Here is a 288,358-nt window from a genome sequence, read left to right on the forward strand (position 1 = left end):
GATAAGCCTGATTTATACTTAGTTGCATGCAGTAAATAGCAGATATACAAGCTCACAACCCGTCACATTCGTGACGGGTTGTGAACTTGTAGATCTGCTATTTACTGAGCCCAACACCGGCACGCAACTAAGTAGGTATATATGAGGCTTAAGTTAACATTATACATTATTAACTGAAATAGGCTATACATTATTCGACGTCACATGGTTTTTCAAAGCTTTAGGTCACACATCACATCAAGGGTTTGGCATGGACGTGCAGGCAGGCTGATGCTCAGCCAGGGCGGTCTCTCTCACACAGTCTGCAGAGCGCCTGAGGTGTAACCGTACGTTCACCTTGATGCAACCGCAGCACCGGAACGGCTGTCAAACACACAGCCATCATCTCTCCTCTGTACTCTCCTCTGCTGTTCTCTCTGCTCCTCCCTCTTCATTTCAATTTCAGTGCTTCATCTTCATCTCTCCCTATAGCTCACACGCACGCGCGCACACACACGTGCGCACACGCACCAATGTTATACCTGCACTTTGACAAATGAAAGGGGCTAAAGAAAATGTTATGATGTAAGATAATATAATTATTGTTAAATTATAACAGCAAGTAATTAGGCCAATGCGTACATATAGGCTATAGAAGTCTTTAAAAGTGTTTATGCAAACAAAAATGATATTCAACATGGTTACCTGTGACATCATATTTGTACTTTTTTGTTAATTAATTCATTTTCGTTATTTTATTTTATTCTGCGTGCAGGGCTATTTGCGAAAAAATAATAGGTCTGCATAAGCAGGTGGTCTTGCTTATATGTAGGCCTTTTTAATATTGTTTTGCTACCATCTCCCGCTGAGTTGCCCAAAGAAAGACTATAATGAAAAGAAACATAACCCGCATAAGCTTGTAATATAAGAGACGCATTGGCACAGCGTTTAATGATGATAAACAGACATGGGAGCTGAAGGATCGTTTCAGATGAGAGACACGTTATATGCAACTGGAATCAAAACAAAACCCGATTCGGTGCGACATGTGTGAAAGCTATATTTTAATTGAACCTATACTACGGTCATTACTTGTTCTATTTAAAGCCATATTCAAGATGGAAAGCTGCAGTTGGTTCACCGTTGTCAGCGTCTCTGAAAAGTGTGGAACATGCACGTTCCTTACTGAATACACTTTATGAAAGGTGACACGATTCATACAAACAGACAGATGTCTTTTTAACCACTTGAACCATATGGGGGGCTAACATTCGGCCAAAAAAAATTAGCAGATCTACAAGTTCACAATGCTTTGCTCAGCTATTTTCAGTGAATATATTTAGTACAGGGAAGAGAGGGAGCCTCCAGTAAAAAGTTAATGTAGGCTCAATAGGCTATTAGGTCTAGAATATATTGAACTTTTCCATGTTGTGGAGCACAAACGCAGCTTATTTCACTGGTTCTCAAAGTGGGGTTCGGGGCCCCCGAGGGTCCTTGAGGGTGTTCCAGGGGATCCCCAGCAAAATTGATAAAGCATAAAAATAAGTCTATTTATAAATGGCAGCATGAGTTTTAGCTTGTAGCATTGTGAGCTTGTATCTTCTAAATTCAATCTTGAAGAAATGTATTATTTTTTTAAAACACAAATCTTGGCACAACACATTTTCAAATGGGGGTCTGTGACCAAATACACATTAACTTTGGGGGTCCTTGACCTTGCTATGAGAATGTTTGAGAACCACTGGCTTAATATATAGGCATGGACAATTTATCAAAATGTGTATTTCATCCAATTAGTGCATTATCTCCATAGAGGTGGGCTATAGTTTTCGTCAAGCCTCCTGGCGCGCAGAGAGAGCATGGCGGCGAGGCTGAAACTGTGTGCATACATTAATGTTTTGTAAACACTGAGGAGATAAGGGCTCGTTTGAAAGACAAGTGTATTGCAAACATTTTTCTAAAAATAATAAATAGCAACGTTTAACAATACATTATGTTTCAGCAAGTGTAACTGGGCCCAAGCATGATAGATTTGAACGTTTATGAAAAGGGCTTTTTCACATTCTTCATTATCTTTTGCTCATATACATATTGTTGACTTTGTGTAAAACATTTAGGCTTAGGAGTGAATGAACTTATCCAATTTTAATGGTGTCTGTTAACAAGTAGGCCTAATCAAAAAAGACGACTGGCCTAATATTATTTGATTACATTTTATTTCGATTTTTAATTTGTTTGGGAGGATCAGCATTGGCGTTATTTTATTCTAACGATATTTTTTTTCTTTCAATCTTGCGTTGTTGTATATAGGCTATATGCGCGATTTGTGCACACAAGTGAGAGTTGCTAGTCGGAAACCAATGAAGTTGTTATGCACTAACTTGAACATTTCCGTCGCCCCATCTATAGCCGAATAACGTTAGGCCACACACACACACACACACACACACACACACACACACACACACACACACACACACACACACACACACACACACACACACACACACACACACACACACACACACACACACACACACACACACACACACACACACACACACACACACACACACACACACACACACAAAATATATATATATGTTGTGCGCTCGGCGCGTCAAGGCGCATATGTCTTTGTTGGGTGGCTGGGGCGCGGCAGGTGTTCAGTTGAGCAGAAAGGTTGACAGTTCAGCCAGTCGGCTGTGAACAATAGGCCTGCATGCAGGATGTCCCCGCGGGGCTGACTGAGATAAGGCAGCACCAGGAATCCATTGCTCCGCACACACACTCAAATCCTCCGTGTTAATTCAACTCCGCGAGTGTAGGCTACAAATGCAACCGAAATGTGTACACTCTCGGAGTTAATGGATTAAAACGGATACAGGATAGGTGGGCACTATAGGGACATCTGGGCACCTCGATGTAAAATTGGCTATTTTCTCCCAAAAATAAAATGTGTCCAAAATGTTAAAAAAAAAAAAAAAAAAACTATATCTGGAAAATGTTTTAAAGTAAAGTATACACGATTAGAACATGCTTAAACATTCAACAATTGGGGTCTAATATTTCTACACTTGCTACAAATTGCTACAAAACCTGTATCCAGTCATTTTGGGGCATAAACAAGAAGTTGAAGGATAAAATGAAGTATGATAATGATGTACTATGCATGTTCACATAATTACTTAAGAGCATCTTTCAAATATTTTATTTTTAGGAGAAATATGCAATTCTACATCGAGGTGCCCATGATGCCCTATATAGTGCCCTAATCTGTTACCATTCAAACACTGCATGAGGATTTTATGTACAGTATATTTTATGCATATGTGACAATTCGAGTATCTCGAATTGTCACATACACTATAATAGTGCCATATCCTGTACATTATTTAAACTCATATGTGCATGGATTTGTGAAGCTCCCCTTATGATTGTTAAGATGATAAATGATATATTATACTATGAGAATTAATTAAACATAATCGACCTTTTCAGGAAAAAATGCTCAAGTCTATTGTTCGGATCTAGACTTTCATGAAAAACAACCATAAAAATGCTTTTGCAAAAAAAGTTTTTTTGTTATGATCTTCAAATCTGTTTTTGTATTCATCACAGCACAACATTTTTGAACCGAGGGATGATTAAAAATGTATATAGTCTATAATTGTATGTCAGTAGCCTGGTATCCATAGTTCTAAGTGTGTTAAGGTGATGAATAGACGTTTCTATTATTTCTCAATTATTTCTCGATGAGGTGAAAAGGTCTGGCAGCAATGTGTAGCTTTGTTTTCACGTGTCTTTCCTTTGAGCGCGCAGTGAATAACCGTGATTGTATCCTTTGTTGTGCTCTCGGGAATGACAGATTATAATCAACAAGACGAATGAGGTCAAATCATTCTCAAGCAACGCATTTGACCCTCGGTTCTTCATTCTCCACCGCCCCTCGTGCAGTGGACATAATACAGTTACTTGAGTACCTGTACTTTACTTGAGTAGGCCTATTTCTGTTGCTATTTTGGATAATTACATATGAGTTATAACTTTCATTACATTTCAGATATTAGACTTTTTTGACTCCAATACATTTCTAGGTATAGGAAAAAGTAGCCTATAGGCTACATTATGAATTGACCATTTAAGCCGTGCTATTTCAAATATAGAGAAAATAGCCGATCAGCGATCAACAAGCTCACAATGCCACAGGCCACAGCCACATGATGTGAGCTTGTAGATCTGCTATTATTGTATTATATATATTTGTTGATTTCTGATTTTTGTGAACATGTTCAATACAGCAATGCATTGATATTACAAATAAAATGTAGGCTACTTTGTAATTAACTAGTAGCTACTTTTGAGCACTTAAAAAAGCACCTTCAGTAGGCTACTTTAATTCAAGTACAAATTCGACATAGCAACTTTCACTTGTTGAGTAATATTTGACCATGCAGGAGTATCTACTACTTTGACAAGTACTGGGGTTGAGGCTACTTTGTCCAGTCCACCGCTGGCCGGGGACCGGGGTGTAGGCCTACCTGACTCACTCTGGGAAGAGGAGCGCTTGTGCATGCGTGCGTGCGTGCGTGCGTGTGTGCGTCCGCCATGAGGTGCAGTGCATGCCCCCGGCACCGCGGCAGCTGCGCACGACAGGGCACCGGCGAGGAGGTGACCTTCACGCCGGTCAAGTCGCACGCAGGTTCGCCGGTTTCCCAATGCACATCGCACACAATTGAATTCCGGACATTCTTGACCATGTTTGAGATCGAAGAGCAACCGTTTCCATTTAAAAACGGCGCACATCACCCCAAACCCATTGAAAAGGAGAGCACGGGGGTCACCAATGTTTGTTATACACCAGCTCCAAACAGGAAAATATGCAAAAGATTTGATTCGAACAAAATCCGGCAATTGTTCTAAAATCAACGTGAGTTTTTCTTTCTCCGTCTTTTTGCACCAAAAGTACCAGAACGGTGGTTCTCAACCTTTTCAGCCCGCGACCCCCCAAAATAATCATATTTGAACTGGGGACCCCCCCCCCCCCCACCCCCACCCTGACAAGCAGTTCCACGGATAAATAGTGAAAATAGCAGAACTACAGGCTCACAACGCCTTGCAATGTGAGAGCTTGTAGATCGGCTATTTTCACAATTTTTGCCTCATATTATTTGACAATTTGGCCAATGTTTGACCAGTTTATAGTGTGTTGATTACCTTGCAGTAATGGTCTTATTTCTTTTCTTTAGGTATTAAAAAGGTCATACAAGTCCTTAAATTGTCACTTTACTGTCATCAGGGGACCCCCTGGGGGTCCAGACCCACAGGTTGGAAACCACTGTACTAGAAGCTAATTCTGTCCATTTGCTCTATTCTATTTCAACTGCGCTACAAAAACTGCTGATGTTTATTTTCTTGGCGCATCCTTTTGGTGAATCACCAACACAATCAACAGTCACGATGATATATACGTGATGTTTTCAGATGTTGCAGATTTTTTGTATCTTAATGACAAGCCAGTGAAACAATAGATTACATGAAATACCATTTTAATAGCTCAAAATAATTACAATCGTGTGTTTTGATACACCGTCGTTGTTTATAAACAGGAATTACACATGCGCGTTTGTTAGCAGGACCTCTGGTCAGGGAGGATACAGAAGTTCATATAATGTCTATAAATAACGTCTATAAATATGCCAGATGAGTATAGGCTATGAATGACCGACAGGCTGTCCTGTCGAGGGACGTAACTTCATCACGCACTGACCTCTGTGTGCCCCCGCCACAATGGGGCCACACTAATGTCACCATGCATTGCACAGTATATTTGTCTGACATTAAATGTTTCGATGAATTGAATACACACAGGACCCCAATGGAAACAAGCCATAGTGCTTTCTTGGGTTTAATCCCTTTAGCATCCTTTTGAATAGAACTGTACTTTCTGTGATTTTTTTTTGTTGCAAACTGTTAATAACGTATTCAATAAATTAATCAAGCCATCAACCATGAGCCATTATACCAGGTATATTATACCTACACAATCTCCAAATAAGCTAATAAATAAATAAATGTGTGGTGTCAACTTAAGTCCTGCAAACAGAAAGGAGGAATGTCTTAAATCAATAAGCCATACATTTTAGATTTTTATTCATGGCACAATTACAACTGAACAGGCCTATGTGCTATGTTTGTTTTCTGTATTAGCCTATGGTCAGTGTAATTCTTACATGATAACGAGACGCATAGAGAAAATATGCCTGTAAAGACATAGGGCAACAGACACATTTAAACGCTGGAATGTCAAATAATGTGTAAACGAAAAAAAAAAAGAACAATGAATAGGCCTATGTTGTACATTTTGGAAATCAGAAAAGGATGTCAGAAGTGGAAGATGATCCACTCTGGTAAGCTCGGGCTATGTATAAACCAAATAGGCTATTTAGCCTATACTGTAGCCTATATCATCAATCAATTTAATTTCATATTTAACAGTATGAGCTAAATTCAGAGCTATTTTTGAATGCTATAGATTATAAAGGGCTACATATACTGGCCAGTATTGTACCAATGCAGTCGATACAACTAGCAACTTCTAATTCCATGCTTGTTGTCTAGGCGTAGTAGCCTACATACTGAGGTTGTCCCTTATCTTTTGCCCAGCCCTACCTTTAAAAATATCTCACAATCTGTCATGTGAGTGTTTTACCTCTGGGTCTAGCGGAACTGGCCTGCTTGTTGTACTGTAACGGGAAATGCGATAAACCACTTCCATTCCCTTGATTATGAACTCTAAATTGCTTTGTCGGGTTTTAAATGGCAGTTCTTTTCCCATCGTGCATTGATGGGGTCTATTTTTAAACCTCTTCCCGTCTCGTCCCCCTAGAAAACTTCCGCAGGGTTGGCAAGTAAACTATAATAAGGAGCACTCTTCTCTTCTCGTGTTAACATTCCAATTAATCAAAGATGTAACCAAATTCCCACAGGAAACATTAAGGCCCAGCACCTGTTCTACAAAGTGCATATTGTAATTAAATGCTATAAAGTGATAGGCAGAAGTTGGCTTCTGGGCAATGTGTGAGACATGCCACACTGCAGTTATTGCAGGCCAGTAACACAAACCATAAACATTAAGATGTTCATGCAATGAAAATGACCTTTTGGCAACCACAATTTGTAAGATATCTTCTCACTCAATTTGTTAATTCTTTGCCCATAACTCAACAGAGAGCGCAATCAGTGCCAACTTCTCTGAGACTGTTTGCCATTTGCCAGCTAATGCTCAATGTCTTGTTCTTGAGGCACTGCCCTGAATTATTCAATGTGCACTGATTCTGTTTAATGAGAAGAGGCTGCCATTGAGACATTTATGCCATTGGGTGCTGTACAAGTTGAAATGCATTCCAGCATATGTATTGCCCTCAAATCAGGATGTTTCTGAACTCTCTATCACTATTGGCTTATATACACAAATAATATGGGAAGTTTGCCTTAAGCCTGACCCTGGGCCTATGGCTGCCCAATAAGGTCTGCATGCCAGGCACATCTCGGGTCCCATCTCAGAACAATTCAATTTCAGGCCCCATGAATGCATTTCTTTAAAGCAATTTCATACCTTTTGGCGAAGGGCTCACAATTAAAGAAATGATTATATTTTGATATCCATAATCATACGCATTCACATGAGGTCCCCTTTGAAGCGAAACATGCTTTTTATTACACGCTTAGGCTCCATGATGAGATTATGCAGAGTGCAAGTTTGGATTGAGTTAGGATACATTAAATAAAGTAAGAGGAGAATAACTCAGTAATGGAAGCATGCTGGACCCAGGGCTGCATTACGTAGGCCGCTCGCTTTGAGCTCAGCTTATGTTTAGCAAATTTCAGACAATGAGAATGTTATGAGGTTGGTTCTAAAAGGGAGTGCCTTTAACCCCTGACTTACCTTGTAATAGGTCATAGTGTATGACATAACCTTGCTCTCTGTGTTACTAGACGAGATACGTCAAACCACATTCTTGTGGCTTGAGGGCAGTAGTTGAGAGTACAAATCTCAGACAGAGCCACCTTAATGGTTCAATCCGGTTCTAATCGGGCTTGTTAAACTTATCTAACAATGCCAACGCCTACAGGGGTATGTATCAAGTGTGTTTTACACCACTGACATCTGTCAGACAACTGACATTCAAAGAGTGATGAAATGGGAAGTAATAACCCTCTTCACAAGTGATACCCACCCTCAAAACACTCATGACACTCAAAACGAGCTCTGTATGATGGGCACAGCCATCTGCTGTGCATGTGCTGCCCTCTTGTGTCATGGGAAAAAAACTAGTTACACAGTAAAATAGATGCAGTTAAGTTGAATCAAATCAGAAGGAGGCAAGTCACTCAATGCTTGGTAGAATGAAAGGCACCCTGCACATAACAAATCTGCGGCGTTAATAATGTCTTAATGTAATGTCCTTACAGTGTGGCAGAGTACGTTATCTGATGAGAACCTTTGTCTACCCTCCTCTTTATGACATCACCAAAAAAAGTGAATATGAAATTGATCATGTCAAAATGTCAACGTATAGTTTTCTTATCAAATGTTTACACAAGTTTTCTGAAAGCATACCTGGTATTTTCAGAACCCTTCACACAAATCCAAACAAACTCGACAAATCTCCTGCAAAAAAAAAAGTCTTCTGAAAATAGTATTTAGTGTTCAAATCCCGCTCACACTCACACAGGTGTGCACACGCCACCTCACATTACTTATTCACTGGGGTTTATAAGGCAATCCTTCATTTTATGTCCATCATTTTGTAAGTATATCCACCAGTATATCTACTTATTGTTACGCTCCCAGCACTCACTCACTAACTGTCCCCAAACCCGGCATTGTGAAAAGGGGATTTTATATTCATGCTGCTCTCTCAGCTGGAATTCAATAAAAATTGATTTAAATCTTGGGGAACAAGAATCATTATATGTTTTTTAAACAATGTTGAAGGAATGGGAGGCAGGAAATCAGGCCGTCAAGTTTTTTTTTTGGAAATGTATTTATTTGCAGACTTTCGTTTTTGGCTATTTTATTGATTATCCTGATCTGTTGTAAATGCACTTGTGTAAATTGTAACCTTTCAAACTCCACAAAACTCCTTTTTTAGATTTGTATTTCCTTCAGTTTTTGTTTCTTTGTTTTCTTAATCTACATTATTAGATTGTTAGTGTTTTTTGTTTATGTCGTTTTTTGTTTTTTTTAGTAATATGAGTATGTGTATAACACATGTGTATGGGTGTGTGTTACTGTTGTTACTGTGAGTATATGTGTGGTTTGTCATGTGAGGGGGGGACTGAACATTGATTCTCATTTTATCTGTCAAAAAAATAATAGAAAATTGGTTACGAGGCTTTTGGTTAAAGTTTAAATAAATATGAATAGACTAATAGAATATTGAACGCTGATGTGATCAATGTAAAACACTCGTATAAATGGAAACATTTTATTTATAAAAAATTATGTCTTGGAGAAGTGTTGCCTGTTGCATGCTCAGTGTACCACATTTATGTACAGTAGTCTGTTGATATGTTTTTATACTCAAATATAACCCACAAATATGCTGTATAACAAAAAATATATTTTCAAGATTCAAGAACTTTTACTTACATAATAGGCCTACAAATACACAAGAGTACAATTCTTTGGTTTCAGTTCCTCAACATTGTAGCATCAAAAACAACAATAACAAAGATATAATTAAGAATATTATCAATAGTAAGTACAGGTAAATACAAATGCAACGTGTTGTGAGCTTGTAGATAGGCAATCTTTCTGAAAAATTGCTTAAGTATAAAATAGGGCTTAAGTGGTTAAACTAGTTGTATAAACATTTTGTAAAGAAAGGATGGTACTAATAAATATCCGGTGCGTTCAATATGAACACATCAGATTGTATTCATGAAGACTGTGCCAAATGTAGAGAATTGTGTGTAGTGTTTTGAAAAAGAATTGTTGTTTAGAACAGCAATCTGAGTGTTAATAAGGAAATGTACTTTAGCAGAAGTGGTTCAAGGGTTGGTAGGCTACATGAGTTACAGGTTTTGGTCAATGGTCACTGTAGTGTTGGTGTGTAAACAATTGAGATACACTGTTTTACTGTGCCTTGCAAAAGTATTCCGACCCTTTTAGAGTTCTGAATTATTTAGTTAGTTTTCAATTTTTTTTATTTCAAAGCCCAAATAAGTTATTTGTTAATACATAGTTTAAAGAAAAATGTTGATAATAATAAAAATCCCCAATTCCGTATCACCCAACAGAAACTCTTATCGACTATTTACTGGCTTTCAACCATGAGCAAATAAAGTTTAATTTTAGCCTACCGTCTCATTAATTCTGTCATTGAAGATCCAAAAATCAAACCTATAGGACGCAGGGAGTGACAAGCATATTTCACATTTACTCCACTCCTCATCCATCTGTGCTATAGACACAGCCTCCTACAGTGTAAGATTATACACAGAGGCCACAATAATAATTTGAGCTATCCTGGATTCATCCAAATGTAACTGACTCAAGCAATTGCCAAGAGTTAAGAACATTTCCCTATCCGATTGGATCAGATTTGGATTTAAGGTTGTTTAAAAGCAAAACAAAACCTGGATTGGGATCACTAATATAGGCCTATCTGATCTGTGATCAGAGAATAATCTCTGCAAACATCATGTTAATAAGAAATCTGAAGAATCGGATCCATTCGGATAGGGATTCAAAGTTTAGAACTCTTGGGCTCCAGCCGACCACAGGACCACACCCGCACTCTAGTCTTGTCTCAGGCATGTCACATTTTGGTCTGAAATCGTCAGATCTCTTAACACAGTATGAGACTACTGTTATCCCCCAACCCTGGCCTTGTTTGCTGTGTATCCCTCAACAGCCTATAACCTCTTAAGTCATGCAGGGCGTCAGCTTTATATACTGTATGTTCCCTCAGCCCATGTTCCTCAGGATTGGGGTTAGGTTTGGTGTTAGGAGTAGAGGTTGGGGTTAGGGTTAGGGTTAAGGCTAACAAGGGCTGAGGGAACAGACACGCTCCCCTCATGCAGCATGCTCTTGCCTTTGCCACCTCATTGGAGACTAAATAATGAAGTAATTACAGTAAAGAAACAATAATGAATGAACATTAGTCTTTTCTTTCAGACTTTTCTTTTTTTTGCACAAAAAAGGGTTCATACTTTTAAATACATTGTGGTGAAGAAGTTTGCTCCTCTCGTCCACTTATAATCAACAACAATTTTGGCCTTTAGCAGATGCTCATCCAGAGTGACTTACACGTGTGAAATCAGAGTAAATGGCATGACAACAAATGACAGGGTAAAAAGTCACATCAGTAGAATGCAAAGAGAGAAGTGCTTCAAACAAAGAAACCATGACACCAGGTAAACATCAGACCTAGCATCTGTCTAAACAGCATGCCATCTAAATTACATTCTTAACATTTGTGGTTAAAGGAGAATTTTGGACTAAGTTTTTCTTACCTTTTCTATGATGTTATGATATCTTAGGATGAATGGTACTGTAGAAAAATGTCATAACTCCATCCCGGGTCCGCCACAGCTTAAAACGTGCGTGGATAGGCCTTGCGCTAGATCGCATACTTTAATAGTTTTTCTTTTTTCTTTTCTTTTTGTGAGATCTGACGTTCATAGTGACAGAACACTATGCAACAAAAAACACACATATATATATATAGATAAGTCTCGCTAGAAGAGATTGAAAACTCGAGATTTCAATCTCGTCTAGCGAGACTTCTGTTTTTTTTTTTTTTGGACAGTGTTCTGTCACTATGAACGTCAGATCTCAAAAAAAAAAAAAAAAAAAAAAAAGCTATTAAAATATGTGATCTAACGCAAGGCCTATCCGCGCACGTTTTAAGCTGTGGCGGACCCAGAATGGAGCTATGATAGTTTTCTACTGTACCATTCATCCTAAGATATCATAACATCATAGAAAAGGTAAGAAAAACTTAGTCCAAAATTCTACTCGCAAAACAAATCCAAATAACTAAAACATGTGGAAAAAGAGCCAACAGATAGATGTGCTTACTATAACTAGCATCTATCAAAAAAGGTGCCTAGAAGGGATACAAGGATAGAGGACCGCTGTCATCCCAGAAATGGTGCAACAACTCCACCTTCAGGCCACCCTCAAAGTGTTGTTGATTTATCAGTACTGATATTTACCAAACTTACAGTGTCCTATGTAAAACCATTAACCTTGTTAATGTAACTAATCAGCTCTATCCAACAATATCAAAGCTGTGAGACAATGAATTTCAGATCAAAAGGGATCATCTATCACTTTAAAAATACACAGTCATTTTCATTAAATGCACCCTATGGACCCAGTGTTGTTGCTTGTAGCTATATCTGTGTTATTGTCCATTTGAAACCATCTATAAATAGATATTATTTTATTATAAATATTATCGTCCCCAAGTGCTGATGCTGCTATGTGCAATATAATGAAAGTATACATTGGAGACAGAATTACATTAAAGCAATTATAATCCTTACAAGCCTTTTAAGCCTTTTCAGAATAACTGTTTTGTTACATACAGTATATGAAAGCTTCAAAACAAAAAAACTATACTGTAACTATTTTTTTTTTATTTGGCCAACAACAGTGAGTTTAGCTACTCTCTGAAAATAAATTGTTCTGGTTTACAGCAAATTCTTCTCACAAAATGTATACAGTATTAGCACAAGTAACCAAGTTAATGAATACAATAGTAACCTAATACCAAAATGTGGATATATAAGACTTAAATGAGGTAATTTTGGTCAAACAATAGTGTGGGAACTGGGAACTATACTGGCCTGTCCTCCAACCACTCTCACTTGTTTGAAAGAAACAACTATAATAATTAACGAACATTAGCCACAAACACCATAAACCGTTGGTTCCAAAATGTTCATGTCAAGGACCCCCAAATATATGTATTTGGCCGCGGACCCCCATCTGAAAGATTTTTGTGCCGGGGAGGGACGGAACCCTCCCCCATACAAGAATTGTGTTTGTTGTCAAAATGTTTCGAACATATTCAAAGTTTTCTCAAGAGCTTTATGCTCCATTAACACATTTTTCTGGGGACCCCCTGGAACCCTCTTAAGGACCAATGGGGGTCCCCAGACCCAGTGCCATAAACATCTCCCAGAAGGGAGATGATGACGTAAGTAGACCTACAGTATGAAGGAGCCAGTTCAAATGGAGAGGTGGCCTGAATGCGTAATGGTACCTCCCTGACCACCAGAGGGCGGCAAATCTCATTATATATCACAGTCACGTAACCTAGTGAGAAGCGTCCGACCCTATTGAACCTAGTGAGTCGTCCTGGCTTGTTCTCTCACATAGGAAAAACTAAACCATAGGTCTAAATAAACTGGGAATTTTAACCAACAGGCTTTTGCCCGAATATGAATCAGGTCGGCACAATGCTCCGGCTAATATATTAATATGTCCGAGTGCATAAATAAACCATGGTTTGTGGGTGACAACCGTTTCTTTCCCAAGAACACTCAGGCACCAACAAGCAATAATGATAATAATAATAATAATGAATTGAATTGCACACCAGTCATCTGACTGCCGACATTCATCTTCAAAATCTAAACTCCAAATCCCAGTCCAGTGGTTTAGAGGGAGTTCCAGGGGGTCCCCAGCTAAATGATAGATAGGAACCAAATGGACCCTTATGGGTCTGTAACTCTGAGTGTACAAATGGAACCACATTTGGTTCCATTTGTACACTCTCAGAGTTAAATTAACATTGATTTTATAATAGGTCCCAGAGATAGCCTAATGCATGTTAAACTGGGGGTCCTTGAAATTTAAATGGTTGAGAATCACTGCTAGAGACGTAAACATCTTCTCTTTTTGGGGGTCCCCCCTGGCATATCTTTTCAAATGGGGGTCCCTGGGCTAATGTGTGTCAATTTAGGGGGTCCTTGACGCAAAAAAAAAAAAGGTTGAAAACCACTGTCCTAGTCAAATGTTTCTGCAACTCCACTCCTCTGACTCCCGGTGTGTTTTTTCCTTTTCCAGTGAAGAGGGGTGGGAACATTCTATTTCCGGGTGAAATCACATCTTTTTTCCCCCCGTGCCGGCCGGCCGGCAGAGAAGCAGCAAGAAACACAAGAAGACAGGCAGGGCTGCGCTGTGTGTGTGACGCAGAGAGTAGCAGGAGACGAGGAAAGAGGAGGAGGACAGAGAGGAGTTCATTCAGAGGAGAAAAGAAGGGGAGAGGAGGAGGAGGAGGAACGTGTCGTGCTTGGTGGTGGTGGACTCGTTGCACCTTCTGAAAAACACAGGAAGCACCGCAGAATCTCTCCACCTGTCTCTGTATGTGTGTGTGTCTCTCAGGACGAGTGGATCCCTCCCTGTCAGACTGATTATTTTATTGTTTTTTACGTCGAAAGTCTTACCGTCAGATTGTCAACTTGTTCCGCGTTCGTATTGTCGTCGGTTCGGCTCTTCTTCTTGAGGTTGACGCCGCAGACTGGACTCAAAGGTAAGACCGCATTCATTGGATGTGTGTTGGTCGCTTGATTGTTGATTGGGACCAGCTGGGATTCATTGTCACTGTCCTTCGCTGTCTCTCTCGCATGCAGTGGTGTAAAGTAACTAAGTACATTTACTCAAGTATTGTACTTAAGTACACTTTTGAGATATTTGTACTTTACTTGAGTGTTTCCAATTTCCAGTACTTCTACTTCTACCCCACTACATCTCGGAGGCAAATACTGTACTTTTACTCCACTACAATTATTTGAACACTTTAGTTACTAGTTATTTGCAGATATAAATGATTACATTATAAACCAAGGCTATTTGAAAATAGCCGATCTACAAGCTCACAACGTGAGGCGTGAGCTTGTAGATCTGCTATTTTCAAACATTTTTGTACTTTTACTTTTGGTACTTTAAGTACATTTTGATACCAATACTTTTGTACTTTTACTCAAGTAAATTTTGAATTCCGGACTTTTACTTGTAACAGAGTACTTCTACATTGCAGTATTGATACTTTTACTTAAGTAAAACATTTGAGAACTTTTTCCACCACTGGATGTATGTGTAGTTAGGGTTAGGTAACGAGGACTTTGCATGGGACTTTGTTGTCACGTTCTTTTCTTCCGCTTATTGTTTAAAAACGAATTTCCTCCTTTTGGCAACTATGACTGCTCCCTCTAAACTTGGACTTAACGTTGTAAGAAATTAGAAATAATTATAGGAATCATGGCAATTTAGGGGAGACAAAAGTAGAGTTGGTGCAGACTTCAGGGTGCTCAGCGTTTCCCCAGCTCTCTCTCTCTCTCTCTCTCTTTATCTCTCTGTGACATTTTCAAATATAACTATTGAGATGTTGGCAATGTCAACAACAGTCTGTCGCTACAGTTCGGAGTTGTAGCCTGCTGCACATGAATGAGATCCGACTGTGGAGCATCAGTCAATGAAGCTGGGTATTTGTTTTGGTTTTGTTTAGGATGTGAAAGAAGTTGAATTGCTTTCAAACAGCCAGCTAGCATAATCGTATGAGTTTCACGTCATAGGTTATGCATTCCTGAGGATTCTAATTCATACTTGTAGCATGTCACACCCCAAGCATTTGAAAACCAAGCCTATATCCAATTATAGCTTATAAGTTACTTATTAAAGGGTAGGTTCTAGTTTTGAATCGGGCAGACATAACACATACTTGTTATAGATCCTAAGATTGTTTCTGTTCTTCTTATTTTAGTATTTGGCAAACAATTTTACAGGCACGGTTTAAAAACTAGTTTCACTGTTTGGGTGCAGGTTTGAGCATGTCTGGGTTTATTACAGCTAGTTTTCTATCCTTCAAGAAACACAGGAGATAGAGGCATACTGCTAATACAGCTGTGTGTGTGTGTGTGTGTGTGTGTGTGTGTGTGTGTGTGTGTGTGTGTGTGTGTGTGTGTGTGTGTGTGTGTGTGTGTGTGTGTGTGTGTGTGTGTGTGTGGCAAGCTCTCATACACACAGCCTCGTGAGTTTTCCTTGAAAGTCCTTCCTCTCTCTATTCAAGCCAACAGAAACTGCCCTTGGCATGAGCTCTGAAATGGCCTGTCTGTCTTTCATGGCACAGAAGGCCTACTGTACAGTATTACACAGCGAACACACACTGCAGCACCACCACCACCACACATGGTGCCTCAGCAGTTAGCCCTGTTTCCTCACAACAAGAAGGTCCTGGGTTCGCAAACCCACCGGGGGCCGCCTGGGGCTTTTCTGTGGGGAGACTGCATGTGGGTATCGCCATACATATATACAGATTATGCAGCATGAATACCGCATTGGCCGCTGCTGTTCATTGGAGCGATGCATCAACGCCTCTAATGCATGTATGCCCCATGTATGTCTATTGACGCAATTACAATTAAACCATTAAGACCTGGAACTGTGTCATTTTTAGATCTGAGCTAAAAAGCATTATTTTACACTTTGGGCTATTCAAATAGCAGATATACAAGCTCGTAGCTTGTAGATCTGCTATTTTTGAAAAATCGTGAAAATGTGTGCAAATCTTTGAATATATATATATATTTTTGAAGCGAACATTTTTAGCTCAAATCTTTGCCTCTGGGGGGTCCCTGGAACAAAATATTTTGATGGGGGTCTGCGGCCAAATACATATCATTTTGGGGGTCCTTGACATGAAAAAGATTGAGCACCACTGATATAGAAACATACGTTTTTCAGAATACTGTTGAGATTTAGGAGACATGTAGAATTGGCTTCAGGTCTCAATGTGTTAAAATCATCATGAACTCACTGATTGTCAAGTGATTTTCAAGCTGTTGTGTTTGTTACAAATGTCAGACATGTAGTTATGATATAGGATGCTGCCTTGTATACAACTCGGGCATTATGTCTTGCAGTGGAGTTACTGTATGGTAAGTTGCCCTGCCAAATTATGGTGGCGATGTCAACTTCGACTTACGATTCAGTGGCCAATGCGCCGTCTATGTATATTACGTCTCCGGGTAACATACCAAAAGATATGCATGTTAGGTACTACAGCAGCCAATGCCTTTGATTGAAGGCACTGGTCATAGAGCTGGAGCTGGTAGATGGAGACTGGCCGCCCGTCCTCATAGTTAGGATGCGTTAAATGTCTGTTCCAGGTATGGGTAAAGTTGCTTGACAATAAGTACACTTTACACACTGTGAGACTGTGTAATAAGAATAGTTTGATCACTATTTAATGCTTTTGTATTGAATGCTTGTGTGTAATAATAAGACTGACAAACTGTGTGTGTGTTTTCTCAGTACTTGTTTTGTGAATCGGAGGTTGGCAGATGCCCAGGCACCATGTGACTAACTGCCAGTAGGCCTGGCAAGGCAGTGATGTCACAGGTCAGAGGACCAGCAGGAACTGTGTGTGTGTGTGTGTGTGTGTGTGTGTGTGTGTGTGTGTGTGTGTGTGTGTGTGTGTGTGTGTGTGTGTGTGTGTGTGTGTGTGTGTGTGTGTGTGTGTGTGTGTGTGTGTGTGTGTGTGTGTGTGTGTGTGTGTGTGTGTGTGTGTGTACTGTGTTTCTCCTGTGCCACTGACCTGCAGGTTCTAGGTGGGAGGGTAGGGGTTGTGTGACTGGAGAGATGAATGGAGCACTTCTCACAGTCATGTGAAAGTGTGGCTGGGCTCACACATTTGTTTGCGTATACACTTAACACAAACACACAACACAAATAGCAGACAGTCACATGCCCATACCACTTACAAAACATTTTCTGATTTTAAAGGGCAATGTTACTCTGCTCAAGTCTCTAATGGTACCGCTTAGATTTGTATCTCAGAAATGCATGACACTTGAACAGTAAAATCTATTGTCAGATTTGTCACACAACATCATTATATCAACAGTCTCAAGAGACACCAGTGGAAATGTCAAACATACATTTATACTGGGTTTGATAAGATGTTATTTTTCTTATGGATTCTGGGGATCTTGCCAAAATCATAATTTGTGTGCCTTTTTTCCAGTCCATTATCGATGGAACGTTATGCAGCTTAAATGTAGATATGAATAGGCCTTAAAACACACGTCTAAAGGGCCATTCACACCGAGCACTATAACTATGAAAATATAGTTATTGGGGTAAACATTGTGTGACTGTTGAGTGAAAACGATCTTGACGTTGTCAGTGGTGTAAAAGTTTTATGTCCCAAACGTATTGCACTCCTATCGAGGCCAAACTGAACTGGATGGTCGAAGCTTTCGTTTTCTCCAAGTCTTTGGTAAAGTTTCAATATTAACTGTTTGCTTTCAGCCAAATCTATGCGAGTGAGTGTGGGATTTTGATCAGACAGAGGGCCTGGTTGACCACGCTGGGCGGGGGTCTGCTGCTCTCAGGCCCTCTCCTCTGAGGTAAAGTTGGAGAACACTGATAAGGCTAGCTGACGTCAGTTCAGTTTACACTTCACAGGACGCACGCACACAACCACGCACGCATGCACAGCACACACATACACACACACACACACACACACACACACAGCCGACAATGCAGCTATTTACTCCAAGCCAGATTTACTCCCAAAGCAGGCCTCTCCCAAGGAACTGGGCAGGGATGAATGAAGAATCTAAATGAGTGTTTCGGTAACAAAGTTGTGTAACTGGCTCAGATAAATGTCTATATCCCCCCACTGCCCCCCGGCCAAGTCCAACGGTCAAACAGGGTCACTCTCATTTCTTCTCCGAATTACGCAATAAACCCACGATGTGGTCTAGTCTAGGATGTAAGGGATAGAGAAAAGACCGTGTGGACGTGGACAGAGTGATGATGGCTTTATGTGGAGAGGCAAGGTAAAGGTAAAGCAACAGCAGAACAGTGAGCTGTGTTTAGAAACCTTTGCCAACGACCTGAAACACAAATGAGCGACACCTGGCCGGGCGTCCCTTACTTGAAATAAAGGAGTAAGGGACGCCCAGAAAAAGATAAAATCTGACTGTATATATGCACATTTAAATATTATATATATTAACCATTTGAACCCCAGCATCCATATTTTACTACGGACTGGGGCGGCACCTGTCAGCGGGGAGTGTTGGGCGGGAGGAGTAGGACGAAGGCTCTAGGTCCTCCCGGTGGGGGCTCCTCACTGGCAGGTGAGTCAGTAGGATACGACAGCAGTGACAACACAGAAATGTGTGTGGGGAGGAATCAGTTGGCATAACGACTAAATTGGGGAGAAAAAGGGGTACAAAATAATCGGCCACTCTAATTTTAGGGGGAAAAAAAGAAAAATGGAAAAAGAAAAAAAAGGTTAACGACCTGTACTATAGTCATAGTGTATGTATATGAGCTGTTTGAACTTGAAATGTGTGTGTCATTGATTGATTCCCAAAAATGAGGAACATGGTGTGTCCCTTATCAGTTCAATAAGGGACACGTCGTTTGCTTTCCAAATAAGGGACGGTTCCATATTTCAAGGGACGGTTGGCAACGCTAATTAGAAGCCTGCTGGAATGCAGAGCACAGTAAGCCCTCGCTTAGCTAGAGCTTATTGCTTATTGCTATGTAGCTAACTCATGAAAGCTGTGATAATCAGCCATTTGCTGGAAAATACCACCGTACACGGTAAAATCTGGAGTGTTGGTTAACCCATTAAGGTCGGAGGCCGATTCTACAAATGTCTTCTAAATCCTGACAGTTTTTTGAAAAAAGATGATGTTGCTATATCAGTGGTGCAAAGATTTGAGTAAAAAAACGATTGCTTTAAAAGATATATATAATAAATATATTCAACAATTTGAGTAAAAAAATGATTGCTTTAAAAAATATCTAATAAATATATTCAAAGATTTGCACATTTTCAAGATTTTACAAAAAAATAGCAGATCTACAAGCTCGTCACTGGATGCCACACTATGAGCTTGTAGATCTGCTATTTTTGAATAGCCAATGTATAAAATAATGGTTATAGCTAAAAATCTAAAATGACACAGATGCGTTCCCGCATTGAATGGGTTAACTATGAAAAATGGAGGCACATAACATGAGTTTTACATGAAAATGCACTTAAAATGGCTCCATAATTGACACAGCAGATTTTGCTATGTGTAACGCAATCTATATAAAAATATGACAACTTTGATAGTAATAGTTTAGGTAAATAGTCGTTTCTTGAAAGATGTTTATTGTTCACCTTGCTCTCTGTTCACCTTGCTCTCTCGCTCTATCAATCTCTCGCTCCAACTCTTGTCTCACCGATTGCCTTTTCTTTGTTGGAGGCCTCAACCGGAGCCAGTTGACAGCCACGTATAACGAGAGTGATGAGTGAGTGATTGACAGAATGGACACGGTAAAATGTGTTAATTTAACTCTTGAGAGTGTACAAAATTGGGGCCAAATGGACCCCTACCGGTCAACTGACTGACACTCTGACAGGACTTTACTGTGTGTGCTGAGCCCTGTTCACCTTTTGATGTGAGGATAAGGATAATTCCTTTTAACAGGTCGTTCATGAAAGTCCTTGCGGTCTTGTTTCCAATGAGAACCTGTGAGCAATTAGGGGTTAAGACTGAGTCTTGCTCAGGGACAAATTTCATTTCATCGACACATATGCTGACCTGGCCTGGAATCGAACCTGGGGCAACCAGGGCCTCTGGCTCCCTGTGTACACGTATTCTAGTGTGAGTGTTCCTCTTGGAACTGAACATGTGCATGTATTCAAACTGTCAAGCACCATCCTCTGTCAGTATATAATATAATATATATAGTATATAATAAATATATTCAACAATTTGAGTAAAAAAATGATTGCTTTAAAAAATATATAATAAATATATTAAAAGATTTGCACAAAAAAAAATCAATATTTTACAAAAAATAGCAGATCTACAAGCTCATAGCTCATAGCTCGATGCCACACTATGAGCTTGTAGATCTGCAATTTGTGAATAGCCAAAGTATAAAATAATGGTTATAGTTAAAAGTCTAAAATGACACAGATGTGTTCCCGCATTGAATGGGTTAACTATGAAAAATGGAGGCACATAACATGAGTTTTACATGAAAATGCACTTAAAATGGCTCCATAATTGACACAGCAGATGTTGCTATGTGTAACGCAATCTATATAAAAATATGACAACTTTGATAGTAATAGTTTAGGTAAATAGTCCTTTCTTGAAAGATGTTTATTGTTCACCTTGCTCTCTGTTCACCTTGCTCTCTCGCTCTATCGATCTCTCGCTCCAACTCTTGTCTCACCGATTGCCTTTTCTTTGTTGGAGGCCTCAACCGGAGCCAGTTGACAGCCACGTTAACAGAGTGAGTGAGTGATTGACAGAATGGACACGGTAAAATGTGTTAATTTAACTCTTGAGAGTGTACAAAATTGGGGCCAAATGGACCCCTACCGGTCAACTGACTGACACTCTGACAGGACTTTACTGTGTGTGCTGAGCCCTGTTCACCTTTTGATGTACACATATTCTAGTGTGAGTGTTCCTCTTGGAACTGAACATGTGCATGTATTCAAACTGTCAAGCACCATCCTCTGTCTGCTCAGACTCGGTCTCTGTTTCTATGTCCTGTCTTACCCCCCCCCCCCCCCCCTCTCTCTGTCTCACTCTCTCTTCTCTCAATTCAGGAACATACTGTACGTATATAATGCCAATAAAGCAAGTGTAAATTGAAAACGATCATAACTGAGAAATGTATATAATTAAAAGGCAGGCCTACTACTGGAATAATGGCATGTGTGAACAGAGCTGTGTAACATTGTAACTTTGCAATTCTATATACAGTACTATGTAGAAAATGTTTAAACTAACTATCTCTTTCGTAATCACCACTTCACTACAGTTGAAGCTCTTGCGTAACCTCTTCTCCAGAACGTATTTGTAAGGAAGCCAGGTGTGTGTGTGTGTGTGTGTGTGTGTGTATACTGTATGTGCATGTGTGTGCTTGCACACGTTCCCGCTGGTGTGTGTATGCCAGGCTATGCGTTCTCTCACTATGCCATTGCCCCATTAAGTCAACCTCTCCTTTTTCCCATAGTGACTTGAGCGAAAAGAATGCGCACTCTTGGATTCACTGCATGAATAATGGCTTATTCATATGTTGTTTCAAACATGTAGCTCACCTTAAATAACTTGGCCGCAACACATTTTTCTTTGTTGAAAATTAGTATTAGTTATTTGTGGTGTTCATATGACGCTGTATAAATTAGGCTTATATTGTGAGGTTTTAATATAAAATATATTTTCAAAAATGTCGAAACATTGTCATTCTCAACGCACCACAAACTTGTAGATCAGCTATTTTCACTATATTTTTTAAAAGAGTTTGAAAGTTTAAATTAGGGCTCAAGTGATTTAAAACCAAGGGGTAAAAGCACTTATGCCATATATCACAATATCAAGATATGCAAAATCCCAGACGATAACTAATCTCATATCACGATATCGTTATAATTATCGACGTGTTGCACAGCACTAGGCTTAACGTATACATACAGGCTATACATTGCAGTCCCACCATGTATTGAAAAGGTTATATAAGGTGTATATAAATGAGTGGAGTAGAAAGTGAGAGGAGAGTGCCCTTCTTGCCTGACAGGCCTTGGCCTGCCAAGGAATGCAGGAGCAGAGAGGGAGGGAGATAATGGTAAGCAGGGAGGGGAGGATGGGAGCCAGGGAGCATACAGTACAAGGGTACAGTCATTCACAGCTGAGGGAAAATGAAGTGTACTGAGAGTAGTGATGGGTATTGGCAAGAACCTCACGATACTTGGGTCTCGTTTTTTTTTCTCCAAAAGTATTGCGATACTATGGCCTGGAGTATCGATACAGTATTGGGAAACAAAATATCGCGATATATTGCCATATTGATTATATTGCCCATCTCGAAGAGAGATGGCAATCTTTTTACAAAATATCATGATGTATATTTTTTTTACGGCGTGGCTGTAGGCCAGTGGTGCCCAGTGGTCCTTGAGGGCGTTCCAGGTGGTTCCAGGTGGTCCCCAGCTAAATGATGGAGAGTTGGTAACCAAATGGACCCTCTCAAGAGTGAAATTATTGTTAAACATCTGCATTACTTTATTCAAGAATTGTTATTTTGATCAACGTTGGCCTTTTTGTCTCTCCTATGGTACCAACATCAGTACAGCATGGATTTGTCGACAAAATCTTATCCAACGATTACAAAATATTCAAAGTTTTGGTTCTGAGAGGCAAAATCTCATGAAATGGTGGTTCCGTGGCTCAAATGGCGAATAAATAATGGACCTTGACCTTGAAAAAGGTTGAAAACCACTGCTGTAGGCCAAGCCAAGGCTTTGTCTGTATGCATGTACAGCGTACTAGCAGCAGTACCCGTTATCAGAAGGGCTTGGAGGTGTCTACATGTACACGATATCACAAAAGAGAACCACTTTTTGATGATGAAAGCATGAAATGCCTGGGGAAGTGAAAGTGAAATTTGTATTTTCTCAGCAAGTTGTTGAAGCACCTTTTTGTTCTTATTGGAGAAGTATTTATTTATAAAGATCGCTTCAATTTCCGTGTGGCCAAATGAATGACCCACAATCAGCCAGCCTGCATGGAGCTCCTTCACCTCTGAACACAGCATTGAGTCATTCACAAACTGCACACAATCACATGGTAACTTACCATTGATCGCTAAAATTGGCTGTTATAGACGGCGTGGCCACAGGCCAAGTCGGCTTTGATATGCTCTCATTCCAGGATTCTTCTGGTGACGTTTACGAGTTATCAAAATAAGACCACAAGGAATCCCAGGCCGACTAGAATTGACCTGACTTCGTTCCTAATCGTGTTTATTTCTAGTTTCTATTATCTTGCATTAAATAATTGAGCCAGAGTGATGTCTTTGTAAGTGATTTCCAGTCCAGGAGAATCCTTCTGTTTGCCAACAAGGCAGAAATCAATATTACTGGACTGATTCCCAACCTGTGGGCCGGGGCACACTGGTGGACCGTGAGAATATATACACATATATATATATATACACATACATGCGCCATGGCATTCTTTAAAACCTTGAAAATGTGCCTTGTGATACCACTAAATAGGAACTTGCTATGTGAGTTCCTGATCCAAGCCGGGAACACAATCGATCGATTGATCGTTAAAATAGGCCAGGGTATCCTGTCTGTGAACAAAATAACTCCAGCTAAATCAAGGATTTTCATAACTTTGTGGGAATGATCAGTAGGCTGCACCGCGGATGATTTATATTTTGTTTTGGAAAGGGTATCACAATCAAGGTCAAAATCAAGAATGGCTGGACACATTTTCATAATTTTCACGAGAATTATCAGTTCGCTTCCTCGAAGAGATGATTACATTTTTAATCAAAAAGATGAAGGACACAATCCAGGCCAAGGTCAATATTATATAATGAGTCATCTCAGGAAGGACCTTCAGGTGCATTTTTTTTATTTAATTGAGTGATCTGATTTAATCATAATGTTAAAGATTTTGGATCTAAGGGGGAGTGTAAGGATGGTGTCAAGTTTATATAGATGAGAAAATGCTCACCGAGTAGATGACTAAGCGGAGGGCTGGGACAATAGTCACAGATTAGGGAATTGGCCATGTTATTCCCATTTGACAGTTGATTCCCTTTGCTGAGGGGGGTCATTTATGAAGACAGGATAAAAAAAAAAGGAACGGGACAAAGGGATGAAAACCTGATGAGCTAAAGATACAGTGACGAGGGTATCTATAGAAGGCCGAGAGTAGTTTCACGTGCTGTCTTAAGGGTGAACAAGCCTAGGGGCTCCAGCCTCCTCTTTGTAATCTGAGAGGGCACAAAACTCCATGCTGCATTGCCATAGCAACATTCCCGAAGACCCCTGTCTGCCTGCCTGCCTGCGCCTGCTAATGACACAAACACTCTGGAATGCATAAACACACACACATGTTGGTTTTTACAAACTTTTGAGTTGCATTGCATTGACTTCCATTCCATTGAATTCCATATCCCTTTACCCTAACCTTAACCACGACCGATTTAACCCTATACCATTACCGTAACCCTAATACCTGCCTAACCGTAACTCTTGCCCAAACCTTACCGATTTTTTTCCCCATTTACACATCCCTAATCAACTTGTTTGCTGTCCAAAATGTGGCCTGTATCAGGAACATACAGATGTGCATTGTGTTCTCTTCCCCGTTCTGTCTATTTCTGTCGTTCTCTGTGTTACTATATAATTCCCATGATGCATTTGGCAGGAAAGCACCGACCTGGCATGTCCAAAATGGTCTATGGCCTCTGTTACATTACATCAACAGGTTTCATATTTTCTGAACCTAAGATCACATTTGAACATAAAACGTGAACATGGGCACCGAAGGTAGCTGGTAAAGTTTCTGCATTTATGGATTATATCCCAGTGACATCACTGGGGTAGATTTTTCAGTACAACCTTCAGCGGTGTTTCACAGACACACAGAAGACTGCTCAGTGTTAATGGCACTTTAGCCCTACTACAGATTTAAGAGGCAATGTTGAGGTAATGTTTCCCTTAATGACTGGAAGGATGTGTGGTGCAGGAAGCATCTTTTTAGCACCTCATAAGGACAATGGAGAGACTTAGTTTGTGTCTATTTATTTTTTGCATTTATGAATTTACAGCGCACCTTAGCGCAAGTTCACCCTTAGTGCTGTGACCCCCCAAAATGTGTTTAATTCGCTTTTTCCACGTCCTCTAGCCATGCTGTTTTCTTTGTACGGTATATGAACACTGCTTTGCATCAGGTCCACTTTGTGGCCTTCTTCGTTCATGCCTAGAATCAAAACACCAAAAAAAATCGGATGATGGTGAATGCGTGCCACAGTAATGCCAGATTTATAATTGGTTGCGGGCCATGTCACGGAACTAAGTGTAAATCAGGCTTAACTCGAAAGATTGATATGAAATCTAGGTCTGACGATTTTGACCTTAATTCAGCTGGTTAATAACGACGGTAATACGATAATTCAACCATTATCATGTAAACAAGGTGATTGCAAAACATGATCGTATTACCCAAATCTGATTTGTAATCAAAAGGATTCATTTGCATGTAAAGGACTGAAATATCAAGCCTCTCATATTGACATTGTCCTGTCCTTGTGGATGCCTCTAGACAGTTTTTCAGAAGCTTTTTGATTGATTGAATACTTTATTAGTCAGACATGTAAACGGCACGTGGGACTGTCAGACAGGCTAAAAGGATAACACAAAAAAAGTCCTGGGGACTTGTTTCCATTGTGGTCCTATAGTTTCCATTGTGGTCCTAACGTGGCACGTTTGGAGCTTGTAGATCTGCTACTTTTGCTATTTTTGAATTTGTATCCAGAAAATAAACCGTTTTGGAGATATGAGGTTTCCACCCGACAGACGATTTGTAGTCTTTCCTTGTCGTCTACTACTGTAGCTCTCTGCCGCTGTCCATTTGTATCTCTGTATTGTCCCTCTCTCTCCCTCCTCCTCCTCCTCCTCTCTCTAGCTCCTGTTTCCTGTTCCTTCCGAGGTCTGTTTCTGCATTTCTATTTTCAGCCGACTACATCATCGCCATGTTCACGGCCCCAATGTCTGTGTTGTAATTATGGAACCTTTTCTTTTTTTTATGGGACTCTTGATGACGACTGATAATTTAATTAGGATTGTAGCCTCTGAATCTGTCATCTCTTTCTTTCAGTTCCCATTCTTTCTCTTGTGTGTGTGTGTGTGTGTGTGTGTGTGTGTGTGTGTGATCAATGGTGCCTCACTGAGATGAACCTTTGTTCGTCCAGTCAGGCCGAAGGTAACTGATTTACAGCATCCAAGGGAACAGACACACAGTGCCTACCGCTACCTGCGGGCAGTCTGCCAATAAGTCCTATAAACAGAGAAGGAAGAGGTCAAAGGTCGTTAGCGGTCTCATACACAGCCAGACTGAAAGTCTCACTTTCATGGGGAAGAAATTGTATTCCTTTACAAACTAGTGCTTGGCAGTATATTGACATGGTATTGATATTGTGATATATTATCTGGGATTTTAGATATCGTGATATGACAAGTATGATAATCACTTGAGCCCTATTTGTTTTTTTTGTTTTTTTAAATAGCAACAATAGCAGACATACAAGCTGACAACGTGTCCCATGGTGCTTATAGATCTGCCATTTCTGCAATTCTGTTTAAATGTGTGCAAGAAAAAAACTATTTCATCACAGTACGATAAATATCGTAGGTATTTAGTCAAATATCGTGATATTTGTTTTTTTACATATCGATATCGCCCAGCAAACTTGCCTTGCTTGTTGCATCACAGAAAAACCCGTGTTTGTGTGTATGTGTGCGTGTGTGTGTGTGTGTGTGTGTGTGAGGGTCTAAATGTCACAACATGTGGGTGTATATTGTGTTTTCTGACAGACACAATGCTCTTTTGTCATCGCCGAGGCAGCGACTGACGCATGGTCTAATGTAGTGTCTCGCCCTGAAGCCAAACAGGGTTTCGTCACATTCCTCCGCACATGTTTGTGCGGTTTATTTTATTTTTTTATTTGCCACACGTAAATGCTAAGTTGAAGTCTTTATCATTGAGCTCATGCTGTGTGTTAATTGGAGGAATGTGTGAATTGTCCCCGGGGCGAAAGGTTGGAAGGCCGTCGCCACAAACGCAAACAACGGTGATAATTATACAAAGATTCGTTCGGGTAGGATTTCGGACAGCAATGCCATTGACAACAACTCCTTAACACACAAACACACAGACACACACACACACACGCACACACACGCACACACTAAGCCATCAGTGCCATCGGGCCATGCCTCAGGGCTGTGTCATCGCTTGTTGTGACCAAGCTAAAAGACAATGGTTTAGTATTAGGACAGGATCTCTGTCCCTCAGGGGGTGAAGTTATATCTGCAGCCTTGTAGGCTCTCTAGGACCGTCTCTTGCAACGAGCCTACTTTTCAACAAGCTAATATAAGACTCTGAGGTCTTTGAGGTTGTTCCCTGAAAATTCCACTCAGTTTATGCATTCGAGCATACCTCTATACCCCTCCGTTTCAGTCCTTTTTCTGGAAAAGACGTTTCTGATCTGCATTATTATTATTATCATTATTATTGTTGTTGTTGTTAGTAGTGGTATTTTCTGAAGCCAAAGTATTGCTTAAGTGGTTAATGTGACTGTGTGGCCTAGTTAGAGTGTGAGCTGTTTATGGGGATGGGTTTGGGGACCAATGACAGTTGTTCTCACATGACTCACACTCATGACCTTCCTCAGTGGAAGGTAGGGGGCCGGACAACAAGTCAAAGGGTGTGGGCGTGTCCTTACATTGGAGTATTTGTGAGTGCCAGTCTGACTTCAGTTCAGAACATCAGAATGAGGGATAAAGATTGTATTATTATTATTATAGCAGTTCCCAACCCTAATTGTATTGTATTTTCCTCTGTGGACTAGTTAGACCAGGGAATCGCTGTTTTAGACTGTCCTCTTTTTGAAAAGGTAATTATTTTGTGTGTGTGTGCGCTATAATGGTCTATGATGGAAAGAGTCAAAGAGCTGAATACTTGGGCTGGCCTGCTGATGAATCCCTCAGTAATTTCAGGATCTAGCATTCTTCACATTCCTCTGCAAAGAGATGGGTGGAGGAGAGGAAGGGTGTGTGCCTGTGTGTGTTTGGAGAGAGTGAGAGAGAGAGAGAGAGAGCGGGAGTGTGGAAGGGAGGGAGGGATGGTCAGTACCTAAGCAGACTCTCACTGTGTTGTTTGTGTAATGATAAGAGTACTAATACAGTTTTGTCTTTAGGGGGAGGGCGGTCAAAAGATGAGAAAATCTCATTTCAATGTAAGGGGCATTACTGGCATGGGACAAATGTGACAATAAACAACAAATGTGACATAAAGAACTGTGTGAACAGAGCTGTGTCACATTAGATCGGCCCTTTATTGATCCGGCGGGGGAAATTCAGCCGCCAGACTGCAGCACAGCAGTTAAGGTACAGGCTACTACACACTGCAAGATATTGGATGGATATCAATATAGGCTATAGACCTTTATTCCGTGGGCAAATTCAGGTGTCATACATATTAGTAGCTATATTAATATTGCTGTTAAATATAGTCTATAAAACCAACGCATCTCACTTGAATATGTTGATAAAACCGCTTCTGCTGATTCTGAACTGTTATTATGAAAACGTGTGTGTTTGCGTGCGCACACTCGTGAAGAGAGAGAGAGAGAGAGAGAGAGAAAGACATAATTATTTAATGAAAATCATTAGCGTTTTGTCTCGCTCTCGCGCACATTACACGAACCTTGCACGCTTTTGTGAACAGACAGACGTCAGTGACGCGATAATGGAATGGAATATCGATTGGAATAAAAAACAGAATAAAAAGTATCGGTCTGGATCGCATCCTGGTGAAATCTTGCAGTGTGTGATCCCTTGTCGGCGATCAATCGTGTGGTGTGAAAACCACAACGATATCATGACAGCCGATTTCAAGAAAGAGACGAGTGTAGTGTAAAATGCATAACGATAATACATAACACCAATGATGAACAATATGAACAGAAATACATACGATCACATTGCAACTTTGCAGACAATAAACTATGGAGAAAACGTAAACTAAATTAAAAACATGAACTGAAGAATTGTGCTTTTGCTGTCAGAACATTTCACTCCCACCCTCTCTCCCTGTTTCCTGTAACTCTTCTCTGTATAGTGTCAATAAAGGCAGAAAATCCCCCAAAATATCACAAAAAAGGTATACACATCAAGGTTCAAGGTTCGAAAAGAAAACCAAAGCAAAAAAGACCGTAGACTAATACTAACGAGCATAAAATAAATCCACCTATACTGTGTAAACTATAGAGCACCGAAGTCTGACGTTATTTACACATCCTAGGTTTATCTACCTGGTTCGTGGTTTTCCACCCCTATTCTGAATCCCCATAGACGTGTTTAATATCGTGTCAAATAAGAACTGTGTTCCAAAAATAAACAAATGACCCCGGCGGTTTGACTCTTATGGATATGAAGCATCAACTGCTTCATATCCAACATTAGCGTGAGAAAACGCTAATGTTACTTCCGCCGAATTAGTTAAACTTTCGCCAGAAACAGACTGTACCAAATATAAGTGACTGACTATCATAAACAGAACCTCCTCCCTGACAATATCGCCGAGACAGTTTGTTTATTTTTGGACCACAATTCTTATATGAGACGATTCTATGATGTCACAATGTTATTCTCCATAGCGAAATGACTTTACGAACCTGGGGATGAACGAGTGACGCCAGGACTTCTGTACTCTATGTATACACAACGTATACAGTGTACACGCAACAACAGTGTCAGCAACTGCAATGGCAACGTACATGCAGTTTAGAGGGGGGAAACAGTCTAGACTCTTAGCGCTTAAGGTGCCTAAAAGGTTTGGTGCTTTGCCTTAAGTTCTGTCTCCTGCGTTGTCTGTCTTAAGAATGTAAACGCATGTGGCGCGTAATCGTTGCTGTCGGGCAGAAACCTTGTATCTCCATATTTCAACTTTTTATGTTTTTATTAATGCCCTACTACTACCATCATACATGGTGTCACACAAAAGTAGCTGATCTACAAGCTCCGTGTAGATCATAGTGTCACCTTGTTGTGACACTGTCTTTTTTTTTATAAAAGGAATGGTTTTGGACATACAAGGTTTCCACCCGACGGCAACGTAATGTGACATCTAATGTAACATCTAGTGTAAATATATTCTGAGCGTGCAAAAGCATGCAGGAGCAGTAAAGTGACTTGTGCCTCTTAACTCTTCCCGGCTGATAGCATCTAATGTAAACATTGTGTGAGCATGTGCCAGTGTCCCACAATATGATTCATAGTCTGTATTATTTACCCATTAAGACCTGGAACGCATCTGTGTCATTTCTTTGGCTATTCAAAAATAGCAGATATACAAGCTACGACCTTGTAGATCTGCTATTTTTGAGAAAATCGTGAAAATGTGTGCAAATCTTTGAATATATATATGTTTAAGCGAACATTTGTTACTCAAATCTTTGCTTCTGGGGGTCCCTGGAACAACATATTTTAAGATGGGGGGGGGGGGGGGGGGATCTGCGGCCAAATGCATATCATTTTGGAGATCATGGACATGAAAAAGTTTGAGCACCACTGATATAGAAGCATAAGTATTTTCGGAAAACTGTTTTTATACTACAAACTACAAACTGGATTTATACTACATTTGTAAAATCGGCCTCAGGCCTTAATGGGCCACCTCCCCCCGCTTCTGCCCCCTCCCCCCCACCGCACCCCACCCCGATAATGTTTTTGCCGTGAGGCTCCTCCCAAGACTGGATGAGTGGGCTGCTAGAGGCCTGCCTCCCACATATATAATGACTCATCTGAATCTCCTCTTATATGTTAGGAAAAAAAACAGTCTACGCAAGCAGCTACATCGGCTTCATCTGACCTGCGTCACTAACCACTGCATTGTGCATTGTCCAGGTCCAGCTAGCGCTGTTTTTCTAGCACTGATACTCGGTGCAATTCAGTGTTATTTTAGCACACCCCGCACAGGCTGTTGTGGTATGCTCCCAGAGTTGAGTGGCCAATTGGTGTGTGTGTGTGTGTGTGTGTGTGTGTGTGTGTGTGTGTGTGTGTGTGTGTGTGTGTGTGTGTGTGTGTGTGTGTGTGTGTGTGTGTGTGTGTGTGTGTGTGTGTGTGTGTGTGTGTGTGTGTGTGTGTGTGTGTGTGTGTGTGTGGTCGACTTGCTCGATCAATACTTATAGCTGTGTTGGGTTAGTATTCAGGGTTAGGTTTCCAAAAAGCGTCTTGGTATATAAAATAATATTGCTGTTGACCTTGAAGGTCAACACAGCACTTTAGTTGGCTCTTTCAGATATACTGACGTCAGCAACTCTGCTGTTCAGCAATACTCAAGGACTATATCCTGATTCCAGCTCCCCAACCAGCTGTTTATTATGAAGCACCAACTGGGATCTCATGTGGGGTCTGCGGGAGTTCAAATGGGTCCCTTTTCCCCTCTAACTAGTTCCCATGTGGATCCTGAGATCCTTGCGATATGATCTTTTAGTTTTACCGTTGTGTCTCCCAGTTTAGCCGTTATGTCAATGGTCAGCCTTCTGATTGGTCCCTGTGACTCCCTGACTGGCCAACCAACAAGCTCGTTCCGCATAGCAGTAGTTGTTTGTGCTGAGTTTGCTAAACATGAGAAAAATATCCAGGTTTTGGAGGGGAAAAAACGTGTTATACCCAGTCATTATACTGCACCCGATATATTCCTTATTACTAAGACCAAGTTAATAAGAATCAAATACATTAAATATCACTACAAGGCAACTGAAAAACACGTTTCTTTTCAATGGTAGTGGATGGAGAGAGAGGAGGTTTTTTGTCTAACTAAGCAACATAAACCAATGGGTGCAGAAGAGGGGCAGGATCACGGGTGGGACTTGAGAAAGGGTCAATTACCCAAATTCCCCTTGTACCGTCTGTTAGTCCCTTCTCAGTGTTGCCCGCTTCGTTAGGAAAGGTGTAGAAGAGCCTCATGGCTTCGCTGGCCCGATTCTTTTGACCTGACAGTGAGGAGTTTCACCGGGACAACTAATGCACAAGCTACATGCTGCTATTTGTCTCAGTTCAGCTCCCCACTGGCCAGAAGCCGGGAATAAAACGTATAAAACATATCGTCATGGCGATCAAAATGAATGACATCAAAAGCAGAGGCATGGATTTCCTCCACCCACCCAAAAGATATTAAACGTTTGCCCGGGACCCAAGCTAGTGAACATAGCAGATGTAAAAGCTTGTACTGTAGATTTTTGCTACTTCTTTATTACTTCTTATTTATTTATTTTATTTATGGAAATTATTTGTTTTTTTTTATTTATTTATTGAAATTTAATTGATTCAGTTGTCTTTAATTGATAAAGTTGTGATTTTTGCCGTTACACTTCTTAAAACCTTTTGAAATAACATCCTTTTTTTTACTTTTTATGTAGGGGATATTACTTGTGACCCATACAAATTGCTCAGAGACTCAGACATGGGTCCCTGTTTGGGAAACAGTGCTCTAAAACACAATCCCTGAAAGGCCAATAGACATGCAGGATTCCAAGAGCATCATAGTGTCACACATGCACACGCACACGCACACACACACACGCACACACACGCACACACACACACACACACACGCACACGCACACGCACACGCACACGCACACGCACACGCACACGCACACACACACACATGGATGCTGTGGGTCATGTGTTGCTGTGAGCTGACTCCAGTCACCGAGTTAAACATTGACTCTCTCAGTCTGAAGATTGTATCATAGTGTCAAACAACCACACGCTTCCTGGAACCGCTCAACCCACGGCACTCGTGGTTTTACTGTGTGTGTGTGTGTGTGTGTGTGTGTGTGTGTGTGTGTGTGTGTGTGATATTATTTCCATAACCAATTTCTGGGGAAACCCAGACTGGAAAATGTGTATGTGTGCGCAACACTCTGAATTTGCAAGTGTAACGTCTGACACTGTCAATATACTAACTATATAGCATATCACTCGCACACATTCCCAAAGTTGTTATTCCTCTGTCTCGGGGTAACACCCTGGTAAACAAGCTAGGCTGTCTTTACCACTGGGGAAAACACAGGAACTCATCGGGCTCTTCGCTCCAAGCATGGCCTGTTGCGTGGTCTGTTTGTGTATATGCTGACAGTGAATGTGCATGTGTGTGTGTGTGTACGTTTTGCCTATAGTATGTTTATTTACCACAGTCTATCATATTACATCTCAGTATCTGTGGTTGAAAGGCAACCGTTTGAAGATGAGATGACAGATATGTCTTTAGGGCGACTCATATGCAGACACGTACGTAGGTTGATGTTGTTTTTGCTAGATAGATAAATCCACAGTTCTATAAGTGAGTCAATTGATTGACTGTGGTTGGACATCAAAATGATCAAGGGGGTACAGAAAAAGTTGATTTGAACTTGCTTTGGACGTTGTGATGCCTACATGTATGTTTAAAACACTGTGGTGGGACTTGATCCTGTGACCATGCAGTTAAAAGGCAATCTGTTACTATACTAGGCTGCCATACATTTCTCTTTCATTGAGACCGATGAGTTGGAATTTCTCCAGAGAGACACCAGCCTTTGGCTGACCCAGACGAGGAAGTGTCAATGTGTTTCCAGTGATGGAGGGTCAGCCCTGCCTGCTATAACAGTGCTCTTCAACCAGGGTCCTCCAAGTGCCCTGATACGGGAGCGTGTCTATGTTCCCCGGGTTCTATGTTCCCCGATTTCCTAACCCTAACCTTAGTGGGGGAACATAGAACCGGGGGAACATAGGGGGCGGGGGCGGGTGGGGAGAGAGTCAGCGCACTGAATTCAAGCCACAGACTACTGTGTTGTTGACAGACAACGGATGCACGCTTATGAGAAACAACACAAATAAAACCTGGCAAAACAGTTGCGTGCATTAGCGCAAGATGAGGATCAAGGAAACATTCAGTCTAAATGTCCAGTAATTCGCAACTAGGCTACTACCACTACTTTTGTATTTGAAACTTTAAATTTCTCTAAATATTATAAACTTTCAGGACAGCCTAATACAAATATAATTTAAGAAAAGGCTACTATAGGCTACAGTGAAGTCGGAAACGTTTTTTCTTTTTTACTCTCTTGGTGATTATCTGGCACAGTAGTTGTGAATTAGCTAGTCTGGGAGGGTTAGCGTCGGAGCTTGGACAGCAGGGGCGCGGCCACTGGGTTGTGATTCAAATCAACAGCCAATGAAGAAAAGGGGGCGGGATCCACATGCAGTGGGTGTTGCATCTAAATAGGATCGACGGGAAGCAATTTCCCCTTGAGAAATTTCGGCCGCCATTGTTGTGTACTGCTGTTTGCCTCTCGTCGGACTTTTTAGACGAGTTGCACAGCTCTCAGACCGGTAAGAGGCGTGTCCGCTCAGATTCAGAGCGTAAGGTACATCCCGCCCACAAATACCAGGGCTCTGGCCCAGAAGTTCCTCGCCAGAGCTGGCGAAAACTTCTGGGAACTCAGATTATGAATTAGCAAACTGGACATTTAGACTGAATGTTTCCTTTATCCTCATCTTGTGCTAATGCACGCAACTGTTTTGCCAGGGTTTATTCCCTGATTAGAGGACTATTTTGATTGTTTGAGTACTTTATTAGTCAGACATGTAAACTGCACGTGGTACAGTAAGACATTAAAGCTAAAAGGATAACACAAAAAAGTCCCCGGTTTCCATTGTGGTCCCATGTATTCAATTCATCAATATTGCATACAAAATTAACACGATAATAAATCAACAAAAAGAGATGGGAAAATTACATCTGATCGTCTCTTGATGGATGTTTTTTCAGGCCAATCTTGGAAGAAACCAGGGCATTCCACATGTTGGTGGCAGAGCAGTAGAATGAGAACTTGCCCATGTTTGTTCTAAAAAAATTGGGTGGTACCAGATCATAGTGTTGTCGCTGTGGGTGTCACTCACTTTAGATATCAGATCTCTAGCATCCCATATCTCTGATTACGCCTCAGTTCCACAGGGCACAGTAGCGTTGTGTTTTCGGCGCGCGATGCCGCGGTCGCACCTGATCCACACGGCCACGCTAGACGCTCGTGATTTCCACCAGACGTGTTCCAGACGCGTCCCAGAAGCGGCGTGCGCGGCTTCTCTAAAAATACACGCCTGGTATTGTTTTTCCTGCATGCATGCAGCTCACGGAACACAGCCACATACTAGACGGTGAAACTCTTTGTCATATCGATATCATGTCAGCATGTCATGAAGCGAAAGTACAATTTGTTTTCCAATTTCCATTCCTAATTCACTCTAAAATGTTTAACCCATTTAAGGCCTGAGGTTCCAATTCTACAAAATGTCTTCTAAATCCCAACTGTTTTCTGAAAAACGTATGTTTCTATATCAGTGGTGCTCAGACCTTTTCATGTCAAGGACCCCCAAAATTATATGTATTTGGCCGCCAACCCCCATCTCAAAATATTTTGTTCCAGGGAGGCAGGGACCCCCAGAAGCAAAGATTTGAGTTAAAAATGTTCGCTTTAAAACAATATATATTCAAAGATTTGCAAAAAAAAAATCACAATTTTTCAAAAATAGCAGATCTACAAGCTCGTTGCGCGGCACTCGGTGCCGCGCTATGAGCTTGTATATCTGCTATTTTTGAATAGCCAAAGTGTAAAATAATAGCCTGGTAAACCCTCCCTCCGGAAATCTCATTTCCATTTGATTTAGTGTAAAATAATAGCCTGGTAAACCCTCCCTCCGGAAATCTCATTTCCATTTGATTTCACTCCTGAAATCAAATGGAAATGAGATTTCCGGAGGGAGCGTTTACCAGGCTAGTAAAATAATGCTTTTTAGCTCAAATGAAAAAGTGACACAGATGCGTTCCAGGTCTTAAAGGGTTAAACTGTACAATCAGCATTGTGCAGATGCTGATTTCAGTCTCAAATTAGAAAAGTGCTCCTCGGAGCACAGGTCTCCGCCAGGTCAGGTAGGTCATTGTGGGCCAGCAATGTTCGGAATGTAGTCATTTATAGAGGTGAGTGGAATTTGTAGAAGTTGAGGGATTAATGTTGAGTTATTGACTCAACAGTCATTGCACAGACATATAAACTTAAGATGCCAATCTTAGCCAATCTAAGAAATATGAAAAATCAGACGGATCCGTCTTGATCACATGACTATAGAGGTATTGTTTTATTGGATCTTGTTTAGTCGATACACTTATTTGTTTTAGCTTTTGCTCATTTGATTTTGCTATTTTGTCTCATCTAAGAAAGTAGGTAGCTGATATATTGCACTTTTACCTTAGGGCTAGGTATACTCTTGGTTGCTTGTTTTTGCAGAAAATGCACTTAGGACTTCTGGTGATTAGTAGTTTCGTTCCCTACCTATGTTGAATGCACTTATTGTAAGTCGCTTTGGATAAAAGTGTCTGCTAAATGACTAATGTAATGTAATGTAATGTGTACCGATTTTGTGTGATGTTTGGACAAAATCTGTAGGCGTAATATAAAAATGTGCGAACTGTGTGCACAGTTTAATGGCAGTGGCATGCTGCGTTCAGCGTACATGTACAGTAGGCCTATCGGCGCTATTATCCTATTGCAAATATTGAAGATTTTCTTTTTTACTCTAGGCTAATATCACTGTTTTTATTTACAATTGTACCTATATACTATCAAGGCCTTTATGATTTGAGTAGCTGCCTTGTCCCCATATAGTATGTACTGATGGAACAGCAAGCACCTCCTCTGCCCCTGTACAGTTTTGGTAGTTTTGATTGGGCACTTGCGGTCAAGTTCATTCTAGGATCACCTTCTCCCATGTATGCAATTATAGCATAACTGCAAGAAAAACTGTTGCTTTGTTTGTAAATGTCATAAACAGTCTTATCATCCGGAGTAAACAGGACATAAATACGTTTGTGCTCCTCTAAATTAATCATCAATAGGATTCATTTAATTAAGAAATTGGCTTGTTAGACGATTAACATCCCAGATCTCTGATTAGACAACTAGCATCCCAGATCCCAGATTAGATGACTAGAATGACGAGGACCACAGCTGAATGCAATTAACTTATCAGTTGGCTAGAAAACCAACCATTTGTCCCATGAGGTACACAGGGCTGAAGAACCCTGAATAACTGCTGGGTGAAACTGAATTTCCCCCGTGGGCTCTAGGCCTGTCACAATTATTACATAATCGCCTACTTTCAATTATTTGAGATAATAGCCATTATTTTGCATAGTCGTTTCCATGTTGAAAAAGGTTCATACATTTTCAAACATTAAAAAATTAAAGGTAGGGTAAGTGATATTTTTTGGTTAAAACAAAAAGTATTTTGTTAAAAGGTTAAAACACTATATTCTGATAGTAATCATTGCTATAGAGTGTTTGTTCAGTAACAGGAGTCTCCCTGTCTCTCCAGCTCTTTGATAAACAGAAAATACATTTTTCGGTAGGTGTCAAAATCTCAGCCAATCAGGAGAAAGTACCCATTTTTATAGTGTTCCAGTTCCAATTTTGTCTGCTCATTTCTTAGTGTCATCACTTCCAATTTCACTTGTTTAATCTATATCCTGATTGAGTTCTCTATCCTGATTGGATAAAATTGGAAATGAAACTGAAACTGAAACGAAAATGCATTTTCTGTTTTATAAAGAGCCGGAGAGACAAGGACACTCCTTTTACTACAAACACTCTTTAGAATATAGAGCTATTTAACACTTATTTTAACTGTTACCAAGACGACGATGGCGATGAGACGGTCATCCCGAATATGGACACAACGCCAGTATGACGTAGCCTTACGACCGCATGACATCGTATCCTACCCATAAATACTAAGGACACAGTTGAGAAGGTTGGAGTTCGACGGCTTTCATAGTGATAAGTAGTAATAATCTATAATAACAGAAAGAGTCATAAATACTCATAATATACTTAGAAACTAGGCCTATTCACCATAACCACTTAGGTGATTAAGGGAATCTCCCGGGCCTGTGGAACACTCCACAGCGGTTACATATCAGCCAGCACCTAGAAATATACAGTCCTTTAGATCATTGAGGCTAACTCCTCAACATTAACCAAAAATCACTTACCCTACCTTTAAATAACAGATCTACAAAGTATAATTGTATTAAATATGTCAGTCATATCTTTGGCTATTAAGGTTATTTGTCATATCTGGACCTGTGCAATAAGTCTAAAAGCCAAACAGAATGTTTGTATTCATACGTTCCAGTGACAATTAATCATCACGTAAAATGTCATAATCGTGACAGCCCTAGTGGGATCAATAGAGGTCCACGTCTTCCTTTTTAACACCGTCTTCCTGTACCGTACCTCATCCAGCACTGAGCTGCTGCACTGTGTTGTTGATCTCTCAGTGGAGCTAACCTGGTTAGATACAAGTTAAATGGATAATAATGAAAAGCTGGAATCCTGGATGCGTTCCGCTCAAGGGCGTCTTCAATGTCAGTATGCCCAGTGCAATGGTTATCAGTGGCGTGCACAGACATTTTGAGGGCCAGGTGCTCAAGTACTTTTTTTTGTTTACTTGGTCTGCTCTTTTTTTCCCTCTACACCTATACCTCTTTGCCAAAAATAGCAGATCTACAAGCCCACAACGCCTCGCAGCGCGAGGCGTTGTGGGCTTGTAGATCTGCTATTTTTGCCTAAAGTTCTCCTCAGAAAAGGGATGCTAGGTTTCGAGTGGTTATGGTAAAAAGAAAAATCATATCACATTAAGATTTGGCGGACCCCCTGTAGTAACTCTGAGGACCCCCTAGGGGTCCCGGACCCCCTGTTGAAGACCCCTGCTGTAAACTAAAAACAAGAAATGACCAAAGTCATAATAAAGCCGCATGCGGCAGGCTTTTTTTGCCCCAATCTTTTTATAGACCTGATTACTTGTTTTTTGGATTGCTTGTTTCTCTCGCCAAACCTGGCAACATTTAGCGTCACAGAATCTGCGACGCTAAACGCTCTAATGTTTTTTATATAAGTGGTGGCAACATTTTGTGACACCACACGGGTCTTCCCAACAATAGCTAAGATTGAAGTCAGAGGTGAACATGGCCAAATAATAACTTAATAGCCAAACTAGGTCTAATGAAGCACGCTAGCATTTAGGCTAACCCTTCTGCCTGAGACTGCAGTAAAAGTTGCACGGTTACTGCGGGAGGGGGAGGGGGGGGGGCGCGCGCGCGTCTCCCCATTCGTGTCGCCATTGGCTTAAAGGAGTGAAGGACAGCCAGGACAGCCAATGACACTTAGGTGTCACTCAGGTGTCGCTTGGGTGTTGGACTAGGTCTTAGTCTGTCTGTAGAGCCGCCAGCTTTCAGCATGCGGCTAAAAAAGTGCCCTTTTTTTCAAAAGGGCACTTCTGGTCAAGAGGGCAAAGGGCAGGTGCTCTAGCAACCACCAAGAGTCTATCTGTGCACGTCCCTGCCCAGGTCATTGTACTCCAGTGGTTCTCAAACGTTTTGAAGTCAAGGACCCCCAAATGTACAAGCGCATATGTTTTTGGCTGCTGGACCCCATCTGAAAAGATTTTGTCTCTGGGACCCCCCGTAAGAGCAGATTTGTGTAACAAATTTGTTAGATTAAAAAAAAAAAATCAAAATTGATCAAAAATAGCAGATCTACAAGCGACTCGTTGTGAGCTTGTAGATCTGCTACAGTATTTTCGACTAGCCGAAGGATAAAATAGGGTCAGTGTGGTTAAAACTGTTGCTGTGGAGATTCCCTGGATCCCCCCCCAAGGACCCCTGGGGGTCCCCGGACCCCACTTTTTTGGAGAATCGCTGTTCTACTTTGCTCTCTCCCTCTCCTTCTCTTTGGTTCTATCCCAGTTCGCTGCATTCAGCCACTCTTCACACACCACACCCTCTCAAACAGCCCCAGCATAAATACACCCATTCAATGGAAAAACACACCTGTGAACTTCACGTGTGTGTGTGTGTGTGTGTGTGTGTGTCTTTCCCCGACAGATGCATCGTTCCATCAGCTCCCGTGACACGTTCAACAAAGAGCAGAGGTAGAGGAAGTAAGAGCCTCCAGGAGACAGCAGGTACACGTGTGTGTGTGTGTGTGTGTGTGTGTGTGTGTGTGTGCGCGTGCATATTTGTGAGCGTGTGTGTTGTACATCATGTACTGCATGTGTTTGTTTATGTGACATCTGTTAAACCAGGGGTCTTCAACAGGGGGTCCGGGACCCCTAGGGGGTCCTCAGAGTTACTACATGGGGTCCGCCAAATCCTTGTGTGATATGATTTTTTTTTTTTTTACCTTAACCACTTGAACCCTAGCATCCCTTTTCTGAGGAGAACTTTAGCCAAAAATAGCCGACCCCCAGTAGAGGGGGTCCCTGCTTCATCTCTCTCTCAGCTAGGGGGTCCTTGGCCTGAAAAGGTTGAAGACCCCTGTGTTAAACACTTTAACCCAGCCATCTCTATTTTGGGCATGCAATTGTAGGTGAAAGGTCAAATAGAGTGAGCTGGTAGATTTTTCTACCAGCTCATTTTCGCGATTCGGCATACTATGAAGTAGCTTATATAGGACTTTGAGTGTTTAATTAGTTTGACCCACTTTACCTGTCTGTGTGTGTGTGTGTGAGAGAGAGAGAGAGAGAAGGAATGCAGAACGTACTGGGCTGGAATCTGGGAGAGTAGGCCCCGTTCTAACAGGAACAGAATGTTTGGAGGTCAGCCGCCATAGTTTCACCTTAGAGCTGCTCTAAGTCAGTGGTTCTCAAACCTTTTCATGTCAAGGACCCCCAAATTGACACTTATTAGCCCGCGGACCCCCATTTGAAAAGATATACCAGGGACCCCCATAAGAGAAGATTTTTACGGCTCTAGCAGTGATTCTCAACCATTCAAATTTCAAGGACCCCCAGTTTGACATGCATTAGGGCTACAGACCCCCATTTAATGGCATTTATATCTCTGGGACCACAATTTATTTTGTGAAAATCAAATCTTAATTTAACTCTGAGAGTGTACAAATGGAACCAAATGGACCCGTTAGGGTCCATTTCGTTCCATTTGTACACTCTCAGAGTTACAGACCTATAAGGGTCCGTTTGGTTCCTAACTATCCATCATTTATCTGGGGACCCCCTGGAACTCCCTCAAGGACCCCTGGGGGTCCCCGGACCCCACTTTGAGAACCAATGCTGTAAGTGATTGAAAAAACAATTTTGTTAAACATTTAAAGCTCAAATTCTCTAATATTAATCATTGCTATCAAGTGCTTGTTCAGTAACGGGGGTCTTCCTGCCTCTCCAGCTCGTTGGTAAACAAAAAAAAAAAAGTAATTTCAGGTCAGTTACACATTTCGTCCAATCAGGAGAGAGAAGAACCCCACTCAGATCATGCATCAGCTTGTGTTCCAATGTTGTCTGCTCATTTGTTTGTTTTATTGTTTATTCTGTATCCTGTCTTGAGTGCTCCCTTGACTGGATAAAATTGGTATCCTGATCTGTTTACTAAAGAGATGGAGAGACCCCTGTTATTGAACAGACACCAGTGTTCTATATACTTGGCCAACACCATTTTTTCACTCTACACCAAATCCTTTAGCAAAGTAAAATACACATGAGGCACTGCCACTGCGGGTCTTGTGACATCCTGATGGGTTTTGGTGACCCGTGTCCTTTCCTCCAGCCACGGGGCAAGATCTTTGCGTAAGTAGGGGGGGGGGTGGGAGGGGGCGCACGGCCGATTTATTTATTTATTTTTACAGACAGCAGCTGAAGTCCTTGTCATGTCTGTCTGTCTGTCTATCAGTCCCTCATGGCACACACATCACCACTGACCACTTTCTTAACACGCTGAGGAAGGCTTGACGCCGAAACGCTATTAATTAAAAAAGTACCAGAAGGTTTTTTGTTTTCTTAACTGGCAGTCTTCACTTAGGGGGCGAGATGGTCCGGTTGAGGGGGTGTCGCCCCTCACGTGACGCTGGACCTGCCTGTAGGATGGTCTTTGACAAGGACGTATGTCTTGTGACATCATGACCAAACCAGGCCAGTTTGCAACGTTTTACTGTTGAGACTGAGACTGTTGACTGTTCTCCAGCATGGCTGGTAGCATGGGTGGTAACTAGCTGTCTAACTTTTTCACTTGCACACACTTACATTTTCACTTGCGCACACAATATACAATAATCAAATTGGTGTCGCTTAGCCCCACCCCCCATGTGCGTCAACTATTAGTGTATTTTTGCCTCTTTACCTTTTCCTCATTGGCCAAGGTTGGACATTTCATAACTTTTTAATTTCTTGTTATTTAACAAAATGCCTTCTAACTTAAGCCTGTGCATAAGTCCAACCAGACAATGCAAGATATCTGGGGAAAAGATGCTTGTATTCTGTCCAGAGACATAGATTGCTCATCTATTGTGTCTTTTTTTGGGGTTATGATGTTCCATTATGCTAGCAGCTGTTACCATCTAAATGAATGTCCCCTAAATGATGGTTGTTTTCTGTGGCTTTGTGCTTGGTTTATTCATCAATGTTGAGTGCATGAAAGTGTGTTGCTTTCTGTTCGTCATCATTCAATACTTGGGACTAGTTTTAGAAGCGCAGCCAGGTGCACATCTGTACGTCTGTCGACATGGTAACCACTTTTCCCTTCCTGCCAATCAATGCTCATGGCCAATAATCACCAGTGATCACACTACAGATGGCTCCCACCTGCTCTCTTTTCGCCTGTCTTTCTCTCTCTCTCTCTCTCTCTCACTCACTCTCTCTTTTTTTCTCTATCTCGCTGTCTCTCTCTCCCTCTCCAGTGGTGGAAAGTAACTAAGTACATTTACTTAAGTACTGTACGTAAGTAAAATGTTGCGGTATTTGTACTTTACTTGAGTATTTCCAATTTCCAATACTTTAACTTCTACTCCACTACATCTCGGAGGCAAATATTATACTTTTACTCCACTACAATTATTTGAAAACTTTAGTTACTACAGTAGTTACTTTTCAGATATAAATTATGATATTTTAAAACATACATTAACCACTTTAACCCTATTTTATACCTAGGCTATTTGAAAATAGCCGATCGACAAGCTCACAACGGGTCGCATCGCGACGCGTTGTGAGCTTGTAGATCTGCTATTTTCAAATATTTAGTACTCTTACTTTTGATTCTTTAAGTACATTTTGATGCCAATACTTTTGTACTTTTACTCAAGTACATTTTGAATTCTGGACTTTTACTTGTAACAGAGTATTTTTATATTGCAGTATTGGTACTTTTACTTAAGTAGAGAATTTGAGTACTTTTTCCACCACTGTCCCTCTCTCCCTTTCTCTCTCTCTCCTTCTCTTCTACTCCTACACACGAATGTGAAAAATTAGCCAGATCCAATTATCCCCGCTACGTTGTTGTTGTTCCACTGATCCGGCCTCTCTTCTTCCCACCTCCACTCCATCACCAGAGAGCAGAAGGAATTTTTATGGCTCTTGTGAGATCATGGCTCTGCACTGTATGTTCTCTCAGCATGCCAAATAAGGAGCAGACGGTATCATGCTAACTTGTTAATTCCCAGAAATCTGTCTCTTCACGCTTTCTTTTTCAAATGTTCCCTTTTTATTTTAAAGTCGTGATACTCCGTTTGACACACAAACACTTCTCTTAACCCTGTCACTTGCACAATCCTAGGAAGCCCTGCCCTCGCGGCTCTATTCTTAATAGCGTGTTTGGCTGACATTAACCCTGCTACAATGGATCCACTAAACACAGGTTATTACCGCCTGTAATGAGGCTGGGCTGCATTCAAACTGGACAAAAGCAATAGCGTAGTTCACTAAATATAGGCATAAGTGAGAAAGTTGTGTGCCATGGTTCTCTTGATAGTTTCTGGTCACCGATTTGCATAGGCCTGGTTGACGTGGCTGTGTTATTATTAAAAGATATGATATCTGATGTTTGATGAGGCTTCTATTGATGAATTACATTTATTTCCTGTACATCCATGGGTTACCCAAGCCATAAAGCAGTGCTTTTCTACCTTTTTTCATATTAAGGTCCGTTATTTATCCGGCATTTGAGCCACAGACTATACCATTTGATGAGATTTTAGACTCAGACCCAAAACTTTGAATATTTAGCCGTCATTGAATGAGATTTTGTCCACAATTCCATGCTGTATTGATGTTGGTACCATTAGGAGACACAATAACAGGCAAACGTTGATCAAAATAACAATTCTTCTACATTCTCTAATTGTGTAGACTTCTTGTAAATTAAGTAATGCAGATGTTTAACACTAATTTAACTCTTGAGAGTGTAAAATGAAACCAAATGGATCCGTAAGGGTCCATTTGGTTTCATTTTACGCTCTCAAGAGTTAAAGATCTATAAGGGTGCATTTCCTTACCAACTCTCCATCATTTAGCTGGGGACCACCTTGAACCCCCACAAGGACCACTGGTGGTCCCCGGACCACTGGTTGAGAACCACTGCCATAGAGGATTGAAAGGGATATGAAAAGGAGTGAGAGTGTGGTGGAGTGAGGCAGTGCAGACACATGGGACTGATGGATGGATGGATTAATGGGAAGAGAGGAGGATGTGGACGTATCCTTTTGCTAGAGTGCTGTGTTCCTGGCAACCTAGCCATCGAGTGTCTAATATATAGCCATACTGTTGTAGCTATTTTGCATTTCCCAGACAGGATCTTAAAGGAGACATCCGGACATTTTAAGTGTTATCTTTGATAAGTCGCTAATCATTCACCAACATTGAAAGGGTCGTTGAGTTATTCCCAGAGAGTCCCCTTCGTCCAGTCTAACGACCCCCTCCATTGGCATAATGGGAGCCCGTGGAAGGCTAAAATTCGCCTAATATAACAGATGCTAAGTTATTTTTTTACTCAAACATGCAGTGAATGTCGCGAACGAGCCACCGCACGCTCAGAACGAGATGACGCAGGTTGCTTGTTTCTTCCATAGAACCTGGCGTCTAGGAAAAACAAGCAACTTGCGTCGTCTCGTTCTGCACGAATGGTCGCTCGTTCGCGACATTCACTGCATGTTTGAGTATCATGACACTCAACAATGAGCAGGAGTAGAGAAAAAAATAACTTTGCATCTGTTATATTAGGCAAATTTCAGCCTTCCACGGGCTCCCATTATGCCAACGGAGGGGGTCGTTAGACTGGACGAAGGGGACTCTGGGAATAACTCAACGACCCTTTCAATGTTGGTGAGTGATTAGCGACACATCAAAGATAACACTTAAAATGTCCGGATGTCTCCTTTAACGCTGAATTCGCATCAGCTGTGTTTTTCCACGAAATGGGTGCATTCAAAAAGTCTGAAACACCTTGTGCACCTATCTATTTCAGACCAACACACGCTTCTGGTTGGCTGCCGCTGTTTCTCGCCACACTGCGGCGGAAAGTTTAACCTTTCTCAACTTTGCCGCCCCGCTCCTGCCGCAGTATGTAAAGTGGAGGTCGCTCCTCGCCATAGACGATGAAATGACGATGAAATGATTGACCCATGCCGCTTTCTCAGAACGCGGAAGCGGAATACAGCTGCTGCGCGCGCGCGTGTGTGTGTGTGCGTGCGTCGTTGCCTACCTCATTCAAGACAATTCCGTGTTAATTCGTTTTTTTTTTTAAGACTGACGTCTTTTTGTAGTCCGACGTCACTTCCGGGTCCATGTGGCACCAAGCGCCGTCCACTCTTCATTGTAAACAAACATGTCGGAACCTGTAAATCTTTTTACAATAACCTACTTTTTCATAAAGGAACCATTGAGCGTTAAAAAGGGTCTTAATGCTTAATCATAGATACAAATTAGGCTAATATATGTATTTATATACATATTTATTATATGTATATATATTTATTATCATTATTAATATCATATTATTTATGATTTATATATGTATATTTATGTATAAAATAACGATTTCCTCTTCTCTATGTCGTTGCCAGGAGAGTGGTAGAATGACACTTTCGTCGTTATTTTTTCTCAGATCTGTTAAAACAGGGACACAGCACTGCGCATATTGGCAAAACACACACTTGGGCCCAGAAGTTGTTCTGACGGGGCGCATGCAACAGCATTGTGTCCTGTTCTACTTCCTGTGTCTTCCCTTTACTTCCTGCCATTCAGTGCATCATCAGTGGTCATAGTGACAGTCTTACAGGCCAGCCTTTTCTTCTTCATACAGTATCTATTTCTTTCTGTCTTTCTCATTTTTTCAAGATTCCCGCAGCATTGTTTATTTTATCATTTTTAAAACACTCCCCTGCCACTGTTGTTTGCACTCTGTTCTCTGCTGTCTGAGTGGCTGACTGCAGTGTTACTTTTGATATTAGTGCTGATGATAAAGGGAGCCATGTTGTAAAGTATCAGTACAGTGACTTTGTGTAACACTGTTATTTGAGTGATAACGGCACTCGGTGACAGTGACTTTAGCCTCAAACACCTTATCGCTGCATTGTCCTGTTAGTTACATAATATTCACAGCATCTATCTTTACCAATCTCTATGCCAATGACAACAATGGCCTTTGAAGGGGGGAGTTGAGGGTTGATGAGTTCAGGCAGATTGCAAGAAGAGTGCATTAGATCCACACAGAGAAAGAGGAAAGGAGAAGTCTGCAGCATGAGCATTGAAGTCAACAACAGTCACTTGGTGAAAATATCTGTGCTCATTTAAACGATGAACACGCTTCATATTTCCCCTTTATCACAGTTTCTATATTTGCTCGTCAAGAAAAGCTTCCTCTTGTCTTCTGATAAAATAAAATCATAATAATGGTTTGTCCAAAAAATACCATTAATTAAGTCTAATGTAGTACTGCAGTAGCCAGACGATTAGATAAATATCCCAACATCTCAGGCACAACTATTGAAAAGTCGTTCTCCCCCGAAGACAAGAAAATAATGTGTGATACAAGCATATGAATTGACCAGAGGATGAATTGACCAATTGATCACAGTTTGCCATAGTTTTTCTCTGGCAAAACCCAGACATGCTGACTTGTTAGTCAGACCCTCGGTCGCTGGTTTGGGTGTCATAAGCTGGTGGGTCTGACCGCGTGAACCCTAGTGCCTGATTTATGCTCCGTTGTAGCAGATCTGTAAACTCACAAAGCGTCGCATCCGTGGCATGTTGTGAGCTTATAGATCTGCTATTATCGGTCCGCGGCACCGTCATGCAACAAAGTACAAGTTGAAGTCTACAATGACTCCCATGCACAGGAATAATCCCGGTGGAGGTTTCCAGTCAGTGAGCCAATCCTCTGTGGTTAGTGGGAGGTGGGGTGGGGGAGGGGTCAAAAGAGGTGGAGCCTAAACAGCATGCGTTTGTGCATGCATGTACATGCATTTCTGTATGTGTGTAGAATTTTCAGATGTCACCATTAATGAATAATTCGGTTCCCGGTATAGGGAACCATTTGCTGGTTTAAAAGGAGGAGTGCTTACAGTTTACTATTCCCGCAAAGGTTTCCACCAATCGCAAACTATCTATTCCCGTCTGACATGCTTCTCCAAATCAATGAATGAAAGAGGAAGATGCGTCAACGACGCACACACAACAACGTAGGTTTTCCCCTTCCATAGGCACCTCAGGTCTAATAAATGCCGACTCAACACTAGTGGTGTGTGAGTGCGTTCACTCTCGTCACTTCCTGCTTCACGGAATCTGATAGGTTCAGGCCGACTTTGCATGATGTTTGGTTTTCCTAAAGGCTGCGTGTGAGTCTGTGTGTGACCACATGCTGTGTAGTGTGTGTGTGTGTGTGTGTGTGTGTGTGTAGGACTTTGCTTTGAATAATGATCTGTGGTGGTGATAAAGGAGCTTACATAGCCTTTTAGTATTTCATTTTGTTGGACAGCAGCAAAGGTCACAATATATGTCCTGCAAATATCAACCAAGATGGTTCGGCGTGATATTGGGGCTAGCAGTCATTTAGTTCATGTTGTCCTATCTGTTAACACATTCCCTGCCAGAGGTTTTTTTTTTTTTTACTTCCCCCACTGCCAGCATTACATTCAATGTTAAAAAAACATTTTTTAAGTAGTCACATAATATTTTCCGTGATAACCGTCCTCACGGTGATCTCCTCATTACACACACACAGGAGTCTCGTAGAATCGTGGAAACAAATAATCCGATTGCGGTAATCCGTTCCATAATTGCAGCCAATTGAAAATAGCATGTTTCACCCAAAATAACATGGTAAAAAAAAAAGGACACAGGAGCCGAGATACAGGATTTTAAAGTAATAAGTTAACCAAGGAGTGAATGGAGCTAGAAATCTTTGGATCACGATATCTCTGGTTCTGTGTGGATAAATTGAAAAAAAGAAAAACCAAAAAAAAAAGAGATATTTTTTTCTTTTAAACGGTTATACTCGTTGTTGGGCAGATAACGGGGTATTTTTCCAACAACGAGTATAACCGTTGTTGGTAGGTAATGTGTTAAGAACAATAACGTGTGTGTGTGTGTGTGTGTGTGTGTGTGTGTCCCATCCTTTAAAGGTGTGAATGCACTGCCTCAGAGTAGTTCTGAACAAAACACTGACATATCCAGTCCATTATGTGAGCATCTGTTTACTGCAGTAACTGGACTGTTTGTGATCTGTGCCCTGTGACCCCATTGCCCTCCACTCAGTGTTTTTGCTGGCGCTCAATGGGCGCGTTGGTCTTTGTGGACGAGCTGTGTGTGTGTGTGAGAGAGAGAGATGAGGTAAAGGGGATGGCACTAGGTTATGGGGGGCAAAGGCAACACAAGGGTAGTGTTTGTGAAGGGCACGGGACTGTCCACACACACACACACACACACACACACACACACACACACACACACACACACACACACACACACACACACACACACACACACACACACACACACACACACACACGCGCGGGCTTGCCAAAAACAGAGGCCTATTGTAAAAGCCTAGCCCAGTTCAACCCACCCACTACAACCCCGCATTGTATCTCTGCCCTCCCCATGTCTCTCCACTTTATCTCGCTTTCTTTCTGCTGTCTGTCTCTCTCAATCTCTCCCATTGCTCCATGCTGGTTCTCTTGTTTGCCATCGCAGTGTGACTTTAAAACATTTGTTCTTGCAGCCCTTTAGTTTCCAGTTAATTCCTGTTCTCGTGTTTGTTATTGTACTGTCAATCTGTGCACGTTTCCCCGTCCCGCAGAGTCTGTTTTCACCTCCTTCCATCCCTCCCTCCAGCTCTCTGTCCATCCTCTGATGGAACGAAGTGTGAGAAAGTCTGACAGCTTCAGTGTGTGTGTGTGTGTGTGTGTGTCACACACAGTTGTCATGTGACTGTGGAGTGAGTCAGACCTTACGGAACATCACATTCGCACCTCTGACTTACGTTCCTTGCTGTCCATCTCACACACTCTCGTGGACACTCTGCTCTCATTGTTTCCTATCTGTTCCACCTCTTCAATGCGTTTCTCTCTCTCTATCCCCAAGTAATTAAAGCGTCGAAATGTGTAATCTTCTGTTTCCTCGCTCAGAAATAAAATGCGTTTTTCACCTGATGACGGAATTGGCTCAGTATTTCTTCCCTAGATAGTCTGCACACGGGGGTCAAGCAGTACTTTGTTCTTTTTTTTGTTTCTATACCTTGTTCCACTGAAGAGAACCCTTTTTAGAAAGCCTCTGAACCCAGACAGCGCTTCCTCCCTTTGTTTTCAGTAAGTAAAGTCTCTATCCCTAACTCCCTCTTTTTTTCTTCTCCATGTCCCTGTGTTGTTTAGCCCCTGTGTTGTTTAGCCTTGATGTTTTTGATCTTCTGACTTTAGGTGCACAAAGTCAAGTGCAGCTTCAATCACTATGCATGAGCTAAATGCCAAAGAATCGTTTGTCACTCTCATACACACATCATTGATTTTGTGACACACACACACACACACACACACACACACACACACACACACACACACACACACACACACACACACACACACACACGTTCCTCATTTCAGCAGGAGGTGTCCTGGTCAGGAATGCTTGGTATGTTGTTTGTATAGTAATGTATTCAGTTCCCATCACTGGGCCGGTGCTGCTGTATGTGTTTATCTATTCACAATGTCTCTCTCCAAAGCCAGCCTCTGGCCCGTCTCTATTCTTCATTCCCATGGTGACAGTCAGAGGTGTAGAGAGCAGGTCTGCATTGTCATCTGGTCAATGGCTGACCCTGCTAGAAGGACACTGTGTGTCCCACGTGCACACAGCCACTCATGCAATGATGACACTCAACTATAACAACTCAATCACATTATTGTGCCCTTCAGCACAACATGCAGCGGAACACTTCAGATGACAAAACTGGTATTAATACGTGCGGTCGGACGGATTCATATTTCCGTCGGTGCTTTTAAAATGTGTTGTGCCGTACATTTAAATGAGATCTCCTGATATTTAGAGCAACGCAAATGTTTTGCGAGCGCGAGTGGTTGTAAAATACCCGTGGGCAGGAATGGCCGTGTCTCGCAATGTATCGCATCATCCCGCAGCAATCCAGATGTGGTTGTGCGGTCGATCATGTGTGGCCGTGCTTTACTTTAGCTTGATTTATGTTATGGCTACATGGAGAGGAGAACCGTCATTTCGAAAACGTTCCCGACAGGTGTGTGTATAGGGCATAGCAGTGGCGGCCATTTTCTGGTTCCACTTCAAAATAGTCAATGCATTTTTCCCATTGACATTTCCAAAAATGTTTATATCAATTAATTTAAGCCTAGAATCAAGCCATCCAGGGTCCTGGTGAATCATGACCATAAAACATTTTTTTCTGTGATTTATTTATTTATTTTATATTTAATTATATGATATACTATATTTAATAAATACCCTTTGTTTTGCCGTTTTCAAAAATGTTTTTTCACAGAATCAAACGTTTTATGGTCATGATTCACCAGGACCCTGGATGGCTTGATTCTAGGCTTAAATTAATTGATATAAATATTTTTGGAAATGGCAATGGGAAGAATGCATTGACTATTTTGAAGTGGAACCAGAAAATGGCCGCCACTGCTATGCATCTATGTAAGCCCAGCCGAGCACACTGCGTCGCTGTCCGTGGTGCTGTAATGGCCGTCCGTCCGTCTGTCTGTTTGTTGGTCTCTCTCTCTCTCTCTCTCTCATTCTGATGGGATGATTATGGGAGCAGACAGTAATATTGTGGCGTTATGCGGGACTATAAAAGCACTTTCAGTTGCATGCAGGCTGGAGCGGTCAAAGAAAGGAAACGACCGCGGGCATGGGTGGGAGTGGTCAGAAATCCAGCAGAGGCCCGGACGGCTGGCGTAGTGGTTCGGGCACCTAGGCTGCTGAAGCAGTTCGAATCCCGATCCCGACGACCTTTCGCTGCGTGTCACTCCCCATCTCTCTCTCTCTCCCCATTTCCTGTCAGTCTACTGTATACTATCGAATAAATGCAGAAAAAGCCCCAAAACATTTCTTAAAATCCAGCAGGAGTGGGACTAAGAAAACTGCTCAGGACTCTACTGAGATTCTCTTCTCTTAACTTCCCCGTCATCCCTCAATCCAAAAGCATTAAAGCAATGCTGAACTTTGGTAGAACCTTGAACATTCTATACTGTAGCTACCTGGACATGAAATAAATCTTTGAGAACTGAACATTCCATTCACTCCAATCATATGGTAAAAAAAAAATCTCACAATCACAGTATATTGGCAAAGTAAACTTTTCCAATTCATACAAACTGGTACTTAATTTTCTTTTCTATCGCCTACTGGTCACTCGTGAAATTATTCATTATGTGAGAGTGGATGGACCAAATGCTTTCAAGATGTGGTCATTGTTAAAGCGTTGCACTCTGGTGTTTATGATCTGTGGTGGGGCGTTTTGCTTTTTCCATTGCTAGAAGTGGTGGGGCTCCAAGGATGGTGATGTATTTTGTCCCAAACAAGATCTCTCAAAAACTATTGGCTGGAGTGCCGTGGAATTTGCTGTGCACCTCATGCAGGATGATCAGTACAGATTACCACAAGCACGCAAGATATCTCAAAATCTAATGGGTGGATTGCCATGATGCCCAATACATTTGCCCCAAATAAGACATCTTGAAGACTGCTCCCTAGTGGTGGTGTTATAAAGAATGGCATCAAAGTGGATTGATAAATAATGGCTCTATGGATAAGTGGTGTCACAGTGAATTGATCGTAATGTGAAACCTAATCACAATCATAACCTAAACTTATGTCACAATCAATGATTTAGCGTGCCACAGCTTTGTGAAGTCAAAATACATCATGATGTCAGAGTGATGTTATATATATATAGTTCGCTCCCACATAGAAATGCCCATTGAGTTACTCCACAGATCCCCCTGTCGACTCCCACCGTTGGCATAATAGGAGGCGCGTGTATAGCCCAAATTCGCCTATTTTAACAAATGCAAAGTCTGTTTTTTTCTCCTAGCACTCATTGTGGAGTCCCATGATACCCTTACAGGTGCTGAAAGTCCCGACAAGCTAACCGCTAATAACAGAACGAGCTAACGCTGGCTGCTTGTCTCTCTGCCTGGCAACACCAGGTTGCCAGGTTCGGAGAGAAACTGTTGGTGAGTTGGTGAGTGATTTGCCACACATCAAAGATAACACTTAAAATGCCCGGATGTCTCCTTTAAGAGGATTGATACTGTAACTCTTTGCTTCCTACAGACAAGTGGCGCCTGGCGCAAACTCTTTTCAGGTGGGGGGGTCTAAATCCTATCGCACAAAGATTTGGCGGACCCCCTATAGTAGCTGTACCCCCTGTTGAAGACCCCTGGTCTAGACCAGTGACTGCTGCTGAGAGAGGGAGAGAGAGAGAGAGAGGGAGGGAGCAGGAGAGAGCATAGCATAGCTGAAGAAAGACAATGGAGAGAATAAGAGGCAGGATAAAACCCCAAGGCAGAGGTGGGGGGGATGCAGAGGCCAGAGGAAGGGAGATGGAGCTTTATTGCTTGCCTGCCCTGTTCCCATCTCTTCTCACCTCATAATATCTCAGAACGACCCCCGGTCTGATATTCCATGAAATGGGCAAAGAAGACGGAGTGAAGCTGCTTGCTCTGCCAGCAGACGTACCAGAACTGTGTGTGTGTGTGTGTGTGTGTGTGTGTGTGTGTGTGTGTGTGTGTGTGTGTGTGTGTGTGTGTGTGTGTGTGTGTGTGTGTGTGTGTGTGTGTGTGTGTGTGTGTGTGTGTGTGTGTGTGTGTGTGTGTGTGTGTGTGTGTGTGTGTGTGTGTGTGCGCACACGCGTGCAACGTGTGTGCTTGGTTTATGAATTACTATCTTTGTGAGGAGACATTTCTTTTTTTTTCTGTTACCCATGAGGGAAAGGGACATTTTCATGTTTAACCCATTAAGACCTGAGGCAATTCTTAAAAATGTTTTCTGAGTGTTTTCTAAAAGGGAAAAAAAAAGAAAAAATCCAAGATTTTTCAAAAAATAGCAGATCTACAAGCTCATAGCGCGGCACTCGGTGCCGCGCTATGAGCTTGTATATCTGCTATTTTTGAATAGCCCAAAGAAATCTAAAGTGACACAGATGCGTTCCAATGTATTTTTTTTAGAGTAAGGGTCCTCACACTTTCATCATTTATTTGTTTATTTGGCAGGGAAAGCAAAGCATGTGTTTATGAACAATACATATCATGTCATGTAAATGCACAGGATTTAGCAAAAGATGCTAGCATAAAAATGCATAACAAAAATACATAATCAATACGTGTGTCTGTGAATATTTCACAGCAACGTGTTCATTTGGTGATGCGTCGATCATGCTGTTTGAAGCTTTTATTTGCGGTGATAAATCCACCTCATATCTAAAATGATGCGTTGCTTTATTACTCAATATACACATGACACAAATAGGAGTTTAAACTTTTGAATTAATCGCACTAAATACATACTTTTACTTCTACTCCACTACATCTCGGATCCAAATGTTGTACTTTTACTCCACTACATTTATTTGAAATCTTTAGTTGCTAGTTACTTTGTAGATTTCGATTATTATTACAGAACATACATTAGCCACTTCAACCCTACATACATTTCGGCCATTTGAAAATAGCCGACCTACAAGCTCGCGACGCATCGTGAGCTTGTAGATCTGCTGTTTTCAAAAGATGTTCATACATTTGAAAACTTGAAATGGGACATTATGCATAATGAGTACTTTTGGTACTTTTAAGTACATTTTGATGCCAATACTTTTGTACTTTTACTCAAGTATATTTTGAATATTGAGTATTTCCATTTTACAGCATTGATACTTTTACTTAATTAAAACATGTGAGTACTTTTTCCAGAAGTTGGTCCTTCTGCTCTTCACATACAATAGAATATTCTTCATATTAGCCAGCCAGTAAACTGTCAGAACTGTATTATTTTCTACCCTTTTGGTCAGACTAAATGAGTCTTTAGATGGAAGACAATGCCCCCATCCATAACCTTCAGCAACTAAAATAGCAACCGAGCTTGTGATTCAGCCGACGTCAGGTTTGTTTTTTTATGAATGGCTGCGGGCGGGACTTGTGCTCTCGGGGCGTTATATGTCACTCACTTCCTGTCGGGTGTCATCACTTCCTGTATGTGGCCCACATAGGGCAGGGTGGGCGTGGGTGATGCTTACTGTACAAACAGACTTATCGCCAAAAGGAGCAGGATGTGGTTATAGCTCTCACACATGCTGCTGTACTGTATAGTGTGTGTGTGTACACACACACACAGGTTTGTATTACTGTACTTGTGAGGACATCAACGCTTTAGGAAAGCGATTTTATGAATGTCATTTAAAAACACAAATATTTTGGCTGTTTTAACCGAAAGCCGAAAAACAGCAGATCTACAAGCCCACAACGCGTCGCGCTGCGACACGTTGTGAGCTTATAGATCAGCTGTTTTTCGGTGCATGACACTGGCGTGCAACTAAGTATAAATCATGTTTAACTCTAATTCCAATCCCTAAACCTAGCCTCTAAATGTCTAATCCTGACCTGAATGTTTTTCTAATTATAAACGCATCTCTAAAAATAACTATAAAACAACTATTTGTCTTGTGAGGACCAGGAAAACGGTCCTCACAATGTAGATGTCTTCAAATTCTACTATACTTGGTCCTCGCAAGTATACTAACACACACACACACACACACACACACACACACACACACACACACACACACACACACACACGCAAACACATCAAAGCAGTACTTGGCAGAAATGTGAAATCTGAGAGAGAACAATCTGAGACAGTTGGCTAGAGTGAGAAGAGGACACTTTTCAAGATTCCCCGGCTCAAATTGTCGTCACGGCTCATTTTCTTTAACAGTGCAGAGCAGATACATGAGGTCCGAATATTGCCACCGGTCTGCTGGTTCCTCTGACGTCATTATGTAAGCTCTGTGTCTTTTCGTTTGGGAATTATGATCATCTGATTGCACACACACACACACACACACACACACACACACACACACACACACACACACACACACACACACACACACACACACACTTATCTTTTTCGAAATTGCCAGAACTGAGTTCTAAGTGATCAGATGAATGGTTTTGGGAGAAATCAAGGTCAGGGCAGGACAACATGATGCTCAACAAGAAAACTCCTGTTGGTTTGTTGTCAGGGAGACATCACAACACTCGCTCCCCCCTCTCCGTGTGTGTGTGTGTGTGTGTGTGTGTGTCTCTCTCTTCTCTCTCCCTCTCTCTCTGTGCAGAGCTGTCCTGATGAGAGACTGGATTCTTTTCTCAGAGCATGTATTTTCTCAGAGCACATTTATTGTTAGCCTGCAGGAATGTAGTAAAGAATGTAAGAATTTGAACAAAAAGTACATTTTTATTAAAAAATGTAACCTAGTGCTGCTTTAACCCATTGAGACCTGAAGCCGATTCTACATGTCTCCTAAATCTCAACAGTTTTCTGAAAAACGTTTGTTTCTATATCAGTGGTGCTCAATCTTTTTCATGTCAAGGACCCCCAACATTATATGTATTTGGCCGCGGACCCCCATCAAAATATTTTGTTCCAGGGACCCCCAGATGCAAAGATTTGAGTTAAAAATGTTCGCTTTAAAAATATATATATATTCAAAGATTTGCACACATTTTCACGATTTTTCAAAAATAGCAGATCTACAAGCTCGTAGCGCGGCACTCGGTGCCGCGCTACGAGCTTGTATATCTGCTATTTTTGAATAGCCAAAGTGTAAAATAACGCCTTTTAGCTCAAATCTGAAAATGACACAGTTCCAGGTCTTAATGGGTTAATGACTGCACTACATACCAGCCTACTTCCATCCTCTCTCTACCACCCATACACACTTCATTTACAGCAGTGTTGTGAAAAAGAATAGAACCTGCACACTCGCATGTTCCAAAAGGTTTTAACCCATTCAGAAGCATCTGTGTCATTTTTAGATTTGAGCTAAAAAAAAAGGATTATTTGACACTTTGGCTATTCAAAAATAGCAGATCTACAAGCTCATTGGAGCTTGTAGATCTGCTATTTTTGAAAAATTGTGAAAATGTGTGCAAATCTGTGAATGTAGATGTAGATATAGATATATATACCTGTACACATACGTATATAGACATTTTGTAGAATCGGCCTCAGGTCTTAATGGGTTAATGACAACGTTTAAAGCCTTGGCTTTTCTTCAGGTCAAACAAAAAGCCCAGGTTTGAAACCCTGTCATTGAAATGTATTGGAAGGAACATGTGAGTGTGCCAATTCCATCAGCTTTTCATCTACAGGAGTGTTTCCTTTCTACATTACATTACATGACAGTCATTTAGCAGACGCTTTTATCCAAAGCGACTTACAATAAGTGCAATCAACATAGGTAGGGAACGAAAACTACTAATCACCAGAAGTTATAAGTGCATTTTCTGCAAAAACAAGCAACCAAGAGCATACCTAGCGCTAAGGTAAAAGTGGAATATATCAGCTACCTATTTCCTTAACCCATTGATACCTGGAACGCATCTGTGTCACTTTAGATGTCTTTGGCTATTCAAAAATAGCAGATATACAAGCTCATAGCGCGGCACCGAGTGCCGCGCTACAAGCTTGTAGATCTGCTATTTTTGAAAAATCGTGAAAAATATTTTTAAAATATTTTTTCCCGATTTTTTTTTTTTTAGGATTTAGATTTTTTTTAGACACGGCCTCAGGTCTTAAAGGGTTAAACAGATGAGACAAAATAGCTGAAACAAATGAGCAGGAGCTAAAACAAATAATTGTATTGACTAAACAAGATCCAGTAACCCTTTCACTGACAGCCCCCGTGTTGAATTAGATAAAAAACTTGAATCCTTTTGTCTCTATTTTGGGCATGTCATTAAAGGCGAAAAGTTTTTTTTTTTTTATATTGTATTTCTTATTTTCTTTCCTTTTTTTTCGGAAAATAGCCGATCTACGAGCTCACAGCGCATGCTCAGTATTTGCGAACAAATTGTAAAAATTTGACTATTATTTTAATTTGAGAGCTTAAGCAGGAAACTTCATGGCGACATTGTATATTGTCAGTTCATGCATTTACCTGTGATGGTTGGGTGGCCCCACAATGAGTCATGCCGACCCGGCAGACCCAGTGTGTCATTTAACCGGACCACTAATGCTGAATCTGTGCTTATTCTCTTCAACCACCTCTACCATCCACCATCACTGCTTTGTCTGGCCTGTAAGAAAGACCAGGGGCGCTCACCCAACATCTATTTTTTTGTTGTTTGAGTCATGGTTACATGCATGTAGAACACAAATACTTTGCGGTGATAAATCGACGTAATTGTTTTTCTAAACAAAGTCGATTTGCCAACCCCAAATAAAGGCAGCTAACTATAGCAACTGACTGTAGCAACTATATGAATAGTTTGATGTTAGATATTTGCGAACACACATTATGATCATTTATTTGTCACGCTCCCTTTTTATTTAAATCAGAAACATGCATATAAACTGCTTTAACACACACTAGCTTACTACGGACACACTAGCTTACTACGGATATTAAAAGTGATCCCTTTGCTACTGCAACAAATAAACTTTTATCAGGACATTTACCAGAAAACCATATTATCTTCCCTTTCCAAGCTCATATACAGTAAACACATTCATGCCCTGTGACATGCATCTAACCCTGAAATGATATTATTGAATACTTCCCCAGTGTTGCAAGCAATAATTTTGATATTTAATTTAATGTTTTCAGGGAAGGTCAAGTGCACAGACCATGTGACTTTGCATGTCGGTCATCGAAAAAAAATTACTGAGTTGACTTTTGAAATATTAGTTTAAACCTCAGTAACCTACCTTGGCAAAAGGAGTTGTGTCAGAGCCTCGTGCACGAGCACATTTAACCCATTAAGACCTGAGGCGATTCTTAAAAATGTTTTCTAAATCCTAACAGTTTTTTGAAAAAAATCAAAGAAAAAAAAGAAAATCAAGGTTTTTCAAAAATAGCAGATCTACAAGCTCATAGCGTGGCACTCGGTGCCGCGCTATGAGCTTGTAGATCTGCTATTTTTGAATAGCCAAAGAAACCTAAAGTGACTCAGATGCGTTCCAGGTCTAAATGGGTTAAATGGTAATAAAAAAATGGTAAATGGTGCATTTATAAAGTGCCCTCGTCCAAAGCTTTATACAATGTGGATCACATTCACGCACACACACATTCACACACCAAAGTTTTTCTCTCCTTCATGGCTCTGTTGTTGGCTGTTCCAGTATCGATGTTAGAACAGTAGGATGAGTTTGCGACATGGCTTGCACTGAAAGTTGTTAATCAAATATGAAAACCTATTTAACATGTCATTAGTAAGTAGTCGTAGCTTACAAATAGCTTGTTTATAGCTGTGAACCATTAACATGCATTTGGCAAGTAATTTGGGTCATTAACTACCAGTTTGTGAGTGATCTATTGGCTGATCTATTGGCTATACATAAGGCCATTAATAACTCATTAGCTAACAGTTCGTGAATGATCTATTAATTTGTTATAACAGGTAGTTATTCTAAGTCCTTACCGGAAACCATATCTTCCCTTTTGCTCATGTGCAGTAAACGCACTCGTGTCCTAAACATGTGGTGTGGGGACCCTGTGAGGTCTCCTAATTCAGGTGAGATGCTGGACAATGGTAAATAAATCTAATCCTGGATTGTGTTGCTTCCGCATAATGTGTCAATGTCGGGATATAATTCAGATATTTGTGTGGTCAGGTCAAGTGTACAGAACATGTGACTTTTGCATACCCGTCATCCCACAAATGACTGAGTTGACTTAAAAAATATTATTGTAAACCCCAGTAACCTACCTTGCCAATAGAAGTTGTGTCAGAGCGTCGTGCACTGCTACACGCATCTCTGTCAGCTGCACACGTCACGTCTTAAACATCTGTACAGATGTTCTTTGGATTCATGTTATAGTTTAATGGCTAGAGTGAATAATTACGATATAAGCGTCACAAAACTGAATTACGATTTCATAAGCTGCCTTCATGTAGAGCATTAGCCCACTGACCTACACTGATCGACGCAACATGGTGACATATTGCCAAAAAATAGCTGATCTACAAGCTCACAAAGAGATTTGATGTACTGTACACTGAAAAAGTACAGTGCAACTCAGGTCTGTTTGACTTAGTTACGAGGCTGGCTCTTAAGTTGTTAAGATGTTCAAATTGCAGGAGGGTGGCATTGCAAACGCACTCATTTCTTATTCCGTTGGAGCAGAATGATGGCCGCCATCAATACACGTCATAGAAGGGGAATGTTGTTAGTTGTTTCCACCTCACGGACCATACACACACACACACACAGTACAATCCTCAATGTTGATGTACACTGAGTGTGCACATGTATCTGTTATCTCCTGAGTTAAATTAACACTCAGGAGTCAGGACTTGACAAAGAGAGCAAACATTTACGCCGTTAAAACCCGGATGAACTGAATGTGTCTTCTCTGGCCATCTTAATGATGTGATCGGCTCATTAGGTTTTGTAATTGTCGTCGTCATGAGCTGTGTTTAGCTCTAGATGTTTGGTGTGCTGTGGTCCACTGGTTCAGTGGTTAGGACCTTGTGTGTTCCAATGCTGAGATATGTGCTCTACTCCCCAACGTTGTACACGGATAAAGACGCAGTCAATTTAACCCATTAAGACCTGGAACTGTGTCATTTTTAGATTTGAGCTAAAAAGCATTATTTTACACTTTGGGCTATTCAAAAATAGCAGATATACAAGCTCGTAACGCGGCACCGAGTGCCGCGCTACGAGCTTGTAGATCTGCTATTTTTGAAAAATAGTGAAAATGTGTGCAAATCTTTGATATATATTTTTAAAGCGAACATTTTTAACTCAAATCTTTGCTTCTGGGGGTCCCTGGAACAAAATATTTTGATGGGGGTCCGTGGCCAAATACATATGATTTTGGGGGTCCTTGACATGAAAAAGTTTGAGCACCACTGATATAGAAACTTTCGTTTTTCAGAAAACTGTTGGGATTTAGGAGACATGTAGAATCGGCTTCAGGTCTAAATGGGTTAATTTATGTTTGTCTTTACCAGTGGTGTAAAGCAACTGCGTACATTTACACGGAAATCACGGAAAATATATTGTGACTACTTGTGAAAAGGTAAACAAATCGTTAAAAAACGCTGGCACTGACTGTACCCTGTTTTAAAAAAAAAAAACTCTGGCACTCAATGTGTTAAGGCTGCACGTGCGACAGTGTTTATGTCCTCGCACGTGTATGTAAACACATTGGTAGAATATATGACGTGCGGGCATCGGAGGAATTAAGTCGAGGCTGTTAACGTTTTCACAGTGTGTGTGTGTGGGGCGTAAGAAGAAGAACACATGTCTCTGAGCCAGCAGGATCCTTAATGAATAGACTGCACACACAGTATGTATATACATACTGTACACACACACACACACACACAAAGACACACACACACTTGCTCCCTTTATGACTGTGGTTTGCAATCTATCTCAGACACACACACACACACACACACACACACACACACACACACACACACACACACACACACACACACACACACACACACACACACACACACACATACTCCATTGAGGGCCTGACAGACCCCTTACTGTCAGACGGAGAGGGCTTTTTAGACAGCAAGTGGTGAGCAGCGGCAGTGTTTAACCCTGTAAGACCGGGAAACGCGTCTGTGTCATTTTAAGATTTCTTTGGCTATTCAAAAATAGCAGATCTACAAGCTCATAGCTATGAGCTTGTAGATCTGCTATTTTTCAGAAAAATCTTGAAATGTTTTGCAAATCATTGAATTATATCTTTTTTTAAAAGCGAACATTTTTAACTAAAATCTTTGCTTCTGGGTTGGGGGGGGGGGGTCACTGGAACAAAATATTTTTGACATGGGGGTCCGCGGCCAAATGCATATCATTTTTGGGGTCCTTGACATGAAAAAAGTTTGAGAACCACTGATTGTAGCAAGTTTTTTTCAGACATTTGCATGTTTAAGATTTTTCAAAAATAGGAGATATACAAGCTCATTGCGCGGCACTCTCTGCCACGCTAGGAGCTTGTAGATCTGCTATTTTTGAATAGCCCAAAGAAATCTAAAATGGCAGAGATGCGTCTCCGGATTGAATGGGTTAAGTAAGCACAATGCATCTGGGGCATAAAAGCCTTTCCAACATGTCACTGTCACTTGCAGAGATGGACTGTAGTCATGGCAACAAATGGGTCCTTTTCTTTGTTCTTTTTTTCTCCTTTTTTCCGCCACCCACCCACCCCCTCCACCCCCTCGCAATCTATAACGATATTCTTTCAAAACATATTTCAGTGGAGAACAAACTCGATTTTGGCATCTTTATTTATACATTTTTTTCCCTTGGTTGTGGGTTGGTCTTGTGGTGGTATAGATCATTGGTTCTCAAAGTGGGGTCCGAGGACCCCCAGGGGTACTTGAGGGGGTTCCAGGGGGTCCCCAGCTAAATGGACAGGAACCAAATGGACCCATATGGGTCTGTAACTCTGAGAGTGTACAAATGGAACCAAATGGACCCGTTACCCATTTGGTTCCATTTGTACACTCTCAGAGTTGAACTAACATTGATTTTACAATATAAAGTGGGGTCCCAGCGGTATAAATGCCATTAAATGGGGGTCCGTATAGCCTAATGCATGTCAAACTGGGGGTCCTTGAAATTAAAATGGTTGAGAATCACTGCTAGAGAGCCGTAAAAACCTTCTCTTATTGGGGTCCCTGGCTTATCTTTTCAAATGGGGGTCCGCGGGGTAATAAGTGTAAATTTGGGGGTCCTTGACATGAAAAAGTTTGAGAACCACTGATGTAGATGGAGTTGTGGGTTTGTTTTGTGGTGATACCTACTGTATGGATGGAGTGGAGTTGTGGGTTTGTTTTGTGGTGATATGTAGTGGTCGATACCGAGGTATTTTGTCCTTTTTTGGGGGGGATTTTGTCCATATCGAGCTCTGAATTTCCTTACTATTTGACTAACTAAACAAAACTCCCCCTTTTCCCTCCTGCTCTTCACGCATTGACAGACATATCCTCATAGAATCACACCAGCGCGTCTGTCACGTCGGGCGCACTTGACAGACGTGCTGGTGTGACTCTGACTTGCCTCTGCACAGTAAAATCATCACTGTCATTTTCAATCCAAGAGTGGATTTTACTGTGTGCAAATATTGGATAAGGATGTAATAAAGAGTCCTATATGGACAGATGGGGGGGATTTATTTACTGATCCTGGGAGTATTTGCAGGGAAGTAGGGGGTTATGTGTTCGCAACAGAAGAGCTGTAAAATAAATTATAATCATGTGGGTCTGGGGATCCACATGGGAACAGCGTGGCTCCAAAGGACTTAATGTGGCCAGCCCTGTGACGTTAGTCGTCTATTATGACGAATCTATGATGTATGACTCCAATTAAAAGTAAAGTTAAATATTTCTGACCGTATCAAAAACTCTAGCCCATATACAGCAATGCCTGACATCACAGTACTGACGTGTGTATGTCAAATATGGACCTGCCCGAACATCAAGCACCAATCAGTGTTGTGAGGCAACGTTTGCCTGTTTTGTATGATGTCAGACGAGCTCAGACGGAGATGGAGAGGTAGGCGGAGGGAAGGAGGGAGCACGAGAGAAATAGCCGGGTCAATGCTGGGTACCGAAACTTGGAACATGCCGATCAAGCTAAAATAACCCCAGCAACGGGCAAGCTGGACATTTTCTGCTTTCGTATATACACTCACCGGCCACTTAATTAGGTAGGCCTGTCCGAGCTGATAGAAAGGCAACAGTAACTCAAATAACCACTTGTTTCAACCGAGGTATGCAGAAGAGCATCTCTGAAAGCACAACACGTCAAACCTCGAGGCAGATGGGCTACAGCAGCAGAGCGCCACAACAGGTGCCACTTCTGTCCGCTAAGAACAGGAAACTGTTGCTACAATTTGCACATGCTTGCCATATTACAATTGGACAATAGAAGATTGGAAACATTGCTTTGTCTGAGTCTGGATTTCTGCTGTGACATTCGGATTGGTACAGTAGGATCAGAATTTGCCATCTACAACATGAAAGAATGGGTCCCGAATATCGACTGGAACAATAATATTTCTTTTCTTTTTTTAATATTTTTTTTTGGGGCTTTTATGCCTTTATTTGACAGGACAGCAGGCTGACAGGAAACGGGGAGAGAGACGGCGGGGGGGGAGGGGGAGAGACGCACAGGGAGACGCACAGCAAAGATCGTCGGGATCGGGAATCCATTATAAAATTTGCCCCCACGAGAATTCTCGTTTATGGCACTCGACGAGTGTATTTACAAACGTGAGAATTCTCGTGTTTGGCACTAAATGTGTTCTATTTGTGTTCTTTCCTAATAGGCGGGTGCAAATATGGTTTGACCCAAAAAAAATTGGAACAAAAGGTTTCTCAATGGTTTATTGTAGTATCAGGTGTACTTAATAACATATCAAAAATCTGAAATCTGATCATTAGAAATGTCAAATTTCCATGATGGCCGCCACCAGTTCCTCAGTTCCTTAAAAGACCATACTCCTTCATTATTTGCCCTACACAAGTCATTTTGGTGCCTAACCCCATGTTTTGGTGATCTAGGAATCCAATTAGCATATATACATTATAGTCAAGTGATTATAAGTACAATTAAATATTGAAGCAATTGGTTATAAGCATATTTAACAATGTAATTGGCCTTTTCTCCCTTTTCTACACGCCATAATGCCCAGGATTGGTGAATTCATCACCTATACATGTAATTCACATTCTGTTGAAGCTTTCAAAATTTCTTTGGATACCAATAAGCAATAAATTAATTATTACTGGGTGGTACTGTGACATTTGTAAGAACATGGCTGCCAAGTGATAGACTGGGAATATTACACAAATCTCGGAAGAAATTCCTTACCGAGAAATGTCTTCACCAATTTGTTTGTAAAGGTGTCTGGTTCCCAAACTGGAGGTCCCCTAAATGATTTTGGGGGGTCCCCATATGGTTAGCTTAATGTTTTCTCTTTTCTCTGCAATTTGGACAAGTCCAATGGATTCCCAGGCCCCCAAAACATGGGGTTAGACACAAAAAGTACTAGTCTAGGATAAATAATGAAGGAATTAAGCTATTTTAACGTTTTTTTGGCCATCTTGGACGCCATCTTGAAAATAACACCTTAAAAGTGGTCAAACTTTGGTAGACTTTTAGTATGTTATTCAGGACACCACATACTACAAAAAACAGTTGAGAAACCTTTTGTTCCATTTTTTTTGGGGTAAGGTGCTTTTTTTTCATATATGCACCCGCCTATAAATTCTACTCCTGATCATACTACAGCGTCACACAAAAGTTGCCCCCCCCCCCCCCCCGCGTTTTCATATTGTAGATCTGCTACGTTTGCGGTTTTTGATTTGAATCCTGAAAACTAACAGTTTTGGACATGATAAGAGACGATATGTTCTCTCAGGGACCGGGTCTCCAGAGTCCATATGTCACATCTGGGCATAATGTTACATCTTTCTCATAAATCATGGCACGGTTTTAGTCATGATAGCTCAATGTATGCACATATTTCCAGTTAGAGTTGGCTCGCTCTTGGCTCCACAGTTCTTCCCTGCTTAAATCTAAGTGTGTATTTCCCCTTCCGTGCTCCCCCTCGCCACACGCTCAAGTTCATACTCATATCTCTTGTTGGCAAGGTAGGCGGGGAACTTCTGGATTAACCCATTGAGACCTGAAGCCGATTCTACATGTCTCCTAAGTCCCAACAGTTTTCTGAAAAACGTATGTTTCTATATCAGTGGTTCTCAATCTTTTTCATGTCAAGGACCCCCAAAATGATATGTATTTCGCCGCGGACCCCCATCAAAATATTTTGTTCCAGGGACCCCCCCAGAAGCAAAGATTTGAGTTAAAAATGTTCACTTTAAAAATATATATATTCAGAAGATTTGCACACATTTTCACGATTTTTGAATAGCCCAAAGTGTAAAATAATGCTTTTTTTAGCTCAAATCTAAAAATGGCACAGTTCCAGGTTTTAATGGGTTAAACGCGGGAAAACATTCCTGCATTTCTCAAAGTAAAGTCCTTTTTCCCCAGAGAGATATTGCGTGCGTGCGTGCGTGCATGTGGCGATCTAGGGACATGCCTATTGTATACTCCACTGACTGATGTGGTTGGACTGGTCGCCCTCAGGCTAGGGTGTGTACAGCTCTCATGTCAAAATGCTTTTGCTCTATCTGTATATTCTCTTTCTCTCTCTCTCCATCCTTTATCTATCACCTCTGTCGCTCTCGCCTCCGTTTTTCGGTGTTCCTGTGAAACCTGACCTAGCGGAAGATTCCTGGCTGCTTGCCACCGTGTACCCCATAACCCTGCTCGCGTGTGTGTGTCCGTCCGTCCGTCCGCGATGCAGCAGGACCAGACCAGTGGTGGAAGAAGTACTGAGATGTTCTACTTTAGTAAGAGTAGCGATACCACCATGTAGAAATACTCGGTTACAAGTCAATGTCCTGCATTCAAAATGTTACATGAGTAAAGGTACAAAATTAAATGGCCCATTAAAGACATCTCTCAAGCAGTGTAGTACCAAACTATTTCACACCTTTTTTTCTTGATCATAATTCGGTGATTTTGGTGTGAATTAATTTAGTGTGTGCACATGCATGCATGCATGTCTAAGAGCATGCATTTTTGTACACGTGTGTGTGTGTGTGTGTGTGTGCGCGCGCACACACACACACACACACACACACACACACACACACACACACACACACACACACACACACACACACACACACACACACACACACACACACACACACACACACACACACACACACACACACACGTTGGTATGTATGCTTGTGAGGACAGCAACATTTTAGCTAATTTCCATTCAAAATGCATTTATCTCGCCATTTTGAACCCTAAAATCCTAACCCAGATCAACCTGCATCTTTTCCTTGTAACCTTAGCTTAGGAAAACGACATCTGTCATGTGGGGGTCTGTCATTTTGGACCTAGCTTGAGGCAAAAGATTTCACTATTCAATTCACTAGAAGGCCTGTTCTCCATTGTCTGACCTTTTTGAGACCTCAGAAGTATAGCAATACCTGTGCGGGCGTGCGTGTGTCCTCGCAGGGTTGCACATGAATGACCTACCTATTCACCGGTCCTTGATGATGGCGTGCTATCTGTGCATCAGACAGAATCTCTGGGTGTCATGTTTCTTTTCATGTGTGTAACTATACCGCTCGGTGACGTCACGGTGCCAAACATACAACATGGCTTAAGTTATTAGGCTGCTTAATATTTTCAAATGGGGGCCAAATACATATCATTTTGGGGGTCCTTGACATGAAAAAGTTGGAGCACCACTGATATAGCAATATCGTTAGGATTTAGAAAACATTTTTACAGATGTATATTTTGTTCCAGGGACTCCCAGAAGCAAAGATTTGAGTACAAATGTTCGCTTTGAAAATAAATATATTTAAAGATTTGTACAAATGTTAACATTTTGTCTAAAATGACACGGATGCATTCCCGGATTTTGTGTGTGTGCGAAAAAAGTCTTGTTGTGTTAAGGGTGACGTAACGTTCACATAACCGTTACGTGTGTACTGTACAGTACATGCTGGGAGATGGAGCGCTACACCCACCATCAGCCTCCAGTACTTACCGCACAACTTAGTTACCCAAGCCAAGCAAACTAATACACTGAATTGGCAGTGCCCGGGGTCAAACCCAGGACCTTGTGGTCAAAGATGAGTGAGCGCTCTGCTCACTGAGCTACTCGGACAACTTTATATAAACATCACAATTTGAATGCATATGATTATTTTGCTAGTTCAACCACTTTGAACACGCCGTCCCTATTTTGGACAAGTAATTATTGTCCAACATTATCAAGATTTATCAAAGAATATATACACTTTCAAACATGTTGCAGGTCTGCAAGCTCACAATGCATCGCAATCCATTTTTAAAGACATTTCACAAAAGGGGACCGCAAGCAGTCATCCACAGCTTGTGCGGCACGGCACTCAGACCGAGCACCATTACCGTTTGCATTACGGGGTCCATTTGGTTACATTTGTGCACTCTCTGAGTTAAAGTAACACCGTGTGTTTTACTGTGGAGCAGATAATGTTAAGTGGCCAAGATAGTGGCTCCAAGCGGGCCAGCCAGCCCCAGCCACATGGCATAGCACTGGCCCATCTGCGGCTCACACAGCCACTTAACACCGAGGGGGAAGAGCCATTAGAGGCAATGGAGAAAGTCATTTTTAATGGGCAGATTGAGCCAAAATGGAGATGGAGCCGTGATAGAGTTAATGGACACGTGAGCGCCAGGCAATTGAGAGAGAAAGAGACAAGTGGAAGCGCAGGCCAGCTGTGGCGAGGCGAGGCGGCCGCGGCTTGCATGGAAACCAGCTTGTGGGCTAGTTTACCAAACCTTCCCAAACATTCAGTGGGGGTGTGTGTGTGTGTGTGTGTGTTTTTGCGTGTTTGTTTTTGCGAGTTTTTTTTCACACCACCTACGTTTTCAAGACTTCAGCCAACCTCTGGCTGCCACATGAAATGATTTCCAGCAGCTATTACGATGGAGTCAGATGACACACAGAAGGGAACAGCACCATCTGATAATTACCGTGGCAACGGTCAAAAGTGTGTGACTGTGTGCATCAGAGTGCGTGTGCATGTGTGTGTGTTTTCATGTTTGACGTTTTTAAGGCTATAGACTTTGGTGTGTGTGTGTGTGTGTGTGTGTGTGTGTGTGTGTGTGTGTGTGTGTGTGTGTGTGTGTGTGTGTGTGTGTGTGTGTGTGTGTGTGTGTGTGTGTGTGTGTGTGTGTGTGTGTGTGTGTGTGTGTGTGTGTGTGTGTGTGTGCGTGCTTGCATGCATTACTACAGGCTATTTGTTAGAGCCAAGTGTCCCACAAGTATAGTAGAATATGGAAAATGGACATGGTGAGGGCAATTTACCTGGTCCTTACAAGATAAATGGTGGTTTTATGGTTAAAAAGAAAGATTTCTAGAGTTAGGTCTACAATTGGGAAAAGATCCAGGTTGGGATTAGGCATTTAGGAGTTAGGATTAGAGTTATGCCTGCAGTTGCGTTGCACACCGCAAATAGCAGATATAGAACGTTGTGAGCTATTTTCGGTGTGCAAGGTTAGTGTTCGGGTTAAAAAAAGGAAATTGGCATCCTAAAATGTTGATGTCCTCACAAGTATATGTGTGTGTGTGTGTGTGTGTGTGTGTGTGTGTGTGTGTGTGTGTGTGGGGTGCTGCAGCAGCAGGAGCAGCTTTAGGTTGTCAGATGAGCAGAGGGCAGACTGACCTTTTGTTCTGCTGTTTGCTTAGTGGGCATTCCTCTGAGCGCTGGCCCGCACCCAAGTAAGGTTACAGCTCTCTATCTCTCTCCCCCCCCCCCCCCCCATCCCCTTCCGCACCCAGCACAACAAGGCGCTGCCCCTGCAGGAACATGGCGGTACTGCAGCATCCACCTGTCCTGTCCTGTTTGACGTGGGCCTGTGTAGCAAAGCATTGGGCAGACCTGAAGAAGAAAAAAAAAAACATCTGCTCAGATATCATGTTACACTTTTTATGGTGTGCTTGATTTATTCTACCAGAGCCTTTGAAGAACTTCCAAGTTTGAAACATCTAATGCATACATGGGCAACTGGCGGCCCGGGGGCCACATGCGGCCCCCACCTTCACTTACTGCGGCCCGCAGGTTAATATGGGAATACTGATATAGTATTGATATCAGCTGTTACAATTCCAAACATGCAAACATGACCCGGTTTAATTACTCCAGTCTATATCAGTAGCTTAATGACTACTATTACAATTATATTGTCTTTATGTCCAATTTATTTGTATTTAAGTTCATACAAATGCATTTGAAATTAAATCAAAATGTTACGTCTCAGGATTCCAATTCAAAAATGGCAACAATTTATTCAGGATCCCAATTCAAAAATAGCAAAAAATAGCAGATCTACAAGCTTGTAGATCGGCTATTTTTGCTACTTTTGTGTGACATAAGAATGGTAAAGTACGGCATTCATTTACAAAAAAAAGTTTAAATATGGAGATAAGCGGTGTCTGTCCCTCTGGAGTGAGTGTGGAAACATAGTGGCCCTCTCCATCATCAAAGTTGCATCACCCCTGATGCAATGTGTGTAAGATGAGATAAACTAAACACCTTTAGATTCATAATGCAGTATGAGCATAATGCTCTTTTGTATACCCCTGACAGATCCTAGGCTAAGTCTTCCTAAAGATTGTTTCAGGAATTAGGAAAAATGTCAATTCTTTCCCCCAGATTAGGCAAGACATGTTCATTTGTGTAGTACAGTCTTCAACAGCAAGGCGTTTCAGAGTGCTTTACATAAAGCGTTAAAGCAACACAGTGGTTCTCAAACTTTTTAATTTCAAGGACCCCTATAACTCTGAGAGTGTACAAATGGAACCAAATGGACCCTCCCGGGTCCATTTGGTTCCATTTGTACACTCTCAGAGTTACACGCTCTCAAGGAACCATGAGGGTCCCTGGACCACACTTTGAAACCCACTAGTATTTCTAGTGAGCCAACATGCACAATATCAGCACCCTGACTCTGTTTGACCAGAATGGAACAGAGCCTTCATTAGTATCATTGCTAACACCTGTGAAGGAAGTCAGAAGAGGCCCAATTTTTCTCCAAAATGGCTGCTGTGCATAGAGCCTATTCAAAGTATACAAAAAAAAATGAGGCTATAGCGTGTTCAGCCAGCAGCATGTCATTATGTGTGTATTGTGGCTACAGCAGAACATCAGCTGAAGAGCGACCATAACAAGAAGCCTGATTGCCTTGAGATTAGCTGAGGTGTTTTTTTTTTGTCAAGGTGGTGCATGCATGAGTCAAACCTCTGCTTTGGCCTTATTACTAGGTGTTAAACTGTTATTTTGTGAGCTCACCTTGTTTAACCTGGACTCTCACTGCGACCCTGTCATTAAGTTGTAACTGATTGTTAACTCAACCCAGACATGCTATGGTACGGTGTCAAACCTGCTTTCACAGCCACCACAGCCTCTCATGTCATTCACCAGTCAAACCACATTGGAACAAATGAGTTACTCATATTTTCATTCTTCATTATTATGTATTTCATTATTTGCATTTACTTATTATGTTCAGTGGTGTAAAGTAAGTAACTACATTTACTCAAGTACTGTACTCAAGTACAATTTTGATGTGTTTTTACTTTAGTGGAGTATTTCCAATTTTCGGTACTTTTACTTCTACTCCACTACATCTCAGAGGCAAATATTGTACTTTAACTCCACTACAATTATTTGACAACTTTAGTTACTACTAGATTTTGATTATTATTACAAAACGTACATTAACCACTTCAGCCCTATATACATTTCGTCCGTTTGAATGTAGCCGATCTACAAGCTCACAATGCGTCGCGATGTGACTCATTGTGAGCTTGTAGATCTGCTATTTTCAAATGCTTTTTATACATTTGAAAACTTGTGAAATGGGACATTCTGCATAATGAGTACTTTCTACTTTTGGTACTTTTAAGTGCATTTTGATACCAATACTTTCGTACTTTTACTCAAGTAAATTTTGAATTCCGTACTTTTACTTGTAACTGAGTATCTCTACATTGCAGTTATCGATACCTTTACTTAAAGTAATGCTAGGTAACTTTTTCAATAAAACTAAAGTTAAATTGTATATCTTTTGTGAGTGGCAAATGTTTCACAACACCCACTCCATGAATTTCACCCCCGAAAGCCTTTTATTTATATATTTTCTATTGAACATGGTCGGGGTTGACTGTCCCGCGAAAATGACGTCATCATCTGGCCGGAAAATGGAAGCGGAAATGCACCGGTTTCCTGTTTGGCCAGGAACTACTGCGCTAATAACAAGGAAACTCAGGCTGATTTTAACAGATTGTATGATTTGAAAAACGAAAAAAAAAAAACAGAAAAAGAAAACACAGCTCACGGTAACTAAAGCTCCACTGGCTAAGAGAAACGATCCACAGATCGTATAAAACAATTAAAAGAGCGCTTTTTGAAACGCTTCCGTCTTCCGGTGAAAACGAATGGAATTCTGGGTAACGCAGTAATAAACAAACGGCTTGCAGTGACGGTAATGACCAGCAGAGGCTGCTAAAAATCACAGGTGTACAGGGAACTCATTGACACAGCATTATGTCTCAAATCGAATCAAACTATCTTCCCATTTTCTACATGAACCACGTTAAACTAAACCTGGCATCTCTCTCTCTCTCTCTCTCTCAGGTCCTTATGGTTGAGGTGGCGTGCTGCGCCCACTGCCATGCCTCCCGCCATGACGGACCTCCTGGACATGTGGGCGGCCCACTCGCCCCTGACTGGCCACGCCCCCGCCCTGGTCACCATGGACTTCCTGCTGCCCACCGGCATCTACATCCAGATGGACGTCCCCCGCGAGGCCACCATCCTGCAAATCAAACTGGTGAGAGACGACGGACGGACGGACGCACACTGGGAGGCGGCGTTGATTTTGACAGCACATTTTGATGTAGTTTTAAAGGAGACATCCGTACATTTTAAGTGTTATCTTTGATGTGTCGCTAATCACTCAGCAACATTGAAAGGGACGTTGCTCCCATTATGCCAACGGAGGGGGTCGTTAGACTGGACGAAGGGGACTCAATGGGAATAACTCTACGTCCCTTTCAATGTTGGTGAGTGATTAGCGACACATCAAAGATAACACTTAAAATGTCCGGATGTCTCCTTTAAGTCAAAGTCTTTTGAATAAAATATTCCATTTAGTTTTAGTCATATTTTAGTCACCTGAAATGTTCTAATTTTTGTCTAGTTTCAGTCGACTAAATATCATAAGATTTTAGTCGATTTAGTCAATCTACAGTTGATTTAGTCGACTGTGTTTTGGCGGTGCCTTGATGGTGTTGTAGTGGCTGATTTTACACTTTGTTGCATCCTGAAAATAGCAGATCTACAAGCTCACAACGCGTCGCGCTGCGACACGTTGTGAGCTTGTAGATCTGCTATTTTCAGAGTGCAACACCTGAGCGCAACCAAACATAACATGACTTGTCTTTTAGTTCTACTGGATCTCTTCTCCACTCGTCCCCCCCTAACTTTTTTTATCTAGTTTTTATTTGTTTATGAAATTGTCAATATATTTAGTCTTAGTTTTAGACTAAGACATTTTTCGTCATAGTTTTAAGTCGACGAAATCAACACTGCTGGGGAGGGCTGGGCAGCCCTCAATGACGCTCACGTTTTCACACTGAAGTTAGCACTGCAGACTGTGAGTGAAGTTAGCGCTGCGCACTGTGACTGTGAACAAGCTAATTAATGGTCCAAACACTCTTACTCGGCAACACCTCCACAGTTGTACAGAAAGAATAGTTGTTTTTCTTAAATGGTGAAATACAGTTGAGCAGGGGTCTTCAACGTTTTCAGCCCAAGGACCCCCTAGCTGAGAGAGAGATGAAGCAGGGACCCCCACTATATTGTATAAAATTGTGTTTCAGATTCAACTTTTTTTCCCTCTTTGTTTTTCCCTCTACACCTCTATACCTCTTTGCCAAAAATAGCAGATCTACAACGCCTCGCAGCGCGAGACGTTGTAAGCTTGTAGATCTGCTATTTTCGGCTAATGTTCCACTCAGAATAGGGATGCTAGGGTTCAAGTGGTTAATGTAAAAAAAAAAAAGACTCTCTCACAAAGATTTGGTGGACCCCCTATAGTAGCTGTGAGGACCCCATAGGGGTCCTGGACCCCCTGTTGAAGACCCCTGCAGTAGAGGTAGGGATGCAGACCTATAGCCTAAAACCCTACCATACCCGTCGGGGGATATGAGCACCCACGCGCACTTCATGGTCCACTTGTTTCACGGATGGTCCGCTTGTTTTGCGGATGTGGCAACACCGGCGCTTGTTTCACGCACATGATCTGGCAACTACAGGAGCCAGCGAACACAAAAACGCTAATAAACAGCTGACATTTGGGGAAAGCGAAAAACGGGCTTCGGTGTTCCGTGCACATGGCAATGGTCAATGGCTGTGTGCAAATGCAGATCAATTGCCCCAGCCACTGAGGAGAACCGGGCAGAAGAGATGTTGGGGGCACACACAGACAGACGCACACACAGAGCCACAGAGCTTTGTAGAATTATAGGATGATGATGGGAAAAATGTTGTTACTTAATAGTAAGCCACATACATCCCTATTTTGGTCACGTCATTATAGGCAAAATGTAACCTTCCAAAGCAAAAAGTGCAGATCTACAAGCTCACAACATGTCATCGAAGTATATAAGGTATATAACAGCCATTTAGAGATGGTTAATTACCCATTAATAGATGTCCCTTATTATAAAGTGTTAACCATTCATGTGTGACTCTAATGGATTTTTTAAAGGTCACGTTGTATTCTTAGCTGAACTCATTGCACTTCCAAAGTATGATTTGCACATTGGCCGAGATGAACTGCTTCTTGTTTGCAGTGCTGTCGTTCACAGGCCTGCAGGGCTTTGTACCAGTAGGAAAAAGAACAAGCTATAGGCTAAACCACCCGTTACACATGCACACAAACACAGAGTCAGCTGGTCGGCTAGACGTTGCCTAATGCTTGTTTTGACAGAGCTGGCTGTTGCTCCTTGGCAAGTTTGTTTTTGTTTGCGAGTGGCTAGCGCTCACGGCATGCAAATAGCTCCTGACATCATGCCAGATTGCGGGTAATGGGCTGAGATGGGGGTTGAAGGTTGTTTAACCTCCATCTCAGATGATGTGGCATTTTCAAGTTGATGAGACTGTGCCCTTTTTTTGTAAAACTCAAATGAATGCCGTGGCGCAGTTGATTGTCAGTTTTAATGTCAACACCTGTATGCAAATTAGATATTTCAGCCCTAAGTGACGCGTCATTTTTAACTCGTAACATCCTCTCGTGATTTTATTTCTCACAGGTGTTGAAAACATGTACTATACGGACAAATGCACATGCACGGAGAACATGTTTTCCCAGAGAGGAACTGTGAGGAAGTTTAGCACCTGCAGAGATGGTCCTGATTAGTAAATAGTCAGTCTGAGTCTGTGCATGTACACAGTAAAACCTATCAGACTTAAATGAACTCCCATGATGTAGCACCCAAGTCCTATATTTGAGGTGCTATTAATTCATTGAGTGCCATTCACGTGTTTCACGTGTTTTACCGCTATGGTGCAACGTGCCAATCACGTGTTTCACGTGTTTTTGAAAAAAACTGTAAAAAAAAAAAAAGTTTTGTTTTGTTTGTTCAGAACCCAATATCATCATCTGAAGATTTGCAGCTCCATCCACTCCTTGTTTAACTTATAACTGAAAAAGGCTGTATAGCACTTTTTTTACTTAGAAAGAAAAAACTTAGAAAGAAAAAAAAATCACACTGGCCAGAAATAGCCAGAAATAATTCTGGCACTCAGTGAGTTAAGTGTAGTGTCAAAAGTCGTATACTTCTGGCACTACTACTGGTTGCCGAGGAAGTCCTGATGTGTGCTCCATATAAACTGATGTCCACAAGTGTCCGTTGAGTTGAGTGAATAAACACTCAAACGCACACAGACCTCCAGCTCACATGAGACACAGTTGAAAACTGGTTTGCCTCTGCCACTGGCAACAGCCCTTTTAAATACCCAGGCAACTTGTCCTTGACCAAGCCCTGCGGTGACATCATCAATTAAGAAACATCAATCAAATGTATGGCTCATATGGCTCTCTTACACATGATTTTTGAGTTGCGATGAGAGGAAAAAGATTCACAGAAGTGTGTGTTGTTGTTTTTTTCTGCCTCTATGAGCTCACGCCAAAGAAGAACCCGTTTGCAAGTTCAAGATTCTCATGACTCTCCTCGAGTTTCTTGCCCAGCATTTTGGATTCTTGATACCAAGCATCCGTCCCGGCCCACCCCCCCACCCCCCGCAATGCCCACGTGCACATGTGTGCAGGGTGGGCATTGCATATGTGAGATCTAGTTAAACCCATCTCCTGGGGCCAGCAAGGAGAGACGCTAGGGAAAGCTCTGAAAATGATAAATCATCCAGGCGTGACATTACATAAAGGAGAGCGATATGGAGGGAGGCATAACCCCTCCTGCCACTGTCAGCAGTGGTGTAAAGTAACTAAGTACATTTACTCAAGTACTGTACTTAAATACATTTTTGAGGTACCTTTACTTTACTGGAGCATTTACAATTGTCTATACTTTTACTTCTGCTCCACTACATCTCAGAGGCAAATATTGTACATTTACTCCTCTCCAATTATTTGAAAACTTCTAAAAATCTATTAATTAAGCCTTGTCGGATTGAGCGCTGTCTGACGGATGGTGTGAAGGATGTTTCAGAAGCTTATCCAAAAGAAGAAGACTGACAGACATGCACAAACCCAAAATTGGGCAGTTGCTGAGCGACGAACAGTGCAGGAAAAATGATTATTAAAATGATAATAACTCTCACACTGTAGGGCTCCAATGATAAAGTGCTTTTATCGCACCAGAGAAATCTGTGACGTTTCGAGCTACACGCTCTTCATCAAACCAGTCTGAGTGTGCCAGCGTTTTATCATTATTTTTATGATAATTTTTCCATTTCTCAGAAGCTTGTCCAAGCACCCATCTCCTGGCGCTTAATCCTGGCACTTAATGATTTGTCACACACCTAGACGAATGAGCTGACGAATGAATACTTCTTCTGTTATGAGAGAACATTCATGGTGTTTTACAGGAATTGGGACGTTACAAAACATCTTCCTTCCGAGGAGTTGTTATTGTGCGAGATCCTTTCGTTTTTGAGAAAATGTGCTCATTACGTTCCCACTGGAGAGACCTGCCATGACTTGAACCTAGATGCTAAAATGATCTTTCAATGTGCTTTCAAGAAATGGATCATAACTGCGCAGGCAATGCTAATGACTAACTCCATGGCAGAGAACATGTAAATGACTGTTCGCTGGAATGTTACATCATTTGGATATCATGAGGCCATTGTTAGGTCACATAGTTGCGTCCTCTGTCTATGTAAGTTTTGTGGTGGCCTGTTTATCCATGTGGAGGTATAGCGTCATGGTAAAATCATGGGTGTTCCTGAAAAGGCACATATTTGTTTTGAGGGCAAACGTGCACTGTTCCTTCATGTGCCTTCTTTGAGTTTATGATAAATGTACACACACACACACACACACACACACACACACACACACACACACACACACACACACACACACACACACACACACACACACACACACACACACACACACACACGCGCGCATACACACACAGACATGGTGACAGTGCTTCAGGGACATGCGTACATGAATCATGCCGGGGTGTGCTGGTGGATGGTGATTCACATCCTGATTGGTTCAGCCATGATCTGTGTCATCATGTTTGTTTCCAGCCATGCGGCCTTTTACATACTGTATGCCATTATACATGACCCACAGGGCCTTTTACATATGCCATTATACATGACCCACAGGGCCTTTTACATATGCCATTATACATGACCCACAGGGTCTTTTACATATGACATTATACATGACCCACAGGGTCTTTTACAAATGCCATTATACATGACCCACAGGGTCTTTTACAAATGCCATTATACATGACCCACAGGGTCTTTTACATATGCATTATACATGACCCACAGGGTCTTGCTGCTGTTGTCGTCGTCGTCGTGTGTTGTTTTTATTCTTAGTTCAGAAGCGGGTTTGCACACATTCAGTTCAGTGGCTGGTGCTGGACAAAAAGTAACGGTTTAAAATAATAATAAAGGTCCGCCCAACGGCATTGCTTCTAAAATATTTTTTTTTTTACTTAAACACACAGAAAGTGGTACAAACTAAAGTTTGTTATATTTCAGGAGCAATGCTGTTGCTCGTTTTTTTTTTTTTAAAGCAAACATTTGTAACTCAAATCTTTGCTTCTGGGGATTCTATAAATGTCTTCTAAATCCTACAGTTTTTTGAAAAACGTTTGTTTCTATATCAGTGGTCAGGCATTAAGGACCCCCAAAATCATAAGTATTTGGCTGCGGACCCCCACCCATCTCAAAATGTTTTGTTCCAGCCTCCAGGGACCCCCAGAAGAAAAGATTTGAGTTAAAAAATGTTCGCTCAAGAAAATACATATATTCAAAGATTTGCACAAATTGTCGAGATTTTTCCAAAATAGCAGATCTACAAGCTCGTAGCGCGGCACTCGGTGCCGCGCTGCGCGCTTGTAGATCTGCTATTTTTGAATAGCCAAAGAAATCTAAAAATGACACGGATGCGTTCCAGGTCTTAATAATGGGTTAATTGGCACCCAATGCTCCTAATAGTTAGCACCAGTAGCTACTGTACTATATCATAAGCCTGCCGTGTTTTCATGCCACTTTTCCTTTTTGGTTTTTACAGTGACATGTGACAATCTACATTTAAACACCAAAACCAGTTAAAAAAGGAACTAACCACTCTGTCCCCCACCACCACCACCACCTCCTCCTCCTCCTCTCCTCCTCTCCTCCTCCTCCTCTCCTCCTCAGCTCCTATGGAAGCAGGCCCAGATGTTCCCGCTGTTCCCCGCACTGGGGGAGATGGAGAGCCACATGTTCGAGTGCGTCAACCAGGCGGCCGTGCACGAGGAGCTGGAGGACGAGACGCGGCGGCTGTGTGACGTGCGCCCCTTCCTGCCCGTCTTCAAGCTGGTGACGCGCAACTGCGGCCGCGCCGAGCGCCTGCTCGACTCCAAGATCGGCGTGCTCATCGGGAAGGGTGAGGCAAGGCGGTGTTTTTTTTTTTCTGAAAGCGTACTCTCATTGCTCATGCTTGGTGTTCTTAACCACTTTCAACCTGGCAATCCCTGTTTTTTGGGCATGTCACCGCATAGGCGAAAGCTTTTTCCAAAATAGGCGGCGATCTACAAGCTCAAAACGCGTCGCATTGCGGCGCGTTTTGAGCTTGTAGATTGGCTATTTTTTTTTGGCTATACGTCATATGATGATGAAGTACATGGAGCTTAAGTGGTTAAGTGGGTGATGTAAACGCTCTGACCCACAAACAAAACACTTATGACTCAACTTCCACTGTGGCATTCACTGAAATCCACTCTCGATCTCTCGATCTCTCTCTCTCTCTCTCTCTCTCTCTCTCTCTCTCTCTCTCTCTCTCTTAGAGAGAGAGAGAGAGACTGGCTCCCTCGCCGTCCTCGTTAGACATTGCCGATTAACCCATTAAGGAACTGGAACTGTGTCATTTTTAGATTTGAGCTAAAAAGCATTATTTTACACTTTGGGCTATTCAAAAATAGCAGACATACAAGCTCATAGCGTGGCACCGAGTGCCGCGTTACGAGCTTGTATATCTGCTATTTTTGAAAAATCGTGAAAATGTGTGCAAATCTTTGAATATATATATTTTTAAAGCCAACATTTTTAACTCAAATCGTTGCTTCTGGGGGGACCCTGGAACAAAATATTTTGATGGGGGTCCGCGGCCAAATACATATAATTTTGGGGGTCCTTGACATGAAGAAGATTGAGCACCACTGATATAGAAACATACGTTTTTCAGGAAACTGTTGAGATTTAGGAGACATGTAGAATCGGCTTCAGGTCTCAATGGGTTAAAGAAAAGTGCACGGGGCACGCACGCGCGCGCGCACACAGAGGCGTGACAGTCGGATGCAAAGGCTGATCCGCAGCTGCCTCCCATCATCAGCTCGGGGCTATCTGATAGAGAAGCGTAAGGTTTGACTGGACAGGCCCCTGTTGTCCGTTCCGTTGCCTGTCACTTGGCGTTATCTCTGTGAGCGATTTTAGATTCCTGGAGGTGACTGGGATGAGGCGAGCCAGACTGGCGCTGTAAGGTATGATCATATGTACGTATGATCAGATGTAGTCAGCGTTGAGGCCCACAGTCAGTGGTGGAAAAAGTACTTACATTTTTTACTTAAGTAAAAGTACCAATACTGCAATATAAAAATACTCTGTTACAAGTAAAAGTCCAAAAGTATTGGCATCAAAATATACTTAAAGTACCAAAAGTAAAAGTACTAAATATTTGAAAATAGCAGATCTACAAGCTCACAACGCGTCGCCATGCGACGCGTTGTGAGCTTGTAGATCTGCTATTTTCAAATAGCTTAGGTATAAAATAGGGTTAAAGTGGTTAATGTATGTTTCATAACATCATAATGTATATCTGAAAAGTAACTAGTAACTAAAGCTTTCAAATAAATGTAGTGGAGTAAAAGTACAATATTTGCCTCTGAGATGTAGTGGAGTAGAAGTAAAAGTATTGGAAATTGGAAATACTCAAGTAAAGTACAAATACCTCAAAATTGTACTTAAGTACAGTACTTAAGTAAATGTACTTAGTTACTTTCCACCACTGCGTAAACGTACACAAACGTACGCATGGAATAATACAGCGATGGATCATTCACAGATCAATCCAGAGGTGGGAGGGTGTGTGTGTGTGTGTGTGGGTGCGGGTGCGTGCACGATAGTAAGGTATTAGGACGTCTTCCCGGGCCGCTGGCCAAAGCAGACCTCTTCAGAAGAAGAAAGAGAAACAGGGGAGGGGGAGAGGAAAACAGAGGGAAGTGGGGGGGGCTGACGCTAATCGAAGGAGACCCACACAATACTGATAGCTCCCTCCTGGCTCTACTGTAGTCACATGTGATCTGTGAAAGGCTTTTGTCTAGGGCCAAGCGGCGTTTTGAAAAGTCACCCTGCAGGCTCCCACGTGCACATTATGCGCGCACACACTCAAACACTTAACAACACAGCGACAGACAATCGTACTCAGACAATGCTTGTGTGAGCTTTACTTTTTCACACAAGCAATACAATCGAAGCACGTGCTCAAATCTTGCACACAAGACGGCACACTCTCCCAACTAATGTGGTCCAGAGCGCTCTTTTGAGCGCTGAGGGTCATATGAATGTTTGATGGCTTTTAACCCATTAACCCATTAAGACCTGAGGCGATTCTTTAAAAAAAATCTAAATCTTAACAGTTTTTGAAAAAAAATAAAAAAAAAAAAGTCAAGGTTTTTCAAAAATAGCAGATCTACAAGCTCATAGCGCGGCACTCGGTGCCGCGCTATGAGCTTGTATATCTGCTATTTTTGAATAGCTTAAGACATCTAAAGTGACACAGATGCGTTCCAGGTATCAATGGGTTAAGACCTGGAACTGTGTCATTTTTAGATTTGAGCTAAAAAAAGCTTTATTTTACACTTTGGCTATTCAAAAATAGCAGATATACAAGCTCATAGCGCGGCACCGAGTGCCGCGCTACGGATACAACTTTTTACGTTATAAAACATACATTAACCACTTTAGCCCTATTTTATACCTGGGCTGTTTGAAAATAGCCCATCTACAAGCTCACAACGCGTCGCATACATCTGCTATTTTCAAATATTTTAGTACTTTAACTTTTGGTACTCTAAGTACATTTTGATACCAATACTTTTGTACTTTTACTCAAGTCAATGTTTAATTCCGGACTTTTACTTGTAATGGAGTACTACTTACTTCTACATTGCAGTATTGATACTTTTACTTAACCCATTAAGACCTGGAACTGTGTCATTTTTAGATTTGAGCTAAAAAAGCATTATTTTACACTTTGGGTTTTTCAAAAATAGCAGATATACAAGCTCATAGCGCGGCACCGAGTGCCGCGCTACGAGCTTGTAGATCTGCTATTTTTGAAAAATCGTGAAAATGTGTGCAAATCTTTGAATATATATATATTTCTAAAGCAAACATTTTTAACTCAAATCTTTGCTTCTGGGGGTCCCTGGAACAAAATATTTTGATGGGGGTCCGCGGCCAAATACATATAATTTTGGGGGTCTTTGACATGGAAAAGATTGAGCACCACTGATATAGAAACATACGTTTTTCAGAAAACTGTTGAGATTTAGGAGACATGTAGAATCGGCTTCAGGTCTCAATGGGTTAAGTAAAACGTTTGGGGAAGGAACAAGCAGTGGTGGAAAAAAGTACTCAAACAACCTCCCCACGCTCCACAGGCCTCCATGAACTGGACGCCCTAGAGAACCAGGAGGTGAAGGACTTCCGCAGTAAGATGTTTCGCATCAGCGAGGAGAGGATGCAGCACGTCCAAATGATGACCTGGACGGAATGGCTGCAGGCCTGCTTCTCGCCGCAGCTGGAGCCGGCGGCCGTGGCGTCCATCGCCGATGGCGTCAACGACAAGCCCGTCGACCTCAAGATCATCATCCACTTCGAGCAGTCCCAAGTGAGCCATCTGTTATGTTTTCACTGTCCATAGAACGTACATACCTTCATTCATGTTGAAACTGCCGATGGTCTGTGCATACTGTATATCTCTACCTGTATATTCGCTGTTAATGGACGGTGCATATAGTCATTTATATAAGTACCGTTTCACCGGAAACAATTTTTTTCCCCCCATCCGCTTCCTGTCTATTTCCTACTTTGAAACGCCTATATCTCCGAATCTGTTTCCTGTGGGGAAAACCGGTCATGCGCGATGCGTGATCCCCCCCCCCGTTGTAACTCGCCAGGGTAATGTTATGGTTCCAGGCTGTAGCCATGCTCATGGGACAACATGAATCGATGCTTTTTTTTGCGTGGATTTGCTTGTAACGCACGCGGAAGGTTTAAACCAACCCGATCGCCAGAGGAAACGTTCTCGTTGAACGTTTTTCAACGTTTCTCAAAATCCGTGCATAGACTACTGGAAAACCACAAATTCCGTGCATAGCCGCCTCGCATCTCCCCCATTGTGACTAAACCATTTAGGAGCCGCGCAGTCTCAAGGGAATTGTCGCCGTGTGAAGGACCACCGAGCGAGCTAAAGCGAGCGAGTTGCCGTCCTGAACATTGCGACATTCCCTTGAGCCTACTCAGTGCCGTTTGAGTTACGTACCGATAGGCACAGAATCGTGAATTTTGTTGTGGGGACTGCTCTACTTCCTGGGACTGGTTACGCCCACCGTGGGACTCCCCGTACATATGCACGGAATTTGGGGGTTTCTAGGCGACTATGCACGGAATGACGTGCACAAATCCGTGCAATGTATACTAATTCTCTGGCGATCAGGCTGTTTAAACAGCAAAGCGCAGTCAATGGGGAGAATGCTGGCACCCACGGTAAGTTGTTATGAAAAAATGCTGGCACCCGATGTATTAATAAAGAGCTGGAGAGACATGGGAGACTCCTTTTACTGAACAAACACTTTATAGCAATGAGTACTATCAGAATGTATATATATTTAACACTTATTTCAACAAAAGCAAATCACTTACCCTACCTTTAACTATTTAAATTGATTTAATTTAATTAATTGTATTTATTCATTGGTTTGGTTCTAGGCTTTTACTCTTGCATGTCCTTTGTTTCATTCTTACTGCTGTTGCTACTATGTCATCTGAATTTCCCTTATCGTTGTAATGGGGTATGGTTCAGTTTATGTACCCGTAGTGTTATTGTGTGGATTGGAATCAGCTCTGCTCATGTTGTACTTCGGGGCAACATTTTCTCTCCCAGGAAGGTAATTAGTGTTTGATTGGTTGTGAGAGATCGATCGCCAATTTCAGCCTTCATCTGAAAGTCGTCTGTGGTCATGTCCTCAGGTGGAAGGGATCTTTTCAACAGCTCTGATGAAGCCATTAAAGGGTCTACACCATGAATTTTAACTTTTTCTTCATTTGTGTGTGTTTTTGGTCTCCCCCACCTCTCTTCTGTTCCAAAAAATACCCGACTTCGAGCATGCAGGCTTTCATAGGCTATCTGTGGTTTTTATGTAAATTGGTCTGAAAACAGTCCGTCAGATTTGTTCCCCCTGCCTACGTCACGTCAGGGAACAATTCCTCCCGTTTTTCAGTTCCAACCAAAAAAAAAAAAAAGAAAAAAAAAACGTTTTTAAAAAATGATTTTTTTCTTTTTCTTTTTTTTTACTTTTTCCACACAGAACCAGGAGATAACATGCATACAAACTGGCTCAATAGCGCCCCGTGCCAAACAGGACAATGTGGTATTGCAGGTGAAAGTGCTTTATAAGCCAGAGAGAAGTTAGTTGGAATGAGTATATCTGAGGCTTGATTTAGGCTCAAACCTTTTGAAAAACGTTTGAGGGACATAAACAATATGATATTAAATATTATTATTATTTTTTTAATTCATGGTGTAGACCCTTTAAAATGCACCTGATTTTGGTCTGAATCTGCCCCATTCACCATGGGCCTTAAACATGAGTTTACAAGAGAAATCCTGTAATGTAACAGAAGATGAAAATCTATCGTCCGTTCACAACTATTCCACGTGCAAGCCAAACACCTTGGGGAATATAATACAGCAAGAGTGCAGCGAATGGACGCTAGTAAAACCCGAGCATGTTTACAGTACATACCCTGGGCTTCTCTCCCACTGTGTTTGAGGACACCGAGTGACTGAACGCAGTGTAGACACCCCAGTGTTGGCTGTTTCTCCAGGCCCAGGGGCTGGCTCCCTCCTGGTAGGGGGGGTGATCACGTGACGGAGCTCAACTGGTTAGCCATGTGACAGAACTAAATGGGTCAGCACCATCAGTGAAATCATGGCATCCTCCCTGAGGACGCCACGCACATACGCAGATGTTAGCATGGCAGCCCAATTGAGCTAACCCACTCTGATTAACCCATTAAGACCGGGGACGCATCTGTGTCATTTTAAGATTTCTTTGGCTATTCAAAAATAGCAGATATACAAGCTCGTAGCGCGGCACCGAGTGCCGCGCTACGAGCTTGTAGATCTGCTATTTTTGTAAAATCGTGAAAATTTGTGCAAATGTTTGAATATATATATCTTTTTAAAGCGTTAGGATTTAGAAAACTTTTTTTTAATCTGCCTCGGGTCTTAATGGGTTAAATGAATGTCTCCCTCTCGCCCTCTCTCTCGCTCTCTCTCTCTCTCTCATACAAATTGAGATTTTATAATCAAACGGATGTTTGTGTCCAAGCAGATGCTTGAATATCAGTTTTGATCAACGTCAGTCCCCCTCTCTCTAACACACACACACTCACTCACACGCACGCACACGCACACACACACACACACACACACACACACACACACACACACACACACACACACACACACACACACACACACAGAGGCCATCTGTGCCTCTGTGCTCAGGTGGACTGTTGTCAGGAAGGGAGCTATCTGCAGACACAATAAGCCGCATTAAGGACAGGAAGTGTGGTGATGGGGTGTTTTTATTGCTGTTGAGTAGACGAGGGCAGGGTCTCCTGTTTAACACTTCTGGTTTGTTATGTCCTTTCATTGGTCTTCTGTTGACTTGGCATTAATTTAACCACTTGAACCCTAGAGTCCCTTTTCTGGGGCAAACATTCTGTGAAAACAGCCGATCTATACGTGATTTATTAGATTATTGTAGAACCCCTCCTGTTTTTGCTCTACACTAAATATCCTTGCAGAAAATAGCCGATCTACAGTACAAGCTCACAACGCGTCGCAATGCGAATCGTGGTGAGCTTGTAGATCTGCTCTTTTCGTCAAATTTTCACCCCAAGACTAGATCGATGGTACGGTTCATGTGGTTAAAATAATGCTGAGGACCTTGCAGTCTATGTTGGTTATTGATGAGCGAAGGCTATTTTTCCCCAGTGTGCCTCTAGAAGTTTTAATTTCCTCTGAGGTACCAGCTCGATATAATACTATAAATAGTCATTTTAATAAGCCCAAACGTGGCACTGAAACCACAGCGGACTCGGTCACTATGGTGACGTGTATGAATTGAACATATCATATCGGCTCTGTCGGGTGGAACCCTCATATGTCCAAAACTGTCCGTTTTCAGGATTTAAATTCAAAAATAGCAAAAGTAGCAGATAGCTACTGGAACCGTGTCATTTTTAGATTTGAGCTAAAAAGCTTTATTTTACACTTTGGCTATTCAAAAATAGCAGATCTACAAGCTCATAGCGCGGCACCGAGTGCCGCGCTACGAGCTTGTAGATCTGCTATTTTTGAAAATGTGTGCAAATCTTTGAATATATATATTTTTAACTCAAATCTTTGCTTCTGGGGGGTCCCTGGAACAACATATTTTGATGGGGGTCCGCGGCCAAATACATATCATTTTGGGGGTCCATGACATGAAAAAGTTTGAGCACCACTGATATAGAAACATACGTTTTTACTCTTGAGATTTAGGAGACATGTAGAATCGGCTTCAGGTCTCAATGGGTTATGTAGTGGGTAATTTACGAAAAAACGCAAAAAGTTAGAATATGGAGATAAGAGGTTTCTGCCCGACAACAGCGATATGCACTTGCTGGCTGCTTGGCTGTTTTATTGCACTTTATTGTCTCGTCGGGTCAGGCCGTGTACTCGTCGAGGCAGAAACAGGCACACGGATGTCCAGTTGGTTACTTTAATACATGAACCCTCCAATGTGATCAGTTCCATTGTGGTACACCCGCCCGGTCACTCTGGATTCAGTCACTATGGTGATACAGTATGTAGGATTTAAAGATATGTTGTTGGCCATTTTGCGGCCTGCTACGTCGAGTCATGTTGTCATTTACATTTAGCGTTAATGAATTTGTTGATTTAATGAAAGGCTGTCTGTGTCTGTGTCTGTGTGTGTGTGTGTGTGTGTGTGTGTGTGTGTGTGTGTGTGTGTGTGTGTGTGTGTGTGTGTGTGTTCAGAATCAGAGGGCATTCCCTAGCTCGGTGGTTCCCAAACGGTGTACCGTGAGACAAGTCCAGGTGAGCCTTGGGATAATATGACAACCACGTTGCATTTAGAACGACCGTTTATACAAAAAAAAAAACGTATGATTTTTTTTTTTCAATTGACTATATCAGAATTTTGCATGAACTTGTTTTCCAACACAGAGGCGTATATACAGAGAAGTGTATATACCCTATAAATATATATATATATTTCAACCGCTGTCATTATAGGCAAAAAGTACTTTTTTCCCCAGATAAACACTATTGCCATTTTGAGCCCTAGGCCATTGGTGTGCCTTGGGCTCAAAAAGAAGGAAACTGTGCTAGACCCGTCTCCACATCTCTTTCTCTCTCTTTGTTCACCTCTCTCATCCAGAACAGAGTGTTTCTCTCTCGTGGACATTTTCCTGGAGAGAAGGGGATTGGTTCAGATCCACAAACGGGCACTTCAGAACCCATTTATGCTTTCAGCGCTAGGCAGAGCCAGCGTCAGGTTGTTGGGTGCAGTCCTATCATTTAATCTCCCTGGCGTACCCTCTCCGCCCACATTCCTCCCCCTCTCTCTCTCTCTCGCTTCCTTTCAGCAGAATATCTCAAGTTCACTCAGACAAAGTGGTCTCCATGAACTATCAGCATTTATCATGTTCTTTTCATACATCTCACCTGGGCCACAGTTCCGTTTGAATAACGCAAGCTCTTTCTCTCTCTCTATGCAATACTCTTATCAGAATAATGGAGGAAGAACTGGCCTTGGACATCCTATGTCCCCCATTATTCTATGGGGGAGCGTGGGTGGGCGATTGTCACTTTGAAACAGGAAACAACCTTCTACAAACTGTTGCGACAAAATTGGAAGCAATTGTCTAGAATGGCATTGTAGCTGTAGCATAAAGATTTACATTGACTGGAACAAAGGGCAGTAATTACAAACACTTAATTAGACAGGGTGTCCAGTCCACTGACTTTTTGTTATTTTGTATATATTATTTATCTATCTCACCGTTTCTCAACGTCTGGTCCGGGGACCACCAGGGGTCTGAGCGGGTAGAAATGGAACCAAATGGAACCTTATGGGTCCATTTTGTTCCATTTGTACCCTCTGTTGTGGTGCGAACGAATACCATAGACTCGGACAACTTTACTTTGCAATTAAAAGTACTTAAATTGCCTATACGTTTGACAATACAAAAATTAAGTGGAAAAGGGAGGTGGAACAATATTATGTTGGCATGTCAAGGTTCAAATGGAATCTGAATGCAGGTGTCTCTGTCTGCCTAATAAGCACACATGGGCTCAATCCCACTAATGAGGGATGGCACTGTTCACTGTCCTACTGTCCCAAGTGCTGGAGATTAAAGAAAATCCGCAGCCATCTTCAACACCCTTTCAGGAGTTAATTAACCCTTTAAGACCTGAAGAAGCATCTGTGTCACTTTTTGATTTGAGCTAAAAAGCATTATTTTACACTTTGGTTATTCAAAAAATAGCAGATATACAAGCTCATAGCGCGGCACCGAGTGCCGCGCTATGAGCTTGTATATCTGCTATTTTTGAAAAATCGTGAAAAAAATCTTTGAATAAATATTGTTTAAAAGCGTATGTAAATGTAACTCGAATCTATGCTTCCGGGGGTCCCTGGAACATATATTTTTAGATGGGGGTCCGTGGCCAAATACATGTCATTTTGGGGGTCCTTGACATGGAAAAAAGAACCACTGATGTTATGGCGACATGAATCCCCCCCACGGTGCCGTGCTATGAGCTTGTAGATCTGCTATTTTTGAATAGCCAAAGTGTAAAATGATGCTTTTTAGCTCAAATGAAAAAGTGATACAGATGCATTCCAGGTCTTAATGGGTTAATGGGGTACACTGTAGATTGGGTCCTCAGAGATAAATATGTTTTTCATCAAATGGGGGTCCGTGGCCTAATCCATATCGCTAATCCCAATCACTGCTCATCTCTCCCTCCTCCATCCCTCTCCCTCTCCGCGTTTTCCTCCAGGACACTGCCAGCCTGAAGGTGTCGCCGTCCACCACCCCTGGCGAGCTGATGGAGCTGGCCACGAGAAAGTGGCTGACCACCCACGGCCCAGAGGACGAGGCCCGCCGGGGTACTCAGTACGTACTGAGGGTCAGCCAGCGCCTGGAGTTCCTGTGCGGAGACCATCCCCTCTCTCAGTACAAGGTAGATGCTCAGAGCTCTGTAGATATGGACCTCACAGCGCTTCTGATGATGTGTTAATGTGAGGTGAGGCTGCGTAAAACAACGATGAGCTCAGACCTCTAGACACTGTTGCATTGTTTCTGTGTGTCCTGCGCCGTTCACAGAATTTCCCTCCTTTCCTAGTAACATAATACGGCATCCTTGCATTGCCCTTGGTTTCTTCTATGGAAAAAAAAACCCTTCCACTTCAGGCCTTCCATAATGAATAAAAGCCTTGAAACGTAAACTCTCTGTGACTGTAACAGTTAAAGCACAGCATCAACGTGTTGTGATTACAACAAACACAGTGTCTGAGGTCTGCTTTGGACCCGTATGTGCCCCTAATGGCCCCTTTCCATTGCATAGTCTCAACTGGGCACACCACGGCTCTACCCTCAATATTTGCCTCTCTATAGTACCTGGTACCAGCTACCAGGTTCTTGGATGTACTTTTTTTTCCCCATGCTCATCATCGCAGCCAAGTTCCAAGTGATCTCATGCGATCCCAAATGGTGGTGTATAACGCTGCTTAGTACTGATTTGGTCAGAGGAAAATCGTCACTGGCTGCGCACAGGCATCCTGTAGCTGGAAGTATTTGTCTGGTGCTTTAAATGGCTCTTAATTTAACTTTTAAATGGCTCTTAATTTAACTTTTAACTGACCTTGGTTGAAGTCCCACCACAGCCTTCTCTCCTGCCCCGCCGCACCCCTCCCCAGCCCATGCTTTCCCCCCTGCTCAGCTTCAGCTGTTTGTCTCAATTGGCGAGAGAAGTTGACACGCGTCCTTTAAAGAAAAAAAGTCTGCCGTTTAGATGTAAACGAGATGCAATGGAGCTGAACGGCTCAGTTGATGGCTCATTAGCTGTGTGTGTGTGTGTGTGTGTGTGTGTGTGTGTGTCTTGGCTTTGACCTTTTCCAGAGACAGTCTTCGAGGCACTCTGATCTGGAGTCATTAAGGCGATCTTGTCACATCTCTCCATTAGACATGCTTCTTACCCATTCACTTGCGTCTGTCTACTCTGCTGTACCTGCTGTGCTGATCTAGTCAGCTGGTCAGGCATGTGCTGTATATGCATGTTAACTTTCTCTGAACTTAGTGTACGGTATTTAATTACAGAACAGCACAGAGCTGGCTCCCTCTCCAATGAAATAGTGCATTATCCTGTGAGTTGTTGCCTGAAGTCAAGTGTAAATTCTAGTTTGAATTAACGTAGATAGTTGCTTGGATGACTAGACAGACAGACAGACAGACAGACAGACAGACAGACAGACAGACAGACAGACAGAGAAACATACTGTACACAATAATGCATAGAACATAAGAACAGGGGTCAGAGGCAACGTTTTAAGCCTAAAATGTACAGTATGAGAACAAAATAATTTCACTCTTATGTACTGTATGTACTTAGAAATAAAAATAAAAACGCCTTGCCTTGACGTTAACCATGACAACATACACAGTCTACTGCCGTCTGTCATTTGATGTTATTATTGTAACAACATAAAATGGTATACTTTTGTTATCGTGTGCTGTTGTATTGAATGTTCTCTGATATGTACAGTGCTGCTGCTGTGGGTAAAGGAATTTCCCTTTGGGGGACAATAAAGTCTTAAGTCTTAAATAATGAACCCGAGGGAGATATTTCCCGTGCCAGCACAGTCTTCTGGGGTTAAATAATGAACCCGAGGGAGATATTTCCCGTGCTATAGCACAGTCTTCTGGGGTTAAACGCTAAACCCTGCATTCCTCTCCTGTCTCGTCTGTGTTGCAGTACATTCGGGAATGTGTGCAAACCAAGGAATCTCCCCACCTCACCCTGGTCCATACCCAGATCGTCCAAGCCATGTTCGAGAAGGAGATCAAAGCCATAGGAGCAGTGGTCACCCGCAAGTCCTCCAACCCACCTCTACCACTTCCACCCAAGCGGAGGATCCCCACGGTGAGTCTCAAATAGGGATGTTAACAATTAATCGATTAATCGAATTAATCGATTAAGAAATTATCCGATTAAATCAAACAATTAACAATTAATAAAAAAAAATAAAAAAAATAATGAATTTATGTTCAGAACCCAAGATATGATGATTTGAAGATTTTCTGCTCCATTCACTTCTTGTTTAACTTACTGAAAAAGGCTGTATCTCGGCTCCTAAGCACTTTTTTTTAGGATTTTTTTTTTTATCTGAAATTAAGATTCTCAGATTTAAAAAAAACGCCGCTTATCAGTTAACCGGTTAATCGGTTGATAAGGTTATCAATTATCAATTAATGAATTGATCGATAATTTGCATCCCTAGTCGCAAAACGTGTGCACTAGAGCCTGACCGATGTATCGGCCCGTTGTTTGACTTTGTTGGCGACATCGGTATTGACAATTATGCAGCCGATGTGTCCAGATTTTTAACCACTTTGAACCTGGTGTCCCCATTTTGGGCTCCAACATCAAGGTCAACATTTAGATTTTTTTTTCAAAAAGGTAAAAAAAAATAGTAGCTTACAACATGTTGCGCTGCGATCTTTTTTTTTTTTTGCTTTATTCCTTTCCACCGGCTGAATCTAGGGGTTGGAATCCTCTGCGGTGTACCAGAGCCGAGCTATACGAAAACATTTGGCCGTGTTCGGGGGAGGGAAGCCGGGCGGATGATCTTTGTCTCTACGTGTACTCCTATGGGCTGGGCTCAGGGACGTGCAGATAGCACAGATAGACTCTAGGTGGTGCTAGAGCAACTGCCCTTTGCCCTCTTGACCAGAAGTGCCCTCCAATAGGGACGAGCATGAATTGCTGAAGCCCCGCCCCCTCTGTCTTCCCATTGGCTGGCCTTTAAACAGCCATAACTCAAGTTCGCAGCATGCTACGGAGTACAACTTTTGTACATGGACTAAAAGCACAAATAGGGCCGAACTGTAATTACTTAAGCACCGCCCCCTCTGTCTGCCCATTGGCTGGGCTTTAAACAGCCATTATTCCAGTTTGCAGCATGCTACCAAGTACAAATTTGGTAAGTGGACTCAGACGACCAATAGGGACGAACTGAAATGAGTTAAGCCCCGCCCCAAAGGCACCGCTTCCTTCACACAGGGTGTGATTTTTTTTTTCAGTTTACAGCAGGGGTCTTCAACAGGGGGTCCGGGACCCCTAGGGGGTCCTCGGAGTTACTACAGGGGGTCCGCCAAGTCCTTTATGTGATATTATTTTTCTTTTTACCATAACCACTCGAAACCTAGCATCCCTTTTCTGAGGAGAACTTTAGCAGATCTACAAGCCCACAACGCCTCGCAGCGCGAGGCGTTGTGGGCTTGTAGATCTGCTATTTTTGGCAAAGAGGTATAGGTGTAGAGGGAAAAAAGAGCAGACCAAGTAAACAAAAAAAAAGTACTTGAGCGCCTGCCCCTCAAAATGTCTGTGCACGCCTCTGGCTGGGGTGGCACCGGTCACTGGGGATTGTTGAACTGGAGGAGTAGGCCCTACGTCCTCCTGGTGGGGGCTCCTCACTGGCAGGTGAGGTACAACAGCAGTGGCAGGCAGTAGGAGGAATTAATTGGCACAACATTGGAAAAAACGTGGTACAAATAATTGGCTACTCTAAATAAAATAAAAGGACTCTCCAAAATCAAGATCAGCATCACAACCAAACTTATGGCACCGGTCGGGCTCTATAGTGCAGTGGTTCTCAAACTTTTTCATCTCAAGGACCCCCAAATTGACACTTATTAGCCCGCGGACCCCCATTTCAAAAGATATGCCAGGGACCCCCATAAGAGAAGATTTTTATTACGGCTCTAGCAGTGATTCTCAACCATTTTAATTTCAAGGACCCCCAGTTTGACATGCATTAGGCATATCTCTGGGACCCCAATTTATATAGTAAAATCAATGTTAATTTAACTCTGAGAGTGTACAAATGGAACCAAATGGACCCGTTAGGGTCCATTTGGTTCCATTTGTACACTCTCAGAGTTACAGACCCATAAGGGTCAATTTGTTTCCTAACTATCATTTAGCTGGGGACCCCCTGGAACTCTCTCAAGGACCCCTGGGGGTCCCCGGACCCCACTTTGAGAACCAATGCTATAGTGCACCTGACCTTTTGTGAGTGGCACCGACGTTATTGTGAATGATCTATTATTCTCTCCTCCCTGAAAGAGAGCAGCTTCTCAGTTCAGTTACAACAGACAAGGCAGGTGTGCAGGTTTACAGAGTAAACATCATGTAACTGGTGGTCATTGCCGTGCCACCTGCCTCTCACGAAGGAAAAGGTGCATTGCGTGCATTTAAAAACGGGTCAGCCCTGCCCCGCACCAAGCCTTACCTTCAACAAACAAATACTGGCAGCTGTTCATCACGGCTTTGATGTGCCTCCATGCTGTAAAGGTCAGGTACAATTTAATTGGCTCTCCATAGCAAATTCCCCTGATGGCATAATTGCCGGGTGCCATGGCGATGGTGTCCCATGGAGACGCATGCCTTGTCAAAGGGGGATAGTAAATAGTAGGGTTGTCAGGTATCCATTTATCCATATATCAGCCAAATATTAGTTTTACCAAGTGGAACGGCTGAATGTACAAACTTTTAGAATAAATGCTAATTTACAGTTGCAATAACCCATTCACATGACATTTGCATTTGTATACAGTATATCATTTATTAACTACATGATAATTATTCCTGGATAAATAAAGTTGAAAATAAAATGGAGTGGTACAGGGATGATGTGTTTTTGTAGGGCAACCAGGCAGTTATCCCCACCAGGGGTTCCAATCACAGATTTTCAATGGAATGTTTGCAATGGATTTTGGATAATAAGAAAATAAGCTCTGCGGGCAAACAAAGGCTTACGATATTAACACGTTTTGCTCCACAAATCACCGCAGTTTTAAACCACACAATTACTAAAAGTTTAAAAAGGATGGATACAGAGGAGATTAGAGTGTTAGTTAAGTTTAGTGGTGAAACAGCTAATTGAACTAATCAATAAAGAAATTAAATAAAATCAATGTACAAAAATAGCAGATTTACAAGCTCACAATGCATCACGAAGACTTGTGATGCGAAACGTTGTGAGCTTGTTAATCGGCTATTTTTGCATGCCACAGTTGTAGACCAAATATAAAATATGTAAAATAATATAATGTAAAATCCACTGTGTTCAATTATCCATTTGTAACTGTGAGTGTACAACTGGAAACAAATGGACACGTAAGGGTAACTCAGAGTTGAATAGAAATTACAAAATCCTGATGCCAAAGGGTTTCTTTTTTTATTTCATGGAATTTCTTAGATTTAAAAATAATGTGTTTATGAAATTATTTTGAAAAATGTTTAAATTAGTTTTCATTACTGAAAATTTTAGATTGTCTTGGGGGGAAAAATGTTTGAAAGTCTTTTGAAACCCACTCACAGCAAGAAGGTCCTGGGTTCGATTCCCACCGGGGACGCTGTGGGCGCTGGGGGCGTGTCCTCTCCTCCGCGTCATCAGCGCCCATACCCTAGGTGGGGTTGGCGAAAGGGCCTTCTCTGTGTGGAGTTAGCATGTTCTCCCCGTGTCTCCCAGGGTAGTTAATACCCTCACAAAAACATGTAGTAATCCTGGTCGCTATACCGCCTCCCCCATGACAGCTGGGGCGCCTGATAGAGGGGAAGGGAACTGGTTGGAATAACGTGTTCCTTCCACGCGCTACGTCCTACCAGGGAAACTCCCCCCTGTCAGGTGACAAGAAGGTCAGTTGGCTCTCATGCACTGAAGGAAGCATGAGCTCGGCCCTGGCCTCCCCAGGCTGTGGGGGACTGGTGTAGCGCTGGTGTAGGGCTGGTGTAGCGCCCAGGGTCACTTAAGAAATTGGCACCGGGTGAAAAAAAATGGGTTACAAAAAACGCGGGATAAATATTTGAAGAAAAAAAAAAAAAAGTCTTTTGAAACGATAATAACTTAAAAAATAAAGGGATATTTGTGGTCTGTGACGCAAAAATGGGTTCCGACGCACCGTCAAGTGTCAACTCTGATCTAAATGGTGGGAGCAGAGTGAGCGACAAGGGGGACAAGACAGTATGTTCTTGGGGGGGGGGGGGGTACAGTTGCACATGATGGCAGCATATGTGAACAAACACAAAGAAATAGTCTCTCTCACACACAGACTGAATTACACTCCAAACTGTAACATGTGTTCAAGCACACGCACAAGACAATCAAAACGAGCCTCGCACTCAACTCATGTGTTATTCACAACACACATGGTCCCTGTCGGGCAGAAACCGTTCATGTCCAAAACCGTTGCTGTTCAGGAAATGGGGGGGGGGAAAGAACCTCTGTTCCAATGGATCCAATATAGTTATTATTTAGTCACAAGCTCTTGTTAACACTTTCCTTGGTTAAATATTTATAAAACCCACAGACAGACTTTCAGCGTGTCACTGTCATGCGACAAAGTATAACATAGAGCATTCATTTGTGATAAAAACATGTAAAGAAAAATAATTGAGATACAAGGTTTCTGCCTGACAGCTATGATATGCTCGCAGACACACACACACACACACACACAGTTGGCCAACATCAGGAAGTGTGCTAGTTAGTCATGATCGTGGGCTCAAGCCGTGGGCCAGTCATGTGATGATGTTTGTCCTGACGACTGCTGACCCTTGCAAATCCACTCTGCTCGACATCACAATGACCTGCCTGACCCTCGTGAGGGTGTGTCTGTGTGTGTGTACTTTTATTACTATACTTCTGAGGGCTAAATATTTCCACAAGTATAATATAGTTTGAGAAATAGACTTTGTGAGAACAATTTTCCTGGTCCAAGAGAAATGTTTTAGGCAATTATTTAGAGGTTAGGTTTAGGAGTTGAGATGTTGGAGTTATGCCTAATTTATACGTTGCGTGTCGGAGCAACAACAAACTCTGCTATTTTTAGCTTTAGAGTTGGGGCTAAAAATGTCATGCATAAAATTGTGTGTGTGTGTGTGTGTGTGTGTGTGTGTGTGCTTCCAGTGAATGGGTTAGATCATGTGAAGTGTCAGTGTATTGATGTGCTATTCTTGGTAAATGATGTCTTCTGTATCCCTGCCTCCCTCCTCCAGCAAGTCCAGACGAGTGTTTGGGACGTGTCCAGCCCGTTTAAGATAGTCCTACTAAAAGGCAGCAAGGTGAACGCAGAGGACACTGCCAAGGTAACGTGAACCAGCTTTTTGTGACACGTACATACAGTATAGTATGTTGACAAAGATAACATCATATACTTCCTTCTCACTGTGCATACTAAATCTCTTGGCCCAGAGCATTTGGTGTAGTCCCACCCCATAACTTCACTGAGGGCTAAATCTCAAAGAAACGATAACGATGCAATGCTATGGAAACTCGCTGGTACCAAGGGACCAGCAAGTTGTAACTGACATTTGTCTTAGCTGCACCTCCTCTGGGAAGTACTGCAGATCAACCTCTTTTTTTAAATTAATTTGGGACCCTATTTGTTTTAAAGCAATGCTAAATTTGTCCTGGAGTGAACATGTGGCTCTCAATTTTAGAGCACACACACACACACACACACACACACACACACACACACACACACACACACATTTTGTGCTTACCAGGCAGTGTGTGTGCTTTCTGAAAAGTTTATATTGGTGTCTAATTCAGTAAATCGATAAATCTGTGAATTGATTGTCCCCCACTCAATGACATCTGGGAGGTACAGTCGCCGTCTGTGAGTTTGTTTGTTTGTTCATTCAGTGTAGTGTTTGCCACACAAGCTATGATAAACCCATCATATTCTAGATCTAACAGCACCCTGGTCATAAACGTTCTCCTATACCACCAGAACAGTCCACTATAATGTTAATGTTACTGAAAACATTTGAGGCAGGAAATGGGCACTGTAGCATCTGAAGCTTGATTCATATTTGAGATGTAATATGCCTCATTTGACATTTAAGTGTTTAGTAAGTTCAATTCATCAACTTGTATATCGTCGCTGTCGGGCAGAAACCTCCTATCCCCATATTCTAACTTTTTGTGTTTTTTGGGGCGGTGTAGCCGCCCCCTATAAGTGAGTTTTGGACACCGACCAAAAGATTTGTATACCCCCTAACCCTTCCATTGTTAATGCAAATCGATACTTTTGCAAAGTCAGCCAATCACATTACAGCTAGTGTCATCACCACTAACTGTAATGTGATTGGCTGACTTTGCAAATTCAGGACTGTGATTGGCTAGCGAAACACATGACACATGTGCAGCCCTATGAATAGCAGTATTGACTTTGAAAGAAGTCATTCATCCTTTTTTTAAAGTGAGTCATGTTGTGATGACCACACACCGCCCACTTCACACTGGGTGGGATTTTTTTTTTGTAAAATGCCCTACTTGATCATACAGCGTCACACAAAAGCAGATCCGCAGTAGCTACTTTTGCTACAGTATATTTGAGTCCTGAAAAGTAACAGTTTTGGAGGTTTCCACGTTTGTCTTTTGTGAAGCACATAACATCCCTGTGAACAAAATGTGCTGTAGTACAGTGTATAAATAAATGTGACATGACTTGATTTTTAAGTACATTTTGATGCCAATACTTTTGTACTTTCACTCAAGTACATGTTGAATTCTGGACTTTTACTATATTGCAGTATTGGTACTTTCACTTAACCCATTAAGACCTGGAACTGTCTCATTTTTAGATTTGAGCTAAAAAGCATTATTTTACACTTTGGGCTATTCAAAAATAGCAGATATACAAGCTCATAGCGCGGCACCGAGTGCCGCGCTACGAGCTTGTAGATCTGCTATTTTTGAAAATTCTTGAAAATGTGTGCAAATCTTTGAATACATATATTTCTAAAGCGAACATTTTTAACTCAAATCTTTGCTTCTGGGGGTCCCTGGAACAAAATATATTGATGGGGGTCCGCGGCCAAATACATATCATTTTGGGGGTCCTTGACATGAAAAAGATTGAGCACCACTGATATAGAAACATACGTTTTTCATAATACCGTTGAGATTTAGGAGACGTGTAGAATCGGCTTCAGGTCTCAATGGGTAAAGAATTTGAGTACTTTTTCCACCACTGGTGGAGAGTAGATGAGGAAGACACTGTTACCGTGGGGGTCTCTGCTCCTCTAATCCTCAGGTCCAGGTGAGGGCGGGTCTCTTCCACGGCACAGAGCTGCTGTGCAAGCCGGCGGTGAGCAGCGACAGTGGCGGGCGCTCGGAGCACGCGTGGTCCGACGGCACGCTGGAGTTCGAGATCGGCGTGAGCGACCTGCCGCGCATGACGCGCCTCTGCTTCGCCGTGTACGCCGTCATGGACAAGGTGAAGAAGCAGAAGTCCACCAAGAACACGCACATCAACAAGTACCAGACCATCCGCAAATCCGGGAAAGTGGTGAGGGGCCATTGCAGCCATTCATTAAGCGCACACTTACTGTACAACATGCACGTTCATGCACGCGCGCTCATAGACACACTATCTGCACAGGTCAGTGTCTTTGTACCTATACTAATGACCAGTGGTGGAAAGTAACTCATTGCATTTACTCAAGTACTGTACTTGAGTACAATTTTGAGGTACTTTTACTTTACTGTGGTATTTCTATTTTTCAGTACTTTTACTTCTACTCCACTGCATCTCAGAGGCAAATATTGTACTTTTACTCCACTACAATTATTTGAAAACTTTAGTTACTAGTTACTTTGCAGATATAAATTATTATATATTTAAAACATACATTAACCACTTTAGCCCTATTTTATACATTGGCTATTTGAAAATAGCAGATCAACAAGCTCACATTGTGAGCTTGTAGATTTGCTATTTTCAAACATTTTACTACTTTTACTTTTGGTACTTTAAGTACATTTTGATACCAATACTTTTGTACTTTTACCCAATTATTTTTTTATTTATTTAATACAGTATAAAAAAAATATACTTGCAGGGACTCGAAACTCGCAATCCAACACAATGAACGGCGGCTTATTTTGTGGTTGCAATTGAATGCATTTTGAAACGCAGATCGTTTTAAAAAGTTGATCCAAAAATAGTCTGTGGATTAACTAATTAAAATAAAAGCCCTTGACTCGTTAATCACGTAATGATGTATAGTTAAGTATTATTCAGCTAAGTTTGGCAACGTTTTCATGACTCTGGATAAAATGTGAACAAATGCAAAAATCTAACAATAAAGCCATTAATGGTAAATGGTCTGTTTCTGTACAATATATGGCTGAATCCCAGACTAGACAATGACATGAATTGACAGCGGTATGGTCCTGTTATTAATTGATGCGATAATCTTATATAGCTTTATCATGCTTTATGTCTTCGATGTATTGTTTTGTCTCTAAAGCAACAGTAATACAACTGCACTGCAACGTGATTTGCAGTAGTCCTGTAAAACCCTGGAGTTTTCCTAAACGTTTTTTCCAGTTACAGAAAAGTCATGGAAAAAGACAATAGTTTAAAAGTCCAGAAAGTAATTGTTGCTTTACTTAACTCATTCAATGCCATGCTCATTTTTGGAATTTTGGCTCTGAGTGCCACAGCCAAAATTCATTGTAAAAAAAAAAGTGCTTAGGAAGCGAGATACAGCCTTTTTAAGTTATAGGTTAAACAAGGAGTGGATGGAGCAGCAAATCTTCAAATCATCATATCTTGGGTTCTGAACATGTTTTTCAAAAAAAAAAAAAAAAAAACTTTTATTTTTATTTTTTTTATTTTTTTATTTATGACGGATTTGACGGATTGTGGCGCACGCGGTGTCAGGCCACGTGACGGATTTGACGGATTTTGGCACTGAATGAGTTAATCATTCTACAGTGTCACACACACGGTAGCAAACAATTGCAGAAATCTACAAGCTCAAAACGTGTTGTGATACGACGTGTTGTGAGCCTGTATAGATGTGCTAATCCACCTCCATCTGTGTGTGTCTCTCAGCACTACCCTATAGCCTGGGTCAACACCATGGTGTTCGACTACAAAGGACAACTGAAGACTGGAGACATCGTCCTGCACAGCTGGTCCTCCTTTCCTGGTACAGTACACACACATTCAGACATACACTACACTCTAAGGATGCTTCTATTTATTATTTTCTGAATCTAATCTTCTTTTATATTTTAAAAAGGTTTCATATCTCAACGATTCAATTTACCACTTAAGCCCTATTTTATAATTTGTCGCACCACAGTGTCATTAACCCATTAAGACCTGGAACTGTGTCATTTTTAGATTTGAGCTATTCAATTCAATTCAATTCAATTCAATTTTATTAAAGTGTCAAATCACAACAAGTTGTCTCAAGACACTTTACATGTAGAGAAGAGACCCAACATCCCACCCTGAGCAAGCAATTTTGCGACAGTGGCAACGAAAAACTCCCTCTTAATTCAACAGGAAGAAACGTCAGGCAGACCCTAGGCTCTAGGGCGGGGGCCTTCTGCCTCGACCGTGTTGGGGGAAAGAAGAGAGAGAGAAAGGGAGAGACAGAGGAGAGACAGAAAGAGATACAGTGCAAGCAGTAACAATAACAATAATAGCAAATATAATAGTGTAAGATACTAGCATATGATAGTATAATATAGTACAGCAATAGTGTGTATGCAGTATATAATGGAATAATATAAAAATGTTTAAGATAATATAATATACAGTATAGTGTAGCGGTATAGTGTAGTGTAGTAGAAGTCCACGGTCGTGTCCAGGTCGTGCTCCATGGAGAGAGGCCCGGTCCGGTCCGCAGTCACAGCTAAAAAGCATTATTTTACACTTTGGCTATTCAAAAATAGCAGATATACAAGCTCGTAGCGCGGCACCGAGTGCCGCGCTACGAGCTTGTAGATCTGCTATTTTTGAAAATTTGTGAAAATGTGTGCAAATCTTTGAATATATATATATTTTTAAAGCGAACATTTTTAACTCAAATCTTTGCTTCTGGGGGGTCCCTGGAACAAAATATTTTGATGGGGGTCCGTGGCCAAATACAAATGATTTTGGGGGTCCTTGACATGAAAAAGATTGAGCACCACTGATATAGAAACAAGACGTGTAGAATCGGCTTCAGGTCTCAACGGGTTAAAGAATAGTGAAAGTTGCAAGCTCACAACGCGTCACATTGCACTGCGCACACAAACACACAGGGAAATGCATTATTCAATATCTTTCATATTTCAACTGTTTTATGTGTTTCTGCGTGTGTGTGTATGCGTTGTGTTGCTCAGATGAACTTGAAGAGATGCTGAACCCAATAGGAACCATCCAAACCAACCCCTACACTGAAAACGCTACTGCCCTGCACATCCACTTCCCTGAATACCTGCCCCATCCCATCGTCTTCCCTCCCTTCGACAAGGTCAGCGCCCACATACACACGCACACATAACACACGTATGTTTGTATTTCTATACATGTGAGGACATCAACGTTTTAGGACAGTGATTTAATGAATAATTTGTAAAAAGATAATAATAATAATAATTTAAACCAGGGGTCTTCAACCACATATTGTATAAAATTGTTTTGCAGATTAAACCTTTTCATAGATTTCATCATCATTTTTTTTATTTATTTCACTTAAACCCCCAATACTTAGTCATCTTGATCGTTGACTCTGTACTTGATCTGCTCTTTTTTCCTTCTACACCAATCTCTTTGCCGAAAATAGCTGATCTACAATATGCTTGTAGAGCTGCTATTTTCGGCTAACGTTCCCCTCAGAATAGGGATTTTAGGATTGAAGTGGTTAATGTAAAAAAGAAAAATCACACAATCACACAAAGATTTGGCGGCCCCCCAACTTTTGGACTAAAGTTTTATTACCTTTTCTATGATGTTATGATATCTTAGGATGAATGTTACAGTAGAAAAATTTCATAACTCCACCCCTGGCCCGCCACAGCTTAAAAAGGTGCGCGGATAGGCCTTAGGTTAGATCACATATTTTAATAGCTTTTTTTTTTTTTTTTTGTGAGAGATCTGACGTTCATAGTGACAGAACACTTAAAAAAAAACAAAAAAAAACAGAAGTCTCGCTAGACGAGATTTCAATCTCGAGATTTCAATCTCGTCTAGCGAGACTTCTGCTTTGTTTTTTGTTTTTTTTTGGTTGCATAGTGTTCTGTCACTATGAACATCAGATCTCACAAAAAAAAAAAAAAAAAAAGCTATTCAAATAAGTGATCTAACCTAAGGCCTATCCGCTTCAACTCTAAGTGAGATTCCCCATTCTAGTGAATGAGGCAGCTTAGAGGGCTTTTAAGCTGTGGCGGACCAGGGGTGGAGTTATGAAAATGTTCTACTGTACCATCATCCTAAGATATCATAACATCATAGAAAAGGTAATAAAAATGTAGTCCAAAATTCTCCTTTAACTCTAAGAACCCCCGAGGGGTCCCGGATCCCCTGTTGAAGACCCCTGATTTAAACCCTAAATCTAAAGCAATCGGTGATGGACAGCAGTGTTGCAACTAAGTACAAATCAGGCATAACTCCTATCCTAACCCCTAAAAACGATTCCTCATTGTATATCATTTTCTTGAATTCTACTATACTTATGGGGACATTTGGCCGTCACTTGTATAGTATTACAAGTACGCGCACACACAGATGTATGCAGTTCAATTAGATGCATAATACTCATACAGGCGCATGTTCCAAAGACGTTCGAATCTACAGTAATTCCTTCAGTCGCACTGATACAGCCACAGCATCGATTCCTTAATCAGTTTGAGTGTGAAGGTCAGGTTTACCTCTTAAAGGAGAATTCCGTTCATTTTAAGTGTTATGTTTGATGTGCGTCAAATCACTTACCAACGTAGAAATGAAAATCGCGTGACTCCACTGATCCCCCTATCGACCCCCACCGTTGGCATGATAGTAGGATGCTGGATAGCCCAAATTCGCCTATTTTAACAAATGCAAAGTCTGTTTTTTTGCTTCTAGTACTCATTGTTGAGTCCCATGATAATGTAACAGGCGCTAAAACTCCGAGAAGCTAACGGCTAATAACAGAACGAGCTAATGCTGGTTGCCGGTTTCTCTCCCGACCTGGCAACCTGGGGCTGCCATGCAGAGAGATAAGCAGCCCCAGCATTAGCTCGTTCTGTTATTAGCCGTTAGCTTCTCGGAGTTTTAGCGCCTGTTACATTATCATGGGACTCAACAATGAGTACTAGAAGCAAAAAAACAGACTTTGCATTTGTTAAAATAGGCGAATTTGGGCTATCCAGCATCCTACTATCATGCCAACGGTGGGGGTCGATAGGGGGATCAGTGGAGTCACGCGATTTTCATTTCTACGTTGGTAAGTGATTTGACGCACATCAAACATAACACTTAAAATGAACGGAATTCTCCTTTAATGGTAACTTCTGACGGAGACAAAGTGGTGAGAGTCAGCAGAAAAGGGCACAGAATGCTCAGCCTGCTCTTCTGTTTCTCTGTCCGTCCGTCTGTCTGTGTTCATTGCAGATCCTGGAAAAAGCCGCAGAGATCGCCAGAGCCAGTGACTGCGTGTCAATGGTGAGTTTAAAGCACTAGTTCTCCATGTCTAGTCTGGGGATGACCAGGGGTCCACAATGGACCCTTATGGGTCTGTAACTCTGAGAGTTTCCGAATATAGAAACCAAATTGTACCAAATGGTTCCATTTGGTATAAAGTGGCGGTCTGTGGCCTAATGCATATCGTTACTGTCGTCGGGCAGAAACCTCTTATCTCCTTATTCTAACTTTTAGTGGGTTTTTTTTCATAAAGGAACGTCCTACTTGATGGCACTTCAGCGTCACACAAAAGCATCAAAAGTAGCAGATCCACAAGCTCCAAACGCGGCGCTGTGGATCTGTTACTTTTGCTATCTTTAACCCATTAAGACCTGAGGCGATTCTTTAAAAAAATCTAAATCCTAACAGTTTTTCGAAAAAAATATACAAAACAAAAAAAAATATTTTCACGATTTTTCAAAAATAGCAGATCTACAAGCTCATAGCGCGGCACTCGGTGCCGCGCTATGAGCTTGTATATCTGCTATTTTTGAATAGCCAAAGACATCTGAAGTGACACAGAAGCGTTCCAGGTATCAATGGGTTAAATTTGAATCCTGAAAAGTTACTGTTTTGGACATATGAGGTTTCCATCCGACATAGACCATACCAAACTGTGGGTCCTTGAATTATTTTTTTTATTTTTTGATTACTGGTTTCAAGGATACAACATGATGCAAACCTGTGCGCATAAATACTGGTGAAGTCTAGATTATGAGACGTGATAGTTGGTCACGTGCATACTATACAAGATCTTATATGATTTAACACTGGATAATAACTGTGACACACCCTACTTAAGTGGAGATGCAGATGACCTTTGATTGTAATGTGGCCCAGAGAACCACCAAACATTTGCATTCGTTGTTTGTATTCAGGTCGTCGTTCTGTTTTTGTTTTGGTTTAGTTTTGACACAGACACAGAAATGAGGGCAGGTGAGAAAGCAGGTGCCGGCCACTGGCATAAGCAGTCTATGCGGTTGCTAAGGGCCACAACCACTATGGGGGCCGGGGAGCCCGTCATAGTCACAGAAATTGTTCAGACTAATTGAGAAACCTGTGAACGTTGGCACCTCAGAAGATCACAATTCTTGAGAAACCTGTGATATCTGCTCCTATTCAGTCATTTCTGGTGATGGCAGATCAGCTTTATACATTTCCAATGAAGAACACACCGTCCTGGCACTAGACAGAGGGAACTAGCAGGATTGAGGAGATGTCTTATAGGGAAGTAAATTGGGCATCACACTCTGTGATGATTGTGATCGAGGTTTCAATGGTTTCTGCAGGAGCAGGAAGAAAGGCCAAACTCGCAGGCAATCAAAAGGTGTGATCCGATGTTGTATACCTGTGACTCAGAATCAGGTTTATTGTCACATCACAGGTTTACAAGGTAAAAAAGTGACTGTGACTGTGACTGTGACAGGTACAAAAGGCTTCAAATCACAGGTGAGAATTATAAGCCTGGTTGACAGTCACAGTAAGTACACTTTTGGAGTTTCAGCTGATAACAGCTGATACTATACTTAAAAGTAATGACAACGTAATGGAGTAAACGTAGTGGAGTTAAGAGTATAATATTTGTCTGGAATATTTACAGCACATTTATGGACAATTAATCGATTAATCACTTACTGAAAATTACTCTACAATTAGGCATGAATTAGGCATTAGGGGCAAGGCACCCCTAAAGGTCTGACCCTAAAAATGCTCCTGATATTTACATTAACAAAAAAAACGCAAGCTTTAACTATTCTTGTGTGCGTGCGTGCGTGTGGGCGCGTGTGCGTGTGTGTGTGCGTGTGATTGGGAGGTTGTGCTGGGAGTGTTTTGAGGCCACAAACAATCTTGCTTAGGGCCACCAAAGTCCTAGGGCCGGTCCTGTGAGAAAGGAAACCCGTATTGGGCTTATACAAGGTTCTCACCAGAAATAATAAACAAGTAGTAAGTTAAACATAGTAATCAAACATAAGACACGACAAACACTGAGTACCGTGTGTGCACTTGAATGTGTGGGTGTCTTTGTGTGTGTGTGTGCGTGTCTGCAGAAGTAGGGCTACATTATATGGTAGAAGCAAGTGGAGAGGCTTGATTCATCAGGCTGGCCCTCAATCTATGTTTAAAGTTACTGAGCGAAGATGAGGGTCCCGGGCCGTCTAATTTCTCTTTTGGGTCTTGAGCTAAAATGTTTGGGAATCACTGTTCTATTAGTATGCCCTTCGCCCGGTCGTCCGTCTTCGTTCTGCCACCTTCATTTGGGGTCCGATTTGAATTGAATTGTATGCAGGGGTTCAGTGGCAAGATAGCTTGAACGAGTTTGTGTTTCAGCATTCTGCGGCCAAGGTCAAGGTAATTGTTATTGTCCCTCCCATAAAATGTGCAGTGCAGTGCTAATTTCAGTGTTAACAAAATGTGTTAAAATAATCTTCTTGCTGAGTGTGATCTCATTCTTCCAGTCTTCCAGCATGGTTAGCCACACATTTTCTGACACACACACGCCCGCCTGCACGCACACGCACACTTGACACACTGTCACACGCACACTTGACACACTGTCTTTCTCACATGCCTATGAGTTACTAGATACACAGCATTTCTTTCTGTGACATCAGTTAGAAAATGTATTTGCAGATCAGTTGTTGTTTTTTTAGTTCTTTTTGAAGTCACAGTCATTTGAACACCCATTTCTGTGACTCCGGCGTAGGGTGTAGCATCAAAGCATCTCCCCTAGCATCTCCCCTGCCTCAAAACCAGCATTTGTAATCAGTTGTTCCGTATCTTGTTCTTGTTGCCCCCACCTATCCAAAAGCTACACAGGGCGGGTTGACTGGGTGAGTTATGTAATTCCCAGTGATGTGCAGCGCTTGTCAGTACATGCCCCTAACATGGGGTAGAGCTTGTGAGAACTATGTATTTCTGCTAGAGCACAAATTGCTGTCGAGAGCAACTGTGTGTGTGTGTGTGTGTGTGTGTGTGTGTGTGTGTGTGTGTGTGTGTGTGTGTGTGTGTGTGTGTGTGTGTGTGTGTGTGTGTGTGTGTGTGTGTGTGTGTGTGTGTGTGTGTGTGTGTGTGTGTGTGTGTGTGTGTGTGTTTCAAGATGAAGCATGCAGAGATGCTAATGCAGCATGGGGAAATACAGTACAAGTTACTGCGAGTGAACGAGGCAAAGTATATATGGGCTGTTTGCTGTTGTTCAGAACCACTTGGACCCTATTGTCCCTATTCTGCGGGTCAACATTCGGCAAAAATGGCAGATCTACAAGTTCACAATGCGTCACATTGCGACACGCTGTGGGCTTGTAGATTGCCTATTTTCTGCGAAGATATTCAGTGTAGAGCGACAACCTCACAAGGCGTAGTAAAAGAGTCCTGGGGGTATCAAAGTATACAAAGTGCTCAACAAAGTATAAAGACTGTAGACCGTTCTACTTGCTGGTGTCCCTCCCATGAGGAGTGGTGACTAACGGTTGATGTTGGCATGGAATCAATGAAAACTATGGAAGAAAGTTCACACTGGTTGACCGTGACATCCGTACATTGGATGGAAATTCAAGGAAAATGGGATCAGCGGCTATACCGCAAATGTCAATGTCAGGCCGTTTAATCACGAACGGTTAAACAGGAGCTTCACAGAGTAGGATACCGTCTGTTGGCTGTACCGCTGCAAATGAAGTGGGTCAAAGAATACAGCCGGTGACCTACTGAGGAGTGTAACGTCATGTGGTCAGATGAGTCATCTTTGACCCATTTTGAGGGATGCACACATGGTTGTACGTCAGTAGATGTTATAAGCCACTTAGCCCACTTTAAGCCCTTTATACTTATACATCATACAACAAATAGCGAAAATAGCAGATCTACACATACATAGTGGAATCTCTCTCTCTCTCCCACACACACACACACACACACACACACACACACACACACACACACACACACACACACACACACACACACACACACACACACACACACACACACACACACACACACACACACACACACACACACACACACACACACACACACACACACACACACACACACACACACACACACACACACACGCACACACACACACACACTGTCTCCAATCCATACAGCACCGGATGTCACTGAATGGACTGATCAGCCTGATAATGATGTGCTATGTCATGACAGTCACCAGATCTCAGGTCAGATGTAGTGGGAGATTCACAGAGATCAGTGCCTTGAGAGACAGAAGTATTTCTTTCAGCATTGTGGAAAAAAACACTACCTGATAGAATGTCTTAGTTGGGAATGAACAAGGCTATGGTGCACTGAGGCTGTCCTGGTGCCTTTTGTTGACTCGGTTATTGTCCAGAAGCTGTGTTACCCATTGAGACCTGAAGCCGATTCTACATGTCTCCTAAATCTCAACAGTATTCTGAAAAACCTATGTTTCTATATCAGTGGTGCTCAATCTTTTTCATGTCAAGGACCCCCAAAATTATATGTATTTGGCCGCGGACCCCCATCAAAATGTTTTGTTCCAGGGACCCCCAGAAGCAAAGATTTGAGTTAAAAAATGTTTGCTTTAAAAATATATATATTCAAAGATTTGCACACATTTTCACGATTTTTCAAAAATAGCAGATCTACAAGCTCGTAGCGCGGCACTCGGTGCCGCGCTATGAGCTTGTAGATCTGCTATTTTTGAATAGCCCAACGTGTAAATTAATGCTGTTTAGCTCAAATCTAAAAATGACAGAGTTCCAGGTCTTAATGGGTTAAGAAGACATTTCTATCAAAGGAGCTTGAACCATGTGTCCCTCCTGATGTCCCATTTATCTAGTCAGAATATTTACAGTGATATCCTTGTATTTTCAAGGCAATGTCATCATTTTTGGTATCAAATCCTTAAAGTGATATAATCAATGGATCTCTTGGCTTTCTTATAGGGAAGCAGTGCGGATTTGTCAATGACTTTTTTTCATACTCTGCTGCCATCTAGTGGCCAAACGGTGCTTCTTTCCTGCCCTGGGAAGTCTTTCCTCCTGCAGGATCTTTCCATGGACAGCAGCACCCTGGTGACTTCTGCTCAAAATGCAGAGAACATGGGAATGACCCTGGCTGTCCTTCAAAGCACACGTTGCGGCGATCACTTGCTAGTTGCTCCTGTAGGTTTGCCCTGTGCAACGTCTGAAGGATCAGACCCTTCCTCGCTAAGGAGTCTACCAAGCTCCTTATAACATTAAGACCTGAAGCCGATTCTACAAATGTCTTCTAAATCCCAACAGTATTCTGAAAAAAACATATGTTGCTATATCAGTGGTGCTCAAACTTTTTCATGTGAAGGACCCCCAAAATTATATGTATTTGGCCGCCGACCCCCATCTCAAAATATCTTGTTCCAGGGACCCCCAGAAGCAAAGATTTGAGTTAAAAATGTTCGCTTTAAACAATATGTATTCAAAGATTTGCACGCATTTTCATGATTTTTCAAAAATAGCAGATCTACAAGCTCGTAGCGCGGCACTCGGTGCCGCGCTACGAGCTTGTAGATCTGCTATTTTTGAATAGCCAAAGTGTAAAATAATGCCTTATAGCTCAAATCGAAAAGAGACACAGACGCGTTCCAGGTCTTCATGGGTTGTACAAGCCTCAGTCATGTCCAGACTTGACTACTGCAACTTGCCAGTTTGCCAGCTTGCTCACTCAAAACCCCCTACAGCTGATCCAGAATGCCGTAGCACGTCTGGTCTTCAACCACCCAATATTTTCACGGCTCCCAAGACTACACTCCTCTCACTGGCTCCCAGTTGCTGCCCGCATCCAATTCAAACCACTGGTGATCATGAAGGGACCAAGGAGGCATGACACCCCCCCCCCCCCCCCCCCCCCTACCTACAGGGCATGATCCGCCCTTACACCATTTCTACCTTAGGGTCAGGAACCCCAGGGGGGTCCCCACATGATTTTTGGGGGGGTCCCCAGATGACAGTGAAGAAAAAATGTAAGGACTTTTTAAAGGAAAAAAAGAAGTTAATCACTGCATCAAAAATCATCAACAAACAATACTATAAAAGCTGGTCAAACATTGGCCAAATTGTAAAAAAAAAATTATCTGTGGAACCGATTCTAACAATTCGAAGTGCTTGTCAGGGTGGGGGGGTCCCCAGTTCAAAAATGATTATCTTAGGGGGGTCGCAGCCTGAAGAGGTTGAAAACCCCTGCCGTAGACAATTAAGCACAGGACATTATGTCCATCCCTTCCCTACGACTCCCTGGCCAATGCTCTAACTAAGTGACCTAGACCAGTGGTTCTCAAACTTTTTCATGTCAAGGACCCCTAAATTGACAATTATTAACCCACGGACCCCCATTTGAAAAGATATGCCAGGGACCCCAATAAGAGAAGATTTTTGCAGCTCTCTTGCAGTGATTCTCAACCATTTTAATTTCAAGGACCCCCAGTTTAACATGCATTAGGGCTACGGACCCCCATTTAATGACATTCATATCTCTGGGACCCCAATTCATATTGTAAAATCAATGTTAATTTAACTCTGAGAGTGTACAAATGGAACCAAATGGACCCGTTAGGGTCCATTTGGTTCCATTTGTACACTCAGAGTTACAGACCCATAAGGGTCCATTTGGTTCCTGTCCATCATTTAGCTGGGTACCCCCCTGGAACCCCCTCAAGTACCTCTGGGGGTCCCCGGACCCCACTTTGAGAACCATGGACCTAGACTCTCCTTCCTCCTGACGCCCCCACACACATTCAGGACTGCAGACTCACTCCCTATCCGCTGCAGTCTGAAAACTCACCTTTTCGGTCTCCAGCTCACCTCCTAGCTCTGGGTGTTTGTTGATTAGTTGATCACATGTCCTATATACGTTATTTAGATAATTGCATGCTGTTTGCCTGTCCACAGATGCCATTTTTGCTATTTAGACAGAGGCTAGGTCTGATGTGTACCTGGCTGTTAGCCTAGTTACTTTTCAGCACTTGCTATACTTATTTTGCGCTGTTGTTTGTCTATTAGGGTTTGTGCCGCTCACTTGAATACTGTGCTTAATGTCCTCTCACCATGTGTTCCTTCTTCTTCCTCGTCTGCCCCTCATCTCAGGGTCGTGGAGGCAAGAAGTTTCACATTGAGCTGAAGGAGATCATGGAGCGAGACCCGCTGTCCCAGCTGTGCGAGAACGAGAAGGACCTGATCTGGACACTACGCTACGACTGCCGCGAGAACTTTCCCCAATCCCTGCCCAAGCTGCTGCTCTCTGTCAAATGGAGCAAACATGAAGACATGGCGCAGGTTAGATGTGGGGTTATAGTACAGGGCTGTGTACCAAAACATACCGCAAGCCAGACTCTATAGACCATATTCACATGGCGGCCATGTTGGCACTTTGCACTGACAAAAACGAGGTGGCAATGGGGTGGCATTTCATTAACTTAATAGCAAAATGGCCACCGTGTGAATATGGTCTATAACAGTGGTTCTCAAACTTTTTCATGTCAGGGACCCCCTAATTGACACTTATTACCCCGCGGACCCCCATTTGAAAAGATAAGCCAGGGACCCCAATAAGAGAAGGTTTTTACGGCTCTCTAGCAGTGATTCTCAACCATTTTAATTTCAAGGACCCCCAGTTTGACATGCATTAGGCTACGGACCCCCATTTAATGGCATTTATACCTCTGGGACCCCAATTCACATTGTAAAATCAATGTTAATTTAACTCTGAGAGTGTACAAATGGAACCAAATGGACCCGTTAGGGTCCATTTGGTTCCATTTGTACACTCTCAGAGTTACAGACCCATAAGGGTCCATTTGGTTCCTGTCCATCATCTAGCTGGGGACCCCCTGGAACCCCCTCATGTACCCCTGGCGGTCCCCGGACCCCACTTTGAGAACCAATGGTCTATAACATGCTCTATACCAAAGTTTTCGTATCGCTGCCCGCAACGAGATTTGAACCCTTATATTAGGCAGCAGTGGCGCCGATCCTGTGGGTTCCTCATCGCGCGGGCACCTTGGAGAAATGCAGAGCACCCGCATCATGCGGCCGTCACGCGGGGCCAGATGTATTTATTTTCATTTGATAGAGCTCGTCCATTGGCTTTTAGCAATCCACAGTGTCTACACCTATACTACTTAGATCACACAATGGACCATTGATATGCATACGCAGATACGCTGTTGACACTCGGCAGCTTTTGTGTGTGTGTGTGTGTGTGTGTGCGCGTGCACATCCATGCATGTCATGGATTGCCAATCCATGATAAGACGGCAGCACCAACTCGAGGGAGTGAAGAGGGACAGTCAACGAGAGAGAGAGACAGACAGAGAGAGGGAGAGAGATGTTTCCTCCACAATTTAAATATAAAAAACATATATAGCGCATTATTGTTTGTGAGATCATCAATAAATGCCTAAAGTGAAAGTGTGGGCTATTTAATTAGTTAATTAAAGGTTTAATTAGAGGTGATATGCATGTAGATCGGCTATGTTTGGTGCTTTTTAAATTTTGTGTGAAAAAAAGCTCATTCAAATAAAAAAAATATTGCCTATAATGGTGTTGCCTAGAGCAGTGGTTCTCAAACTTTTTCATGTCAAGGACCCCCAAATTGACACTTATTAGCCCGCGGACCACCATTTGAAAAGATATGCCAGGGACTCCCATAAGAGAAGATTTTTTATGGCTCTAGCAGTGATTCTCAACCATTTTAATTTCAAGGACCCCCAGTTTGACATGCATTAGGCTACGGACCCCCATTTAATGGCATTTCTATCTCTGGGACCCCAATTGTAAAATCAATGTTATTTTAACTCTGAGAGTGTACAAATGGAACCAAATGGGCCCGTTAGGGTCCATTTGGTTCCATTTGTACACTCTCAGAGTTACAGACCCATTTGGTTCCTAATCTATCATTTAGCTGGGGACCCCCTGGAACTCCCTCAAGGACCCCTGGGGGTCCCCGGACCCCACTTTGAGAACCAAGGGCCTAGAGTCTAGGCAGCACTGTACCTGTCCTGTATAGTCCCTTCCTTTACTGGAACAAAACCTGTGTCTCTCAGTTGATCGGTGTCTTTGTGTTGGTGTCTCTCAGCTCCAGGCTCTACTCCAGATCTGGCCTAAGCTCAGTCCCAGAGACGCTCTGGAGCTGCTGGACTTCAACTACCCCGACCAGTACGTACGAGAGTACGCTGTGGGCTGCCTGAGGGATATGAGGTAAAGCGCACATGTACAGACACACGCATGCAATACGCAGAGACACACTTGCATACTGTTGAAAATATGTGCACTTACCGGTATTTGCGTTAAAGTTTGTTAAACCCCTTTGTTGACTGGGGTCTTCTAGGGTTATATACTTGGCCCCCTACTTTCTTCCCTCTACACTAAATCTCTTTAATGACAATAGCTGACCCCAGAATAGGGACGGGAAGCTAGGGTTCATGTGGTTAAGCATCCTTCTTGAAACAGTGATGTGTTCACAACTAGAATGCCTGTTCTACTCTGTACTGGTGTTGTCTAGATTTTCACCATTTCATATAAGATGCCCAGATTCTTTTAAGTCTCGCAATATAGGGCTCCAAATATCGATTTCTTCTGTTATTTTAGTCGATTACATTTACGATTAACACATTGAGTGCCAATCGCGTAGACCTACGCGAACCTATTTAAAGCTGCCACGTGCCAATCGCATAGACCTACGCAAAGTGGTCCTTTTTTTTTTTGCCGATCCCATCGGCCTCCATTCTAAAGCGGACACTGAAACGCCATTTTCTCTTTGTAGTTTTTCTCGTCGCTGATCACTGTTAACATAAACCGTTCTAACTACAAGATGGCGATTCCGTTTTGCATGGGGTTTTCACTGGTCGACGCGTTCGGATCTCCGCTGTGTTTACAAACAGTTTAGAGCTCAATCTTAAGGATTTAAACGAGGTCTATGGCGACGTGAAAAAAACAAAAAAACAACAATAAAACTGGCACTGGTGAGTACATTATGAGATTAAACGCTGGCATGGAATGTGTTAATCGAGAAGCACAAGTTTTTTATTTATTTTTATTACTTATTTTCGTGTATCAAGGAATCGATTAATCACTTAAGCATTAGGTTATATTTTGTTGCACAACCGAATCATGCAAAAACAGTGAAAATAGCCGATCTACCTGATTGAAGAAAAAAAAAACATTGGCCTAAATAGGGATTGACTATTAATAGATTATTTTTATTAAAATATTGATTAGCTATTATTTCTTATAATGGATTAGTTGGGATGAACTGTTGCAGCCCTACTACCATGGTTGGTGTGTTCCTTCCCCAGTGACGAGGAGCTGGCTCAGTACCTCTTGCAGCTGGTGCAGGTGTTACGCTACGAGCCTTACTATGACTGTGCCCTCACCCGCTTCCTCCTAGACCGGGCCCAGCGTAACCGAAAGATAGGGCACTTCCTCTTCTGGCACCTGCGGTGAGTGTGTGTGTGTGAGTGTGTGAGTGTGAGTGTTTAGTGTGTGTTTGTATTACTATACTTGCGAGGACCAAGTATAGTAGAATTTGAAGAAATATACATTGTGAGGACTGTTTTCCTGGTCCTCACAGGACAAATGGTTGTTTTATTGTTAAAAAAATATATATTTTTAGCGGCGCTATACCTGGCTTTTGCGTCAACGTTCTGATTGGTCAGACACGTCAACAAAGTGATTGGTCAAGCTTCACGTGACACGTGGCTATAAACACGTTATAAACACTTATTGATGACAAAATGTATCAAAGGCGCCGCTACCTTCACACAGGTGTGATTTTTAGAGATACGTTTACAATTAGACAAACAAAAGGTTAGGATTAGACATTTAGAGGTTAGGTTTAGGGATTGGAATTAGAGTTAAACATGATTTATACTTAGTTGCGCGCCATGTGTCATGCACCGAAAAACAGCAGATCTATAAGCTCGCGCTGCGACGCGTTGTGAGCTTATAGATCTGCTGTTTTTCGGCTTTAGGCTTACTGTTAAAAATGGCAAAATAATATATATATTTTTTAATGACATTCATAAAATGGCTGTCCTAAAGCGTTGATGTCCTCACAAGTATAGTAATACAAACGTGTGTGTGTGTGTGTGTGTGTGTGTTTGCGAGAAAGAAAGTGAAAGAAATTGTGGGATTGTGAAAGAGACCAGGCGTCTCACACTTTTACAGACGTCGGCTTTAGTGGTTTCCTTTCTCACGGTGTCGTCTCTCACTGCTGCCCTCTACAGGTCAGAGATCCACATGCCGGCCGTCACTGTTCAGTTCGCCCTCATCCTGGAGGCCTACTGTCGAGGCAGCATCCCTCATATTGAGGTCTTAAAGAAACAGGTTGGACATTATGTGCACACACACACACACACACACACACACACACACACACACACACACACACACACACACACACACACACACACACACACACACACACACACACAACCCACACACACAGTGGGTAGAGAGGCGGTCTGGTAATCAGAGGGTTACGTGTCCTATCAAATAAAGGCATAAAAGCCCCCAAAAATATATTTAAAAAAAAAAATGTTCGCTTTAAAAATATAATATATTCAACGATTTGCACAAATGTTCACGATTTTTCAAAAATAGCCAAAGAAATATTTAAAAATGACACACAGATGCGTTCCCGGTCTTGATGGGTTAACAAGACTAAAGGCTCTTTCACACGGAGTCCGTAGTTCTCTTCCATCGCAATAGGATTTTTAGCCCTGCTAGCCTAGCGGCACGTCGGTCGGTTGGTTCAACCCGTCTGTCCAACACTTTGGTCCTAAACGAGACGTCTTGAAAACTACTGGCTGCTGTCCACCTTCATGCTCGTGCAGTTCCTCAGAGGATGGACCCTACTGATTATGGTGACCCCATGACCTTCCATCTAGACAAAATGTACACTTGGCCACTTGCAGAGTTTTTAGAGTTACAGACCTGTAAGCCTCCATTTGGTCCCCGGACCCCCACTTTAGAAACCACTGTCCAATTGGACCATGTCTGTCATCTCCCTCTTACGATGTAATCTCTCAAGAACAGATCCTGCTCTGCGTTGGAATCCGTCGTGAAGGTTCGTCATAACATGTACACACTGCCTTCAGATCAGGAAGCAGGCCACGCTTTACCCAATCAAATGTAGTGGGCGGGATTCACGTGTCCATAGATCCTTCCCCGCTCGAAACGAACCGAAACTAATTTAACAATAGCGTCCGCGGAGCCGACAAAACCACGGAAAGATATTCACATTTTAACTTGCTCTTTCATCATAGAAACACGTGGGCTTATAACCAAACCGATCCATGTTCTCTGGGAGAAGTGGTGTTAGTGTTCCGTGTAGAAATGTTGTTAGTGGGAATGAAAACATAGTCGCACCACCGGAAGTGATGCGCTGAAGGCAGACCAAAACCCCGGTTTCCTTGCGCACGGGTGTTACGTCATTGTCCCAGAGCTAACTGAGATAGAACAAACAGCAGAGGTCGCTGTTTTTCCTTTTCAGTTGGCGATGGGTTCCCAGATTGCTTATGATGTGGTTTGCACTGTCTTGTCCTGTCTTGCACCAGTCCTGTTGTAAACTGCGCTCCACTGCATCAAACCAAATTCCTAACATGTCTACATGTCATGGCAATAAAGTCTTCTGATTCTGATTCTGATTCTATCTCTCAGTCCAATATATCAAGCATGTTTAGTGTCTATTGTGTGTTTACAACCTGGTTGAGTCCTGACAGGACTGGATGGATGGTATTTTTAGTGTGTCCCAGTGACAACAGGTCGACCTCTTGACCTCCACAGTGTTGGCTCTGACAGCCACTCTGCCGGACACTTCCTCCCAGCTTTCCTCTTCAGCACTGACCATTACCGGGTCACTTCCTGTTTTGAAGAGTTGACCCCACGGGTGGGATATGGGTTAGGGTGACAGTGCTGACACGTTGTTTGTTCAGAGGAATGAGCTAGCCTGCCAATCATAAGATCATCCCTGGGATCTTTGACTTATTTGCAGTGAACCTTCAAAACGCTCACGAGTCCATTTCGTAACACAGTCTCACCTCCTTATGTACAGTACAACCCATGTTTCCTTTGTCTTGATGTCTTGATGAGGTATAAATTAGTTCAAGTATAATAACGACCAGGCCTGGAATTTAGCCACTTAGCCTTTTGGTTTTGTACATTTTTAGGGCACAAAGGCCAAAACAATGATTTTAAAGGAGGTAATGAATTGCATTTAAGGTGACTTTAAGGTGATGCACAGAATATCTCCTGTAATGAGGTGTAATTTATAATTATTTACTGTGATAGACTGCACATTATATTTTGGATGTAATTCAGTTACTTAATTCATTCTCATACTTACTGGGTTGTGACCTATCATACATTTTCCCCTTTGCCCGTACCTATAGCTCTTGTACTTGTCTGTACTTGTCTGAACTTCTTCTGTTTATTATCTCACTTATTTCATTATTTGTGAAATTGTCGGACCGTTTCTTTATATATATGTGTATAGGTATATGTGTGTACATGTATATGTGTGTATTAGGGCTTTCACGACTAGAGATTTTTACAGGTCGACTAATTTGACCCAGTGGTTGTCGACTAGTCGAAATTTACATTAAAACATTACATTTTATTTTTTTTAGGGGGGGCATTGTTTGAATGCCATCCTACTACTATATAACTATTATTATTATCCTCCTGCCCTTATTTTTATGGCGTTTTAAGGGAAGCGCTTCTGGCAGCACAGCACCACAGCAGTGTCTCCAAGGATCCCCATTGCCCAATAATAGGCTTTTATTGGGCATACTTTTGACCCCCTTTTGATAAAAAATAAAGTCAGGAGGATAATAATAATAGTAAGATGGGCCATTACTATGGCATACAAAAATAAATAAAAAAAAAACTTTTTTTTCAACTATTCGACTAGTACCAACAAGGTCGACTAGTGGTTATACTAGTCGACTAGTTGGTGAAAGCCCTAGAGTGTGTGTGTGTGTGTGTGTGTGTGTGTGTGTGTGTGTGTGTGTGTGTGTGTGTGTGTGTGTGTGTGTGTGTGTGTGTGTGTGTATGTATATACATATATACATACATACATACATATATATATATATATATATATATATATATATATATATATATATATATATATATATATATATATATATATATATATATATATATATATATATAAATAAATAAATCCTAAATTAATATGAGATAAATAAATCGAGCCTTATAGTCTCAATTCTTCCTCTCTCGCCCCTTGCAGACGGAGGCCCTGACTAAGCTGAAGTCGGTCAATGAGCTAATAAAGCTGGGAACCCTTAAGAATGCTCGCAGCAAGACCAAGGAAGCCATGTTGACGAAGGAAGCCATGATGACTTGTCTGAGGCAGACTGGCTACATTGAGACCCTGTCCGACATCCACTCCCCTCTCAATCCCAGCGTCGTCCTCTCCGCCATCAAGTAAGATGTGATCCCCAGGGGTCCCTGACAGGACTATAAATAACATCAAATACGTTATAGAGAAGTTACAGTCATTTCACTGCTGTTTAAATTACTAGTAACTGTGGTTCTACCAAAAGCCTGAATGCTTCTTCTCATCACTGGTTTCACTCTCTGTGCTGTTACCCTTCCCTTCATAGAGAGGTTCACAGCTATATGCTGCATTTTAACGACTTAACCCATTGAGACCTGAAGCCGATTATACACGTCTCCTAAATCTCAACAGTTTTCTGAAAAACGTTTGTTTCTATATCAGTGGTGCTCAATCTTTTTCATGTCAGGGACCCCCAAAATTATATGTATTTGGCCGCCGACCCCCATCAAAATATCTTGTTCCAGGGACCCCCCAGAAGCAAAGATTTGAGTTATAAATGTTTGCTTTAAAAATATACATATTCTAAGATTTGCACAAATTAGCAGATCTACTAATTTGTAGATCTACTAAAAATAGCAGATCTACAAGCTCGTAGCGCGGCACTCGGTGCCGCGCTATGAGCTTGTATATCTGCTATTTTTGAATAGCTCAAAGTGTAAAATAATGCTTTTTAGCTCAAATCTAAAAATGACACAGTTCCAGGTCTTAATGGGTTAACATAGAGTCTAATAACAGCTCTTCCTCATTGTCCAGTCCTTAGCTGTAGATGGTCACTGAATGTTCAGTTTGTGAACGAAGCCAAACCAATCACAATTTTGTGGGCATATCCTAGTGTGGTGGTGACAGTCTTAAAAATAAGGTTGAGCCTCTGCCAGTGGACAGCCATGCCTGAAGGCTTATTACTGTATGTTTTCGGGTTGTCCATACGTACCAACTACATGCAGACTTATGTTCCTAACCTCGTGAACGTCCACTTGGACTCAAGGATGAACTGATTAGAAGTAGGTGGTCAAAGGTCAAGGTGACCGTGACCTCAAGCACATTCATTACATTCCTTCAAAGTCTTCACTACTGTGAGAGTCTGGACAGACACCATTAACAACGGGGACTGGTTGATGGAAGCATACAACTGCAATGCAGTATTTCAACTTTTTTTACATGCATAGATCTTGGACCACGATTTAGCTTTCGTGCTCTTCGTGAGTTGTCACTTTTACTTCACCGGGCATTTCTTACTGTTGGGTACAGTCATAGACATAATGACAAGAGATGTGATTGGTCTATTTTTGAGGGGACAGTCACAGACATATAAAGTATACAGTAACAGTACATACTGACAGACGGAGCTACAGACCCTGTTCTAGACGTTCATTCATGAAGGGGTCCCTGGGGAAAAGCTCCATCAATTAGGATTCCCGGGCCTTTTGTAAATGTATTTGACATGGGGGGGGGGGGTGATCGGTAACATAGGCGGCGATAGCGTGGGGGCTAAGGGACCAAAGCCCCCACGCTCAACTTGTCGGCCCCCTCGTGAATGTCAAATAGCAGCTCTGAAGGGGCAAAGATGTGCCCGTGAGAGAGCCGCGACGCGCCGTTAACACCTATAGAACAATAACGCAGACAGACAGAGTGCTAAAGGAGATTCAGCCAGAGGAATTTAAAGTTCAGCCCCCATGGCCGCCCAAAAAACGGCGCCCCTAATCGGTAACCTGGGAGCAGGGTGGACTGCTCCCACAGCTGATGGCTTTATACTGACCGTTTTTTCCCCCCCGTCTCTCTCTCTTCCTCCCTCTCTCTCTCCTTCCATCTGGTAGTGTTGAAAAGTGTCGGTACATGGACTCTAAGATGAAGCCGCTGTGGATTGTTTACAACAATAAGCTGCTAGGAGGCGACTCCTTAGGAATCATCTTCAAGAACGGAGATGGTAGGAGAGAGGAGATAGTTTCTATGTATATGTACAGTATGAATGGATGGTGGGATAGGGGTTGGTTGTTCTGTATGGATGGATGGATGGGGGTTGGTCTGTCTGTGTGTATGAATGGACAGTCGGAGGGAGGAGAGGGGTTTCTCTGTATGAATGGATGGGCTAAAAGGTTCTATGAATGTTAATAATGTCATTCCATTACTGTCTCTCTCACTCTCTCCTTTCCCAGACCTGAGGCAGGACATGCTAACCCTCCAGATTCTGAGGTTGATGGACATGCTATGGAAGGAGGCTAATCTAGACCTCAGGTCAGTGTGTGTGTGTGTGTGTGTGCGTGTGTGTGTGTGTGTGTGTACGCGTGCGTGCATGCGTGCGTGCATGCGTGCATGCAGGTTGTTTGTTCCTGTTCTCTGCAGGGAAGGGGAAGCAGCACTGTAGTGGGGTGTAGAGGGAGAGGAGGGGCTCTAAATCACCCCCCCCAATGTAACCTCTAACCCCTCAACACTCTACACATACCCCCCCCCCCCCACACACACACACACACACACACACACACACACACTATCTTCTTTACTTCCTAATCAAATCCACACTTTGTCGCTTATAGAAACCCAGGTTTTCCTCCGTTCTTCTCCAAAACACACACACACACACACACACACACACACACACACACACGCTGACACTGACACATCTGGAGCTAGGCAGTAGACGGTCTTGTTTTGACAGTTGAGCTAGAGGCCAGGCTTTAGGTTACAGGGACAAAGGTTTGAGGATCGAACGGAGCACTGAGGAGAACGAGGCGGATGTGGACGATAATGTTAACGGAACCATTTTGATGTGGCGGATGCGTGTGTGGGTTTGCTCAGGGATCACCCGCAGCGCATACTGAGCCACACGTGTCCAACCGTATTGGTTACCCAGCTGTCTGTACGTGTGTTTTTCATTCACACGCACTCAACACCCATCAAGTTGGAGCAGGAATCTCCTCAAATGCATTTGGTCTGCATTAGAAGGCGAGACCAATTCTTTGTACCAGGTCTCCAAAAAAACGATTGAAAACTATTAGTCTTCTTTGAGTCTTCTGCTGGGTCTCCCTGGTGTGTTAGATTTGCCGATTTTGCTCCATAGGGGCTGTTCAGTTGGGACCGTTCTGCCAGATCAGTTCAAACAGTCAGGAAAGTAGGCATCAAGGATAGATGCTGGATGATCAACACCCCGAATAAATGAACCTCCACTGCCCTCTAGTGGAGATTGTGAGAACTTGCTTGAAGATGAAAGTGTATCATCTTTGGGTTGTACTGGAGGCTCAAGGCCAGATGACTGCACTGTCATTTATAAAAGAATAACAGTCTGCACAACATTGCTCCTAAGTGTTTACTTTAAAACAGGTGCTATAATATTACATGGTACAACGTTTTGGCCACAGTTGGCCCTCATCAGGTGACATCAATTGTGACCCACCCCCCTTATATAGCTGTGGTGCTTCGGAACAGAAGTAGGTTACTTTTAACACCAATCTGTGAATGATTACTATTGTGGGTATCCCACCACATCGACATACAAGTTTAGAATTTGTTTGCATTTTTTTATTATTATTATTAAAGTTGTACAATTTTTATGAATCTCCCAAAAAATGTTTAGTACTACAGTGCTTTAGCCTAAATGAGCTAAATGTCGACTTTGACCTATCAGCGTCACTCTGGATCTTAACTCATTAACTGCCAGAATAAAATATTGTCTATCGCCGACCTTGCCAGTGATTTCCGAGTGTTTTCACTAACCTTTGAAAAATCATCGAATATTATTCTTCACAACGATCGATCCACCGAGCGCTTTAAAAGACGTATCCGAGTCTCGTAGAATCGAGGGGGGGGGGGGGGGGTCGGGGGGAGCGTGCTGTCGTGATCATCCGTTCCATAGTTATTGGCAGTTGAATGTAGGTTGTTTTTGCCAAAAAGCAACAGAAAGCAGAGAAAAGGCAATTTTTCCAAATCCATTAACATGGAAGTGAATGTGGCATATTTTTTTGCCATCACGTGATTTGCTGCGCTTGACTGGGAGTCAAATGTGACCCAGCACGACAGACAGCCTGTCATTGCGTGTTTTTTCTTTTTTCATGTCATATGAAAGTAGGGAATCATAGCTACAAATGTACATATTGGTTGTGCAGTTTGACCCACCAGTTTTGAAGATATGGTTCTTGTCTATCTATCTAGAAATCTTAGGAATTCTGCGTGGCCAGTAGAGATGCACGGATAGGGTTTATCGTCACCCGAATCCGCATATACATGTTCATTATCCACCCGCCATCCAACCGCGGTTAATTATACCATCCTATTTCTAGATCTGCACCAACCGCATCAAATTATTATTATTTTCCTGACGTTAGTTTTCAACAATGTTACTCACCACTGTCTGTCGCGATGTAGTGACTGTATACAATCCATATCTATGGTAACAACAACACGGCACTTGAAGCTTCATTTATTTTACTTTCGCTTTCAACTTGCTTTGTTGCCATGTCTCCGTTTTATAAGCGACTTTTGGGGTAATTTGGCGCTTGTTTTCATAGACCTTGCTGCTTATTTCTCTCTCAAAATATGGCAACACTGGCTGCAGCCGGTACAAAGACCCCTTGCCGGTCAACGTGCAGTAGGCAGCTAATTTGTGCCTGATGTAAAATGACGTAATATTAAAATACTACAAACGCACGCACGGCGAGATTTCGTGCTACATTGATATCATCAATGTAATTCCCACATTTTTTCACCCGCGGTTTATCCAATATTAATTCATTATTATATTTGATTGACCCAAATCCACCCAAACTGCGGTTACCTGCGGCAACCGTGGCTAAAACCTCGATCGAAATTTCACGCTTGTATCACCAAGTGCACTATCGTATCAATTTCCCGCCCTACTAAGATTGGAGTTAAAAGTAACCTACTTCTGCCCTATATAAGACATCGTTGTACACGTGTTGTGACCCACAGCTATATAAGGGGGGTGGGTCACAAATGATGTAACCTGATGAAGGCCGAAATGTGGCCGAAACGTTGTACCTTGTAATATTTTCTGTGTTTTAAAGTAAACACTTGTTTTGAACTGCATCATGTATGGCATACATTGTATGGCATACATGATAGTGCAGCCTCCGTCATGTGTTTGTATGTGAAGCAGAGCTAAAAAAGTACAACTGATTGGTGTAATTGGAATGAAAATAAAAGCTCAGTTCTGTGATGCAGTAATTGAAATAATGATTAATATAGTAACAGAGAATGGAATCACTTTGGAGGGACGCAATACAACAGCACCAAATGAGAGGACTAGACTTTGGAGCAACAAGCATTATGCATTAGTCACTGATGATGTATTCAAAACAAAGACGAGGGAGATGGTTGTATAAATGGATGAACAAGCCAGCACTCCCGTGGCAGACCACTGCAGGAGAGTAGCTGGCCCACGTGGTCCGGCAGATAAGAGCAGGTGTAGATGGCATTGATAATGGCTGAAAACGATGGTTACGTAGGTAACCACGGTTATGTGAGCGATTGGATCACTCCAATATTGATATATCCCCTCCCTCGGTACCTCCCCAGAGCGGAGGTACCGAGTTGGATTAGCAGATTAATCCCTGTGTACGGGGTGTGCCGACCCAGGTGGCGTCGCCCTTTGTGACTGCCTTAAATCCGTGCGTGGCCACCATTCAATCCTCGTGTCGTTCTCCAGAAAATCGGTGGAGTGATCCAATCGTCCACATGACCGCGGTTACCTAAGTAGCCATCGTTATATAGCGACAATACCAGATTACCCGGTGAGCTAGGAAAATAACAAAGCTCATCAGACCCAGGAAACTAACAACGCTCAGACCCATCTTCAAGAAGGGGCCGAGCTCAATTACTCACAACAGAGAGCTGTCGCCCGTTTCCACTGAAGCGGAGAGGCAACCGCCAAAGCGGCCTGTTCCATCTGGTCGGAAGGGATCACATCAGCGCGACACAAACGAGCAAAAGGGCCAGGTGTCGTCCGGTAGGCCGAGGAACCAGACACAGACACTAGACAGTAGAACCCTCGGGAGCCGTGCCCAAGAGGCAGCCACACCCCTGGTAGAGCGCCAGTGGTGGAAAAAGTACTCAAATTCTTTACTTAAGTAAAAGTACCAATACTGCAATATAAAAATACTCTGTTACAAGTAAAAGTTCAGAATTCAAAATTTACTTGAGTAAAAGTGCAAAAGTATTGGCATCAAAATGTACTTAAAGTATCAAAAGTAAAAGTACAAAATATTTGAAAATAGCCGATCTACAAGCTCACAATGTGAGGTTGTAGATCGGCTATTTTCAAATAGACTATGTATAAAATAGGGCTAAAGGGGTTAATGTGTGTTTTATAATGTAATCATTTATATCTGAAAAGTTACTTGTAACTAAAGTTTTCAAATAAATGTAGTGGAGTAAAAGTACAACATTTGCCTCTGAGATGTAGTGGAGTAGAAGTAAAAGTATTGGCAATTGGAAATACTCAAGTAAAGTACAAATTCCTCAAAATTGTACTTACGTACAGTACTTAGTTACTTTCCACCACTGTAGAGCGCGCCACCAAGGTCGGCAAAGTAAAGGCCGACCGGCCTACCGATACGTGTCAGTGATGGAATTAACAAGCCAATGCGAGTCTCTGTCCAGAAAAAGGTTCCGACCCAGAACCGTCTGATCGCAACATACAAAAAAGCCGATCAGCCTGCCTGTGTATCAGTCTCCCTCTCAGGTCTCTGTCTTACAAAGTGAAGTGTATACGTTTTGGATTTTGAACGGAAGAATTTAGGATGCAGGAATCTGTAACTAACAAGTTCTTATTTTCCCTATTTGTTGAAGAATTGTGCCTTACGGTTGCCTAGCGACGGGGGACCGGGCGGGGCTGATCGAGGTGGTGTCATCAGCGGACACCATCGCTAACATCCAGCTGACCAGCAGCAACGTTGCGGCAACGGCTGCCTTCAACAAGGACGCCCTGCTCAACTGGCTCAAAGAAAAGAACTCTGGGTAAGGCGGTTGTTGTCCTGTGCAACCTTTGTGCGGTCCAAACTTGCAGTAGCTTAGAGAGATTTAAGCCTTGAACAAGGAAACGTACTCCGTCCAAGTACAAACATGCAAATGGCCCTGCTGGTCTCTGGTGAACATACTCAACGTGCGCCGTTATAAACCCACATAGAGCGACTTTTGAAACTATAGCCTTCTACAGTATATTCTGTTTTTTTTTCTCAGAAACTGTAAAGGGTAGAGTTACAAAAGGGAAGGTTCATAATTTAGTGCAAAATTATTTTAAAAAAAAAGAATTACACCAGTTGGCCTCATGGTGGCGCTACAACAGCCCACTTTACCGTTTGGCCTATAACTCTTTAACCATAGGTTGTAGAATAAAAAAACACACCCTGTGTGAAGGAAGCGGTGCCTTTGATGAGCTTATTTAATTGGGCTATATATGAACTAAACAATGTTAAATCCCTGTAAATTCATTTCAAGGCTACTGAACAGTGCCACTGGAAGCAAATCACACCCAGGCATGCACGTGCACACATAGACATGAAAGGGCTTGAGCCCCTGCCCTTTTACCCGTTGGTAAAAAAGGTGCCCTCTTCCAGACCATGAATGCAGAATTTATTATGGTGAAAAATAAATGGTGAAAAAAACGCAAATGCCCTACTCGAAGGCAGCATTCAAGGCTAAGAGAATTGCCCCTTTCTTACTATCTAAACGCTGCATGATTGATTGATTGATTGATTGATGTACTTTATTTAGTAAGACATGAGAACAACAGTACATGGAAGTACAAATTCACAATACAAGGTCTACTAAACTGGAAGACTCATTAAGCACTGAGCTTGTTTAAGATGAGATCCCCATGCACACAAATCATGATGATGCACACAAATCATGATGGCATCTCCAGTAAAGCTTGAGTATACGTGTAGCGCTGTGTCACGCACAGAATTATAGCTGATCTACAAGCTCACAACGCGTCCCAGCGCTACACGTTGTGAGCTTGTAGATCGGATATTTTCGTATATGTCGAAAGTATGTCCAATCGAAACCTAACCCTGCCGGGCGCATGCACTCGCATGTCCATTGTTCAGTCAACGAGAAGAGCAGACAATCAGTGATCCGTCTTCATTTGAGACAGATACAGTAGGTATTTGTGGACGAAAAATAATTATACTGTTCATTTCCTCTCTCTCTCTCTCTTTATCTAATATAGCCTTAGATAAAGACTCGTAGATGTATTTTATCGATTTTAACATGTTTTATCTCTACGAGTCTTATCTACCTACAACCCCCCCAATTGTTAACTTGGTGTAAAGCGTGTTTGTGCAATGTATTAGTCCATATCAGTGGCGTCGTTAGGCGGGGGCTTCGGTGGCTATAGCCACCAATGTTTTATCCAAAGCCACCAATAAAAATAAAAACAAAGTTTTATTTTTTATTATTTTTATTATATATCTATCACCCTAACCTAACCCTAACCCTAACCCTAACCCTAAGACCGAAATAAAGTAACAAAAAACGGGGAAAAAACGACGCGTCTGGTCCATATCTTTCAATAAAGAAGTGTTTTAATCCCGTCTGTGGCCAATTCTGTCGGAAGTTCCCAATGGGTGGTGGTGACGGGGCGCATCCGGTGAAATCCAGAATTACACTCAATGTAAACAGGAAGTAAACGAGGGGGGGAAATGGCGTTCGGCCACCGACGGGAACAAAACACTTCTTTATTGAAAAATATGGACTAATACATTACACAAACACAACGGACACCGAGTTAACATTTGTGGCAAGCGGGTAAGGACCTTATATTTAGCATTTGTACATGTTTGGAGAAGTGGTGGTAGATAAGACTCCCGTAGAGATAAAGGATTTCAAAATCGATAAAATACATCTACGAGAGTCTTTATCTAAGGATTCTTAAATACTTAATAACTGAAACTGCTCATTTTACATTGTTAACCAGTAATTTAAGGCTACACTGGATTGTTAGGGCAGGCTGGGTGGTGGTTGTGGCTGTTCTGGCAAAGTTCTGTTTTTTTTTTGTCAATGTGATCAGGGCAAGAAGGTTTTGTAGTCCCACTGTTGTAGAGTAATATGCTGAATTGCTCATTATAGATCATCAGTGACAGTAACTTTTGTATGAATATTGTTCATGTTTGTGGAGTTATTTTTTTTTTCAGTATAACCCTCGATTCATAGTGTTCATTTAAAATTAGATATTCCTCTAAATCTGGGTAGAAATGTAAAAAAAAAAAGACATCATCCGGCTGGCGCCAGCAATAGGTGCCCTTTTGAAATTCCAGCCCCTGCCTCTCCAAATCCCTGTGCACGTCTCTGCACCCAGGTGTTAAGTGGTGCAGGTATATAGCAGTGGGGCCAAATGCATTCCAAGGTGATCTGTCATACAGTGTAGCTGACAGGGTGGGTACCCAAAAGCAGACACAGAGACAGGGAAGTGGTGGCAAACAATTGTTGTCAGCTCATCATTGTGTGTGTGTGTGTGTGTGTGTGTGTGTGTGTGTGTGTGTGTGTGTGTGTGTGTGTGTGTGTGTGTGTGTGTGTGTGTGTGTGTGTGTGTGTGTGTGTGTGTGTGTGTGTGTGTGTGTGGTTGTGTGTGTGTGTGTGGTTGTGTGTGTGTGTGTGTGTGTGTGCGTGTACGCACGTGTGCACGCACAGGTCTGGCTTGCACGTTTGCTTGCTTGTGTGTGTGCACAGTGCGGCTCGCAGGTGTCCATGTTATGCGTGTGCGCGCGCACGTACAGTACATGTGCAGTCCTGGCTTGCACGTGTGCAGTACACGTGTGCATGTTTGGGCCATTGATAGAAAATAAGTATTTTCTTGGGTGAACTACTCCTCTAACAAACATTTGATAAGATGTCAAGACCTTTTCTTTTTTCTTTCTTTTTTGTCTTTCTCCTCTGTTTGTTTTGAATGTTTGTTTCCTCTGCTGTCATTGCTGTTATAATTACAACATCAACAAAAGGTGCTGTAAGTCCACTCAAAGGTGACACAAGTCCTGTGTTGATTGTAATTGTAGTGACTCTCTGGATCGGGCCATCGAGGAGTTCACCCTGTCCTGTGCAGGCTACTGTGTAGCCACTTACGTCCTGGGGATAGGAGACCGTCACAGTGATAACATCATGGTCCGCAGCACTGGACAGGTACAGTATAACAATTTAACATTCTCACGTTTTACCACGATGAGTCCAACGTTATGCTATGCTTTTTGTCTCAAATGTTGTTTTTTTACCAAATGACAAAAAATCTTGAAATATTGCTGCTATTTCTTTCAAAAGCTTTATCCTTGCTTACATGCATATATAACTACTTCTAACAGCGAATGCACACTTCTTAAGCTTTCATAAGCTAGTTTTTCTAAGTTGCAATATGACACAGCTCTGTTCACATCTCTTTATTTCTTTTTAACACATTGACTGCCAGAGTTTATTCATAATGTACTCACCCCCTTGCCAGCGATTTGGTGTTTTTTTTGTTTGTTATTTTAATTTTTATTTAAATTCATTGAAGTTTGTCTGTCTGCGGTTTTAAACACATACGCCAGATCGACCAGTAGAGAGCAGAAAATTGACACCTCGCTGACTCGCTCGCCCCCCCCCCCCCCCCCCCAAACAAACAGTCAATACGGCATAACCGGATGTGACCTTTTCGACAATCGCTGATCGGGCTTAAATACGATGTGATACGCCGATGACTGTTCGTGTTTGGACACCTAACTCCATTTCAGCTTGATTTCTGCTCGTATGAAACTACTAACTCCACTTGCGCTGGATTTGGGTGAAGTGTTGATAATATAATGACACACGCAAGTATCTGACAATATATAAAGTCACTATACCAACTTTGATGAGGCAGTATTGCTTTGTTTTAAAAATAGGTTTTCTTCATTCATTCATTTCCTGTACGTATATTTTGTTTTTTCGTTTCCTGAACAATGAGCGTTTTGGAGTTGGCAGGTTCGCGCTGGACAGCAGAGATATGTTTTTTTCAAACTGTGGTTTGTGTGTGTCTGTCCATCAGCTTTTCCACATCGACTTCGGCCACATCCTGGGCAACTTCAAGTCCAAGTTTGGCATCAAGAGGGAACGCGTGCCCTTCATCCTCACCCATGACTTCATCCACGTCATCCAACAGGGCAAGACGGGCAACACCGAAAAGTTTGGCAGGTTGGTTTCTCTGCTTTTCCAACTCATCTCTGCTTCTTGGAAATCTAGCCTAGATCACTGTTTGTCAACGTCGGGTCCAGGGACCACCAGGCGGGCCAAATAGACCCTTAAGGGTGTGTAACACTGGTCTACAAGATTCGACACAACCTTGGGGTCCTCCCGTATTTGTAATACTTCCAAAACGTAAATGAAGTCCACGATCATAACACCAGAGGCAGCTCCACTGATCATGTTCAACCCAGATTTGGCTCAACAAAGGGAATGAACTCGTTTTCATGCTATTCAACAAAAATGTGGAATGCCCTACCTAAAGGAGTGAAGGAGTGTAAAACCCTACTCACTTTCAAAACTGCCCTAAAGATGCACCTTCAGGAGGCTGCAATTCGAAAATGGCCCCTGTCAAAGTCTTCACCTTAACCTTGTACTTCCATGTACTGTTGTTCTCATGTCTTACTAAATAAAGTACATCAATCAATCAATCAGTTAAATTAACACTACGGATTTACACTGTAGATTCGGGTCCCCGAGATAATTGTCCATTTGGACCGCTGGTTTAGTCTCATGCATCTCCATGGTAATGAAGCCAACCAATCAGAGTATAATTATGACATTTTATGACGCCACCTGCAACCTTTTATTGTTCCAGAGGTACGCGACAAGCTCTGTGAAGGTACTCCGTGACATTTGTCATGTCATTTTGACAGCACACATAATGAGTCGTGTCACTCATTATTCCACACTTGCTGCACAAAGCATAAACTGACTATGAGTTAGGGCCCCTACACACTGCCCGATATTTGAAATGGTCGGCGAGTGAACAGATCGTTAAGCATTTCACATTGCACGAGTTTCTCTCTTGAAATCGGGCTAAATATATTGTTGTGATTCTCACACGATTGATTGGTCGGCGACAGGGGTTCACTGATTGCAAGATATTTCACCACGATGTGCGTGATGTTGCTCTTTTTCTTTGAGAATAGCTGCGACGCGTTGTGAGCTTGTAGATCGGCTATTTTATTTGTATATAGGTTTAAAGTGCTCATGCAGCCTATAGTCGCTTTTGTTGGGCTTGTTTTCATAGACCTGGTTGCTTATTTCTCGCGCAAAACCTGGCGATACTGTTCAGAGATACATACGTGCGTCACACACACACACACACACACACACAGCTCTCTCTCTCTGTCTGCAAGCTCTATTCCTCTCTAATAATAAACAGCCCCATCGTCGAGCAGGCTCGCTCACTCTATCAATCTGTTTATCATGTTTAACTAATACAGGACTGGACTGTCTGTACGGTAATATTGCGGTTCTATGCGGGAGGACTAGCCACGGTGCGTGGCTGCAATGTGCTCTCATTGGCTGTAGCGTGCACTAGATCGGGGCCGATAGCCCCAATTATCCAACAAGTTTGAAATCTAAAAGTTATCGGGAACCCCTCGCCGACCGTACTTTATCGGGGTGTTTCTTCTCGGTGTACCTTACACACTGCGCGATCAAAACCTCGCCGAGGAATGCCCGATCTTAACTGAGATCGGTGGTTTTGTCGGCGAACACCAAAAAATATCCCCGATAGTGAAATCGGGTCAAATATCGTACAGTGTGTAGAGGTCATTACTCCTCATTGTTGAAACATGCGTCATCATGTCATCGCTGCCAGAGTGTGCAAACGGGCATCCTATATCCTTCTGCTTTACCTCACAAACTCAACATCAGTGGTGGAAAAAGTACTACATTTTTTTACTTAAAGGAGTAGTTCATCCAAAACATTACTTATTTTTCATCAATTACACACCCTATGAAGCGATTTTTTTTGCCATTGTCACATTTTATTTGTCACATTCCAAAGCAAATAATTTGATGACCGGGTCATTAGTCAGTTTGAGTCGATTCCGCCGGTCATCAAATTATTGGATTAGGGATGGGACAAAAACTAAAAATTCTCCATGAATTCAAGGCTTCATGAGGAGTGTAATTGATAGAAAATAAATTATTCTTTGGGTGAACTACTCCTTAAGTAAAAGTATCAATACTGCAATGAGGCCCCGACCGCTGGCGTTGTGGTCCGGGCACCCAGGCTCCAAAGTAGCCTGACAGCGCGTCGCGGGTTCGAGTCCCTTTGCAGCATGTCACTCCCCATCTCTCTCCCCATTTCCTGTCAACCTACAAACCTATCAATAAATGCATAATAAAGCCCAAAAATAAATCTTTAAAAATAATTATAAAAAAAATGCAATGAAGAAATCACAATATACTTGATAAAAAGTATTGGAATCAAAATATACTTTAAGTACGCATCAGGCCGTGAGCTTGTAGATCTGCAATTTTCGCCTATAATAACATGTCCAAACTAGGGATGCCAGGTTCAAAACGGTGAAATCTGTGTGTGGGTTTTATAAATGTATTTAATATATGTATGTGCTTAACCTCCCAGTTTCCGGCAGTACTGCGAGGATGCCTATCTAATCCTGAGGAAGAACGGCAACCTCTTCATCACCCTGTTTGCCCTCATGCTGACTGCTGGCCTACCGGAGCTTACCTCTGTCAAAGACATCCAGTACTTAAAGGTATCTCACACACACACACACACACACACACACACACACACACAGGCTATGGGTGAGCACATGCACACGGACATGCATACTGTACCATGTTAACATTCAGGGACGTGCACAGATAGACTCTAGGTGGTGCTAGAGCACTTGCCCTTTGCCCTCTTGACCAGAAGTGCCCTTTTTTTCCAGTTTACAGCAGGGGTCTTCAACAGGGGGTCCGGGACCCCTAGGGGGTCCTCAGAGTTACTACAGGGGGTCCGCCAAATCTTTATGTGATATGATTTTTCTTTTTACCATAACCACTCGAAACCTAGCATCCCTTTTCTGAGGAGAACTTTGTTGTGGGTTTGTAGATCGGCTATTTTTGGCAAAGAGGTATAGCTGTAGAGGGAAAAAAGAGCAGACTAAGTAAACAAAAAAAAGTATAATTTACTTGAGCACCTGCCCCTCAAAATGTCTGTGCACGCCACTGACATTTGCCTCAGAGAGATGTATGCTTTGAGTGAAATAAACGACATCATCAGACCTTCTTATTTACATCACTTTCGTTCTCTCCGCTCTCAAATTACACTTTCCATCATTCCTTTCCTTTCTCCTCTCCTAATTCCTCCCCATTATCATTTCTCCTTCCACTCTTTCTCTCCTCCTTAAATCTCCTTCTTCCCATTACCACCCCAATTACATCTCCTTTTCCTTCTCCTCAATGCTCCTCCCTCCCGCTTCGTTCCCTCCTGTCCTTCTTTCAAGGACTCTCTGGCGTTGGGCAAGACGGACGACGAGGCCCTGAAGCAGTTCCGGCAGAAGTTTGACGAAGCCCTCCGAGAAAGCTGGACCACCAAAGTCAACTGGATGGCCCATAACGTAGCCAAGGACAACCGCTCCTAGACCTAGCTAGACCTGCTGAAGACCAGGGTCCACCTGGGTCTGGAGGACACGGTGAAGGGGGGTGGAGGGTCAACGGGTGCCAAGGACGGATAGGGAGACAACCACATCTAATTAAAAAAAATCACACCCTGTGTGAAGAGAGTGGTGCCTATGATGAGCCCCGTGATGAGCCCCGTATTGATGTTGACATCAATGTTTGTTTATTGGACAGACAGACATACGGACGGACACACGGACAAAGTCAGATATAGGAGTGGTTGGCACCACTCAAAAATAAAGGGAATCTACCATCCCAAATGCCAACAGATGAGCATGTACTGTACACACACACACACACACACACACACACACACACACACACACACACACACACACACACTCACACAGAGTACATCCAGTCTCCTAGGTGCATAGGTACCTGTACTTAAGCCCTTCCTTGCCTTGCATAGTTCTGTCACAGTGCCTCCAGCTATTCAATGAGGTTCAGTGGCGTACTGTATCTGTGGAACTGTGATGAGTAAAGCGGTCGCCAAACGAAGGGAAAGCGCCCTTCAGATCCACCGCCCCTCCCTAACCACCCATGCCCCCCTCATCCCGGTAAATGGACTGGCCCTCTGCGCAGCCTAAAATGGAGTGGACTGACCCAGTGGTGAGGTAATGGGTTGGCTCCAGCCTCCAGGGTCCAAATGGACGTCTCAATAGTCTGGACTTCGTCTTGAGGAGGGCAGCATGAACCGCGAAAGCGGGCCGCGACCCTGAACTGTATAAAAAAAAGGACAACTCGAATAACAGATGGGTGGGGAAAGATGACTGACCGAGGACAACTGGGACACCATGTCTTAAAAATGACGCCAAAATGTGCACATTACCCACAGAGGGGTTGCAATCGTAACGGTTGTGTTCCTACGACGCCTCCTGCTCGCCGTGAAAGTGTGCCTCAAAATTGCGGGAAGATTGTATTTTTTTTTATTTTGTGCTTTTTTTTGTCGTCACCATTTTCTGTTTCGCCATTCACGTTTTATCCTGAGATTTCTATGTGCCAGACTACTTTACTACTACAACAACTGTGTGAGGACAGAGAGCGATAATAGCCGAGCGAAAATAGCAGATCTACAAGCTCACAACGCGTCGCATCGCGATGCGTTGTGAGCTTGTAGATCTGCTATTTTCAATGATTGAGAGAAAGAGATACCCTGAGCCTTGTGATCCAGAGCTTGAAGCTAAAGGCTGAGTGCGTAATTGAACACTGGAATCATTTGAAATGGAGAGAGATATGAGAATTTTAAATTATTGTTTAATTAGCTAAAAACTATCTTAAATCATTTATTTTTGAGGGGTTTTACGAAACCTTGATTTTGTTTCTCTCTCCTTTTTTATGGAAGAACTCAAGTCCTTGTTGGAGAAAAGGATTTTTTATTAAAGTGTCCTGCTGGTTATTGTCACTAGCCTGAAGAAGTTTTAATCACGGCATTACTTTAAGATGTCAGCCTTTCAAAGCACCATCCAGCTCACCCTCATAACCACAACAAATAACTGAAGCATTATAACATGCCTTTTAGGACCAAAATGACAAAAGAGCAAGAGGTAGTTATGTTTTTGTTCATACTGTGTTTTTAATGGTCTGTTCCAAATTGAATGTCTTTGCGAAATACTGTATGTGCCGCTCTCTTTATACGTGTATTTGTTTTATATGAGCAGGTGTGGGGGGGAGTTTGGGGCCTGTGTGGAAAGGGGGATTGTTGTGACACTGTGATGCCAAGTTACTTCCTGGTTTTGACATAAGGTGTTCCTCAGCATCTACATCTGTGTTTGGTATTTTTTGTGCAATATCCGCAAATGAGTATAATGACCCTGTATATTAGTATATGAACCCTTGGGCCCAAACTTAAACGCTGATTTATACTTTGTAGCACGACCCTTTCGGCAAGGGTCACAAAAATGAGGTGTTTTTCAGGGTTGTGCAACGAAGTCAATAATTTGCCGTATAATGGTCCACTGTGGGTTTATGTGTGATGCTGCTGTATTTCGCACCGCTAGCCTTCAAATGTCACTCAGACACTGGATATTGTCAAATGTACAGGCTTTTATTGTTTTGCTGTTTTTTTGTTTTCATAGGAATTTTATTAAAGTTATTTTCCATCGAACTGTTTTTTTTCTCTCCCTGTGGTCCATTCTTTATGCTGGCTGTGGATTGTCTTGGAATCGGTCTGGGTCTTCATACTGTGATGAACTCTGATTGACTCCAGGCCATAAATGTATCTAGGCTGAGTAATTTTGAACGAGGGGAGCAAGCGAAGAATTTTGTGTAGGTCTAGTGAAAGTGAAGTCGCATCCAGAGCATGACAGTGTCTTTTACATGCTCTTGAACGCTGTTTTTCAGATGGATACCTAATGGGATTTTGGCAATTAGTAACTAAAATATCAACCATCAGGATTTTAGGGGCTTATCCCAAGTTATAGTATTCCATTACTGCCTAAGCAGAGTATCTCTAGGTCGTCCTCAGACGAGCCCTCCGTCGTCGCCTCCAGTCATCCCGGTTCTCCATACATCTGGTCAGCTCGTCTGTACTTTGTGCTCCTGCATCTTTCTTGGGTATGTCCACGTTTGTTAATGTGGGACGTCCGGTGCCCGTGTGTTGGTTCCCACAGCGCCAATTCGCTGGCTGGCAATTCTTGATGTCTTTGGCAGTGTCCTGCTAGTCTCATTCTCCTGGCTGCTATTTCCTCGCTCACCCTTCGTATTCCCTCATACAGATTCTTGTAGATAACACGTTCACTCTTGCTGATGTTGAGTACGGCACGCAACATTCTGGTGTAGCACACGTCTGCAGGGTTGGTTTCAGGGTCCAGCATTCGCTGCCATATACTGTAGGAGAACAGACTCTACCGTTGCATAGAAGGAGCTGAGTTTGATTTGTCGGGGAAGGTTGGAGTTCCTTTCAGGGCCCTCCATGCAAGGGGTGTCCTCTTGCCCCTTTGCTCCGAGATCCCCTACAGTTTAGCCTGGGACCTTAAGGTACCATGTGTGGCTACAAGGAGGCACTGCAGAAGCCTTGCCGGTGGAGTGGCTTTGTACCAGCAGGAGGACTCTGCTCCTCTTTTCAACTTCCATGACGAGGGCTAGCCGGCGGTGGTACCTGAAAGCAGAGTAGCATGCAGAAGCACTAACTACAAGCACTACTACCACAGATCTACTGCACTATGCGTCACGCAGCCCTGCATGCAAGCGCACACCCACATAAGAGTATGATTTGACAAATAATTTGTGTTCATGGTCAGTAGCTGCTTGTGTCCTGGCAATATCGTGTGTGTGTGTGTGTGTGTGTGTGTGTGTGTGTGTGTGTGTGTGTGTGTGTGTTTTGAGTTGATGTTGTCTCAGATAATGAAGGTTTATTTGATCTATTACCATAACCCATATACATTTGGAATTGAGGGGTGTTGTGTTTAGCCTGGTAAACCCCCCTCCCTCCGGAAATCTCATTTGCATTTGATTTCAGGAAGGAGGTCTGGGATCGCTCGGGGAGTAAAGCTGCCCGAAACGCTGCGTATTCGAACCAATCAGTGGCTGCTAGGGGCGGGATCATCCAATCACCTGCCAAGTAGCTTGAAAAAATGAAAACGCCGTCTGTCATCGATTCTGCTTCCGAAGTCTCAGATGGAAGTATGTGAAACAATGTGTGTCGCAAGCTTCTTCCATTTGACGGAGCCAGGTTATGTTGTGTTTGCAAGGGGGCCTTTGCATTTGCCATCCCGGACACAATGAAACGGGAAGCTTTGTGTTGTATGTGGTTCATCCACTGGTTTAAGTAGACTAACCTTTTTGATTCAACTGAAGAATGAAATTGGTTTCTGTGGTCTTACGTAGCATTTTGTCCACCTGGGATAATGTATTGGTTCGCTCTCACGGTGTGCTGCAACAGCAGCTCTGTGTGAATCAACTACTGTGTATACTGCTACTGTATACTTGTCTTATGTGTTATTGTTATTGAGAGCTGTTTCTCATCTGATCGGTGTATGGATTTGGCATGTTATTGGCAAGTAATTGAGATTGGACTTTTAGGAGCTTTTGACATAATAATACACATACATGTTTCGTTGTTTTGTTTTTTTCCCCATCTATTGTCAATTATATCTCCACTAAGACCACGGATATGCACATATTTTTCTAGCTTTCGACCTGAATACTAGAATACTAGCTTTTGGCCTAGTCTTGTTTTTATATAAGCCGGTGTGGCAATTGGGGCCTGTGTAGAAAGGATTTTATCAGGGGGTTGTGACAGGTTGTATGTCAGCATCTGCATCTGTGTTTGGTATTTTTTGTGCAAGATCCACAAATGACCCTATACTAGGCTGATGCCTGTTGGGAACGCATAGCCCTCCTGTTGTACCTGTTGTCAGAGTACTTAGTGAAGTTCCCATTATCATAGTACATAGGCCAGTCTATGGCATCAGTTTGTTCTATTACCATAACCCATCCAAAGGGAGAATTAAGAGGGTGGTTCTATTACCATAACCCATCCAAAGGGAGAATTAAGAGGGTTGTTTTTGCTAGGGGGGCTCTGCAATTGCCACTGCCAGGGGTGCTCTGCCAGGGGAGCTCTGCAATTGCCATCCCTTTGTGTTGTATGTGGTCCATTCATCCACTGAAGTAGACTAACATTTTGATTCAGTTGTTGAATGAAATTGGTTTCTTTGGTCTGACGTGGGCATTTGTTGATACTCTCTTACTGCTGCAACAACAGCTCTATGTGAATCATTTTCTGCCTATGTCACAGTATGACATTTGCAAGGGAAGAACAAGTATTCGGTCAATTCAAATTGAACAAAAATGATCCCCCGAGTTCAACAGCTGTTACTGTGAGAGGAGAAAGTATGAGTAAATCTTGAATTTCGCGCAACTGTGTTGCACGCTGACAAATAGCCAATCTAGATCGACTATTTTCGGTGCGGGACACTGTCATACAATGGTGCATAAATTAGGGAGGAGACACCAGTGAGGTCAAATTTGGTTTATGGTGCAGTGTGACATAGAGACAGCTGAGTGGTATGGTGTATTAGTGTGCGTGTGGGGGGCTAGGGCTGCACAATATATCGCAAATGAATCGCTGTCGGAATGTCAACGTGCACATACATACATATCGCAAAAGCGATATACATATCGCATTTCGACAATCGCTCGGGTGGCGCTGTGGTTTAAGGACTTGCACCACAGCGGGTCTAGGGGTTCAAATTCACCGCCGTGCATCCGGCTTTGTCGAGCACCTATACAAATACAATTGGCCCGTGGGTGGGGAGGGTGATATTTGTCACTGCACGTACTGTACTCCTACGAGTCGCGGCGGCACCTGTCAGGGGGGAGTGTTGGGCAGGAGGAGTAGGACATTATATTGGGGGCTTCCTCACATTTCTTTCCCTGTAGAAATCATTTCTAGCTTCAACCCTGTCCTTCACAGCAAATGCAAGACAAATTCCAATTAAATTTGAAACCATGATACATTGGCTGGTTCTGCACAATACAACACATTTGAATGGTGAGAAGAAATCTACAACAATCTGCCACTGAGCAGGCCATCTCCATAGCAATACCAAACACTGTGCTGTACTGACTACCCTGTGAGTAGTTTGAGTGTCGATATTGTCAATGCCTAGATCAGTTCTCAAACATTTTTCATGTCACCCCCAAATTGATATACAATGTATTTGAGCTATCAGATCACCATGTGGTGTGCTTTAATATGGCTCTCTCTGACTTAGAGAAAAACAAGACAGAGTATAGTATTAAAAAACATTACTTTAGCTCATCTGCAGCCAGTGAATTTTCCCTTCATCTGGCATGTGCAACCCCCCTGCCTGATACTTCATCAGTGAATGTTTTGATCCAACAGTTTAATCATAATCTTGAGTCAGCTCTCAATATAGTGCCCCCTATGAAATCCAAAAAGAAACAAAACTCCAGAGTAACACCCTGGAGCAAAGCCATATCTCAGATGATTTCATCCTCATGTTCCCTGGATGCAATCCCTACTCCCTTTCTCAAAGAGGTTTTGGACAGTGTGATTGGGGACATTTAAAAAATTGTCAACTGCTCACTACAATCAGGTATCTTTCCAGACTCACTTAAAACAGCTATTGTTAGGCCCTTGCTCAAGAAGCACAACCTTGACCCCTCGGTGCTGGGTAACTACAGACCCATCTCTAATCTGCCCTTTTTGGGCAAGGTCCTAGAAAAAACGATCTTCCATCAGCTAGAGGTGTATCTACAGAACAATAGAATTCCAATTCCAATCCGGCTTTAGGAAAGGGCATAGCACAGAAACAGCACTTGTGAAAGTAATGAATGATCTCAGGGTGTCCGCTGACAATAAAGATGTATCCGTCCTCCTGCTCCTTGACCTGATGGCTGCGGCCAAGCCGACCATATTTCCTGGTCCTGCCCTGACCAGGACCGCGACGTCTCCATGGGAACCGCCGCCAGCTCCGACGCCGCCCGCCCGTGCCTGCACACCGGGACCGGACCTCGACGCCATGCCAGACTGCCGGTGAAAATCGAGGGCGCCGACACCCACGCACTCCTCGACTCGGGGAGCGCGGTCACGCTGGTCCGCGCCGACCTGGCGGGCCAGCTCAGTACCACCACGGTGCCGGTGATCTGCGTGCACGGAGATGTCCGCCATTACCCCTTGACGCAGCTCCGAGTCCGGATGCCACGGGGCAAGGCCGTGGTGCCAGCCGGAGTGGTGCCGAACCTGCCTGTGCCGCTACTCATTGGCGTGGATCTTAGCAGACCTTGTAATGTACTGTACTTTCCTGTGCTTTTTATTTTTTAAACTTCTAATTAAATATTCAATCAATCAAACAGACAGACATACATAGGTTTCTGCAATTTATAGATGGATCATGAAAGAGATACAGCAAGTCAAATCCAGCCTGCAGTTGCCTCAAAGCCTAATTGATGACTGAGAAAAAAGTTGGTTCATTTGGATCACAACTGCAGTCTCTGTCTTCTCGTGTATGAACTATAAAAACAAAGACGACATATCCAAAATTGAGTATATTGAAAACCAGCGTTGACGAAACAATGCTACTATTGAAGGTCTGACACAGAATGCTTACGAGTCTTGGTCAGATACTGAACAGAAAGTTAGAAGGTTCTTGAAGTTGAAGTTAATCGAAATTGAAAGAACCCACCACAATGGAACTGTGAAACAGAACTGTGGCAAACCAAGACCAATGCAAAGACAAAGAACTCATACTTGCTAAAGCAAGAGCTCACCTCAAGAACACTACAATGTATGTAAATGAGGACTTCTCTAAAATGCTGAGAAAGAAGAGAGCAGACCTCATTCCTGCAATGAAACAGGACAGTTTCAAATGATGCTGTCATAAACTATGACAGACTATAGTTACCACAAAACCACAGAGTGAATCTATACCAGCAGGACCCCAATTATTTTTTTTTTGTTCACCATGTCAGGACCTTCTTGACTATATCACTGAACAAAACCCTAAAGCTGCATTTACAATACCACCAGCAGCAACCTGCCTGTTTCAATAAGTTTAGTAGGAGGATGCTCAGATTTCCCACACTCCAACAACACACCCTGCATGGGCACTTGCTATGGCATCATACAGACGCCATAGCAAGATGCCAGCAACATAGCAGTCTTGGCTCTCACATGTTCTACACAGCTAGGGAAAACAGACAGTTTGTTGACTTGCATGCCAACTCAGTGGAGTGGGTGGATGCCATAAATGATACCATGAGCTAGTCAGCCATTGACGGATGCTATGATTTATGGCACACAGTCACAGTTACGCAGATGATTTTCACTCTGCTACATTTTAAATAGAAATGTTGTATTTTTGACTCCACTACATTTCTAGGAAGCGACTCTTGTGACGGAAACGTACAAAGATATATCATGAGTTGTAGATCTACTATTTCCACAGTTTATTTTTATTTCTGAAAATAATTCATATTTTTTAATACTTGAGTATTTACTTGTGTATATACTTTTTCCACCACTTTGCACAATGCAGGCTGACAGTTTAGCAAACACATGGAATAGACCAATTATTTGTTTACCAACATTGAGATGCACAGGTGATTGTTTCATGCAATCAATTCTCAACCTATTGTTTCCCCCGACCCCCTCTTGTGTGTTGGCTAGTGCTGCGCGCCCTAGCGAGACCTGACAGAATGATAATAGGCTAATAATAATAATAATAGCCTGACAAATAAATCAATAAAAGTTGTAAGTACTGTTTACAACCTCCACTGATGAGAAATGACCACTCAAATCCAGTCCAAGTGCAGGAAAAAGCACATGAAAGTACAGTTTAAATATAAGGTCAACTATAGGATTAAAAAGCCCAAGAAAGCCAATGGCTTGTTTCAATTGGGGTCCTTTTGTACTCAATTCATAGTGACATTACAGACAGATATACACTACTATAATTGACATTGACATGAAATGCAATGAATGTAAGGAACTTTGTAAACTCGTTTACATATTTTTGGTGCCGAATTTTGTAACTGTATGTAAAGAAATGATGTTAAAAAAATGAAAAACAAAAAAAAACAGCATTGATCGATTGAATACTTTATTTAGAGGTTTATTTAAAGGTCAACTAAATAGGATCGAAAAGCCCATGAAAGCCTAATGGCTTGTTTCACATGGGGTCCCCATGTACTCAATAATGTTATGTCATGTTTTATATAAGGAGAGCTTTTGACATGGATTGTATGAATGAATGAATGACTTGGGTGTCATCATGACTCATGTTGTATGTATACAACTGATCCAACATGCGTTTCCACGTGCGTTGGATAACACCTTTATGTAAAAAAGAAACACAACAGACAGCGATTCTGACCAATGAGCTGCTGTTACTACAGGTATCCCATGGAAACCCCGTAGCTGAGGAGGAGGAGGAGCCGCGGGGGGAGGAGTCTTGAATTGTAGGTCGCGCGAGCGGAGCGCTGGGATTGGCCGATAGTAAAAACCCAACCGGCTGGCTTCTTCGGCAAGTCAGATCTACAAGCTCAAAGCGCGGTGAGCTTGTAGCTCTGTCATTTTCGGCACGCGGGGCACCGTGGTGCGGCGAAGTATAAAAGCCCCACCTCTGGATTAGTGTTGCCATGTCGGCTTATTATAAGCTACTTTGGGCTTCCTTTTGTGTAAAGTTGCTTGTAAATGTTGGTAGTTGCAGGTTGCGTTTTTTGGGGCTTGTTTCTAAAGTGTAGTAAGCACTTTAGAAACGTGTACTTGCTTATTAAAGTGTACTTGCTTATTTAGGCTTGCTTAAAAAAAAAGAATAATATTTAAAACAGTGGTTCTCAAATATTTTTATCAAGATGTTTTATGCCAGCCAGGGAGCATTTGTGTTGTTAGAATGTTTCAAAAATGTTCCAAATATTGTTGGAGTTTTTGAAAATAGCCAATCTACAAGCTCACAACGCGTCGTGAGCTTGTTGTTGTGACGCATATAGGTTTAAAGTGCAAGAGAGTCATGTGGCCTACTAAGTTGTTTCTTTTGGTCTCGTTTTCCTAGACCTGGTTGCTTATTTCTCTCACAAAACCTGGCAACACCACCGTGGATGTAGTAGATAGGAAGTGATGGAAGAGAGAGAGTGCAGTGCTGTCAGTCTGCAGTGTGCTGTCAACCACTCTCACCCTGCTTCTGTTCTGTATCGTTGAGGGATTTGGATTCAATTAAAGTCAATTATTTTTTAATCGTGCTTTAATCGTTACTGAAACACTCCTCCTGAACAGGTTCGTTTTTTCCCCCTCTACTTTATTATTTATTATTTCTTATTATGATGATTATTATCATTATTATTATGAGGATTATTATTATATTATTATTATTATTATTATTGTATTATTATTATTAACATATATTATTATTTTTTGTATTATTATTTATTCATTTAGTAGTGTAGACAAAAGTTGTATAACAAGTCCGCCGCGCGCATGCCCGAAAATGTGTGATTCGCTCTACTTTTGGCATTTTCTCTTGTACAATAATTATAATTTAATTTAGTTTGATTTATTATAGATTTTGTTGTTTTAAATGTATGAAATGTTGGCTGTTGTTGTCGAATAATGTGGTTTTTGGTGCTGCGTGTCTGCAACAATACTACTTTTACATAACATAAGTGTGTCAGTGTACCATGCACTGGATTGCAGGTCAACGTGTGCGTGTGTGTGTGTGTGTGTGTGTGTGTGTGTGTGTGTGTGTGTGTGTGTGTGTGTTGAATAGCAGGTCAATGGGTGATGGATGGGGGGAAGGGATACTTTTATGTATTTGTATAATATTGATTCCTTATCCAGTGGTGGAAAAAGTACTCACATGTTTTACAATACTGCAATGTAGAAATACTCTGTTACAACTTACCAGTAAAAGTTGAAAGTAAAATTGTGAGCTTGTAGATCGGCTATTTTCAAATGGCCAAAATGTATATAGGGCTGAAGTGGGTAATGTATGTTTTGTAACGATAATCTAGATCTGCAAAGTAACTAAAGTTTTCAAATAATTGCAGTGGAGTAAAAAGTACAATATTTGCCTCTGAGATGTAGTGGAGTAGAAGTAAGTACTGAAAATTGGAAATACTCCAGTAAAGTAAAAAATACCTCAGAATTGGACTTAAGTACATTAGTTGAGTAAATGTACTTTGTTGCTTTCCACCACTGCATTGCAGTATCATTTAATAGATGTTTTTATTGATTCCTTATCTAATTTGCTACATGTTCGAATGCTTATCTACTGGGAAACCCCCCATAGATATAAAATATTGAGATGTTAATAAATGACCATTGCCATCTTCTGATCTTCTCTGGAGAAAGAAAGGATAGACTGCTCTTATTGTTTCTTCAATGCTTTGGCTGTCTTTGTGTTCTGCATCTGTTACTCAGGATTATTGGCTTGAATCTGTAGTCATTGATTGTGTGGGAATATGAATCACATGATATAATATTAATCTAAATTAAGAGTAGTCTGATACCCCAAGTCCCAAATGCACCACTTAATTCTCTCTCTCTCTCTCTATCAATTCAAAAGGCTTTATGACACGTGTTGTTGCTCTCTATCTCTCTCTCTCACGCATGCACGCACGCACGCACGCACGCACGCACGCACGCACGCACGCACGCACGCACGCACGCACGCACGCACGCACACACACACACACACACACACACACACACACACACACACACACACACACACACACACACACACACACACACACACACTTGTCTTTTCAGTGTGACAAGCACTTGAGAATATGAGGTTGGCTTGGTGTAGAGCTTGGTGTAAATTAAAATTGGTCATTGATACCAGGCTCACAGAGTTGTTTGTAAGTGACAGAAACCAAAGTACCTGAACATATGACGAGCAGACTGTATTATGAATCGTTGACACTGAGTCTGGTGAATTCTTTAGAATTGACATATAGCTTTATATGAAATGCTGTGGTCCAACTAAGTCACTCAAGTCACCAATGATGGTTGTGCGCTGTATGTTCAACATTCACTGTTGTATAAGATTCCTATGTGAGATGCAGTTTTATTTTCTTCCGCCAAGGGGCTAGCTTCTGAGTTGTAAATTGAGGCTGTATAGGAAGTGACCGTTCATATGAATGACCTGTAGTCTCGCTGTTTTACCCCCCTGCTGGTGGGGCAAGCAGCACAGTCAAGCAGCACAGTCAAAATGGACACTAAGCTTGAGTTGTTTTCATCCCAACTGACTCACCTTTAAGCTAATACAGCTCTTGGAAAAAGGTGGATCACACTGAATTGGGGCTAGAAAGGGCAGAGCACATCCTGCCCTTTATTTTCACCGCTTTGAAGCATGAGCAGGTGTGTGTGTGTGTGTGTGTGTGTGTGTGTGTGTGTGTGTGTGTGTGTGTGTGTGTGTGTGTGTGTGTCATTAAAGCAAGGGCCGCCGCTGTTATGGTTTTTAGGACTGCTGCTATCAATTATTTTCTTTTATATTGGCTTTTTAATTCATAAAAGATCGAGAAGTGTCTTTTTTTTATATGATTGTCAAAAAACTGCATTTATAGGTATATCACTCTCTTATTTTGAAACATTTAATCTGACGTTTAGTCTCGGTGGTGTGCCTAGACTGAACTGGTTTGGCCGAATCCCCACACCAGCACTTCATGAACTATTGACCTGTTTTCCATTGCAAGGCAGTGTACTGTGATAAATAATTGACCTTGACTCTCTTGAGTTTAGTTCTGTTGTCGTTGTGATTTCCCTCCTTCAGACTGCATCCTGCTCCAGAGAGGCACAGACATCCCATTCCCCCCAGTGCCACAGAGGGCATGGCATTGCCATGGTCGCGATAAGTCTTTTGACCGTTGCACTTGTGCCTGCCCCACGTCCGAGGACGCCAACCCCAAGCGCTACCTGTACTCTACGCTGTTGAACGGGCGCGATCGAGAAGGTGTCGGCTTCCAGCCAAAAAATGCACCGCATGGCCAGCAGTTACGGCGAGGGAGGGTGTGGCGTGGGGGGCGGGGCTGAGCTGGGCTTGGCTTCGGAGGGAAGTGACAGCAGCCACGAACACCCGGCCTCGCCGGGCTCTCGCCGCAACGACCGGATGCACGAGGACGTGGAGATGGGCGGCAGTGGCAGCGGGACAGAATCCCACGGCAACGAGTCCCACGGCAACGAGTCTGTGGGCAGTTCGAATGGCAACGGCAAAGACTCCGCCCTCAATGAGTCATCAGTGAGCAACAAGAGGTACGTGTACATCCACCCCAATGCACTGTGGTTAATCAAGTCTCTTCCGGCCACTGTGGGGGAGATGACCCTCTACCTGTAGTAGGCCATGGAAGTGCAGTTCATTACATTTGATAGGATTCCATTTTGTTCTGTGTGTGTGTGTGTGTGTGTGGGTGTTTGTGTTTGTGTTTGCGTACACGCGTGAGTGAGTATGTGAGTCATCAACTATGGACTTTCTTGAAAATAGAAACACTATAAATACTACACCGTAAAAACCAGGTCAGTTTTTACCGATAAGAGTTAAATTAGCACTACAGCATATACAAGGTGACAACGCCTCGCAACGTGAGGCGTTGTAAGCTTGTAGATCGGCTATTCGGCTATCACAATATTTATCTGTGGAACTGTGTCAAACTAAATGTTATGCCTCAACTCCTACAATTCCAAGTGAGAACCACTGCTGTAGACAACACGCTATCAAGCAATATTGATACTTCTTACCTGCTTGTGTCTAGCTCAATGGCAGACGTGTCGCATAAGACACTTGCTGGTTAATGATGTTTGTTTAAAGCAGATGGTCATGGCACCACATCGATGGACGTCACACAATGAATTCATGAAAGTAATTAAAGTAGGCCGTGCACATCCGGTGTTATCGGTATTACCGGTGTTGACATGCTTTTATTAATTTGTGGGAAACTCTTCACACCGCGGCAACCCTATGTAGGCGTAGCTTTAATTAAGGCTCATTACTTGCCTCTGTACAATATGCAACCCACTGGGGGAAATTCATTATTATTCCGACAATACCAAATGTCACTCTAATTCGGACCTAGTGCCACAGCAAGAGACAATGACTCATATGCCAATGCTGTCTGGTGTTTATCAGGCGATATCTATAGGACAAATAAAAAGGAGGAACATGCATTCAGGGTTATTATTAGTAGCTTGGTTGAAATGATAATACTTTGTGAGTGTTCTTGATAGAGAATAGAATGCATATTCATAAAATGGCTTTGGAATAATTAACTTTTGAGGTGTTATATCACATTACAGTTGCTCTGCTCTGAGGATACTGCAGATGACAACCTATGCAATTCTGATGTAGGACTGCACAATTTATTTTTGAAAGTAATCAAAAATTGCGTTATCGCAATTATGTAAGTATGTTTGCAATTAATAACGACCAATTATCTGGTCAGCTGTTGCGCCTTCTTGCTTCTCGTCTCCTTAGCGTTACACAAGGGTTAATAACTAGTACAACCGTCCATCTCATACATAGGTTTACACAGTCAAACCAAAGACGTTATGATAATCATACCTTTTGACAAGGATATTACCAATAATGTAATGAGCAACAAAGACATTATGAAAAGTAATAGGCTAGGTCACCATACAGCATAGTGACTGTAAGATAGTAGTACATTGGTCAGTGTATACCATGTAAATGTATCTATATACTGACTAGCACATGCCTGAGGAACTCGGGCCTCAGTGGGAGGTTGCCACCCATCTCAGGCGGTCAGAAGGAAGCCAACGCCCACTGCCTTCAAATTATTGGCTGCAGTGGCTCTGTACAACCTGCCAGCCCCAAATTATTATTATTATTGCAAGTGCGAGCATTGCCAAGCGTGTGTGGCTACCATCCCCACCCTGGCTGCCTTTGTCCAAGCAACAGTGCTCTCTTGTTCTATTACAACAACAGTCAAGTGTGCCCATAAGCAAGGCACCGATTCCCAAATTGATTTGCTCCGAGGCCAAATGTAGAAGATTAGGATTCATTGCACATTATCAACATATCTCTTTTTTTGTATTGCCCTGTTTAGTTTTGGGACTTTACTGTAGGCCATTCCATATATTTGCCTGTCCTTTGTCATTGCAGCTCAAACTCTCACAGCCCCTCACCTCCAAGCAGCTCCAATGCCTTTAGTCTGGTGAGTTCCGAGCAGGACAACCCTTCCTCCAGTGGCTGCAGGTTAGTACACATCTTATACCCTTAAACCTGCCGTCTGAACTTATAATGTCCAGTTGACAAGCACCTAGGAGGAGAAATACAGGGTTTACTAGCTTTTAAATGAATTCACTCAAGTCTAGCCAAGCAGTATAAGGCCACTACTTGTCTTAAATTGAAATGTGAGTGAACTACTATTTTGAGCAGTAATTGGATATTTATTTAGGTTTTTTTTTAGGATAGTTTGATACTTGCTTGACAAATGAATTGGGATGATGCTGTTAGTTTTACTTAAATGGTTTCTTAACACATTCCTCCGTAGAGCTGCTAGCATGTGGCTAGTAATGCACCTCATTTTCAGGGTTGATTTCTAACAGCAATAAAAACACATCGAAAGACAAACCAAGAGTTTCCCATTTTGACACAAGTGCGTCTTTCTCGTGTGCTCTGCAGCAGTGAACAGTCAGCCAATGCCAAGACCCAGAAAGAGATCTTCAAGACCATCAAGGAGCTGAAGAAGCATCTGCCAACGGAAAAGCGTAACAAGGGAAAGTCGAGCACACTCAACGCCCTCAAATACGCGTTGCGATGTGTCAAACAGGTCAAAGGTAAGGCTATCTTCATATTTAATTTATTTCAAATTCAGTTCATACAACATTCTGAAAATAGCTGATCATCAAGCTCACAACGCACTGCGATATGGCACATTGTGAGCTTGCAGATCGGCTATTTCACATAAGGGGGTCGCAGCCAGAGGCTATGATTATTTGGGGGTCCTTGGCATGGAACATTTTGGGATCCCCTGCAATAAGAGATGTAAAGGATATATTTAGCAAGACTTTCTGTCCATGTTTAATTTGTGAGTGAGATGGCATCTGGGTATTTCTTGACTTGGCAGCCAATGAAGAGCACTACCAGATGTTGATGGCCAATGACAGCCAACCACCCGGGCTTGACGTGTCATCCTACACCATCGAGGAAATCAAAAGCATCACCTCAGAATACACGCTCAAAAGTACTGTAAGTACCTCATGCTTGTAGATCTGCTATTGTCGGCGGAGATGAGGGGAAAAAAGGAGAGTGGGCCATGAATAGATTCTTTTTTTACACTTTATTATTTCTCAAATACAAAAATCAAAAACAAAAATGTTTATCAAGTCAACAAAGTTTCATGGTCCATCTTTATTCCACCATTCAGTCCACTGATCACAATACATGTCAGTCTTTCCTCTTCTACAAAGCAGACATGGATATTAATCCTCTCCAGAGTTTCTCCACTGACCCTGTACCCTTTCCAAATCAGTGCTTTCTAAATAGTTATAAAGAGAACCCATATCCTTTCCATATCTTCTGCTTTGATGGGATCTTTTCCATAGACAAATATGCACAGGTCTTTTAACCATTCACCAATATTTTGGTCTTTTCACATCTGTCCTTGTCAGTACTATAATTTGTTTTGCGTGCAATAAACATAAATACAAAAATATAGAGCTATTTCTTTCCTTACTGTATATTTGACTCTTTTGGATAGCAATCTAGTAGAAAAAAAATTAAACCTGGGCTCCACAGTTAATTGTTTTGCCAAAATCATTGTGCTTACTTAAAGATTCCCTAGAAAAAAACATATTTTAACCCTGCACTGGTTTATAATAATACATACAATTTATACAGCGCTTTTTCTAAGTACTCAAAGCTTCCATCATAGAAAGATGTCTACAGAGTTCATGGAATTTTGTAGAAACAAAGCTACAGCTCACACCTGGAGATCTAATATTTCCGCTGTTGTTCGCTAGGATATATTCGCCGTGGCTGTCTCTCTCATCACGGGGAAGATCATCTACATCTCGGACCAGGCGGCGTCCATCTTGAACTGCAAGTGCGAAGTGTTCGACAACGCCAAGTTTGTGGAGTTTCTGGCGCCCCAGGACGTTAGCGTGTTCTGCAGTTTCACCACTCCCTACCGCCTGCCCTCATGGAGCATGTGCACTGGAGCAGGTAACCTATCCAGCATTTTCCGCACGTGGATCTTGATGAATGAAATTACCCCCTGGGAAGCTGAGTATATATAACAGTGTGGTTGTGTGAGAGACTTTTGCCTGAGAGAGTGAGATTTCGTATTTAAAAAAAACAACAATTGAGAATGAAATTGTTGATAGCTCAACAATTTCATTCTCGAAGGTGTGAGGTCTCAGCTATCTAGGCCAACATGTGAGTAGATGTTGGATTTCACGTCAGTCGGTCAATAGTACGTCACCCTTGTGCTGTGCAGAAGTGGCACATGGGAAGGCCACATTTAACTCTTTTCCTGCCATTGACGAGATTTCTCGTTTTTCTCCGCATGGCTCAGCCAGCCGTGGACGAGAAAAACGAGATTTTTGAAAAATAAAAAAAAAATGCTTTTTTAATTTTTTTGTTTATCACAAAGGAAGCAGGAGATAACGCGATGCGAAGATTTTCTGCTCCATTCACTTCAATGTTAAAAAATAAACAGAGACAAAATTCACATTTTACCTATTTTTGCAATGTATTTTCTCTGGCAGGGAAGGGGGTAGATTGTGTATATACTCTGGCAGTTAAAGAGTTAACAGGATCCCTACCACATACAGTATGCATACTTGGTTAAGCGTCAATTCTGTCCACCCCCTGTCGCCCCCCCCCCCCCCCCCACACACACGGATATGCCTGGCACAGATTGTGTTTTTACACCATGTGTTCTATTTCTCAATGCAGCCATTATTTGTGACATATAACACCCACACAGATGATCACATATGCACATGAGCTGCTCCGTGTTACCCGTTTCCGGTTGAATCAATGGAGCAGGAAATGTGAGGTGGACAGACATACAGTAACTGTGGGTGACTTGCACGGCTGTAAGGCATGCTAGCCTATTTCGCACATCTGAATAGTTAGACTTGTACATTTAGCTGCTTATAGACTATATAGCCTGTGTAGCAAAATGTACATGCTATATAGGCCTAGACGTATATTACCTGTCTAAAGAGCTGTTACAGAAAACAAATTGGAAAAGGGCTTGTAACTTACATCAGCAAATGTGTCTATGCCCTGCTGACCTACTTGAGGCCAGTCTAAAGAATTTTTTGGAGAATTGGAGCATAACACCCAAATTGGTCACTCATTGTCACTTCCACTTACAGACAAAATGTTTTGTTGCAAGCACTTCTTATATTGTACTGTACATCTAAGTTTCTAGTCTTTGTTATTGTGTCAATCGGTCTACGCTGCTCGATAGTTCACCCAACACTGTGTCATCTATTGACACGCTCCTTGTTTCTGCCACCTTTTTGTTCAACAACAGTGACTCACAGATGTAAGGGTGCAACAGTTACTCAAACTCATTTCATTGATTATCCCCCCCAACAAAGATGATCAAAATGGTGAAAATAGCAAATCTACAAGATACCGCTTTGCGATGCAACTTGTAGATTGGCATGTTTTGCACAACACCGTTGTATGGCAAAGTATAGAATATAGCTTAAGTGATTATTTAAAAAAGTGTTTGACTGTTGATTTGTTGTACTCATCCTGTTCTTGCTTGTGTTCCCTTTCCCTGCTTCTCTCTCTCTCTCTCTCTCTCTCTCTCTCTCTCTCTCTCTCTCTCTCTCTCTCTCTCTCTCTCTCTCTCTCTCTCTCTCTTTCTCTCTCTCTCTCTCTCTATTCTCTCTTCTCTCTTCTCTCTTCTCTCTTCTCTCTTCTCTCTCTCTCTTCTCTCTCTCTCTCTCTTCTCTCTCTCTCTCTCTTTCTCTCTTTCTCTCTTTCTCTCTTTCTCTTTCTCTCTCTCTCTTCTCTCTCTCACACACACATAGAATCCTCTCCCAATGAGTGCATGCAGGAGAAATCCTTCTTCTGTCGTATAAGGTGAGGATGGCGTGGCTGACAGCCAGCTCATCATTTCCTGTTTAATAATAAGCAATGAGTCAGAGCTAGAGCTGGAGAGTCAGAGAAATGAGCATGAATGGGTGAATGGTGGGAGGATGCTAGGGTCTATGCTGCCAACAGAAATCCTGTTGAAAGGAGAAGAAAAAGCACGCAAAAAAGGCTGAATTCATAATAGAAAAAAATACTGTGATATACGCAGTGGTGGAAAGTAACTAAGTACATTTACTTAGTTAACTAAGTACTGTACTTAAGTACAATTTTGAGGTATTTGTACTTTACTTGATTATTTCCAATTTCCAATACTTTTACTTCTACTCCACTACATCTCAGAGGCAAATGTTGTACTTTTACTCCATCAGTTGGACCGTTAAGAAAGCCAGTAATGTAATATTTATATTATTGCTGTCACAAAAAATGAACGCCAAAAATTGCTGAGCTCCGCTTTAAAATGATTGTGTGTGTTATAGCGGGGGTAAGGAACATGAGGGAGACCTCCAGTACCAGCCTTTCCGCATGACACCCTACCTGATGAAGGTGCAGGATCCTGAACTGTCTGAGGAACAGTTCTGCTGCCTCCTGCTGGCGGAACGAGTGCACTCCGGTTATGAAGGTGAGACACACAAAACACACAGGAAATGCATCTCAATATAAACAAGTAAGACGCGCGAACGCTGGAAGAAAACGCAGTTCTATATTTCAGCCACACTGTAGTAGTGAACTCTGGCGCACTCTAGCGGCTGCACACAGGTAGTGCAGCTGCTATATTTCAGTCACAGAGTTTTGAGTCACATGGGGGCGCAAGCCAATGAGAGCGTGCACACATAGCGGCTGCACACATACTGCACACAGACAGACAGACAGAGACACAAGCCGAGCCGAGTTACATAGTAGGCTCCACTTGGGCGGGGCCTCCTTCCGCGTTCGCAAACACAATGCAACACTACACAACACAGGAGTTTTGTTACAAAGTGAGATGTTCTGACGCCAATAGGCTCTTTACCATTCTAAACACTTGATGAATGAAAATTACCCTAAGGGAACAATAGCTGGTATATAGAAGAGTGGTGTTTTTGAGAGAGATTTGCCTCGGGAGCGCGAGATTACAGCGTACAAAAACTATTGAGATTGAGATCAAAGCTGAGGTCTCAGCTATCTAGGCCAACGTGTGAGTAGATGTTGGATGTTGGCCGGTGTTCGGGGGAGGGGAGCCGGGTGGGGAGGGTGATATTGGTCATTGCATGTATTCGTACGGGCTGGGGTGGCATCTGTCAGCAGGGAGTGTTGGGTGGGAGGAGTAGGGCAAAGGCTCTACGTCCTCCCGGTGGTGAAATTTAGAAATTAAAAATAATATATATATATATATTTTTTTTTTAAGAGACGTCAAAAGACATTGGCGGTGTGGGCTTACTAAAAACAGCTGTCAAAAGGCGTCATTGGCAGGGAATGAGTTAATAGAACAACAAATAGTGACACGTTTCTTCAATTTAATTTAATCATTTTTAAGGACCATTTTAAAACTTTCATCTATGACCCATTTTGGGCGGGAACCCCTATTTGTAACTATACCTTTCAGTTCTTGCTGCTATGTACAGTATATACCGTTGGTTCTCAAAGTGGGGTCCGGGGACCCCCAGGGGTACTTGAGGGGGTTCCAGGGGGTCCCCAGCTAAATGATGGATAGGAACCAAATGGACCCTTATGGGTCTGTAACTCTGAGAGTGTACAAATGGAACCAAATGGACCCGTTAGGGTCCATTTGGTTCCATTTGTACACTCTCAGAGTTAAATTAACATTGTTTTTACAATATAAATTGGGGTCCCAGAGATAGAAATGCCATTAAATGGGGGTTCGTAGCCTCTAATGCATGTCAAACTGGGGGTCCATGAAAGTAAAATGGTTGAGAATCACTGCTAGAGCCGTAAAAATCTTCTCTTATGGGGGTCCCTGGCATATCTTTTCAAATGGGGGGTCCGTGGGCTAATAAGTGTCAATTTGGGGGTCCCTGACATGAAAAAGTTTGAGAACCACTGGTATATACTGTAGCAACATACATTTTTTGTTTTTTAATGCATATTCTCTAAATGGGATAATCACATGCCCAAAATAGCAACACCAGGTTGAAAGTGGAAAAGATCTATGGGTGAAATAAAAAGACACATTTTCACTCAAAATCACTACAAAAACATGAACATGTTTCCCCTTGCACAGTGAGCATTCGAGCATAAGGACTGCGCCCACACACCGTTTTCACTGCCATAATATAATGGCACACATCCACTCTGTCTGGCACAAATTCCAACAATTCGTCCTCTCTAATGCTTAATTTAAACTCTGTTATACGATGGTGTCGCTCACTGAACATACTAGATCTACAAGCTCGGCTATTTTCTGTGAGTGACATTGGTGATGAAGTATAAACCAGATTTAACATGTCCCTCCCCTCTCTGCAGCTCCCAGAATCCCTTCTGACAAGCGCATCTTCACCACTACACACACACCCAACTGTGTGTTCCAGGACGTGGATGAGAGGTGAGTGGGCCTCCACAAAGCAACCCCACGATCACCAGTGGCGTGCACAGACATTTTGAGGGGCAGGTGCTCAAGTAAATTATACTTTTTTTTGTTGACTTGGTCTGCTCTTTTTTCCCTCTACACCTATACCTCTTTGCCAAAAATAGCCGATCTACAAGCCCACAGCGCGAGGCGTTGTGGGCTTGTAGATCTGCTATTTTTGGCTAAAGTTCTCCTCAGAAAAGGGATGCTAGGTTTCGAGTGGTTATGGTAAAAAGAAAAATCATATCACATAAAGATTTGGCGGACCCCCTGTAGTAACTCTGAGGACCCCCTAGGGGTCCCGGACCCCCTGTTGAAGACCCCTGCTGTAAACTGAAAAGTTTTTGTGCCCTTTTTTTCAAAAGGGCACTTCTGGTCAAGAGGGCAAAGGGCAGGTGCTCTAGCATCCACCTAGAGTCTATCTGTGCACGTCCCATGACGATCATGCATAGTAATTATAATCATTATCACAAAACATTTTATTTATGTAGCACTTCACACAACACAGTGTTTCACATAACAGAATATTATTCAAACTGATAAGTATAATACAATCAAATACAATACAATAAACACTGTACATTCTATAGCAAGAGGGCAAAGATAGACAGAAACCCTGTTTATTCAGGGAACTTAGAAACAGGGATATTTGGAAAATGGCTTATTAAAGGTGCATTAAAAACAGCATGAACACAACCATAATCAGGATATGAGTATGTCTAATACTGTAACAATATAATAATGGATAGTACACTTGCTAGCCTTTGACAAAAGGAAGAATAGCTGCCCACAGCTACAAATGGGTAGGATGGGTTAAATGCAGAGGACAAATTCTGTAAATGTACTTGACAATAAATACATTTCATTTAACTTAACATGCTGCCTCTCCCTCAGGGCTGTTCCTCTGTTGGGCTACCTCCCCCAGGACCTGATCGGGACCCCCCTCCTACTCAACCTGCACCCAAGCGACAGGCCCTTGATGCTGGCCGTACATCGAAAGGGTAAGAATGGAATTCAAGATTTTCTCTCAATATAGGGCTTAAGTGATTCATTCTCTTATGGGTGTCGAGCTGAACATGTTTGGGTGATCTAGTGCAGTGGTTTTAAAAAAATGTGTGAAGTACAGATATAGTACATATATTTAACGGGTGTCTGGGAACCCGGTCCCCGGTTCGATCCCTGGCTTCCCCTGGCTTTGTGTCCTTGAGCGAGACGCTGAACCCACGTCTGCTGCCCAGAGAGCCGGTTGGCACTTTGTATAACGCTAATGGTTAAAAGCAGAGCATTTACCATTTGTACCGTTGCACCAACAGTTCTGCAGTGCGCAGGCCAGCCGTTTGACCACTCGTCCATCCGTTTCCGTGTGAAGAACGGAGAGTACGTTACCATAGATACCAGCTGGTCCAGCTTCGTCAACCCCTGGAGCCGCAAGGTCTCCTTCGTCATCGGCAGGCACAAAGTCCGCATGTGAGAAGACACACACACACACACACACACACACACACACACACACACACACACACACACACACACACACACACACACACACACACACACACACACACACACACACACACACACACACTTGATGGATGTCCTCTATCGTAACTTATTTGGAAGGTGACATATTGTGACTTTGTGTGTGTTTGTTGGTGTCCCAGGGGGCCTGTAAATGAAGATGTGTTCGCAGTCCCAGGGTTCCATGGACATGGAAAGATAATGGATTCAGACATCCAGGAAATCAGTGAGCAGATTCACAGGCTCCTACTGCAGGTATGGACCTGTTTAGCCTTACACACGCACGCACGCACGCACGCACGCACGCACGCACGCACGCACGCACGCACGCACGCACGCACGCACGCACGCACGCACGCACACACACACACACACACACACACACACACACACACACACACACACACAGAGTCATCTACAGTCACCCCATTCCTGAGACCAGGACCGGCCCTAGGACTTTGGTGACCCTAAGCAAGATTGTTTGTGGCCTCAAAACACTCCCAGCGCAACCTCCCACACGCACGCACGCACACACGCACACACGCACGCACACACACAAGAATAGTTAAAGCTTGCGTTTTTGTTAATGTAAATATCAGGAGCATTTTTAGGGTCAGACCTTTAGGGGTGCTTCGCCCCTAATGCCTAATTCATGCCTAATTGTAGAGTAATTTTCAGTAAGTGATTAATCGATTAATTGTCCATAAATGTGCTGTAAATATTCCAGACAAATATTATACTTTTAACTCCACTATGTTTACTCCATTACGTTGTCATTACTTTTAAGTATAGTATCAGCTGTTATCAGCTGAAACTCCAAAAGTATACTTGCTGTGACTGTCAACCAGGCGTATAATTCTCACCTGTGATATGAAGCCTTTTGTACCTGTCACAGTCACAGTCACAGTGACATGTATCACACTTTTTGATTGCCTGCGAGTTTGGCCTTTCTTCCTGCTCCTGCAGAAACCATAGAAACCTCAATCACAATCATCACAGAGTGTGATGCCCAATTTACTTCCCTATAAGTCATCTCCTCAACCCTCTGAGGTGCCAACGTTCACAAGTTTCTCAATTAGTCTGAACAATTTCTGTGACTATGACGGGCTCCCTGGCCGCCCTGCCTGCGACACTAGTTGCTATAATAACCCGTCCCCCTCCATCCCCAGCCCATCCGTAACATGGGCTCCAGTGGCTATGGCAGCAACGGTTCCCACGAGCAGCCGGTCAGTGTGGGATCGTCAAGCGACAGCAACGGGAACGTGGCGGAGGAGACGGACAAGGTCAAGCCTCCCAGGACCTTCCAGGAGATCTGTAAGGGCGTCCACATGCTGAAGAACCAGGACCCCCAGGTCTACCTTGCCTCCGCATCTCCCTTGACCCCCAAACTGGAGCAAAGAAAGAGTTCTGATGGTGAGTACGCACACACACACACACACACACACACACACACACACACACACACACACACACACACACACACACACACACACACACACACACACACACACACACACACACACATTATTCCATTGACAAGTGCAAACATTCAAAACGACTTAACACATTGTTAATTTCACAACATGAATGAACCTTCACATCACTATTCTGCTATTATTTGCTACAGTATTTGATGTAGAACGACGTGTATAGGGTTGAACTCAAATAGTGTAAAAATTGATCTGTAGGGGTTCATGTTTACACTCAGGAGTTGAATGAACGCTAAGGGTCCATTTGGTTCCATTTGTACACTCTCAGAGTTACACACCTGTAAGGGGCCATTTGGAAGCCCATGAGGGTCCCTGGACCCCAACTGTAGACCCACTGGTGTAACAGAGTGTTTCCAGTGGGCCAACATGCACAATATCAGCACCCTGACTCTGTTTGACCATGAATGGAACAGAGCCTTCATTAGTATCATTGGTAACACCTGTGAATGTCTTCATAATATGGCTGCTGTGAATAGAGCCTATTTCTGAGTTCAAGGGCAAGCCTACTTGTCTGATATGCAAAGTTACAACACTATGGGACACTCAAAGACAAATATGACAAGTATACAGGAGGATGCAGAACGAACTAGAAAAGCGTGCTCCTCTGAGCGCAGATCTCCGCCAGGCCGGGTTGCCTACCCAGACCCTGAAATGTAGTCATAGCCAATTGCAATGGAATCAGACAAATCTGACTGATACATCATGACCACATGACCCCGGAGATAATGTGTACCCATTTTGTGTGAGTTTTGGACAAAACCTGTAGGAGTAGTAGCAAATATTGTGTTTTGAAGAAAGGTTTCACTTACTAAATTAAAATTTGTAATGTAATTGTTCTACTTTAAAATGGTTTATTGGGGCTCCTTAAACAAAAAAATGCTTTGTTCGTTTCACCACTCTTTGTGGTACAACTTTGTTGTAACTGTAATACGAATAATTAAAGTCAATAATTAAAGTAGCTATCGTTCTTAATAAATGTAATAAACAAAATGTGCAAAGTGATATACTGTATTTATTGCAGTGACTGAGACAACAGGCGGAAAAACAAAGCCAAGTGACAACTGTGTAAGTGAACACACGTATGCGCGTCCGGGCAATTGTTTGGGGCCCTCATCAAGTCACCTTTTGCGCAATGCGGCCCTCACCCCGAAACGAGTTTGACGCCCCTGTTCTAACCGGTATGAAAATGGTCAATGTGTTGGTGAAACATGCTGACATCTTCATTTGTGTCCTACTTGTTGCAATCTTTTTTTGTCTTTTATCCAGCAGCAGTCCAGAAGAGCCCTGTGGTGTGTCTGAAGGATTCTGCGCCCCCTCTGCTGGCCATGGACAGTACTACAGCGAGCATGGCAGACCTGACCTGCAAAGAACAGACTGTCTACTCCTACCAGCAGATCAACTGCCTCGACAGTGTCATTAGGTGTGTGTGTGTGTGTGTGTGTGTGTGTGTGTGTGTGTGTGTGTGTGTGTGTGTGTGTGTGTGTGTGTGTGTGTGTGTGTGTGTGTGTGTGTGTGTGTGTGTGTGTGTGTGTGTGTGTGTGTGTGTGCGGCTGTGCGCGCACGTGCACTAGCATGTGCATGTGCATGTTGACTCTCTATGACATGACATTTTACTTGACAATTAATTGTCATAAAAATAATTGCTATTATTTATTTAATTGTGTTTTTCCATTGAACATTGGAACATAAAAATGATAATAATAAATAATGTTCTATGCTAAAATAGGCAGTATTTAATAATGTTATATTCAATATTTTTTCAAACAAAAAATAGTGTAAATTGACAATCTACAAGCTCACAAGACAGACAGACAGACAGTTAGTTGTGGGGCTGGGTGTCTGCTTTGCACAGTTGTACGCGTTTGTTCAGTTTTTATTTCACTCTGTCTCACTATCAGTGTGTCTTCTCTCTCACCTACACATCTCACACACGCACGCACGCACGCACGCACGCGCACACACATAGGTGTGTCTTTCTCTCGGTCTCAGCTACAGTATATGCACACTCACACTCTGTGGGGTTTGTGTGTCTCTCAGGTATCTGGAGAGTTGCAATGTCCCCATCAGAGTGAAGAGGAAGTACTCCAACGCCTCCAACTCTGACGAGGACAAGTGTTCTGACACTGACATGCAGGGATCACAAGGTACACACACACACACACACACACACAAACACACACACACACACACACACACACACACACACACACACACACACACACACACACACACACACACACACACACACACACACACACACACACACACACACACACACACACACACACACACACACACACACACACACACACACACACACACACACAGAAACAAACAATGATTGTCCAAATCAAGGCTTTTACCTCATTTCACATCAGGTGTCAGTCTGGAAAAACGACAGTTGTTACTAGTCTTGTGCGCTGTAGAGAACACTTGGCATTGTGATGCAAAGCCTGATTCATACTAAGTTGCGTGCAGACGTTGTGCACCGAAAAATAGCCAATCCACAAGCTCACAACGCATCGCATTGTGACTCGTTGTGACCATGTAGGTTGGTTATTTTCAGTGCAAAATGGCGCGCAACGAAGTATAAATCAGGCATTATTGATGCATGAGGAATTAGTCGTCTTTTTGTGGGCCCGAGCCACTCCTCAACCCCTCTCCGTCCACCCCTTTGCAGATCCTTTAACGTTGGACAGCCAACATGGACTGTCCGCCATGAAAGCCCCTAAGAAGCCTCCCTCTGGGGCTGCGGCCGTGGTGGGAGGCCCCCTCGCACCTCTCCCTCTGCTCAGCAAGGCAGAGAGTGTCGTGTCCATCACGTCCCAGTGCAGCTACAGTAGCACCATAGTCCACGTGGGGGACAAGAAACCGCTGCCCGAATCTGGTGAGCTCCCGTGTCCGTTCTGGCAAAACACATGCATTTAAAGACACGTTAAAGCTACAATCTGTACGTTTTATGTCCGTTGTCTCCCTCTCCTAACGGAGAGAGGTAATTGCAATGATGTCCGAACTGCCGTTAAAGATGGCGCCACATCCAAGTGTCCAATTCAGTGCGCCTTCTGGTTCAAATAACTATTGACATCTTCAACCAATCTAAATGTCTTAATGGAAGAGTAGGGAGACCACCTCCAACCACTGCAGATGTGCTATATATATTGCATTAACATACTCTACCAAATAAGTCCTGGATTGTAGCTTTAACACTTTAATGCACTCAAGAGTGTCACGCATGCCCGTCTGTCTCAGTGATTTGGCTGTAAAACGGTTGACGTACGAGTAAACCTAGCAGATTCTGCTAAGAGTTTGCCCTCCTGCTGTGGTTGTGTCGTTTGTGTGACCGGGCTATTTATCTGCAACTCATTTGTGTGTGTGACCCGCAATCTCCATGACAGAGATCATTGAGGATGTGGCTGAGAGTCCCGCCCCCCCAGTGCCGCCAGTGGTGGTGTCTCCGCCCAGCCAGGAGAAGGAGGCGTATCAAAGGCTGGGCCTGACCAAGCAGGTGTTGGCCGCACACACCCAGAAAGAGGAGCAGGCCTTCCTCCACCGCTGTGGAGACCTCCGCAGTGCCAGGACCTTTCAGAAGGACTGCTCCGCCTACCTCCGCAAGCACAGAGAGTTGACACGTTTTCAAGGTAGAGTACAGGCCTCTCACAATGAACATAACCCCATCTTACTCATAATAGATTTTCTTTTCTTTTTTGGACCACTGTTAAACAAAATGATTGTTAATGTTTTATGATCAGTTACAGTTACCTGAACACAAACAGAAAGAGATCTTGGAATTGCACATATTAAACATTTTACGTGATACCGTACATCACCAAACCAATCCCGCAATTACTAAAATATTTGATACATGACCCAGTTAATTGCTTCACAAATTAAATACAGTCAGATGAATTCCTGAACCAACATGCTATATAATCTCCCTTTAGAATCACCTGGGGTCCAAGGGAGCTCTAAACCAGGTGGCAGCAGGCCTGAGCCCTCCGCCAAGAAGGGAAGCCGCAACAGAAAGTCCAAGAAACCTCGCTTCAAGCGGCCTGATTCATCAGACAGCGATTCATCAGACCGCAAACCTCGCCCCCCACTCCAGGGTCTCAACCAAACCTCCTGGTCCCTATCGGAAGCCTCCCAGTCATCTTTCAACGTTTCCTACCCAGCCATGGTGCCAGCCTACCAGCTCCCTGTTTACCCCACGCACCCCGCCCCCCCATCGCTGGCCCCCTGCCCAGACCCCTCCCTCTCCACTGGATATGGGGAGGGACAGATCAGCCAAGCTCCGCCCACTGCCACTCCATATCCCGCCCCTATGGTTACTCCAGTGGTGGCGTTGGTTCTGCCCAACTATTTGTTTCCCCCAGTGGGCCAGCTTGGCCAAATGGGTCATATCGTGACCGCTCCTAGACCGGCTTTCTTCCCCGAGCAGACCCAAACCCCAACTGCCTACACTACCCAGCAGCCCTTCCAAACCCCACAACCTGCGTACGCCATTCAAACACAAGCCTCCTTCAATAGCCAACAGCCCTTCCAAGCCCCTCAGGTAGCCTACGCTACGCCGCAGCCCTTCCAAGCCCCTCAGGTAGCCTACACTACGCCGCAGCCCTTCCAAGCCCCTCAGGCAGTCTACACTACCCCGCAGCCCCTCCAAGTGCCTCAGACGGCCTTCGCTACCCCGCAGCCCTTCCAAGCCCCTCAGGCAGTCTACACTACTCCGCAGCCCCTCCAAGTGCCTCAGACGGCCTTCGCTACCCAGCAGCCCTTTCAAGACCCTCAGGCGGTCTACACTACCCCGCAGCCCTTCGCGGCCCACCCGTCTTTCCCGGTCCAGGCTGCTCCGTTTGTGAGCCACGCCTCTTACCCAGCCCAGCCCTTCTCCTTCGACCTGAGCCCCCCTGAGCCCTCTGAAGCTCCTCCTGCAGCGGAGCCCAGCGAGGGGGGCGCGTCTCGCTCCTCCACCCCGGCGTCTGCGGGCCGCGAGGTGGTCTCGTCGCCGTCGCTGTTCGAGTCGCGGTGCAGCACTCCTCTGCAGCTCAACCTGCTGAGCATGGAGGAGACGCTGCGCTCCGCGGAGAGGCAGGACGGCGCGGGACCGTCAGCTGGAGCTCAGGGCGGCTGCACAGCAGGAGCTGTGGTCAAAACTGACGACCATCAGGTGAGGGGCATAGTAGGAGAGGTGTCTTAGGACTATCAAATGAGATCGTTTATCACTCTGGCAGATCGTTTATCATTAAAACACTCTTTGAGCCTACAGTCCCGGGCTTTTAGACGCTAGCCAGATGGCATAGTTACAAACAGTCCGTTTCCGGGGTGGTGCTGGTTCTTTTGTAATCCTTTTTTTGCTGCATTCAAACACCTGCTGCCATGGATTTGTCATGTTTCGGCTCCTCATTTTTGCAGATGGAGTCTCCGGCGCACGGGGCCCACAGAGACGATAGCTCTTCACTCACTGACGTGGAAGTCCTTCTGCAGGAGGACCTGGGCTCTGCCACCTCAGGCTCCTTGGGCTCCGGCTCAGGCTCCGCCTCAGCATCCAACGGTAGCGGCACGTCGGCTAGTGGAGTTTCTGGAAGCAGGACAGGTTGGTATGGGGAAGCTTGGGGAATCGGTCTGTTAGAGACCAGTGCGTGGTGAATTTCTGACCATTCCCGCCCGTGCAATGGTTACATTTCTGACCGCCCGCATGCTGTGCCATTCAGACCTGCATAATCCCGCAATATTACCTTCTAGTCCCGACTCCCGCATAATCCTGTAATATTTCCATTGGGACACAAAAACAGACAGACGGAGATACTGCCATTACCGCACTGCAGACGTTTCAAAATGAGGTGCGCCTCTGCATTTAGACATAAGATACATGTTTTCATATCATGCAACAGTAAAGCACGACCACGCATGCTTCAGGTGCGCTACATTCGGTTTAGTGTGGGACGGTGCAGAATTTTGCGTAACCCAGGCCCCCCTCCCAAAAAATTACATTTATATAGGCCGAAATATATAAGGCTTAAGTGCAGTGTTGAAAAATGTTCGTCGACTACCTTTTTTCACTGATGAAAACTAAATAAAAATGACATAAAAAATAAGCTACGATGACTAAAACTAAGACTAAATATATTGACAATTTCGTCAACAAATAAAAACTAGACTAAAATGTCAGTGAGGGACTAGTGGAGAAGAGATCCAGTAGAACTAAGAAAGTCATTTTATGTTTGGTTGCGCTCGGGTGTTGCGCTCTGAAAATAGCAGACAAGCTTGTAGATCGGCTATTTTCAGCATGCAATCGAGTGTAAAATCAGTCATTACGACGCCATCAAGGCACCGCCAAAATACATTTTAGTCGACTAAATCTACAGTTGATTTAGTCGACTAAAATGTATTTTGTCAGGCACCATAATCTTATGATATTTAGTCGACTAAAACTAGACAAAAACTAAAACATTTCAGATGACTGCAATATGACTAAAAATGTATGTAAATGTATGTTTAGTATTTGATAAATAAAAACATGAACAAGCACACAGATACCATTCTCAGTTGAACTCTAAACCCCCTACAGGGAGGAGCAGCAGCAGCAACACCAGCAGGTACTTAGGCAGTGTGGACTCCCTGGAGCACGACTCCAAGACCAAAGCCATGGCCCGAGCAGGGGGCAGCTCGCAGGGGGGCCAGTCCCAGAGCCAGGTGTCGGGTCAAGGGGAGGCTCTGTGGCTGACCTACCAGATGCCATCCAGGTGAGTGATAAGCTTAATTCACCATACTCCCATTGCACGATGGCATCGCTCGCCGACAAGAACAGATTTTCAACCTACTGACAGTGCTTGACGCAGTGCTTGACATGTGTTATGTTCTGCGAGCAAAACGTGTGAGGGAGTATAAATGAAGGTAAAGAGTTCTGGATATGTAGTGATTACATTCACATTGCATTACACTGCCATTATAGCAGGAAAGTGTGCGTTCAAAATAAATGAAAATTAATGTAGCCAGTTGACAGCAACGCACTTCAAAGACAGATGGAGAACTAGAGCATTTTTTGAGAAATGTATTCAATGTATTTGTCTGCTTCAAAACTGCCACTGACCAGAGAAATCTTAACTACTCTCTATTAGTGTTTTGTATGGCTACCGTTGTCAGTGTGGCTTTCAAGAGATATAACCATTGAAAACTCGCCACTACTACAACAGAGGTACAAAATAAAGCCATTTCCACAGAGCATAGATGGTATAGGTCACAAACACATGGTTTTCAGATTGTAAGAATTAAAGTTTAACCAGAAGCTTTTTGTTCAGACTCCCTTATGTTTTCTTAACTCATTCAGTGCCAATGAAATAAAAAAATATGTTTATACTGTGCCAGCAATTTTTCAAATTTCTTACCTTTTTCAAGTAGTCACAGAATATTTATCGCCAGTATAATCGATCGAATACCCCCACGGCCCACCAGAGGGCCACGGCCCACAGTTTGGGAATCGCTGGCTTAGACATTTGCTGTATCTAGTAAAGGGTATGTTTAGTTAGTTTTTTTGCATTTCTTAAACTTTATTGAATCTTTTGTAATATGTAGAGAGGCTAATCTGACACAGAATCACTAGAGAACTGTGACCACTAAATGCTCAGGGGGAAAACGCACTTCTTAATTGGGAATGAGACTAATAGGCTCTGAGCATAACTGGAGTCCATACAGTGGTGTGTTCGAGGTTTGTTTTCTAGGTTTTTTCGGAGGGCATACTATAATTATTCCCTCCCACATGCACGGCACGTGCACGCGCACATCTGTGCGGGTATACGCGAGTGCGTGGTCACCGAATGAAATAACCGCTCTATTGTTAAGTAGTTAATGTGTGAATTACCAGTGGTCATTATCACCTCAAGACAATAGTCACACATTAAGCCTTCACCTCAGATGCCACATTATCACATGAAAAAGACCATTTGAATTGAAGTCTACATTCTTGCTGCCCCCAGCCCCTCCTCCTGCGTATCAGATTCTGGCTACGAAAGTTTTCTGCAGGTCACATTCCGTATAGGGTGTGCCAACGTGTCGTCACCAAAGGTTCGCCACACCCCCTTTTTGACGCTACAGCCCGAGAGGGGTCAGACTGTACATAGAGACGCAAGACTAGAGAGTGACGGTGGTTTGTGTTTGTAAACATTAACTTATTTTCCGACTACATAGTGATCAGTGCACACTGCACATGGGTGGCTGGTCTATGAGAAAGCTGTTCCCATGTCGCAGCTCTCCTCTTCAAGAGATTGAATACAGTGTGAGGCTAACAATGTATTCAAGAGACGTAGTATGGCTATTTCACTCTTCACCGAAATAGCTTTGTTTATTTTTATTAAAGTGGGAGACCTCGCACGGTAGTGGAATGTTCGGTCTATGAGCAGAGCAGCGTGCCTGTCACAGAGTTAAAGAGGGAAAAAAAGTCACTAACACTCTGGACCACCCTAGGCTACCCTAGTCTAGTTGCATTACCTAGTTACTTTTAGTTAGCAGAGACAACATAGCAGTTTCATGTTTTTGGTAAAAAATTACCTTTTGAGAAAATGAAGTGAACAAACACGACTGCACTTGGGCAGGTTGTTGAACGTTAATTCTGTGCGTCGTACAGCTGAGATCCAAGCCATCCTACATCTATTTGAGCTCCGTGATGTTGCCTGACTTGCCTCCATGCTGGAAAGCTGACAAATTGTACTCCTTTATCTACCACATTACCTCGACCCGACCTGCTATGGCACTTATGAACTGAGCAAGTCCTCACCATTGTGACTGTGAGTAAAAAAAAAAGAACACGGTCGGTCACTGTTTACAAGCTGTTTATGTACCCTCCGACCCCAACAATGGCCGCCGATACCAAGTCACACATGTTGACGCCCCCTTTAGGATTTTTTGGTACACCCTATATAGCGTAACACGGGTAGAACACACCACTGGTTCCATATATGTTCCACATGTGACATTTTGTGTGTTTCCGGTTCAAATCTACTGCTTAGCCAATCAAACAAAGCAATGGGAAAATGGACCAGAACAGAAAACGATTAGGAATGAGAATATTCCGATTTTACAGATGGGGGCTGCACATAGAATCCTCAGTTGCAGTTGACTGTTTATTTGTTGTATGACCTTTTTTATTGATTTTTATTACCATGCCGATATTTTCACTCAGTGATGTGATGATAAATTGTGATGTTGTGTTCCTACCTGACCTACAGAGACATACAGAGGGTTCTGCGAGAGGACAAAGAGAGACTCAGACAGATGCAGAAGAGCCAGCCACGCTTCTCCTCCGACCAGCGCAGAGAACTGGTGGATGAACACCCCTGGATGAGGAGGGGAGGCCTGCCTTCTGCTATTAACGTCAAGGTCAGGATCACATCGACGCACCCACACACATTTGACACCGCCATACTGCAGAGTATAAATTAGGATTCAGCAGCAAAGTTGTGAATGCAGTAATTCATTGCGTGTACAGTTTAGATTAGTTGTCAGTGGATAAATTAATACTCCTACTGGGGTCCATTCGGTTCCATTTGAACACTCTCAGAGTTAAATAAACACTGCAGATTTTACAGCCTGGATTGGGGATCCAGAGATGAGACAAAATGGGGGTCTGTGGCCTAATGCATATCAAACTGGGGGTCCTTGAAATACTGTAAGAGAGGTTGAGAATCTCTGATCTGTAACTGGTATATTGGGCCCCTGAGACCTCTGGGCACCTATTTATTTCATATTTACATTTATTGTATACATATAATAATTTTGAATGTCGTTTTAACGCCTAATATTTAGTGCTTGTTTTTTTATGATTCCACCAGGAGTGTGTTTACTGTGAGGACGCAGCGTCGGAGCCCGTACAGGTGGATCTGCAAAACATGGGGGACATGGGAGGAGAGTCCATTTAGTTTAGTTTAGTCCATTTAGTGCCCACGTGGCCAATTGGCCAGGCAGAGGAGTCCACACCCCAGCCTGACTCGCCGGGCTCCTAGACACTCGATGACCACCAGAGGGACACACTGTACCAGCTATGGACCATCAGGTTAAGGAACAGACAATAGGCTCTATGCACAGCAGCCATATTGGACAGAAATTGGGCCCCTTCCTCGCTTCCTTCACAGGTGTTACCAATGACACTAATGAAGGCTCTGTTCCATTTAGTGTAGCACAGTGGTTCTCAAACTTTTTAATTTCAAGGACCCCCATAACTCTGAGAGTGTACAAATGGAACCAAATGGACCCGGGAGGTTCCATCCATTTGGATCCATTTGGTTCCATTTGTACACTCTCAGAGTTACACCCTCTCAAGGAACCATGAGGGTCCCTGGACCACACTTTGAGACCCACTAGTATTTCTAGTGAGCCAACATGCACAATATCAGCACCCTGACTCTGTTTGACCAGAATGGAACAGAGCCTTCATTAGTATCATTGGTAACACCTGTGAAGGAAGTCAGAAGAGGCCCAATTTTTCTCCAAAATGGCTGCTGTGCATAGAGCCTATTAAAATGGTTACATGGTCTGCATATCTATGGCGCAATTATCCAAAGCGCCTTTAAATGTAAGTAAGCCTTGCCGAGCCCTGAGGCCCCTAGGGCAGGAGTCTATCTCCTGTTTCCTTAGCGTAAGGCTGCTTGACGTACAAGCACACCCCCTGGACATGATGCTAGTATGTCGCAGGGACTTACCCCCCAATCCAACCCTTGATGCTGAGTGCCAAGCAGGGAGGCGTTGGTTCCCATTTTTAGAGTCTTTGGTATGACCCGGCCACTAAGCCTTTAAATGTATGTGAACTTAATATGTTCCACACCGACGGCGGAGACGGTGGAGGCAACTATGCAAGGGGTTCAGCGCCTTGCTCAAGGACACTTTGAAGCCAGGAGGACACGAAGCCAGGAGGATCGAACCGGAAGTAGCCATTTGCGGGTCCAAGGTGGCCGTTCTACCTCCTGGGCCACTGCTGCCTCTGTCCCTGCCCATTTAGATATATGTGCATACATACACGCACGCACATTGTGGATGTGAGATAAGAAGTTATGTGCCTAATGCACACACGCACTTGAAAACCTTTGCCGTGACAGGCCTCTTTATTGTTGTTGTGAGAAATTCTTCGCTTTCTCATTGGACATGATGAATAGATTTGATGCTCTTAGTTTACTTTTATTTGTTAAAAAAAAAAAGAAGAAGAAAAAACTGCTGCTGCTGCGGCCACACATTTTCTATCATAGTGATTATATCTGATACAACAACCAGCCAAGTTAGAACTTTTGGCTAATTTGTGTGTTGATTTTTTTCCTCTTTCAACATTGACAATCATAGACTGTTGGTTTATCTCTTTTATCTTATTTATTTTGTAGATTTTTATGGAACAGATTATCGCGACAGCACGCTCCCCCCCACACCGATTCTACGAGACTCGTAGAGACTTGCCGCGCTACGAGCTTGTAGATCTGATATTTTTTATGGAAAAATAATGAAAATGTGTGCAAATCTGTGAATGTATATATTCACATGTTTAACTCAAATCTTTGCTCCTGGGGGGTCCCTGGAACAAAATATTGTGAGATGGGGGGTCCGTGGCCAAATACATATAATTGTGGGGGTCCTTGACAATTATGAAAAAGTTTGAGAACCACTGATATAGCAACATACGTTTTTTTAGAAAACTGTTGGGATTTAGACATTTGTAGAATCGGCTTCAGGTCTTAATGGGTTAAAGCGATAGGTGGATGGATTGTTGTGAAGAGGAATATTCTATGATTTTTCAAAGGTTAGTGAAAACGCTCAGAATCGCTGCCAAGGTCGGCTATACACGATGTTTTACTCTGGTGGTTAACAAGTTAATGATTCTATACTCAGGTTTCCAATGGAAATTTGAACTTGCCTGTACCACTCGCTGTGTGACCTCATACAGCACAGTGTTGGCCTCTGAAGACATGTATTTACCTGTGTACTGTGAAAGCAGTTTTTCTTGACACACTGTGTTACCAATACCAGAACTCAAGCTTCAAATCTGCACTGAAAAGTATTTTGTTGTCTCTGTATCCAAAAAACGGCTATGACCGTTTTTGAAAAAAAAAAAAAAAAAACAGTACCAGGAGATGTTATTTTCCTATCCACTTCCTGGTTAACTTATTACTCTAAAAGCCTGTATCTCGGCTCCTGTGTACTTTTTTTTTCTATGTATTTTTGGCGAAACATGCTATTTTCAACTGGCTGCAACTGTGGAACGGATTACCGAATGTTTTTGTTTTTTCTTGATTCTACGAGACCCCTGTGTGTGTAATGAGGGGAACACCGTGAGGACGGTGATCACGGAAAATATTTGGTGACGATTTTAACGATTTAAAAAATCGTTAAATGTGCTGGCACTGGCTGTACCCTGTTTTAAAAAATCTCTGGTACTCAATGTGTTAACAGCCAGTTGGTTCTATAGGAAGGTATGTTATTTTTTTTATATGGAGTTGCCAGTCCAAGGTAGTGCGTGCCGTGGCTGTGCCCACATCCGAACAGGATGTCTGTTGTGCAAGATGTTTGACCCATGTCGCGTTACATCAAGTATTAAGTAAGCTACGATCCATATTGGCTCCATTTACAGACAGTGTACACACTATTACAATAGCTGGGAACAATTGAGGCACTGGGATAAAACCTGTGAGGGTTGTGCCTGTATAGTCCGTACCAAAAATCCTGAAGGGGCGTCAACAAGTGTCATTTGGTAGCGGCGGACATCTTTGTGAGGTATAAACAGGTTGACTTAACATTGCCCCCCACCAGTATGTCTGCAGCTACTATGCCACGCCCTCCGTGGTGACGGGCGGCACGTTGGCAAGCACTATAGGAACATAGCCTGGACCAAGCTCATGTCACTGGTTAATTTGTTTCCATGATTGTAACTTTTCTATTTTGCGTTTACTATTTCCATTTGTTAGAACTCGTTTTTTTCTTCTTCTCAATCTCGTCTATTTTTAACTTCTGTGTATGTGTGTTTTTGTTTTGTTCCCCATTTGAATAGTTTATGGAATGTCATTGTGGACCTACCTCTGAAACAGGTGAAGTAGTGAATAATAACAAACATAGGATGTACTGATATGTTAGTGGACAAAATGCAATGGATGGAGTTAAGATACTTAATCAATTCCAGTGTATGGGGTATACAGAGTCTCTGGATGGGGGGTATGCTCTGCCTTAAAGGCCCTGACACGCCAAACCGACTTGTCCTCACTGCTACAAACGTTGGGACATCAGTCGGGTCAGACATCAGTTGTAAAGATGTTAAAAAGACATAAAGGGATGTTGAGGACACTGTGAAACGGTGGCCTCCACATCTCTCTAGGCTACCTATCACTATAAATGAATGAATGTATGAATGAATGGATAGGACAGGCTCTCATCAACCAACAAATATATCGTCCAAAAAATGGCAACTATTATCTATATTTGTCTTTTTTCTCTTATTTTGTGCAAAATGTATTTCCAGGGACTTCTGATCCACATGCATGTAATGCATTTAAAATGCATGAATGATCTTTCACTGCAAACTGATATTAGGACATCAGCTGTAAATGGAAGCCTTAAGCGAGGCAGGGAACGGTGTTGCACATTTTTAAAAGCCTTACCCATCTTCTAAGGTCTCATGGAGGGAATTATTTTACATGAATTACGCGCATGTGGGTCATCATAGGAAGTAATGTATTCATACACACGGTACCATCACCTTATGATATGTATGATCAATTTGTTTCTTTGCCACTGTATGAGCCTGTGGTATATTAAACTTGCACAGTTTTGTGCATTTTTGTAGGTGAGAATATTGTCTTGTCTGAGACATTGTAATAAATTTACTGATGGAATAATTTGACTGGCTGTTTTTGTCCATATGCCTCCCAGGACTACAAACGCTCATGAGTTGTAGTCAATGGCAAATAGTAACAAAAGTCAATCTGCCAGAGTGGGTTGAGGGCTAGCAGAGCATGACCTTTACTCCTGCGTCAACTGTGATTGTTCTTTACCAGTCTACAGACCGTTGAGAAGCAGCCAGTCTCCAGGGATCAGCACCATATGCCAACGGGCTCATCTCACACCTCTTTGGTATTCAGAATGCATTTGCCACGAATTCATGCAGGCTTTGGATGCAAATCCTCCCTCACATTTTTTTTATGTAATATAAAATCATTTCTTAGAGGTTTATTTTGTTGAATGGTTAGGTTAACTCTAGGTATATTCTGATCTGTTTAGAGCGTTTGCTTGGTCCTATATCAGGGGTGTTTCTCCAGTAAACAGAAAATAAATGGTCAGGTTGAGATAGCAGTTTCATCCAATCAGGAGAGAGAAGTTATTTAGCACTTATTTTAACAATAACATATAACTTAAAGCACCTATAATGTGGTGTGTCAACTGTCAATTTTGGTTAACATAGATAAGCTTTTTTACACATACATTTTTAATGATGATTTTATCTTGATCTTCCATGTTGTCGTTGTCAAATGTTCCCTAGGCCTATCCTATCCTATCCTATGCAACTTAGTTAGGGCAATATTTTTCCAATAAAAAAATAAATGGCCAAAATAACAGATCGACACGCAGATCATCAGGATATGTTGTGTTTGTTGTGTGTTGCTGCAACACAATCATATTTTGGTATGCGGTCAGGGATGGCTCAGGGAAGCGGACGCCCCTGCCATGCATAGTCCTCCATCGGCACCGTTGGAGGTGCGACAGGCTAAGGCCTAGCAGGTACACCATCATCCTGTATGAAATAATGACGAAAGGGTCTGGGTGAGATCTATTACTCAGTGTCAGGGCTACCCACCGATATCAGCATTAGTCTAGCTATATTTGCAGGGCATGGTAGGCCTATCCTGTATAAATTAATGAAGAAAAATGACCCTACTAATTAAAGGCCCTGGAGCATTATGGCCTCAGTGCCCCCCCCCCCCCCCCCCCCCCCCCCCCGTCTCTTCCGCCCTTTGAAAAGCTGCATGGAAAAGAAGCCGGCTCTGTGGCTCTCCTCAGATCCTCTCCTGTGTCATGGTTACACACAAGACCGACAGCTTTGATCATCGCCTGTACCCCTCCCTCCCATTTCAATGTCCCCCACCACCTGTGGTGTAAAGTAACTAAGTACATTTACTCAAGTAATGTACTTACGTACACTTTTGAGGTACTTATACTTTACTGGAGTATTTCCCAATTATCAGTACTTTTCCTTCTACCTCATTACATCTCAGAGGCAAATATTGTACTTTTACTCCACTACAATTATTTGAAGACTTTGGTTACTAGTTACTTTGGAGATATAAATTATTACGTTATAAAACGTACATTAACCACTTTAGCCCTATTTTATACCTATGCTATAGAGGTATAACGCGTTGTGAGCTTGCAGATCTGCTATTTTCAAACATTTTAGTACTTTTACTTTTGGTACTTTAAGTACATTTTGATACCAATACTTTTGTACTTTTACTCAAGTAAATTTTGAATTCCGGACTTTTACTTGTAACAGAGTACTTCTACATTGCAGTATTGATACTTTTACTTAAGTAAATCATTTGAGTACTTTTTCCACCACTGCCCACCACCAACATTCACACCCTGTCCCCCTCCCCCTCCCATTTCAATGTCCCCACCACCAACATTCACACCCTGTCCAATTTGTGACCCAGGTGTGAACAGCTACACGGCCCCCTGGGGCTGCCTGGCTTGCAATGCTAATCCCATTTGTGAGCTACTTCTCCCCTTGAGAGGGTGACAACATCATGTACTAAGTACATTTACTCAAGTACTGTATTCAAGTACAATTTAGAGGTATTTCCTAGTTTCAATACTTTTACTTCTACTCCACTACATCCCACAGGCAAACATTGTACTTTTTACTCTACTACAAATATTTGAAAACTTGATTACTAAATACTTAGTAGATTTTGATTATTATTACAAAACATACATGAACCACTTCAGCCCTCTTTGGCTATTTGAAAATAGCCGATCTACAAGCTCACAACAAGTCTCTTTGTAGAACTGCTATTTTAAAGATATTTTTATACATTTTATGCATTAGAAAACTTGTGAAATGGGACCTTCTGCATAATGAATACTTTTATTTTTGGTACTTTAAGTATATTTTGATACCAATACTTTTGTACTTTTACCCAAAACTGAATACCGAACTGGTACTTCTAACAGACTATTTCTACAATAGGGTATTGATACTTTTACTTCAGTACAAAATGTGAGTACTTCTTCCACCACTGTGTGGCAGCTTGTTCCAGAACACAATGCTTCCCCTTTGATGGCGGTGGTTACTGGTTAGTTAGTTAGGAGGAGGACTGACAGGATCTAACGCTCCTTTGTGGAACATGGTCATTGTATCTAGAGGTGTGAGGGACAACACTTCTTAGGGGTTGGTCAGGCAAAGGTGTGGAACCCTTTCATGTGCACACAGGAGGCGTCTTTTTATGGGGCTAGACTAGACTTGAACAGACTTGAAGCAAGGTTTGAACATGAACCAGGAGCAGACATACATTTTTGTTAACATATATTTCTCAACTTTGAACCAATAGGCTTTATGCACAGCGGCCGTATTGGGAAAAAAATTGGGCCCCTTCCTTACTTCCTTCACAGGTGTTACCAATGACACCTACAATGACAAACTACATAGACACAATTAGCGATTCATTTTTTGTCTAATCGACAAAGGCAATCAAATAACTGCTAGGTCTGCCCTAACTGCTATTTTTGTGTTTTGTTTTGTGTTATGTTAATGTACATTGTGAACACTGACATTTTTACATTAATCCAATAGTCTAGCCTACATGGGCATAACTGAATGCCATAAACGTATAGTTTATGGCACAAACCTCGTTTTAATTGTCAGCTATTAATTAAGGGCATTGAACGATGACATTTGCATTAGATTACTTTATTAATCACATTTTTCCCCCACATTTTTATAACAAAACACGTCTACATCATTACAACATCCTGGAGGAGGCTATGGGGCAAATAAACTACAGGCCTCTGTGGCCTTAAATAGCTACAATAGAAATATTTATATGGGTCGCATGCCAAAGTTGTCGGTTTTCTAAAAGAGCTTTGTCCTTGTGAATCATTTATACACATCATTATTTACAAAAAACAACAACAACTGAATATGCAAATCCTTCCTTTTTACTACTCTCTGTCGGGTAAAAGAGTGGGCACCTGAGAAGTCTAGGCACCTCCATGTTAAATTGGCATTTTTTTTCCAAAAAAGAAAAGAAGAGAATAATTATAAAGAATAAACATGCTTTGGTAAAGAAGGCTATACATGATTTTAACATTCTTGAACATTTTACATTAAGGCTTAACATTTCACGAATTGCTACAAAACCTGTGGATAGTCAGTCATTATGGCATAAACAATAAGTTGAAGGGTACATTTAGGTCTGATAATGATGTGCCATGCACGTTCAAATCATGTAGCCAATAGGCCTACTGGTTAGACCATTTCACAAAGCATGGGCATACTTTCTACTTCTATACTTTTTCACATTTGGGGGAAAGGAGCCAATTTCACATTTCTCAGGTGCCCACTCTTCCTGTAGCCCTCCATTGTGCTATAAGTGAACTTCCTGCGTCGACGATGCTCTCCGGGTATAGGGGGAAAAGTCACGACCTTGGCCTCGGGGTAGGCCTAATACTCCACATTAATAACACATCCCAGAGGTGATGACGATAGGCTATAGCAGTGCTTCTCAAACTTTAAAATGTCAAGGTCTCCCCTTAACCCTGACAGTGTACAAATGGAACCAAATGGACCCGTCAGGGTCCATTTGGTTCCATTTGTATACTGTCAGAGTTACAGACTTGTAAGGGTCAATTTAGACCCCCCTAAAGGAACCCAGAGAGTCCTTGGAATCCACTTTGAGAACCACTGGGCTATAGGCTGGCTGACATGGTTACCAGGGCCTCCACATGGACTCGGAGGAGGTCATAGTAGTGGGCATGATGCCGGGGGAATCTCGGCTCTCCATGCCGTCGGTGGTGGAGCTGGAGCAGCTCTGGTTGTGCTCGCTCTCCGTGTCGTCCATGTCCGAGCACGACAGGTCCTCGCCACTGGAGATGGAGGCGGCGGAGGAGCCGCACGTGCTCCTGCCTCCGGGCGAGGCCAGGGCGGAGCAGAGCGCCTCACCGGCGCTCCAAGTGCCGCCGCCGTTCTGGCCGGAAGAAGAATTCGTGTCCGTCATTAAGTCCATCAGCACGTCCTGGAAGTGGTCGTCGTTCAGAGGCATGCACTCCAGCAGGTGGTTGAGGAGCTCCGCCGCGACCGTCGCGTCTATCCCCGGGCAGCTGGACACGAACATGTGGACCTCGTGCATGCACTGGATGTAGCCCGCTGCGAACCTTTCGCTGGACTCTCTGTTCTGTACATCAGTCTCTGTGGGGGGAGAGAGAGAGAGAGAGAGAGAACCTGGTTAGACCTCATTGGTAAAATGGCCTAATACAGTGGTTCTCAAAGTGGGGTCCGCAGACAGAGTCCAGGGGTCCTTAAGGGGGACCCCAGCAGAATGAGGAATAGTTTGCAACGCAAATCTTCTCTTATGAGGGTCCCTGCCTGGCACAACATATTTTCGGATGTGGGTCCAACAATGTGTGGGTCATTGAATGTTTGTGGCTGAACCGTTGTGTCATTGGTTCTCAAGCTGTGGGTCGGGACCCCCAGGGGGGTCCCCAGATGATTGCGGGGGGTCCCCAGATGACAAAAAAAGAAAGCCAAGAAAAAGACCATTACTGCATCAAAAGTAATCAACAAACTATACTATAGAAACTGGTCAAACATTGGCCAAATTGCCAAATGATATGAGAAATATCTCAGAACGCCTCGCAACACGAGGCGTTGTGAGCTTGTAGACCTGCGTGCTTGTCAGGGTGGGGGGGGGTCCCCAGTTCAAATATGATTATTTTGGGGGCTTGCGGCCTAAAAAGGTTGAGAACCACTGATATAGAGGTCCAGGCATCAAAAACAGTACACAGCGAATACCATCAGCTCTCACCTTGGGTTCGATTCTTTAGGATGTCCTCTACTTTCTTCACTGTCATCTCCAGGACCTCCGCGTTCTCCATCTTATTGTGAAACTGTGAAGAAAAGACAACGAGTTGGACTCCGATTAGCAACCCTGCTATGAATCAAAGTTCACATTGGTCACATTATGGGCTGCTTACGTCCAGTGGTGTAAAGTAAAGTACATTTACTCAAGTACTGTACTTAAGTACAATGTTGAGGTATTTTTGACTTTACTGGACTATTTCCAATTTTCAATACTTTTACCTCTACCCCCCTACATCTCAGAGGCAAATATTTTACTTTTACTCCGCTACAATTATTTGAAAACTTTAGTTACTAGTTACTTTGCAGATATAAATTATCATATTATAAAACATACATTAACCACTTCAGCCCTATTTTATACATAGGCTATTGGAAAATATCCAATCTACAAGCTCACAAGGCGTCGCACTTGTAGATCTGCTATTTTCAAACATTTTAGTAGGCTACTTTCACTTTTGGTAGGCTACTTTAAGTATATTTTTATGCCAATATTGTTGTACTTTTACTCAAGTAGCATTTTGAACAAGGGCCGTTTACATGTAACAGAGTATTTTTATATTGTGGTATTGCAACTTTTACTCAAGTAAAAAATATCTGAGTAGGCTACTTCTTCTCCACCACTGCTTACGTCTGTGTCTGTGAGCAGAGTCCGGAGCTCCAGCAGACTGTCATTGATGCGAGCCCGTCGCTTCTTCTCCACCAGCGGCTTTCTGGTCTGGAAGGAGAAACATATTATGTTATAAATGTGTGTAACGACAGCGATCATAACCCAGCAGTGCTTCATAAAGTGCGTCCATACACAATACAAATGGTTAGGTTTGTATCGAGTAAAGTAGCTCAAATCGGAACCTCTCCCTCCGCTGTATAGCTCCGAGATTAGGTTCCACTGCGTAGGGTGCCGGCAGAGTGCGTCACTGGTGAACGGTGGCCAATATTGTTAAAAAAAAAAAAAAAAACTTTTTCCACATATCGTATCCAAAAAGTAAAGGTGTTCCCCTCTGCTCTCAGATGTTTGACATTTTAGCGGTAAAGAAAATGTAACCGACGGGTTGAAACAAGCGTTTAAATCGCTTATTTAGTCAGCCTGTGGCCAGTCAACCCCAGTCCTTATGCACAGTACTGCTCCCGTTAGGTTGCATTGGAAAAACATGGCACAGGCTGACTAAATAAGCGATTTAAACGCTTGTTTCAACCCGTCACTTAAAACATATGTACCGCTAAAATGTCAAACATCTGAGAACATGTGGGAATACCTTTACTTTTTGGATACGATGTGCGGAAAAATGTAAAAATCTACAACATTGGCCGGTGTCGCACTCTGCCGGCACCCAACGCAGCGGGACCTCATCTCGGAGCTTGCGGAGGGAGAGGTTCCAAATGGGAGCCCTACGTGTCGAGCTGCCTACCTTTCTGTCCCCTTTCTGAACCCAGTAATCATCATCCTCGTCCCCTTCCAGTCCGGTCTTGCTGCTGGGTCGAGGCGAGGGGGCCATCATCAATGATGTTTTGGAGCCCAACGCGGTGCACTGCACACAGGTCGCCGAATTATGTCCGCGGTTCCACTGCGATCAGTCCAAGATCCAACAAATCCGAGAATGAGGGGCAGCTGGCAACAGGAACCGGTGAGGGTGTGCGTGTGTGTGGGGGGGGGGATAAAAACCTATACTTCAGGCGAGGCGCCCTCTGTTTATTGTGCGATCTCAGTGAGACGTGTTGGGTAGCTGTTGTATGTATTTATAGGGGCTCATTAGCATATGAATAGGGGGTCTGGCCGCTCCTGTAGGGGGGGACAACGGAGCGCACACACCGCGGCAGCCAATCAACACGCACTCCTTTGTCTACCGGCCCGTCTACTGCGAGGATCTGGAGTAGGCTTGATGATCATCTTGTGTGTTAGGGGGCCGGCGGCACCGTTTTTTTTACCCCCACTGTTTACATCACTGGTTCCCAAACACTGGGTCGGGAGCCCTTCGTGGTCGCGGACACATTTTTATGGGTCGCAAGTAAATATCCCTTATGTTATATATCCCTTGTTTGTTTTCCTATTTTTTTAAACACAAATATATAAATGTATTTTTCAAAATCATTTAATAAATACATTAAAATGTTTAAGAAGTAGGGGAAATAGCCGATCTACAAGCTCTGTGAGCTTGTAGATCTGCTATTTTCACTAGTTTGAGTCCTGGGGAGATCAAATTTGGGAACCACTGTTTTACATGGTGATGGTGGACAGAGTAGCTATACTCAAGTATTCAAAAGTACAAATTACGAAGTACAGTTTTTTTTAAAGTATCAATGCATTTCTGTATTCAAATTTAGAACGTTTTTTTTTAAGTGAAATAAAATATATTTCAAAAATAGTGGAAATAGCCGACCTACAAGCTCAGTCGCACCACAACTCGTTGAGAGCTTGATCGGCTTTTTAACTAGAACTGTATCTTTGCAAGTAGGCCTACAATACCAGTATTTGTATTTCTATTTGAAATGTAGAAAACAAGTAGGTCTGACTGCCCACCATTGCCTTTGTTTGTCACCAACGTTTACTAAAATAACTGCTGAGTTATTTAAAAAAAAAAGTTTGCAAGAATCCCTTAACTTCATATGATTTATTTAATAAGAGCATGTTGTTCATCATGGAAATAACTTCAGAAAGTAACATGTGTGTGTGTGTGTGTGTGTGTGTGTGTGTGTGTGTGTGTGTGTGTGTGTGTGTGTGTGTGTGTGTGTGTGTGTGTGTGTGTGCGTGCGTGCGTGCGTGCGTGCGTGCGTGTATGTGTGTTACTTTACTTTACACAGATAACAGATTTTTTTTTTTTTTTGTGCCCTACTCAGTCCTATTCCCGTTGCCTGTGCTGTCCGAGCCCCTTCAGATTTACCCGGCTGTTTGGCGGATGTAACGCGATGCCTTCAGTTGGCAGCTGCTGGCGGCCAGGCGGCCTCTTGGCCCGCACTGAACCAGCCGGGGGAATTAAGAGCCCCTCTCCAAAGAAAAGCGACAGGTGTTGCCCTGCCTGCCTGTGCCTCGTTTGTTCTTCCCGTTGTGTAGTGACTTCTTCTGAATTGTGTGCATTACTGTGCAACTGCATTTCTCACGCAGGAGGCTATTAGGCCTACTATACGGCTGTGCTGCCGAGAAAGGCTGGAATGTGCATGTTTGGTTTACATGATTTGACGCACAAAACATATCCCATGCATGACATGGATTCTGTCTATTATAGTGTGAGATAATAAACAGGCCTTATTGCATCAGGCTTGGGCCTGATAGTTGTTTAGCTCAGTGGTTCTCAAAGTGGATTCCAGGGACTCTCTGGGTTCCTTTAGGGGGGGATCTAAATTGACCCTTGCAAGTCTGTAACTCTGACAGTGTACAAATGGAACCAAATGGTTCCATTTGTACACTGTCAGAGTTAAGGGGAGACCTTGACATTTTAAAGTTTGAGAACCACTGGTTTAGCTGTATAGGCCCGCCTAAACTGAATGGCATTTCCCTTGGGTATGTTGTGACGCACAATATATTGATGGGTAACGAGACTGAGAGTGACCAGGCCTGCTGCCTTTAGTTTGCCCCCGTTATGTATTTGCGTATTGTCATGCAAATAACCACTACAATAGTTGTCTGTCTGCGTTCAGGAAACGCCCTGAGAATGTCTAGCTGAGCCATCTTTCAGGTAGCCTATAACAGCATATGTAAGGCTATTTGTTTTACGGTCCACTTCCACGCACGGCGTTTCCGCCATGGTGCAATAACGGGGACAACATGGCATCTTTGAAGTGGAGAGTTTTGGCACCTCGCCATTGCACCCCCACGCTCTCTGCTCCAGCTCTCCCTTTAATGGAGTGTGTAGGCCGGGGAAGGGAGCAGCTGTCTCGGCCAGCTTTTGTTCTGTGAACTCGCCGAGGGACCGGGCGTCTCTCTCTCTCTCTCTCTCTCTCTCTCTCTCTCTCTCTCTCTCGCTCTCGAACAGTGTTTCTCAACCTGTGGCCCCGGGGCCCACTGGTGGGCCGTGAGCATACAGCAACTGGTCTGGGCCCCCAAATAATTGGCAAAACATGAAGAAGTTTATGTCTTTCTTATATGTTTGACAATTTGGCCAATGTTTGACCAGCTTTTATAGTAGGCCTATGGTTTGTTGATTACTTTTGATGCAGTGATGGTGTTTTTTTCTTTTTATATTAAAAAGGTCGTAAAAGTCCTTAAATTGCCACTTTACTGTCATCTAGGAGGGACCCCCTCCAAAAATAAATAAATAATAAAAAATAAATAAATCACAGGTTTAGAACCACTGCAAAAATTGGAACCAACGGGAAAGGTCCATTTGGTTCCACTCTCTCAGAGTTAAGTAAACACAGTGGATGTGACTGTCTCCTTCTCATCCCCATGCTCACTCTTATCATCCTTGTTTCAGACCTATCATAACAATGAACAATTTCAGAGTGCAGCCATAAGAATACAACTGAAGATGAATACTGACTCAAAGATCAAACAGGACTATGGATTATATTTCCGTTACACTAACACGTAATACATACATTCATAGTGCAGAAGATTTTACTCCTACATCATCATTTTCTTGGCTTATAAACTGGTTGCACTGTCAACTAAATCAGTGGTTCTCAACCTGTGGGCCATATACTGCAAGTGGGCCCCAAATAATTGGTAAAACACTAAGATTTTATTGATAATATAACATACATTTCAAAAACATAATGTAAAAAAAAACCTTCATGGTATGTTTTCTTTAAAACCTTGACACATTACTTTGCATTGTGATAAACATCAACGTAAAGTCATATTGATCCAAGCCGGAACACACTTGATCTGATGGATCATTCAAATCAATATGCCAAATGCTAAATCAATAACTAAATGTGACATGGGCGTGTCACATTGTGCTTGTTACATTTGAAATGACATGACCCTTGACCCATCACTTGTCATCAGTGACAGTGGTGGAAAAAGTACTCACAATATTTACTTAAGTAAAAGTATCAATACTGAAATATAGAAATAGGGTTAGGGTATTAGATCGGCTATTTTCAAATGGCCGAAATGTATATATAGGGCTGAAGTGGTTAATGTACGTTTTGTAATAATAATCGAAATCTACACAGTAACTAAAGTTTTCAAATAAACGCAGTGGAGTAAAAGTACAATATTTGGATCTGAGATGTAGTGGAGTAGTAAAAGTAAAAGTAAAAGTATTGGAAATACTCAAGTACAAATACTTCGAAATTGTACTTCAGTAAATGTACTGAGTTACTTTCCACCACTACTTGTCATTGTGTGAAATGTCAGGAAAACCAAAAGAAAAACAACGTAAAACATTTTCCAAAATAAGTACACAAAACAAATTAAAGTGTGTAACGTTTTTTATTAATGCTTTATGTTAATAATACGACAAAGGAAGAAGAAATGCAGACTATACAGTGCCAAGCGAAACCTAGCGGAAGCAAAGACATATACCTTACAATATCAAATAAATAAAGTGGTTAATACAATAAATATAAGAAAGATTAATAAGAGCCTTCTATAATGCAGGCTACAGGAAGTCAACTTCTGAAGGGAAGTACTGGAAAAGGTCTATATATAGAATCATATAGCACACCTAGAATAATTGTCTTCTGAGTAGCATATCTATAAGATACATAACAGAGGAAGAGGTCTAACAAACTGGAGATTTAAGAGCAAAAGGTCAAGTCCACTACTTCAGTGGTTCTCCCACATTTTCATATCAAGGAAACTATACCCAAATAGGTATGTATTTGGCTGTGGACCCCCATCTGAAAAGATCTTGTGCCAGGGGACCCCATAAGAGAGGATTTGTGTTAAAGTTTTTTAAAAAGAAATCACAACTTTCCAGGATTTTTCTAAATTATTTGAAAATAGCCACGCTCGCGTTGCATCCCAACACGTTGCGAGCTTGTAGATTGGCTATTTTCGAATAGCCGACAAATAAAATAGGGGCTTAAGTTGTTTAAACTGTTCCTCGTTTTGCCCTGGACCCCCTGGAACCCCATCTGGCGGTCCCTGGACCCCACTTTGAGAAGCAGTGCACCAATTAGTTCACCAGGGTCTCCACATCTCCAGCACACCCAAGTGATGATGGGGACTATGCAGCAGTGGGCTGCTCGGTAGGACCAGGGGCCTGTCCTGATGGGGCGCAGCGACGAGGCAAGGGGGGGCCCCCTCTCTCTGAATCTGCCTCCCGGGCCTGACGGGCGTGCTGGGGAGCCCGGCGCCTCGACTGGGAGGCCGAGAGACGTCGTGCCGGGGCGTGGCGGGCTGGAGGGGACGCTCGTCGGTGGACCTGGGCAGCGACTTGAGCAGGTGGTTGAGCAGACGGGAGCCCAGCGTCTTGTCCATCCACTCGCAGGTGAGCAGCATGTTGTGGACCTCGTGCATGCACTGGATGTAGCCTGTGCTGTACTTCTGCTGCGCCTCCAGGCCCACCATAGGGTCTGCTTCACAGAGGGAGGAGAGAATGACATCAGAGGTGTGCAGCAACCAGTGGTGGAAAAAGTACTCAAATGTTTTACTCAAAGAGGTGGTGCCATGGTTTTGCACTTTTTCTGTTTTTCATGTGTCTATGAGGTTGATAGAACTTCATTAAGCCCCATGGTGGTGTCTTTATGGTATTTTATGTCTTCTCTGACTATTTTGAGTTTCTACCTGGAGGCTGAAACCTTGAGGGTCAAACGTGCCAATAGAAAAACAGCGCTTTAGTGACATAGTAAAAACATACCCTCCCCCTCATTATCATAACACAACAGGTGTGGGCAGGAGGAGGAGGAGGGACTAGGACAGGTGGGTGGTGCTAAGGTGGTAGAGGAGGTGCAAAGGTGAGAACCAGGTATACTTAATGAACTGGGGGCGTGTCCACATAAAAACATAATTTTAACAATTTAAGTACACTTTTTTGAAAAAAATCTTCCTCCTAGTATAACCATAATACCTGATGATTATGTTTTAGGGGGGGAAAAATCACTGAAAATCACGGCACCCCGTCTTTAAGTAAAAGTATCAATACTGCAATGTAGAAGTACTCTGTTACAAGTAAAAGTCCGGCATTAAAAATGTTTGAGTAAAAGTACAAAATAATTGGTTTCAAAATGTACTTAAAGTACCAAAAGTAAAAGTACTAAAATGTTTGAAAATAGCCGATCTACAAGCTCACAAAGCGTCGCATCGCGACGCGTTGTGAGGTTGTACATTGGCTATTTTCAAATAGCCTAGGTATAAAATAGGGCTAAAGTGGTAAATGTATGTTTTATAATGTAATAATGTATCTGCAAAGTAACTAACTAAAGTTTTCAAAAAATTGTAGTGGAGTAAAAGTACAATATTTGCCTCTAAGATGTAGTGTGGTAGAAGTAAAATACTGATCATTGGAAATACTCCAGTAAAGTAAAAGTACCTCAAAATTGTACTTAAGTACAATACTTGAGTAAATGTACTTAGTTACTTGGTTACTAACTTGGTTACTTAGTTACACAACTGGCAGCAACACAAGAGCACGCAATGCAACAAATGACACGGGTGAAATCATATTATTTTTACACCACAATTCTAATATACTGTACAAAAGCAGCATATTGGTTTGCTATATGCACCTGTATATGTGTGTATCTGTATATGTTGTTTTCCTGAATACACAACTCACATGGCCACACCTACACTGATGTAGCCTATATGTTTGTCTTCATCTTATTTAGCCTGATTTATATTATCTGTCTCTTCTGATGATGTAAACTCCCAGTGGGAGACTTTCACTTTCTGAGATGCTGTTATATTATTATTGTTGTTGTTGTTGTTGTTGTTGTTGTTGTTGTTGTTGTTGTTGTTGTTGTTGTTGCTGCTGTTGTTGTTGTTGTTGTTGTTGTGGTGTATGTAATAGTAACAATAAATGTTTTAATGTGACAGTAAATCTCCTTGAACACTGAACCCATGGTGGGAGCTGTCTACAGGCATTCATGGAGGCTGAAGCCTACATGGCAATATTGTACATCCTACTCCCGTTAACTTTCCTAGACATGTCTTTCCAAGCCCTTGGAATTCACTGTCACTTATCAAGCGTTCCAATTCCAAGAGACATCAGTTACTCCTGTCGTTACTGGCTTTCTAACATTCTTACGTATCGATACTGCCCTCTACTGGTATGCTGCCAGTGGGGCAATTATGAAATACACTTGTTGCTCGTAAAAAAGATGTGATGTGATGTTCTGTTCATTCAGGCCGATCACTTACCATTGAATGTAGTAGTTTGAATGTTTTGCAAGTGTTTCACTGTCATCTCTAGAATATCCGCTTTCTCGAGTTTGGATTGCTGTGAGAAAGAGAAAAATAGAAGCAATTTTAGTAAGTAGGCTAGACTATAGGCTAATAAATGCCCTAGATATAGACAGTGGATATGAACAATACTCACATCAAGTCTAAAAGCTCCGATTACAGTTTCTTTAAGCTGATCCAAGCAATTGTTTATCCTTTCTCGTCTCTTTCTCTCGATGAGTGGCTTCCTCAGCTAAGAATAAAAAAGTGGCACTCGGGTTAGTGGCAACAAAAAGCAACAAGCTTGAAAGAACACAGATCAGAGAGACAGAGAGCTGTTGTGTTTTAGATGGATCCAGCCGGTTGGATTGGAGGTACCTTTCTTTCTTCCTTCGCACTTGAGTGTTTCCCCACGTTGTGCGCCATGGAGGATGCGGTCATGTTCTCCCTCGTTTTGCTCGGGGTACTTGTGTGTGTCTGAATCTCTCACACAGCGTGTCTATAAGGCCCTCGGCGCGGCGCAGCCCTCTTATTTATAGGGCACAATTAGCATGTGAATGGCCGAGCTCTTTGGCTGCGGTATTTTCCCACACACGGGGTCGCTCCCTAGCGGTCCGCTCCCATCAGTCAAGACTGACAGGTCACTGGATCCATTCAATAGCCCGAGATACACCAAACACAAGCGACAGATGTCCAGCCTGAAACCATGCACCACCACCTCCTCCCACCGACAAAAAAAAAACTTTCGTTTCCTCTTTTTCACAGTGGTGTAAAGTAACTAAGTACATTTACTTACTTGAGTACAATTTTGAGGTATTTTCACTTTACTGGGGTATTTCCAGTTTTCAGTACTTTTACTTAGGCCTGCTACTCGACTACATCTCAGAGGCTAATATTGTAGCCTACTTTTTACTCCACTGCAATTATTCGAAAACTTGAGTTGCTAGTTACTGTAGATTTTGATTATTATTGCAAAACATAGGCTACATTAGCCACTTCAGCCCTATATACATTTCGGCCATTTGAACATTATTTTCAAAAGATTTGTATACATTTGAAAACTTTCTGCATTCTGCATAATGAGTAGGCTACTTTTTAGTTTTAGGAGGCTACATTTCTATACCAATAGGCTACTTCTGTACTTTTACTCAAGTAACATTTTGAACACAGACTTTTACTTGTAACAGAGTATTTCTACATTGCAGTATTGATACTTTTACTTACGTAAAAGTACTTTTTCCACCACTGCCTCTTCTCTCTCTCTGTGTGTGTTTTCTCACAGGGAGATAGGTGACGCAGAGCGCCGGGTGTCCACATGGATTGTCATTCCCAGGGACGAACAAGGGTGTCTAATGACCGAGGTTTTACTCCGGGGAGCAACTCGCCCATTCTTTTCAATTGAACAGGGGCAACATTACCCTACCTGCAAAAAGGCGAAACCTATTCTCTCAAGGCTCATAGAAAATATACCCACTATAGATAGACGTTTGACAAAGAGCCAAGGAAGGGCCTATATAGGCCTATGCCCAAGCTATGGCCATTTGAAGTCTGTAGGCCACGTTGAAGAAGTAGGCTATTTCAATCTTTAAATGGGGCTATTAGGCCTACACTTGGTTTACAACTGTGTTTAGGCACAGCTTAGCGGAGGTTAAAAGGACCCCTGCATGGCTAATAAACTAAATATGCCTTAATACATTATAATTGCCCTCTATAACTATAACTAAAAACTCCTTTATTGTATCTATTTTATAAATAGTTCATGTTTTACTCAAGGGGGACAACACCCGTTGCAAGTTGATGATGTCATTTGTCCATGTGTGGTCCAGCCCTATTGAATGTTAGCATGTCTTAATAAAAACAACAACTTAATACTTCCTATAAGGTTAATGAGCATTAAAACAACATTTTAAATACATTTTTATTAGCACATGCATTCCATACATTCCATAGGGCCGGACCACACATGACATCATCAACTTGCAACGGGCGTTTACTAACATTGAGGCTTGATGCACAGGTGATTGTTTCACGCAATCAATTCTCAACCTGTTGTTTTGGGGTGCGCTGGTTTCAGCACACCCCAACATCCCCTCTTGTGTGTTGGCTAGTGAGGCGCGTCCTAACGAGACCTGATATAATGGGTTTCATTGCGCGCATGGTTGCACGCATACTGGTTCTTGTGCGACGTCGTCTGTTAAGGGGTCTATTGTACAATATTTAAGGTATTTATATAAATCATTTTAAGCCTAGACTCAAGCCATCCAGGCTCCTGAATCATGACCATAAAACATTTGATTATGTGAAGAAAAAAAACAAAAGGGTATTTATTAAATAGGCTAAACCGCTATAGTATATCATATCATATAATTAAATATTCCCCCAAAAAAAGTCACAGAATGAAATGTTTTATGGTCATGATTCACCAGGAGACCTGGATGGCTTGATTCTAGGCTTAAAATAATTGATATAAATATGCCTACAATCTCTATGGAAAAAAATGAATGGTCTTTTTTGAGTGGAACCAGAAAATGGCTGCCACTGCTATGCCCTATTGCGCTCATTCCAGTTTTCAAGAGCAGCACACAAAGCTTATATACAGGCGGCAGGCCTAGATCAGGAGGGAAATCCTACTTGCATGGTAGGCTAATTACGGCTGCTTTGATCGCGTCCGGCGTTTGGAAAATGTCAAACATCTGTTGTGTTCTGTTATTTCACCGGGAGGCAAAGTGAGAGGCAGATGTCAGACTGACCAGATGTCCCCACAGAGAGTAATATTGGCCCTGCGCCGGGGGGGCCTCGATCTGTTCTGTGGAGCCACAGCCACGCGACTCACTGCCAGGCAAAGGCTCGATCGTGGGAAACGTGGGCGAACAATGAGCGGTATTGAAGCGAACCTAATCACCATGAAAGGAAGAATAACCTCGAGGAGCATGCGGCCACTAGGTCTGGGGAGGAGGAGGAGGCGGCCGGAGCGGAGCAGGTGCTTGACCAGTAGCTGACCAGTCAGTGCCACAAGATGTAGCCTATAGAACAGTGGTTCATCTCAAGGACCCCCAAATTGATATGTATTTATTTGGCTGTGGACCCCCATCTCAAAAAAAAAATTGTGCCAGGGATTTTTCAAAAAAGAATAGCAGATCTACAAGCTCAAGTGGGGTCCCCGGACCCGCACTTTGAGAACCAATGGCCTAGAACGCCTTGATTCTCAACTTTTTTTAAATTCCATTTAAATTCCCATGTATTTTAGGCCAGTGGTTCTCAAACTTTTTCATGTCAAGGACGGACCCCCAAAATGATATGTATTTGGCCGCGGACCCCCCATCTCAACATATGTTGTGGTTGTGGACCCCCAAGAAGCAAAGATTTGAGTTACAAATGTTCGCTTTAGAATATGTTTTAAAGGTTTGCATGTACATTTTCAGGATTTAAAAATATAGCAGATCTACAAGCTCATAGCACAGCACTAGGTGCCGCGCTATGAGCTTATATATCTGCTATTGCGTTTGAATAGCCAAAGTATAACAGGTTAAAGTGGTTAAAATTATTGTTTTTTTAACCAAATGGACCATTTGCACACTCTCTGAGTGACAGACCCCAAATCCATATAAATGACTGGTGGGCCTAATATGCGTTTATGGATTCAACTGCCAGGAGGAATTCATAAGTAGGCCTAAGCTGCAACAGGTCCATCCATCCATAGCTACAACAGGTGTCATGCACACTTGTTGATTGAATTGATAAATAATTGGAATAATTGGGCCTAACATTTGGCCAGCAGACCTTACACGCCATTGAAAGGAGACATAAAGAGCAGGACAATAAATCTCGAGTTAGGGGACCCCCCCCCTTCTCTCTCTCTCTCTCTCTCAGTGGTGTAAAAAGTACATTTACTCAAGTATTTCCAATTTTCAGTACTTTTACTTCTACTCCACTACATCTCAGTCAGAGCCAGGCAAATAGTGCCTCTTATTCTTCAATTATTTGAAAACTTTAGTTACTTTGTAGATTTGGATTATTATCACAAACCATTTGAAAATAGCCGACCTACAAGCTCACAATGCATTGTGAGCTTGTAGATCTGCTTTTTTCAAAGGATTGTTATACATTTGAAAACTTGTGAAATGGGACAGTGTGCACAATGAGTAGGCTACTTTCTACTTTTGGTACTTTAAGTAGGCTACATTTTGATAGCAATACTTTTGTACTTTTAATTACTCAAGTAGCCTACATTTTGAATTCCGGACTTGTACTTGTAAGAGTAGCCTATGTGTACATTCATTGTAGTATTGATACTTTTACTTATTGTAGAATAAATGAGTAGGCTACTTTCTCCGCCACTGCTCTCTCTCGTTCTCGTGTTGAGTAAACTCCTGCGAACCCGTCATCGAAATGCATTCCAATGTCCTGCGGGTCAGGACAACGTATGGGGGGGGGGGGGTGGGGGCGACCACCACACAGGGGACTTCTGGACACGCGACCAACATGCAGTCAGCCACGCGATGATGTTGTCGGAAATGTTCCCCAAAAGGCCAAACACGCACGCACGCACTCACGCAGGCACACACACACACACACACACACACACACACACACACACACACACACACACACACACACACACACACACACACACACACACACACACACACACACACACACTACCCAAAATAAGTTCTTACTTAGATAGGTAGATAGATGTTGCTGCTACTACTGAGCTTTTACTAATATGTATTGTCTTACTGACTGATGGATTGAGTACAATGGACCACATGGAAACAAGCCCCTGAGGCTTTTTTGGTGTTTTTAGCATAACCTTTGCCTAGGCCACAACACAACACAACACAACACTGGTCATTTATGAGGGTTCCATGGTCCCAGCAGTTCTGAGATTTTTCCCAGAAGAGAATGTATTCCATAATGAACAGCATTCTCACCAGTTATGTCCCAGGCAACGCTTTGCTGTTAGTCACTCTCAACACTGCCTTGGGCTCTTGTTATGGGCTTAGAGCGCCCTCTGGTGGATATTTGCCACCTTCCTTCTAAACCAGGGGCCTTCAACGTTTTTCAGGCCAAGGACCTTAGATGAGAGAGGGATGAAGCAGGGACCCCCACTACATATTGTATAAACTTGTGATGCAGATTAAACGTTTTAATTGATTTCATAGATAGCTTCATAGACTATCGGTTGTGTGAATTATTGTTTTTTGATAATTTCACTTATGGACAGGTCGATTTTTAAAGAAGTGTACCCCTGGAGAAAATGTGCTCTGATCTAAAATGACCCTCCATTTGACAAAAAAAATAAATCAATGACCCTCCCCAAGTGATAAAAAAACGAGTGTCACGATATATTGTCCCACGATATACACTATCGTGATATTATTATTTTTGAGTGGTGCCAACCACTCCTATATCTGACTTTGTCCGTGTGTCCGTCCGTATGTATGTATGTCCAATAAACAAACATTGATGACAACATCAATACTGGGCTCATCAAAGGCACCACTCTCTTCACACAGGGTGTGATTTTTTAATAAAAAAAAAAACACTTTTTTTGCCGGTGAAAGTTATAGGACTTCAATGACTTGAAGTCAGGGGCCACAAGACCACGTTTGTGGTTAACCGTTTGTTGTGTGCTAAGGGTTCCCAAACTTTTCAGGCCGTGACCCACCAAAATTAATCATATTTGAAGTGGGGACCTCCCACCCTGACAAGCACTTAGAATTGCAGGAGCTGAGGCATTACATTTAGTTTGACTCGGTTATACAGATAAATATTGTGAAAATAGCCTAACTACAAGCTCACAACGCCTTGCACTGCGAGGCGTTGTGAGCTTGTAGATCGTCTATTTTCACGATGTTTGCCTCTTATGTAATATTTGACAATTTGGCCAATTTGGTGTTAAAAAGGTCTTAAAAGTAATTAAACTTTATAAATGTGCAGATACCCTTTATACACTTATACTGTATGTTGGTTTGTTTACTGTTGAATGAGAAAACAATGTTACCCTTATTCCTTTATGATAACTTATTAGGGCTTGCTTCATACATACTGCATTCATGCATTTTGATGTTTGAAAGGATCATTTCTGTGCCCGTCCTTTTTAGTGCACAGGCTTTGATTTGGATCTTGAAAAAATAGGAATTAGATATTTCAGTGTTCTGTGCATGCAGCTAGGTCGCTCCATCCCTGCCATGGAAACGTCTTTGTGAGAAGAAAAGTGAAAGCAGGCTGGCGAGGTGAAGATTATTCTTTGTTGTGTTTTTGAGCATCCCGCTGATGATAAGGGTACAAGCTCTAACAATGATCCAATCAGTTCAGAGTTAGACCATCATTCATCCCAGGACACTATTGAGGATGAATGAATCATACTGTAATAAACTAGCTAATGGATGCAGAAGAATAATTCTTTCTTTTGGTGTAATGGCGTAATGGTGAAAGTACATAATGTGAGCTGCTTGAACACTGTGATCCAAGACGGACTATTTTATTAATTCAAAATTACCTGACCCTCCCTTGGACCAAAATTAGAAAGGCATGACCCTCCCCTATTTCCCTCCAGGGACCCCCTTCTGTAAATTTCGACTGGTCCCTTAAACCCTCAATACCCAGTGAACTTTCTTTGGCACTTTACTTGTTCGGCTCTTTTTTCCCTCTACACCAAACCTCTGCCTAAAATAGCTGATCTACCGCTGTGAGGTGTTGTGAACTTTTAGATCTGGTATTTTTGGCAAAAGTTTTCCACAGAATAGGGTGGGTTAATGTACCAAAAAAAAGTTGCTATCACACAAACATTTGGTGGACCCCCTGTAGTAACTCTGAGGACCCCCTAGGGGTCCCGGACCCACCGTTGAAGACCCCTGCAAGTCTAACTAACCAGTATTGTTGCCATAACCTCATCCAGCCAGTGGGGGGGGCGCCAGATCCAACCTAGCTCCCAGTGACAGCCCCAGAGCAGCAGCCACATTGCTAAACCTACACAGTCGCACTCAGAGAGAAAGAACTAGGAAACAGTGGGCCACACAATCACATTACAAACCAGGGGAGGCGACGCACAACAAGGAAAACAAAGGAGTTTGTCGTTCAACTCCAGCGTCCCAAAAAATTGGCCTTTTTTGTTGTTGTTGTGCAGATCCAGACAAATCGGAGGATCGAGGAGACCAAGTGAGAGGAACATCGTTCAAGAAGGTTTGATCTCGTGCTTATTTCATCTAAACTGTAGCCGTGGAGCCATTGTACTTTAAACTGGTGCTCATCACTAGCAGACGGAGATGCTAGCCTCCTAGCCTTGGCTAGTGGTGATGATGATGATGATGATGTTGAGCAGACATATTGGGGGGATTGTTGATGATGATGGTGATGATGGTGTTGGGGGGAACGATATGTGTGATGATCGCATGCTAACCAGACCCAACGTGCTGCTCGAAACGGCGATCCACGCCAGTGTTATCTGAGGCTGCTGCTCAGACATGTTCATGTGGTTTTAAGTTCATGTTGCTAGCAGTGGAGCTACGAGCCTGGACCACAGGCCTGCTGCTGGGAGGCAAAGCGCCAAGGATGTATCGGTGACGTCACGTAAACACTTGCGCTCTGTCTGTTTATGCCTGGTTTATACTTTATACTATTTATACTATACTGCCAGTCTAGCGCACTGAAAATAGCAGATCTATTTTAGATCTATTTTGGTAGTAAAATAAATAAATCATTAAGTTGCAAATGAGTATAATATAGAAACATAGCAAAGTAGCCTATGTAGCCTAGCCGCAAGCAACTCATAGATCCTATTTTTAATATCTGGAATCTAGAATTGCAATACCAACCCTTAGCCCATACATCCAAACAGAAAAGTCCTATCTGATTGTATTAAACGAGGTTTAGAAGATAGACAACGAAAGAGGATTATTCAAGCTATCCATACAGCTGCAATATTAGTGAGTTTAAAGGGCAAGAGTCAAGACCACTTTAGTAGATGTTTGGGTTGTGTAGTCATACTTGGCATGATGTAACTCCAAAGGTGGACAATACATACAAATAATTGCTCTTTTGATTTGAAATTGTGAATTCAAAATATGCTCCTCATTGACTTACATTGTACGGTGAAACAGCCTTAAAAGTGCACTCTTTTAGCACATAAACAAACTCAAACAAAGCTGATTCAGACAATATAGAACATCACAAAACCCAGTACTGATTGTTTTTTTTTTTATTAAAATGTCTACTTCCTGTTAATTGTGCTATTTTATTTAGTAAGACAACCTGTACTTGATCCGCGGATACGAATCTGCAAATAGTAAAATCAGCAGGAAGTTAACATTATTAAAAAACAAATAGTACTAGGTTTGGTGATGATCTATATAATCTGAAACAGCTTTGTTTGTGTTTGTTTACATGCTAAAAGAGTGCCTTTGAGAGCTGTTTCACCATACAATGTAAGTCAACGAAGAGCATATTTTGAATCATCAATATCTAATCAATGGAGCAATTGTTTTTGATTTCTTGTCCACCTTTAGCCTGGTAAACCCTCCCTCCGGAAATCTCATTTCCGAAATCAAATGGAAATGAGATTTCCGGAGGGAGGGTTTACCAGGCTAGTCCACCTTAGGAGTTACATCATGCCAAGGTAACTACACAACCCAAACCTCTACCAAAGTGGTCTTGCCCTTTTATGTCGTTTAATACAATCATATAGGACCTTTCTGTTTGGATGTATGGGCTGTCAAGGGTTAGTATTGCAACTCTTGATTCCAGATATTAAAAATAGGATCTAAGAGTTGCTTGCGGCTATGTTAATGCCAGATTTATACATGGTCATGGCCAGTGTCGCGCACTGAAAATAGAAGATGTACAAGCTTGTTACTAAAAACAATGAATAATACAAATTAAAATCAGTATAATTATAGAAAAATAAAGTATGTACACGTGTACATTATAGTCATGCAGAAAATAAGTTACATTTGTCATTTTAAATGTTAAAACAAGTCATTTTTTGTAGAGCATTTTGTTAGGGTCCAAGGGTCTGAATCTGAATCACTTCCGTTAGATGACGCTTAGATGTGACATCACTGACTCATCCTTGGTATGTTTATTGTTGCTACAGGCAGCACACACACACACACACACACACACACACACACACACACACACACACACACACACACACACACACACACACACACACACACACACACACGCACAAACCGCCACCAGCACTGTTGTTTGCTGGACAGTGATTTTTGAAATAGAATACGGGCCACGTTAGCTGAGAGCAGGTGAGACTGGCTGTTAGACAAGTGTAGAGGCACAGTCACTTTGCTCTGGACTTTTACCTAATGACAAAAACACTAGTGAATAGGTGAGCAAATTAAGTTAAGGATTGTTTTATTGCTGTGTGCATATAAGTTGTGTTGTTCACATCATCACATAGTTCTTTTAAAAATGTCTTTCTAGCTCATTATAAATCTGTGTGAAGAGTCAAGCCTGCATCTCTAATAATTTAACTCTGAGAGTGTAGAAATGTGACAGGTCCAATGGTCCATTTGGTTTACATGTGTACACTCTCTGAGTTACAAATGGATAAATTAACACTTGGGATTATGTGGGGAAGAAGTCTTGCAGAGTCCCTCCCAGCTCAAAGCCACCAGATTTCACATCAGAGTTGGGTGGTGAGGAAGGCAGCTGCTGTGCTGTTTAACCTGCCATATGTGGAGGCACCGAGGCAGGCGTCCTATTTGCGTCATGGACACTGAAGCAGGTCAGAATGCTGCCTGCTGTCTAGGAGATAGTCTGTGTGAAAGGCGGATTTGGCCACCTGGCGAAGTGGGAAGGAGGTGTGCGCCGCAGAGATTAATCAAGAATTAGCGAGGAAGAACTCTGCCGCCGGGCCGGCCGGCCACCGAGGGAGCAGAGTTCAGAGCGAGGACAGTCGAGTTTCTATTTCAGCGAGGTCACACGCATGACATGACACATCCGATATGAATGATGGACTGTCACTGCCACTTAAGTACTGCTTGGTTGTATTCCTGGCTCTAGTTCAGCGTTCTAAATGTGGACCCTCTGCCAAGACGTTACAGGGGGCGCCTTTTGACAGCAACAAGCTTTTGGTTTAGTTCAGTGGGTCTCATAAAGTGGGGTCTGGGGACCCTCACGGGTTCTTGTCCTCAAAGGGGTTCAAAGGGGTCAAAATGAGTAACAGTTTAGACACTACGGCACTGCCCTATTTAATTTTTTGTTTATTTGAAAATGGCCGTTCTACAAGTTCACAACAAATCTTGACACATTTTCTCTTATGGGGGTCCCCTGGAACAAACTTTAGGTAGGAAGGATGTAAAATTCCACTATTTTATAGTTGTTTACATTACGTTATCAATTGATCATTAATTAATTGATAATCTATGATTTTCCTGAGTGTCTGAATATCCCTTCTCAATAAAGGTCTATCTATAACATAAAAATCTAAATATAGCTTATGATATACAGAATACAACATGCGTGTTATAATTCCCTAATCAAATCATTGTTGTACCATTTGAGAAAGGGGAATTGTTGTAGTATAACATAAATGTAGCGTGAAATAGAATATAGAATATGAAATGGAATATATTATGTACCAGGCTACTATAAGAGTGAAAAAGCATTTAGCACTAACCACATTAACATAATCCCTCTGGTTGCAAAGGCAACGGTAAATCTGCCCTTGAGCAAGGCATATGAACCCAGATTCTGCTCCAGTGCAGCTGCTCAGTCAGCGGCCAACAGTGTAAAACTGTGGTTGTACTGGCAGCACCCAGTATAACAATATTTAACGGTGGTTGTACCAGCAGCTCCCAGTGTAACAGTATTTTAGACTGTGGTTGACTGGTTGTACTGGGCAGCTCCCAGTACAACAGTAGAAAAACGGTGGTTGTATTGGGCAGCTCCCACAGTGCAACAGTAGAAAACTGTGGTTGTACTATCAGCTGTATTGGGCAGCTCCCAGTATTACAGTAGAAAACTATGGTTATGTATTGGACAGCTCCCAGTATAACATTAGAAAACGGTGGTTGTATTGGGCAGCTCCCAGTATAACAATAGAAAACTGTGGTTGTATTGGGCAGCTCCCAGTAATAATAATTAGTTATCATTTTGTTAGTATTTTCTGTAATTTAATGCTGCATCAAGTCCATGCATGGAATCCATGCAATTCGGCATTACATAACTAATTAAATGCATTAGAAGGACAATGTCAGTCACCAGAACCAGAGACGTGCAAAGTAACTTTGACACTGGTTGACAAAGTCACTCATAACCTTGTCCCGTTGGCTACTTTTTAAAGGAATGTAGAATCAAATATGATTTATTGCCTTGTCATGAGGACTTTAATGCTGTAATAATACAGTAACAGCCACGCTATTATACAGTTGTTGAAATAGATGCAATCACAGGAATTAAACAAGAACAATGCACTAGCGAAGTTTCTTGGTGGAAATTGCATTTGCCATTACATTTGTTCTTCCATCCGGATTTGGCAAAAATATGCTGATTGGCAGAAGGAGTTTGTCTGTAAAAGCAAGGATATGTTTTCAATGAGTCTAACGTGGGTAACATGGAGTTTGAAGTTGAATGGGCTTATATAGGAGGGGGGCGTGTCGATCAAACGAATATGACATTTCCAAATATTGAAATGTATATTGAAAAACGGCCCTGGGTCAGGGTGCACACAAAAGTCAGAGTAGACATGAAAATGACCCCAGAAGTGTTTTAAAGTGAATCACCCTTGTTTAATAAGAAAAAAATCTTATTAGCAATTGATAATCAAATGATTGTTAACATCTTTAGTTCAGAGGTCACAGGAGACCAACAGTAAATAGGTCCATATCAGGCTATTGGCGCTCTATAAATCCATATTCAATGCACACACACACACACACACACACACACACACACACACACACACACACACACACACACACACACACACACACACACACACACACACACACACACACACACACACTGGCACACACCACTGGCACTTAAAGTTGTCTGACCATCCATCCTATCAGACAGATGCCTTTTATTTCTGAAGAAGAAACTTTGGTTTCTTTTCCTTCAGTTCTCAGAAGAGTTGACCCAGTCATCCCATTTGACCCTAGAGCTACTATCTGAGCTCAGAAGACGAATGTAGGGCCATATCAGCGCCGACACTTATCAGTGCTGGTGGTGATAAGTGTTGATATAGCATATGGGCCCACCCACACCAGAGACGCACCTAGTCCTGCACTAAGCTTAACGAGTTAAACCCTATACGTTTGCACAAATGGCTCAATTAGCCGATCTACAAGCTCACAACACATTGAGTTGTGAGCTTGTAGATCGGCTATCTTCACCAAATGTTCGCCTATTATTGCTGAATGTTCACCTATTATATGACATGCCCAGAATAGGGATGCTAGGACTAGGGTTTGTGTGGTTAATTGATATACTGTACATCGCAAGGGATTTTAAAGCTGCTAATGCGTCACATGTTGAGGTTACGGTTGATGGGCGGGCCAGGGAACGTGTGTGTCAGATAAAGTCTCCTGTAAAGTGACCTAGTTAGGGCCACATGGTGGCTGCATGAAAGGGACTCGACGGTTTCTGCTACTTCATCTTTATGAATTGGTTGGGTGTTGTATTAAGTTGTGTGTGTGTGTGTGTGTGTGTGTGTGTGTGTGTGTGTGTGTGGACTCATGATTCGAGTCTCTCATGGACTGACACATATGTTCATTGAGAAACTGTGTGTGTGAAACTCATGCCAGTGTTTACTTACTGTAGATAGGTTATAACCAGTGTTTGGGGGAGAGGGTCATGCAAAGGACGATATGAATTATGTCAGGGTTTAGGTACTGTTTCAGGTCACCTGGGAAAGGTCTGCTTTCTGTTCTTACAACCACAAATAAACGTGGGGAAGCAGCATTTCGTTTTTTTATGCACCACATATCTGGGACAAACTCAGTTTTAAACACAACTAAAGACCTTTCTGTTTGCTGCTGTCTTTTTGTTTTTGCTCTTTTCTTTTCTCCTCTGCACTGTAACTGTATCTATTTATAAGTACTTTTGTTTTATGCATCCTATTGTCATTTTATCATTTTATTACTGTGTTTCCTTTGCTTACAGCCTTGTAATGAGTGATCAGTCGGATGATAAAGATGAGAGAGACCTAAAATAAAAGTTATTTTGTTGAATGAATCTGTCATAAGTCTTCTATATCTAGGTGCGATAGATAGATCATGATTAATCGCCACATCCCACTGCCATTCATTTGTGATGGCAGTTAAGAAACACAGGACCTAGTAGACCTAGTTTCATGAGAGTGGGGTTAAGTGTTAACTTTGTAAGCTAGAAGTTCAAAGTGTCATCATCATCAAACGCCACATTGGCTGTTATCTACTCCTGCTATTCTTAAAATCGGGTTTCATCTGCCTCTGTCCAGACTTGTGTGATATCATCGTTATCTGAGCACAGTTGTGACTTATGAATCGTTGGTGAGTCATAGCCTGTATTTTAGTTCCCTCCTTTCTATCTCTGTGCTCTGTTTTATCGTGAGAGGATTCAGAGGAACTCGGTAAACCATAACTGGATTCTAGTAATGACAGATTAGATCCTCGGTGCTGACTGTTCCATAGTTAGCCAGCACTCTTGTTTTAAGTGTCCAAGATTAGCATATGCAGTACGTTACGCACTGCTGAAGTCTCAGGCCTTTGTTCTTCTCATATTCTCTCGCTACTGCTCATTATACAGAGTGAGTAATATGTTTCTATCTTTCTTAAGTTTACACGCCTCCTTTGAAGTCATCCTCATCTCCTGTCCTCCCAGGGCTCTGATCCGCCCTTTCTCGTCTTGCCCTGTCCCTTTAGGTGGACAGCGCGCTGCCTGGTCGCCCCCCCTGGTAACCATCCACCATGCCTTTCCCCTTCGGCAAGTCCCACAAGTCGCCAGCGGACATCGTCAAGAACCTGAAGGACAGCATGACGGTGTTGGAGAAGCATGACATCTCCGACAAGAAGGCAGAGAAGGTACTGTAGGCAGCGCTTCTTCTCACAGTTACATTCCTGCCAACCATTTCCAAGAGTGGAATTTCAAGGCCTCTCACAATTATATTACACTAGACCATACCCGGTCGGCGCATCCGTGGGGGGATATGCGCACATGATCTGGCAACCCGGGAGGCGACATTGTTTCACACATAAACGCTAATAAGAAGCTGAGATTTGATGAAATTGAAAAACGGGCTTCACAGTTAAGTTCAGATGGTAATGGTCAATGGCTGTGTGCAAAATCAGAGCAATTGCTCCAGCCACTGAGGAGAACCGGGTAGCTTCACTCACCACTCCAGACAGACTCACCTTACTAGAATTATAGTAGGATAATTGCCTGATGGCAATTATTTGAAATAATAACAATTATTTTGTATAATCGTCAGTATCGTTTCCGTTTCATCTGTATGAATTCATCTATTGAAAAATAGCGAAACCAGCCGATCTACACGTTGGGGGCTTTCAGAGCAGCTATTTCTGCTGTTTTTGGAAAGTATACAATTATTCAATGAATGGCCTGTTTTGCCCATACCAGCTCAGTGGCCTTGTGGTTAGTGAGACCAATCCCTGAGATTGGGAGGTCGGGGTTCAATCCATGGCCTAGTCATACCAAAGACTATAAAAATGGTACCCAACAACGCCCAGCATCAACGGTTGGATTCCCAAGTCCCTGCAACAGACTAGCGTCATGTCCAGGGGGTGTACTTGTACTTCAAGCCACCTCACGCTACAGAAACAGGAGATAGGCTCCTGACCTATGCGCTACATGGCTACTTACTGTTTTGGCCATAGTACATTACTTATTTTGATAATTAGTACCAAGCAGTCATCGTCAGTCATTTCTTTGTATATTTAATTATTTTGTCATATCTGCTCTGTGCAATATTTGTTTACAAAGTCTAAAAGGCAAACAGAAATGTCATTTTATTCGTTTTTTCTTGTTTAATGCCCCCAAAAACTATTAAATTGTTATTCGCAATTAGTTTTAAGACACTTTATCGTCAACTAAAATGTAATGATCCCCACAGACAGACATAACGATTGGCATCCCTACTGTGTAAATGTAATTATAGGAAAAAACTTTAAAACATTTTCAAACATTGCTAAAATAGCCAATCTACAAACTGTCAATGCATCTTGTCGCGACTTTTGTGTGGTAAGATGCCACTGTCATAAAGTATAAAATAGGGCATTTATTTTTAGAAAAAGATGAGATATGGAGAAGATACAGGTTTTCTGGTTAACAGCGACGAAATGCATTTTTGTCAATAAAGATGGAGAAGAATGAACTAATGTGTCTCTCTCCACTCCTCTGTCTGTCTCTGTCTGTCCAGGCCACAGAGGAGGTGTCGAAGAGCCTTGTGGCCATGAAGGAGATCCTGTACGGCACTAATGAGAAGGAGCCGCAGACGGAGGCGGTGGCCCAGCTGGCTCAAGAGCTCTACAACAGCGGCCTGCTCAGCACCCTCGTAGCAGACCTGCAGCTCATCGACTTTGAGGTGAGAGAACCAGTCCGCCCGGCAACACCGGGACAACAGTGATCTCGAATATGTACAGCTTATTATAAGCGACTTTGGGCTTGGTTTTCTGTGAAGTTGCTTGTAAACATTGGTAGTTGTGGGTTGCAGTATTTTTGGGCTTGTTTCTAACGTGTAGTTGCTTATTTGGGCTTGCTTCCTAATGTTGTTTAAACCAGTGGTTCTCAAACATTTTCATGTCAAGGAAACCCCACAAATTAATATAATTTGAACACGGACCTCCCATCTAAACATATTTTTGAGCCAGGGACCTCGTACCAGATTTGTGTTAAAATGTTTTTATAGAAATATTCAAAAAATGTCACTTTTTTTCCCAAGATTATTTTGAAACGCGTCACATGCGTTAAGAGCTTGTAGATTGTAGGTAGAGCTTGCAGGTTTAAAGTGACCTAGTTGCTCTGAGAGTGCACAAATGGAACCAGATGGACCCTTACGTGTCCATTTGGTAAAATCTGTTACAGACCAGCAAGATTCCATTTGATTCCTAACTATCAATACTTTAGGGCACCCCTGGAACCCCCTCAGTGACCCCTGGGGGTCTGCAGACCCCACTTTGAGAACCATTGTCATAGACGGAATGTAGCTCAAGGTGCCTCATACAAGATACAGTATAGATGAAGTAAACAGTACTGTTTTTGTTGTTGTTGAGTTTTGGGGCTGATGCCGATCCTGATTTTGATGATTCCTAGACCACTGATTAATTATTTTTTGATGGACATTTTATGAACAAGCAAGTACGAAAATACAAAATAAACATAAACCGAACTTTAATTTATTTAACCACTAAAGCCTTATTCCAAAATGGCTGATCTACACGTTCTTGTTAACCTGCAATTTTTTAAAACTTTAATAATGTTTGAAATGTTTTGAAACAGTTTTGAAACTTTTCAAATAGGGACTCCAGGTTGAAAGTGGTAAAGAATTGGTACACATTGGTTGCATAATTGCCCATACCGATGACATCAAACAAGTCAAATAATGGCTGATATAATGTATATATATATAGCCAGACCAATATATCGGTCTGGCTCTTGTGAACAAACCTCAAGAAAAACGTGTTTGCATGCTTGCCTACGTGGATTTAGCATACAATGGGAGAGGTGAGACCGCGTGTGAGGCAACATAAGTCTATCTCACGTAGACTGGAGGGAGGACTGCGTTATGCGCAAGCCGAGTTGAGACACACTTCTTTAGAAATGTAACGTGCAGGTGGACAGATGCTGGATTGCACCTGACTGAGTGCCTCACATTTGGATACGTTGGCATGCACATGTCTCGCCCTGCAATACGTCAGAACTGGGCTGTGTGTGTGTGCTAGCTACTGCTGTGGGCTCTCGTGAGTCACTCCATCACACGATGAGTCACCGTGTCGTGCTGTCTGTCTCAGCGTCTTTTACTCTGCATTGGAACAGGAAAGGATACCAATTAATTATCGCATGAGACCACATATCATGCAATTAGTACGGGAAAGTACATTGACCAGATTGATATTGTCACTGCACAGGTGTCGCCTGCTCATCTCTCACAGCTACGTGACGTCTGTCCCCGTTATCTGGAGAAAGCATCTGCCTTCCTTCACGCTACTGATGCAACGCTGCATTTGAAAACAGATTTCGCAGCAGAAGGATAGACATTGAATATGCAAGTCTTTTGCCACCCAGTGGTGCTAATTGACATATTAAAATGCAGTTTCCAGCCAACAACTCAAAACGAGATGTAATATGTCAACCTTCTCCGCTTTCACTGCCTTGATACCAATCTTAAAGCTCAAGTTCGTGGGTTATCATCCTTTTTAAGTGTATTTATCTGAACCTCACTCATCAAAGCTTGTCTACATCACCGGGTCGGTTTCTTTTTTAAGATGTCTAGAACAGTGTTTGTCTGTGCGTGTCCGTCCCCACAAAAGTAGACCATCACAGCTCATGCCGCTACATGTATAACACCACGAAGCTGAACCACATTTAGCCATGAAACAGCCTGAAATGCCTTGTGAAGGGAAAGTGAAACTTATGAAGCATGAGAAAGTTGGGTTGTTGTTGAAAATCCATCCATGAATGAAGAATTTGCTTTTTTTGTTGAATTCCTGCCTTAGTTAACGCCAACATAGTCATTTTCATTCATTGTGAAACACTTCTGTTGTTATTGGTATTATTGTTTCGTTGCTGTCGGGCAGAAACCTCTTATCTCCATATTCTAACTATTTGTGTTTTTTCGTAAATTAACGCCCTACTTGATCATACTACAGTGTCACACTAAAGCATCAAAAGTAGCAGATCCACGAGCTCGAAACGCGGCGCCTAGCATTTTGAGCTTGTAGATCTGCCACTTTTGTTACTTTTGAATTTGAGTTAGTTATGAGGTTTCCACCTGATAGAGACGATTTATATCTATTTCCATTCAGCCAAGTGAGGCGTAGACCATCACCACTCTAGTCAACATTGTGTGGCTTTGCCACTGGACTCTGCATTGTGGTTTGTGCAGCTTCGTTCACAAACTGCACACATAGCAACTTAATGTCAATTGCTAATGATCGAACAGGGATGCCGAGTCATTATTAGACACCTTTTTATCCTTTTTAATTGAACTTGAAATGCCTTAAAAATACAAAAGGAATCACTCCAGGAATCACTACTTTAATTAAAATGTTTAATAAATATTCATATATAAGGCCAAAAATGTATGGTTTTATTTGAAGATATTCTTTATTTCCACTTTGTAATTGCACTATATGCACTAACTTGCACTATAAATAACTATAAATAACCACCATGAAATGGGGTTGTGGCATAAAAACGTTTGAGAACCCCTGCTGTATTGGATAAGACATGGATAGCCTCCGCTGTTTGTGTCTGGTATAGTCTTTGCAGAAAACGTTGTAAATGTTTCGGTCATCAAAACCTGAGCATGGATCCCAGTGATCTTGGATAACTGAGGTTGGCCTGTGTTGTGTCTGTGTGTGGCCAACAGGGGAAGAAGGATGTGGCTCAGATCTTTAACAACATCCTGAGGCGTCAGATCGGCACCCGGACGCCCACGGTGGAGTACCTCTGCACCCAACAGAACATCCTCTTTATGCTGCTGAAGGGGTGAGGAGACGCACCTGCGCGCAGGCACACACGCACGCACGCACGCACGCACGCACGCACGCACGCACGCACGCACACACACACACACACACACACTGAATACAGCCTCTCATTTCTATATGAACGGTATCAGAATTTCCAACATTCCGACTCGGTGCCATGAAAAACACTTGAACCCTAGCGTCTCTTTTTGGACATGTCATAACAGGTGAACAACATTCTATGAAAATATCTGAACATTAGACAAAAATAGCATATCTACAAGTTGTGGGCTACTGGGCTTGTAGGTCGGCTATTTGCGGTGAAGAGATTTGGCATAGAGGGAAAAGATTTGGGGGTCAAGGAAAAGACCACTGGGGGACCCTGGTCAAATGAGTATATTATAGTAGTTAAGGAATGAAAGGTTCTCTCGCTGAGTATGTAATGGTTCTAACTCTATAAGAGACCAAAATTGCATTTCTTTGAAAAGTTTGGCCTGTAACATGCCCAAAATATGGACACCAAGGTTGAAAGAGTCTCAGCTAACCAAGCAATCAATCTTGTATAAAATATTGGCCACACATATTTTCAAATGTAAAATTGCCTGGATTACTGATGGGGAAGTGGTTCACCCCGACATCACCATTGGTTTTGTCTAGACCCCATTGGAAATAAGCAGGTTAATCCATAATTCGATTAATACATTAAGACCGGGAAGGGAACGCATGCGTGCCATTTTAGATTTCTTTTGCTATTCAAAAATAGCAGATATATAAGCTCATAGTGAGTGCCGCGCTATGAGCTTGTAGATCTGCTATTTTTTTTAAAGAAATCGTGAAAATGTGTGCAAATCTTTGAATATATATATATACATTTTAACTGAAGTCTTTGCTTCTGGGGGTCCCTGGAACAAAATATTTTTGAGATGGGGGTCCACGGACAAATACATATCATTTTGGGTGGCCCATGACATGACAAGTTTGAGAACCACTTATTATAGCAACATCATTTTTTGTTGCGAACGCGGAAGGAGGCGCGCCAAAGGCGCGCCTCCGCCCAAGTGGAGCTTACTATGAAAGTCTGCTCGGCTTGTGTGTGTCTGTGTGCAGTGCACTGCCTGGGTGCGGCCGACAGAGTGCGCCAGAGTGCAGCTACAGTCAAAACACAAACACCCACCCACACACACACACACACACACACACACACACACACACACACACACACACACACACACACACACACACACACACACACACACACACACACACACACACACACAGTCCGTAAATACACAATATTTTCGAGCGGCGTTCGCTTCCAGCGTTCGCGCGTCTTACTTGTCTAAAAAAAAAACTGGATTTAGAAGACATTCATTTTGTAGAATCCCCAGAAGCAAAGATTTGAGTTAAAAAATATATATATTCAAAGGTTTGTGCAAAATGTTCACGATTTAAAAAAAATAGCAGCTCTACAAGCGCATAGCGCGGCACTCTGTGCTTTTTAAGAAATCTTAAAATGATGCTTTCCCGATCTTAAAGGGTTAATCAAAAAACTATCTACCGGTAGATCGTCTCTGTCGGGTGGAAACCTCATATGTCCAAAACTGTTACTTTTCAGGATTCAAATTCAAAAATATCAAAAGCAGCAGATCTATGAGCTCTTTCCTACTTTTGCTGCTTTTGTTTGACGCTGTCGTATGATCAAGTAGGAGGAGGGCATTCATTTTCGAAAGAACACAAAAGGTTATAATATGGAGATAAGAGTTTTCTCCCCGAAAACAACGAATGGATAGTTGCAGTCCTAGTCATTTTTTTGGTAGTGCGGTTACTGTACTTATGTGTTGAGTGAATGTGCGTGTGCATGGCTGAGTGAGAGTCAGCCCTATTGACAGTGGTGGAAAAAGTACCCAAATTCTTTACTTAAGTAAAAGTACCAATACTGCAATATAGAAGTACTCTGTTACAAGTAAAAGTCCGGAATTCAAAATTTTACTTGAGTAAAAGTAGAAAAGTATTGGCATCAAAATGTACTTAAAGTACCAAAAGTAAGTACTAAAGTGTTTGAAAATAGCAGATCTACAAGCTCACAACGCGTCGCGATGCGACGCGTTGTGAGCTTGTAGATCTGCTATTTTCAAATAGCCTATGTATAAAATAGGGCTAAAGTGGTTTCATAATATCATAATTTGTATCTGAAAAGTAACTAGTACAGTAACTAAAGTTTTCAAATAATTGTAGTGGAGTAAAAGTACAATATTTGCCTCTGAGATGTAGTGGAGTAGAAGTAAAAGTATTGGAAATTGGACATACGCAAGTAAAGTACAAATACCTCAGAATTGTACTTAAGTACAGTACTTAAGTAAATGTACTTAGTTACTTTCCACCCCTGAATGCTAACTGGAGCCTGTGTTGTTGCTGTGTCCAGGTACGAGTCTCCGGAGATCGCCCTGAACTGCGGCATCATGTTGAGAGAGTGCATCAGACATGAGCCGCTGGCCAAGATCACCCTGTGGTCAGAGCAGTTCTACGACTTCTTCAGATATGTGGAGATGTCTACTTTCGACATTGCCTCAGATGCATTTGCCACTTTTAAAGTGAGTATGCTGCTTTGCTACGGCAGCTGCTTGACCTGAAGAACTTTACATATTAATCAGGCCTGTATGCGTTCTGGTTTTAATTAACGCTCTGAACATCTGCCACTGTTAGGCCTCATTTTCCTGGATTTTGCACAGGGGTTTTTAACCCATTAAGACCTGGAACTGTGCCATTTTTAGATTTGAGCTAAAAAGCATTATTTTACACTTTGGGCTATTCAAAAATAGCAGATATACTATATAAGCTCATGGCGCGGCACCGAGTGCCGCGCTATGAGCTTGTAGATCTGCTATTTTTGAAAAATCATGAAAATGTGTGCAAATCTTTGAATATATATATATATTTTAAAGCAAACATTTTTAACTCAAATTGTTGCTTCTGGGGGTCCCTGGAACAAAATATTTTTAATGGGGGTCCGCGGCCAAATACATATCATTTTGGGGTTCCTTGACATGAAAAAGTTTGAGCACCACTGATATAGAAACATACGTTTTTCAGAAAACTGTTGAGATTTAGGAGACATGTAGAATCGGCTTCAGGTCTCAATGGGTTAAAGGTGTACGTATGGAGTCACAAGTCTCAATCTCTATAGACCTACTGTGCTGTATATTGCAAAAAACAACAATAATTAGGTAATGGCATACTAATTTCTAAAATTCCCTGCCTGACAAACTACTACAGTGGTTGACATTTGCAGTTGTCTGTAGCAGACATTATGTAATAATAATAATAATAAACTTTATTTGTATAGCACCTTTCATGACATGAAATGCAGCGCAAAGTGCTTTACAGAGCAAGAATACAGTTACAACCAATTTAACAATGAAGCAAACAATGTAGGGTGAGTTAACCCATTAAGACCTGGAACTGTGTCATTTTTAGATTTGAGCTAAAAAGCATTATTTTACACTTTGGGCTATTCAAAAATAGCAGATATACAAGCTCATAGCGCGGCACCGAGTGCCGCGCTATGAGCTTGTAGATCTGCTATTTTTGAAAAATCGTGAAAATGTGTGCAAATCTTTGAATATATATATATATTTTTAACTCAAATCGTTGCCTCTGGGGGTCCCTGGAACAAAATATTTTGATGGGGGTCCGCAGCCAAATACATATCATTTTGGGGGTCCTTGACATGAAAAAGATTGAGCACCACTGATATAGAAACATACGTTTTTCAGAATACTGTTGAGATTCAGGAGACATGTAGAATCGGCTTCAGGTCTTAATGGGTTAACCGCCTTCCAAGGCTGGTGTGAGCACCCAGCGCCAGACAGTGAAAACCACCATTGCTTTCACGTCTTATTATAGGCTGCCAGCTAATAATAATACAAGAATAGAATAAGTAAATACTTCAAAATAACGAAGAATTAGTCAATAATTGAATATGAATAATAAAGGTAAGATTACTTCTATCTGAGGAGAAATATTTTATCACATCAAACAATAATTGTTAATAATAGTTGTTTTTGATATAATTCCTGTTGACCGTATCATTCTGCATGTACCTTGGCTATTAGAGCCATCAATGGTTAGGTTGGTTGTCATCTGTGACACTGGACATGGCATGATGATGAGCAGGGAGTTTTAATCCTCTGGCGTCTAGCATTTTCTCATATAATGCAATTTTGGGTCATGGCCGACTTGGAAGGAAGAAACCATTTGAACCACCTGAAGTCTGTTTTTGTGACTCACTCTCCTGTGTTTTGTATTTCCAGGACTTGCTCACAAGACACAAGCTACTGAGCGCCGAGTACCTGGAGCAGAATTACGATAAGGTAAGAAGACCAGGCTGACCTGAAACCTGATGAGGCTGCATTGCTATGTTGTACCACTTAAAGCCCTATTTCATACTTTGGCGTATGAGAGAAATAGCCGATCTAAAAGCTCACAACACTGTGACTCGCGGTGAGCTTGTAGATCAGCTATATTTGCTACTTGTTTCACATTTTTGAAAGCATTCACCTGTAATGACATGCCCAAAATGGAGCTGCCAGGTTGAAAGTCGTTTATAGAAATGTTCACAGTTTTCTCTCATGCAGTTTTAATGAGTATTCGTTTATTGTGCCAGAGGCAGCTTTCAAAGTGGCACAGGTAGCATGGCGTGAATCTCACTTGCCTGCCAAGAGAATAGCTTACAACTTAAAAGGAGCTACATCAAAGCCATCTCAACAAACCTCTACCATGTCACAACCTTTGTACTTCCTTGTTGTTAACTGTGGATTCCAGTCACACATGAATGGTCATACATTCATTGATTGATTGACTGATTGTCCGTCTTTAGACTAAACTATTTCCTATTGTCAGTACGAGCCAGATCACATACAGACCCTAAAACAACATGCAATGTATCATACACAATACTACATTTTAAATTAGTCATTTTAGTTTGGTGCCTTGCCTCTTTTATAATGTTTTATTAATTATCTGGGGGCATCTCACATTTAAACATATCTTCTAGGGCATTGTGTATCTCTCTCCAATTACCAAACATGGTAATGATTTGCCTTTTGGTTTCCACAATTTCTTCAGTAAACTTGGGTTACTAACGTAGTGGGATTTCCGATAACTTATCAAGCTTTTTCAGTGGTTCCTTGCTTCAATATGTACTGTGTGACTTGTTATTTTTCTATTTTCTAAATTTATTTTAAGTATAATAAACGGTTTAAAACCAGGACACTTTTGCCCTGCGATATCCAAAATCTCAGACAATATCTAGTTCCATATCACCACAATATTGATATAATATCAATACATTTTCCAGCCCTAAAAGCAAACTTGAAGTCATTCATGACTTCTTCATGAACTTACGATGTGTTTCACCAATTCTATGCAAATGAGCAGGATATTGTGACAGTGGCTGAATGCTTACAACATCAAACCAGGCATTTGAGACGTCATGTGTGGTCTCTGAGCACAAAGTCCCTGTGACTGTGGGTGGAGAGCACTTATTATCTTGTCATTGTGTTTAGAAACAAGACGCATAATACTGCATGACACATTTTAGGCTTTGCTCAGACTGCAGGCAAATCCCATTTGTTTCTGAAATATTGACTGTCCACGCTGTAATTTGCAATTGATCAGATTCAGATGTGTGTATTCAGACATTGATAGGTCAACAGAAATGCAGATGGGTCAATGGTAATGCTTAACAAGTTATAATGGCCGAAAATAGCCAATCTCCAAGCTCACAACACTGTGATGTGAGCTTGTAGACTATATTCGGCGATTGACACTCTGGTAAAATAAAGTATAAATCTGACTTCGGCGTCCAAGTGTCCAGGCTGAGACTTGAATCGCATTTCAAATCTGGATTGGACAAAAATCTGATTTGGGCTACCAGTGGGTTACATAGCATAAAAGATTATATTTTCTGTCCTCTCTCTCTCTCTCTCTCTCTCTCTCTCTCTGTATGTCTCTCTCTATCCCTGTCTCTCCAGTTCTTTAGTGAATATGAGAAGTTACTCCACTCGGAGAACTACGTGACTAAAAGGCAATCCCTCAAGGTAAGGGTTAGGGCTTAGTGCTATAGCAAACGGCTCATATCTTGAGGTACGCATCTTTTCTAGAGAGTTATTTTTAGACGAGGGATGGTTTCTTGCAGTGTTGGGTTTCTGAAAGTACCGTCTCATTGTTAATGATGAAGCGCCATCTTGTGGACAGAGCAGATTGCGTAACGTATTTCAGTCGGTGCCCTCTGAAATATTTGCTTGATAAGCAGCATGCCTGTGATGCTACATTTAACTCCTGCTTTCATCGCCGTTTGAATATTAATATAGATGTAATTTATGTGTAAGGGCATCGCCTGCCAGCACAAGAACCTGGCTTGAAATGAATCTGTGTCATTTTGTGTCATCCGGGACAACGCTCCACGTGTCCCAGACTGTGGAACAGTTAGAACCTCAGATTCACTCCCAATTTCCCCGCAGTAATCTGAAGACTCACCTCTTCAGACGCTAGCCCGTAGCACTTGACCTAGCCATGACGACCATGCAGACTTATTATGCAACGGTTAAAATGTAATTCAGATGGCATGTTATTTAGACAGATGCTAGTTGTTTACCTGGTATCCTATAGTCTCTATAGTTTCAATGTACAGATTATCTTTTGATATATTGTTTAGACTGATACTAGGTTCTTGGCTTACCTATGATCCTAGTTCAGGGGTCTTCAACGTTTTCAGGCCAAGGACCCCCTAACTGAGAGAGAGATGAAGCAAGGACCCCCTACTCTATATTGTATAAAATTGTGTTTCAGATTAAAGGTAATTTTTGAGCGGTGTAGCCGCTCCTATAAGTGGGGTTGGGACACCTCATTAGTACACCCTTCGCTGTACTGTGATTGGCTCATAATAGCATACCCCTCTACATTAGTACACCCCTAGCTGTACTGTGATTGGCTGACTATTGGCTGACTCTATTCAGCACTGTGATTGGCTAGCGAGACACATGATGAAATGAATAACCTATGCACTTAAAAAAAAACATTTTTTTTTAAGTGAGCTTCCATCACTGTGATGACCACACCGCTCACTTCACACTGGGTGTGATTTTTTTTACTTAGTCTGCTCTTTTTTCCATCTACACCTATAGCCTTTGCCAAAAATAGCCGATCTACAAGCTCTCAACGCCTCGCAGAGCGAGGCGTTGAGAGCTTGTGGATCTGCTATTTTCGGCTAATGTTCCCCCCTCAGAAAAGGAATTCTAGGGTTCAAGTGGTTAATGTAAAAAAAACTAAATCCTATCACAAACAGATTTGGCGGACCCCCTATAGTAGCTCTGAGGACCCCCTAGGGGTCCCGGACCCCCTGTTGAAGACCCCTGTCCTAGTTTGCTGAGGCTCTACACTGTCTCTCTGCATTTGATGTATATGTATTACCGTGCTTATTTTAAGTCGCTCTGGATGAAGAGCGTCTGCTAAATGCCTAAATTGTACGGGTCCATTTGGTTCCATTTGTACACTGTCACTGAGTTAAATTAACACTGAGGATTTTGCAATGTAGTTAAGAGTCCAAGGGATAAAGAATTGTATCAAATGGTGAACATGAAATTGTTTTGAGAAGCAAACATTTGTCTCATTTGCTTCATGCCTAATGTTTTCTTACTCTGAATCACTGTAGTTGCTGGGAGAGCTGCTTCTGGATCGGCATAATTTCACCATCATGACGAAATACATCAGCAAGCCAGAGAACCTGAAACTAATGATGAACCTACTACGGGACAAAAGCCGCAACATTCAGTTTGAGGCTTTCCATGTTTTTAAGGTAAAACAATACAGTGGAGATGTATTAATTGTCCTAATAGTTAGTAATACCATGTAATAATAATAATAATCATCATAAAAAGAGTATTAATATTGCCAATTATATTACAATTATTAAGGTCATTACACACCGGCGATTATGCGAATATACGCAAAATTCGGACTCGTTCCGAATAATTGAAAGACGCTTTTTCGCTTCGCTTTTTCGCTCCATGGAAGCTTGCATTGACTTTATAAGGTTTAACAAAAAAAACGTATTATTCGCATGAAAAAATCTCCCCCGGTGTGTAAGGAGCTTTACTGCTGAACTACAATATCCTGGAGGAATGTGAATTTTTCTAATTGTTATTGGTAATGTATATAATAATCATCTTATAAATGTATATAATTATTAAAGGAGCACATCACCAATTTGCAACCGCATCTTTATAAAATTGGTCCTCACTAGTGCTCATTATGAATTGGTACCATTTCCGTCTAATCACTCTGTGTCCCAGAGATCAGAAACCTGCCTACAAATGACATCCTCGATGGGGATTCTGAGCAAATAGAAACTACAGCTTTCTCTTATTGGAAAGTTAGCACACGGAAACAGAAGCCATTGTTCTTGCATCAATGAAAATCCAAACAATTTGCCCTACCTGCCTACCGATGACGTCACTGGTAGGCAGGTTTCTGAACTGTCAACACAGCTATTGTGAGACACAGAGCGTGTGGACAGAAATGGTGCCACATTATAATGAGCGTTATTGATCACCCATTTTCAGCCTTATCTTCATATACTTGGTCAAGTGCTCCATTAACACATTCCATGCCAGAGTTTAATATCATAATGTACTCACCACTGCCAGCGGTTTATTGTTGTTATTTAGTTTTTTTCACCTCGCCACAGACCTCGCTAAATACCTTATGATCGCGAGTTCAACTGTTTGTAGACACAGGGTAGCTGTGTGAGTGTCCCAGAGAAGAAATTTTCAATCGGCGACATTCCATTTTGCAGTAGTCGCAGTTTCTAAAAAAACGTTTTAAACAGCGTTCAGCGCGGAGAAAAACAACACCGAGATAATGGCGATTTAGCGGAAGCTTTAGAGTGGCGGCGGATGGGAACGAAAATCTTCGATTGACATTCATTTCCGTTTCCGGGTGTGCTACAATGAAATGTGTCACTGCGAGAGAGTGCTACAATGAAATGTGTCACTGCGAGAGAGTGCTACAATGAAATGTGTCACTGTGAGAGAGTGCTACAATGAAATGTGTCACTGTGAGAGAGTGCTACAATGAAATGTGTCACTGCGAGACAAAAAAAAAAGAAAAGACCACTTTGCGTAGATCTACGCGACTGGCACGCTGCGCTGTTATTTAGGTTCGCGTAGATCTACGCGATTGGCACGCGATGGGTTAAGCACAAGCATTAGAATTATCCCCAGCCAGCATTATCTCGGACCAACACAGACGTTTGCGTGTGTGTTTTCTTCTCCAGGTGTTCGTGGCCAACCCCAACAAGACGCAGCCCATCCTGGACATCCTGCTGAAGAACCAGACCAAACTCATCGAGTTTCTCAGCAAGTTCCAGAACGACAGGACCGAGGACGAACAGTTCAACGACGAAAAGACCTACCTGGTCAAACAAATCAGGGACCTGAAGAGACCTGCCCCCCAGGAGGCCTGAGGGCCGGGGGGAGGGGTGGGGTGGGGTGGGTGGGGTGGGCGAGGGGGCAGGGGGACAGGGACAGGAGGAGGAGCAACCAGGACCATTTAATCTGGATTCAGGTCCAGATCCGAGTCTTGCTTAATGGACGACCCCCCCAGCAGCTGCTGTTTCTGGTTTCCGAGGAAACAAAAATGGAAAACCGACAAAAACAAACTTAACATGCCCGTATCTACTCATCAGGAAGTTGCCAACTCCTCTGCTCCTCAGTGGACATTTTGATTATTATTTTTTGTTGTCTTTCTTTTTCTTTTCTTTTCTTTTTCTTTTTTCAGTTTTTCCTTCAAAACGAAATAAGAGAAAATAATAGATGCTGCTGCTTTCTTGCACATTGAGACGTGTTAACGTTATATCATTAATGACGCAACAGTCCTTCAAATGTCAAGTTAAAAAAAAGAGAATTTCAACACATTTAACATTATGCAGACTTCCTGGTAGAGAGACACAAACATGCGCGCTCGCACACACACACACACACACACACACACACACACACACACACACACACACACACACACACACACACAGACGCACATAGACTCACAAGAATAATGGGCTAAAACCTTGCGACAGGTACTAGCAAGTTGAACATTGGGGGGTTTTTGTTGCATGCCTTGAAATGTGACGGATTCCACGGCTGTACCCGGCCACAGCGCCGAGGCAGCCTCGCCAAGTCTGGCTCCCATGTTCAGTGCCACAGACTCGGGCACGCACACGCATCGCCCCCCCCCAACAGCTACTATTCGCATTTATGCCTTCATCCAGTGACGCGTTTCTTAAACTGGGTCTCAAGACGACGTCATATAGAACCATTCAGCCAGTGGCGTGCACAGACATTTTGAGGGGCAGGTGCTCAAGTAAATTATACTTTTTTTTTGTTTACTTGGTCTGCTCTTTTTTCCCTCTACACCTATACCTCTTTGCCAAAAATAGCCGATCTACAAGCCCACAACGCCTCGCGCTGCGAGGCGTTGTAGATCTGCTATTTTTGGCTAAAGTTCTCCTCAGAAAAGGGATGCTAGGTTTCGAGTGGTTATGGTAAAAAGAAAAATCATATCACATAAAGATTTGGCGGACCCCCTGTAGTAACTCTGAGGACCCCCTAGGGGTCCCGGACCCCCTGTTGAAGACCCCTGCTGTAAACTGGAAAAAAAAAAAAACATTTTTTTTTTCTCTTTTTTTCAAAAGGGCACTTCTGGTCAAGAGGGCAAAGGGCAGGTGCTCTAGCACCACCTAGAGTCTATCTGTGCACGTCCCTGCATTCAGCTCCCGTGTGCTTTGTAACGACACAGCACTTGAAAGCACATGAGGAAAATGTAGGGAGCGATGCTAGGTATTATTTTGGTACAGCCTGAGAGTTGGGTCTTTTTTTTCTGGGACAGGGTGAAACATGTACATATGCCTTGTTTTTTTTTTTGCTCTCTAGATTTTGTTTAACCTTGACATTATGAATATATATATTATATATATTACCTTAAACATCTTGTTTTTGGTTAGTTTATAATCAAATCTATTTTTTTTGCATTTAATTTTACTGCTGAAATGGTTGCTGGTGGTTTTCTTTTTGTACATAGACTTTAAAAGGGCCAGCTCATGTTTAGCTAACCTAATAGGACATTAATAATTTGTACAGCGGAGGAATGTCATGGTATTAGCTCTGGATCTCTTATTTTGCATCTAGTATTTGAGAATATCTCACAGATCTTTGAAAAGATGGACAGGATTGGATTGGGAGGACGATGCGATCATAGGTCATAATTCATACTTGGTTGTGTACCGCGCCGAAAATGGCCGATCTAAAAGCTCACAACGTGTCGCGGCATTTAGATCGGCTATTTCGCGGCGCTCGACGTGCAACCTACGTATAACTCAGACCTAAAGGGTGTTGTGGAGAGAAAGGGATTTGGCGCGTGTTCAAAATCAAGTGTTCTTGTGCACTTTTCGGGGGTCCTGCCGAGGCGACCGACCGGCATCTCCCAGACTGGTTGTCGCGGGGGGCCGAGACCCCGTCATCAACACCAACCAACCACAATGCTTTATTAACTTGGGTTTTATTTTTCATTGTTAGCGCTTTTGCTGGTGGCCTGGGAGCATTGTGTGGTCCCGCACTGAAGTGTGGCTTCAGGGGTGACATTGTCATGATGCTCAGGAACTCGGCACATCATTATTAACTTTTTCTCCCCCGACCCCTTCTCAAGTTTCGAGCCTTTTTCTCTCCCTGAGGGTTTACAATTCCAGTACAGTTGCATACGAGTGTAACGGCATTGTGGGTAACCGAGGACTTTGGGCATGTTGGGGGTTATCTACATGGGGCCGAGCAAAAATCTCATCTTTCACTCGACCGAATTGTTAATGTGCGATGAATGACACGGATCACGTAATGCTAAAGCAAGGCGGTTAAGCGTTGTCATTATGCCAAAGAGCAAACATGTGAGTGTAACTGTACTACCTAAAAAGGGCCCAGTGTTCCTCCATGCACACTGAACTTGCATGTTCCTCCATTGGCTGTGCATGATGTTCTACTAAAGACGTACTGGAATTATTTTTTATTTTTCTTTCTCGAATATTTAACAACGTTGAGATGTTAAATTTAACTCCTAGCTGTATGGCTGTGCTCTGACTTTGACTCCAGTTCCAACATAGAGCGTGTGGGTTCTTTCAAGAAGTGTCAAACGGCATGGGCGCTACGACCGAAACAACTAAAATAAAGGAAAAAAACAACAAAAACATTTGGAATAAAAATGTACCTGTGGTCACTTTTCTTTTTGTATGAAGCCTTTGACAAAATACCTTTTAACAAACACTTATTTTATTTATTTTCATTCCATTTTTTTTGCTTGTTTCTATTCAACAATGGAGGAGAACATTGCCTTGTTGAAACCCTGCTACACTTTAATATTACCTTGATCTTGCCAGTGGAATTGGAATTGCGTTGCTTGGGAACAGCTTGTCATACAACGTATTTCCTTCTGCTACTGCTTTTCACGAACACTGCAGGATACAGACTTGGATCAATTTAGAATGTTTTATGTTGAGTGTGAAAACCTACAGTATAATTTGGCAAGTAAAACAGAAATCCTATATTTCTGAAACAAGCACATCTACAAACTTCGGCACATGAGCTTGTAGAAGAGTGGTTCTGAAAGTGGGGCCTGGGCAGTGGGCACCCTGCATGGGTCATTTTGTGGGTTCCAGGGGGTCCCCAGCAAAATGCAGAACAGTTTAACCACGTAAGTAAGTAGATCGGAGAGGCTTATTGTTGGCATCAGCGAATAACTCGACCAATAATACCTAAAAACGGCTGGCATGTTGAAAGTGTTTCCATGTTCGTAATATGAACCAAAGGGTTTGTTTTGCTGTTTGTTTGCATATGTATACATGGCTGATAACAGCACATGCTCTTATGGTGTGTTTGTTCTTTCATGAATCATTGGTTGATTGGTAGATCAATCAGCCTCTCTTGAGTGACTGAATGATGGAGATGGATAATTCTCCCTTTGATGTGCACCACTGAGAGCCACTGTGTAGACCAGTAAATCAGACTTGTCAGCAATGCATGCAGATGCAAACAAAGCGAACTGGCCCTTTAAGACGGCTGGAAAAAAACAGCAAGCATCTAACTTCCGGTAGACCAAAGACAAAACAGATACGTTGTCGCTACCAGTGTTGCCATGTCCGCTTATTATAAGCGACATTTTTTTATGTGAAGTTGCTTGTAAATATTGGGATGTGCGGGTTGCGTTTTTTGGGGGCTTGTGCTCATGTTGCCTATAATAGCCTAGCCGAGGTGGGAAAAGTACTCATTGTTTAGGCTACTTAAGTAAAAGTATTAATACTGCAATGTAGAAATAGTCTGTTACAAAAAAATGGTACTTAAGTACAGTACTTAAGTAAATGTACTTCGTTACTTTCCATAGTCACTTCTTCATTTCATGGACCTGGTTGCTTATTTCTCACAAAACCTGGCAACACTGATTGTTGCTACTGTATAATAAGCCCCAGTGGTGACAGACAGACAGACAGACAGACAGACAGACAGACATATAAAACCGACAGACAGCAGAGAAGAGGCCCATCCCGTCCACAGCAGGCTGTGTTTGAACAACATAAAGACCGTGTGTTTAGTGCTGCTGCCTGCTGATCTGATCTGATCATAGAGCTGAAGCCATGGTGAAGATCACCTTCCAGTCTGTCGCGGGACAGAAAGTGGAGAAGGAAGAGACCGATGGCGACAAGACCGAGGTCCTCATCCCACACCACCAGAGTGACCAGACGGTGAGTGAGTCCCGTCATGGATGGACTGTCCTGTCCTTCGATCTAGTCTGTTGTTTTTTTGCGATCCGTCTGTGTTGGTGTTGTCCTTCGATTTTTGTGTCATTATTATTATTATTATTGTATTGTTATTATTCCTATTTTTTTATTGACAAAATATCAACATTACAATTACAAGTAACAGGACAAAATGCAGTCACAATACTGGTTTGTGTCATTGTTATTACAGTGTAATAACACTTGTCCTCTATAGGCTGCTGCACCTGCACAGCAACATAACGCAGCAGGGGACTCTCTCTCTCTCTCTCTCTCTCTCTCTCTCTCTCTCTCTCTCTCTCTCTCTCTCTCTCTCTCTCTCTCTCTCTCTCTCTCTTCCCCAACCCCCCCCCCCCCCCCCCCGACACTCAGCATCCAGCGCCATTTGTATGGAAACAAAATGATGCCTGAGAGTGAATGGTCTCCTCTGCGACAACACCGCTGTTACCTGTTATTATATAACCTTAAGTTTAGACCGCTGTCCCAATGCCGACATGTAAATAACTAATGATCCAATATGCAGTATAAATTGGTAGGGTCAAGGATATTATGGGTATTAATATCTCCATGGATGGATTTTTCCTTCAACGGATATCTAAACGACTCCTTTACCTTAGAGCAGAGGTCTTCAACAAGGGGTCCGGGACCCCTAGGGGGTCCTCAGAGTTACTACAGGGGGTCCGCCAAATCTTTGTGTGATATGATTTTTTTTTTTTACCTTAACCACTTGAACCCTAACATCCCTTTTCTGATGAGAACTTTAGCCAAAAATAGCCGATCTACAAGCTCACAACGCCTCCCGCTGCAAGGCGTTGTGAGCTTGTAGATCGGCTATTTTTGGCAAAGAGGTATAGATGTAGAGGGGAAAAAAGAGCAGACCAAGTAAACAAAAACAGTTTCATCTGAAAAACAATTTTATAAAAGGGGGTCCCTGCTTCATCTCTCTCTCAGCTAGGGGGTCCTTGGCCTGAAAACGTTGAAGACCCCTGCCCCCGGGATGACAAAATGGTGCACGCTGCAAGTTGGTTTACCACCAGCAGACAGTGGTGGAAAAAGTACTCACATTTTGTACTTTAAGTAAAAGTATCAATACTGCAATGTAGAAATACTCTGTTACAAGTAACTTCGGAATTCAAAATGTACTTGAGTAAAAGTACAAAAGTATTGGGATCAAAATATACTTAAAGTACAAAAGTGAAAGTACTCCTTATGCAGATGTCCCATTTCACAAATGTTCTAATGTATAAAAATGCTTTGAAAATAGCAGATCTACAAGCTCACGATGGCATTGTGAGCTTGTAGATCGGCTATTTTCAAATGTCCGAAATGTACTGGGCTGAAGTGGTTAATGTTTGTTTTGTAAATGTAATAATAATAAAAATCTACAACGTAACTAGTAACTACAGTTTTGGTTGTGGAGTAAAAGTACAACTTTTGTCTGAGATGTCAGACAATATTTGTCTGAGATGTAGTGGAGTAGAAGTAAAAGTACAGAAAATTGGAAATACTCCAGTGAAGTAAAAAGACCTCAAAATTGTACTTAAGTACAGTACTTGAGTAAATGCACTTAGTAACTTTACACCACTGCCAGCGGAATGGAGGCCTCAACTTCACCCAGACCCAGACAATCATGCTTGTGGGTTTTAAAAGCTGCAATCCATTACTTTTATGCCTCTACCTAACTGGGATTCCGGATTTCAGCTTTAAACAAATGTAGTGTACAAATGTAACCTCTTCTTACATTGTAACCTCTTTCATTTGAACACTCGGAGTGTACGGTGAACTGAGCATCCTATCTAGCTAAATCCAAATGATTTTTTTGTTTGCTATTAGGAGACAGATAGATAGACCCAAGTGTGGTGTCACACAGTCACTGTGTGAGAATCTCTATCCCACTTTGGGTGAGAGAACTGAACGAGGACAGTGTCTCGAGACATTTTATTTGCTTGTTTGCGTGCCCTTCTCTTTCCTGGTGCTGTTTTTCAGCAGAGGTTATAGGCTTTCCAAAGTGTGCACTGAAATATACAGTATATATATCAAATTACACCACGAAAAGTTGCTGAGGCTCTGAACAAAAAGATGCCCTAATATTAGGTTTAAGAATACAAGGGTACAGCATGGATATTGCTTTCAGGCTACGTTTTCATTTTCTTATTAAACAGGTTTTGCCTGTTCATACCGTGTTATCGCAGGAGTGTCATCATCCTTCTCTTTCCAGTTCCATCTTGGGACATTTCCTTGTAATAATGGCGTCAGCCTGACTTTTTCCCCCTTCAGCTGAGAATAGCAGCCTTTTGTTGTCCTTCTAACAACTTTCACCTCGGTGTCCCTGTTTTGGGCATTCATTATGAGTGAACATTTACAATATATAAATATATATATATTTCAAAATGTTAATAGGGCTTAAAGCTGCAATCCCTAACATTTTAAGTCCTACCAGGGATTAGTTTAAACCCAGGTGCATTAGCGAGTGACAAAGTTCCTACCGCTGAGCTACAGGAAAGCCCGGTTCGACAGAGGATGAATTGCACTTTTTGACATTCATGCAATACCCCTTGTCAACAAGTAGTGGTCCTACTCAACCACAGAATCTAAAATTCTCAATAGAAGAGCAGGTGCGCACATTTTTGTTTATATCATGCACCTTATTTATATATTTCACACTGCTCATATTGATCAGGACAGTTTTTTTTGTTTCTTTCTCTATTTCTTTCCTGAAATTGCAATGATGGAGCTTGTACGACAAAGACTTTAACCCACTTTTATACTGCTGAAACCTTTGATGTGACCAACTACAAGCACCGCAGTTGTTAGTTGTATTGTATTAACATACTCTCCAGATTGGTCTAAGTAACGTTTAATTCCCACACAAAGAGTTAATCCATATTGCAGCTTTAATTGGTTAGCGAGTTGTTTTTAAAATAGCCTTTCCCTTTCTGGCAGTGGAGATATGGTAGTAAGCAGAAGCCCATGCATTTGGATTTATTTTCATAGAGTGTGTAAACTGTGCCAAGCTGTGCCATTCTGCCAACACAGGTTGAAGCGCGTGGCAGATGGTCTGCAAGACTGGAGGCGGCTGAAAGGATTACTCACCATCTCAGTCAAGAGTCTCCCATTACCAAGTGCTTCGTCACTGCTTCCTTTTGGACCACGCTTAGTGCTTCTCGTGTCTTTTGTTCTCCCTTCTACAACGTGTGGTCGTTTTTCCATTTTTAGCAAGTATTTAGCTTAGTCATTTTCGTCGTGATGGATTTAAACTAGGCTGATGCCGCCTGTCAATAACACGTTCATATAATAAGCACGTGTTTCTGTGTTTGTGTGCGTGTGTGTTCCAGGATGATGAGGAGCTGGTTCTTCCGTTGCGGCCCAGGAAGTCTGCCCTTAACGGGCTGTGCTGCCTGACATTTGGCCTGGTGGTCTTCATGTCTGGACTGGTGCTGGCCTCCATCTATGTGTACCGCTATTACTTCATACCACACGTAAGACACACTGTCTGCTCTCTGCTGAATAGTGTAGGACAGTGGTTTTTCGAAGTGAGAGCCACGGCCCCCAAGTGGGCTATCAGGCAGCGCTGATTTCGTCGACTAAAACTACGACGAAAAATGTTCGTCGACCACCTTTTTTCACTGACGAAAACTAAATAAAAAACAAATAAAAACTAAGCTACGATGAATGAAAATAAGACTAAATATATTGACAATTTCGTCAAGAAATAAAAACTAGACTAAAATGCTTGCAAAGCAAGTGTAAAATCAGCCATTACGACGCAAAGCAAAGCAAAGCAAAGCAAAGTTTGTTGTTTACCCAGGGTGTCGGACTAAGCACGAAGCTTGTTTCCAGCCGGACCCTGCATGGAAGCCTTGCTCAAGGGCTATTCAGCGGTGATTCATGATTGATGTGATGAATTGGGGAATCGAACTAGGTACCTTCCGGTATCAAGGCCGCCCCTCTAACCACTAGGCCACCGCTGCCACCGCTGCCACTACGCCATCAAGGCACCGCCAAAATACATTTTAGTCGACTAAATCAACTGTAGATTTAGGCGACTATAATCTTATGATATTTAGTCGACTAAAACTAGACAAAAACTAAAACATTTCAGATGACTAAACTATGGCTAAAACTAAATGGAATTTTATTCAAAAGACCATGACTAAAACGAACACTGCTGTCAGGGGGCCAATTGGAAAGGGGAATGAAAAAATGTATACAAAAATGTAATTTTGATTAAAATTAAAATCAAAGAATTGTTGCTATCCTACATTTTGTGCATGTTATTGTCAAAATCTTTCAAGAACTTTCAGAAATTGCAGAAATGGCATATCTGCAAGATCCCAATGCGTGGCAGAGCGACGCGTCGCGAGCTTCTAGATCAGCTACTTTTGACTAATTTTAGGCTTTTAAAAACGACATTTCTCGAAAGGTGGACCGTCCGCAGCCAGACGCTATGGTTGCATGGGGGTCCTTCAAACACTGGAACAGGAGCACACACCAGTAATAAGGAGGCGCTGACCTCAGGAGATATATAGTACGAATGCTTAAAAGAGAGGAGGTCGCACCGCTAGTAGCCACGATGCAAAAGTCTTCTTAGACTTTGTCGAAAAGTTGGTTTCTCTTCAAAATAAAAACAGTTTTGCATCGTGGCTACGAGCTGTGCGACCTCCTCTCTTTTATGAATGGGGTCCTTGACATGGAAAAGTGGAAAACCCTACGCTCTCACATACTTGCAAGCACACACACACACACACACACACACACACACACACACACACACACACACAACAATACAAACAACGCCCCAAGAAATACAGCAATACATTATGCTCACTCTCAAACACACGCACACACTAACACCATACATATCATTGCATGTAATGGTACATCAACAACAATACAAAGATGTATAATATCGTTGCTATCGGGCAGAAACCAACTCCATGTTGACGCTTTTGCATTTGTTTTCATAAATCAGTGCTATTGATCACCCTTTACGTTTACCTATGCCTTTATGAAAAGCATTAAAAAGCGATTCTGACGAAACCAGTTAACTTCATTGGATCCTCAAACTTTCTGCTAAACCAGCTAACTCCACAAAAGTGGGGTGGAGTTAGCTGGTTTTGCTGACTCCAAGCTCCACCCCTTTTGACCTCATTGTGAGGTCAAAAGGTCCATTCTTATCAATGATGAACAAAACCTCCTAACTCCATTTTTTTGTTTTGTTTTTGTCATTTCCTGAAAAATGAACTTTTTGGAGTTAGCTGGTTTCTGCTCGAAAGCAGAGACATGTAGGTTGATACCTGTGTGTGTGTGTGTGTGTGTGTGTGTGTGTGCGTGTGTGCGTGTGCGTGTGCGTGTGCGTGTGCGTGTGCGTGTGCGCGTGCGCGTGTGCGTGTGCGTGTGTGTGTGTGTGTGTGTGTGTGTGTTTTTGTGCGTGTGCGTGTGTGTGTGTGTGTGTGTGTGCGCGTGCTCAGATGCCAGAGGAGAACCTGTTCCACTGCAGGGTGCTGTATGAAGACTCGATGTACGCGCCGCTGCGTGGGCGCCAGGAGCTGGAGGAGAACGTGGGCATCTACCTGGACGACAACTACGAGCAGATCACCGTGCCCGTGCCCCACTTTGGAGGCAGCGACCCTGCGGACATCATCCACGACTTCCACAGGGTGAGGCTTGGACACAGACACGGGCGTACACGCAGTGGTGGAAAGTAACTAAGTACATTTACTTAAGTGCTGTACTTAAGTACAATTTTGAGGTATTTGTACTTTACTTGAGTATTTCCAATTTCCAATACTTTTACTTCTACTCCACTACATCTCAGAGGCAAATATTGTACTTTTACTCCACTACAATTTTTTGAAAACTTTAGTTAATAGTTACTTTTCAGATATAAACTATGATATAATGAAACATACATTAACCACTTTAGCCCTATTTTATACATAGGCTATTTGAAAATAGCACATCTACAAGCTCACAACGCGTCGCGATGCGACGCGTTGTGAGCTTGTAGATCGGCTATTTTCAAATATTTAGTACTTTTACTTTTGGTACTTTAAGTACATTTTGATGCCAATAGTTTTGTACTTTTACTCAAGTACATTTTTAATTTTGGATTTTCACTTGTAACAGAGTATTTTTATATTGCAGTATTGGTACTTTTACTTAAGTAAAGAATTTGAGTACTTTTTCCACCACTGCTTCACTGTCCTAAATGAGATTTGAATCTCCTTGCACAAGCGCTGACATTTCTTTTTACCACTGAGCTGATAGCAGTGGTGTAAAGTAAGAAAGTACATTTACTCAAGTATATACATTTGACTTTATAGTGGAGTATTTCCAATTGCCTATACTTTTACTTCTGCTCCGCTACATCTCGGAGGCAAATATTGTACTTTTACTCCATTACAATTATTTGAAAACTTTAGTTACTTTGCAGATTTACATTATTACATTATAAAACATACATTAACCACTTAAGGCTTAGGGCTTAAGTTAAGCCCTATTTTATACCTAGGCTATTTGAAAATAGCTCACAACGCGTCGCGTTCTGAGCTTGTAGATCGGCTATTTGCAAACAATTTAGTACTTTTACTTTTGGTACTTTGGTAAGTACATTTTGATACCAATACTTTTGTACTTTTACCCAAGTAAATTTGTAATTACGGACTTTTACTTGTAACAAAGTACTTCTGCATTGCAGTATTGATACTTTTACTTAAGTAAAACATTGGATTACTTTTTCTACCACTGAGCTGATAGAGCCTGCCTGCTGGCTCTGCTGAGAATGCACATCCACTACTACTTCACAAGTGGTACTGCCTGGCCTTCAGGCAGTACCACTTGTGAAGTAGTAGTAGTGGATGTGCATTTCTCAATAGAAGAGCAGGGAAGACCACATGCAACCACTGCATTGTTGTTAGTTATATTGGACTAACATACTCTGCCATACAGATTGGTCAAAATAACATTTTATTCACACAAAAAAAGGAACATAGTGGCACTCGACTAAATTCAACCACTAGATGTCGCACTTTTACAACACCTATGATGCATACTATTTCCCTGTCACCATTATAAGGCAGCAAAGGCAGAAATCATGTAGTCCGCAAGATTGTGACGTGATGGCTGCCTTATACGAATACATATCGCAATCATAATACATTTGGGGAAAGGCAATACTTTTATCCCTCACCTTTTTTTTTTAAATCTCTGTGGATGTATTATTTTCTAGTAACATTCTCTGGAAAATATTGTTACCAGAACTGTTGCCCTGTACCGCTCTATGCACAGCAGCCATATTGGGAATGAATTGGGCCCCTTCCTTACTTCCTTCATAGGTGTTACCAATGATACTAATTAAGGCTCTGTTCCATTTAGTGTGGCATAGTGGTTGTCTTATTTTAACGAACCCCCATAACTCTGAGAGTGTACAAATGGAACCAAATGGACCCTTACGGGTCCATTTGGTTCCATGTGTACACTCTCAGAGTTAAAGACCCACCATAAGGGGCCATTTGGGAACCAAAATGGAGTGTTTCTACTGTCTAGTGAGCCAACATGCACGATATCAGCACCCTGACCAGAATGGAACAGAGCCTTCATTAGTATCATTGGTAACACCTGTGAAGGAAGTAAGGAGAGGCCCAATTTCTTTCCAATATGGCTGCTGTGCATAGAGCCTATTCCCAGTCATTTTAATGTCCAACACAGTAAAACCCTCAGTGTCCGTTTTAACTCTGAGAATAATGCACGGTTCAGTTTTTTTACAATCCCAGAGGTGAATGAACGCAAAGGAGTTTTCGTTCTATATCGGCGAAAGTATAGAACGGTTGCTAAAACAACGTTGTCTTTACCAGGGACTGACGGCCTATCATGATATCGCTCTGGACAAGTGCTACGTCATTGAGCTGAACACCACCATCGTCATGCCGCCTCGCAACCTTTGGGAACTACTTATCAATGTCAAGGTAACAGCGCTGCGTCCTCCGTCTGATAACACTGAGTATGTTGCTGCCCCCGGATAATATGATATCCTGGATGACTTAATCACCTGCCTCGGCGGAGTGTCGCAACTTCCTGTATAGTAACCCTTGTTTCAAATTAAAAGCCCTCTAGTGTTTTGTGTACGGTCCAGCCATATACAAGGTTTTGAACTAGTCTTTTGCGTGTTAACCACCACATCATGTTCTGCGAACTGTGTGGCATCTCAACTTGACCATTCAACCCAAGCTACATTTCAAATGTGTTTCTTACATTATTTTATTATCATATTTCAGCCACAAAGGTAATTAAAAGTGCTTTATTTAATGCATAAAATACATTTAAAGGCATAATAGAAGGAATAAAATAGAGAGTGAAAAATTAAGTGTTTCTGGCTAGGGTGATTTATAGTTTTAACCCTTTAAGACCGGGAGAAGCATCTGTAAAAAAAGCATTATTTTACACTTTGGCTATTCAAAAAATAGCAGATCTACAAGCTCATAGCGCGGCAAGGGCAAGTGCCGCGCTATGAGCTTGTAGATCTGCTGTTTTGGAAAAAATCGCGAAAATGTGTGAAAATCTTTGAATATATATATTTTTAAAGCAAACATTTTTCAAATCTTTGCTTCTGGGGGTCCCTGGAACAAAATATTTTGAGATGGGGGTCCGCGGCCAAAAACGTACAATTTTGGGGGTCCTTGACATGAAAAAGATTGAGCACCACTGATATAGAAACACACGTTTTTCAGAATACTGTTGGGATTTAGGAGACATGTAGAATCGGCTTCAGGTCTTAATGGGTTAATAATAAAAATGGAAGAGATTTCTTTCAGCTTTTCACACTCTTCATATGACTCTGTCTCTTGCAGAAAGGAACGTACTTGCCTCAGACCTACATCATCCACGAGGAGATGGTTGTGACTGGAAAGGTGCACAACATGCGTCAGCTTGGACCTTTCATCTACCGCCTGTGCAACGGCAAGGACACCTACCGCCTGAGGCGCCGCACCACCCACAGACGTGAGTTGGGGGAGTGAGGGGCTTTTTTTAGGGGATTATATTATAGAGCAGTGGTTCTCAAACTTTTCCATGTCAAGGACCCCCAAATTGACACGTATTAGCCCGCCATTAGACCTCCATTTGAAAAGATATGCCAGGGACCCCCATAAGAGAAGATTTTTACGGCTCTAGCAGTGATTCTCAACCATTTTAATTTCAAGTACCACCCAGTTTGACATGCATTAGGGCTACGGACCCCCATTTAATGACATTTCTATCTCTCTATTTCTATCAATTTATATTGTAAAAATCACACCCTGCGTGAAGAGAGTGGTGCCTTTGATGAGCCCCGTATTGATGTTGTCATCAATGTTTGTTTATTGGACATACATACATACGGACGGACACACGGACAAAGTCAGATATAGGAGTGGTTGGCACCACTCAAAAATCAATGTTAATTTAACTCTGAGAGTGTACAAATGGAACCAAATGGACCCGTGAGGGTCCATTTGGTTCCATTTGTACACTCTCAGAGTTACAGACCCATAAGGGTCCATTTGGTTCCTAACTATCCATCATTTAGCTGAGGACCCCCTGGAACTCCCTCAAGGACCCCTGGGGGGTCCCCGCACCCCACTGGGGAGGGAGAGGGCTGGAAATATTAGATGTTAGGGATTATGGTAATGGTTAGGTGTTAAGGTGTTAAGTTGTAGCAGCGTCATATGATGACGTCCCACTGCATCGTCCCACTGCATGTGTAGTCAGTACACTGACTGCACATGCCCTATACAAGAAGAATAGACACACTGTTTGAGGAGAGGTTGAGGGGAGATCCTTTGCTACTTGGTACATTATATTATTTGACAACAGACCTGAAATTTAAGTGATGTTTCTTGGCAGATTTGTTGAATGAAATACAAGTAGAACAGAATATAAAAACTTGAACAAAAGACTTCACGAAACGGTGCTGAAGGAATTTATTAGCATCTGAGAATAACAAGGATGCAACAATATAACATAAATGTGTTAAGTGATACACTGATTCCCTAGTATGTAATATTGTTGAATTTGTTATCCTCTTTCATCTTCTATTCACTCTATTTTCTTATATGTCTTCAAACGTCTTAAAGTAGGGAATGAACACAAGTTACACAACTGGCACTGCAGTGGTCGAGGGTGGAAAGCAGTCAAAGGACCATGTCCTTGTTCCCTTCACTAGCGACTCCTGCTGGTTGGTCAGGGTACCTGTTTAGCAGTGAGGGGTTCTGTGGTAGACAGCGTGAACCTCCACTCCTCATTGATAGGTGAAAACAAGCAGCTGATGACTCCGTGTGGATCAGAGGAGGTACATGGTAGTCCACACCCTCCCCAAGCCAACAGCAGGGGTCGTCAGTGACCGGAAACGCAGTACACATGGGGATTTAACAATGACAAATGGGGGGGGGGGGGGGGGGATTTGAATTTAACTCAACTAAAACATGCAGTCACCCCTGTTCAAGATCTTTGCGAAAACCGTAAGTAAAATTGATTGATTGATTGATTGATTGATTGAATATTTTTTTAAGATGTTGAAAACAGTATGGCAAGTACAATTTAACAAGCTATGCTAAAAGGATAATAAAAAACCCTGGGGGCTTGTTTCCATTGTGGTTTTAATAAAACCCCAATGGAAACGTTTTGTTTCCAAATAATGTTTTGTTTCCAAATAATGAACACTTAACTCTATAGTTCTCTTTAGAAACACAGATTGCATTCATCAGTTTTGAGGCCCAGTCATAAACAACAAAACAACAGTGTACAGTATGCAGTGGTGGAAAGTAACTAAGTATATTTACTTAAGTACTGTACTTAAGTAACATTTTGAGGTATTTGTCCTTTACTTGAGTATTTCCAATTTCCAATACTTTTACTTCTACTCCACTACATCTCAGAGGCAAATATTCTACTTTTACTCCACTACAATGATTTGAAAACTTTAGTTACTAGTTACTTTTCAGATATAAATGATGATATTACGAAACATACATTAACCACTTTAGCCCTATTTTATACATAGGCTATTTGAAAATAGCAGATCTACAAGCCCACAACGCGTCGCAAAGCGACGCGTTGTGGGCTTGTAGATCTGCTATTTTCAAATATTTAGTACTTTTATTTTTGGTACTTTAAGTACATTTTGATGCCAATACTTTTGTACTTTTACTCAAGTACGTTTTGGATTCCGGACTTTTGCTTGTAACAGAGTACCTCTACATTGCAGTATTGATACTTTTACTTAAGTAAAACATTTGAGTACTTTTCCCACCACTGACAGTATGTTCTCATGTTGCCTCATCTAACCCCACTGTTTGTTTTTCTTGCAGGCATCAACAAGCGTGAGGCGAAGAACTGCCATCACATTCGTCACTTTGAGAATACCTTTGTGGTGGAGACAGTGATTTGTGAGGAAGCGTAAATGCGATTGCTGTACCTGTCCCACCCTCTCACGAAAAAAAAAGCACATTCAGCCACTGTAGCACCTATATGTCTTATGTATGAGTTGCACTTTAACTGTGTTTTCTTTTTCTTTCTTTTTTTATGGTGGTCCTTGTTATTTTAACGGTGCACTTCTTTTTATCTCGTTTTTAAATGTTGCTTTTAATTTTCAGAGCTAATTATTTTGAGTGTATTGCAATACTATGTTGTAGGTAGTGTCACTGGTTCTCTCTTAACCATGTAGCGACATCATTCAGCCAATGAGAACTGATGGGTAATATTTTTTAGTCTTCTCCTCTACAGGGGATTAGCGTGATGGCTACTGTTGTCAGGGGAGACCTTCGCCTCCATGTGTTGTCAAGGTGACTGTACTTTTGCAACCCCCCTCCCCCCCTTGCTCTTGAGATTGCTGTGTCTTAATTGTGTCCTAGAAGCACAGCCAGCCATTCGCTTTTCTGAACAAACATTCACCCTACTTTTGAGAGATTTCTGCTCTTATCTCGCTATCTCTCGTCTTGTCACATGCGCCACCGCTGCCTGTCACACACACGTCCCCTTTGCTGGCCACCTAGCTTTTAGCCTCCGCTTTACTTGTCGTCATGCCTTCCATTTCCTCCCCACACAGCCGAGTTACACCACGGTTGAGAATGAGAAAGGTACATTTGGTTAACCACTTGAAACATTAGCCTAGAATATTTTGGGCATGTGCATATAATAATATATAATAATAAGGCAAAGAGATTTGGTGTCGTGGAGAAAAAGGAGAGGGCCTAGTATCGACCCCAGGGGGACCCCGGTCCACAAAGTATATATAGGGTTTAAGTGGTTTTAATCATGTGCTAATGGCTTGACACTGAAGTAGAAATGATTGGGCATTAGACTTTATTCGCTTTATGCAGAGCTACTTCTCTCTCCACACCTATTGCATATGATATTACATTCACTACATCTTCTCCTTTCAAGCAGGAAACGCAGTTGTTTTTGTTTCGCAGTCTTTAATTGATGCATTTGTGAATCATTTGAGAACACTATCTTTGGTCACCCTTGCATGTGTTTATCTATAAGAAAAAAACATAACTGGTAGAATATTTTGTAAGACCACGCTTAAAGCCTTAGTCCAGAGTCAGAGACTGGACTAAAGTCATCATCACTACTTATAAAGGAGCTTATTATATCATTATGTTAGAAACATGTTAAACAAAACAACCTTGACCTGTATATTTTGTCTGCTGATGAACTCTTGTCTGTGAATAAAGTAGTTAAAATAACTGTGGCTATATTTGTGTAGGGTTATATTTGTTTGTTTCTTCTTAACGAATGTGAAAGGTGCAGTGCTTTCATGTCTTCATTCACTTTATATGATATCACCGCTGTTGGGCAGAAACCTCATAACTCCAGAATTCAACTTTTTACGTCACCCCCCAGTATATTAGTGACCTACAAGCTCACAACTTCGCATCTCAACGTGAGTTTGTAGATCTGCTATTTGTGCTACTTTTGAAAAAGTTAAACTGGTTATGTATGACTGTGGGGTTTTTAAATATTTCATTTTCAATTAATATTAGTGAAAAGTATTAATAAGAGCTTGTGACTAAGCAACATTGGATCCAAGTGAGGTCTGGGGACCCCCAGGGGTCATTCGATGGGGTTCCAGAGGGTCCCCAGCAAAATGAGTTAATATAACATCACAATCATTTTAACCACTTTACGTTTCCATCCATTTATACGTTGGCCATTCAAAAATAGCAGATCTACAAGCTCACAGCGTGGCAGAAAGTTTTGGACATAAGAGATTTCCTCCCCACAGCGATGATACATGGTTTCCATCCTGCATATTGTTATGTCATTATGTTCATCTCACTCTTGCATCACACCCCACTCCCCTGTGAAGAAGACAGTGAGAACCTTAGATGAGATCATGATTAGATCATTTCCTTGCAGAGTGAAATCAAAACGTTTTAAAGCACGAAGACAAGGATCGTTCGGTTGTGTGATGTTTCAGCATTAGTGTTATTTGACAACAAACGAAAGGGAAAACTATCACATATTTAATGATTTGTGAGTAAAATAGTTCCCAATATTGGCAGATAGGTTGGAAATCTTACACACAAAATGGAAATGAAATGAACATGAAAATAAAAAGTTTGGCCAGATGGTGCAACAACAACAAACGATACATTTTCAAACGTTACCATTTGATAGTTGAGATACGCAGGTTACATTTGTCTATGTTTTTGGATCTCAAGAAAACCATGAATTGAATTTGGTTCTATTAGCGTTAAGTGTCAGTTTGAAAGACAGAACCAGCGCCGCAGTACAGTACAGAATAGTCTGCGAATGTGAATGTTCATGGACATAAATAGTAAACAGGACAGGGCCCAGTATCGATCCCACGCCCATTTTAACCAGCAGGAATCCAGACTGCGACCCCCATGCCTTACACTGACGTCTGTCACATAGGTAGTAGGCCTAGTTCTGAAAGCAGCTGCAAGGAAAGGAAATATATTCATAATAGCCAACATTTAAATCAGAAACACTTTATTGCCAACTAGAGTTGTTGTTATTCTGGCGACGGAGAGAGCTGCGGAGTTGCAATGGCGGCCGTTCGTGTTGTTTCGGCGAAACCCGTCGCCGTTCGGTGTCGGTGGTGTGCACGGTAAACTGTAAGAATGTGTTGCACCTTCCGTTTTGTCCGAAATGTGCTGAGTGTAATAAATTATGTTGCGACGTGGAAACTGTGAAGTGAGCAATGATAGGTGCCCTACGCCACCCGTAAATTGTGAAAGTCGGCCGTGGCTACTGTGTTGGCGACATGTGCTGTGTCGGCGTTGTGTTTACTCGATTACAGAGCTGTGGCTATAGCGTCAGCGGCGTGCGGAAGTAACTTGCCGTTTATATAATTAGATATATAGAACATACAGTCCAGGAATTGGATTCGGTCATGCAGGTGCAAAAACATGAAACATTAACACACAACACAAAAAGATTCACCTCTCAAATTTTGATAAGGTTGAAAACATGATATGATGACAGAAGGGACATTTAATGGCACTTATCAATACATTTTGACACTTAAAAGGGTCATGAACCAAATTATAAATTACTCTGGACTCAGTGAGCATCATCCTCACCCACAGTAGCCAACCGTTCTCTTGTAAGACAGGAGTCTACATTCTCTTGTTTCTTCCAGAAGGCATCCAAAGCGAAGTAATACAACAGTGGATCTATACAGCAGTTAATACTGCAGAGACACGCTGTGGGCTTGATGGCAGCTCTCCATCTAAGCATTATGGCCACACTGAGAGGCAAGAAAAAAATCACAAACATCAACAAGTTCATAACAAAAATCAGCATGACATTCATCTTGTTGTTGATCCTTGCAGAGTCATTGAGATGTCTGCGAAGAGTCCAGTACACCATAGCAGTGGACACAACATTGACTGCTAGCATGGTGAATAGTAAAACAGGCCAAATAATGTTATGAGCCATCCCTAGCGTCACAGATTGTTCACCACGACCGACACAAGGTCGAATTACAAAACATGCAGTTTCATTGCAGCTTTCCATGGTTCTTTTAAAATGTATGCTCTCTGGGATGTTTGCAGCCAATATGAAGACCCAAACCAAGACACAAGCTCTCCAGGCATTGGTGGTGGTTCTCAGATGCCCAAACCTCAGAGGGTAAACCACTGCCAGCAGCCGGTCCACACTGATGAAGGTGATGAAGAAGGCACCGGAGCGGATATTGTTGCGGAAGAGCATAGTGGCCCAGGTACATGCCATAATGTCCAGGGGCCAGGAACCCGTAGCATAGAAATAGACTCTCATAGGCAAGGAGAGCACCAGTAGAAGGTCTGAAATTGCCAGGTTGATCATGAAGACGGCACTGGGAGATTTAAGGCTGTGACGGCGCACCAGAATCCAGAGTGACACAGCATTGAGAGGAAAGCCCAACGCTAAAATACAGCCAAACACTACAGAATAGCTGATACTTCTGTGACTGTCCAGCTCTAGTCCACTTTCTGTCCAATTTCCAATTCCTGTCATGGTTACTGCTTAGCAATGATGTCCCTTTGAAACAACAGACCTAATGTGTCGCATGTGAACCTAACAGTTCCATAAGCCACATGTTCCACACTCTAGGTATAACCTAGTAAAGGGCGTAAAATCGGAACTTACTGTTTGTCACAGGAAGTGGCAGCGTGGATTGGACCCACGCTTACGTGTATGATTCAGTTTCACTTCCAGTTCCAGCCATTTATTTTATTCACAGTATCTATAAAGGGTGCACTGCACAGCCACTCTACCACCTGAGCCACTGCCGCCTGATGCCATAATTCAATACATTTCACTTGCATGTCCTGAAAAGTAACCCATTCATGGTGTTTTCACATGTAGTTCAACCTGTACCCTCCTTTTCCCATTCAATGTATGTATGTAGTATGTATGTATGTATGTATGTATGTATGTATGTATGTATGTATGTATGTATGTATGTATGGATGGATGGATGGATGGATGGATGGATGGATGGACGGATGGACGGATGGATGCATGCATATAGGCAGAAGGCTTGTTTCCGTTGTGGTCCTTTTGGGGACAAAGACAACACAAATAATACATTTTCATTCCACAATTTTGCAGAGACACAGCACATAGGTACAGTTACCAACATAGGTACAGTTACCAGCAATAATATATTTCTAATACAGGTCAGTGCTTTCTTGTGGGGTTTTTCAGATTTTCTCAAAACATCCCCTCCAACTCCCCCCTTACTTCCAAAAACCCCTCTTTCACAAACAAAGGGAAAAAACCTAAATGGAAAATAAGAAAGAAAAAAAGAATAAGGAAACGAAGAAGGAAGAAGATGAAAGAAGAAAGAATAAGAAGAGAAGAAAGAAAGAAAGAAAGAAAGTGAAAACAGCATAATGACTCAAATGGTGCCAGGATAAACCACCCACACCCTCGAACCTTGGGTGGTTTATACACAATTATGTACTGTACCTGGCGTTCTAATCCAGTGAGATGGCTTGTAGTGTTTCAAAGTGAGAGATTAGAGGCTGCCAATGTTTATAAAAGTTCTCAACAGATCCTCGGACAGCAAATGTAATCTTTTCTAATTTAAACAAGAATAAATTACTGACAGTCATATTATTACCAGCTGCATGCTGTATTTTGTCTCTGTGTGTGTGTCAGGACCTTTTTCACCACCGTCCCAGGACGGTCCCAAACTACTAATGTAACCGTCCCCAAATGAATGTAATCCGTCCCAAAAAATATATGTTTTTGTAATTAATAAATTAATGTATTATTATTATTATTATTATTATTATTAGTAGCAGCAGTAGTATTAGCCTATTGGAGAGTCCTAGACCACTGATTACCAATGTTTTGACCGATTCATTGTCGGTAATTTTTAAGTTTCCAAATAAATTTGAAAAATTTGGATTTGTTTTAAAGTTAACAACATTTTAACAAAAAGCAAGCAAATAAATACAAATAAACATAAATAATGTTTTGATGGATAAATGCATATGATTAAATCATGTATAGCGTCCCTGTCAGGCAGAAACTTGTATCTCCATATTTCTTTTTATGTTATTTTCATAAATCAAATGCCTTACGTAATCATACAAGAGTGTTGCACTGTAAAAGTAAAAAATAGCAGATCTACAAGCTCCCACTAGCTTGTAGGTCGTCTTTTTTATTTTTCAAGGAACGGTTTTGGACATACAAGGTTTCCATCCGACAGCGACATTATAAAGCCTATATATTGTTCTGTATCAGTATAACAGTTAGTTTGAGCATATTTCATTCCAATTGGCTACTGTGACAGCCTATGAATTTCACAGGCCTGGGTAGACAACCTGGCCTAGCGGGGATATGCGCACCTCGCACAGCAGCGCAGCAGGTGAAAACAATTAGGCTAACTACAACGAGGGAATTCGCTACTTGTGTTGCACCAAAAAAGGCTCAAACAATGGCAAACTGTCACGATTGTAGTTGCTGAAAACTTCCCATTTGGATTATTGTTTAAAAAAGTAACAGAACATGGATGTTTTTTGCAAAAGGATTATTTATTTCTTGTCCATCAGAGAGGTGAGGTCGCAGCTTCTCTCTTATTTGAATGATAGTCTACACTTTTAATTTGTTTCCAATAATACATGTCTGTTGCTTTCTGGATATTAAGACTCATAATTTGGGGATTTTACTGTATTTTACACACTTATTAATCTATATGCTGCTGATTTATCTCTCAGCCGCCACAGCTTGTAGATCGGCTCTTTGCAACTAGTTGTAGGCCAGATTTACAGTCTGTCCTCCGCCTCTTCAAATAGCGCAGCATGTTTGGAACTAAGTTCTGCGTGAAAAGGATGATCAGCACCTGCGGTAACTTTGTAAACATTCTGTTAACATCATATCTATTTTCCATGTGTCTCATGCTGCTAGTTTGCACGTGTGTGCAGTCACAGTAATATGCACAGTTGGCTCAAAGAAATCCTCTGCGTCCCGTCTGCGTCGATACATTTGCATCCCAAATACATATTTTTACGTCCCCGGGACGTCGGGACTCCCTTGGTCTCGAGCCCTGGTTGTGTGTGTGCGGCTTGTCAGCGTGTGTGTATGTGTGTGTGTCGGAGGCAGACTGGCCACGCTGAGAGACACCATGTAGCTCCAGCAGGGCAGAACGTTTCCCCCCCATAAACTTCACTTGAAAGTTACGTTTAAGAAACTTTAATAATTATGACAACAGCGCAAGTTGTTAAGTAACATCGTCCGTCTTGTAGAGGAGCTCCTGTCTCTGTCCTGTGCAACATGCACAGGTTGTGAGCTTGTAGATCTGCTATTTTCAAATAGGCGACGGTTGAAAGTGCTCATGTGGCCTGTAGTTGCTTCTTTTGGGTGTGTGTTCCTAGACCTGGTTGCTTATTTCTCTGACGGAACATGGCGAGATCCCATATTCAGTCAATTTCCCATTCTCTTGCGTATTGTACTGGCTATCTATCTGTAGTCTCTCTCTCTGTAGTGAGTTTGCAGGCTCTAGTCCGTGAGCATGATAGACGATGTCAGATACGTGAATAAATGAAGTCATATCGGTCGGTGCAACTCTAGCGTGTGTGTGTGTGTGTGTGTGTGTGCACTGCGCGGCGCGGCGCGCACGCACTTTCTCTCTCTGCGTGGCCTGCATGTGTGTGTGTGTGTGTGTGTGTGTGTGTGTGTGTGTGTGTGTGCGTGTGTATGATCCCATAGCATGGGAGGAGGGAGGGCCCAAAACGGGGAAGTGTCCCCATTGGCTTAAAGGAGTGAAGGACAGCCAGGACAGCCAATGATGAAATACATGTCGAACATGATGCACATTTTTCGGATGATGATGAGGTATGCCTGTGTGTAGACCAGCGGCTTGCAGCAGCTGGTAAAAACGACATTAGGTCCCGCAACCAGGATGTGTTTGAAGGGGGTAAACGTTTTTTTTTAACATAGGAGGAGAATTCAACGACGAGCAATTAAAGAGGCGAACAAATCTATATTTCTTTGAATGGTGTTCGCGCGCGTGCTTTGGACCCCCCAGCCCAGCCCCCTTACTATAAATGACTTCCCGCGCGTCTACCCCACTCCTGTGTGAAGAAGGCAGTGAGAGTTGAGATCCTGATTATATCATTTCCTTGGAGAGTGAAATGTAAAACTTTTTAAAGCGATGTTTCAACATTACTGTTATTTGACAGAACAAACGAAAGGGGAAACTATCAAAAAAATGTATGATTTGTGAGTAAAATAGTCCAAGCAGTGATGCTGCTGAAACCCAATTTTGTAACGATAATTCTTCTTCCCTAAACTTATTGTAACAACTACAGTTCCCAATATTGGTAGATAGGTTGGAAATCTACACACTATTCAGATTGAAAAATAAAAATAAAAGATTGGCCAGATGGTGCTATAACAACAACAAACAATACATTTTCAAATTTGATAGTTGAGAAGATATGCAGGTTACATTAATCTATGTTTGGATCTCAAGAAAACCATGAATTGAATTTGGTTCTGTTAGCGTTAAGTGTCAATTTGAAAGACAGAATCAGCACCGCAGTACAGTACAGAACAATCTGCGTAAATGTGAATGTGGCAACTGCAGGGAAGAGACAATTTCATTGACATAAGTAGTAAACAGGACAGGGCCCAGTATCGATCCCGGCGGCACACCCATTTTAACCAGCAGGAATCCAGACTGCGCCGCCCCCCACCACCACCCACACACTGACGTCTGTCACATAGTAGGTGTAGTAGGCCTAGTTCTGAAAGCAGCTGCAAGGAAAGGAAATATATTCATAATAGCCAACATATAAATCAGAAACACTTTATTTGCCAATATATAGAACATACAGTCCAGGAATTGGATTCGGTCATGCAGGTGCAAAAACATGAAACAAACATTGTACAACAATTAACACAACACAAAAAGATTCACATCTCAAATTTTGATGAAAAGGTTGAAAACATGACATGATTACAGAAGGGACATTTAATGGCACTTATTAATTAATGTTTACACTTAAAAGGGTCATGAACCAAATTATAAATGACTCTGGACTCTGTGAGCATCATCCTCACCTACAGTAGCCAACCGTTCTCTTGTAAGACTGGTGTCCACATTCTCTTGTTTCTTCCAGAAGGCATCCATAGAGAAGTAATACAACAGTGGATCTATACAGCAGTTAACACTACAGAGACACGCTGTGGGCTTGATGGCAGATATCCATATAGATTTAACCATTAAGGCCACGTTGAGAGGCATGAAAAAAATCAAAAACATCAACAAGTTCATGGCAAAGATCAGCATGACATTCATCTTGTTGTTGATCCTTGCAGAGTCATTGAGATGTCTGCGAAGAGTCCAGTACACCATAGCAGTGGACACAACATTGACTCCTAGCAGGGCGAATAGTACAACACGCCAAATATAAATGAAAACTATCCCCATTGGCATCACAGATTGTTCACCACCAACACCGATGCAAGGTGTAACAAAACATGCAGTTTCATTGCAGCTTTCCATGGTTCTTTTTAAATCTATGCTCTCTGGGATGTTTGCAGCCACTATCAAGACCCAAATAAAGGCACAGGCTCTCCAGGCATTGGTGGTGGTTCTCAGATGCCCAAACCTCAGAGGATAAACCACTGCCAGCAGCCGGTCCACACTGATGAAGGTGATGAAGATGGCACCGGAGCGGATATTGTTGATGAAGAGCATAGTGTTCCAGGTACATGCCATAATGTCCAGGGGCCAGGAACCTGTAGCATAGAAATGGGTGCATTTCTCCATTCCGACATGTCGCCTTTCCGACGTTGACGAACCCTATACCTAACCCTAACCCTAACCCTAACCGCACGCGGAAGCCACTAGTCGGAGTGGTGAGATGTCGGAATGGAGAGTGAACACCCATAGAAATAGACTCTCATAGGCAAGGAGAGCACCAGCAGAAGGTCTGAAAAGGCCAGGTTGATCATGAAGACGGCACTGGGAGATTTAAGGCTGTGACGGCGCACCAGAATCCAGAGTGACACAGCATTGAGAGGAAAGCCCAACGCTAAAATACAGCCATACAATACAGAATAGGTCATACTTCTGTGACTGTCCAGCTCTAGTCCACTTTCTGTCCAATTTCCAATTCCTGTCATGGTTACTGTTTAGTAATGATGTCCCTTTGAAACAACAGAGTTAATGTGTCGCATGTGAACCTAACAGTTGCATAAACCACATGTTTCACAATCTAGATATAGAAAAGGGTGGAACATCGTATTTCCTGTTTGTCACAGGAAGTGGCAGCGTGGATTGGCACCACACTTATATGTATGATGATTCAGTTTCACTTCCAGCCATTTTTTTTATTCACCGTCTCTATAAAGGGTGCACAGTACGTACGTAGGCCTATGTATGTACGTATGTGTCTATCCCCTCAAAAATAGACCAATCACAGCTTAGCTACATGCATGACATCACAAAAGAGAAGCACCTCCAGCCACACAAGCTTTTGTGGCCAGAGGTGTTTCCGGTACAGTGGCTGCCTGCAGTGCCTTGTGACTTATCAGTTGAAGGTCGTAGCTGAAAAGCTGGTTAGGATTTGAATGTAAAAATGTTCAAATAGTGGATTCAAACCGGGGACTTTGTGTTTAGAAAACACTGACATATCTGTCATGCTATAGAAGCATGAGAGATGTTAAGGATATTTAATATGTCCTAGCCTGAAAAGGTTCCAAAAGCCAGATTTGAACCAACAACCTTGTGTTTATGAAACAACGATTCATCTCCTGTATCACAGAGGCATGGAAGATATTTGTGACAATTAAATACTTAGCTCCATAGGATGTGTGTGTGTGTGTGTGTGTGTGTGTGTGTGTGTGTGTGTGTGTGTGTGTGTGTGTGTGTGTGTGTGTGTGTGTGTGTGTGTGTGTGTGTGTGTGTGTGTGTGTGTGTATATATATGTATAGTATATAGATATTTGTGACAATTAAATAGGATAGAATTTAGAGAACTATGAAATCACAACCCTTGTCGTTTCTGCGAACGTACTCCTAACAGGTTTTTGGGGGAACATTTTTTTTTTCCGTTTCGGTAGTGTCACTACCGAAACGGAAAAAAAATTACTAAGTCCAGAGCTCGATGAATGTTAGGGACCAAAAAAAAAGTCACTACCAATCAACTTTAAATTGCCTGAAACGTACTCCTAACAGGTTTTTGGGGGAACATTTTTTTCTCATTTCGGTAGTGACACCATTGTGTCACTACCGAAACGGAAAAAAAATTACTAAGTCCAGAGCTCGATGAATGTTAGGGACCAAAAAAAAAGTCACTACCAATCAACTTTAAATTGCCTGAAACGTACTCCTAACAGGTTTTTGGGGGAACATTTTTTTTTTCGTTTCGGTAGTATCACTACCGAAACGGAAAAAAAATTACTAAGTCCAGAGCTCGATGAATGTTAGGGACCAAAAAAAAACTTTAAATTGCCTGAAACGTACTCCTAACAGGCTTTTGGGGGAACATTTTTTTTTTCGTTTCGGTAGTGTCACTTTACAATAATGACCCGTTATAAAGCATTTATAAACGTTTATAAGTAGTTTGTAGACTATTAACAAATCATTAACAACCTGTTTGTTGACATTCGTAAATGATTACTAAAACCTTTATAACTACAGTTACAAATCATTTGTAAAGTATTAGTAAGTAGTGAACTATTCATGAATAAGCAATTTATATACATCTGTAAAAGATTATTAAATCATTTGTAACGACCCATTCTAAAGCATTTATAAACGTTTATAAGCAGTTTGTAGACTATTAACAAATCATTAACAACCTGTTTATTGACATTCGTAAATGATTACTAAAACCTTTATAACTACGGTTACAAATCATCTATAAAGGTAGTAGTAACTATTCATGAATAAGCCATGTATAATACATCTGTAAATTATTATTAAATCATTTGTAACTGATGTTACATAATATATACAAGCTATTGGTAGCTTGTTCATGTTTAACATATGCTTTGTTAAACATTCCTAAAGTATCTATAAATCCTTAGTACATGTTATTATGTGCCCTATAGTAAAGTGAAGACAGTTCATCATTTACAACTGTCTGTTAATGTGTTTGTTCATGTTTAACATGCTTTGTAAAACATTCTTAAAATATCTATAAATCCTTTGTACATGTTATTATGTGCCCTACAGTAAAGTGAAGACAGTTCATCATTTATGACTGTCTGTTAATGTGGACTTTCTCCTTACCTGTTGCAAACTACCTGGCTTTCATGAATGCAGACACCAAACAATACTAGAATTATCATTCATGTTAAGCAAATGATGCGTAAGACATTCGTAAAGAGTATGTAAACCATTTGTGGTGTTAGGGACCAAAAAACACTACAAAGTACTACCAATCAACTCTAAATTGCCTGAAACGTACTCCTAACAGGTTTTTGGGGGGACGATTTTGGCCTCCACACTGATTATTTCGGATTTAACTTTCGTTTCGGTGGTGACCAACTTTCGTTTCGGTAGTTTGATTACAAAATGTAAGTTGTGTAAAAAATAATCTGACTACTAAGTTGTTATTTGTTTGTTTAAGTCAGGCTATACTCTACTCAGAGTCATAAGTTTACAAAATGTACTAAAGTACAGTGAACGTCTGTGCGGTTTGTCTTCATCACTGAAAATAACGTACATGTAAACTGATGTCATGTGCAGTTGGGGTGAAGAAACAACCATTTCACTCCTAATAATACCTATTTGATTTGACATCCTGACTTGCTGCTGTAGCTGAGGCTTGAACCTGTTACCTGCGGCTCACTAGTCAGTGACTCTATCCATTCACCTACAGCTGTTTCCTTGGAATCTGTGGTTCTGAAACGTTTTGTTGTCAACCCCCCAAATTGACATGTATTTGGGCAGTGGACCCCAATGTGAAAAGATGTAGTGTCAGGGCCCCCCATGAAAAAGATTTATATTTATGCTGTAACACATTTTTTTTAAAGTTATTTGTCTTGTTTGTTGTTCAAGTCAAAGCACCAGGAAGGCTGTACTTGTCAGCCATCTGTTAGCTCAATGGGTTGAGACGCAGTATTCATGATCCAGAGGCCATGAGTTCAAATCCCATTGATGTCTTTCCTATGATTCTTTCCTTTGCAGACTGGCTTCCAGAAGATCAACTGAAAACTACCAGGAAGGCTGTACTTGTCAGCCATCTGTTAGCTCAATGGGTTGAGACGCAGTATTCATGATCCAGAGGCCATGAGTTCAAATCCCATTGATGTCTTTCCTATGATTCTTTCCTTTGCAGACTGGCTTCCAGAAGATCAACTGAAAACTACCAGGAAGGCTGTACTTGTCAGCCATCTGTTAGCTCAATGGGTTGAGACGCAGTATACATGATCCAGAGGCCATGAGTTCAAATCCCACTGGTGTCTTTACTGTGATGCTTTCCTTTGCAGACTAACTTCTAGAAAAACAAGTTAAAATCACCAGGAAACCTGTAACTCTCAGCCAACAGCTTAGCTCAACTGGTAGAGCGTCTGTCCAATAACATGACTTGACTTGACTTGAGTGGGTTCGATTCCCACTCGAGTCAAGTGTCCCCGGTAACTTGACTTGAGTGGGTTCGATTCCCACTCGAGTCAAGTGTCCCCGGTAACTTGACTGATATCCTTAGTGATGCTTCCCTTTGCAGACTAACTTCTAGAAAAACAAGTTAAAACCACCAGGAAACCTGTAACTCTCAGCCAACAGCATAGCTCAACTGGTAGAGCGTCTGTCCAATAACATGACTTGACTTGACTTGAGTGGGTTCGATTCCCACTCGAGTCAAGTGTCCCCGGTAACTTGACTTGAGTGGGTTCGATTCCCACTCGAGTCAAGTGTCCCCGGTAACTTGACTGATATCCTTAGTGATGCTTCCCTTTGCAGACTAACTTCTAGAAAAACAAGTTAAAACCACCAGGAAACCTGTAACTCTCAGCCAACAGCATAGCTCAACTGGTAGAGCGTCTGTCCAATAACATGACTTGCCTTGAGTGGGTTCGATTCCCACTCGAGGCAAGTGTCCCCGGTAACTTGGGGCAACAGATAAATTGACTGATATCCGTAGAATAACTTCTAAAGAGCTTGTAGCTGCGTTAGGATTTGGAACCGTATCCATCACACTGTCAGAGCTGGTGTGTGGACTTCACGTCTGATAAACCATTACAATACCAGTGGTCCTCAAACTTTTACATTTCAAGGACCACCATAACGGTCCATTTGGTCATCAACAATCATAATGATAATGAAGGATCCCAACCCTACACAATGAACATAGAGAATAAAACAAACCATGTAAGGGTAAATACAACATTATGAACATAAAGATAAAATAAACCACATAAGGGGAAATACAACACTATGAACAAAGAATTAAACAAACCATGTAAGGGTAAATACAACACAATGAACATAAAGAATAAAACATAAAACCATAAAGGGTAAATACAACACTATGAACATAAATAAAACAGACCATATAAAATGGTAAATACAACACTATGAGTAGGGCACTGCAGGGAATTGAACCCCATCCCGGTAAACCAGGAGAACCACACCAGAGCCTTTGTTTTTATGTTGTTATTTACAAATCAAATGGTAACATTCACTCATTTACATTTCAACAGTAAAGTCACTTCACAATTTTCAATGTAGATATTCATCTATACTCTTTGTCCAGAGTGACTCACAATAAACAAGGTAAACACATACATAGAATGCAGAGACAGTGTAGTGTCTCGGTAAACTAGGATCACAGGTAAACCAAGAACCTAGCATCAGTCTAAACAGTATAATAAATGAATAATCTGTACATAGAAACTATAGGATGCCAGGTCAACAAATGAACCCAGCATCTGAGGTATTTTTTACTTTACTGGAGTATTTCCAATTTTCAGTACTTTTACTTATACTCCACCACACCTCAGAAGCATATATTGTACTTTTACTCCACTACAATTATTTGAAACCTTTAGTTACTTTGTAGATTTTGATTATTACTACAAAACATACAAGCTCAAAATGCATCTAAGTGCTACAGGATGAGGTGGAGTCTGAAGATGAGTCTCTTCACATTAATGATGAGCTACGCTGTTGGTCACAGAATTCCTGAAGCGGCACAGCTGTACAGTTACAGATAATGTAATGTTTAGTGATATAGCGCCTTTATAAAAAAAAAAGAAGAAAGCAATAAATAAACAAATAAAATTAAAAAAAAAACATCACATTCAAATACAGTAAATGGAAGTTAAAACAAAACATACATTACAACTGAAATATTTTTTGTGCAAATATTACATAATTTCCAATGATATTATCCATCAAAGACTAATGCTATTATGCCTATGAAGTCATGACGACCAAGAAGAAAACAGGAAAACAATAACCCAAAATACATGTCAATAATTAACATTACAACAATAAAAAAGGAGAAAAACTAAAACAAAATACAGATAAGATACAATAAACTAACAGATATTCAAATTAATATTTGCACAAAAAAAAAACTCTTGCTGACCTCCCTCATCTATCCCGTCACAGTTCATCCATTTACCAATTTAGTTTATCCACTTAACAAGGCTGCCATGTTAAAGGACAAGTCCGGACTAGAATAACAGCCTTTTTTCCTACTTTTATTGATCCCAAATGACTGGCCATGGAAAATTCATGAACAGGCCATAAATAGGTAGCCATGTTTTCACTCCACACAAATTTTAAGGAAAACTCCTTAGACAGAGATTAAGAAAATATATTTGTATTTTATTTGTTCATGCTCATAAAGTGCTCCAAGAGCTAAGTGAAAAGTGCAGCAGCAAACGTTTGGGTCAAAGGACCATCGTCAGTGCCTCGCCTACTGACCGCCGTGAATAATGAAGCTTTACCCGCAAATGCCAACACATAAATCCACATCACATACAGCGCCTATGGTCATATGTGATGTGGACTGACGTGATGAAGACTTACCTGCACATGACTGAAGTGACGTGAAATGATAAGACGAGACGCAAATCAAATTATGCAAAATGAAACGAGACATAAATCCACATCACATACTGCACTACACTACACTACACCCCAAACACACATAAATCCACATCACATACTACACTACACTACACCCCAAACACACTATGGTCATATGTGATGTGGACTGACGTGATGAAGCTTTAACCGCAAATGATTAGATCTGATGATATAGCACTGACGATGGTCCTATGACCTAAATGTTGGCTGCTGCACTTTTCACTTTGATCCCTTGGAGCACTTTATGATCATGAAACGAATAAAATAAAAATAGCTTTTCTTTGTCTCCGTCTAAGGAGTTTGTGGAGGGAGTCTTTTTTTCTGCCAGTTTTGCTTTGTTTTTGAGACCAGCTACAGTCAGTAAATATTCCTCTTTTTCCTTTTAGTTTCCTACAATAAAAAAAAAGAAAGAAATGTACAGAAATAAAACGTTATTTTTCAAAGGAACCTCATATATTTAAGGAAACACATGGAACCAAATGGACCCTTGTCCACTGTTTCCCAAGTTATGGGTCGGGACTCAATAATAGGTCGTGGACACATTTTCTTGGGTCATGAGTAAATAACCCCCCCCCCCCCCCCCCCAACCTGTTAATTAAGTATTCAATCAAAGCTTCCAGCAGGTGATTGGCCTGTGGATTACGGTTCATTGAACATTGTAATGTATTAAATACATTGAAAATGACATTGGTTTGTTCTGAATGGAGCAGATATGACATATTGGAATATTGTTGATGTCCCAAAAAAATTATAAAAAGTGAAAATAGCCGATCTACAAGATCAATGTCACAAAATAAATTAAAACATTCAAAATAATGTAATTTAAGAAAATGCTAAATAAGAAATTCCATAAAGAAAAAATAATGAAAATCTACAAGAGTGAAGATCTACAAGCTCAAACTAAAAAAAATAAAAGCAATTCCATAAAGTAGGAGAATCATTTGTTTAACATACAACTTACATTTAGTTGAAATTTAAACCAGTGGTTGTCCTCCTAAATATTTGGCAAAAACATTAAGATTTAATATAAAAAAGTTATACTAAATAAATAATTTATACTAAGTTAGTACCAATGGATTGATTGGTCTTTAAAGCATGCTCTGAAAAGGCCCACCCATCTGTCCACTTAACACGGCTGCCATGTTAAGTGGTCAGATCCAGAATAAGGTTGAGAACCACTGATTTACACATTTCAAAGATCTACTTTGATCTACACATTTCAAAGATCTACTGGCCCAGTAGGCCTGCTGGCCCTGGTTTAAGGAGTGACTCCTGAGTCCAATGCAATCTGACAATGATAATATTTTCTCTAATATGCATGGACTATTTTTTTGCTATTTTTTCTCTCATGGCATATATAGCATTTTGTTTTTCTAGTGACTTTGCAAGGACTTACCTAGGGCTTTTTGCATGGACTAATACATTTTTTTTTTAATACATCTTTTTAAACGGAATTAATCAATACCCAGGTGGTTGGCATGTTTCCCTGGAGGATACCGTTTATTTTACTAGTTCAGTAAATAATGAATGCATGAAAGGAACCTTTTATTTGTTACTTTCCGTCTATTTGAAACGGATTATTATTTACATGCATGGAAATATGGGAAAGCATGGATTTCTTTTGTCGCTATGGAATGGTTACGCAATTGGATTAAAATATGCAAGCATGGAACAGAACTATCGGAAAGCATGGATTACTTTCGGAGCTATGGAAGGGTTTATGGGTTATTTTACTAGTATTGGGCTATTTTCATGCACGAAGATGGGTTATTGGCATGCATGTTTCTTCTATACTTTAGTTATATATTTTGATGGATTGACATTCGAGGACTTGGCTTCTTCCCACTTTGACTTTTGTTTAAAGGGGCTAAACGAAATGCATGCATTTGCTGCTCTCGCCTTTTTTTCTTTTTTTTCTCTCTCGTCGCTCTGTCTCTCTCTCTGTCTCTCTCTCTCTCTCTCCGTCCCTCTCGCTCTCTCTCTCTGTCTCTCTCGCTCTCTCTCTCTCTCTCGCTCGCTCGCTCTGTCTCTCTCGCTCTCGCTCTCTCTTTCTATGCGTGTGAGCGCCGCGGGTGCGTTTGTGAGCGGGTGTGATGGTAGATGGTTGGTATTTGAAAGGACTCATGATCAATGGATTGGATTTGGATATAGGAACTCTTTTCTATTAACATGATCGATCTGAATCAAGACATTGACCCTGAAAGTAACTTTTTTACAGTAAACAACTGCCGTTACTACACAGATGAACAGTTTATAAAAAACATGAAATTGGATCATTGCATTTCAATTATCCATTTCAATAGCAGGAGCCTATATGCAAACTTTGACAGTATAAAACAATATCTGAGCAAGTTCATCACACCATTTAGTGTGATAGCTATCTCTGAAACATGGCTCTCTTTAGAGAGGGGGGTGGATTTTGAGCTAGAGGGCTATGATTTAAATTTCATGAACAGAAAAAAAAAAACTAAAACAACAGGAGGGGGAACAGCTTTGTACGTGGACAAAAGATTGGAATACAAGATTGTTGAAAGTATGACTACTGCTATTGAGGATATTTGTGAATGTGTTACTATTGAGATTAATATGGAAAAAAAGAAAAATATTATTGTCAGCTGTGTTTATAGGGATCCAAGCTCTAGCATTGACATTTTCAAGAATCTTATGGAAGAGTTGTTCACGAAGACTGAGCAGAAGGTTACATATGTCTGTGGAGACTATAATATAGACCTTCTTAATCCTAATAAACATATATTAATTGATGACTTTATAGCTGCAATGTATAGTATGAGCCTATATCCTATTATAACACAGCCTAGTAGAATAACATCGCATTCAGCTACTATAATAGATAATATATTTACAAATAATATGGAGGATAACATAATAAGTGGATTACTTATTAATGATATCAGTGATCATCTGCCAGTCTTCGTGATCTATGACTGTGACCATAGCCTGAAGAGGGAAGAGAATATAACTAGATATAAGAGATTGAGAACTGAAGAAGCTCTAAATGCTTTTAATAGGGAATTGCTAGCTCAAGACTGGAAGAATGTATATGAATCAGAGTATGTAGATCTAGCCTATGATAATTTTTTAAATACATTCTTACTGTTGTTCGAAAGAAACTGTCCAAAGCAAAAATGCAGGAGGAACACAAATTGTAATAATAAGCCCTGGATCACAAGAGGATTGTCAAATGCATGTAAAAAGAAGAATACATTATATAGGGATTTCATAAAATATAGAACTAGAGATAAAGAAATTAAATATAAGAAATATAAAAATAAATTAATGGATATTATTAGGAATTGTAAGAAAGATTATTATAATAAATTATTAGACAAAAACAAAAATAATATCAAGGGTACATGGAAAATATTAAACAGCATTATTAGGAATAAAACATACTCTAACTATATTGATCATATTGTTGACAAGGAAAAGACCATTAACAACATGAATGAGGTGGTTGAGGGTTTTAATGAGTTCTTTGTGAGTATAGGACCCAAACTGGCCAAGGAAATAACCCCGCCACAAATGGGAGGTGCTCAATACTTCGTTGAAAGTAACGCAGACACCATATTTATACACAATACTGACAAAAAAGAAATAATTGATATTGTAAATAATTTTAAGAACAAAACATCAACAGATTGGAACGACATTGACATGTCACTTATAAGGACTGTAATTAATGCTATTGCAGACCCATTAACACATATCTGTAACCTATCATTCAAAACAGGCTCTTTTCCTTGTCAGATGAAAATAGCTAAGGTAATTCCGATACATAAAGCAGGAGACAAACACCTTTACACAAATTACAGGCCAGTGTCCTTGTTATCTCAATTTTCTAAGATCCTTGAAAAACTTTTTTCTGCTAGGCTGGACAGTTTCATTGATAAACATCAACTTTTAACAGATTGTCAATATGGCTTTAGAATCAATAGATCAACTTCAATGGCATTAATTGATGTAATAGAAAAATTAACTAGCTCAGTTGACAATAGGGAATTTGCAATAGGGGTATTTATTGATTTAAAGAAGGCATTTGACACAATTGACCATGATATTTTACTTAGAAAAATGGATAGATATGGTATTAGAGGCATTGGGCTTAATTGGGTGAAAAGTTATATTGAAAATAGACAACAGTTTGTACAGATGGGAGAATATAGATCAACAAGCTCGGCTATTACTTGTGGAGTCCCACAAGGGTCTATATTAGGCCCCAAGTTATTTATTTTATATTTAAATGATATTTGCAAAGTCTCTAGTATCTTGAAATGTGTTGTTTTTGCAGATGATACTAATATTTTTTGCTCCGGGGAGAACCTTCAGCAGCTGTTGGAAGTTGTCTCTGTTGAATTGGGGAAACTGAAATTATGGTTTGATTTAAATAAATTATCACTAAACATTAAAAAAACAAAATTTATGATCTTTGGAAATAAAAAAATAGACTTTAACACAAAGGTTGAGCTAATGATTGATAAAATAACATTGGAAAGAGTTTATGAGAATACTTTTTTGGGAGTTATAATTGACCATAAGTTCAGTTGGAAAGCCCATATAAATCATGTACGTACCAAAGTGGCAAGGAGTATTGGAGTCCTATATAAGGCAAAGAATATTTTAGATTACAAGTCACTGTTCACCCTATATAACACGCTAATACTACCATATCTGACTTACTGTGTGGAGGTGTGGGGAAACACCTACCAGAGTAACCTTCAACCATTATATACAATCCAAAAAAGAGCAATAAGAATAATTCACAAGGTAGGATATCATGATCATACAAATGAACTGTTCTTAAGGTCTAACACTCTGAAGTTTCTAGATATAGTTAAATTTAAAACTGCACAAATTATTTATAAGGCAAGGAACAGAATATTACCAGGAAATATACAGAAATTGTTTAAGGATAGAGAGGGGAGGTATAATTTGAGAAGGGAATTGAACTTTAGAAATCTTGGTGCTCGCACCACTCTTAAGAGCATGTGCATATCTGTCAGTGGAGTGAAGCTATGGAATGGTTTACCGGAGGTGGTTCAACAATGTAAAAATATAATACAATTTAAAAAACAGTATAAGCAGAGTCTGTTGGAGAAATATAGATATGATAATTATGATATTTGAATGGGGGTATATCAGTATATGCTCGCATTCGGGTATATATATATGTGTATAACAGTATGATATCTGAATGGGTGTATATTAGTATATGCTCGCATTCAGATATATATATGTGTATAACGACGGTATGAGATTTGAATGGGCGTATATCAGTATATGCTCGCATTCAGGCATATATATGTGTATAAGAACGAAGACATGGGTGTATTGTATATTTTTGAGTGTTTGATTACAATGATCAATGTAACATCTTGACTGTAATTACGAAGAATTTGAGTGTTCAGAAAATATGAACTTTATAAATTATGTAAATAAGTAAAAAAAAAACATGTAGGAAGGATAGGCACAAATAAGCTTTGAGCTTCAGCCTATGCCTTTTTGATCAATCAGCATGAACTGTTGGATTATAGTGTGGTACGTTTGGTGAAATTGTTGATGTGGATCAAAATAAACTAAACTAAACTAAACTACAACTACAGCAGAAATGAACATTTAATTAAAGATCTACAACTACGGCAGATGAAAACCTAACCCTATGGATTAAGTACATGAGCAATATGTAATTAAGTTTCACAATTAAGATTGACATTTTTAGAGGAACTTTATCTTATTTAACACTTTTTTAAAGCTCTGTGGACATTGCTTTAATAAAAACCTGATAATGCTTTTAATCGGGTAAACGACATATAGATCATATTTGTTATCAAAAAACAAAAATGTCCACAAAACTTACAAGTGTGAAATAAAATCTTGACTCCTCCAACCAATTTTATATTTTTGAAAATTGTAATAATGTAATCATTTACAGACCATAAATGGGTAGCCATGTTAACATCTTTATAAAAAATAAAAACCGGTTGAAGAAAAGACTCACTCCACAAAAACCTTATGGAAAACTCATTAGACAAAGACTAAGTAAATATATTAGTGTTTTAATTTTTCATGCTCATAAAGAGCTCCAAGTGCTAAAAGTGAAAAGTGCAGCAGCAAACGTTTGGGTCAAAGGACCATTATCAGTGCATCGCCTACTGACCGCTGTGAATAATGAAGCTTTACCCGCAAATGACAACACATAAATCCACATCACATACAGCGCCTATGGTCATATGCGATGTGGACTGACGTGATGAAGACTTACCTGCAAATGAATTATAAGTGACGTGAAATGATAAGACGAGACGCAAATCAAATTACGCAAAATGATACAAGACATAAATCCACATCACATACTACACTACACTACACACACACTATGGTCATTATGTGATGTGGACTGACGTAATGAAACTTTAACCGCAAATGATTAATCTGATGATATAGCACTGACGATGGGCCTGTGACCTAAATGTGTGTTGCTGCACTTTTCACTTTGAGCACTTGGATCACTTTATGATCATGAAACAAATAAAACAAAAATAGATTTTCTTAATCTCCGTCTATAAATCTTCATCTTTTTCCTTTTAGTTGCCTACAATTTTTAAAATAAAACATTTACAGAAATAAAGAGTTCTCATATTTCAATTTCTCATAGATTTAAGGCAACAAATGGACCCTGGTCCGCTGTTTCCCAAGTTATGGGTCGGGACTCAATTGTGGACACATTTTCTTGGGTCATGAGTAAATAACCCCCCCCCCCCCCCCCCAACCTGTTGATTAAGTAATCAATCAAAGCTTCCAGCAGGTGATTGGCCTGTGGATTACGGTTCATTGAACATTGTAATGTATTAAATACATTTGAAAATGACATTGGTTTGTTCTGAATAGAGCAGATATGACATATTGGAATATTGTTGATGTCCAAAAAACATTATACAATGTGAAAATAGCCGATCTACAAGATCAATGTCACAAAAATAAAGAAAAACATTCAAAATAATGTAATTTAGGAAAATGCTAAATAAGAAATTCCATAAAGAAAAGAAAATAATGAAAATCTACAAGAGTGAAGATCTACAAGCTCAAACTAATTTCATAAAGTAAATAAAAAAAAAAGCAATTCCATAAAGTAGGGGAATCATTTGTTTAACATACAACTTACATTTAGTTGAAATTTAAACCAGTGGTTCTCCTCCTAAATATTTGGCAAAAACATTAAGATTTAATATAAAAAAGTTATACTAAATAAATAATTTATACTAAGTTAGTACCAATGGATTGATTGGTCTTTAAAGCGTGATCTGAAAAGGCCCACCCATCTGTCCACTTAAAACGGCTGCCATGTTAAGTGGTCAGATCCAGAATAAGGTTGAGAACCACTGATTTACACATTTCAAAGATCTACAACTACAGCAGATGAAAACATAACCCTATGGATTAACACTCTGTACATGAACATTTAATTAAAGATCTACAACTACGGCAGATGAAAACCTAACCCTATGGATTAAGTACATGAGCAACATGTAATTAAGTTTCACAATTAAGATTGACATTTTTAGAGGAACTTTATTCTATTTAACACTTTTTTAAAGCTCTGTGGACATTGTTTTACTTTGTTTTAATAAAAACCTGATAATGCTTTTAACCGGGTAAATGACATATAGATCATATTTGTTATCAAAAAACAAAAATGTCCACAAAACTTACAAGTGTGAAATAAAATCTTGACTACTCCAACCAATTTTATATTTTTTAAAATTGTAATAATGTAATCACTTACAGACCATAAATGGGTAGCTATGTTAACATCTTTAAAAAAAATAAAAACCGATTGAAGAAAAGACTCACTCCACAAAAACCTTATGGAAAACTCCTTAGACAGAGACTAAGTAAATATATTAGTGTTTTAATTTTTTATGCTCATAAAGAGCTCCAATTGCTAAAAGTGAAAAGTGCAGCAGCAAACGTTTGGGTCAAAGGACCATTATCAGTGCATCGCCTACTGACCGCTGTGAATAATGAAGCTTTACCCGCAAATGACAACACATAAATCCACATCACATACAGCGCCTATGGTCATATGCGATGTGGACTGACGTGATGAAGACTTACCTGCAAATGAATTATAAGTGACGTGAAATGATAAGACGAGACGCAAATCAAATTACGCAAAATGATACAAGACATAAATCCACATCACATACTACACTACACTACACACACACTATGGTCATTATGTGATGTGGACTGACGTAATGAAACTTTAACCGCAAATGATTAATCTGATGATATAGCACTGACGATGGGCCTGTGACCTAAATGTGTGTTGCTGCACTTTTCACTTTGAGCACTTGGATCACTTTATGATCATGAAACAAATAAAACAAAAATAGATTTTCTTAATCTCCGTCTATAAATCTTCATCTTTTTCCTTTTAGTTGCCTACAATTTTTAAAATAAAACATTTACAGAAATAAAGAGTTCTCATATTTCAATTTCTCATAGATTTAAGGCAACAAATGGACCCTGGTCCGCTGTTTCCCAAGTTATGGGTCGGGACTCAATTGTGGACACATTTTCTTGGGTCATGAGTAAATAACCCCCCGCCCTCCCCAACCTGTTGATTAAGTAATCAATCAAAGCTTCCAGCAGGTGATTGGCCTGTGGATTACGGTTCATTGAACATTGTAATGTATTAAATACATTTGAAAATGACATTGGTTTGTTCTGAATAGAGCAGATATGACATATTGGAATATTGTTGATGTCCAAAAAACATTATACAATGTGAAAATAGCCGATCTACAAGATCAATGTCACAAAAATAAAGAAAAACATTCAAAATAATGTAATTTAGGAAAATGCTAAATAAGAAATTCCATAAAGAAAAGAAAATAATGAAAATCTACAAGAGTGAAGATCTACAAGCTCAAACTAATTTCATAAAGTAAATAAAAAAAAAAGCAATTCCATAAAGTAGGGGAATCATTTGTTTAACATACAACTTACATTTAGTTGAAATTTAAACCAGTGGTTCTCCTCCTAAATATTTGGCAAAAACATTAAGATTTAATATAAAAAAGTTATACTAAATAAATAATTTATACTAAGTTAGTACCAATGGATTGATTGGTCTTTAAAGCGTGATCTGAAAAGGCCCACCCATCTGTCCACTTAAAACGGCTGCCATGTTAAGTGGTCAGATCCAGAATAAGGTTGAGAACCACTGATTTACACATTTCAAAGATCTACAACTACAGCAGATGAAAACATAACCCTATGGATTAACACTCTGTACATGAACATTTAATTAAAGATCTACAACTACGGCAGATGAAAACCTAACCCTATGGATTAAGTACATGAGCAACATGTAATTAAGTTTCACAATTAAGATTGACATTTTCAGAGGAACTTTATTCTATTTAACACTTTTTTAAAGCTCTGTGGACATTGTTTTACTTTGTTTTAATAAAAACCTGATAATGCTTTTAACCGGGTAAATGACATATAGATCATATTTGTTATCAAAAAACAAAAATGTCCACAAAACTTACAAGTGTGAAATAAAATCTTGACTACTCCAACCAATTTTATATTTTTTAAAATTGTAATAATGTAATCACTTACAGACCATAAATGGGTAGCTATGTTAACATCTTTAAAAAAAATAAAAACCGATTGAAGAAAAGACTCACTCCACAAAAACCTTATGGAAAACTCCTTAGACAGAGACTAAGTAAATATATTAGTGTTTTAATTTTTTATGCTCATAAAGAGCTCCAATTGCTAAAAGTGAAAAGTGCAGCAGCAAACGTTTGGGTCAAAGGACCATTATCAGTGCATCGCCTACTGACCGCTGTGAATAATGAAGCTTTACCCGCAAATGACAACACATAAATCCACATCACATACAGCGCCTATGGTCATATGTGATGTGGACTGACGTGATGAAGACTTACCTGCAAATGACTTATAAGTGACGAGAAATGATAAGACGAGACGCAAATCAAATTACGCAAAATGATACGAGACATAAATCCACATCACATACTACACTACACTACACCAGACATACACTATGGTCATTATGTGATGTGGATTGACGTAATGAAGCTTTAACCGCAAATGATTAGATCTGATGATATAGCACTGACGATGGTCTTATGACCTAAATGTGTGTTGCTGCACTTTTCACTTTGAGCACTTGGATCACTTTATGATCATGAAACAAATAAAACAAAAATAGATTTTCTTAATCTCTGTCTATCAATCTTTCTCTTTTTCCTTTTAGTTTCCTACATTTTTTTAAAATAAAACACTTACAGAAATAAAAAGTTCTCATATTTCAAAAGAACCTCATACATTTAAGGCAACAAATGGACCCTGGTCCGCTGTTTCCCAAGTTATGGGTCGGGACTCAATGGTGGGTCGTGGACACATTTTCTTGGGTCATGCGTAAATAACCCCCCCCTCACCCGAACCTGTTAATAAAGTATTCAATCAAAGCTTCCAGCAGGTGATTGGCCTGTGGATTACGGTTCATTGAACATTGTAATGTATTAAATACATTTGAAAATGACATTGGTTTGTTCTGAATAGAGCAGATATGACATATTGGAATATTGTTGATGTCCAAAAAACATTATACAATGTGAAAATAGCCGATCTACAAGATCAATGTCACAAAAATAAAGAAAAACATTAAAAATAATGTAATTTAGGAAAATGCTAAATAAGAAATTCCATAAAGAAAAGAAAATAATGAAAATCTACAAGAGTGAAGATCTACATGCTCAAACTAATTTCATAAAGCAAATTTAAAAAAAAGCAATTCCATAAAGTAGGGGAATCATTTGTTTAACATACAACTTACATTTAGTTGAAATTTAAACCAGTGGTTCTCCTCCTAAATATTTGGCAAAAACATTAAGATTTAAAATAAAAAAGTTATACTAAATAAATAATTTATACTAAGTTAGTACCAATGGATTGATTGGTCTTTAAAGCATGCTCTGAAAAGGCCCACCCATCTGTCCACTTAACACGGCTGCCATGTTAAGTGGTCAGATCCAGAATAAGGTTGAGAACCACTGATTTACACATTTCAAAGATCTACAACTACGGCAGATGAAAACCTAACCCTATGGATTAAGTACATGAGCAACATGTAATTAAGTTTCACAATTAAGATTGACATTTTTAGAGGAACTTTATTTTATTTAACACTTTTTTAAAGCTCTGTGGACATTGTTTTACTTTGTTTTAATAAAAACCTGATAATGCTTTTAATCGGGTAAATGACATATAGATCATATTTGTTATCAAAAAACAAAAATGTCCAAAAAACTTACAAGTGTGAAATAAAATCTCGACTCCTCCAACCAATTTTATATTTTTAAAAATTGTAATAATGTAATCATTTACAGACCATAAATGGGTAGCTATGTTAACATCTTTAAAACAAATAAAAAACGATTGAAGAAAAGACTCACTCCACAAAAACCTTATGGAAAACTCCTTAGACAGAGACTAAGTAAATATATTAGTGTTTTAATTTTTTATGCTCATAAAGAGCTCCAAGTGCTAAAAGTGAAAAGTGCAGCAGCAAACGTTTGGGTCAAAGGACCATTATCAGTGCATCGCCTACTGACCGCTGTGAATAATGAAGCTTTACCCGCAAATGACAACACATAAATCCACAGCACATACAGCGCCTATGGTCATATGTGATGTGGACTGACGTGATGAAGACTTACCTGCAAATGACTTATAAGTGACGTGAAATGATAAGACGAGACGCAAATCAAATTACGCAAAATGATACGAGACATAAATCCACATCACAGAATACCAGTCATTTCGCCCTTTCCACACTTCGCCCAAAAAGTCGGACATTTCGCCCGGACACTTCGCCCCAAAAATGCGGACATTTCGCCCATTTTCTAACAGTACAACATCCACTTAATACAATGAGTAAAAAGTTAAATGGAAAAGCACAGTTTAAAAAAAAAAGAAGCTAAGTCCCAAATGTACCTTATGGTGATATTGACTCACTTAGTAGAGATCAATGAATGAGAGAGAATGTGATGCGTTTTGCTATTATATTATATTGTATTATTTATATATATTTCCACATATATTCATTTTCTCGAAAATAGCAGATCTACAAGATCACAACACCTACCAATATACAGGCTTTAGCACTCATGTGGCCTCTTTTGGGGCTAGTTTTCATATACCTTGTTTAGTTGCTTATTTCTCTTGCAAAATCTAGCAACATTAATCATTAGTTCTCACTGCTGACAATCACATTGAATTATATAGGTGCACACAAACATATGCACCTAAGAATGCGTTCTTGACGAAGTGAGTTTATAGTTTATGTCTTTATAGTGCAATATTAGTTCATGTGGTAACAGTTCATTGTATCAGAATTTATCTGTGTGTGTGTGTGTGTGTGTGTGTGTGTGTGTGTGTGTGTGTGTGTGTGTGTGTGTGTGTGTGTGTGTGTGTGTGTGTGTGTGTGTGTGTGTGTGTGTGTGTGTGTGTGTGTGTGTGTGTGGGAGCAGGCTATGTAGGGCTCAGCTAATACATGAGTTTATGGCTCACAGTGATGTGCTATGTGCTGTATCCTAGTTTGCATATGCCATTGTCACAGTTTTGTATACTTATGTTATGATTCCTGTTATTCCAGATACCATTCATCAGTGTGTATGTTTGTAGGCTACCTGCCAACTACCATTCTACATAAAACCCATAAACTGCCATCAAGTGTGATCTTTGAATACATGCTCTATGACCTGTGGTGGACATAGCCTCAACCCCTATAACCATACAGTCCTCTCTTAAAAAAACTACAATTTTTCACATGTATTATATTGTATTATATTATACATTAACACTGTTTTGAACACCGTTTTCAACTGTTACTGAAATTATCTTGAACAATCAGCAATAAAGGGGCATTTGTATTCTGTCAGTTCTGGACTGGGTTGTAGACATGTTTTAGGCCTATTTGTAAAACAAGAGGACAAAAAAAGGAGAATTAGTTTGTTTTGAAGTAACTACAGTACTAACCAGAAGTGGGGGCACAATATCATAGCATAACCCACTACATTCTCTCTCATTCATTGATCTCTACTAAAGTATCAGAACCCCCTACTAAAGTATCAGAACCCCCCTCCCAACACCTACCAACACCTCTAATGACCACTTGACCGACCCCCCTCCCCACACGATCTACAAGCTCACACCTCCTCCAGTTATTCAAGCCCAGCCATTGAGATGGGCCAATCAAGTCTGCAATGATTGCTGCAAATTGACGGCGAGGACATCAAACAGGTGCTGAGGCTGGTGACCTCAGAGAGAAGAAGCTAGCTTTGAGGGTCTTTTACACTCCCAGAGTTAAATCAAAACTCTGGATTTTATTGTGTAAACCTGACTGGGTGCTGCAGTCAGACTTATCAAATTGCACACAAATAACAGATAATATATACCGCTGTGACTGCGGAGCAAATAAAAAACAAAAATGCCAATCAAAAGACAGGATATAGCTAAACTGTCCATGCATCATTATGTTTTTTATTCATTTCTGAAGCCTTTAGGAATAAAATTCCTAAATCTAATTTGTTTTCAAGTGTAATCATTCAGAAAGAATGATTCAAGCCAAATCTAACAATTACAACAATTTAGGCTGGGGATAGATTATATTATCGACTCAGTGGCCTGTTTTTCAGTGCATTGTTTGATTGATTTACGTGTCATGCTTGATTCCTCAGACGAAGATCCAGCAGAATCTAAATGTTTGTATTCTGTCAGTTCTGGACTGGGTTGTAGACATGTTTTAGGCCTATTTGTAAAACAAGCCAACGGTGTCTGTTGCTCATGACATAGGAACAGTGGAGATGACTTCTGACATGCAGCAGCGGTGAACAGGTTTGCCAGGAGTCATACACACACACACGCTAAGACAGGAGAAAAGGAACATTTACATTTGCAATACTTTTTATTCTGCTATTCTGTTATTGTCATTACAGTACAGATGCATCACAGAGGCAGGTCACATTCCATTCCTTTGTCTTGAAATTTCAATAGACCTAGATCCAGGAGGTGCGGAATGGGCCATCTGCCGCCAATTAAAGCAATTAAAGTAAACAGATAGCTGGTGATCAGTTAAGGCGTTTGTACCTTTTCCTATGCAAACTGCCATCAATCAAACAGTAGAACAAGTTGTAAACGGAGCTATGCACAATATAATTGCAGGGCGAAATGTCTGGGGGTGGGCGAAATGTCTGGGAAAAACGTCTGGGGAGGGCGAAATGTCCGGGCGAAATGTCTGGGGGTGGGCGAAATGTCCGCTCAAAAACGGGGGCGAAATGGTTTTAGGGCGAAATGTCTGGTTACCACATCACATACTACACTACACTACACTACACCAGACATACACTATGGTCATTATGTGATGTGGATTGACGTAATGAAGCTTTAACCGCAAATGATTAGATCTGATGATATAGCACTGACGATGGTCTTATGACCTAAATGTGTGTTGCTGCACTTTTCACTTTGAGCACTTGGATCACTTTATGATCATGAAACAAATAAAACAAAAATAGATTTTCTTAATCTCTGTGTTGCGTGTGGCCATGACATATCATGTATCATTCATTCAATCACTGACTCAATCATTCACTAAACACCACTGTCTCTCCTCTCACTCAGGCTGGCACACCTGCAGCTGATCTGTAATTGCTGCCGCCCCAATCAAGGCACTATAAAACCAGCCAGCTTCAGTCTTTCTACAGACACAGACCCAGCAACACACCAGTTCCCATGCTCTCCTTTGTTTGGCTATAAAGCCTTTTCTTTAAGTTAGTTTGTTACTTTAGTTTGGCCTGGAGATGGCCGGCAGTTCCCTGTTTTCGCTTAGTTTTTAGTTTAGTATTGTTATTTTGTTAGGTAGGGAGGGGGGAGCAGCTTCGGCGTCCCTATAGGGGGTGGCCTGGTCCCCCCTCCATTCTATTTAGTTTTGCCGGCATCTCCAGGCCTCCTTTTGGTTCATTCATTCATTTGGTAAAGTATTTCTCATATTGTTTGTTTCCTTATTTCCACTGTGGGAATTAATAAAGAACATTTAAATCTTTCCAAATTGTTTGGTGTCCAATTTATGTTGGGGTCTCCACTTCGAGCCATTGCTTTATTGTAGTACTGTGTGGAGACCGTAACATAATGGGGGCTCGTCAAAACTATTTTTTTTTTTTTTTCTCTAGTTGAGTAAGTTGAACTTTGTTGGTGTGCACATTTGATTTGAAGGTTTGGATTTATTTTGTCCACCTTCATTAAAATTCATTGAATTAGTTTGGGCTATCTTTTGTTTGCATAATAATAAGTATAACAGTTGCATCAGCAATAAGTTAATTTAACTTATGACTACTGAGTTTCTGATAAATTTGTTGTTTGCATTGGTAGACCCAAGTTTGTACACACCACTTTATTAAGACACCACTTTTGCTGAGTGTTGTGTTGGGCAGTGTTTTTCACTTGCTGGTCTGTCTGTGTCTCATCAAGCATTGGCTTTTTGCCTAATTTGTATTTTGTTTCAAGCGTTTTGTGGTTTAGGCCAATATTGCTTTTTTGCAATTTTTCCGCTTGTTTATTGTCGCTTTGCGATAAAGTTTCAATACATAAAGGTTAAAAGTAAGTTTCAAAATGGAGTTTAAGCTGGAAGATTTTGTGAAACAGCCTTCCCTGGAAGCATTCAGAAAGTGTACCAAGGATAATTTAATTTCTATTGCTGATCACTACAAGGTCACAGTCTCAAAGACTCAAGCAAAGAAAACTGTAAAGCATGAAGTGCATACTGCATTGTTTCAGCAAGGCATGTTGCCAGATCCTGGTATAGCCGCTTCACCAGCAAAACAGGCTGCTCCTGATCAGAGTATTAGGAGGTTGGAATTGGAGCTAGAGCTGCGCCGAATAGAATTGCAGGACAAGGACAATGAGAGGACAGCCAAGCTTAAAGAGCAGGAGTTGAGGTTTAAGCAGATGGAGTTGGAAGAGCAGACTAAAAAGGAAATCCGCCTAAAAGAGTTAGAGCTAAACCAGCCCTCTCCACAACATTCAAGTGGTACCAAATCTGATTTTGATGTTAACAAATGCATTCGAACGATTCCTCCATTTAATGTTAAAAATGTGGATAATTACTTTGTTCTGTTTGAGCGCACGGCTGATGCCTTGAAATGGCCCAAAAAGTTTTGGCCATTATTACTGCAATGCGTGTTAACTGGGAAAGCCCAGGAGGCATATGCATCTTTGTCACCAGGTGACAGTCTAGATTATGACAAGGTCAAGGCTGCAGTGCTCAGAGCATTTGAATTGGTTCCTGAAGCCTATAGGCAAAAGTTTCGCCGGTACAAGAAGTCAGACAGTCACACATTTGCAGAGTTTGGTCGGGAGAAGGAGGCTTTGTTTGACCGCTGGTGTCAGTCATCAAAAGTCACAGAGTTTAATCAGTTGCGTGAGCTCCTCCTACTAGAAGAGTTTAAGAATTGCTTACCAGATAGGATTGCAACCTATGTTAATGAGCAAAAGGCTTCTACTCTCTCAAATGCAACTGTCCTTGCGGACGAGTATGTGCTCACCCACAAGGACAGTTTTGAGAAGACTCATTTGTCCTCGGATCGAAGTTCTTATTCTTCCTCATGGCGTAAATCTAATTTTTCTCACTCGGACAATGTTTCCCCAAAAACTTCTGTCCCATTTGCTAAACGGGAGGTTGAGGAGAAGCCAGATAAGTCAGATAGTGGGGAGGGGGCTAAGGAAAGACCAACTTGTAGCTATTGCAAAAAACTTGGTCATACCATAAACAAATGCTACACTCTCAAAAACAAGTCTCAACCACCTAAAGCGGTTGTGTTGATTAAAAGTGAGTCTCCGTTGCCTTCTGTTTCAGAAGAGCCGGTGCGCGTTCCTGACCCTGACTTTCAGCCATTTTTAATGAAAGGTTTTGTCTCTCTGACAGAGGGAGACCTAAAGGTACCTGTTAGTATCATCAGGGACACTGCGTCCAATCAGTCTGTAATTCTAGAGCATGTGTTGCCATTTTCAGAAAAGTCTGCAGCTAAATCAGATGTGTTGGTGAGGGGGTTTGATATGCAGTATGTAGGTCTGCCACTCCATAACATTTATCTTGACTCAGATTTGGTCAAGGGGTGTGTTAAGGTGGGGCTGCGTGCGCAACTCCCAATCGAGGGGGTGACTCTTCTCTTAGGTAATGATTTGGCTGGTGGGAAATTGCTCATTAATCCAGAGGTAATTGCTGTTCCTCTGCCAGAAAACTCAGACGATTTGGCGTTAAAGTTTCCAAAAGTGTTTTCAGTCTGTGCTGTGACGCGGGCAATGGCCGAGCGTCAGAAACTGGATGCTGAGGTGGAACTGTCTGACAGTTTTCTGGTTGACTGTTCAGCTTCTCCACCTGTCTCTCCGGAGGCCCCTGCCAATACTTTTGTTTTGCCTAAACTTGACTCGAAGATATGCATGTCACGTGAACAGTTAGTTGCCGATCAAAAACGGGATGCGACACTAGCTCCTCTCTTTGAATGTGTCATTTCAGGAGAGGAGTTAGAGGATTTGTCAACTGGGGTTTTCCTCAAAAACGACGTGCTCATGCGTAAGTGGACACCTCCACAGCTGTCTACCCATGAGGGTTGGGGGGTGGTGGAACAGATAGTTATCCCTCAAACATACCGAAGTGAAATCTTGAAACTAGCTCACGATAACCCACTTTCTGGTCACCTTGGGATTAATAAGACTTTTGATCGTATCTTGCGGTACTTTTTCTGGCCAGGGCTTAAAGGTGACGTGCGTCACCATTGCAAAACATGTCATGTATGCCAGGTTGCTAAGAGTCAATTCATCCCTCCATATCCACTTTACCCGATTCCAGTTATTGGTGAACCGTTTGAGCGCGTGCAAATTGACTGTGTTGGGCCTTTGCCTCGCACCAAGAGTGGTAACAAATTCCTCTTAACTATCATGTGCACGGCGACTCGTTTTCCAGAGGCCATTCCTTTGCGTTCGATTACAGCTCCAGCTGTTGTTAAGGCCTTGGTCAAGTTTTTCTCTGTGTTCGGTCTACCCAAAATTGCACAGTCTGATCAAGGAACTAACTTCATGTCACGGGTTTTTGCGCAAGTTATGAAACAACTTAACATCACCCATGTGTGTTCAAGTGCTTACCACCCAGAGAGTCAGGGAGCCATCGAGCGTTTCCATAGGACATTGAAGTCTATGTTGCGTACCTACTGCTTTGAATTCGACAGGGACTGGGACGAGGGTGTCCATCTCCTCCTCTTTGCCGCTCGTGAGGTGGTACAAGAGTCCCTCGGCTTTAGTCCCGCCGAACTGGTCTTTGCACATACAGTGAGAGGGCCCCTTAGACTTTTGCAGGAAAAGTGGCTGGGTGATAGCAAGCCTCAAAATCTACTCGACTATGTCTCAAAATTCCGTTTCAAACTTCTCCGCGCTTGTGAATTGGCAAAACAAAACATGACCGTTGCACAGGGTAAAATGAAGAGATGGTTTGATAAAGATGCAAAAAGCAGGAGTTTTATTCCTGGTGATAAGGTTCTGGTTTTACTGCCCATTCCCGGCTCTGCTTTGCAGGCACGATATAGTGGCCCTTACCTGGTCAAGAAGAAGGTGGGCGACCGAGACTACATCATTGACACCCCTGAACGTCGACGGCATAGTCGGCTGTGTCATATTAACATGTTGAAGCCTTATTTTGACAGGGAGTCTCAGTCTGTTTCCACCCCTACTGACGGTGCAGAGGTCAGTGTGGCACCGGAGCTGTCCAGTGGTGATAAGGTAACTCTGGCACTGTCTAGCGACGCCAGTGTTCCTCTTCCTGAATCTCAGGACGATCAAGATGATATTGTAGGTATATCCAGTGATGTCGTTCATGGGCGACTTAAAAACTCAGAAATGCTTTCTAACCTTGATGATTGTCTTCCGCATTTGGTTCAGTGTCAGCGTGAGGATGTGATCGGTTTAATTGGCTCTAATCTAACTCTCTTCTCAGATGTGCCGACTCGCACACATGTGTTGCAGCATGATATTGATGTTAATGATTCTCTGCCAATTAAACAACACGCATATCGCGTTAATCCTGAAAAAAGGCTTCGTCTCCAAAAACAGGTGAACTACATGTTGGAAAACGGCATAGCTGTACCTAGCACAAGTGCTTGGAGTTCACCCTGTCTTTTGGCTATGAAATCTGATGGCTCGGATCGGTTTTGCACCGACTATCGAAAGGTGAACGGGGTCACAAAACCTGACTGTTATCCTCTACCTAGGATAGATGACTGTGTAGATAATGTTGGCCGTGCCAAGTACGTTACAAAACTCGACCTACTAAAAGGTTATTGGCAGGTGCCGTTAACACCTAGGGCTCAAGCTATATCTGCCTTTGTGACCCCTGACGCTTTTCTAGAGTACACCGTAATGCCATTTGGTGTTCGAAACGCTCCAGCAACGTTTCAGCGTTTAGTCAACACAGTTCTGTCGGGTTTATCGGGCTGCGAGGCTTATTTGGACGACATTGTCGTTTATTCCAAAACATGGGAGGAACACATTGAACAGCTTCGTACAGTCTTTGGCAGGTTGAGTGAGGCCAATCTCACTTTAAATCTAGCCAAGTGTGAGTTTGGGCAGGCTACAGTGACGTACCTCGGCAAAATTGTGGGTCGGGGTCAAGTTAAGCCTGTCCATTCTAAAGTTGAAGCAATCCTCTCGTTTCCTCCTCCTGTCACTCGCCGTGGTCTAATGCGGTATTTAGGAATGGCAGGATACTATAGAAGTTTCTGTAAGAACTTTTCCGCCGTCGCAGCCCCATTAACCGACTTGTTGAGCCCAAAAGTGCGTTACAAATGGTCTCCGAGCTGTCAGCATTCCTTTGATAGTGTAAAAGCCTTGTTAACTAATGCTCCAGTTCTTGCTGCACCCATGTTCGAGCGGCCATTTAAACTTGCTGTGGATGCGAGTGATGCGGGGGCGGGTGCGGTCCTACTCCAGGATGTAGATGATGGGCTTGAGCACCCGGTCTCGTATTACTCAAAGAAATTCAATCGCCATCAACGTGTGTATTCCACAATTGAGAAGGAAGCGCTCGCGCTTATTTTGGCTCTAAAGCATTTCGAGGTTTATGTAGGCTCTTCTAGCGAGCCTACGCTCGTGTATACTGATCACAACCCTCTCGTTTTCCTGAACCAGATGCGGAACACAAACAGAAGGTTAATGAGGTGGTCTATTTTCATGCAGTATTTCAATGTGGAGGTTAGGCATATCCGTGGCAAGGATAATGTCCTGGCCGACACACTGTCACGGTGTTTTTCTGATTGCTGAATGACCTTACGTTGCACTCCCGGTATTCGCCATCATAGGGTGGGGGTGTTGCGTGTGGCCATGACATATCATGTATCATTCATTCAATCACTGACTCAATCATTCACTAAACACCACTGTCTCTCCTCTCACTCAGGCTGGCACACCTGCAGCTGATCTGTAATTGCTGCCGCCCCAATCAAGGCACTATAAAACCAGCCAGCTTCAGTCTTTCTACAGACACAGACCCAGCAACACACCAGTTCCCATGCTCTCCTTTGTTTGGCTATAAAGCCTTTTCTTTAAGTTAGTTTGTTACTTTAGTTTGGCCTGGAGATGGCCGGCAGTTCCCTGTTTTCGCTTAGTTTTTAGTTTAGTATTGTTATTTTGTTAGGTAGGGAGGGGGGAGCAGCTTCGGCGTCCCTATAGGGGGTGGCCTGGTCCCCCCTCCATTCTATTTAGTTTTGCCGGCATCTCCAGGCCTCCTTTTGGTTCATTCATTCATTTGGTAAAGTATTTCTCATATTGTTTGTTTCCTTATTTCCACTGTGGGAATTAATAAAGAACATTTAAATCTTTCCAAATTGTTTGGTGTCCAATTTATGTTGGGGTCTCCACTTCGAGCCATTGCTTTATTGTAGTACTGTGTGGAGACCGTAACACTCTGTCTATCAATCTTTCTCTTTTTCCTTTTAGTTTCCTACATTTTTTTTTAAATAAAACACTTACAGAAATAAAAAGTTCTCATATTTCAAAAGAACCTCATACATTTAAGGCAACAAATGGACCCTGGTCCGCTGTTTCCCAAGTTATGGGTCGGGACTCAATGGTGGGTCGTGGACACATTTTCTTGGGTCATGAGTAAATACCCCCCCCCCCCAAACCTGTCAATCAAATCAAAGATCTACAACATCAAAACATAACCCTATCGATTAACGCTCTGTACATGAGCAAAATGTAGTTCACAATTAAGATTGTTTTTAAAGGAAAAAATATTTTATTCAACACTTTTTAAAGCTCTGTGGATTTTTTGTTTTAAATGACAACCTGATAATGCATTTAATCATCGGGTAAACAATACATCATATTTTTATCAAAAAAACAAAGCAAAAATATCCACAGAACTTACAAGTGTGAAATACAATCTTGACTCTTCCAAACAAAAACATTTAGAAATTTGTAATAATTTAATCATTACAGACCATAAATGTGAAGCCATGTTAACATCTTTATACAAAAGGAAAACCGGTTGAAGAAAAGACTCACTCCACAAAAACCTTAAGAAAAACACCTTAGACAGAGACTAAAAAAATATATTAGTGTTTTATTTGTTCATGCTCATAAAGAGCTCCAAGTGCTAAAAGTGAAAAGTGCAGCAGCAAACGTTTGGGTCAAAGGACCATCGTCAGTGCCTCGCCTATTGACCGGCATGAATAATGAAGCTTTACCCACAAATGACAACACAGAAATCCACATCACATACTACACTACACTACATTACGGTCATTATGTGATGTGGACTGACGTGATGAAGCTTTAATTGCACTGACGATGGTCCTACGACCTAAATGTGTGTTGCTGCACTTTTCACTTTGAGCACTTGGAGCACTTGATGAACATAGAAAAAAAAAAATATATATATATATATATGTTCTTAGTCTCTGTCTAAGGAGTTTTCCTTAAGGTTTTTATGGAGTGAGTCTTTATTTCTGCCAGTTTTCATTTGTTTTTGAGATCAGTCAGTAAATATTCCTCTTTCCTTTTAGTATCCTACATTTGTTTTACATGAATAAAATAACATATATAGAGTAGTAAAACGTTCCTATGTTTCAAAAGAACCCGATACATTTAAAAACAAAAATCAAAGAAATTCCATTTGAAATATTAACATGAGAGTAATGAAAATAGCAGATCTACAAGCCGAGCTTGTAGATCTGCTATTCTCACTAGGTCCCAGGGAGACATCACATTTCTCTTTTGGGTCTCGAGCTAAAACGTTATGAAAATCTTTACACTGAAATGTTTACATTCCAGTGTGTTTTTGCCATTGCTTGTTTATTGATAATTTCAGATCCAGATTCAAACAGTGACTATTTTTCCTGGGGTCAAATAGTAAAATTAAAATGAATTAAAAGCACATATAAGAAGCAAGCAAAATAGAACATGTGCCATTTCGTGAAAACAACAAATCTAAGCAATACATTAGAAAAAAAAAAAAAAAAAAGAGGTTGTGAAAATAGATTTACATGCTCGATGTGAGCTTGCAAATCTATTATCTTCACTAGTTTGGGTCCTGAGCTAAAAGGTTTGGGAACCTCTGCAGTGGCACAATGCCTGGTAGCTGTTAAATATAGAGCTTACACATTTTGAATGACATCAGTTATGACTGTAATGTTTAGAATGCAATCACACAGTTGTGACTAATGTTTATTTTATTTTCCAGGAGTAATACAGTCTACAGTGACTGAGCTGCCTCTTACACAGTATCAGTGGCTGCTAGCTGATGCCTATGAGTTCAATTCAAAGTTTACAATTTAAATGGTGCATTTATCTATAGTACCTTTAACCAAAGCACTTTGTAATGTGCATTACATTCACCAACATACTTAGCAGGGGGAGAGATAGAGAGATGAGGGATAAAGAGACAGAGAGAGGGATAGATAGAGACTCGTATAATTTACATCATTTGTGAACGATTGACATAAATCATACGAGGCGCATATGACGCAATGGCAGCAGCATTCTTTGTTTCATGTTCTCTGCATCAGTCTCAGTCCAGCATCAGTCCATTTTCTTCATTATTCTCCTGCCAAATGACGAGCATTGTACGCAAACAACGTGAAACGAAGTCCACATCACATACTGGTCATATGGTTGTATGTATCGTTTATATTATATTATTATTATTATTATGTGATGTGGATTGACGTGATGAAGCTTTACTCGCAAATGACGGCACAAATAATGAGTAACTATACGTGATGCACATGCCGACATCCGCCAAACACCTTCACATCACATACTGGTCATATGTGATGTGGATTGGCGTGATTAAGATTTACCGCAAATGACGCAACGCAAAATCAATTGTGCCAATATTTGTCAGCAATACAGCAACAGCATGAATGACATTAGTACACAACATACAACACTATGAATGACATTAATACACAACATACAACACAAGCAACAGGAATAACCAAAGTCATTAACACCCTTTAAGACCTGAAGCCGATTCTACATGTCTCCTAAATCCCAACAGTTTTCTGAAAAACATAAGTTTCTATATCATTGGTTCTCAAACTTTTTCATGTCAAGGAACCCCAAAATGATATGTATTTGGCCGCGGACACCCATCAAAATATTTTGTTCCAGGGACCCCCCCAGAAGCAAAGATTTGAGTTAAAAATATTCGCTTTAAATATATATTCAAAGATTTGCACACATTTTCAAAAATAACAGATCTACAAGCTCATAGCGCGGCACTCGGTGCTGCGCTATGAGCTTGCATATCTGCTATTTTTGAATAGCCAAAGTGTAAAATAACGCTTTTTAGCTCAAATCTAAAAATGACACAGTTCCAGGTCTTAATGGGTTAAATGCATATGATATGAATGATGGCCCTACATCTCTCCCTGTTCTGACCTACTGTAAACAACGGCGTGTACCTCGCCTAAAAGAAAAAATTGCCGACCGATGTGAATGACGAGCTATCCGCAAATGTCGTGAAATAATCACAAAATCACATAAATCCACATCACATACGACCAGTAATGTGATTATTTTTATTATTATTATTATTATTATTAACGTATTTGAAACAATGAATTAACCCTAAAAAATATGTATTAAAGATTCTAGAATACCACACGGCCAAGTAAGGGAGGAGAGGGGAGAGGAGAGGGTGTTGGTGTGGTATGTGTGTGTGTGTGTGTGTGTGTGTGTGTGTGTGTGTGTGTGTGTTAGGGGGGGGGGGGGTACCCTGGAATAGCGGTGGCCGATATTGCACTTCCACATTGGGTTTTAAAAATGGAAGCTTAATGCGGTGCCGGTGCTCACCTGCAGAGCACCGTGGGGACAGGCTACGAGTCAATTAGTGGTGGATTGGTGGTGGGCCGTCTCTGCCAAGGTGGTCCGAAGCGAGAGGGTGGTCTGACGTGTGTGTGTGTGTGTGTGTGTGAGTGTGAGTGTGTGTGAGTGTGAGTGTGAGCGTGTGTGTGTGAGTGTGTGTATGAGAGTGTGTTTGTGTGTGTGTGTGTGTGTGTGTTTTACTATACTAGCGAGGACCAAGTATAGTAGAATTTGAAGAAATCTACATTGTGAAGACCGTTCTGGTCCTCACAAGACAAATGGCTGTTTTATAGTTAAAAAAACATTTTTAGAGATGCGTTTACAGGAAAACATTCAGGGAAGGATTAGACATTTAGGTTTAGGGATTGGAATTAGAGTTAAACATGATTTATACTTAGTTGCGTGCCAGTGTCGTGCACCGAAAAAACAGCCGATCTATAAGCTCACAACGCGTCGCAGCGCGACGCGTTGTGAGCTTGTAGATCTGCTGTTTTTCGGCTTTAGGCTTACGGTTAAAACTGCCAAAATATATGTATTTTTTAAATGACATTCATAAAATCGCTTTCCTAAAGCGTTGATGTCCTCACAAGTATAGTAATACAAACGTGTGAGTGTGTGTGTGTGTGTGTGTGTGTGTGTGTGGGGGGGAGGTTAGCGGACCACACTAGCGGAGCCGTGGCGAGAGGAGCCTAAATGAAATGCTAATACGGGCCAGGAGAAGTTCAGGGCTCTCTAATTGGAACACAGCTGCTGCTGGGACGCCCGTGTGTCCCCGCGAAGCAGCTCAGCTCGCCGACCAGGACGAAGATGAGGAGGCGGAGGGCAGGAGCCCCCCCCTCCCCCCCACCCGTTAGGTCACGGCCATCGGGTCAGGTTTCGTTGGAGCAGCTAGCGCTCCAAATACCTTGGCCTAAAACAGCCAGAGAGAGAGAGAGAGAGAGAGAGAGAGAGAGAGAGAGAGAGAGAGAGAGAGAGAGAGAGAGAAACAGTGAAACTCACTGGAGGATTGGTTCCAGTGTGGATTTTAACAGCGAATTTTGATTAAATTTTAGTCATATTTTAGTCATCTGAAATGTTTTAGTTTTTGTCTAGTTTTAGTCGACTAAATATCATAAGATTATAGTCGACTAAATGTACAGTTGATTTAGTCGACTAAAATGTATGTTGGCGGTGCCTTGATGGCGTCATAATGGCTGATTTTACACTTGGTTGCATGCTGAAAATAGACGATCTACAAGCTCACAACGCGTTGTGAGCTTGTAGATCTGCTATTTTCAGAGCGCAACACCCGAGCGCAACCAACCATAAAATGACTTGTCTTTTAGTTCTACTGGATCTCTTCTCCACTAGATCCCTCACTAACATTTTAGTCTAGTTTTCATTTGTGCCGCGTTTCCAGCTTGTGGATCTGCTGCTTTTGATGCTTTTGTGTGACACTGTAGTATGATAAAATTGGGTATTCATTTATGACAAAGCATGTTTCATTTATGAAAAACAGCAACCGTATACAGGTACGTGACAGACAGACAGGGGGCCCTGCTGTCCCCTCTGTACCCTGTCTGTCTGCCTGCCTGCCTGCCTGCCTGCCTGCCCGCCCCCACATACTAGATGGCCCAACGGTCAGCCTCAGGAGGCAGTGTGTTAGGTGAGGCTTGAAAAGCCTTTAGCCCGGCGGTAATGAGGCCACGGCGCCCGCGGCCACAGAGCGCTTCAGCTGCAAGACACACGGCCAGAGAGGAGAGGATTGGACCGCCATGACCCCATGAAGTCCTACTTTTTAACCGATTAAAACCAGGAACGCATCTGTGTAACCACTGTAACAAGCTCATACTGTAGCGCTGCACCCGGTGAGCTTGTAGATCTGCTCTTTTTGAAAAATCGTGAACATTTTGAGCAAATCTTTGAATATATATATTTTAACTCAAATCTTTGCTTCTGGGGGGTCCTTGGAACAACATATTTTGAGATGGGGGTTATGATGTTCAGCAAATGTTGATGATTTGTGCCACTACGCCACCTGTTGGACACTGCTATAAGCAGGAAGCCATTCATTCAATCATTCAGTATCAGCACTCTGTCGTATGAGTAAGCTCAATAAAGCCCATTGAACGCACGTCGTTGTATGCTTGGTGTATGATCATAGAATGGAAACATTACATTGGCGACGAGGTGTAAACGGAAAATACACGTTGTGAAGAAAAAAAAGAAAAGAAAAAAAAGACGACGGAGAAAAGTCAAACGGACATAAACAAAGGACGCTAATGCTAACGGCTAACGAACAACAGCACTTAAGAGACCTCAAGCATGTCTTTGGCTGCACACACAGCTCTTCTACCCCTTGACACCGAAACAGATCCGAGCTCTGTTGGACCACGCTGGACCAAATGGGTGCAAAGGTTTGGAAATTATACAACTGCAATGAATATTACTGGAGATGCTAGGCTGAAAGCATTGTTGCTACACATAGCAGGGGAACGTGTGCATGATATCTATGACACGTTAGCAGCAGACGATGATGATTATGCTGCCACAAAGCAGAAGTTATCTGGCTATTTCTCACCAAAGAAAAATGTTCAGTACCAAGTGTATATCTTCAGAAAAGCCATGCAAGAACCAGGAGAAAATCTGGACAGTTATAACACCAGGCTGAGGATGTTGGCTAAAAACTGTGAGTTTGCAGCTGTTGATGCAGAGATTAAAACACAAATCATACAGAGCTGTACATCATCCAGGCTACGCAGAAAGGCACTGAGGGAACCTGACCTAACACTAGGGGAGCTCCTTGACCATGGAAGGACACTGGAACTGTCTGAGATGCATGCATCTGGCATAGAGAGAGGCGCTGCGGCTGCAGTCAACGCACTGGATCAGACAAGGCATCCAAAGAGCAGCAGATGGCCCGAAAAACGTTCCACTTCCAACCAATGCAGGAACTGTGGAGGTAATTATCCCCATGATGGTGAATGCCCAGCTAAAAACAAGGAATGTAGAGCCTGTGGTAAATTAAATCATTTTGCAAGTCAGTGCCGTTCAACATCCAAAGACACCAACCCAAGACGACCACAAAACAAAGCCAGATATGACCCAAAGAAGGTCCATCACGTAACAAAGACTGCAGATGAGCGAACAGAGCGTGGCTCCTCCAGTAGTGATGATGGCTATGTGTTTGCAGTTGATGCTGACACGATTTCAGAGTTGCCACAGACCACAGTAGCATGTCTGTTCTGATTGATTCAGGAGCATCAGCAAACTGCATCAGTGAGAAAAGTTTTGATAGACTGATGCCACGTCCACAACTCAGCTCCACTACAACCAAGATTTACCCCTTCCGCTCCGATGTTCCCTTACCCGTGAGTGGTGAGTTCAAGTGCAGTGTGGAGAAAGGACAGAAGATGGCACAATGCACATTCTTTGTCATTAAAGGTGACTGTTTCAATATTCTGAGCTACAAGACATCCAAAGCACTGGGTCTGATTAAAATAGTCACCACAGTGTCATCCACACCACAGTGTTGCACAGTTGCAGATGAGCTGGTCGCAAGCCATCCTGAGCTGTTTCAAGGCATAGGACAACTGAAAGACTGTCAGATAAAACTACATATAAACCCTGACATTAAACCCACATGCCAACCACACCGACGAGTGCCATTCCACATCCGCCAGAAGGTTGAGGATGAGCTTCGTAAATTGGAAGCAGATGACATCATTGAGGAGGTCACTGGCCCCACACCATGGGTCTCACCTATTGTTGCGGCTCCCAAGCCTAAAGCCCCAGACAAGGTCAGAATCTGTGTCGACATGCGCCAAGCTAACACAGCCATAGAAAGAGAACGTCACATCACTCCCACGATGGATGACGTGGTGCATGAGTTGAATGGAGCAACTGTGTTCTCCAAATTGGATCTGAGAGCTGGATACCACCAGCTAGAGCTTCATCCAGACAGCAGATATATCACCACATTCACAACTCACCTCGGATTGAGGCGTTACAAACGTCTGAGTTTTGGAATATCTTCTGCTGCTGAGGTGTTCCAGAACGCCATATGCCAGTCACTGCAAGGTCTCTGTGGTGTAAAGAACCTCAGCGATGACATCATAGTCTATGGTGCCTCCCAGAATGAACATGACGACAACCTCCGAGCGCTGTTCAAGAGACTCAAAGAAAGCGGTCTCACACTCAATCGTGAAAAATGTGAGTTTAACAAGTCCAGGCTCGAGTTTTTTGGTTTCATTTTCTCTGCAGAAGGCGTTTCAGCTGATCCCAAGAAGGTAGCTGCAGTCCATTATGCTGCAGACCCCCAGACTCCAAGTGATATCAAAAGTCTGCTCGGCATGACCAACTACTGTTCCAGGTTTATAAAAGACTTCTCCTCCATCTCAGAACCACTTCGTAGGCTCACCAGAAAGGACACACCATGGATATGGGGTCCAGAACAGCAAGCTTCACTACAGACTCTAAAGGAGAGTCTAACCAGCGAAGCCACTATGTCATACTTCTACCCAAGCAGAGAGACTGAACTGATTGTGGATGCTAGCCCTGTCGGACTGGGTGCAATCCTCTGCCAAAAAGATGAAAAGGGGGTGAAGTTATTGCATATGCCAGTCGGTCTCTGAGCGATGTGGAGAGGAGATACTCACAGACAGAAAAGGAAGCCCTGGCCATTGTGTGGAGTTGTGAGCACTTCCACTTGTACATATATGGTCATCCTTTAACTCTAGTGACCGATCACAAAGCACTAGAAATCATATGGAACAATCCCAGATCAAAACCACCTGCAAGGATCGAGAGATGGGGACTGAGACTTCAGCCCTACAACTTCAGGGTGGAATACAGAAAGGGTGCTGACAACCCAGCTGACTATATGTCTCGTCACCCAATCCTGTCAGAAAAAATTGAAACCACACGTGCAGCAAAAGTAGCTGAGGAGTATGTAAACTTCATTGTGAGCCATGCAACACCCAAAGCCATGACACTCACCGAGATCAAGACAGAGACACTGAAAGACCCAATCCTGCAAGAGGTCAGTGAATGCATCAGACACAATACATGGCACAAAATTGACCAGTCACGACATGCTGACATACTAAAACAGTTCAAACGAGTGAGCAGTGAACTGACAGTGACACACACATCAGATGTTGTACTGCGGGGCACAAGAATAGTAATTCCCCCTGCCCTACAAGACAAAGTATTGCAGCTAGCCCATGAAGGACATCAGGGCATTGTCAAGACTAAAGCACTACTCAGAACCAAGGTATGGTTTCCAGACATTGATCGCAGAGCAGAAGCAGCAGTACACAACTGTCTCGCATGTCAAGCCAGCACACCAGTTGCACACGCCGAGCCACTAAAAATGTCAGCTCTACCAGAAACTCCCTGGCATAGCGTGAGTGCAGACTTCTATGGACCACTACCAACTGGAGAGTACCTGCTTGTTATCATTGATGAATACACACGCTACCCAGTTGTTGAGAGTGTAAGATCAACTTCAGCTAACACAGTCATTCCAGTCATGGACAAAGTCTTCTCCATGCTAGGAATTCCTCGTATTTTGAAAACAGACAATGGTCCCCCGTTCAACAGTGACCAGTTCTCCCAGTTTGCAGATTACCTGGGATTCCATCACCGCCGGATCACACCACTGTGGCCCTAAGCCAACGCTACAGCTGAGAGATTCATGCGCACGCTGGGCAAAGCCATTCGTGTGGCCAATACCCAAGGAATGCACTGGAAACAGTACCTGAACATCTTCCTGCGTGAGTATAGATCCACACCTCACAGCACAACAGAAAGCTCACCTGCTGAGTTGTTATTTCAACGCAAGATGTTCACAAAGATTCCATCTTTCACTCACACTGCAAGCAACAGTTCAGATACTGAAGTGAGAGCAAAAGATGACAAAGCTAAGGCCAAGATGAAGTCACACGCAGACTCTAATCGTCGTGCGAAAGCACACACTCTTATCCCAGGTGACACTGTGCTTCATCGGCAGCCGAAAAGGAACAAACTCACCACGCCATATAACTGCGAGCCATACACAGTGACCAAGACCAAAGGCTCCATGGTGACGGCATCCAGAGACGGACACTCCATCGTCAGGAACTCATCATTCTTCAAAAAGATAGCTCCAGAACTACTGACCATCCCAATAGCTCCTGATGACGACGATCGTGAGTACAGTGATCGTGAGTACAGTGATGCCTCTACAACTACAACACCACCGAGATACCCCACACGACACAACAGACGTCCTCCCACTTACCTACAGGAATATACTTAGTGTATGGACTGTTGTGCGATTTGTCAACTTTTTTACAGTTTTGACAAACACGGACATTACCTAAACTGAAAAAAAAAAATGAAAAAAAGAGACCGGTTGTGCGCAAATGAAGTGTTTGAAATGCACCTTATTATTTGTTTGTTTTATGAGTGTTCAGACCTATGTGAAGAAGCCAAATATTTTGAAACAGATTTGCCATATTCAAAAGAATGAGTATGATGCTAATTTTGACATTGATAATGTGTGTATGATGTTCTGTTATTTTTCCACTTCAATGTGATGTTCAGTACTTGAGGTTTGAAGCTTTAACGTGTAAGCTAAATGTTTATTTTGTTTGCACAGTGTTTTGGACAATTGTTAAAGAAAGAAAAAAAAAGAAAGCAATATGATGTTCAGCAAATGTTGATGATTTGTGCCACTACGCCACCTGTTGGACACTGCTATAAGCAGGAAGCCATTCATTCAATCATTCAGTATCAGCACTCTGTCGTATGAGTAAGCTCGATAATAAAGCCCATTGAACGCACGTCGTTGTATGCTTGGTGTATGATCATAGAATGGAAACATTACAGGGGTCTGTGGCCAAATACATATCATTTTGGGTGGTCCCTGATATGAAAAGGTTTGAGAACCACTTATTATAGCAACTTAAGTTGTTTTTTTTTTCAAAAAACTGTTAGGATTTAGAAGATATTTGTAGAATCCCCCTCAGAAGCAAAGATTTGAGTTACAAATGTTCGCTTTAAAAAATATATATATTCAAAGATTTGCACACATTTTCAACATTTTTCAAAAATAGCTGATTTTTTTAATAGCCAAAGAAATCTTAAAATGACACAGATGCGTTCCCGGTCTTAAAGGGTTAATGAAAGCCTAACCTCGCGTGGCTTTCCCCACACGGCGGGAAAAATAATTTGTTTTTTTTATTCCACACTGACTAGCGTGATCCGGTCTATTAGACCACGCCCGCTTCCTTAAAGAAATAGTTCACCCAAGAAATGACTTCATTTAACTTGTACAAAATGTAACCAAATGGACCTTTGCGGAGTCCATTCAGCTATTATTTTCTACACTCTCTGCATTAAATGGATACGTTATAACACTAAGGGTTTCACTGTGTACTAATGGATTATTAATCTAAAACAGTAAGAGACTGCAGACGCTCGCTCGCTCACACACACACACACACACACACACACACACACACACACACACACACACACACACACACACACACACACACACACACACACACACACACACACACACACACACACACACACACACACACACACACACACACACACACACACACACACACACACGCGCGCAGTGCGTAGGTGCATGCACCAACACAAAAGTATGAGCACAAAATATGCTCACATGCAAAAAACAAACAAACAAACATACATACAAATAGTGTATACATAATATATACATATATAAGAGTAAAGTGCACTGGAGATTCTCTGCAATCACCAAAATATTATTTTGTACTCTGAATACTCTGAAAATACTGAAGAGAATGAAAATTATACAACCAATCACTACCCTTTGTTTTGGAGAAGCAAATGCTTCTCGGATTACAGTAGGCCGTGTGCATTTTCAGAGCACGTTTATTTTAATCAGCTAATGTATTGTGTTCCAGTCAGTGGTGTTTTGGTCGCTATAGAGGGAACACCACGGCGTTCCACTGAAAATTGTTCACACCATTCACGAGCCAAGTACCCAAATGGTCATTAAAATACCGTTCCGCTGGTAAAAAAAGAATCACCATTACACCACTGGTTCCAGCTTGGATCAAAGGAACCAACACAGTATTCCTATACCTTTTCCTATTCCTCATTTGTTAAGATTTTAACACATGTTTCTACAAATGTCTTCTAAATCCCAACAGTATTCTGAAAAATTGATGTTTCTATATCAGTGGTGCTCAATCTGTTTCATGTCAAGGACCCCAAAAATGATATGTATTCGGCCGCCGACCCCCATCTCAAAATATTTTGTTCCAGGGACCCCCGGAAGCAAAGAATAGAGTTAAAAATGTTTGCTTTAAACACTATATATTCAAAGATTTGCACACATTTTCACGATTTTTCAGCTACGAGCTTGTAGATCTGCTATTTTTGAATAGCCCAAAGTGTAAAATAATGTTTTTTGTTTTTTAGCTCAAATCAAAAAGTGACACAGATGCGTTCCAGGTCTAATTGGGTTAAAGAAATATTACCATGACTTTTTTTTTTAACATATTTGTTTATATCCATGTTATATTATCATTAAACCTTAATGTTTTACCAATTATTTAGGGGACCCACTTGCAATATATATCCTCGTGGCCCTGCATGGCCCCACAGGTTGAGAACCACTGGTCCAGATCAGCGGTCTCTGGGTGAGTGTTGCTCTGCAAGAGTCCAGACGTCTAAAGACAGCCGTCTGTCTGTCTGTCTGTCTGTCTGTCTGTCATTGGTTCTCAAAGTGGGCCCAGGGGTCCTTGGGGGGGGGGTCCCAGCTAAATGTGTTAATACAACATCACACTCATGTTAACCTCTTTCACTTTGTGCCGCACTGTGAGCTTGTACATCCGCTATTTTTGAACATCAGTGAAAAATCTTGAAAGATTATGAATAATTTAGACATGTTGTCTAATGCATTGGTTCTCAAAGTGGGGTCCGGGGACCCCCAGGGGTCCTTGAGGGGATACCAGGGGGTCCCCAGCTAAATGATTTATAAGAACCAAATGCACCCTTATGGGTGTGTAACTCTCACACTCTCACAGTTAAATTAAAGTTGTTCTGTGCAAATTTCCAAAAAAAGACTTTTAGCAGCCTCTGCTGGTCATTACCGTCACTGCAGGCCGTTCGTTTATCCTCTGTTACCCAGAATTCCATTCGTTTTCACCGGAAGACGGAAGTGTTTCAAAAAGTGTTCTTTTAATTGTTTTATACGATCTGTGGATCGTTTCTCTTAGCCAGTGGAGCTTTAGTTACCGTGAGCTGTGTGTTCTTTTTCTGCTATTTTTGAAAAATGGTGGAAAATTTTGCAAATCTTTGAATATAGATTTTTTTCAAGCGAACATTTTTAACTCATCTTACAACTTCTGGGGGTCCCTGGAACAACATATTATTTTGAGATGGGGGTCCGCGGCCAAATACATATTTTTTGGGGGTCCTTGACATGAAAGAGTTTGAGAACCACTGATATTACAGCAACATACCTTTTTTCAAAAAACTGTTGAACTGTTAGAAGACATTTGTAGAATCCCCCAGAAGCAAAGATTTGAGTTAAAATGTTGGCTTAAAAACATATTTATATTCAAAGATTTGCACAAAATGTCCACATTTATTTAAAAAAAATAGCAGATCTACAAGCTTGTGGTATGAGCTTGTATATCTGCTATTTTTCAATAGCCAAAGAAATCTAAAAATGATACAGATGCGCTCCCGGCTTGAAAGGGTTAAGTGGAACAACTATACGTGAAGTGGCCTCGTGCAGACGAACAGCGAAACAGAAGCGCTCGCATCCGTAGGCACCCCCCCCCCCCCCATAACGCTCACAAAGGAGGGTCATTTTAAACCACTTACACGTATTAAAACATCCAGACACAATCATTTCTGTTCAGGTGAACAATATGTGTCTGAAAACGGCTTTCTGGAGTGACCTGAGGATTTTGGAGCAGATTTCAGCTGAATGTATATGATAGGAAGTTTATAGTCAGAAGACACAGTGGTTCTTTATGGTTTTAAACCTGTGGGGCTGAGAGGGTATTGCAAGTGGACCCCCAAATAATTGGCAAAACACCATAAGATTGTAATGCTATCATATTAAAATAAAAGATCTTCCCTAAAACCTTGATTTTTTTTCTCCAAGCCAGAACAAAATCGGTGTCTGTGTGTGTGTGAGAGAGTGTCACAGAGTGTGTGTGTGTGTGTGTGTGTGTGTGTGTGTGTGTGTGTGTGTGTGTGTGTGTGTGTGTGTGTGTGTGTGTGTGTGTGTGTGTGTGTGTGTGTGTGTGTGTGTGTGTGTGTGTGTGCGTTGTGCATTAGGGTTCAGATCTAGAATTAGATCTAATACCCCGTTACAGAAATCACAGCTCGTCTTTGCTGTCCCCACTGGTCTTTTATTTAACCCATTAAAACCGGGAACACATCTGTGTAACCACTTAAACCATTATTTTACACTTTGACTATTCCAAAATAGCAGATATACAAGCTCATAGCGCGGCACCGAGTGCCGCGCTATGAGCTTGTAGATCTGCTATTTTTGAAAAATCAAGAAAATGTGTGCAAATCTTTGAATATACATATTTTCAAAGCAAACATTTGTAACTCAAATCTTGGCTTCTGCATGGGGATCCCTGGAACCAAATTGATCGAAAAGAATGGGATCATCTTGATATGCTGTACAGCCGTGAGAAAGAACGGCACTCAAGCCTCAAGACAAAAGCATGGGAAGAGACACATAAAGGACATATACAGTACTACATGCATGCACACACCTACTTTAGACATAAAAAACATCACAACATATTAAGATATTTAACCACTTAACCATTTAACCACTTAAACCGCACAACACATAGTAAACTTTCACTCTGTACTTAGTATGCTCTTTTCCCCTCAGAATAGGGATGCTAGGGTTCAAGTGGTTAATGTAAAAGCAAAAATCCTATCACACAAAGATTTGGCGGACCCCCCGTAGTAACTCTGAGGACCCCCTAGGGGTCCCGGACCCCCTGTTGAAGACCTCTGACTTAGAGTAGTAAAAGTATAAAGTAGTCAGTATTCCTGCTACAGTACGATGAACCACAGAGTTCTAAAGCCTCCGTTTGTTTCTACAGAGCGCCGCGTACAGGCCGATGAGTCAGGCCTATAAGAGGGAATGTTCCATTGTTGCGGTTCCTCTGCGCGGTTCCCAAGGAACCCTGTAGGGGACGTGTTACCGCCGTGATTTAAGGCCCCTGTCACAGGAGTGTGACCCTTTGCGTCACGGTCACATGGCCCGTAGCCGTTTCACCAGAGTCCCTCCTAATCAGGGTCAGCGGTTAAGAGCCCGCTTTTCATATTGGGGGGGGGGGGGGGGGGGGGGCATGGCTAGGCTTTAACCCATTAAGGCTATTTTTTGGCTAAAGTTCTCCTCAGAAAAGGGATGCTAGGGTTCAAGAGGTTAAGGTAAAAAGAAAAATCATGTCACCCAAATATTTTGGGGACCCCCTGTAGTAACTCTGAGGACCCCCTAGGGATCCCGGACCCCCTGTTGAAGACCCCTGTTCTACTCAATTCAATCCAACACAACAAACCTCAACCACATACATTTTACAGACAATTCTCGGTTGATTACACCAGAGAGGACGTTGATAGCTCTATACAGTGCAACACAATGCCACTCATGCGTGCAAACGTACATAGTTCCTAAACCGAAAAAGAAAACGAGCTATGCGCTATAGCCTCCCACGTGCAAATTAAGTAATGTAATTGCGTCGGGGATTCAAGAATCCCTGAGTCTTTTACTGGTTGGAGTTCAAGGACCCTGAACCTCTTAATACGTTTTTGTCATACATACACGTCCCCAAGTGCATGGAAATGCAAAGGAACGGTGAGCGGAAGAGAGCAGGTGGGATTCCGTTCTCCAAGAGAGGATTTGCTTCATTAAACGAAGGCACATCAATCCTTAATTTATGCTCTGTCGCTACGTCTGCGTCGCGCGCCAGGAAATAGCTGATCTACAAGCTCACGACGCGTTGCGGATGCGTCGTGTTGCGAGCTTGTAGTTTTGGCTATTTGGGGCAAGCAACACCGTCGTGCGACGAAGTATAAATCGGTCTTAATGCAGAGAAAAAAAAAAAGATGGACTACACGCGCTCGTTTCGGTCCCTCTCCTACGCACTGCTCTGCATCTCTGCCGGCGTTCATTTGTCTTAATTAGGGGGCATCGGTTTAGGTTACGCAGCCTGTACATTTACCAGGACCTACCTTTCAATTCACTTCACTTCTATACTTTTTTTCTCCGGTCCTCCCCCCCCCCCCCCCACACTCCTGTTTCTCTCCTGTGTTTGGGTCTCAGTTTCTCAGCCACTACGAAAAGCAATTTAGCGAAAACATCTTCAAAATGAAATTAAAATATATTCATTTTCTCTCTCTCTCTCTCGCTCTCGTATATTCACTGAAGCAGTGGTTCTCAACCAGTGGTCCGGGGACCACCAGTGGGTCCTTGAGGGGGTTCCAGGGGGTCCCCATCCAAATGAATAGTTAGAAACCAAATTGACCCTTATGTGTCTGTAACTCTGAGAGTGTACAAACCCTAACGGGTCCATTTGGTTCCATTTGTACACTCTCAGAGTTAAATGAACACTAATGATGATGATTGGGACCCCCCAAGAAATGAAAATGGTTGAGTCCCTGGCATATCTTTTCAAATGGGGGTCTGTGGGCTATTTTGAGTCAATTTGGGGGTCCTTGACACAAAAAAAGGTTGAACACCACTGCACTAAAGAAAAAAGAGAGAGTATATATATATTTTATATATATATTTTTCCCTCTACACCTTTACCTCTTTGCCAAAAATAGCCGATCAACAAGCTCACAATGTGAGCTTGTAGATCGGCTATTTTTGGCTTAAGTTCTTCTCAGAAAAAGGATGCTAGGGTTCAAGTGGTGACGGTAAAAAAAAAAAATCATAACAAAAGATTTGGCGGACCCCCTGTAGTAACTCTGAGGACCCCCTAGGGGTCCCAGACCCCCTGTTGAAGACCCCTGTCTTAATGGGTTAAATACACAGATAAGACCCATTGCAGATCAGCAGGGTGTGACTACTCAATCAACCCAAATCGGGACTGGTTCTACTGGTGGACAATTAGTGGAATGGAAAACAGGTGGAGACTCAAGATTCACATCAATTCAGATTCATAATGTCACATAATATAACAGATACAGTACATACGTCTATACAATCCAATGGCAACAAAAGAAAGGAAAATAATACAATGCATTAATTATCCAACATTGTGATAAATACTATTACATCTAAACAATACTAGGCTAGAGAGGACATTTACAGAAAAGCCTAATTATATTTCTCATCAAGTGAAATATATAGTACTGATAGCCTATATACTGTAAGTATATAAGGGCTATGGAAGGGCCTATGAATGAGAAGAATAAAAGCAAAGTTAAAGCGATATTTCACTTTCAAATAAAAAACATTAAAAAAATATATTAAAATAAATAAATGGAAAAAGTAATGGAAAAATCACGGCCCCTTCACCACACATTAGAATGTACTTCTAATGTGTGAGGTGGCAGTGATTTTTCCAATAATTTTATTGGAAAAATAATTATAATTTGTTTTATATATTTTTTTATGTTTCTTTATTTGAAAGTGAAATATCGCTTCAAGACACATTCAAGGAGGGTCTATAGGAATGGTCTGAGATCAAAGTCAATATTAAGACCCATAGGTGACAATGTTTTAGCCCTTTAAGACCTGAAGACGCATCTGTGCCGCGCTATGAGCTTGTAGATCTGCTATTTTTTAATAGCCCAAAGAAATCTAACGTGACAGAGATGCGCTCCAGGATTGAATGGGTTAAAACCGGGAAAGCATCTGTCATTTTTTTTATTTTTACTGTTGGCTATTCAAAAGTAGCAGATGTACAAGCTCACAGCGCGGCACGAGCAAGTGGCGCCTGTAAATGCAATCAACGGGACACCGCAGGGACTTGAACCCCGTCCTAGTGAGCCAGGAGTGCCAGACCAGTGTATTATACCTCTTTGACTCATTTACAGGTTCAAGAAATCACACATTAGCCCTTTAAGACCTGGAACATTTTTAGATTTGAGCTAAAAAAAACAACAACATTATTTTACACTTTGGCTATTCAAAAACAGGCTTGTAGATCTTCTATTTTTGAACAGTTTTAAAATGTGTGCAAATCTGTTAATATACTGTATAGCCTATATTCTTTTAAAGCAAACATTTTTTAACTCAAACTCCTTCTGGGGGTTCCTGGAACTAAATGTTTTGAGATGGGGGGCCAACTACATATTATTTTGGGGGCTCTTGACATGAAAAAGTTTAAGTTTTTTAAAAAAAAACTTGGACATTAGCATAATCCCCCAGAAGCAAATATTTGAGTTACAAATATTCGCTTTAAAAATATATACCTTCAAAGATTTGCACACATTTTCACGTTTTTTTCCTTAAAAAATAGCAGATCTACAAGCTCATAGCGCGGCATCGAGTGTCTTAAAGGGTTAACATTCATTCTCATTTATATTTCAACTTTTACCTAGAGACGCTCCCGATGCGGCGTGTTGTGAGCTTGCAGATCGGCTATTTTCACCATTTTACAATGTTCTGGAAACAAGGACCCCCAAATGTATATACATTTTCCTGTGGACCAGCATCTGAACATGTTTTGTGCCGGGGACCCCCAGAAGAGAAGAATTATGTAAAAAACTAAAAACTCAAAATGATTCAACATTTTCCAAGCATTTGATATTTTTCAATGATTTTCAAAAATAGCAGATCTACAAGCTTGCAGCGCGTCACTTTGTGCCGCGTATTATTATTTTGTATTATTATATACTATATTTAATAAATACCCCTTTGAGGTTTTCAATTATTTTTTGATCAAGACCAAACCTTAGGCTATTCACAATATTTCAAACACTTTTTTTTCCAAAATCTTAAAAAATAACAGATGTGTGCGAGCTTGTATATCTGCTATTTTTTAGAACCAATATTCTAAACCCTACGAGTTTTCTGAAACACTTAAAACACTTTATACATACCAGACAGACAGACAGACGCTGTCCCGGTTTTAAATTGGTTAAATGGCCTGTCTTGGTTTAAAGCCCACTCACCACGACAAGGTGCAGGCCGAGAGTGGGGACCCCGCCCCCCCCACCAATCATGGTGGGGGGGCGGGGAATGTGAAAACACGGGGATGTGAAAACACATCGTTCACAAAACAAATCACAAAAAGTGCCACAAAAATGCCACAATAAATTCACAAAAGATCCACAAAATGTCACAACAAATTCCCCCCAAAAATGACAATGGTCACAAAATAACTCACAAAAACATCCATAAATGCCACTCAAAACGCTACAAAGACATTTCACAAAAATGCCACAAAAGAAATTCACACAAAATCAAAAATAATCTCAAAAAATGATCTAAACTTAAAAAAAAACTCACTGGTACACTGGTAGCCATACCAAAGAAAACAAAAATGTATCAGACTTGAGGCAAACTTCATAACCAAACGAGTGGCTCAAAATACCAGTTCTCCCCTGCCCCCTCTTCAGACAGATACTTGCGGGGGGTATTTACTCACTGTAACCTCAGGGGTTGGAAGGCAACTGGGTGCACAGCGACCCCCAAGACACCCTGAGACGTGATCCCGAGCCGATGTAGGGAAGGGGGATTTTTAGGATGCTCTACCCGCGTTTTCTCTGTCAATGCTGCCCCCCGAGGAGAACCAGTTCTACCTAATGCCACTCCAAATTTTAGCTTACGTTATCAGTTTACCTCAACCCAACAAGCCCAAAAAGGATTACTTAAACCTCCCCATTTCATCAAACTAAACTAAAAATGCCCTCCAAAAAAAACTACTTCCATGTGTGATACTCACCTTAAAACTTAAATAAAGTATAGGTTATCGGGGGGGGGGTCCAAGTGAAAACACATCGTTCACAAAACAAATCACAAAAAGTGCCACAAAAATGCCACAATAAATTCACAAAAGATCCACAAAATGTCACAACAAATTCCCCCCAAAAATGACAATGGTCACAAAATAACTCACAAAAACATCCATAAATGCCACTCAAAACGCTACAAAGACATTTCACAAAAATGCCACAAAAGAAATTCACACAAAATCAAAAATAATCTCAAAAAATGATCTAAACTTAAAAAAAACCCTCACTGGTACACTGGTAGCCATACCAAAGAAAACAAAAATGTATCAGACTTGAGGCAAACTTCATAACCAAACGAGTGGCTCAAAATACCAGTTCTCCCCTGCCCCCTCTTCAGACAGATACTTGCGGGGGGTATTTACTCACTGTAACCTCAGGGGTTGGAAGGCAACTGGATGCACAGCGACCCCCAAGACACCCTGAGACGTGATCCCGAGCCGATGTAGGGAAGGGGGATTTTTAGGATGCTCTACCCGCGTTTTCTCTGTCAATGCTGCCCCCCGAGGAGAACCAGTTCTACCTAATGCCACTCCAAATTTTAGCTTACGTTATCAGTTTACCTCAACCCAACAAGCCCAAAAAGGATTACTTAAACCTCCCCATTTCATCAAACTAAACTAAAAATGCCCTCCAAAAAAAACTACTTCCATGTGTGATACTCACCTTAAAACTTAAAGTATAGGTTATCGGGGGGGGGGGGGGGGTCCAAGTGAAAACACATCGAATAAATCACAAAAAGTGCCACAAAAATGCCACAATAAATTCACAAAAGATCCACAAAATGTCACAACAAATTCCCCCCAAAAATGACAATGGTCACAAAATAACTCACAAAAACATCCATAAATGCCACTCAAAACGCTACAAAGACATTTCACAGAAATTCACACAAAATCAAAAATAATCTAAAAAAATGATCTAAAAAAAATGCAAATTTGACAGAAAGACACAAATTTCACAACAATGCCACAATAATTCACACAAAATAAACAAATAATATTTATGTCAAAGAATTCCACAAAAATGTCACAAAATAATTCACACCAAATAAAATGTTAAAAAATAAAATAAACATTTTTCCAACTCCTGTTCATGTTCTGTTTTTAACATTTACAGCTCCTTCTGTTGTTCAAATGTTAACCCAGCCATCGCCTTTTCACCACCCTTACTTCCCTCCTTCACCAGTACCCCAGAATCTTCCAGGTTAGCCCGTATGATACTTTTAATGGTTTCTTTTGTACGTTTGGTGTCAATGTCTATGGAATAATGTTGAGCAATATTATTCAATTGGTCCATAGTAAAATGATCCAGCAACTCCTCAGACGCTAAAAACAGTATGAACAAAACTGTTATGGCAAAAGCTACAGGCTAGTGATGCACTTAAAGTTTGGGCTTTTATGGAGTGATGTGTGTTAGGTTGTTGTTTTCAATGTTTTTTATTTTATTTTGTAAATTCATGTGACGCACCGTGTGCTAAAATGGATCGCTGCTACGTAATTTATTGTGACTATTTATTTTCAGTTATGCTACACACCGCCCGTCGCTACTACCGATCGGATGGCTTAGTGCGGTCCTCGGACGGGCGCCGCCGGAGTCGGTCACGGCCCCGGTGGAGCGCTCGGAAGTCGCCCGAACTTGACTATCTAGAGGAAGTAAAAGTCGTACCCCCGGGTACCCGTGAGTTTGACAAGGCCTTTGGGCCCGGGCCGGAGGAGCGGCGGCTGAGCGACGCGGGCGCGACCGAGCCCCGAGGAGCCCGGCGGCACGCGCCACTGCCGACACCGCACCCGGCCGCGGACCGCGGCAAGGTTTTTCTTGGCCTTTGGGCCCTGCCGGGAGCGGCAGCTGAGCGACGCGGGCAAGACCGGGCCCCGTGGAGCCCGGCGCCACACGCCACTCACCGCCCCCGGCCGTGGACCGCGGCGGACCCCCGGGCGCCGTAGGTCACCGCCCCGCCGAGTGGCTTTGCCCAGTTGAGGCGGGGATAGGGGCTACGGACATTGAACCCCCCGACGACCCTCCGGAGAAGAGCCTCGAGTTCTGAGTACCCGTGAGTTTGACAAGGCCTTTGGGCCCGGGCCGGAGGAGCGGCAGCTGAGCGCCGCGGGCGCGACCGGGCCCCGAGGAGCCCGGCGGCACGCGCCACTGCCGACACCCGGCTGCGGACCGCGGCGAGGTTTTTTCTTGGCGACGGACCCCCGGGCGCCGCAGGTCACCGCCCCGCCGAGGCGGGGATCGGGGCTACGGACATTGAACCCCCCGACGACCCTCCGGAGGAGGGACTCGAGTTCTGGGTACCCGTGAGTTTGACAAGGCCTTTGGGCCCTGCCGGGGGACGGCAGCTGAGCGACGCTGGCGAGAACGGGCCCCGTGGAGCCCGGTGCCACGCGCCACTCACCGCCCCCGGCCGTGGACCGCGGCGGCGAGGCTGTTTTTCTCCGGAAAACAGCCTCGAGTTCTGGGTACCCGTCAAGTTAGGGCGACTTCCGAGCGCTCCCCGGGGCCGTGACCGACTCCGCCGGCGCCCGTCCGAGGACCTCACTAAGCCATCCGATCGGTAGTAGCGACGGGCGGTGTGTAGCATAACTGAAAATAAATAGTCACAATAAATTACGTAGCAGCGATTCATTTTAGCACACGCCGCGTCAAATGAATTTACAAAATAAATAAAAAAACATTGAAAACGACAACCTAGCCCAAACTTTAAGTGCATCACTAGCCTGTAGCTTTTGCCATAACAGTTTTGTTCACACTGTTTTTATAGGAAGTTTAGTTGGAGACTAGGGATGTTAACAATTAATCTATAATCTATAATCAGACAGACAGACACACACAGTGAGAGACAGAGTGACAGACAGACACAGTAAGAGACAGAGTGAGTGACACCGACAGACAGACAGACACAGAGAATTAGAAGAAGAAGAAAAATAATGCCAATAACAAAATGGAGCCTTGCTCTGCAGAGCCTGGCCCCGTAATTTAAAAAAAGCCACAACAAATGCTTATCTCCACTGCAATGACCAAAGAGCACACCGTGATTGATCACATCTACACATCACAACCAGGCTATTGCTACCAGTCAGGTGTACTTGTAGACTTACTTCAGCTATCAAACTGTTTTGACTTGGGCTGCAGCAAGAAGTCAGTGATGTGCAAAGCTCTTCAGCCATGCCCTCTCCCTACACCAACACTCCTGGTCTGTCAAATCCAACTCAGCCGCTCTACCCCAAATGACCTCCATCATGTCCACATGGACATCTTGGCAGCCTACCTTCGTAAAAGGAGCCACACAGAAGACTGGGAACGTTGGCAGGACCACCCTGGATGAAGCTCTAGGGACCAGCGTTGCGGCCAGTGCAACCTGAGCAAGCTCATCAACCATTACTCCAGTTGGTACCGGTTGAAGAGCACTGTGGCCTGGATTCTCTGTGTCAAGGATCTGCTTCTACAATGCTGCAGGAAAAAAAATGGAGATATACAGACAGATACCAGCTGTCAAACGACAATTGTGCAGCAGAAAAGACATGATCAGTCAGAGAAGTCGTCCATTGACAAAGCTTGAATCCAAGATGGAGTACTGAGAGTTTGAGGCCTACTCCATGCATCTGCCATACCAGAAGCATGGTGGAAAGAGGTGGTGTTAAAATGAGGTGGTGTTAGAAGGAGGTGGTGTTAGAAGGAGGTGGTGGAAGGAGCTTTCCATGCTCTGGCATGGCAGATGCATGGAGTAGGCCTCCAACTCTCAGTACTCCATCTTGGATTATCAGATCAAGCTTTGTCAATGGACGACTTCTCTGACTGGTCATGTCTTTACTGCTACACAATTGTCGGTTGACAGCTGGTATCTGTCTGTACATCTCCATTGTATTTTTTCTGCAGCATTGTAGAAGCAGATCCTTGACACAGAGTCCAGGCTACAGCGCTCTTCAATGTCTATGGAATAATATCGGGGCCAGTGAATGCAGAAAGAAAAAAGAAAGTAATAAGTAATATGCACAATAAGCCATAGAAACATATAACACTGAACTTGAGAGAAAAAAAGGCAGGCAGGCAGACAGAGACACAGAGAGACAGACAGAGAGACACAGAGAGACAGA

At 41.9% G+C, this 288,358-nt stretch overlaps 8 protein-coding genes across 15 annotated transcripts; 4 read left to right on the top strand and 4 right to left on the bottom strand.

The window, feature by feature from the left end:
- Positions 1–14,188: 14,188 nt before the first annotated feature.
- Positions 14,189–134,860, top strand: pik3cb (phosphatidylinositol-4,5-bisphosphate 3-kinase, catalytic subunit beta). Of its 5 annotated transcripts, XR_014601373.1 has the most exons (26): positions 14,189–14,537; positions 40,609–40,688; positions 72,518–72,713; positions 78,800–79,028; positions 82,303–82,532; positions 86,976–87,035; positions 89,007–89,189; positions 90,981–91,148; positions 96,288–96,377; positions 98,336–98,590; positions 100,145–100,241; positions 101,428–101,558; positions 103,676–103,726; positions 110,845–111,033; positions 112,835–112,956; positions 114,054–114,197; positions 114,984–115,083; positions 118,013–118,209; positions 119,938–120,047; positions 120,277–120,355; positions 124,922–125,089; positions 128,125–128,248; positions 129,126–129,271; positions 131,703–131,835; positions 132,574–132,824; positions 132,981–134,860. XR_014601373.1 is itself a non-coding variant. In XM_084065442.1 (25 exons), the coding sequence occupies exons 3-25, from the start codon at positions 72,555–72,557 to the stop codon at positions 132,709–132,711; spliced, it is 3,303 nt and encodes a 1,100-aa protein (XP_083921568.1). In that variant the 5' UTR covers positions 14,189–14,537; positions 40,609–40,688; positions 72,518–72,554; the 3' UTR covers positions 132,712–134,860. The 5 variants fall into 5 exon arrangements, 4 of the variants coding, with proteins under 4 accessions (XP_083921568.1, XP_083921569.1, XP_083921571.1 ...); XM_084065442.1 differs by having other exon boundaries at positions 132,574–134,860; XM_084065443.1 differs by lacking the exon at positions 40,609–40,688 and having other exon boundaries at positions 132,574–134,860.
- A 4,309-nt stretch (positions 134,861–139,169) lies between these two features.
- On the top strand, positions 139,170–166,766 carry LOC311050515 (period circadian protein homolog 2-like; the record flags this gene model as incomplete). The annotated part of the gene is made up of 24 exons (XM_084064600.1): positions 139,170–139,500; positions 144,988–145,132; positions 145,182–145,466; positions 147,331–147,423; positions 147,853–148,007; positions 148,298–148,419; positions 149,193–149,394; positions 151,227–151,278; positions 151,767–151,909; positions 153,751–153,829; positions 154,748–154,854; positions 155,167–155,320; positions 155,515–155,626; positions 156,541–156,784; positions 158,128–158,281; positions 158,899–159,005; positions 159,542–159,748; positions 160,257–160,499; positions 160,803–161,449; positions 161,606–162,022; positions 162,268–162,448; positions 163,424–163,598; positions 166,077–166,227; positions 166,680–166,766. The coding sequence occupies 24 exons, from the start codon at positions 139,170–139,172 to the stop codon at positions 166,764–166,766; spliced, it is 4,593 nt and encodes a 1,530-aa protein (XP_083920726.1).
- A 7,977-nt stretch (positions 166,767–174,743) lies between these two features.
- On the bottom strand, positions 174,744–177,648 carry her13 (hairy-related 13). The gene is made up of 4 exons (XM_084064973.1): positions 177,358–177,648; positions 176,580–176,666; positions 175,896–175,977; positions 174,744–175,279 (listed from the first exon to the last, which is right to left on the bottom strand). The coding sequence occupies exons 1-4, from the start codon at positions 177,445–177,447 to the stop codon at positions 174,801–174,803; spliced, it is 738 nt and encodes a 245-aa protein (XP_083921099.1). The 5' UTR covers positions 177,448–177,648; the 3' UTR covers positions 174,744–174,800.
- A 3,732-nt stretch (positions 177,649–181,380) lies between these two features.
- Positions 181,381–184,691, bottom strand: her8.2 (hairy-related 8.2). 2 transcript variants are annotated; one of them, XM_084064321.1, is made up of 4 exons: positions 184,596–184,691; positions 184,375–184,470; positions 184,197–184,275; positions 181,381–182,410 (listed from the first exon to the last, which is right to left on the bottom strand). In XM_084064321.1, exons 1-4 carry the CDS (start codon positions 184,656–184,658, stop codon positions 182,016–182,018), a joined length of 633 nt encoding a protein of 210 aa, XP_083920447.1. In that variant the 5' UTR covers positions 184,659–184,691; the 3' UTR covers positions 181,381–182,015. The 2 variants fall into 2 exon arrangements, with proteins under 2 accessions (XP_083920447.1, XP_083920446.1); XM_084064320.1 differs by having other exon boundaries at positions 181,381–182,413.
- Positions 184,692–191,153: 6,462 nt separating this feature from the next.
- Positions 191,154–212,399, top strand: cab39 (calcium binding protein 39; the record flags this gene model as incomplete). The annotated part of the gene is made up of 9 exons (XM_084063923.1): positions 191,154–191,405; positions 198,092–198,250; positions 199,606–199,770; positions 202,777–202,895; positions 205,299–205,467; positions 207,187–207,246; positions 208,909–208,974; positions 210,588–210,731; positions 212,211–212,399. Exons 2-9 carry the CDS (start codon positions 198,137–198,139, stop codon positions 212,397–212,399), a joined length of 1,026 nt encoding a protein of 341 aa, XP_083920049.1. The 5' UTR covers positions 191,154–191,405; positions 198,092–198,136.
- Positions 212,400–216,439: 4,040 nt separating this feature from the next.
- itm2ca (integral membrane protein 2Ca) lies at positions 216,440–229,478 on the top strand. 3 transcript variants are annotated; one of them, XM_084065447.1, is made up of 6 exons: positions 216,440–216,740; positions 220,094–220,225; positions 222,218–222,406; positions 224,603–224,713; positions 225,596–225,746; positions 228,092–229,478. In XM_084065447.1, exons 1-6 carry the CDS (start codon positions 216,606–216,608, stop codon positions 228,181–228,183), a joined length of 810 nt encoding a protein of 269 aa, XP_083921573.1. In that variant the 5' UTR covers positions 216,440–216,605; the 3' UTR covers positions 228,184–229,478. The 3 variants fall into 3 exon arrangements, with proteins under 3 accessions (XP_083921573.1, XP_083921574.1, XP_083921575.1); XM_084065448.1 differs by having other exon boundaries at positions 216,440–216,720; positions 220,080–220,225; XM_084065449.1 differs by having other exon boundaries at positions 216,440–216,713; positions 220,082–220,225.
- Positions 229,479–231,249: 1,771 nt separating this feature from the next.
- LOC311049982 (lysophosphatidic acid receptor 6-like) lies at positions 231,250–232,340 on the bottom strand. The gene has a single exon (XM_084063948.1). It carries the CDS (start codon positions 232,248–232,250, stop codon positions 231,315–231,317), a length of 936 nt encoding a protein of 311 aa, XP_083920074.1. The 5' UTR covers positions 232,251–232,340; the 3' UTR covers positions 231,250–231,314.
- Positions 232,341–236,567: 4,227 nt separating this feature from the next.
- Positions 236,568–237,942, bottom strand: LOC311050151 (lysophosphatidic acid receptor 6-like). Its single transcript, XM_084064123.1, has 2 exons — positions 237,640–237,942; positions 236,568–237,496 (listed from the first exon to the last, which is right to left on the bottom strand). Exons 1-2 carry the CDS (start codon positions 237,876–237,878, stop codon positions 236,773–236,775), a joined length of 963 nt encoding a protein of 320 aa, XP_083920249.1. The 5' UTR covers positions 237,879–237,942; the 3' UTR covers positions 236,568–236,772.
- Positions 237,943–288,358: the final 50,416 nt, after the last annotated feature.

The sequence above is a fragment of the Gymnoscopelus microlampas genome, assembly GCF_963454915.1.
Source record: "Gymnoscopelus microlampas genome assembly, chromosome: 8".
NCBI lineage: Eukaryota > Metazoa > Chordata > Actinopteri > Myctophiformes > Myctophidae > Gymnoscopelus > Gymnoscopelus microlampas.

Excerpts from the sequence above, each read along its gene's own strand:
- pik3cb (XM_084065442.1), top strand. The coding sequence starts at position 72,555 with ATGCCTCCCGCCATGACGGACCTCCTGGACATGTGGGCGGCCCACTCG. Across the intron at positions 89,190-90,980 it reads ATCCCCTCTCTCAGTACAAG|TACATTCGGGAATGTGTGCA; the intron begins GTAGATGCTCAG and ends TCTGTGTTGCAG. Across the intron at positions 98,591-100,144 it reads TCCGCAAATCCGGGAAAGTG|CACTACCCTATAGCCTGGGT; the intron begins GTGAGGGGCCAT and ends TGTGTCTCTCAG.
- LOC311050151 (XM_084064123.1), bottom strand. The coding sequence starts at position 237,878 with ATGACAGGAATTGGAAATTGGACAGAAAGTGGACTAGAGCTGGACAGT. Across the intron at positions 237,497-237,639 it reads ATGAGAGTCTATTTCTATGG|TACAGGTTCCTGGCCCCTGG; the intron begins GTGTTCACTCTC and ends CCATTTCTATGC.
- LOC311049982 (XM_084063948.1), bottom strand. The coding sequence starts at position 232,250 with ATGACAGGAATTGGAAATTGGACAGAAAGTGGACTAGAGCTGGACAGT.
- her13 (XM_084064973.1), bottom strand. The coding sequence starts at position 177,447 with ATGATGGCCCCCTCGCCTCGACCCAGCAGCAAGACCGGACTGGAAGGG. Across the intron at positions 176,667-177,357 it reads TTCAGAAAGGGGACAGAAAG|ACCAGAAAGCCGCTGGTGGA; the intron begins GTAGGCAGCTCG and ends TTCTCCTTCCAG. Across the intron at positions 175,978-176,579 it reads CTCTGCTCACAGACACAGAC|TTTCACAATAAGATGGAGAA; the intron begins GTAAGCAGTGGT and ends TTTTCTTCACAG.
- itm2ca (XM_084065447.1), top strand. The coding sequence starts at position 216,606 with ATGGTGAAGATCACCTTCCAGTCTGTCGCGGGACAGAAAGTGGAGAAG. Across the intron at positions 220,226-222,217 it reads GCTATTACTTCATACCACAC|ATGCCAGAGGAGAACCTGTT; the intron begins GTAAGACACACT and ends GCGCGTGCTCAG. Across the intron at positions 225,747-228,091 it reads GCGCCGCACCACCCACAGAC|GCATCAACAAGCGTGAGGCG; the intron begins GTGAGTTGGGGG and ends TTTTTCTTGCAG.
- her8.2 (XM_084064320.1), bottom strand. The coding sequence starts at position 184,658 with ATGACCGCATCCTCCATGGCGCACAACGTGGGGAAACACTCAAGTGCG. Across the intron at positions 184,471-184,595 it reads GTGCGAAGGAAGAAAGAAAG|CTGAGGAAGCCACTCATCGA; the intron begins GTACCTCCAATC and ends TTTTATTCTTAG. Across the intron at positions 182,414-184,196 it reads TCAAACTACTACATTCAATG|CAGACCCTATGGTGGGCCTG; the intron begins GTAAGTGATCGG and ends CCCTCTGTGAAG.